Here is a 288,358-nt window from a genome sequence, read left to right as displayed (position 1 = left end):
TGATAGCCAGAGTTCGACGGGAGCCAGGATGACAGATAAGCCTGGAGGAATGAGCCCATTCCAGGACCTGTGACTGGGCCGAAAGGGGACGAACATCCGGTTAGCCGCCCCCCCCCTAGGGATTGTTGTGCCTTGCAGACCAGCGTCTCAATACCCCAGACAACTGAAGCCGTAAGGCATGAGGTAGGGAGGATTGTCTCAGAGTCAGAGATGGTGTAGCAGAACTGTACAGGTGAGAGCGTCTGACTTCACATTCTTAGACCCTGGGACGGTAGGAGATGGTGAAGTTGAACCTGGTGAATAACAGAGCCCAATTTGCCTGCCTTGAGTTAAGGCGCTTGGCTGTGCGGAGATATTCCAAATTCTTATGGTCGGTCCAAACCAAAAATGGATGTTCCGCTCCTTCCAGCCAGTGCCTCCACTCCTCCAGCACCATCTTGACCGCCAGACGTTCCCAGTTACCTACGTAGTAATTTCTCTCAGCGGAGTTGAGATGATGGGACCGGAAGACACAGGAAGAGAGCTTTTCATGCTGGGCAGATCATTGGAACAGGATGGCCCCAACTCCAACGTCAGAAGCATCGAACTCAAACAAACTGATGGGAGAGGTCCGGATAGATGAGGGCAGTAGTGAACCAATGCTTAAGATCCACAAAAGCCTTGTCTACAGCTGGGGACCATGTGAAAGGTAACTTGGGAGAAGTGAGTGCAGAGAGGAGAGCCGCCAGGGTGCTGTAACCCCGGATGAAGTGGCAGTAGAAATAAGCAAACCCCAGGAAACATTGCAATTGCACTCTGGATGTGGGTTTGCGCCAATCCACCACCGCTCTCACTAATTCAAAATCCATCTGGACATTTCCTTCAGCGATGACGTTTCCCAGAAAGGAGATAGCTGAGAAGTGTGAGTTTCACTGCTCTTTCACAAACAACTGGTTCTCCAGGAAGCGCTGAAGGACGTGTTCTTGGGCAGACCAGAAGACAAGATGGATGTCATCGAGGTAGATAAGCACAAAATGATTCAGCATGTCACGGAGAACATCGTTCACCAGGGTCTGTAAAACAGAGGGAGCGTTGGTGAGCTCAAACGGCATGACCAGATACTCAGTGTCCACTGGCCGCGTTGAAAGCTGTCTTCCACTCATCCCCCTCGCGTATCCGAACAAGATGGTAGGCATTCCGAAGGTCCAACTTGGAAAAGATGGTAGTCCACTGGAGAGGTTCGACAGCAGAGGAGAGGAGTGGCAGGGGGAAACGATTCTTAATCGTGATGTCATTGAGGCCCCGGTAGTCGATGCATGGACGTAGGGTCTTGTCCTTTTCCACAAATAAAAAGCCCTGCGCCTACAGGGGATGCAGAAGGACGAATGCTGCCAGCAGCCAGAGAGTCCTCAATGTACTCCTCCATGGCCTTGGTCTCGGGGCCGGATAGGGAATATGGCCGACCTCGAGGTGGTGTGGTGCCCAGGAGGAGGTCAATGGCACAATCGTAGGGACGAAGTGGAGGAAGAGAGGTAGCACAAGCCTTGTTGAATACCTCCAGGAGATCTTGGTACTCTGCGGGAACAGTAGGGAAATCTGAGGCTTTACTTAAACCCCGAGGAGGACATCTCAGGGGTGTCTGCGCTGCTTTACGGCAGTGGGAGTGACAGAACGGGCTCCAACCCAGGATTGAACCCGTGGTTCAGTCAATAACGGGATTGTGCTTTTGGAGCCAAGAAAATCCCAACACAACAGGGACATGAGGGGATTCAATAAGGAAAAGCTGTAGAGGCTCACTGTGATTTCCAGATACCCGCAGATTAATGGGAACTGTGCTGTGCGTGACTCTTCCAATGGAGCGGCCTTCCAGTGCCCTAGCGTCCTTGGGAACGGAGAGGAGTTGAGTGGGGATACCTAGTTCCGATAACAGGGTAGCATCCATAAAACTCTCATCTGTCCCAGAGTCAATGAGCACCTGGAGGGACTTTTAACCTGGTCTCCCCACAGAAGGATTACAAAAAGAGTCTGGCTCAGTGTACTCGTACCTAATAATGAGTCAGGTCTCTTGACTAGGCAGGTGGTTATGAAATCCCTCGCAGCACCACAAAACAGACAACAGTTGGAGCTCAGCCTACGTGAACGTTCCCTAGGCGATAATCTAGCTCTGTCCAGTTGCATAGGCTCCAGTGTGTCTGACTCACCCATCGCCGATGATTCGAGGGAACTCAGGTGGCTTCGGATCTTCTCGGAAATGCAGCCTTCGCGGACCTCCGGATTCCTTCGGAGGTGAGCAAGCAGCAGCGGATGAATGAGTGTGACCGAGATCCGTCCTTCTCTCACTCCTGCATTCCCGTAGACACCCATCAATCCTAATGATAAGGGCGATGAGGGAATCGAGGTCCAAAGGTAACTCCCGAGCTGCAAGCTTGTCTTTTATCTCCTCTGATAGTCTGTGAAGGAAGGTATCGAACAGGACCTCCGGATTTCAGGCACTGTCAGCGGCAAATATGCAATGTGCAAATATCTACCGCGTAGTCTGCCACATTACTGGAGTTCTGATGTAATTTCAGTAGTTTTCGGGCCGCCTCTCTCCCGAGCACCGGAGAGTTGAACACCTTCCTCACCTCCGCCATGAAATCTTCCAGATTGTAGCAAACGGCGGATTGTTGCTCCCAAACAGCCGTAGCCCAGGAGAGCTTCCTTCCAGACATTAGTGTAATAGGATACGCTATTTTCGACATATCCGAAGGGAACGAAGATGGCTGTAGCTCAAAAATTAGGTAGCACTGGAAAGAAACGCCCGGCAGGTTCCAGGATCCCCAGCATATCACTCCGGAGATAGTAAACAGGGTTCTCGGGGAGTCGGTGTAGGCTGAATAAACCCACCACTGATAGGGGGGTTACTGAGCGACTGGGAGGTCTCAGATGTAGCATGCTGCCTGTGAGAATTCACAGAACTGCTCCATTAACGCCTTGAACCCCTGGTTGTGGCGTTCCGCCAGAAATTGGAACTCTTCCATTAGGTTCTGACGTGGCTCCTCATGTTTTTGTTAATGGTGGCTCCCTGCGTGACGGAGCTGGTCCGAGTCTGCTGGGTCAGTTATGGCCAGTTTGTACTATAACGACACAAGACGAGACCCAGATGCAGACACAGGAGGCAGATGGTTCGAGTCTCTGATATTTATTGACCATTGAGGGGCAGGCAAGAGGCAGGCTGAGGACAGGCAGGAGTTCATAACCAGGTCAAAGTCCAAACGGTACAGTGCGGCAGGCATGCTCGAGATCAGGGGCAGGCAGAATGGTCAGGCAGGCGGGCTCAGTGTCAGGGCAGGCAAAAGGTCAGAACCGGGAGGACTAAAAAAGATGTACGAGGAAAACCGCTGGTTTTTATTTTATTTTAAGTTCTCATTTGCAACTGCGACCTGGCCAAGATAAAGCATAGCAATTCGACGCATACAACAACACAGAGTTACACATGGAATAAACAAAACATACAGTCAATAATACAGTAGGAAAAAAAGAAAAAAAAAGGCTATATACAGTGAGTGCAAATGAGGTAAGATAAGGGAGTTAAGGCAATAAATAGGCCATGGTGGCGAAGTAATTACAATATAGCAATTAAACACTGGAATGGTAGATGTGCAGAAGATGAATGTGCAAGTAGAGATACTGGGATGCAAAGGAGCAAGATAAATAAATAAATAAATACATTATTGGGATGAGGTAGATAGATGGGCTGTTTACAGATGGGCTATGTACAGGTTGCAGTGATCTGCTCTGACAGCTGGTGCTTAAAGCTAGTGAGGGAGATATGAGTCTCCAGCTTCAGTGATTTTTGCAGTTCGTTCCAGTCATTGGCAGCAGAGAACTGGAAGGAAAGGCGGCCAAAGGTGGAATTGGCTTTGGGGGTGATCAGTGAGATATACCTGCTGGAGCGCGTGCTACGAGTGGGTGCTGCTATGGTGACCAGTGAGCTGAGATAAGGCGGGGCTTTACCTAGCAGAGACTTATAGATAACCTGTAGCTAGTGGGTTTGGTGACGAGTGTGAAGCGAGTGCCAACCAACGAGCAGTGATCGATTGAATAGCATGCATTTAGTTTTACTTGCATTTAAGAGCAGTTGGAGGCCACGGACGGAGAGTTGTATGGCATTGAAGCTCGTCTGGAGGTTAGTTAACACAGTGTCCAAAGAGGGGCCAGAAGTATACAGAATGGTGTCGAATGGTTGAATTGACAAGACAAACTGGCAACAGACAAACAGAACACAGGTATAAATACACTGAGGATAAAAGGAAAGATGGGTGACACCTGGAGAGTGGTGGAGACAATCACAAGGACAGGTGAAACAGATCAGGGTGTGACAATTTTTGTATTTTTTTAATTTGTCCATTATTGACATACAGTACATAGTCTCAAAATGTTTTGCATGTCAGCGATCAAGTTTTCAAGATATACAACTTTCAAAATACAGAAATACAGCCGGTATGATGCATTTTGGGACTATATCAACAATGAACTAATGAAACAAATACCAAAATATTTTATTTTAATGTTCATCTCTATTTGCTACACTGACCTTACCATGTATTGCTGGTCTCACTTTGGCCTGAGAATAGAAAAGGGGGTGAGCAGTTGCACAGTTACAAAAAGAGAGGGTGTCACTTACAGTACGTGGAGGAACTCATCAAAACCTTTCAGTGATCTGATGGCCTTTGAAAAAATTGTGTGCATCAAAAATGTCAAACGACTCAACAAATTATTGTTCACGTTCCAGTGGAATTGCTAGACCCTGATCCCTCATCCCATGTCAGCCCTAAGAAAGCATTTTAAGTCACTTCATCCACTACCTGTGGGCATGGATCAGTGGGAAATGTATTGGTGCTTGAAATACAGTATTGTGGAGGTCAGCGGGGGGCAGCTCTTTGAGGTGCAGATATTTCACCTGCTCTGGCGTGTTTTGCAGAGGGTCCGTAGCTAGCTGTACAGGGTACAGAGCCATGCAGCTCAGCCCTGCCACTGGAGGATATGACTCAAAAGCCCTGTCTCCATGGTAACACCACCCAGTTCCACAGGCATGAAGGGCATATTAAGAGATTGAGGTTGTGTAAGGAAAGAACTCTCATCCTGAGAGAGAGAGAGAGAGAGAGAGAGAGAGAGAGAGAGAGAGAGAGAGAGAGTGTGTCTGTGTCTGTGTATGTGTCCGTGTGGGGTGTGTGTATAATAAAGGGCTAGTCATGACAAAGGCATTCTTGACGTACCAAGGCATGAATAGTGAATGACAGTACAAGATGACCGATCTCTGTAAACCTTTCTTCACACCATTAAAGTGCTATTAACCTAATGATCCCTTCAACTTGAAAGAACTGTGTTTAATGTGTTTCTTTTTCAGAGCAAAGATGTATGAGTCCAGAATCAGATTATCAATGCATCTTTACAAGGGCTGGATAATTATTCACTTTGATTATAGTGTGGAGTCAAATTATAATTTGCATTTCAGAGCGCCTCTCATCAGATTTAGCTGATTACATTATCATAGAGGCTTCATCTGCCTAACAGAGAGGCCTGGTACTGGCATTCATATTGTGGTCATAATCTGGTTGGAAATATGAAAAGTACTTATTTCCTGCTTGCCAAACGAAAATGTCAATAACTTGTCTCATCATTTAAGAGCATCATGACTCATGCATCTCTTTATTGTTACTTTGTGTCACATGTGCTCCCTCTCCAGCCTCTAGGTCACCAGGCTGCTCATTATGGCGCACACCTGTCACCATCGTTACGTGCACCTCCGCGTCATCAGACTCACCTGGACTCCATCACTTCCCTGATTACCTTCCCTATATATGTCACTCCCTTTGGTTCCTTCCCCAGGCGTTATTGTTTCTGTTTCATATCTGTGTGTTGTTCGTGGGTTCTTGTATTATTTTATGTTTACGCTCACTCCCTGAACTTGTTTCCCGACTCTCAGCGCAGTCGTAACACTTTGAAGAAGCAAAAGACACATTTTGACATTCTACACTTAGTTATTAGTTGAGCTTTAGATCTGAGACTTCTCGTTGTAATGCTCTCACACGTGGATTCTAAGCTTATGATACAAATCTGAAAGCTTAGGGATTTTAGTTGTTTTGGATATGATGAGCATGTTCAAACAGGTGTGAGATAGATCCACTGAAAATGTGCCATGCAAGCAAAAAAAAGTAATAGAGCTATCTTAGTTTTTTTGGTTGCTTGGTAGGTTTAAGTGTGAAGGTAAGTATGTAAACCATGTATGAGACCACAGGCTGTTTATTTTCACATTCGTCATGTCATTCCATAGTCATGTCTCTCTCATCAGTAGAGCTTCACGGGGAGCTGCTAAATCATGAACCATAACAAACGTCCTCTCCGGAGGTAACTGTGGAACAAGACACTCCATTCTCTCTCTGTCATTCTATCTTTCTCTCTCTGTTATCTCTCTGTCATTCTCTTTATCGCTCGCTCTCTTGCATGCATGCATGCATGTGCATGGCCGTGCGCACACACACTATTACCAGAAGCTGAGCTAGTGAATTTCACATTCTGACAAGACCATGAGAGTAACCAAAACGTGTAAATTCAAAAGAGATTAATTGACAAATGCTGCCCTGGTTAAGGCATGAATCAAACACATTATGTTAAAAGGGGGGTCTTTTGGAGACCCATAGCTAGACTGCCAATGTCAAACTTGGCTAAAAGGAGGTTGATCTGGAGCTGTAATTACTTCACACTGCTCAGGAACTTCTGGATACTCGAGACATGAAACACTGAGGGCTTCTTACTCCTCAGGCCTTTACGCACATTAAGGGTTGCAACAAAGTACTTCTTGTTTGAGCAAATTGAGGGGAGAGAAAAAACTACAAATACACAGTTCTCTTGATTTCCTGGGGAACTATTATCATCTATTCACCTAATAGCTGAGATGTATCACTGAGACACTAGGCAGATACCGTAATCCTCTGTATCGTTCATATTGTCCACATGGCTTGTTGTGTCAACCTGATGAACGATCACAGCTGGGCAATGGCAGCCTGTATCAATATCACAATCTCTAAATAATCAGTCATACTTTACACTACTGAGATGGGGTTGGTTCATGGAGCTTTGCTCCAATAACACAACAGTAATAAATCAAATCAAAATCAAATCAAATTGTAATTGTCACATGCTTTGTAAACAAGAGGTGTAGACTTACAGTGAAATGCTGTCGGGCCCTTCCCAACAATGCAGATAACTTGGCTATATACACAGGGTACCAGAACCAAGTCGATGTGTAGGGGTACGACGTAATTTAGGTAAATATGTACATATAGGCAGCGGTAAAGTGACTAGGCAACAAGATAGATAATAAAAAGTAGCAGCAGCATATGTGATGAGTCAAAAGAGTTAGTGCAAAAAGGGTCAATGCAGATAGTTAGGAAAGCTATTTTGGTCTTATGGCTTTGGGGTAGAAGCTGTTCAGTGTCCTGTTGGTTCCAGACTTGTTGAATCGGTTTCACTTGCCGTGTGGTAGCAGAGAGAACAGTCTGTGACTTGGTTGGCTGGAGTCTTTGACATTTTTTAGTGCCTTCCTCTGACACCGCCTTGTATAGAGATCCTGGATGGCAGGGAGCTCTGCCCCAGTGATGTACTGGGCCGTACACACTACCCTCTGTAGCGCCTTGCGGTCGTATGCCAAGCTGTTGACATACTAAGCGGGGATGCAGCCAGTCAAGATAATCTCAATGGTGCAGCTGTAGAACTTTTGAGGATCTGAGGGCCCATGTAAAATACATTCAGCCTCCTGAGGAGGAAGAGGCATTGTCGTGACTTCTTTACGACTGTGTTGGTGAGTGTGGACCATGTTAATTCCTTAGTGATGTGGACACAGAGGAACTTGAAGCTTCTCGACCCGCTTCAATTCAGCTCGACGATGTGGATGGGGGCGTGCTCGGCCCTCCGTTTCTTGTAGTCCATGATCAGCTCTGTTTTCCTGCTGACGTTGAGGGAGAGGTTGTTGTCCTGGTACCATACTGCCAGGTCACTGACCTCCTCACTATAGGCGGTCTCATCGTCGTCGGTGATCAGGCCTACCACCGTTGTGTCGTCAGCAAACTTAATGATGGTGTTGGAGTCATGCACGGCCACGCAGTCGTGGGTGAACAGGGTGTAAAGGAAGGGACTAAGCACGCACACCTGAGGGGCCCCAGTGTTGAGGGTCAGTGTGGGGGCGGCCCGTCAGGAAGTCCAGGATCCAGTTACAGAGGGAGGTGTTAGGTCCAGAGTTCCTGAGCTTAGTGATGAGCTTGGAAGGATTTATGGTGTTGAACGCTGAGCTGTAGTCAACGAACAGCATTCTCACATAGGTGTTTCTATTGTCCAGGTAGGAGAGGGCAGTGTGGATGTCATCTGTGGATCTGTTGAGGAGGTATGCAAATTGTAGTGGGTCCACGGTTTCTGGGATGATGGTTTGGATGTGAGTCATGACCAGCTTTCAAAGTATTTCATGGCTCCAGATCTGAGTGCTACGGGGAGATTGCCAAGGTATGTAAATTACATTCTTGGACACAAGGAATATGGTGGACTGCTTGAAACATGTACACACCGTTGAAAAGTTTGGGGTCACTTAGAAATGTCCTTGTTTTTGAAAGAAAATCACCTTTTTTTGTCCATTAAAATAACATAAAATTGATCAGAAACAAATTGTTAATATTGTAAATGACTATCGTAGCTGGAAATGGCAGATTCTTTATGGAATATTTACATACTGGTGTACAGAGGCCAATCAGAACAACAGTTTTCAGCTGTAACATAATTGCAAACAGGTGTTCTAATGATCAATTGGCCTTTTAAAATGATAAACTTGGAATAGCTAACACAACGTGCCATCGGAACACAGGAGTGATGGTTGCTGATAATGGGCCTCCGTACTCTTATGTAGATACTCCATTTAAAAAATCTGCCGTTTCCAGCTACAATAGTCATTTACAACATTAACAATGTCGACACTGTATTTCTGATCAATTCAATGTTATTTTAATGGACAAAAGATTTGATTTTCTTTCAAAAACAAGGACATTTCTAAGTGACCCCAAACTTTTGAACAGTAGTGTAGTTATTACAGATTGGGTCAGAGAGAGGTTCAAAATGTCAGTGAAGACAGCTGCCAGCTGGTCAGCGCATGCTCTGAATACGCACCCTGGAAAACCATGTGAATTTTAACCTGTTTAAAGGTCCTTCTCACATCAGCTACGGATAGCGAGATCACACAGTCATCCGGAATTCCTGATGTTCTAATGCATGGTTCAGTGTTGCTTGCCTCAAAGCAACTATAGAAGGCATTAAGTTCGTCTGGTACCAGTTATCCAGTAATCCAGACACTGCGGAGGGTTACGCTGACCCTTCGGGAGCCCATTGACAAGGACATGACAACCTCCTGGAGAGACCATCAAGCCCTCACAGCACTGCTGGCCACAAAGGGCTCCGGACACAGGCCTCTACGGCTTTTCAGATGGGCAGACCACCTGTATAATTTTGATCTTGACTTCACCCCAGGACGCCTCAATGTTGTGGCTGACCTGCTGTCCAGAAGGATCTAACCTGCGTCAATGGTGTGCATGGAAACAGAGGGTGATGCAACAGAGGGGGACGACAACAACTTGGTCCACATGCTTCATGGCCCACTGGAAGCTACAGTCACAATGCAGGAACTCAGACAGGCATCACAGGATGACAAGCTGCTCGCAAGGCTTCGCACCTGCATCAGGGAAGGATGACCTGCTATGGTGGACAGAGACTGCCATTCTACAGGGAGAGAGATGAGCTCTCATGCTGGAAGGTAGTGTGCATCTCCAGAGGACATCACACACTGATTCCAGAGGTCCTGAAATCGTGAACGCTTCTTATGACATATGAGGGGCACCTAGGCATCTTTAAGGTGAAGCAACGATGCAGGGACACAGTCTGGTGGCAAAATATTGACAGAGACATTGAGTCCCTTGTGAAGGACTGCACAGTTCTGCCGGTGGGGGTTGCCCAGCACCATTACGACAGACAATGGCCCCCGGTTTGTCTCGAATGATCTGTCTGTGTACCTTGAAAAGCAATCCATCAAGCACATCTGGACGGTTGTGTGCCGCGCTCAAGCAAACGGAGGGGTGGAACGCTTGAACAGGACCCTGAAGGAAGGAATACGGGCCTACTTGGCAGAGACGACCTTTTGATGTGACTCTATGCCTTCCACTACTCCACATCAGGGCTACCAAGCACTCAACAACTGGGATGTCTCCTGCCTCTCTGATGATTGGCAGGGAACTGAAACTCCCTTTGGACTGCCTCTGCCAAAAAGAACAAGCATGCTGCAGCAAGGCAAGACTATGTTGGAGAGGCACAGCAATGGATGAAACCACGTTATGACACATCTCACAGAGTGAAACAAACAAGTCTGAAGGCCCAGGACTGGGTGCGGATCAGGACTGACAACCGTTGGAACAAGCTCTCCTCCTTTTGGTCCTAGCCCCTGAGAGTGGAACGACAGCTAGAGCCTGCAACATGCCAATTTTAGGATGGATCCCGCTGCCATGCAAATCACCTCAGAAAGGTCCATTCGCCTGTGGGGGATCCTTTCCTGACCCGTCTGTCCACAATGGGCAGGACCAAGGTCAAGGGGCTCACGCACCTCCACCCTACACCCTGCTCAGTTCAGGTCCCTTCAACCAGTCAGGCCTCAAATTCCTGAAGTTCCCCTGCCACCAACCACACCTTTGAACACTGGGAGACCCCAACGGGTCATAGCTCCTCCCTCGTAGCTTAAAGACTATGTGAACTAGAGGGGAGGGGGATGTTGTGTTCAGTAATATAGTGTTGTAGCTCAGTTGAGTATTGAATACTGTTGCTTTAAGAATGTATCAGGCACGTTGTGTGTAAACGGAGGTGTGAGGATTGGATGAGTGAGTTTTGTATGAGTTGTTAACATGTTGATCTGAAGTAAAAACGTTCAGTTTAATTGATGTGAATATGGACAGAATGGACCAGAGCTGAACACCACGTCCTGTCCTCCATCCGTGGGTCTACCAACCAATGTGCTCATGTTCTATTCCCTTTAGAACACCTTATGTTGTACATCTGCAATAGGCCACAATGATGCTCTCTTTCTGAAATACCATACATCATATGCAGCCTGGGCATGAAATGAATGTAAAATACTAGAGCAGAATTAGCTCAAGCAAACTTTTGGTGGCCGAGATAAGATAAGCAGGGAAATGGTATTAGCTATGGGAGAGTGGTGGATTTAGCTAGACCCAAGATGTATATTACTGACTTTGCATCTAATGAGTCCAGTAAAATACATTCTGGAAATGTAAATAGTCTGGTAAAACAACAACATTTTCCTTTGGCTCTGAAGCGAGAAGACATTCTGTATACCACTCTAGGAAAATCTCAAGACCCCTACAAAGTTACCAATAGATCAATAAGTAAACACAGACAGAGCAGGCTGTGAGAGCTAGAGAACTCCAGTGGGATTATGTGGGACATTGCAAAGGGCCAGGCAGGGAGGGTATAGCGATAGGGTAGGGGATAGATCAAACATTATAGGCTGGTTTCCAAAGGAAGTGGCTGTCATGGTGAATGATTTAACTGACCTAAATCTGTGGATTAGTAATTATCAATCACACACCATTGCCTCACAGCTTCAAGTCGCGCTCAACCACCCAATATAGCTTGCTAAAAGAATTGGCAACATCTGTCCATCAGAGGCAGTGATCTACTGTATGTTGCCCTTCAGATGGCCCCACCTCCTAACAGTCTCCACAGTTTATAGATTTAGACTGTGCTGTCATCAAATATCTCTGATGTTATATATATAGAGAGTATGAGATGTGCAGGAGCTGTGTATAGTAAGCTTCTGTTTGCAGCAGTGGTGATACAGTACATAACTCTAAGCATATTATTTATAGGGTGTGGCATCTAATGGTCTGTCAGGGTTTGGCTGAGAAAGACTATGGATAATGTGGCAGAATTGGGTTATTAAAGTTCACTCAAGCAGAGTGGAGTGGAGACTTGTTGACGGGGGACGTCTGGACTCTGGGTATTAGCATGCAGTGGGGCAGTGCTGCAGACCAGACACCTGCCTGGAGTCCAAAATAACACAGCCATTTTGGATAGACACTGACTGGCTCAAAAATATTGTAGTTAAAACTGTGATTTTGAGTGCTGTGACTTTCCTGCTGGAGAACCATGACCTATATATATGTATTTTTTTTTCTGACAAGATGTAATTGAAACATAATTTACCAGCTGCTATGTGTTTGGTTTGATGTAACATATTTCCCTTCATTAGTAATTAGTGCGTAAACTAAATGTCCTTACTTTCTGTCAACAATTCTCCTTTTTGAAAATAAAAAACTGGAAAAATTTCAATGCAAGTTTCAATGCAAAACTGTAAATTTCAATGCAAAACTGGAAAGATTAATGCAAGTTTCAATGCAAGTTGAGTTAAGATGTCATATGACTCATAATGTCCTTAAACCTCTTTTAAAGTGAGTTATTACAAATGGTACATGTAAACTGACTGCTCTTTATAATAACTTAACGTGACTCCATGGTTGAAACAACACCCTCAGTCACTCCATTTCATTGTACTTTCCCTTGAACGGGTCAGGGTTATTATACAGACTGTGTTCATGATTGATCAAAGCATGCCATGTAATCACAAGAGGCGTCCTCTAGTTGTGTACACTGTATCAGAGCATGCTATTTGAAATGGCTTTGGACTATCCTTTACCAGTATGTAGCAATTAAGAAAATGACACACCTAGTGGTGTGAATACTGTGTGTGGATCAGTCTCTTTAAATAATATACACTTATTTTGACATCTATGAAAACTAGTCTCCAGTTCAGCTGTTGACATACAAGACAACATGTTTTGAAAGAAGAGAGGAAAGGGCAGAGTGAAACATGAGTGAGAAGCCTCAGAGTTGTCACTGACCAAGCTTTGATTTAACATGCCCTTTCTCCTGTGTCTCAGAAGGCCTTATGTCACAAAGCTAAGAGCTCTTCTCCTTTTCTCCTTCCTCTTTCTCTCTTCTTCATCTTCCCTTTGAAACGTTGTCCTTCAGTCTGCCTGCCTGTCAGATCCATCTGGCTCAGCCACACCACGCTGTTCCTGGGCTATTACACTCCTGCACTATACAGGCCATGTCAGACACTGATGCTATCCTATCACCACCAAATCCCACATTTTTAACACAATAACAAAAATACATAAATAGCCCCTCTTATTATTTTCATAATTGCCTGAGTGACCAATTGCCTTTCCTTTTTCAAAGTTTAGTTTTCACTTTCTCTGGTATCAAGAGGCATTATATTAGCTGTAGAAGAAACCCTTCTATTAAGTAAATATCTTAATGCCTTACCTTTCAGGGAAAAAATAGAAATTAGATATATAACACACACAGAACAACGATACAGAATTAAAGGGATGTTGTCTGTAACGGCTTTCTTCTGTGGACGAAGGAGAAGACCAAAGCGCAGCGTGGTTAGTGTTCATCATGATTTAATAACACACAAAACTGAACACTACAAATACAAAACAACAAACGTGAAAACCGTAACAGTCCTATCTGGTGCATAGACACAAAGACAGAAGACAACCACCCACAAAACCCAACACAAACCAGGCTACCTAAATATGGCTCCCAATCAGAGACAAACGACTAACACCTGCCTCTGATTGGGAACCATATCAGGCCAAACACAGAAACAGGAAAACTAGACACACAACATAGATGGCCCACTCAGCTCACGTCCTGACCAACACTAAAACAAAGAAAACACAAAAGAACTATGGTTAGAACGTGACATTGTCAATCACACACACGCAGAACAATGATCCAGAATTAAAGGGCTGTCGTCAATTTTGGGGCGGCAGGTAGCCTACTGGTTAGAACGTTCGGCCAGTAACTGAAAGGTTGCTGGATCAAATCTCTGAGCTGACAAGGTAAAAATCTGTCGTTCTGCCCCTGAACAAGGCAGTTAACCCACTGTTCCCTGGTAGGCCGTCATTGTAAATAAGAAAGTGTTCATAACTGACTTACCTAGTTAAATAAAGGTTAAATAAATTAAAAAACACATGCAGAACAATGATCCAGAATTAAAGGGATGTCATCAATAACACACACGCAGAACAATGATCCAGAATTAAAGGGATGTTGTCAATAACACACATGCAGAACAATGATCCAGAATTAAAGGGATGTTGTCAATAACACACATGCAGAACAATGATCCAGAATTAAAGGGATGTCATCAATAACACACACGCAGAACAATGATCCAGAATTAAAGGGATGTTGTCAATAACACACATGCAGAACAATGATCCAGAATTAAAGGGATGTTGTCAATAACACACATGCAGAACAATGATCCAGAATTAAAGGGATGTCATCAATAACACACACGCAGAACAATGATCCAGAATTAAAGGGATGTCATCAATAATACACATGCAGTGCAACAATCCAGAATTGAAGAGATGTCATCAATAATACACACGCAACACAATCATCCAGAATTAAAGGGATGTTGTCAGCCTTGGGGGTTATGACTAGCGAAATCCATTTCCATGATAGAGCTATAAATGTCATATCCTTTTTGCTCATCTCTTCTCTGTAACTCATCTCAGGCTATGGGATTGGCCTGTCTCCATCAGCCTCCACTGGTATGTATATACCTCATTATATCACACTCATTCATGCCATATATCATGGACTTGAGTCTCCTTAGTGCCTCTGTATAGCCGTTAAATATCACTGTACAGAATGTAGATGTTTTTCACACTGATGCACTTCCATTCCAAGTTCAACAATCTCTGCAAAAACTGTTCCTGCACGTCAATGACAGCTGTAAATAAATGTCAACGTGTCTGCTGAATTGCTGGTTATATTATTTCTGTCATGATGTGCAGATATGAGAGTTTTAAAGGGGATGTTTGTCCCCTCGTTTTTGGTAGGACTTTGGCTTGCATGTTTAAAATCTGTACATAAACCTATACGGTGTAGGTCTGTTAGCATTATTTATTTAATTTAATTTATTTGTCCTTTATTTAACTAGGCAAGTCAGTTAAGAACAAATTCTTATTTTTTAATGACGGCCTACCCCAGCCAAATCCTAACCCGCCGCCCTATGGGACTCCCAATCACAGCCGGTTGTGATACAGCCCTGGATCGAACCAGGGTCTGTAGTGACGCCTCTAGCACTGCGATGCAGTGCCTTAGACCGCTGTGCCACTAAGGAGCATTAGGGTGGTCCTGTGTGGCTCAGTTGGTAAAGCATGGCGCTTGCGAGATAATGTATGAACTCGCTCTGGATAAGAGTGTCTTCTAAAAATGTATGAACCTAGTTTTAATGAGGGGCAGTGACCTTGGACTGTGATATTAACACGAAAACAATCAATGGTAACATAAGTCTAAGGCCTGGGAAGGGATATGTCTAGGTTAATCTGAGCACACATACACACATACACACAGGGCCAGTGGTGCCAAGGAAACGGCCTCAGAAAAGAACTGAAATCTAATCTGTTCCCCTAATGCACTTCAAGCCTCAGTATTAAAAGCATTAGATGCAATTCAAACTCCATTACCCCACAACTTGTCCTTCCTCCAACATCTTCACATGGGGAGATAATAAGCATTCAAAAGCATTGAAATGTTACTAGAACATTTAAAGCAGGCGAATGGGCTTGTTTTTCGGTCTAAGATGTTTACTACTATGTATTATTTTTTTCATTCTGGAATATAAATGTCTCCTTCAAGCATTTTGTTTTCTTTAACCTTCAAAATGTCATAAGATTGAATCAAGCAAGTACTGCCATGTTCAGGCAAGGGAAGCGTTGTGTAAAACATAAACCTGTGCTGTACTGTATGTTTGGTTTACACAAAGCGAATGTCACATCCATTGTTACACCCAGTTGAAAACATTGCAGACCAGTTTGCTCACCATACCCCCCAGATGTCGAGCCATATGTGCGCTATCACCAGAGCATGGATAAAACCTCAGGATTTTACAACATTACATGTGTTTTATCTCAGCTTGGCTGTGTTTTCTCTTGCAATGGGAGATTACCGCTCACATAAGAAACCAACCATCTGTCGGCCGGCCAATAGAATGGGGGATGTTTCTCTGTCTCTATGGAAAACACAAACACAGTCTGCTCTGTGGGAGAAACATATACATGCGTCGAAAGACATACTGTCTTGATCGCTATTCTAGGAATTTACATCACCAAGACTAGCTGGCTTTGTGTTTCTTATTGACTATTAAAATAACATGTTCACCTCATGTAGCCCATTCGGAAAGTATTCAGAAAGTATTCAGACACCTTGACTTTTTCCACATTTTGTTACGCCTTATTATAAAATGTATTCAATTATTTTTATCCTCATCGAACGACACTAAATACCCCATAATGACAAAGCGAAAACAGATTTTTAGAAATTGTTCCAACTTTATTAAATATAAAAAACAGAAATACATTATTTTCATAAGTATTCAGACCATTCGCTATGATATACCCTTGTTTCTACCAAATTATTGGAGTCCACCTCTGGTAAATTCAATTATTTGGACATGATTTGAAGAAAAAAAACACCTGTCTATATAGGGTCCCACAGTTGATAGTGCATGTCAGAGCAAAAACCAAACCATGAGGTCAAAGGAATTGTCCGTAGACCCCCGAGACAGGATTGTTTTCAAGGCACAGGTCTAGGGAAGGGTACCGAAAAATGTCTGCAGCATTGAAGGTCCCCAAGAACACCATGGCCTACATCGTTCTTAAATGGAAGAAATTTGGAACCACCAAGACTTTATCTAGAGCTGGCCGCCCAGCCAAAATAAGCAATCAGGGGAGAAGGGCCTTGGTCAGGGAGGTGACTAAGAACCTTATGGTCACTCTAACAGAGCTCCAGAGTTCCTCTGTGGAGATGGGAGAACCTTCCAGAAGGACAACCATCTCTGCAGCACCCCACCAATCAGGCATTTATGGTAGAGTGGCCAGACGGAAGACACTCCTCAGTAAAAGGCACATGACAGCCTGAATGGAGTTTGCCAAAAGGCACCTAAAGGACTCTCAGACCATAAGATACAAGATTCTCTAGTCTGATGAAACCAACATTAAACTATTTGGCCTGGTGTCACGTCTGGAGATAACCAGGCAACATTCATCCTCTGGCCAATACCATTCCTGTTTTTCAGCAGCAGGGACTGTGAGACTATTCAGGATCAAAAGAAAGAAGGATGGAATAAAGTACAGAAGCTCCTTGATGAAAACCTGCTTTAGAGCGCTCAAGTCCTCAGACTGGGACGAACTTCACCTTCCAACAGGACAACGACCCTAAGCACACAGCCAAGACAACACGGGAGTGGCTTTGCGACAAGTCTCTGAATGTCCTTGAGTGGCCCAGCCAGAGCCTGGACTTGAACTCGATCAAAAATCTTGAGAGAGACCTGAAAATAGGTGTGCAGTGACGCTCCCCATCCAACCTGACAGAGCAGAGGAAAATGGGAGAAACTTCCCAAATACAGGTGTGCCAAGCTTGTAGTGTCATACCCAAGAAGACTCGAGGCTGTAATCGCTGCCAAAGGTGCTTCAACAAAGTACTGAGTAAAGGGTCTGAATACTTATGTAAATGTGACATATCAGTTTTTTTTTTTTATAAATTTGCTAAATAATCTAAAAACCTGTTTTGGCTTTGTCGTTATGGGGTATTGTGTGTAGATTGATAATGGGATTTTAAAAATATATCTCTTTTAGAATATGGCTGTAACGTAACAAAATGTGAAAAAAGTCAAGATGTCTGAATACTTTCCAAATGCACTGTATGTCCGATGTAGGGTAAACATGTTTTATTTATTTATTTTTCACCTTTATTTAACCAGGTAGGCCAGTTGAGAACAAGATCTCATTTACAACTGTGACCTGGCCAAGATAAAGCAAAGCAGTGTGACACAAACAACACAGAGTTAAACATGGGATAAACAAACATATAGCCAATAACACAATAGAAAAGTCTATATACAGTGTATGCAAATGTAGTAAGATTAGGGAGGTCAGGCAATAAATAGGCCATAGTGGCGAAATAATTACAATTTAGCAATTAAACACTGGAGTGATAGATGTGCAGAAAATTAATGTGCAAGTAGAGATACTGTGGTGCAAAGGAGCAAAAAATAAATAACAATATGGGGATGAGGAGGTTGGGTGGCAATTTACAGATGGGCTGTGTACAGGTGCAACAATCTGTAAGCTGCTCTGATAGCTGATGCTTAAAGTTAGTGAGGGAAATATGAGTCTGCAGCTTCAGTGATTTTTGCAATTCGGTCCATGTCATTGGCAGGAGAGAACTGGAAGGAAAGGCGGCCAAAAGAGGAGTTGCTTTGGGGATGAGCAGTGAAATATACCTGCTGGAGCATGTGCTATGGGTGGGTGCTGCTATGGTGACCAGTGAGCTGAGATAAGGCGGGGCTTTAACTATCAAAGACTTATAGATGACCTGGAGCCAGTGGGTTTGGCAACGAATATGAACCGAAGACCAGCCAACGAGAGCATACAGGTCGCAGTGGTGGGTAGTATATGGGGCTTGGTGACAAAACAGATGTCACTGTGATAGACTACATCAAATTTGCTGTGTAGTCTTGGAGGCTATTTTGTAAATGACATCGCCGAAGTCAAGGATCGGTAGGATAGTCAGTTTTACGAGGGTATGTTTGGCAGCGTGAGATAAGGATGCTTTGTTGCGAAATTGGAAGCCGATTCTAGATTTCATTTTGGATTGGAGATGCTTAATATGAGTCTGGACGGAGAGTTTACAGTCTAACCAGACACCTAGGAATTTGTAGTCTACATATTCTAAGTCAGAACCGTCCAGAGTAGTGATGCTAGACGGGTGGGCGGGTACGGGGAGCGATCGGTTGAAGAGCATGCATTTAGTTTTACTTGCATTTAAGAGCAGTTGGAGGCCACGGAAGGAGTGTTGTATTAACACAGTGTTCAAAGAAGGGCCAGAAATATACAGAATGCTGTCGTCTGCGTAGAGGTGGATCAGACATTCACCAGCAGCGAGAGCGACATCACTGATGTATACAGAGAAAAGAGTCGGCCCGAGGATTGAACCCTGTGGCACCCCCATAGAGACTGCCAGAGGTCCGGACAACAGGCCCTCCGATTTGACACACTGAACTCTATCAGAGAAGTAGTTGGTGAACCAGCCGAGGCAGTCATTTGAGAACCCAAGGCTGTTGAGTCTATCCTTACGAATGCGGTGATTGACACAGTCGAAAGCCTTGGCCAGGTCGATGAAGACGGCTGCACAGTATTGTCTTTTATCGATAGCGGTTATGATATCGTTTTGGAAAATTGAGATGGTTTGGGATGAGTCGGACCACAGAGTGAAGGAAAATCAGCCAACAAGTGCTCAGCATATGTGGGGACTACTTCAAGTCTGTTGGAAAAGACTTCCAGGTGAAGCTGGTTGAGAGAATGCCAAGATTGTGCAAATCTTGTCATCAAGGTAAAGAGTGGCTTTTTGAAGAATCTAAAATCTAAAATACTTTTAACCGGTAGTGTAAGTTTTTCATTTCTTATTGGTTCTGGGAACGAAGCCAAATGTTTCCTGACCAGAAAATGTAATGCTTTTTAAACATTCTGAAAACGGAAATGAACATTTAGCCTGTTCTGGGAAGTTACATTTTTAGGTTGCATGGAGGTTCTGAGAACGTTTTGCTCTGGTTTTCTTGAAAGTTTTCCTGGGAAGTTATATTAACTTAACACTCTAAGAACGACAAATGTAGATTATATGGAGGTTTTTGAATAACTTCCTTAACTTTATGGAATGTTGCTAGCTTGTTTTGGTTTAAAACATTTTTTTACTTTGAGCACAGATAGGACACAGGAAAATTTATTTATTTCGGCATTAACCATACAAAAAGTTTTTTTTGAAACATGGCATCACTGAAATTCAAACCTATAACTTACCCATTGAATATTCCACTGTGCCACCAGGATTGAGGTAGCATGCAATGTTTTGTTACACGCTGTTCATTTCAAAGGAAACAAGAACTTATTAATGGGCACGGCCAACACACCTGCAATATTTAACTTTTTGGGGGACCGAACCAAACTCACATAGAAATGTGTGTTATAGAACTGTCATTCTTGTTGAAAGCAAGTCTAAGAAGCGATATATCTGTTCTGTGTGCAATATTTCTATGCTTTCCGTTCCATAAGTTTCATCTTTGCGTCTTTTACTTTTGGTTTTGTGCACCAGCTTTAAACAGCTGACAATACAATGTTTTGTGTTATGGAAAATATATTTCACAGCGGTTTAGATGATGCAATGATTCTACACTAAACTTGTTTGTTTTGTCACATAAACTGAAATTAGGCAAACTATTAGAATTTTAGCAATTAGGAAATGGCGGAGCGATTTCTGCATAGTGCATCTTTAACGAGATGGAGGATAGAGAGAGTTTTGTTGATGCTGAGAACGTAATATACATGTTTAAGTAACATTGTTCTCTGGACATTACTACATTTTTCTCATGTATTTTTAATGGAACGTTTTCTTAATATTCTTTTAACAATTTGAAAACATGACTTTAAATAGAACCTTGAGGAAACCTGTAGGAAACTTTATGCAGAAGTACTGAAATTCCCACTGAAAAATGTTGCTTCTTAACGTTGTTGGAACAATTTGTGAACATGACTTTAAATAGAAGCATGAGGAAACCTGTAGAAAACGTCTCTAACAAGGTAGAGGATAGAGAGAGTTTTGTTGATGCTAAGTAAGTAATGTATATATGTTTTTAAATAACATTAGAACTTCCTCTGAAAATTCATAAATTTTTCTTATGGTTTTTATGAAACGTTTTCTTCATGTTCTTTGAACAATTTGAGAACATGATTTTAAATAGAACCATGAGGAAACCTGCAGGAAATGTTATGTAGAAATACAAAAATTCACACAGAAGAACTGTCACGATCGTCTATGGGTGAGAGAGAGGACCAAGGCGCAGCGTGTGAGAAATACATCTTCTTTTATTTAGAAGAGGGAAAAAACACGAAACGAACACTATACACAAACTAACAAAATAACAAACTGATGACCGTGAAGCTATAATGACAAATAGTGCTGACACAAACACTACACATAGACAATTTCCCACAAACACCTAAAGCCTATGGCTGCCTTAAATATGGCTCCCAATCAGAGACAACAATAAACAGCTGTCTCTGATTGAGAACCAAATCAGGCAACCATAGACTTTCCTAAACACCTACACTGAACACTACCCCATACCTACTACAAAACCCCCTAAACAATACACACACCCTAAACTAGACAAAACCCACAAACATTCCCCATGTCACACCCTGACCTAACTAAAATAATAAAGAAAACAAAGAATACTAAGGCCAGGGCGTGACAAGAACGTTGTTTCTTAACATTCTCTGAACTATTTTGAGAAAATTCCTAATGTCAAACCGGTTGGAGAATGATCCTAGGATATTACCAAAATTGAAATTGAATGTCACCATGTTTGAACTTTTAGGAAACGTTCTGTTGAAGCAATGAAATACCAAGAAAATTATGTTTTTTGTCAAGTTCCTTAAATATGCTGAGAATGTTCCAAAGCCAAGTAACTATCCTACACCATTCCTACAGTACACTCTCACCAAGCTCTAAGAAACATACAGTATGGTTCTCAGAACGTTACGTGCTAGCTGGGTGCATTGGAGAACAGAAATCACAGTTAAGTATCAAAGCCAGCTTTTTATCACATGATGGGTAATGTAACTGTAAGTGTGATAATCACCTTACATGCCATTTTATGCAGCACTGAAGTGTCGCATTATGAGACAGACATGCAAAGATTTTCAACATGCTTGTGAATCATTGGCTCATGTTTTGCATAGTATTTAGTGATTGAGATTCATATGTTCTGCATGTTGACTTCATCCTTTCACAGATTCAGTGCTGGATGATTTCATAATAAACTGCAATCGTTACATTTTTGCCCTTTAGAATGTCGCCGTCGTTGAATACGCCTTTATCGTTGACCTGTCTCAAATGACAAGAAGGAAAATCCTAAGGACTCAGCAGAGTATTTTTAGACACATGTCCCTAACAGTTACCTTCCTCACCCAGACCCACAAGAGGAACACACCATACTATGCTGTACATGAAAGGTTGACCAACACACTTAATCTCCTTAATGTTAAACGTTCTTTCTGCTGTTAAAATCTGCAACTTCTTTCTCAAAGTTGCAAAGTGGATGCCAGTAAGGTAATGTTGTTTAAATATTCATCCATTCAGTTAGATCCACTGTCTGGCTCGCCTCCAAATAAAGCAATGCTTGTTAATAGAAAAAGGCCCTTGAAACGTCCTCCAATACAATACACTCAGGGGCATGACATTTCATTAATATAGTGTACTTGTCGGTTTTCTTGACATGCATTTTATGACTCATGTACTTGTCTCGTTAGAAGCATTATTATTTATGTTCTATCACAGAGGTATTGTCATTAATCTCATAAATCTCCTTGGCAACGGGACAAACTTGAACAGAATGATACGAAGTGGTGATTGCCAGTATGTCAATGTGACTCTTTGTCTTGTATCTTCCTTTTTGCTGCTCCGAAATTCTGCAAGTATAACATATTATTTAACAGGACGTAAATCGACACATGCAGACAAATGCTTTCACATTAGTTTTTCCCCCTACTTGTTGATCTTGTCACGGAAGACCTTGAAATTGTAAAATGTCAACATTAATTGGCATTACTGGCCACGTTACAGGTCAAGACTTTTAATTCCATTTCCACTTTGTAGATGAACTGTAAAGTAATGTGTCAGTTCTAGTCCTTTGTCCCACATTTCAAGCAATGGATTGCATGTTGGTATTTATAAGGGTTATACAAATCCTTATAATGTAAGGATTATAAAAATCCTGTTTGAAGCACATTGTTTAATGTCATGTAGCAGTGTATTGGGTAGAGCACAGCATATGAATGTCAGCCGCCTGTGGCATATAAATTGCATCAGGGCCGTTCCATATGATCCATGGAAAGAAAGAGAGACAGTATTATAATGTATACAATCGACCACTATGACATGCATTGGTGAAATAATATAATATGAATTGTATTCATAAGACTAGGTGACAGTCCAGTCCTTTAAGCGCCACAAAAGTGCCATCTTTGTTTATCAAAAAGGATTGGCAGGGAATAGCCCCATTGTTCTTTTGCTTTTATAGTAAATCCAAATCTAATATGAGAGCAGGCAGAATGAGGACGCATGTATGACCAGTGTACCATTTAAGGTGATGACAGATATACAGTGTAGAGTGTTTTATTAGATTTAGATTTGTCTGCGTATGAACAATTGCTCTCATAAATTGTGGTAATACAGTGATGCATCTGCTTCTCCAAGTGTAACAGTGCTGGTACTACCTGGCTGTAAGCAGTACATATCTGGACTTGCTGACTCTTTTGATATGATCTCTAAATTTACTGAGCAACTTTATAGATCCAGACTACAAAGTTGGACTTAATGAAAGAAGGTTGTGTACATAATTGTTACCATTGGCCATGTAGCCATGGTTTTGGAATAAGACATTTCATAATCAGAAATATGTAATGCGTATCTGAGACTTTTAAACTATAAAAAAGAACTGGTGGCTTGTAGGCTCCCATGATCCACCATCTTGGTCCTGAGAGGACATTCTCAGATGAGGACCCGTATCTACCGTACAAAGCATCCCAGAGTAGGAATGCTGATCTAGCATCTATCTCCCTGTCCTGCCCCCACTCCCCTCTCTGATTTTTTGTTTTCTCTCAACAAATCATTTGGTGATAGCAACATCAAACAAAAAAACAAATAAGAAATGATCTGGAAAAGAAGACTGTGAAGAACAAATGAAGGAACAGGGTGTGCTTAGGTGCACAGTTACATTACTTTGTCTTCTATTGATTGCACCCCAACCAGATGACCGTTGTGGTAATTAGGCTTATTCTGAAAACTCAATCCTATCCATGTTCTCTCTCTGCCATCATTAGAGCTATAACGTTTTTGTTGGAGGGACGAGAGAGGAAGCGACTAATTTTGAATAATAATAATAGAGAGAGAACAGTGTCTCATTCTGGATTCTCTTTGAGCCATGCACCCACTAATCTCACTTGCTCTTTGTCTTGCTCATCGTGAGTCTGGTGCACACTGTACTCCGGAGGCTGCAGCGGCAGTTGACTCCTGGATCTCTCACTTTGATTTGCAGTTGAAAAACACTAGAGACTCCTTGCCAATGAAAAAGCCACACGTGTTTGTTTAGACTGATAAGAGCCTTGACTTCAGTCGTGAAAGCATTTCATTAGCATTTAATTATTTGGCGCTGAAGCCTTTGTTTGGTCATCAGTGTTCACGCAGAGGCGTCCGCTTCCAGTGTAGCATTACAAAGCATCAGCGAGGCATTCCTTAGCTCAATTAACACTATCTGGATGTGCTTTTAGGATTTCTGAATCTCATTGTGCACAGCTTGTTAGATTTGGTGGGGTGCAGAGACACAATGGGTGTTTCTCAAAATACATACTACCATGCTCCGAGCACGCAAATTGGAGCAAGGGAGGGTCGGAGTATGAGTCCAAATCAAAGTATGCGAAACAGAGCACAGAGAGCACTTCTTGAATGTGTACTTTGCTTGTACATATTTTGAAGCATGCATCGATGCAAGCTTCAACGGAAATTATGCAAAGAAATATGACCTTGGCCTTAAAGAGGAGTTTGACTTGGAACCGTTCTTATAGATTAAATAATTCTTAATTGTGTTTTTTTAATCCTAATTGAATAATGTATGTGTATGTATATTAATATAAATATTGATCACATTCTCTGTGTATGATCATATATTTTGATACATTGAATGTTAATATTGTGAAATAATGTTATACATTTTTAGCTCCCGTTTCAGGAAGTGATGTTGCTGAGTACTGCCCGTATATATAGGACCTTCCACCCCCACCTGGGATATGGATGCCTGATGAAGACCTAAGGGTCAAAACGTTGTAAATAAATATCACCTGGGAGCATGAGCAGCAGTGTGCAGTGTTTTCCTTTCTGTTTTCCAAGAAATATGACGCAACCATGTAAAAATGATGCATATTTTCTTGAAATCAATGGTGGCCATTATATGAGCTGAAGCGAGAGACAATACACTCCGTGTTCAGAATGAAATGTTGCCTATTGACATTTTATCTTGATTCGTGAATAAATACATGCTGTGTAAATTTGGCATAGTTAGCTGACTACAATACCCATTATAATGTGTGTAGGTCATAAGTCTAAAGTAAGTCAATGGAGCTAACTGGCTAGCTAGTACTGTTAGCTAGCCAGACAGCCACCAAGAATTGTTAGCTAGCTACTCACAAATAATTGACATGTACCTTGGATAACATTGGTTTTAGGTCATTTTTGCCTGTTGTACTTTCTGGTTAGCTACATTATTACAATTCACGATTCATAGTTATGAAGTAAAACGTTTGCTTTGTGCATATCTTGTTTCGTCTCTATTGTTGCCATTGTCCTGGCTGGAAGAAGACTCAGGGAATGGGGAGATGCAGTGTGAGGTAATACATTCGAGGGAGTGCGAGTGCTTCTCAAATTAAATGTTTTATGTGTTCTCCACACTCTCATCCTCACAAGAACGTACTCAAGAGAATGTCCTCGGCAAATTCACTTGCCGCATGAGATTGTGGAGCACGGTAGTATTGTCACGTGTGCTCCCTCTCCGGCCTCTAGGTCACCAGGCTGCTCATTATGGCGCACACCTGTCACCATCATTATGCGCACCTGCGCATCTTCAGACTCACCTGGACTCCATCACCTCCCTGATTACTTCCCTAAATATGTCACACCCTTTGGGTCCTTCCCTAGGCGTTTTTGTTTCTGTTCCAGTGTCATGTCTGTGCGTTGTTTGTGTTTCTTGTTTTGTATTGAGTTGCGTTTATTTATTAAAACACTCAATCCCTGAACTTGCTTCCCAATTCTCAGCGCACTAGTTACAAGTATGCATGGGAGGCCTCGGTGCACAACTGAGCAAGAGGACAAGTACATTAGAATGTCTAGTTTGAGAAACAGACGCCTCACAAGCTCTCAACTGGCAGCTTCATTAAATAATACCCACAAAACACCAGTCTCAACATCAACAGTGAAGAGGCGACTCCGGGATGCTGGCCTTCTAGGCAGAGTTGCAAGGAATAGCCATATCTCAGACTAGCCAATAAAATAAAAGATGAAGATGGGCAAAAGAATACAGACACTGGGCAGAGGAACTCTGCCTAGAAGGCCAGCACCCCTTAGTCGCTTCTTCACTGTTGACGTTGAGACTGGCGTTTTGCGGGGTACTATTTAATGAAGCTGCCATCTGAAAAAGTAGTGCCTCTCGTCAGTCAAACTCTAATGAGCCATCAGAACCCAATATGTACTTCATGCATATAGGAAGCTATGGAAAATATTGCTTGTTATAGGGTTTCCAGAGTGAGTGGGTGAAAACACACTGGGGATGAAATTTCACTTCCTTATGTTCTAAAATCAATTTTACCAAGACAAATATGATTATTCATGTTCTGAATCGTTCAGTGGGGTCTTTCTCTACCATTTTATTAAAAGTATATCCAAAAAGTTGGATTTGGAAAAAAGTGTTCAGAACACGGTTAAGGGTAGAGAAAGCTTGTTGGACAGTAAGAAAGCTTTGTTGTAGAGTGTTTAAAACGAAATCTGGGGAGGGCCCAGCTGAGTATAAGACTTTATCATCTGCATATAAATGGATGAGAGAGCTTCCTAATGCCTGAGCTATGTTGTTGATGTAAATTGAGAAGAGCCTGGGGCCTAGGATCGAGTCTTGGGGTACTCCCTTGGTGACAGGCACCTCCAAAACAAAGGTCATGTGGTTTGGTAAGAAGAACGCCCCTCTTCCCACCGGTGTGATTACTACCTCTCAGGGTTTAGCGCTTGAGGTAGTCCCCTCTTACAAGTACTTGAGAGTATGGTTAAACGGTACACGGTAAAATCTAGAATTGGTTTCCTCTATCGGAATCGCTCCTCTTTCAGCTCAGCTGCCAAACTAACCCTGATTCAGATGACCATCCTATCCATACTAGATTACATAGACGTAATTTATAGATTGGCAGGTAAGGGTGCTCTAGATGTTCTTTATCATTCGGCCATCAGATTTGCCATCAATGCTCCTTATAGGACCCATCACTGCACTCTATAATCCTCTGTAAACCGGTCATCTCTGTATACTCGTCACAAGACCCACTGGTTAATGCTTATTTATAAAACCCTCTTAGGCCTCACTCCCCCCTATCTGAGATATCTACTGCAGCCTTCATCCTCCACATACAACACCCGTTCTGCCAGTCACATTCTGTTAAACGTCCCCAGAACACACACTTCCCTGGGTCTCGCCTCTTTTCAGTTCACTGGAGCTAGCAACTAGAACGAGCAGCAAAAAACAGTTTTATCTCCATCTCTTCATTCAAAAACTCAATCATTGACACTTACTGACAGTTGTGTCCGGTTCATGTGATGTATTGTTGTCTCTACCTTCTTGCCCTTTGTGCTGTTGTCTGTGCCCAATAATGTTTGTATCATGTTTTGTGCTACTATCATGTTGTTGCCATGTTGTGTTGCTGCAATGTTGTCATGTGGTGTTGCTACCATGCTGGGTTGTCATGTGTTGCTGCCATGTGTTGTTTACTTCGGTCTCTTTATGTAGTGTTGTGGTGTCTCATCGTGATATGTGTTTTGTCCTATATATTTTTTTTATCCCCCATCCCCGCAGGAAACCTTTTGCCTTTTGGTACGCCGTCATTGTAAATGAACATGTGCTCTTAACTGACTTGCCTAGCTAAATAAAGGTTAAATAAAAATGAGATGCTGACAAGTTAAACGAGAAAGTGAGCCTGGCAAGTAGCCTTCATTTCCACACAGCATCCAGCCTAGCTGATGCGAAGCTGTGCAATTTTCCTTATTTTTTAACACTTTTTTTCACTTGCCTCAATTGATTTAGTCACCCTAATTTTGGCCATCCTACAAGGAAATAAACTCAAATAACCTTTGAACCTTGAATGAAAGAGACATGAGGTTTGGACCATTGAAAAGCAGACCTATTCTAGGTAGTTATTGCAAAGCAGGTCTATTGAAGATAAATATTTGTAGATGATCAAACAAGTGGAAATTTGGAAAACACTTTGCTGTAGCATGAATAAGAGAGTTCAGGGAACTCACTGCAGTTGGTTTTAGATCTGTACCACAAACATAATAATAAACAATCAGCCTAAAGCTGGAATAAAGGACATGATTGGCAGTGGGTTATTCACCATTGTGAAGTATTGATTTGAAGACAAGAATACACATTCATCATTTCATCATAGCCTGCAGTGAAAAAAATCATTAATAAGAACTACAGTTATCCGGTGCATGAAAATGTAATCAGTTGTATCTTCAGAACATTTATGGTAGCCCACCTTAGCAACATGAAGGGTTCATGACTATGACAAACTCACACGGACCTCTTTTTGAATGGCTAAGGTAGACTGTGACAGTATATGTCTGCATTGTGGACTGAGTTCTGAGACACACTCACAAACACTCACACACACACAATCATTTGATGCCTTGAACAAAGGTAATGTCTGAGGCCCTGTGTGGTTTAACTGCCAGCTCTGGCAAAGGGTTGGTAAATTGCTCATTCAGGTGGAAAATGGCGGTGAGTTTCCTGCTGTCAAGGTGTCCGCTGCTGGGAGAGATTAAGGAGAGGCGAGGGGTAGTGAAAACACCCCCTGGGCTGAGAGGGAGGGGACGGCTAACGGTAACGGCAGGGAACTTGTGATGGGACACTGTCATCTGAGGTACACCACTGCGGGGTGTAGAGACCGTACAGACCAGGCATAACTACAGGAGACAAGACTGGGCAGTGTTTTTTTTTTTTATTCCAGAGTACATTCAATGATATTCTCCCTCTATTACCTTGACAAGGCACAGCTATGCTGTAGTGGACAGAGGGCATTTCGTCTCATTATTGCACAGAACTTCGTCCCATCTCATATTTCTCAAATCAACGCCTCTCCCCTATTTGACCTAGATAGTTTGTATGTATTGATATGTAGACTACATGTGCCTTTTTACCAATTGATGTAGTTCTGTTCTGTCGATTAATGTGCTGTATTATGTAATGTTTCATGTTTTGTGTGGATCCCAGGAAGAGTAGCTGCTGCTTCGCAACAGCTAAAAGGTATCCTAATAAAATACCAACATCTATTGTCAGTACGTATTCCTAATGGAATACTTGCTGACAATAGCTCTTGTCCTATTCTGACTGGCCTCCTTCCCTGCAGCATCACTCAGTCATCTTTCTGTCATTCACTTCATCTGAGGACAGGATGAACTCTGCATAATTCACATGCCACTGAATCTTTCAAAAGGTTCATTTTCTACAATACAGTAGATACCATACTACAGTAAATGACCTGATTTTACTCCACTCACAGCCATTTCTCATTCTTGTGCCGTATACTGAATGAACATCCAGAACATAACATTCAAACATAACTGCATTGCATTGTTATTTGAATTCATCCGTCTCTTGATTGTTTCTGTCACATCTGGACATGAAAAACATTTGGCTGGACATGCACACACCCAGCCAGCCATCATAACCCAAGGTGCCCCTGGGTATTGGATGGTAGCTGCCAAACAAGCAGAAAAATAATAAACATAATGATGATTTGTATCCCAGTTGTTGACCTAATGAAGGCTGGTCTCAGTTGGTTCTTCTTGCTATGATTTATCGAAGTAATTTCCCTCTCACACCAGTGGGAAGGCAGAGAGTGGCCTCAAGCTAATTTCATCACCTGGTGTGTAGCAGCAATCTCATTGACTAGAATTGGCAGCTTTGCCTGCCTGTCTTATAATGGCAACATAGGAACCACGGCAAGCCCAGCACACTTTTGAGTTATATTGTTTCTATTTTGCTAGACCTACACTACCATTCAAACATTTGGGTCATGCACTGGATAAAAGTTCTCAGCTGTGCTAACATAATTGCAAAAGTGTTTTCAAATGATCAATTAGCCTTTTAAAATTATAAACTTGGATTAGGTAAAACAACGTGCCATTGGAACACAGGAGTGATGGTTGCTGATAATGGGCCTCTGTACGCCTGTTTAGATACAAAAATCTGCCGTTTCCAGCTACAATAGTCATTTACAACATGAACAATGTCTATCTACACTGTATTTCTGATAAATTTTATGTTAATTTAATGGACAAAAATGTGCTATTCTTTCAAAAACAAGGACTTTTCTAAGTGACCCCAAACTTTTGAACGGCAGCGTAAGTGTCTCTTTTGGGTCTCTAAGAAATTGCATAACTATAGTACACATGGCAATTTGTTGGATTATTTTGCCTGTACATTCATCTACTTCAAGAATTTCACATTTTCATCTTGAGTTAAGAAATACATCCTTACCTTTGTCGATATTGTTTGTAGACTGCATCAGCCTCACTCATCAACATTTAAATAATATTGTCAGTTGATGAGAAGTTAAGGGAGCCAATATTTTTGATAGGCAATATAAAAAATATATACAACCAATCAGTTTAGTGCTCATATTTATTGATATTATACAAGTGATTGTCAGACATCTGCATCAGATAAATGTGGCACAGCTGTATTTTAGTTTGTTTTCTGGAGGGTAGAAAAGTGAAAGTGCTGCTCAAAGGAGAAAAAAATCTCTATTGAAATGCACAAGGGGGACTATTATATAAATACTATGTATACCACTATTATAATTCACTCAAAATAAACATGACCCATGATGAACTGTAATTGAACTGTATAATAAGGTCAGTCATTTGTAGGTGTTGCCTACTAGACACATTTGACTAGAGCTACATCTCACAATATTATTCATATCCTTGGACTGGCCCTAAATAAAGAATTGCACAAAATCAAATATCCACAACTCTATTTTTCCCTATATAAAAACCTGGATTTCTAACATCAGAAGGAAGCACATTGTGGATTGATAAGACATTTTGCATGGCCAATATCTAATTGGAGTACTCTACCCGACACACGACACACATTGCTGTCCAATGTCTTGTCCCCAATCCCTCACAACCCCTCATTCTGTTGTATGACCTCAGACATTTCTCAATGTGAAAAGATGACTCCAACACTTAGGGGTTTGATTTCTATGAGCTGCAAGGAAAACACTTGAAAAAACAATTTCAGAAAATACTTGACATTCCCTTGGAAAACTCTTCAAAGAGTTCTTGTCAGATGAGTTCTATTTATTTATACAGATTGTTCCCTTTCAAATCACATTACAGAGGAAAAGTTCTCATTACTTGAATATTGTCACGTTCGTCATAATGATGAGACCAAGGCGCAGCGTGAGTAGAGGTACACATTATTTTAATAAACTGAAACTCACCTAACAAAACAACGAGCTGTGCAGCTACTGATGTGCACTAAGGCAACTATACATAGACAAGATCCCACAACACAAATGAGGAAAATGGCTAGCTAAATATGATCCCCAATCAGAGACAACGATAAACAGCTGTCTCTGATTGGGAACCATATCAGGCCAACATAGACATACAAAAACCCCTAGACATACAAAACCCCTAGACATACAAAAACTAGAGTACCCACCCTAGTCACACCCTGACCTAACCAAAATATATAGAAAAACAGAGATATCTAAGGTCAGGGTGTGACAAATATGCTTTAATGTAGTTAATATAGTCCACCCCATATTCCCACTTTATGCAATACATACAGATGTAGTATCTAATTTGAGCCAGTTTGCTAAAACACAGGAAATAATGCTGCAGCAACAGGAATTGTGAAATATTATGTGGATTATAATTCATCTACATTTTTGTTGGGGTTGATACATTTTAGAGAGAAAGGTTAATCATGAAAATATAATCTGCTTGATTGATTAATTGATTTATAGCACATTCACAAACATATACATAGATATTACTTATACATAGGTATTATCTCCACTCTAATAAATAGTTCATGTTATTAATAACTGATTCACTGTTATCTGGGTTTTCTGGGATATAGTTGTCACGCCCTGACCATAGAGAGCCCTTGTTTCTCTATGGTGTAGTAGGTCAGGGCGTGACTAGGGGGTATTCTAGTTTATAATTTCTATGTGGTGTTCTAGTTTATATTTTCTATGTTGGTGTTTTGTATGATTCCCAATTAGAGGCAGCTGGTAATCATTATCTCTAATTGGGGATCATATTTAAGTAGCTCTTTTTCCCACTTGTTGTTTGTGGGATATTGTTTTGTGTTTGTGCACCACGTATTCACGTTTAGTTGGTCGTTTATTGATATATTTTGTTTAAGTTTCTCTTTGAATTAAATGTGGAACTCAACCTCCGTTGCGCATTGGTCCCGTGCTTACGACAGCAGTGGCAATAGTTACATGCCCTCCCTGGCTAAGCCACTGCTCAATCATGTGAAATCCATAGATTAGGGCCAAATGAATTTATTTAAATTGACTGATTTCCTTATATGAATTGTAACTCCGTAACATTTTTGAAATTGTTTTATGTTGCGTTTATATTTTTGTTCAGTATATTATCTAATGAAAACAAAGCATTCCAATCCAACTTGTGTCCAATTACATTTTAACTTGAACTGAGGCAATTGTTATGCTTTCATTGCTGGGTAGTTGTCATACTGGCTGTGGTTGAATAGCTTGTTTGACAATTATGAAGGCATATTCATTTAATCACGATCAAGCTATTGATTCTCCTACACAAACGGTGTCTGGTATGTAACCAACCTTAAAGGCCTATTTAAGTGGATAAAGACCTCAACGTATGCATCATATAGATGCTGACACCTATTAAGGCATCCTGGAATAAAGAACATGTATCACATTTCTGCTACATTCCCTTATCGCTAGTATCTGAGCTGATATTTTTACAAAATGCCACCACTCAGATCAAGTACATCTGCTTCCGTTGAAGATATTGACTTTCCAGTGGAAAAGTTGTTTTGTTTAACACCTACAGTGTGGTATTGTAAAGCGAAGAGATTCTCAAATGTAACAGAAAAAAAGTCCAATGATATTCCCATGATGCAAATGGAAACCTCAAGAACATAACCGCCACTTCAAACCACCCCGAGGCAACGCTACAACCTGACAATCTGATTTTTTTTTCGCTCCTCCTGTCAACACAACCAAGAATAATAATCTCTAGATATCTTTGCAAAGCTAATCAAATGGAATAAAAAAATACACTGCTCAAAAAAATAAAGGGAACACTTAAACAACACAATGTAACTCCAAGTCAATCACACTTCTGTGAAATCAAACTGTCCACTTAGGAAGCAACACTGATTGACAATAAATTTCACATGCTGTTGTGCAAATGGAATAGACAAAAGGTGGAAATTAAAGGCAATTAGCAAGACACCCTCAATAAAGGAGTGATTCTGCAGGTGGTAACCACAGACCACTTCTCAGTTCCTATGCTTCCTGGCTGATGTTTTGGTCACTTTTGAATGCTGGCGGTACTTTCACTCTAGTGGTAGCATGAGACGGAGTCTCCAACCCACACAAGTGGCTCAGGTAGTGCAGCTCATCCAGGATGGCACATCAATGCGAGCTGTGGCAAGAAGGTTTGCTGTGTCTGTCAGCGTAGTGTCCAGAGCATGGAGGCGCTACCAGGAGACAGGCCAGTACATCAGGAGACGTGGAGGAGGCCGTAGGAGGGCAACAACCCAGCAGCAAGACCGCTACCTCTGTCTTTGAGCAGGAGGAGCACTGCCAGAGCCCTGCAAAATGACCTCCAGCAGGCCACAAATGTGCATGTGTCTGCTCAAACGGTCAGAAACAGACTCCATGAGGGTGGTATGAGGGCCCGACGTCCACAGGTGGGGGTTGTGCTTACAGCCCAACACCGTGCAGGACGTTTGGCATTTGCCATAGAACACCAAGATTGGCAAATTCACCACTGGCGCACTGTGCTCTTCACAGATGAAAGCAGGTTCACACTGAGCACATGTGACAGACGTGACAGAGTCTGGAGACGCCGTGGAGAACGTTCTGCTGCCTGCAACATCCTCCAGCATGACCGGTTTGGCGGTGGGTCAGTCATGGTGTGGGGTGGCATTTCTTTGTGGGGCCGCACAGCCCTCCATGTGCTCGCCAGAGGTAGCCTGACTGCCATTAGGTACCGAGATGAGATCCCCAGACCCCTTGTGAGACCATATGCTGACACATGCACATTTGTGGCCTGCTGGAGGTCATTTTGCAGGGCTCTGGCAGTGCTCCTCCTTGCACAAAGGCGGAGGTAGGGGTCTTGCTGCTGGGTTGTTGCCCTCCTACGGCCTCCTCCATGTCTCCTGATGTACTGGCCTGTCTCCTGGTAGCGCCTGCATGCTCTGGACACTACGCTGACAGACATAGCAAACCTTCTTGCCACAGCTCGCATTGATGTGCCATCCTGGATGAGCTGCACTACCTGAGCCACTTGTGTGGGTTGTAAACTCCGTCTCATGCTACCACTAGAGTGAAAGCACCGCCAGCATTCAAAAGTGACCAAAACATCAGCCAGGAAGCATAGGAACTGAGAAGTGGTCTGTGGTCACCACCTGCAGAATCACTCCTTTATTGGGGGTGTCTTGCTAATTGCCTATAATTTCCACCTTTTGTCTATGCCATTTGCACAACAGCATGTGAAATGTATTGTCAATCAGTGTTGCTTCCTAAGTGGACAGTTTGATTTCACAGAAGTGTGATTGACTTGGATTTACATTGTGTTGTTTAAGTGTTCCCTTTATTTTTTTGAGCAGTGTATAATTAATGTATTCAAACTGAGGGGAAATAACCAGAGTGGTTAAAGAATGATTGTCAAATGCCTCACTTGGATATGTATGACAGCCTCTCTTTTCGAAGGAGACAGTACTGTTCGTGAAAAAATCTTTAATCATTTGTGAGGACAGAGGAGACAATTGTTGATTCTACGTCATCTGTTTTCTTCATGTCTGAAACACAGCTTGATCACAGCGGAGAGACACAAACATCAGACATGGTATACATCAAACCCTAGCCTTGCAGACAAACTAGTCCTATGGGAAAACTAAAAGATAGCCCTTGGGTTTTATATGCAGTATCTAATGATGGTACTTCAAAATTAGTGGTAGAGGGATGATTTAGGCTATCTTGGAAATGCACTGGATCTCATAATACCTTGACAATCAGATCTAAATGGCTCACACTAATGTGCAGTCCTTGAATCAACTGTCCTAACCATCTCATAATAATACATATCACTGTTTTTCCCATTACATTTGAGATATAATCTATTCTTTAATTTAGATTCATCAAAATGATTTTATTGATGGTAGTGGAAATATATTTAAATTCTATTTTAAATAATCCTTCGTTTCGTACAGTCAGTCTTTGATCAAACTCTATACATTCATCATATTGGTACTGTGTGCATCATTATCCTCCATGACACTTCCCCTAGCAGCTCGTTTTACATTTCTGCACTGCTACATAAAATCAGCTTTCATTTCCCATGGAAATGAATGTTGCCCTCAATGTCAAATTGTTGTTAAGGATGAACAAAAAATGTCCGATTGTTTCAGAAAACAGTGCTTTGTTCCCCATTACAGAATGTCAGAAGGTGCACTGTGAGTAAGAAATCAAGAGGCAGGCTTGCTGCAATCTCTTTCTCTTCAGAGTGGGCTGTCGTCGATGATGATGATGATGCATAGTGTTACTCCACAGAGAAGAGGAATCAGACAGATAATTAAAGGGAAGGCTCTAATGGCATATTCCAAGTTTACCTAACAGGCTTTTTGGCACTAAAGAGAAACAAAGAGGATACAAGAGGGTACCATATCATTCCTGTTTTGGCAAATAAATAAATATAAACACAAAATGGCCTTTGTATCTTTAGGACCGAGTGGTTTGTGGCAATACTGAGTTTGTTTTGTAGCTGTCATCATGGCTCAGTATAATGTAATCATCTGATTGATTAATCAAAATAAATTAATTATATAAGCTCTATATTTGCCTCCCATTTAACATGGTGATGTAGCCCTGAGAGAAATGTAGATCGGGGCCATGCACATGCTTGGTACAGTATCGATCTGCAGTGACAACCCTCTGAAATTCAATGTAGCAGGGAGAAGGAATAGGGAAGGGGACAGGCAGAGGCAGACCCTAATGTGATTTCCCTGGGAGAAATAGTCCTCTTCTCTCCCTGATGCATTTCTTCCCTAGTACAAACTGCTCTATACTGGTCTTGGGGTCGTTCCATATCATTTCAGCAAGCCATGACACCAACCATTTCAGATTGTTCTAAAATCGTTTCTGTAGTTAGAAACGGATAAGATTATTATTCCTGCAACATTGTTTGTTGAAATATAATTAGATCTCTGAGAAATTAAGATAATTGATTGCTCCCAAAAATATAGGACTCATAATATATAAAAAAAAAAAAATGATATTACCTAACATCCGATTTGGACCAAACTTCTTTCTAACAATGAGTAAGACATGAGAAATCCAGATCAATTATATTTTATTAGGATCCCCATTGGCTGTTGCGAAAGCAGCAGCTACTCTACCTGGGGTCCACACATACCATAAAACATGACATAATACAGAACATTAATAAACAAGAACAGCTCAAGGACAGAACTACATAAATTTTAAAAAATGGCGCACACAGGTAAAATATCAATAATTACACATACAAAATACCTAGGTCAAATAGGGGAGAGGCGTTGGGCCTGTTGGGCCTGTTGCTTTATCTATTTTTTTAAACCAGGTCTGCTGTTAATTTGAGCAAAATGAGATGAAAGCGAGTTCCATGCAATAATGGCTCTATATAATACTGTACGCTTTCTTGAATTTGTTCTGGATTTGGGGACTGTGAAAAGACCCCTGGTGGAATGTCTAGAGAGGTAAGCGCGTGTCAGAGCTGTGTGTAAGTTGACTATGCAAACAATTTGACATTTTTAACACAATGTTTCTTATAAAAATAACAGGTAAAGCGGTCAGTCTTTCCTCATAGTATTAATATTAGCACTCTGATTACAATGAGGAGCAAGATGTGCGACTCTGTTCTGGGCCAGCTGCAGCTTAACTAGGTCTTTCTTAGCAGCACTTGACCACATGGCTGGACAATAATCATGAGCATCCAGGACTTGGTTTTTGGTGTGGTGTCAAAAAAGCAGAGCATCTCTTTAAAATGGTCATACCTCTCCCCATCTTTACAACAGTTTAATACACAGTCGTGGCCAAAAGTTTTGAGAATGACACAAATATACATTTTCACAAGGTCTGCTGCCTCAGTTTGTATGATGGCAATTTGCATATACTCCAGAATGTTATGAAGAGTGATCAGATGAATTGAAATGAATTGCGAAGTCCCTCTTTGCCATGCAAATGAACTGAATCCCCCAAAAACATTTCCACTGCATTTCAACCCTGCCACAAAAGGACCAGCTCACATCATGTCAGTGATTCTCTCGTTAACACAGGTGTGAGTTTTGACAAGGACAAGGCTGGAGATCACTCTGTCATGCTGATTGAGTTCGAATAACACACTGGAAGCTTCAAAAGGAGGGTGGTGCTTGGAATCATTGTTCTTCCTCTGTCAACCATGGTTACCTGGAAGGAAACACGTGCCGTCATCATTGCTTTGCACAAAAAGAGCTTCACAGGCAAGGATATTGCTGCCAGTAAGATTGTACCTAAATCAACCATTTATCGGATCATCAAGAACTTCAAGGAGAGCAGTTCAATTGTTGTGAAGAATGCTTCAGGGCGCCCAAGAAAGTCCAGTAAGCGCCAGGACCGTCTCCTAAAGTTGATTCAGCTGCGGGATCGTGGCACTACTAGTACAGAGCTTGCTCAGGAAAGGCAGCAGGCAGGTGTGAGTGCATCTGCACACACAGTGAGGCGAAGACTTTTGGAGGATGGCTTGGTGTCAAGAAGGGCAGCAAAGAAGCCACTTCTCTCCAGGAAAAACATCAGGGACAGACTGATATTCTGCAAAAGGTACAGGGATTGGACTGCTGAGGACTGGGGTAAAGTAATTTTCTCTAATGAATCCCCTTTTCGATTATTTGGAGCATCTGGAAAAAAACTTGTCCAGAGAAGACAAGGTGAGCACTACCATCAGTCCTGTGTCATGCCAACAGTAAAGCATCCTGAGACCATTCATATGTGGGGTTGCTTCTCAGCCAAGGGAGTGGGCTCACTCACAATTTTGCCTAAGAACTCGGCCATGAATAAAGAATGGTTCCCACACATCCTCCGAGAGCAACTTCTCCCAACCATCCAGGAACAGTTTGGTGACGAACAAGGCCTTTTCCAGCATGATGGAGCACCTTGCCATAAGGCAAAAGTGATAACTAAGTGGCTCAGGGAACAAAACATCGATATTTTGGGTCAATGGCCAGGGAACTCCCCACACCTTAATCCCATTGAGAACTTGTGGTCAATCCTCGAGAAGCGGGTGGACAAACAAAAACTCACACATTCTGACAAACTCCAAGCATTGATTATCAGGATGTGGCCCAGAAGTTAATTGACAGCATGCCAGGGCGGATTGCAGAGGTCTTGAAAAAGAAGGGTCAACACTGCAAATATTGACTCTTTGCATCAACTTCATGTAATTGTCAATAAAAGCCTTTCACACGTATGAAATGCTTGTAATTATACTACACTATTCCATAGTAACATCTGACAAAAATATTTAAAGACACTGAAGCAGCAAACTTTGTGGAAATTAATATTTGTGTCATTCTCAAAACTTTTGGCCATGACTGTATATGACAGTTCACAATCTAAGGTAACACCAAGTAATTTAGTCTCCTCAACTTGTTCAACAGCCACACCATTCATTTCCAGATTCAACTGAGGTCTCAAACTGAGGTAATGATTTGTACCAAATACAATGTTCTTAGTTTTAGAGATGTTCAGGACCAGTTTATTACTGGCCACCTATTCCAAAATGGACCGCTACTCCTTGTTAACATTTTCAGTCACTTCTTTAGCTGTGGTTGCTGACACGTATATGGTGGAGTCATCAGCATACATGGACATACAGGAATTGCGTCTGGGTTTCCCTTTATAGTCTGTAATAGTTTTCAAGCCCTGCCACATTCGACGAGCATCAGAGCCAGTGTAGTAGGATTCAATCTTAATCTTGTATTGATGCTTTTCTTGTTTGATGGTTTGCTTAAGGGCATAGCAGGATTTCTTATAGGTGTCCGGATTAGTGTCCCACTCCTTGAAAGCAGCAGCTCTAGCCTTTAGCTCGATGCGGATGTTGCCTGTAATCCATGGCTTCTGGTTGGGATATGTATGTACAGTTATGTGGGGACGACGTCGTCGATGCACTCAATGATGAGGCCGATGACTGAGGTGGTATACTTCTCAATGCCATTGGATGAATCCCGGAACATATTCCAGTCTGTGCTAGTGTAACCGATGTGAAATGGCTAGCTAGTTAGCGGGGTGCGCGCTAATAGCGTTTCAGTCAGTGACGTCACCTGCTCTGAGACCTTGAAGTAGTTGTTCCCCTTGCAAGGGCCGCAACTTTTGTGGAGCGATGGGTAACGATGCTTCGAGGGTGGCTGTTGTCGATGTGTGCAGAGGATCCCTGGTTCGAGCCCAGGTAGGGGCGAGGAGAGGGACGGAAGATATACTGTTACACTAGCAAAACAGTCCTGTAGTGTAGCATCCTTGTCATCTGACCACTTCCGTATTGAGCAAGTCACTGGTACTTCCTGCTTTAGTTTACGCTTATAAGCAGGAATCAGAAGGATAGAATTATGGTCAGTTTGCCAAATGGAAGGGGGAGCTTTATATGCACCTCTGTGTGTGGAGTAAAGGTGGTCAAGAGTTTTTTTTCCTATGGTAAAAATGTGTTAAAACTGATTTAAGTTTGCCTGCATTAAAGTCCCCAGCCACTAGGAGCGCCTCTTCTGTGTGAACATTTTCTTGTTATCTTATGGCCTTATAGAGCTGGATGTGCGCAGTCTTAGTGCCAGCATTTGTCTGTGGTGGTAAATAGACAGCTACGAATAATATATATGGGAACTCTCTTGGTAGATAGTGTGGTATACAACTTATCATAAGGTACTCTACTTAAGGTGAGCAATACCTTGAGACTTCTTTAATATTAGACATCGTGCACCAACTGTTGGGGTTTTAGGCTGGGTTTCTGTATAGCACTTTGTAGCTGAAGTAAAAAAGGTTTTTTAAATACATTTGATTGTCTGCTAGTCTCTCCCCAAACACAAACAGAACAAACCTCAAACAGCCAATTACATATGAATTATAATATGTATGTATGTAACACATGGTTCCACAAAGGTTCACATTTCTCATCATGGTTCACATTTACAGCTTTGAGTTCTATGATGCGTACTGCACATTTAGCTAAACCTACAGGGTTATTGAACTGTAGACATATTTTTTTATTTGGAGTGTGCAGTATGACATGTTTTGGTATGCCGTGCCTTTGGTTCGTACAGCACAGCTTGTACTACATGATGTGTGTACCTTACATCTGAGTGCCTGACACTGCCAAGGGAAAATCCCACACCCAAATGACATCATCTGCATGGGACGTGTGTTAACTGCTGAGCTGAACACAGTTCAATAAAAACAACAGAAACAACCAACCACTTGTCAGATCCCACAATACCCTTCAACAGTACTGGAAAACTGCTGAGGGATATGACTCTCCTTGAATGTGGTTAAACCACACCATCCATTTCCTAATGGTCAAGCTACCACAAGAACAACGTGCCACAAACAGATGACTATGAGCTGTATAATACTGTATGACTTAGGTGTGTTCAAGGTGTTACAACCTGGCTCAAGATTGTAACAATGGGAAACCACACACTGAAAAAAGGAATAACAAAATTAATTTGTCCCATAAATAAAGTAAACACTCACAACAACAATCAGATAAGGCATGAAGGTCAGTAAATTAGGTGTCAACTGCCAAAGCCACAACAAAACAACCAAAAGTATGCATGGAGAGAGGAATCTCTTGCTGAATGGGGAAACAGTGCCTTTATGCCACATCTGAGCTTTCACAGGTGTGCCCCATCAGCACTGACAACCCTCCCAGCTTCGCCCACCTCTCCTACTCCGCCCACCAATCTCCTGCAGGAAGTAAGCACAGAAAAAGCCAGTAGACAGAGCAGGGAGGGGCGGTCACAAAGGTGAAGGCCATAGTAACTGTCATTTCCAGACTTCTCATGACATTGTTAACAAATGAGGTGAACTCTCATTCCCCCCTCCACACTCTTCTGTCTAACTTACCCTGCAGAAGGTCACTCATTTATTATATAAAAATGTGCTATTATATCTCGCCCCTTATCAGTCCCCTGTAGTACCTCTGGAGGTCACCTGGAAATACATTCACTTTTTATAATGATAATGCCTAAGGCAAGGCACCCAGGCACACAGGAAGGCCATTATGGAGGTTATATTGGGACAGTCATCTGCCAATGAATACTTTTTATTTATAATAATCAACAATAGATGTATTTTATATAGCATTCCAAGCAAAATCTCAGAGTTGCTTTAAAAAAAAATGTATACAAATTTAACAGAACAAATGTAGGGATCTGGCAGTTCTTGTGCGATGGTCTTCCACAACTTTAGATGATAGGCAGTTCAGAAGGGTAGTATCTTGAGCGGAGGAAGCATTGATGCACCATGCAAGAAAGTAGCCAGGCAGGAAAGCAGAAAACATCTGACAAACAGGCCCCGGAGCTCTTCCTCGGAACCTCGTAGTCTTCGAGTCTTTCACAGCTCCTCCTTCGTAGGTTGGCTGGATCGTCCACTACCAGAAGTGTAGCAATCATAGAGTATAGACTCATTCATCCAAATCCATGATGTGATGCTTACAGACATGTTCTCTAGACCAGACCAATAGTTATCGTTTGGACTTCCCCTGGAATACTATGAATAGTACTGTATGTGAAGTTACACTACCACCACAGCTCTATGTAGCCCTGCTCTTAGCGCTGCAACTCTATGGCTTTTAAATGATGAAATGGCTGGTGTATGACATACTGGACACAACCATCAACATTTACGTTCTGTAAATCCAGGACAAGCATATTAGTATAATATGTTACGTTTGGTATGATTACATAAGACAAAAGGTTACTTAAGGAAAAAAAAAAAAAAAACGGGTGGTTGGTCGGGGTGGAAGAGTGGGCATATAACGCAAATGTCTACAACCCAAAAGTGGAATTGGAATTCGTAACATATTGGAATTCGTAACATATCATTCGAACATCTAGCAACCCAAAGGTGGAATTGGAATTCGTAACAAATTTGAATTCGTAACATATCATGCATTTTGCAAATTCATAACATATTGTATGAATTGCAATTCATAACATATCATACGAATTGTAATTCAGAACATATCATACAAAATGGATGATGGACATCCACAAATTAATACGAAACATATCATACTAACTGGAGTGTCCCGAAATTATGTTTACTTTGGTACATCTACCCCTGAGTCCAGGCTGTGCTCTTACACTACCATAACATTTGAATACAAATTATTGAGTTAAATAGTGGAAGATTTCTGGATTGTCTGAACTCTGACACATTGGACAACAGCTCTCTGACTATTGAACAAAAATTACTTTGGCTGTTGTTGTTTGGCACAATGAAGAAAATGATAGTTCCATATTTCATTAAAGAGTGAATAAAACTGTGCTTCAAACAGGGGTTGGAACCTGTTAAGAAAACAGAACCGAAAACTGGAAAATAACAAAACGTTTAAGGAACAGCAATAGAACCAGGAACGAAAGTGATCGATATTGATCCAGAACCAAACCATTATTTTAAAAGCATGGGAACCGGTTGTTAACGTTATTTTAGGTTCCAGGCATTTATTTGTAGAGGTGTTTGTTAGAGTTATTATAATAGGGTAGAGGAAGAATAAAACTGACCAAAATACTACAAAAGATGCCTACAAAGCATGCCTTCTATAGTAGGAAAAAATGTCAGAGCATTAAACATCAATGGGCCAATGACGCTGGGGTCTCGGGACTACTTTCAGGAAGTATGCGACACCATACCAGTGTCCCCTCCATCTGTTGCCCCTACCCTGCTCATGTGAACACCACCCATATAGCATGTGGTGCTCCAATGTCTTCATGTCCCTCTCTCATTAGGCCCAGAAACACACAACAGATGGGTGGTGGGAACTCACACTCCTCCAGAAGTTGGAAAGGCACCACCCACGGCAATTGATGGTTGCTGAAAGATTTAAGAGTCCCAATGATAAGCCCCCCCCCCCAAGTGGACTGTATAAAGGGATTGAAACAAGTAGATAAATCAACAGTCAGATGCAAGCTGACGTTTATTGTTGTGAATCTTGTTCTGGAGGCAGAACTTAGCAATTTTTGCAAGATGGGCCAGCTGCAAAGTCAAATTGGTTATATGGTAAAAATGTATGAAAACAAAATTCTGCTTTTTGGTATTAATTTATGGTTAAGATTAGGCAGTAGGGTTAGCAGTGTGGTAAAGGTTAGGGTTAGGTTTAAAATGACTTGTGGCTGTGGCATATAATGACCACTCTGCAGAACTGCCTCCAGGGCAAGATTCATGACAATAAATGCCAACCTGCGGATCAGATGGAAGGATTGATATACTGTTTTCACCACACACATGACCTTCATATGTACCGAAGCTCTGGAGTTTGGAGTCAAAGGCATCATGTGTAGACATACCCTGTGAATAAACAACAAGTATAATCAAGGATTCGTTGAATGTTTAGGACAGAAAAAACAGGTGCAGAGAAATATGTGGGATAGTTCAAAAACAGGGTATATGGCCATCTCAATTTCACACTTCACCAATTAAACTGCACTCCAATCTACAAAAGAATGGTGCTCATAAGAACTAAATAAGAGTTTGATTGGAAATTGATTCAGATGTTCACATAATACATCATTCTATCCCAATATATCTGGGTTTATGTACAGTACCAGTCAAAAGTTAGGACACACCTACTCATTACAGGGTTTTTCTTAATTTGTACTACTTTCTACATTGTAGAATAATAGTGAATAATATCAAAACTACGAAATAACACATATGGAATCATGTAGTAACAAAAAATTGTTAAACAAATGAAAATATATTTGACATTTGACATTTTTCAAAGTAGCCACACTTTGCCTTAATTGCAGCACACCCTTGGAAGCCTCTCAACCAGCTTCATGAGGTAGTAACCTGGAATGGATCTCAATTTTTTGAACTTCTGTCGCCGACCGTCGCTTCGCGTTCCTAGGAAAATATGCAGTATTTAGTTTTTTTATGTGTTATTCCTTACATTGGTACCCCAGGTAATCTTAGGTTTCATTACATACAGTCGGGAGGAACTACTGAATATAAGAGCAACGTCAACTCACCATCGTTACAACCAGGAATATGACTTTCCCGAAGCGGATCCAGTGTTTTGCCTTCCACCCAATACAATGGATCTGATCCCAGCCGGCGACCCTAAGCGACGCCGTAAAAGGGGCAAACGAAGTGGTCTCCTGGTCAGGCTTCAGAGACGGGCATATCGCGCTCCACTCCCTAGCATACTACTCGCCAATGTCCAGTCTCTTGACAATAAGGTTGATGAAATCCGAGCACGGGTAACATTCCAGAGAGACATCAGAGATTGTAACGTTCTCTGCTTCACGGAAACATGGCTCACTCAAGAGACGCTAACGGAGTCGGTGCAGCCAGCTGGTTTCTTCACGCATCGCGCCGACAGAAACAAACATCTTTCTGGTAAGAAGAGGGGCGGGGGTGTATGCCTTATGATTAACGAGACGTGGTGTGATCATAACATCATACAGGAACTCAAGTCATTCTGTTCACCTGATCTAGAATTCCTCAAAGTCAAATGTCGACCGCATTATCTACCAAGGGAATTCTCTTCGATTATAATCACAGCCGTATATATTCTCCCCCAAGCAGACACATCGATGGCCCTGAACAAACTTTATCTGACTCTTTGTAAACTGGAAACCACACACCTTGAGGCTGCAGTCATCGTAGCTGGGGATTTTAACAAGGCTAATCTGAAAACAAAACTCCCTAAATTCTATCAGCATATCGATTGTGCTACCAGGGCTGGTAAAACCTTGGATCATTGTTATACTAACTTCCGCGACGCATATAAGGCCCTCCCCGCCCTCCTTTCGGAAAAGCTGACCACGACTCAATTTTGTTGCTTCCAGCCTACAAACAGAAAATAAAACAACAAGCTCCCTCGCTCAGGTCTGTTCAACGCTGGTCCGACCAATCTGATTCCACGCTTCAAGACTGCTTCGATCACGTGGATTGGGATATGTTTCGCATTGCGTCCAACAACAATATTGACGAATACGCTGATTCGGTGAGCGTATTCATTAGAAAATGCATTGACGATGTCGTACCCACAGCAACGATTAAAACATTCCCAAACCAGAAACCGTGGATTGATGGCAGCATTCGCGTGAAACTGAAAGCGCGAACCACTGCTTTTAACCAGGGCAAGGTGACCGGAAACATGACCGAATACAAACAGTGTAGCTATTCTCTCCGCAAGGCAATCAAACGAGCTAAGTCCCAGTAGAGAGACAAAGTAGAGTCGCAATTCAACAGCTCAGACACAAGAGGTATGTGGCAGGGTCTACAGTCAATCACGGATTACAAAAAGAAAACCAGCCCCGTCGCGGACCAGGATGTCTTGCTCCCAGACAGGCTAAATAACTTTTTTGCTCGCTTTGAGGACAATACAGTGCCACTGACACGGCCCGCTACCTTAACCTGCGGGCTCTCCTTCACTGCAGCCGAGGTGAGTAAAACATTTAAACGTGTTAAACCTCGCAAGGCTGCAGGCCCAGACGGCATTCCCAGCCGCGTCCTCAGAGCATGCGCAGACCAGCTGGCTGGTGTGTTTAAGGACATATTCAATCAATCCTTTTCCCAGTCTGCTGTTCCCACATGCTTCAAGAGGGCCACCATTGTTCCTGTTCCCAAGAAAGCTAAGGTAACTGAGCTAAACGTCTACCGCCCCGTAGCACTCACTTCCGTCATCATGAAGTGCTTTGAGAGACTAGTCAAGGACCATATCACCTCCACCCTACCTGACACCCTAAACCCACTCCAATTTGCTTACCGACCCAATAGGTCCACTGACGACGCAATCGCAACCACACTGCACACTGCCCTAACCCATCTGGACAAGAGGAATACCTATGTGAGAATGCTGTTTATCGACTACAGCTCAGCATTTAACACCATAGTACCCTCCAAACTCGTCATCAAGCTCGAGACCCTGGGTCTCGACCCCGCCCTGTGCAACTGGGTCCTGGACTTCCTGACGGGCCGCCCCCAGGTGGTGAGGGTAGGTAACAACATCTCCACCCCGCTGATCCTCAACACCGGGGCCCCACAAGGGTGCGTTCTGAGCCCTCTCCTGTACTCCCTGTTCACCCACGACTGCGTGGCCATGCACGCCTCCAACTCAATCATCAAGTTTGCGGACGACACTACAGTGGTAGGTTTGATTACCAACAACGACGAGACGGCCTACAGGGAGGAGGTGAGGGCCCTCGGAGTGTGGTGTCAGGAAAATAACCTCACACTCAACGTCAACAAAACAAAGGAGATGATTGTGGACTTCAGGAAACAGCAGAGGGAGCACCCCCCTATCCACATCGACGGGACAGTAGTGGAGAAGGTGGAAAGTTTTAAGTTCCTCGGTGTACACATCACAGACAAACTGAATTGGTCCACCCACACAGACAGCGTTGTGAAGAAGCCGCAGCAGCGCCTCTTCAACCTTAGGAGGCTGAAGAAATTCGGCTTGTCACCAAAAGCACTCACAAACTTCTACAGATGCACAATCGAGAGCATCCTGTCGGGCTGTATCACCGCCTGGTACGGCAACTGCTCCGCCCACAACCGTAAGACTCTCCAGAGGGTAGTGAGGTCTGCACAACGCATCACCGGGGGCAAACTACCTGCCCTCCAGGACACCTACACCACCCGATGTCACAGGAAGGCCCTAAAGATCATCAAAGACAACAACCACCCAAGCCACTGCCTGTTCACCCCGCTATCATCCAGAAGGCGTGTTCAGTACAGGTGCATCAAAGCAGGGACCGAGAGACTGAAAAACAGCTTTTATCTCAAGGCCATCAGACTGTTAAACAGCCCCCACTAACATTTAGTGGCCGCTGCCAACATACTGACTCAACTCCAGCCACTTTAATAATGGGAATTGATGGAAATTATGTAAAAACGTACCACTAGCCACTTTAAACAATGCCACTTAATATAATGTTTACATACCCTACATTACTCATCTCATATGTATATGTATATACTGTACTCTATATCATCTACTGCATCTTGCCATCTTTATGTAATACATGTATCACTAGCCACTTTAAACTATGCCACTTTATGTTTACATACCCTACATTACTCATCTCATATGTATATACTGTACTCTATTCCATCTACTGCATTTTGCCTATGCCGTTCTGTACCAACACTCATTCATATATCTTTATGTACATATTCTTTATCCCTTTACACTTGTGTGTATAAGGTAGTAGTTGTAGAATTGTTAGGTTAGATTACTTGTTGGTTATTACTGCATTGTCGGAACTAGAAGCACAAGCATTTCGCTACACTCGCATTAACATCTGCTAACCATGTGTATGTGACAAATACAATTTGATTTGATTTGATTTGAATTAACAGGTGTGCCTTGTTAAAGGTTCCTCTATGGAAGGGTGATATACAGAAGATAGCCCTATTTGGTAAAATACCAAGTCCATACTATTGCAAGAACAGCTCAAATAAGCAAATAGAAACGACAGTCCATTATTACTTTAAAACATGACGGTCAGTCAATCCGAAACATTTCAAGAACTTTGAAAGTTTCTTCAAGTGCAGTAGCAAAACCATAAAGCGCTATGATGAAACTGGCTCTCATGAGGACCACCATTGGAAAGGAAGACACAGAGTTACCTCTGCTGCAGAGGATGAGTTCATTAGAGTGACCAGCCTCACAAAATGCAGCCCATATAAATGCTTCACAGAGTTCAAGTAAGAGAATACATCTCAACATCAACTGTTCAGAGGAGACTGTGTGAATCAGGCCTTCGTGGTCGAATTGTTGCAAAGAAACTACTACTAAAGCACAGCAATAATAAGAAGAGATTTGCTTGCACCAAGACACACAAGCAATGAACATTAGACCAGTGGATATCTGTCCTTTGGTCTGATGAGTCCAAATGTGAGATTTTTGGTTCCAACCGCCGTGTCTTTGTGAGACGCAGAGTAGGCGAGCGGATTATCTCCACATGTGTCGTTCCCACTGCGAAGCATGGAGGAGGAGGTGTGATGATGTGGGGCTGCTTTGCTGGTGACACTATCATTGATTTATTTACAATTCAAGGCACACTTAACCAGCATGGCTACCACAGCATTCTGCAGCGATACGCCATCCCATCTGGTTTGCGCTTAGTGGGACTATAATTTGTTTTTCAACAGGAAAATGACCCAACACACCTCCAGGCTGTGTAAGGGCCATTTGGCCAAGAGAGAGAGTGGTGGAGAGAGTGATGGAGGGCTGCAACAGATGACCTGGCCTCTACAATAACCCGTTCTCAACCCAATTGAGATTGTTTGGGATGAGTTGGACCGCAGAGTGAAGGAAAAACAGCCAACAAGTGCTCAGCATATGTGGGAAATCCTTCAAGACTTTTGGAAAAGCATTCCAGGTGAAGCTGGTTGAGAGAATGCCAAGGGTGTGCAAAGCTGTCATCAAGGCTACTTTGAAGAATCTAAAATATAAACTATATTTTGATTTGTTTTACACTTTTTTGGTTACTACATAATTCCATATGTTATGTCATAGTTTTGATGTCTTCACTATTTCTACAATGTAGAAAATAGGAAAAATAAAGAAACTGAGTAGCTGTGCCCAACATTTTGACTGGTACTGTATGTGGCCCTATTATTTCAGTTGGGATAAGAGAGGACATAAGCTGCTCCAAAGGATCCCGTATTACCGCTCAAACAACAACTGCTTTAAAATGTTGACCGAAAATGACTATCTCGCATAAAACAGCCCTTTATGTGTCATATATTATTTTCTAATTCCTGTGGCATCAGTAGATCCCTGAAAGATGCATCTCTGTCAGTAAATGGTTCTCTCCCACCATGTGAAGCAGCCTTGTATTTATGATGGAGTGACTCAAGTCCAAAGCTCTGATGAGATCAAGCCCAAAATACTGCATAACGCTCCCTTGTGAAATGTATCATGCAATCGTTAGCTCATCTGAGGTCTTTCTCTGCTGCTCTCCGGAGCTTACAATCTCTCCAATATCATTGCATTAATGGCATTTTTGTGAGATTATGTTTGCTCCATCCAGGTTGAAATTCCTAATGTTCTCTCAACCTTGAGCTTTGACGATCTTCTATGTTAGGCCATCCTTGATCCTTTCAAAATTAATATTTTGAGTATTTTAACCATATACTAACAATAAATCAAATCAAATCATAATCAAACCATATTATCCTTATGATGCATACATCTTCTTTTGACCATCCTTTCAGTAATATTGGGATTGTATGTTTATGTAAAATAGCGTCAGTGACACCTTGATGAGTTACTGTAATCTTCATTTCCACATTCTCTATGATATCCTTCATCCCAGAACATCCCTTTTCCCTTTCACTGTGCCAGCTCTCCAGGCTCTGTAGAGCTGTGTGAACAGATGTGTACTAAGAGGAGGGTTTTACCTGGGGCCAATGTTACTCCTTGTTTGCTGTAGGCTCTGTCTCTCTGGTCTTGCCCCCTCCAAGCACTGGCATGTTAGTCTGACACCCAGACTAACGTTGGGCAGGGGCCTCTGTGTGCTGCTCTGGCCTGACAGGAGGATCCTCCCCTGGGCTGGGTGACCTAGTTGAGCTCCTCAGAGAGCCAGGATGCTCACACTGCTCTGAGGAGGGAGGCTGAGCCGAGGTGGTGCTGTGTTTTAATCTTCACACCAGACGCTGTCTCATCTCTGAAGCAGACACACACTTCCCTTCTTTCTGGGAGTCTCTGTAAACAAGCTGCTTGACAGGTTCATGGAAAAAGTATGTTATTCAAAATGGCGATAAGGATGATCCTTGCCAACTATTGCTATTAGCCTAGCTCTTTAAATCTGATTTTAAAGCATACTGACAGCTTGTCATCAAGTTTGAGATGAGCTTCTGAGAATACACTGTGCATCCAGAATATTGTATATTATAAACCTTTTTCCCTCCAATGGCGCCCATGCGCATACAGTATTTGTAGTTGTATTTATTATGGATGCCCATTAGTTCCTGCCAAGGCATCATCTACTGTTCCGTTCCCCAGGCACCGAAGATGTGGATGTCGATTAAGGCAGCCCCCCGCACCTCTCTGATTCAGAGGGGTTGGGTTAAATGCAGAAGACACATTTCAGTTGAATGCATTCAGTTGTGCAACTGACTAGGTATCTCCCTTTCCCCTTTCCTTACTCTTCCTGGGGTCAAACAACATTAAGGCAGTTATATACAATTTAAAAGTTGACATGACATTACATTTCATAACACTTTACACAATACATTAAGTGTGTTCCCTCAGGCCACTACTCTACTATCACATACAGTGCATTCGGAAAGTATTCACACCCCTTTGAATTTTTCCACATTTTGTTACATCACAGCCTTATTCTATAATTGATTAAATCATTTTTTTCCTCTTATCAATCTACACACAATACCCCATAATGACATAACAAAAACAGGTTTTCGCTTTGTCATTGTGGGGTATTGTGTGTAGATTGATGAGGAAAATAATGTATGTAATCAATTTAAAGCTGTAATGTAACACAGTTTGGAAAAGTCAAGGGGTCTGAATTCTTTCCGAATGCACTGTATCTACAATACAAAATCCATGTCTACGTGTGTGTAGAGTGTGTGTCTTATCATGTGTATGTGTGTCTGTGCCTGTGTGTGTGTCTCTTCACAGTTCCCGCTGTTCCATAAGGTGTATTTTTATCTGTTTTTTAAATCTGATTTTACTGCTTGCATCAGTTACCTGACGTGGAATAGAGCTCCATGTAGCCATAACTCTATGTAGTACTGTGCGCCTCCCATAGTCTGTTGTTGACTTGGGATTGTGAAGGGGACTTTGGTGACATGTCTTGTGGGGTATGCATGGGTGTCTGAGCTATTTGCTAGTAGTTTAAACAGACAACTCGGTGCATTCAGCATGTCAATACTTCTTACAAAAACAAGTAGTGATGAAGTCAATCCCTCCTCCACTTTGAGCCATGAGAGATTTCTCCTCCATATTGCAAGCACTAGTTACATTTTGAAGCTTCTTCTTGAGTGGACAGTCAATATTGAAACCACCCAGAAAATATACCTCTCTGTTGATATTACACACATTATCAAGCATTTCACATGTTGGGCTCCTGAACGGCGTAGCGGTCTAAGGCACTGCTTCTCAGTGCTAGCGGCGTCACTACAGACACCCTGGTTTGAATCCAGACTGTTTCACAACTGGCCGTGATCGGGAGTCTCAAAGGGCGGTGCACAATTGGCCCAGCATTGTCTGGGTTTGGCCGGTGTAGGTTGTCATTGTAAATAAGAATTTGTTCTTACTGACTTGCTTAGTTAAATAAAGGTTCAATTTTAAATAAATTTCAAAATCCAGATACTGACTGTTAGTACTTGGTGGTCTATAGTAGCTTCCCACCAGAATGGGCTTTAGGTGAGGCAGATGAACCTGGAGCCATATTAGTTCAACAGTGCTTAACATGAGATACTCTCTAAGCTTTACAGGAATGTGGTTCTGAATATAAACCTCCATCTTTGGAATTTCTGTCTTTTTTGTAGATGATACAACCATGTATTTCTACCACTGTAACAACAAAGGTATTACCTAAGTGAGTTTCAGAGATTGTCAGAATATGAATGTCATCTGTTACTAGAAAATTATTGATTTCATGAACCTTGTTTCTTAAGCTACATATGTTAACATGGGCTATTTTTTGCCTTTTTCTGGGATGCTTGCTTGTTTTCATTGCTTTACTGGGAAGCTTAACATAAGTAGATATGCTCATGTTATATATGTTAGTGCAGGGTGAGCTGCACACAATGTACTTCCTACTAGGGCACAAAGCCTCAGTGCTAACAGTATAACTCGGGTTCATAGGCACATGATTACTGCATAGAATATCTATAGGATCAGCAGAGGCATTCAGGGTGGTTAGAGGGACAAAAATTAGGTTACTTACATTGTGTCTTCCAACGCCCCTGGGATAATGTACATTTGCGGAAGTATTATGACAACTCAACGACACAATAGTAGAGATTAACTGAGCTGGGCCTGGGTCATTGATAAGTTATTGTCTCAACGCAGCCTAATAATGCTGTGAAAGGAACTAGGAACCAAAATTATTTGGTTGGATCCCATCCTCCTATAAAATAAGCTTAGTTCCAAAAGGTATCGAAATTGTTACACCGACAGAGCTGCAATAGTCTAGAAGCCAGTTAAGGAGGGCTAAAATTCTGCTGAAACATTCAATGCCAAGAGTTAGGGAGGGCGCAGGGCCAGATATTATGGGGTGTTTTTGATGTCAAGCAGAAACCCAATAATTTCTTTAAAATCCATCTTCAATTTCCTGATGCAGGTTTAAAAATGTTCCGAGCAGCTGTTTGATGTCCTGCACTCATGCTCCTGGATAACACAACATTATTACTCCAGGGACTGAGACATTTCTCACCATTGAACTGCCCAATACAATGGCCGGAGAAGGGGATGGAGAATTCTGCCCATTCTTACCTCTCACACAATTCATTGAACCTTTCACGGGCCACGAGAAACAGGATAGCATACGCCCGCTGCTCCCGGCGAAAGGTCCAGATCTCCCACAGCAGGTAGTGCACTGTCAGATCCAAAGAGGGAAAGGAGCCGAACTTGATGACGGAGCCGCATCTGGAATCAGCATAGTTGGAGTAAGCACAGCCGTCGCAGCCCCAGTGATGAAGGCGCAGGCAGATCAGGCACCAGTGCGGCAAAGCTGTTCCTTATGTCAATCTGCTCCGAACCTCTCGCAGATATTCCAGTCCGCTTAGCAGCATGCCGCTGCCATCGATTTCCACGACTTGTGACGTGATACCAGCACTGATTGGAACAATCCTCTTGCTGTTCTACGCCTACTTCACTGCAAAATGGAGGAGGAGAAGCAGATGGAGATGACTTCCTTGGATGGCAAGTTCCAGGTAGCACAGGACACTCGGATAGGGCCAGATGACAAGAAGGGAATACATCCATCAGGGCCGAGCGGCGTCCAACCACAGGAGTTGAGAACGAGAAAGTTCCAATTTGCGTTTTCCCCATAAGTTCACGCTGAATTGAAATTTGGAGGATAGTGTCTCTTCACAGTTCCCGCTGTTCCATAAAGTGTATTTAGGATAGCAACCTCATTCCTGTAATCCTCCGTAAGAAAACAATTGTGGATTGGAACTCCGGATTGTCAATATTGTCCCGGACAAGAGCGTAATAAACACAGCTTCTACAGTGCTAGAAACATTTGTTAGTCAAGCCATATATATACAGTTGAGGTCGGAAGTTTACATACATAAACCGCCATATAAAAAAGCCAGACTACGGTTTGCAACTGCACATGGGGACAAAGATCGTACTTTTTAGAGAAATATCCTCTGGTCTGATGAAACAAAAATAGAACTGTTTGGCCATAATGACCATCGTTATGTTTGGAGGAAAAAGGGGGCGGCTAGCAAGCTGAAGAACACCATCCCAACCGTGTAGCACGGGGGTGGCAGCATCATGTTGTGGGGGTGCTTTGCTGCAGGAGGGACTGGTGTACTTTACAAAATAGATGGCATCATGAAGGGGTAAATGATGTGGATATATTGAAGCAACATCTCAAGACATCAGTCAGGAAGTTAAAGCTTGGTCTCAAATGGGTCTTCCAAATGGACAATGACCCCGAGCATACTTCCAAAGTTGTGGCAAAATGGCTTAAGGATAACAAAGTCAAGGTATTGGAGTGGCCATCACAAAGCCCTGACCTCCTTCTATAGAAAATTTGTGGGCAGAACTGAAAAAGTGTGGTCGAGCAAGGAGGCCTACAAATCTGGCTCAGTTACACTAGCTCTGTCAGGAGGAATGGGCCAACATTCACCCAACTTATTGTGGGAGGGTAACCGAAATGTTTGACCCCAAGTGTAACGCTCGTCTAATGCCTTCGGACGAGGACGAGGAGGAGGAGTAAGGGTCGGACCAAAATGCAGCGTAGGTTGAATCCATAATGATTTATTATAACAAGACGAAAACACGATGAACACTTGAATAAACTAAAAACAACAAAACGCCGTAGACAGACCTGAACATGTGAACTTACATAAACACGAAGAACGCACGAACAGGAACAGACTACATACACGAACGAAAACGAAACAGTCCCGTGTGGTGCGACATACACAGACACGGAAGACAATCACCCACAAACAAACAGTGAGAACAGCCTACCTTAATATGGTTCTCAATCAGAGGAAACGTCAAACACCTGCCTCTAATTGAGAACCATATCAGGCAACACATTCAACCCAACATAGAAACACATAACATAGACTACCCACCCAGCTCACGTCCTGACCAACTAAACAAAGTAAAACAAAGGCAAATAAGGTCAGGAACGTGACACCAAGTTAAACAATTTAAAGGCAATGCTACCAAATACTAATTGAGTGTATGTAAACTTCTGACCCACTGGGAATGTGATGAAAGAAATAAAAGCTGGAAAAAATAATTCTCTCTACAACTATTATTCTGTATTGTGACATTTCACATTCTTAAAATAAAGTGGTGATACTAACCAATTTTTTACTAGGATTACATGTCAGGAAATGTGAAAACTGAGTTTAAATATATTTGGCTAAGGTAAACTTCCGATTTCAACTGTATATATATTCTGAAACTTCTGAGTTCGTGACAGGAGTTCGTGATGGGAAATTACGCTGTGACTGGAAATTATGTTGTCACTGTGGTAGAACTTGGTAGGTGTGTGCTGGCGCCCATGTGTGTGTGTGTGTTTGTGTGTTTGTGCACACGTTTGATTGTGCAGTCAGTCATGCGTGTATGTATGCTTTATTTGCAACAAGCTTAGAGTTCTTTCAGAAATAATACATATATTCTGTCACACAATAATTCTGAGCATTTCCAAAAATGTTCCACAGATATATTAGGGATGGGGAATTCTGAAAGTGAGGTCACACATGTACCATGGTGAAAAGGGGGTTGGGGGCTATGTGATAAAACAGCCTTCAGTCGTGGTAGGGGGAATTACATACAGTATGGTTAACTGGCTGCATCCCTCACAGAGAAACAGTGTGCATGACAAGGATCCTGGCATGTAAAAGGTAAAAAGGTAAAAAAGAAAGAAATGAGAGGAAAAGGAGAACGGTTCCAGAAAGGACTGAGGTGGAAATATATGAGGACTACGCTCAGCTCACCATGTTTCCTTTCTTTGATGTCTACCGAGTGGCGCAGCGGTCTAATGCACTGCATCTCAGTGCTAGAGGCATTACTACAGACCCTGGTTCAATCCCAGGCTGTATCACAACCGGCTGTGATCAGGAGACTCATAGGGTGGCGCACAATTGGCCCAGTGTCGCCCGGGTTAGGCAAGGGTTTGACCGGGGTAAGCCGTCATTGTAAAATAAGAATTTGTTCTTTACTGACTTGCCTAGTTAAATAAAGTTAAAATATAATGTATCTGCCTGCCTCTCTCTATTCCCTGATCCCTCTCTCTCTCTGCTGCAGCCCACCCTGCTCTGAGCCTTAATGGTACATGCCATTAGCGAGACCATTTCTATAAGGGGAAGGGGGTCTCTGCCTTGCCTAAGAGGCTACTTTTGTCCCACAAAAAACATTCACAGATGTCTCTCCACGCGAAGAGCCATCTCCCCCGTTACGACAGCACAGCACAGCCTGTCTCTGTGACAACCACCGAGTCGCGGTAACAGAGACAGAGACAGAGATAGACAGAGAGAGGGAGGGAGGGAGGGACAGATATAGAGAGGAGGAGAAGGACTACCACGGAGCAAAACACATCGCCGTCTCTCTCTGACATCCCCCTCGTTCGCATGTGTTTGTGTGTGAGCCTGCACGGAGGAGAGAAGGAAAGAAAATTAAGCCAGAGAAATTCTTCTTCTGTCTTTTAGTTTCCCTCTTTTCTCCATCCATCATCCAAGGCTTGAATACCGGTGTCAGCTGCCACAGCGGGATAAAATAAAGGGATGCTTTGAATGCTGCCTCTGTCTATGACAAGACACACAGAGAAGCAGAAAGAGGCACAACAAGCAGGGACAAAAGCAGGACTTTGATAATGAATGGGAGTCCTTCCGTAGCATGTGGTAGGAATAGCAGTCCGTCACTGAAGTCTACGAATAAGGTAAATAATATTTGTCTCTCACTCTCCATGCCTGATTACACCCTTCAGTAGAAATGCAAATAGGTACTTGCAGCAGGAGCACAAACAGAGACATTATAATCATGAAGATTATATTTTTTTAATTCTGATAAAGATCCTAACATGAAGGAAGATTGCCATCTTTGTCCTGAGTCGCTGTACATGTGTAGCTGTAGCAGCATTGTGGAAGTGTTGGAGATTTAAGCCATGCATATTGTATGCAGTAGACTACAGAGCCATGCAGGCAGTGTGAAAGAGCAGGGAATCTGATGGCCTAACCGAGTGACTGACTGACTGACATGAGGAATCAATGATAATCCCCATAATCATGCTCCTTCCTGCTCAAATAGTGAGTGTACAGACAGTACACAAACACACTAAGAGAAAGAACGCACTGCTTGTTTTCTGAACCCTGGACCGTCAAGCAGCACTGTTTCCCTGGCGACTCAGGGGAACCCTTCACCACCTCTAACAAGAAATAACAAGTGTGTCCAGAGAAACAAAAAGGGCACTGGCTTAGAAAAACAGACTTAAGCCAAACTCATAGGCTATTTCTGGAGAGTGGGCTGTATTTTCTCATTTTCGACAGGTACTCTACCCTTGAGACTCCTTGGGCTATGATGCAGTTTCTGTGTTTGCTCCCTTATCAGACACAGGTGTCAGTGTATTAACACTGTACTAACAGTCGCTTTTGTACTAACACAGTGGATGTGGAGTGGAGACCAGGGCACAAACAATTTTGCTTATTTTTTTTAATATTATTTGAGGTAGATTTTTATCTAAACTACATACATATCTTATCTACCATTACACACTGCAACAACATTTCTAGGCCATACCAGTCGTTTACAATTCAACTGAAAGTGGTAGAAGTAAAATGCCCATCCCCCCCACAAGTTTTGAAATACACAATAAAGTAAGTAAGTAAGCATACTTTCTTACCTCCCCTTCATCTACACGGATTGTAATGGATTTAACAAGTAACATCAAGAAGGGATCCTAGCTTTCAACTGGATTCACCTGGTCAGTCTATGTCATGGAAAGAGCAGGTGTTTCTAACATTTTGTACACAACTTGAAGCTGTTCTGAAGGCAAAAGGGGGTGAATCTCAATATTAGGAAGGTATTCCTAATGTTTTGTACACTCCACAGACATGTGACTAACAGAAATTAAATAATGTGTTCCTGAACAAAGGGGGGTCAAAGTAAAAGTCAGTATCTGGTGTGGCCACCAGCTGCATTAAGTACTGCAGTGCATCTCCTCCTCATGGACTGCACCAGATTTGCCTGTTATTGCTGTGAGATGTTACCCCACTCTTCCACCAAGACACCTGCAAGTTCCCGGACATTTCTGGGGGGAATGGCCCTAGCCCTCAACCTCCGATGCAACAGGTCCCAGACGTGCTTAATGGGATTGAGATCTGTGCTTCTCTCTGGCCATGGCAGAACACTGACATTCCCGTCTTGCAGGAAATCACGCACAGAACGAGCAGTATGGCTGGTGGCATTGTCATGCTGGAGGGTCATGTCAGGATGAGCCTGCAGGACGGGTATCACATGAGGGAGGAGGATGTCTTCCCTGTAAAGCACAGCATTGAGATTGCCTGCAATGACAACAAGCTCAGTCCGATGATGCTGTGACACACCGCCCCAGACCATAATGGACCCTCCACCTCCAAATTGATCCCGCTCCAGAGTACAGGCCTTGGTGTAACGCTCATTCCTTCAACGATAAACGTGAATCCGACCATCACCCCTGGTGAGACAAAACCGCGACTCGTCAGTGAAGAGCACTTTTTGCCAGTCCTGTCTGGTCCAGCGACGGTGGGTTTGTGCCCATAGGCGACGTTGTTGCTGGTGATGGAGACAAGCCGTCTCACAGTACGGATATTGCAAGTTATTGCCCTGGCCACATCTGCATTCCTCATGCCTCCTTGCAGCATGCCTGAGGCACGTTCACACAGATGCGCAGGGACCCTGGGCATCCTTCTTTTGGTGTTTTTCAGAGTCAGTAGAAAGGCCTCTTTAGTGTCCTAAGTTTTCATAACTTTGACCTTAATTGCCTACCGTCTGTAAGCTGTTAGTGTCTTAACGACCGTTCCACAGGTGCATGTTCATTAATTGTTTATGGTTCATTGAACAAGCATTGGAAACAGTGTTTAAACCCTTTACAATGAAGATCTGTGAAGTTATTTGGATTCTTACGGATTATCTTTGAAAGACAGGTTCCTGAAAAAGGGATCCTTCTTTTTTTGCTGTTTATATACAGGACATACTTAAAAAGTCAGTTCTAATAAAGTCAGTTCTAATACCATATTTACAGGGATGCTAGATGTGTGTAGGGTAAGGTGACTATAGGCAACAGGATATAAGATAAACAGAGTAGCAGCAGCTTGCATGTGAGTGGGTGTGCGAGTGTTTGGAATCAGTATAAATGTATGTGTATATTATGTATGTGTCACGTTCCTGACCTATTTATGTTAGTTTTTGTGTGTTAGTTGGTCAGGACGTGAGGTTGGGTGGGCATTCTATGTTATCTGTTTCTATGTTGGTTTTGGTTTGCCTGGTATGGCTCTTGATTAGAGGCAGGTGGTTTGCGTTTGCCTCTAATTAAGAGTCATATTTAGGTAGGGCATTCTCACTGTTTGTTTGTGGGTGATTGTCTCCTATGTCCGTATGTTATGTTCGTACCACATGGGACTGTAGCGTTGGTTTGTTTCGTTTTCGTTTCGATGTCGTCTGTTTCCTGTACGTAAGTTTATGTTTAGTTATGTAAGTTTATGTTCAGGTCTCGTCAACGTCGTTTTGTTATTTTGTAGTTTTGAAAGTGTTTTGTTTCGTTTCGTGTTGCCATCTTTATCGTTGTTTAATAAAGATGGCTTATTTCCCTGAAGCTGCGTTTTGGTCTGAGGATCCTTCTCTCCTCACCTCGTCCGAGGATGAGGAGAGCGTCACCCGTTACAGAATCACCCACCAAGCTAAGACCAAGCGGCAAGGGAATAATAAACGGAGTAAGGGACAGGAGAGAAACAAGGATTTCTGGACTTGGGAGGAAATATTGGACGGGAGAGGTCCATGGGCACAGCAGGGAGAATATCGCCGTCCCAAAGCTGAGCTGGAGGCACGGAGGAGAGCAGAGGCTACCGGAGAGAGGAACCGGAGCTATGAGGGAACACGTCTGGCACGGAAGCCAAAAAAGCCCGTGAGTAATTCCCAAAAATTTCTTGGGGGGGGGCTAGGAGATAGTGGGCCAAGGGCAGGTAGGAGACCTGCGCCCACTTCCCAGGCTTACCGTGGAGAGCGGGAGTACGGGCAGGCGCCGTGTTACGCAGTAGAGCGCACGGTGTCTCCTGTACGAGTGCATAGCCCAGTAAGGGGTTATTCCACCTCCCCGCACTGGGAGGGCTAGATTGGGTATTGAGCCAGGTGTCATGAGGCCGGCTCAACGTGTCTGGTCTCCAGTGCGTCTCCTCGGGCCGGCATACATGGCACCTGCCTTACGCATGGTTTCCCCGGTTCGCCTACATAGGCCGGTGCGGGTTATTCCACCTCCCCGCACTGGTCGGGCAACCGGGAGCATTCAACCAGGTAAGGTTGGGCAGGTTCAATGCTCAAGAGTGCCAGTACGCCTCCACGGTCCGGTATTTCCGGCACCACCTCCCCGCCCCAGCCTAGTACCTACAGTGTATACACTACGCACTAGGCTACCAGTGCGTATCCTGAGCCCTGTTCCTCCTCCACGCACTCTCCCTGTAGTGCGTGTATCTAGCCCGGTGCCTCCAGTTCCGGCCCCACGCACTAAGCTACCAGTGCGTCTCCAGAGCCCTGTACACACTGTATATTCTCCCCCTACTAATCCTGATGTGCTTGTCCTCAGCCCGGCGTCACCAGTGCCGGTACCACGCATCAGGGATAGAGTAGGCTTTGAGAATACAGTGTGCCCTGTTCCTGCTCCCCGCACTAGTAGGAAGGTGCTTGTCATTAGCACGGTGCCTCCAGTTCTGGCACCACGCACCAGGTCTACAGTGCGCCATATCCGGCCAGAGCCATCCGTCTCCCCAGCGCCATCTGAGCCATCCGTCTCCCCAGCGCCATCTGAGCCATCCGTCTCCCCAGCGCCATCTGAGCCATCCGTCTCCCCAGCGCCGTCTGAGCCATCCGTCTGCCAGGAGCCTGCAAAGCCGCCCGTCTGCCATGAGCCTGCAAAGCCGCCCGTCTGCCATGAGCCTACAGAGCCGTCAGCCAGACAGGAGCCGCTAGAGCCATCAGCCAGACAGGAGCCGCTAGAGCCGCCAACCAGACAGGATCTGCCAGAGCCGCCAACCAGACAGGATCTGCCAGAGCCGCCAACCAGACAGGATCTGCCAGAGCCGCCAACCAGACAGGATCTGCCAGAGCCGCCAACCAGACAGGATCTGCCAGAGCCGCCAACCAGACAGGATCTGCCAGAGCCGCCAACCAGACATGAGCAGCCAGAGCCGTCAGAGCGCCATGAGCAGCCAGAGCCGTCAGAGCGCCATGAGCAGCCAGAGCCGTCAGAGAGCCATGAGCAGCCAGAGCCGTCAGAGCGCCATGAGCAGCCAGAGCCGTCAGCCTGCCATGAGCGTCGAGAGCCGTCAGCCTGCCATGAGCGTCGAGAGCCGTCAGCCTGCCATGAGCGTCGAGAGCCGTCAGCCTGCCATGAGCGTCGAGAGCCGTCAGCCTGCCATGAGCGTCGAGAGCCGTCAGCCTGCCATGAGCGTCGAGAGCCGTCAGCCAGCCATGAGCATCGAGATTCGTCAGTCAGCCATGAGCTGTCCTTCAGCCTGAAAAGGCTGGATACCCAGAACTGCCCATCAGTCCAGAGCTGTCTCTCTGTCCGGAGCTGCCTTTCAGTCCGGAGTTGCCCCTCTATCCTAATCTCCCTCTCTATCTTCATCTATCTCTATATTCTTATCTATCCCTCTTTCTTGATTTATCTCTCTGTCCCGGTGTTGTCCCTATTAGATATGTTGTTAAGGGAATTTTGTGGGGGTCAAAAGAGGGTGGACATTCTTGGAGGGAGGAAGTTAGGATGGATTATGGTGGGGTGGGAACCGCGCCCCGAGCCTGAACCACCACCGTGGTTAGATGCCCACCCAGACCCTCCCCTAGACTTTGTGCTGGTGCGTCCGGAGTTCGCACCTTGTGGGGGGGGTACTGTCACGTTCCTGACCTATTTATGTTAGTTTTTGTGTGTTAGTTGGTCAGGACGTGAGGTTGGGTGGGCATTCTATGTTATCTGTTTCTATGTTGGTTTTGGTTTGCCTGGTATGGCTCTTGATTAGAGGCAGGTGGTTTGCGTTTGCCTCTAATTAAGAGTCATATTTAGGTAGGGCATTCTCACTGTTTGTTTGTGGGTGATTGTCTCCTATGTCCGTATGTTATGTTCGTACCACATGGGACTGTAGCGTTGGTTTGTTTCGTTTTCGTTTCGATGTCGTCTGTTTCCTGTACGTAAGTTTATGTTTAGTTATGTAAGTTTATGTTCAGGTCTCGTCAACGTCGTTTTGTTATTTTGTAGTTTTGAAAGTGTTTTGTTTCGTTTCGTGTTGCCATCTTTATCGTTGTTTAATAAAGATGGCTTATTTCCCTGAAGCTGCGTTTTGGTCTGAGGATCCTTCTCTCCTCACCTCGTCCGAGGATGAGGAGAGCGTCACCCGTTACAGTATGAGTGAGAAAATTATGCAGTGAGGAATTATGTGTGTGTTGGAGTAACAGTGTGTAGCGCCCAGTGAGTGAGCAAAATTAAAGGTAAAAAAGATCATCTCCTTTGTCTTGATGATGTTGAGGGAGAGTTTGCTGCTCCGGCAACCACACTGCCAGGTCACTGACCTCCTCCCTATAGGCTGACTCATCGTCACCGGTGAACAGACTGTCGTGTCGTCAGCGAACTTGATAATGGTGTTGGAGTCGTGCGTGGCCACACAGTCTTGGGTGAACAGGGAGTACAGGAGGGGACTAAGCACAGACCCCTGCGGGGCCCCTGTGTTAAGGGTCAGCGTGGTGAAGGTGATGTTGCCTACCCTCACACCCTGGGGTCAGCCCGTCAGGAAGTCCAAGATCCAGTTGCAGAGGGAGGGTACGAGCTTGGAGGGGATAATGGTGTTGAACACTGAGCTGTGGACAACGAACAGCATTCTCACATAGGTATTCCTATTATCTAGGTGGATGGGGGCAGTGTTGAGAGCAATTGAGATTGCGCCATCTATGGATCTGTTGGAGCAGTAAGCAAATTGGAGTGGGTCTAGGGTGGCTGAGATGGTGGAGTTAATGTGTGCTATACCAGCCTCTCGAAGCACTTCATTATTACAGAAGTGAGTGCTACAGGGCAGTAATCATTGTTGCATGAAGCCTTGGAATTCTTAGGAACAGGAATGATTGTGGTCATTTTAAAACATGTGGGGATTACAAACTGGGACAAGAAGAGGTTCGAATAACAGGCCGCGGGGTTAATTGTAACACGGTCTTCAATGGTAAAAATGAGGGGTAATAATTGAAAATTGCTCTGATTTAAAACTGATATTTGGATTAAAATACACTATATGGGCAAAATATTATATTTTCATTTGATCTTTTAGGCATGTCATACTGACCTAAAATGTAGTAGCCAAAATGTGTATACTTACATAAGATACTTTTACCATTGAAAAGTATGAATATTACTTTTTTTCCATTTTTTTATGGTACTGGCAAACTTCATGTAAAGAACTGATTTTATATCATTATGTGAATGTGTCTAAACACCATATAAAATATCATAGAGTTTTAGGTCAGGGTTTAGTTTGAACAAATGTTACAATGTTCCCCCTATTTCAAGTCTGAGTCTAATATGAGTCTTGCAAGAAAATACCATAATTATTGTAATCAACTATACAAGTCAAAAGACCACTTATTGCTGATAAAAATGATATATGATTAAATACATGGGGAATGTTCCACAGATAAATATGTTCAACAGATCAATAATAAAAAAAGAGGCAGCAAGAATATTTAGAATTCGGCCTGAAAAAATAATAATTTGTAAATTAAACTAGAAATGATTTAAGCAAAACTTCCTAGCTAATCAAGCACTAGCACATTGAATAACAGTTTTCTAAGTGGATTCTCATTTGAGTTATTTAGTTATGCATTGTGCTCATGTTACCTTGTGCCCCAGTCACCCCTACTTACACATCCAGCACCTCCCCCTCTCTGGAAACAGAAAACCATTGTCTGATGTTCTGTCCTACATTCCAGATCTAATCAGGACAACGGGCAGCATGTTTAGCCTATTATGCTAATAAGATGCCCATGCCTCAGTTAACGAGATGGACTATAACCCCTCACCCATTTATTTTACATTGGCAGCACTAGGATGGTCGGGATGGTCTGGGCAGAAGGCAAGCAGTAATAAGCTTGCTGGCCGCAATAGCTAAATGTAAAAATCATTCATTAGAGCAAGGATTGTGCCACAGGGTAGTATTCTAACGTTATTAACAGAGGCTCCCAGTGTTCTCATTGGAAAAGACAGCTCGATGTGGCTGCAATTACCCCAGTCTGGGACACTGTCCCAAGTCCATACGCATGTGTCAAGTTGGATAAACCAAGTTTCCTTGAAATGTAAACTCGTCCAGTCCAAGTATGCTGACACCCACCATGACATCAGGCATTCTGGACAAACATGTTTTTGTAGATGTCATGTTGAACAAGCCACTACAGGCCACTTTTGAAAGGGAAAAAAAGAGGGCACTAGAAAAAAATTGGATTGGTTATTAAGTATGGGATAATCTTCTCTGGAAAATATTGAAGACGAAGAAGGTGTGACCTGTCACAGAGTTGCATTATTATCCAGAGAATGCAAAGAGCCCAGAGTTGATTATGTATTTTATACCATGGCTATGATTGAACAAATGTACGTATGGCAGCCAATCAGCATTCAGTGCACAAACCATCCAGTAAATACTTATGTAATAATTTTAAGGATTATGGTAAAATATAATTTTTACTTATCACTGCCATATCAGTGTTCTTAACCCATACTTGGACATAGCATTCAAACCGATGCATTTTAGTCCAAACTGCAGTGAAATTGTACATGGATTTGTACATGGATTTGGTGGCATATCCATGTTGTCTCCTGGCATGAGGCAGCCCAACACCCAGTCTCACCCAGTCTCACCCAGTCTCACCCAGTCTCACCCAGTCTCACCCAGTCTCACCCAGTCTCACCCAGTCTCACCCAGTCTCTCTCTCTCTCTCTCTCTCTCTCTCTCTCTCTCTCTCTCTCTCTCTCTCTCTCTCTCTCTCTCTCTCTCTCTCTCTCTCTCTCTCTCTCTCTCTCTCTCTCTCTCTCTCTCTCTCTCTCTCTCTCTCTCTCCCCTCTCTCTCTCTCCCCTCTCTCTCTCTCCCCTCTCTCTCTCTCTCTCTCTCTCCCCTCTCTCTCTCTCTCTCTCTCTCTCTCCCCTCCCTCTCTCCCTCTCTCTCTCCTCTCTCTCCTCTCTCTCCTCTCTCTCCTCTCTCTCTCCTCTCTCTCCTCTCTCTCTCCTCTCTCTCTCTCTCTCTCGAACAGGGCCTGTCATTGGATTCTGTGACACGTGGGACCTACAGTACATAGTGTAGAATGCTGATGGTACAAAATATACATTTGGCCATGCTTGCCCAGAACGGTCAGCCATAAATCATGGGTTAACATTTATATCACCGCCATGCATACTTCACAGCCCGACACACTGGGTATGAATGACAGGCCGGGTTAGAGGAGACTGTAGCCAAAACTCTGCCGGAAAGTTTTAAAAGAGATCGGCAGGGTTCTAGAGCTAAGGAAAAGTAAGTTCAGCATGTGGCTGCTTGTAAAGACCATCTACTTTCATTCTGACTGCACTGATATATGTCTTCAACCTTGTTCCACTGGGTGAAATACACAACTTTTTTGATGTCGGCTCAAAACATGTTGTTTTGCTGTTTGAATGCAGTAGGGTATTCAGCAGACTCAGGGATCTTAACCAGCTTGAGGCAATGTGTGGAAAGGGTACAGGAGCGAGTAGAGCATAGCGTAGCACTCTTCATACAAACACACCTGCCCTATTTCACAGAGAGAGAAACTCTCCCCTCAGTCTGCATCCATCCTCTCCCAGACTGGGCAACAGTAAAACCAGGGCAGTCTTGCCACCAGTGGCACGGCATCTGCCACCTTTACCTTCAGATTACAGAGCTAGAGGAATTTTGCTGTGCGGAAGCAGAGTGTAAAGTGATTCATAGGGGCTCTCCCTTTACCCTGCAAATCTCCATGCAATGAATATTAACCACAGCAATTGTTCCCAGAGTGACGCCAGCGTGGCCGGAACCCTTTGTGCTACATTATTCATTCACTCAGAGCTGCCACCACCAGTTACACGCCGACATCAGGGAGGGATGGAGCGAGGGACGGAGAGCGGGAGGGAAGTAGGGATTATTTTGCACCACTCTCCACTACTTCTCTGGCCTGATAGCCTCACCACCACTAGTCTCCACTGGCCTTTTAATAAACAGCTGAAAAGCAAAAGAATAATAAATTGTACTCAACCTGCCAGGCCTAAAGCTGTAAAAGGATGTTGTGGTGTCTTAGATTATGCTCCATCGGGCATTGCACTTGCTGCTTGCATTTGTCTGCAGTAGGGCTGTACCAGACTCAAAAAAATATTTGTCAACTGAAAGTGGTCTGTTCTTTCAACTGATCGATTAGAGCTATACATAGCCCTCCGCATTGTTACAACATTTAAGAGGAGTATGGTGATGCAGTATGGAGCTCGATTTGGCCTCTGCATGCCTCCAGAGCCTCCGCAATTATGTCACACATTTGGAGCCACCGAACACATTTTCGGATCAAGTTTCCGAAATGGATTAGCTCACTGAGACCCCTTGACCTTTCCACATTTTGTTATGTTACAGCCTTATTCTAAAACTGATTAAAAAAATAATAAACCTCATCAATCTACACACATTACCCCATAATGACAAAGCAAAAACAGTTTTTGAAAATATTGCTAATTTATAAAAAATACAAAACTGAAACATCACATTTACATAGGTATTCAGACCCTTTCTCATTACTTTGTTGAAGCACCTTTGCCAGCGATTACAGCCTCGAGTCTTCTTGGGTATGACGCTACTAGCTTGGCACACCTGTATTTGGGGGGGTTTCTCCCATTATTCTCTGCAGATCCTCTTAACCTCTGTCAGGTTGGATGGGGAGCGTCGCTGCACAGATATTTTCAGGTCTCTCCAGAGATGTTCGATCTGGTTCAAGTCCGGGCTCTGGCTGGGCCACACAAGGACATTCTGAGACTTGTCCTGAAGCCACTCCTGCATTGTCTTCGCTGTATGCTTAGAGTCGTTGTCCTGTTGGAAGGTGAACCTTCGCCCCCAGTCTGAGGTCCTGAGAGCTCTGGAGCATGTTTTCATCAAGGGTGGAGCAGTTGCCGTACCAGGCGGTGATACAGCCCGACAGGATTCCCTCGATTGTGCACCTGTAAAAGTTAGTGAGGGTTTTCGGTGACAAAACACATTTTTTCAGCCTCTTCACCACACTGTCTGTGTGGGAGGACAATTTCAGTTTGTCCGTGATGTGTACACCAAGGAACTTAAAACTTTCCACCTTCTCCACTACTGTCCCGTCGATGTGGATGGGGGGTGCTCCCTCTGCTGTTTCCTGAAGTCCAGAGTCATCTCCTTTGTTTTGTTGACATTAAGTGAGAGGTTATTTTCCTGACACCACACTCCGAGGGCCCTTACCTCCTCCCTGTAGGCCGTCTCGTTGTTGATGGTAATCAAACCTACCACTGTAGTGTCGTCTGCAAGCTTGATGATTGAGTTGGAAGCGTGCATGGCCACGGAGTCATGGGTGAACAGTTGAGTACAGGAGAGGGCTGAGAACGCACCCTTGTGGGGCCCCAGTGTTGAGGATCAGCGAGGTGGAGATGTTGTTTCCTACCTTTACCACTTGGGGGCGGCCCGTCAGAAAGTCCAGGACCCAGTTGCACAGGGCGGGGTCGAGACCCAGGGTATCCAGTTTAATGGCGAGTTTGGAGGGTACTATGGTGTTAAATACTGAGCTATAGTCAATGAACAGTATTTTACATAGGTATTCATCTTGTCCAGATGGGATAGGGCAGTGTGCAGAGTGATGGTGATTGTGTCGTCAGTGGACCTATTGGGGCGGTAAGCAAATTGGAGTGGGTCTAGGGTATCATGTAGTGTGGAGGTGATATGATCCTTGACTAGTCTCTCAAAGCACTTCATAATGACAGAAGCGAGTGCAATGGGGCAATACTCATTTAGTTCAGTTACCTTAGCTTTCTTGGGAACAGGAACCATGGTGGCCCTCTTGAAGCATGTGGGGACAACAGACTGGGATAGGGATTGGTTGAATATGTCCGTAAACACACCAGTCAGATGGTCTGCGCATGCTCTGAGGACGTGGCTAGGGATGCCGTCTTGGCCGACATCCTTGTGAGGGTTAACACGTTTAAATGTTTTACTCACGTTGGCCGCGGAGTAGGAGAGCCCACAGGCTTTGGTAGCGGGCCGTGTCAGTCATTCTCAAAGCGAGCAAAGAAGATGTTTAATTTGTCTGGGAGCAAGATGTCGATGTTCGTGACTGGGCTGATTTTCTTTTTCTAATCCGTGATTGACTGTAGACCCTGCCACAGACAGTTGAAATCGGAAGTTTACATACACCTTAGCCAAATACATTTAAACTCAGTGTTTCAAAATTCTTGACATGTAATCCTAGTAAAATCTCCTGTCTTAGGTCAGTTAGGGTCACCACTTTATTTTAAGAATGTGAAATGTCAGAATAGTTGTAGAGAGAATGATTTATTTCAGCTTTTATTTCTTTCATCACATTCCCAGTGGGTCAGAAGTTTAGGTACACTCAATTAGTATTTGGTAGCATTGCCTTTAAATTGTTTAACTTGGGTCAAACGTTTCGGGTAGCCTTCCACAAGCTTCCCACAATAAGTTGGGTGAATTTTGGCCCATTCCTCCTGATAGAGCTGGTGTAACTGAGTCAGGTTTCTAGGCCTCCTTGCTTGACCATGCTTTTTCAGTTCTGCCCACAAATTCTCTATAGGATTGAGGTCGGGGCTTCGTGATGGCCACTCCAATACCTTGACTTTGTTGTCCTTAAGACATTTTGCCACAACTTTGGAAGTATGCTCGGGGTCATTGTCCATTTGGAAGAGCCATTTGAGACCAAGCTTTAACTTCCTGATTGATGTCTTGAGATGTTGCTTCAATATATCCACATCATTTTCCTTCCTCAAGAGCCAATCTATTTTGTGAAGTGCACGAGTCCCTCCTGCAGCAAAGTACCTGCACAACATGATGCTGCCACCCCCGTGCTTCACGGTTGGGATGGTGTTCTTCGGCTTGCTAGCCTCCCCCTTTTTCCTCCAAACATAATGATGGTCATTTTGGCCAAACAGTTCTATTTTTGCTTCATCAGACGAGAGGACATTTCTCCAAAAAGTATGATCTTTGTCCCCATGTGCAGTTGCAAACCGTAGTCTGGGTTTTTATGGCGGTTTTGGAGCACTGGCTTCTTCCTTGCTGAGCGGTATCTCGATATAGGACTCGTTTTACTGTGGATATAGATACTTTTGTACCTGTTTCCTCCAGCATCTTCACAAGGTCCTTTGCTGTTGTTCGGGGATTGATGTGCACTTTTCGCACCAAAGTGCAATCATCTCTAGTAGACAGAACACATCTCATTCCTGAGCGGTATGATGGCTGTGTGGTCCCATGGTGTCCCATGGTGTACTTGCGTACTATTGTTTGTACAGATGAACGTGGTACCTTCAGGTGTTTGGAAATTGCTCCAAAGGATGAAACAGACATGTGGAGGTCTACAATGTTTTTGTCTGAGGTCTTGGCAGATTTCTTTTGATTTTCCCATTATGTCAAGCAAAGAGGCACTGTGTTTGAAGGTAGGCCTTGAAATACATCCACAGGTACACCTCCAATTGACTCAAATTATGTCAATTAGCCTATCAGAAGCTTCTAAAGCCATTACATAATTTTCGGGAATTTTCCAAGCGGTTTAAAGGCACAGTCAACTTAGTGTATGTAATCTTTTGACCCACTGGAATTGTGATAGAGTGAATTATTGTCACGCCCTGACCTTAGTTATCTTTGTTTTCTTTATTATTTTGGTTAGGTCAGGGTGTGACATGGGGGATGTATGTGTTTTTGACTTGTCTAGGGGTTTTGTATATTTATGGGGTGTTTACTAGTCTAAGTGTTTGTATGTCTATGGTTGCCTAGATTGGTTCTCAATTAGAGGCAGCTGTTTATCGTTGTCTCTGATTGGGAACCATATTTAGGCAGCCATATTCCGTTGGGTATTTCGTGGGTTATTGTCTATGTATTGGTTGCTTGTGTCTGCACTTTATATATATAGCTTCACATTCGTTTTGTTGTTTTGATTAGTTTGTTTAAGTGTTCTTCGTTTCGTGTTAAATAAATAGAAGAATGTATTCGTATCACGCTGCGCCTTGGTCCTCCTCTCTTCCAAATTACGACGAACGCAACAATTATAAGTGAAATAATCTATCTCTAAACAATTGTTGGAAAAATTACTTGTGTCATGCACAAAGTAGATGTCCTAACTGACTTGCCAAAACTATAGTTTCTTAACGAGAAATATGTGGAGTGGTTGAAAAACAAGTTTTAATGACTCCAACCTAAGTGTATGTAAATTCTGACTTCAACTGTACGTCTCGTGTTAGAGCCGTTGAACTGCGACTCTACTTTGTCTAAATACTGACACTTTGCTTGTTTAATTGCCTTGAGGAGGGAATAGCTGCACTGTTTGTATTCCATCATGTTTCCGGGTTGCCTTGCCATGATTAAAAGCGTTGGTTCGCACTTTCAGTTTTGCGCGAATGCTGCCATCAATCTACGGTTTCTGGTTAGGGAACGTTTTAATAGTCACAGAGGGTACGACATCTCCGATGCACTTGCTAATAAATCCGCTCACAGAGTCAGAGTATACATCAATGTTGTTGTCTGAGGCTATACGGAACATATCCCAGTCCACGTGATCGAAGCAATCTTAAAGCATGGAATCCGATTGGTCAGTCCAGCGTTGTATAGACCTGAGCACAGGCGTTTCCTGTTTTAGTTTCTTTCTATAGGCTGCGAGCAACAAATGGAGTCGTGGTCAGACTTGCTGAAGGGAGGGCAGGGAAGGGCTTTGTATGCATCGCAGAAGTTCGAGTAGCAATGATCTAGAATACTACCTGCTCGTGTTGCGCATTTGATATGCTGATAGACTTTAGGAAGTATTGATCATAGGTTAGCTTTGTTAAAATCCATAGCCACAATAAATGCAGCCTCAGGATGTATAGTTTCCAGTCTACATAGAGTCCAGTGAAGTTCTTTCGGGGTTGATGAGGGATCTGCTTGGGGGGGGGCAAACACGGCTGTGATTATAATCGAAGAGAATTCTCTTGGAAGATAATACGGTCGGCATTTGATTGTAAGGAATTCTAGGTCAGGTGAACAAAATGACTTGAGTTCCTGTATGTTGTTGTGATTACACCATGAGTTGTTAATTGTAAGGCATACAACCCCGCCCTTCTTCTTACCAGAGAGATGTTTGTTTCTGTCGGCGCCATGTGTGAAGAAACCGGGTGGCTGTACCGACTCTGACAACATACATGTATCCCGAGTGATCCATGTTTCCGTGAAACAGAGAATGTTACCAATCTCTGATGGCTCTCTGGAAGGCAACGCGTGCCCTAATTTCGTCCACCTTGTTATCTAGAGATTGGATATTGGCAAGTAATATGGTCGGAAGCGGTGGATGGTGTGCTTGCCTTCTGAGTCTGACCAGTAGGCCACTCCGTCTGCCTCCCCTCTCCCCCCCCAACCCCCCCCCCCCCCCCCCCCCCCCTCCAGAAAGCCCTTTACCTCCTGAGACAGCAGCTGTTTCCCTGCGGAGTGGCTTGGTCCATAGCTGTCACTGTTACTGCTGTTGTTACTGCTGTTGTTACTGCTGTTGTTACTGCTGTAGTTACTACTGTTGTTACTGCTGTTGTTACTGCTGCTGTTACTGCTGATGTTACTGCTGCTCACTGGATATTGTTTACCGCTGCAGCCAATGAGGCTGAACCATTCATACATGTCTCACCTTTTTATTAATGGCTTTTGGCAGCCAGGTATTTTATACATAATCTCATTATGCTGATTTTGTGTTTGCACTTGGATCTTCCCTTGGGGCTATGGGGTTGTGTTTGGAGAGGACAGGACAGGAAAGGACAGGAGAAGACAGGAGAGGACAGGACAGGAGAGGACGGGAGAGGAGAGGAAAGGACAGAAGAAGACAGGAGAGGAGAGGACGGGAGAGGAGAAGGGGGTATTAGAGACAGCTGGCAATGTAGTATCAGTCATGTTCACATCTATCAGGCCTGTCTGCCTTTCTACAGCAGCATCTCCACATGAGACGCACATGCAGGCACACACACACACACACACACACACACACAAACAGAAATACAGACAGAACATTGATTCAAAGGCATCAACTTCATAAACACATTCGTAATAGCAGAGTAGCTATGGGCAGAGTAATTAGTGCAGCCCCTGACCCCAGCACCTCCCCCACTCCACCCCTGTATGTTGCTGTCACACTGTATTCTGCCTACTTGGGAGTGGAGAGGATGGCGCGGTAGCATGGCTGTGTTTTCTCCTCTATACACAGCAGTCTACTGCCTGAGTGTTACTCCAACACTGACATAACAGAACAATGTATATGTTGCACCCATCTTTCCTTCTTACAGAATGACCTCAACCTATAATTTAGGTGGTAGTCTCACAGCTTCTGTCGCAGGCTGTGGAGTGTTCCTCCCAATGGGGAGCTCAGACAAGAATATAGGCTGCAACGTGCAGGACTACACTCCACTGGCTGACAGTATAATACAGGAGGTTAGTATGGAGGCTAGCTGAGAGGATCCCTTAACGTATCGACAAAGACAGCCTGTTCGGTTCTATGGTCTTGATGAGGTTATCTAACATGGGTAGCTTTCATTTTCTCTGTCCCATACCTACCAATCTGTCCCATACCTACTGATCCTTGACTTCGGCGATGTCATTTACAAAATAGCCTCCAACACTACTCAGAAAATCGGATGCAGTCTATCACAGTGCAATCCGTTTTGTCCCCAAAGCCCCCATTTACTACCCCCCACTGCGACCTGTATCCTCTCGTTGGCTGGCCCTCGCTTCATATTCGTCGCCAAACGCACTGGCTCCAGGTCATCTATAAGTCTTTGCTAGGTAAAGCCCAGCCTTTTCTCAGCTCACTGGTCACCATAGCAGCACCCACCCATAGCACGCGCTCCAGCAGGTATATTTTACTGGTCACCCCCAAAGCCAATTCCTCCTTTGGCAGCCTTTCTTTCCAGTTCTCTGCTGCCAATGACTGACACGAACTGCAAAAATCACTGAAGCTGGAGACTCATATCTCCCTCACTAGCTTTAAGCACCAGCTATCAGAGCAGCTCACAGATCACTGCACCTGTACATAGCTCATCTGTAAATTGCCCATCCAACTTCCTCATCCCCATACTGTTATTTCTTTTATTTATTTTGCTCCTTTGCTCCCCAGTATCTCTACTTGCACCTTAATCTTCTGCACATCTATCACTCCAGTGTTTAATTGCTATATTGTAATTATTTTGCCACTATGGGCTATTTATTGCCTTACCTCCCTTATCTTACCTCATTTGCACACACTGTATATATTTTTCTCTCGTACTATTGACTGCATGTTTGTTAATTCCATGTGTAACTATGTGTTGTTGTTTGTGACGCACTGCTTTGCTTTATCTCGGCCAGGTTCAAATCAAATCCAATTTTTTTTGTCACATACACATGGTTAGCAGATGTTAATGCGAGTGTAGCGAAATGCTTGTGCTTCTAGTTCCGATAATGCAGTAATAACCAACAAGTAATCTACCCTAACAATTCCACAACTACTAACATATACACACAAGTGTAAAGGGATAAAGAATATGTACATAAAGATATATGAATGAGTGATGGTACAGGTTGCAGATGGCCAGGTTGCAGTTGTAAATGAAAAATTGCTCTCAACTAGCCTATATGGTTAAATAAAGGTGAAATAAATAAAACATTATAAAAAATTGTACAGTAAGCTTTGCATTCTGCGTTGAGTTTTAACATGCTTTGCAGACATACAGTATATTGTGTAAAGAGGGAGCATTATGAGCACCTGGAAGGCTTGCAGAACACACATCATGTTCTTTAAAAGGATCCTTAAACAGTAATAATGGCAATAGCAGACAACAATTAGCCCTGGAATACAGACACATTCCTCAATAACACTGTGGACAAAAGCCAAGGGCCATGTCATAAATAAAGATTTAGGCTCCATTTTCTGACAGAATGGATGGAGGGAAACAAGCCGATGACCTTTAAAGACAATAAAGAGGAAAAACAAATCACGCTTTCTACAATGACCTCGTACAGAAACCTCCTCCCCTATAGAGAGACGCAGAAATGCCCCAGTGACAGACTACATACAGACTGTTGCAAACCGTGGCTATTGGACCTAGGCCTTCAGTGGGGGAAAAAAATCTTTCAACACGTTGTGCCAAACTCAAAAATCAAGAAAAATAACTTTGAAATAAAATAAAAAATAAAAATAAACTTAGCATCACTTAGCGCCCCCAACTGAATCAAACAGGCATGAGACTGAGCCATGGTTTGGGCTGCCACTCACACAGAGACAGCACCCGCATGGATAATGCTACCAACAACAACAACAACCACACTGCTTACACAACCCATGGAAGCCTAACGCCATCACTATCACACTATCACTTAAAGCGACAACAGTGACACAAAGATGTGAGTGTGACAGGCTTGTGATTCTGAAAGGACAGCAAATGTAGAATGCAACGCACTCCATGTGCGAGAGGTTACTTTTTGTTAAACACATAGGGCCGATAGAAAGACAGCAGTCACACACAGCATGATGTTAAAGAATAAGCAGCCATTTCACAAGGACCTAATAAGCCAGTAGGTCCCAATCATAAGAATAGAAAAGCACAACCATTAAGCTCAGCATTTCCCAATCGAAACATACAACTAATTACTTCCCACTGCAAACAAATTTTTCACATTCAGCAATCAGCACACAAAGTAACCTGTGATCTAAAGTTTAAATGCAACAATCCCAGCTAGCACAGTGGATCTGGGGCGATTCCGGCTGAGAGTCGGGGCCCCCAGCTGAGAGTCAGACTTGTGCCGACGTCATGTGGCCACCTTCAGCAGTATTACTTATGGCTAGGATTGGGTGATTGAGCTCGGGCCATTTCTAGTGAGAGTTATCTGGCCCAAATGTATTACTTGGAGCTTGGGCAAATTGAGGCTACTCTCTGGCAGATGATTACATGGGCTGCTTTATATAATTAACCTTTCATAATAGTTTTTCCATTGTTTCTGTGTTCAAAAAATACAATTAACATTTAAATGAAATTCTTTAAGAGTCCTGTGTAGTATTTTAGTATTTTGATACTTTGTGCAAGGCCATTGATAAGCATTAAAACTTCCCGAGCCTCCCGAGTGGCTCAGCGGTCTAAGACACTGCATCACAATGTAAACTGCATTGCTACAGATGCTGATTCGAGACCCGCGGCCCATGAGGCTACTTGTAATTGGCCTAGAGCCGTCCAAGTTAGGTGAGGGTTTGGCCATCGTGCCTTAGCGACACAGTCACCAGGTGTATGGCGTTTCCTCCGACACAAAATGTTTTTTTTGTGGATAGGTATAATTTGTATGTATAAAATGTATAATAGTAATATTATAAATTACAAAATCGGGTAGTTTTGTATACATTTATTTAAATTTGCATCGGGCCGCTTCTGGGGGGATTCTGGTAAGATGCCGGCAAAGTCGGCTGAATTCCGGTAGACGGAAACGGCCTGATGTACTTGGGCCGATTCTGGGCAATCATTCATTTTGATTCCGGGCCGAGTCCGACACCCGATTCCGGGCTGATTCAATCAGTTCCGGCCCCCAGAAGAAAGTCGCTTCTGCGCCAATTCCTCATTGCTAGCTGGGATGTTTCACACACATAAGTTATTTTCAAAGAGATAGCTAACAACAGCAAGCGAGCTGCAATAGAAAACACAGTTCCACTCACCAGATGATGACCATTTGAAACGTAACTTTTGTTGAAAGTTCATCTTGAAACAGGCGAAGCTAACTAATTAGCCACAAAATCCTCTTCAATAACACCTGCTGCAGCGGCTAAATTCTAGCCTACAACAAAAACTAGCTAGCTAGACTGTGGGGAAAACTACTTCTCGCATAAGTTTTTGTAAAAACGGTCACAGCCATTACAAGTCAAAATATGATCGGTTGATTCCACTGTCACCCCAAAATTCTGCCCTAATAGACGGGTTAGCTGACAACATAACGAAAACAATGCACGCGCGTTGATGGGGCAGGAGGCCATGTGCTGTTATGATTCTGGATGGTCAGATAACTAGCAACAATGAAGCTGTCGTGTGGGGAATCGTTGGTGGCTTGTTTCAGCTCGTTGTATCTTGTTGTTGAGGTGTCTTGACTCTTGTCACGTCTATGCTAATATTGCTAAAATTCGTTAGCTAGCGAACCAACAACAGTAATTATGTATTGTAAGAAAATAAGTGCTCATTGTGCAAATGTATTTATGTTTCTCAGTAAAGATTTGAAGAGGAAATATAGTTTATATGTTGTCAACAATCCTTTGATTCTAAGCCAACCCCTGCTTGTTTTGCTCCACGGTTGCGCACACATTGGTTTTGTTGCGAAAAAAAACATCAGTCTATTCAGTTGATTGGCAGATGCCTTCTGTCTACAGTGCCTTCAGAAAGTATTCACACCCCTTGACTATTTCCACATTTTGATGTGTTACAGTCTAAATGTAAAATTACCAAAGTATCCATTTAATTCAGAATTGTCACGTTCCTGACCTGTTTTCTTTTGTCTTGTATTTATTTAGTTGGTCAGGGCGTGAGTTGGGTGTGATTTTCTATGTTGGGATTTTGTGTTCGGCCTGGTATGATTCTCAATCAGAGGCAGCTGTCAATCGTTGTCCCTGATTGAGAATCATACTAAGGCAGCCGGGGTTTCACGTGTGTTTTGTGGGTGTTTGTTCTTGTGTTAGTGTTCCGCCACACAGGACTGTCACGGTAGTTATTTTGTATCGCATATTGTTTTTGTTAATTACTAAATCACTATGGAAACTAGCCACTCTGCGTATTGGTCCGATCCGTCTCGCCTCTCCTCGTCCGAGGAGGAGGATTACGACTGCCGTTACAAGAATATAATTGAAAATAATAATATCATTAGAATATTATTGAAATCTTATTGAAAATATGAAATATTAATTAAAAGGTACATTTACATTTTAAAACTAATCCTTGGGCCTTCTTTGAAGGCGTTGAAGGCGCTCACAGTTCCGCACTGCATACTGATGCCATTGCACTCTCACTTCCACCTGTGTTGCTCAATCCACCGGGTACAGTGTAGCTCCCTGTAAAAAGCTGACAAGTCAACAGCAGTAATGCAGAGGGTTAGCCCATTACAAAATCCATTGACTGAATGTTTTTAGATCTGAGACCAATCAGATTTACTAATCCCCCACAAACACATTATTAAGACCATGACCATTTTCTCCACGGGCCCTGAATGCTAACTAATTTTCTGCTTCAGCGGCTCAATCATCCCCGTTACAAAGTATGAAACAGGATTGGCACAGGACGCCGTCTGACTTACGCATTTTGCTGGAGTTACTTGAGGTTAATGTAGACAGCATATTCTGCTATGTTGACTAGCAGTTATAAACATATTTACAGCAGAGATACAGCTGTTTATAGTCTACTTGAATTATTGATAAGTTAGTGATTTCTCTCAGTGTAGTGCTGGCATGGCTGGACTCACAAAGCCAGTATTCGACATGGCATCTACAAAAACCAAACCCACGCACCGATACATTACATAACGTCAATACATGCTCTCCCTCGCCCCATAAGAGGAGCTCTGTTTAATCAATCCCAAACTTCCACCTCTCGCCACGCTTGATTATTGATTCAATTATAGTTTGACGTTTAGTCACTTTGAAGAGAAAATAATGCTTTTGCATAATAGCTCCAATTAGTCACATAAAATGTGATTTGGTGTGGAAAAGCAGAGAGGCTTCAGTGTCTAACCCGGTTCAGTGCTGTCAAACAGTGTCAGGATTAACAGCAGAGAGAGTGAGAGATGACAGGTCGGAGAACAGCTCTGTTGATGTTGTTGTTCAGAAGCATTTCAAGTAGGGCTGTGCTGTGGTATGTCGGATGGCTCGGCTCACACCACCACAGATACTGAGGACTGAGGCCCCTTCTCTTCACGCAGACCGGTGGGACTAATGCACCATTAAATCTTAAAACCCAACCAGCCCTGTCACTCCAGCTTTGCCAAGACTATTTAGCCAGACAGGCATTGCTAAAACACCCGCTTGACCTCTCCCAAGTCCAGATCAGAGAGAATCTGTGCGTATGCGTGATCAAGTCTGTCTGGCTGCTGAGGACAATCCAACAAATTTTCAACAATGATTTAATGTCAAAAGTTGTATGTTTTTTTGTCACATGCAGTGAAGTACCTTTCTTGCAAGCTCTTTCCCAATGATGCAGTAGTATTATACTATAAAGTAAAGTAGAACAAAGCACACAAGAAATAGAAATAAGAAGAACACGAGAAAGTAAGTAAGCTTTATACAGGGTCAGTTCCAGGGTCAGTGCCTGTACCATATCTACAATGTACAGGGATACTGGAGTGGTAGGGTTAGATAAAGTAATAAAGCATAGAGTCAGACCTGTTGGTGTCCTCTGTGCCTTTAGCGTCTCGGGCCTTTAATTAACAGCTCTATAGGAGAAGTGTGAACCTGAACCCACTGGCCCCAGAATCAAATCACTAAGCTCTTCCACTTTAAGGATGTGTGAGAGAATTGCCGTTTGTTAAAAAGTCAAATGTTCTCAGTAAAATACAGTCAGAATTAAATGCAGGCAGAGCCCCACCTGTTTTGAGTCCCACATTGTTTGCAAAAATCAATCAAATGTTATTTTGGCATTAATACGTGTCACATATAAGTTTGCAAACAATGTAAAAATATATACTGTATATATATTATTTAGTCAAACATGGTCTCTTTTTTGCTTTCTTGAATGCAGGTGTCCAGCCTAGCTTAATGCTTTCTGTGGTGATGGGGCAGCCAGCGGAAAGCACGGAGCGTTGGGGTTGGTAATGTTTTCTAGTTGCGCCGTGATTGGCTCAGTGTTCTGTCCCTCATGGGGACACTACGTCACTGCCAAATATAAGGGTAGAGCTATACAATTCAAGCCCCTTGGGTGCTGCCATAGAGTTACATTAGAAGTGTCCATCCAAGAAGGCTCAAGGTCATTGGCCACAGATAAAATGACTTCAAATCACATTATATCTACAGTAGCTTTGATTGGTTTGATGTCAACATTATACTTTCAAAATCTTAGCTAGCAGTCATCATCATTAATCAAGTCGACAATCTAGTGGCAAATCCTTTTTAACCCTTGTCATATGAAGAGAAACATTGAAGAGAAATTATAGATACAATGTTTCGGTGCTCATTGGCCATTGGACATAAACATTACACAACAACTTGGAAATCGCAAATTCAACAATGAGTGGTTTGGAAGGAATCAGTGGCTAACTGCAAGCATTCCAAAGCAATCACTAGCCTGCTATTTAGTGGAGTGGGTATGTGGTCCCAATTCTGGGTTTCAGGGTCTCTTTTTCAAGCTTAAAATTATAAACATTCAACATTGGCCATGCTGTCAATCCAGCATGATTTCTGCCACGCTCAAAACAACTGTTAACTCGGAATGTGGAAATATGACTTCAATGAGTTCAAGACAACTGGGAACTCGGGAATAAGTTTTGTACGGTCATCCAACTCGTAATTGTAAGTCGGGAACTCGTGCCTCTTTCCAGAGCTACGACCTGAAGATCACTGACGTCATCATGATTTGACCTTGTTTGTTTCTGAGTACCCAGTTGTCTTGAAAGCACCATAAATCCAAAGATTTCAAGACTTTGATGACAAAATTTGCCCACGAAGGACTGCCATGCCACCTTTGTGTTCAAGTGGGCACAGCACAACAAGGTGAGTCTAAAAATGTATTGTACGCTGTTGCATAAATGATGTAATATACCAGGAAGATATGTATACTGTAGCTAAGAAATTAATGGTAAGTGTATGTTGTGTAGTAAGCTGTTAGTAGCCCATGTGCCTCACCCTAATAATGTGGTCTATTTTCCCTTTAATTTCGACTACTGTTCTGACTTGGTGGTGCACATGTAGCCTATAACCAGTTTTAGAGAAATGTGATCATTGAATATTGTAAGAGCTTTCATTGCCTGCTTCTGCCCCCTTTATTTATCCTATAGTTCTGACTTGGTGTACAGGAAGAACACTTTAAGAACGGCCCATGTTCTGAATTCTGAACAAATTGTTATATTGACTACGTCCATCCTAGCTCGCTCATTAATGTCTTAATCGAAATTACGGATTGCCTCTTGTCGTCCCCTTATGCCATAGTTTGTACATCTCAATTGTCAGAGAAACCACATTTGTTTAAGCAAGTCAGCCATATCAGCTATGTTTTTTTAAAGGCAGTAAATGAGGCTGAATTAACTGTTTGGTAAGGTGTTGGGACTGCTGTTGGGACTCTGCTGTAGGGACAGCTTTATGTAGGCCCTAACAGTCTGTGGGCACAGTTTGTCACCGTTATAGTGCAATGAATGTATTGTTTAGTAGTTTGCTGTGTAGTGGCTTTGCTGGCATGCATCCCAAACTTTTTTTTGTTTGCCCCACAAGGATGTACATGCTAAAATCGCCAATGGCTATTGTACCATGCCATAATCCTCTGGTGGACTCTAACAGTTCCAAATCATAATGTCCTCATGTATGAAACAAAAATGACAAAAGCATACATCTAAGGATAGCATGAATAGATTCATTAGCTTTAAGTTTTCACTTGGGAGACTATCACTTTGATTACATTGTATACAGTGCCTTCAGAATGTATTCAGACCCCTTGACATTTTCCTGATTTTGTTACATTACAGCCTTATTCTAAAACGGATTAAATATTTGTTTCTCTTTCATCAATCTACACACAATACCCCATAATGACAAAGTGAAAACAGGCTTTTAGAATTTTTTGCTAATTTATGGAAAATAAAAAATTGAAATTCCTTATTTACATTCAGACACTTTGCTATGAGACTCGAAATTGAGCTCAGGTGCATCCTGTTTCTATTGATCATCCTTGAGATGTTTCTACAACTTGATTGGAGTCTAACTGTGGTAAATTCAATTCATTTGGCATGAGTTGGAAAGGCACACTCCTGTCTATACAGTATAAGGTCCCAAAGCTGACAGGGCATGTCAGAGCAAAAACCAAGCCATGAGATTGAAGTAATTGTCAGTAGAGCTCCGAGATAGGATTGTGTCGAAGGCACAGATCTGCGGAAGGGTACAAAAAATGTCTACAGCATTAAAGGTCCCCAAGAACACAGCCTGCATCATTCTTAAATGGAAGAAGTTTGGAACCACCAAGACTCTTCCTAGAGCTGGCCGACCAGCCAAACTGGGCAAATCGGGGGAGAAGGGCCTTGGTCAGGGAGGTGACCAAGAACCCTGATGGTCACTCTGAAAGAGTTCAAGAGTTTCTCTGTGGAGATGGGAGAACCTTCCAGAAGGACAACCATCTCTGCAGCACTCCACCAATCAGGCCTTTGTGGTAGAGTGGCCAGACGGGGCCACTCCTCAGTAAAAGGCACATGACAGCCTGCTTGGAGTTTGCCAAAAGTCACCTAAAGTCTCTCAGATAATGAGAAACTAGATGAAATTATTTGGCCTGAATGCCAAGCATCACGTCTGGAGGAAACATGGCACCATCCCTGTGGTGAAGCATGGTGGAGGCAGCATCATGCTGTGGGGATGTTTTCAGTGGCAGGGTATGGGAGACTAGTCAGGATCTGCAGAGAAGAATGTGAGAAACTCCCCAAATACAGGTGTGCCAAACTTGTAGGGTCATGCCCAAGAAGACTCAAGGCTGTAATCACTGGCAAAGGTGCTTCAACAAGTTCTGAGTAAAGGGTCTGAATACTTATGTATATGTCATATTTAAGTTTGACATTTTTTATACATTTGCAAAATAATGTGAAAAACCTGTTTTTGCTTTATCATTATGGGGTATTGTGTGTAGATTGATGAGGGAGGAAAACAACTATTTAATCTATTTCAGCATAAGGCTGTAACGTAATAAAATGTGGATAAAGTCAAGGGGCCTGATACTTTCCGAATGCACTGTAAATAAAGCACAGCTCAAGAATGTGCATGCATTTGACATGTGTACAGTATTTGACCCAGATCTGAAAAAAGCCCCTTCTCCCCCTCCCCCTTACAGCTAATCACGACCTTAAGTTTCCGGCTTATATTTCTGCCGTCTAGATGGATTCACTGCTAGACAGTATGTCCTGTAGTTGTGTAGGCTCTCTCTCTATCAATGCCCTCACCCTGCAGATGTGATGGCAGCTCATTATTATAAACTCTGTGTGAATATATCGGAATAATTGGGCCAGAAGGTTAGCAGTTACTTGTGCATTCATTGGTGGGGCCCTGGATAGATGTCTGCAGTCCATACTCATCAATTGGGCATCAGGTCCTCCTCCGCAAAGCTAAATCCATTAGGCTGATCTGGAGAAATGGCCTTGAGGACAATTTCACACTGTCCACTGGGGGTTTTCATTATGCTAAGCTAGTAGCTACATCTGCTGTTGCATTGGTAACACAAATACTCTCTTCTTCTTTTTGGTGCTTATTGTCAGAAGAGAACACAGGTTGGTTCAGTTGTCTCATTACAAAGTATTGTCAAGCATAATGTGAATAGTTCAGAGATGCTTAGAGATGTTTACAAGACAGTGATTTACCAAATTTCGCTTGGTCTCATCTCAAGCGTATTTCTCCATGATTACGTATCCGACAATAGAATTAGGGAACCATTGTTTTTCCTCCCAAAGGTGCATAAGGAAGAGAGGGATGATTGAAAAAAATTGTACTCAGTAGAAGAGGCAGAAAATAAGAAAATAACTTCCACTGTTCGGTGTGGTACCTTTTAATTCAGAATGACAGAAACAAACCTAGGTTTCAGAAATGCTCATTGCAAATTACAACCCACAAGTCTTTTGACTCCCGAGTGGCGGAGCGGTCTAAGGCACTGCAGTCATTGTCCGGGTTTGGCTGGTGTAAACTGTCATTGTAAATAAGAACTTGTTCTTAACTGACTTGCCTAGTTAAATAAAGATTCAATTAAAAAATATATTATAATAATTTCAAATGTGCTAAAATATCCAGGAGGCAGTTCAGTCCGTTACCAGCTAAGAGCAGGCATCCAATAGCAGCATAGAAACGCATAAATATAAAAGTTGAGTTACTCACATCATGTAAGTGTTTGCGTCAAATCAAGTCATATCAAATGTGACAGTGCTGTATGCATGGCTGCACTGGCAAGTGGTTTATTAGACCTTGTTTCTCAAACAGCCTATCCTGCTGACAACTGATGTAAGTATTTGTGAGAATCTATTGAACACAAGCGGAGTTCAGTCATGAGTAAAATATTCTGACTGTGGTAATTATGAAGGAATAGAGGGCACTAACTATTATTCTAAGGATAAGGTTCACAGTGAAGAATATTAACAAAGTAACTGTTTAACATTAGCAGAAGGAATAAATAAAACATCAATATTGCTATGTATGTGAGTGAGTGAGTGAGTGAGTGAGTGAGTGAGTGAGTGTGTCAGTGAGTGAGTGAGTGAGTGAGTGAGTGAGTGAGTGAGTGAGTGTGTCAGTGAGTGAGTGAGTGAGTGAGTGAGTGTGTCAGTGAGTGAGTCAGTGAGTGAGTGAGTGAGTGAGTGAGTGAGTGAGTGAGTGTGTCAGTGAGTGAGTGAGTGAGTGAGTGAGTGAGTGAGTGAGTGAGTGAGTGAGTGAGTGAGTGAGTAAGTGAGTGAGTGAGTGAGTGAGTGAGCTATGCAAATGTCAAAGTTGGCAGCACCTTTCTTTAGTAAGTACATCTGTACAGTATGTGTGTTTTAATCTATTGTGAGTGGTCTTGAAATGAACATTACTCCCACTCACTCACTCTCAGTCAATGTAAATAATGTCACAGATGAAACTGTCATATTTCAGTACCAAATCTGTGTCAGATCTGTTTCCTGTGTCTATGAGAAAGACACATTTTCAGAGCAATATATTAGGTAACTACAACCTTTTGTTGCTGTTTTTTTTACAACAAACAAAAAACACACATAAACAACAACAATAAACGACTTAACATTTACATACATTTCCACAAACATTAATTACATCACTCACTCAGACCCACATGTTCCCACCGTATCCACACCCAATGTTGTTTCTAAAACTTGTAAGACTCTACCACATATGACTTCAAATTGTGTTATGATGTCTATTTAAATAATAAAGCATTTGATTCTTCTATTCTCTTAATGTTGGAGCATCATTTGACTTCCAGTATTTAAGTAATAGATATACAGTGCCTTCAGAAAGTATTCATACCCATTGACTTTGTCCACATTTTGCTGTGTTACAGCCTACATTTAAAATTGATTCAAATGTAGATGTTGTGTCACTGGCCTACACACAATACTCCATAATGTCAGGGTGGAATTATGTTTAAAAATAATAATAAATAAAAGCTGAAATGTCTTGGGTCAATAAGTATTCAACCCCGTTGTTCTGGCAAGTTGAAATAAGTTCAAGAGAAATAATGTGCTTAACAAGTCACATAATAAGTTGCATGGCCTCACTCTGTGTGCGATACTACCTCAACTCTGTACCCCACACATACTATTATCTGTAAGGTCCCTCAGTCGAGCAGTGAATTCCAAACAAAAATGTGGAATCAAGTCAAGCGGTATGAATACTTTCTAAGGGCACTATAAGCGATGAAAATAATATTGTTCAACCCATTGGGTATCTCACCGCACCCCCATATGCCATGTCTTAAAATACATAGATCGATTCAAAGTGAACTTACATTATAAAACTTATGACAGCTAGCTTTCTAACTCTGACCATAACTTTTGGACTTTATAGCACTCCCAGAAGGCATAAATAATTGAGTCATTGTTAGTTTTACACTTAAGACATGACTCTGCCGTTGTGCTGTTGTAACGATCGTCTGTGGTGGTAGAAGGATCGGACCAAAGTGCAGCGTGGTAACCGCCCCCTCTGCCTCTGCCTCCCTGCCTCACTCCCTCAGTCATTGCCTCACACACTCCCTCCCTCCTTCACTCCCCCACCCTCTCTGCCTCCCTCACTCCGCCTCCTCATCCTCCCCTCCGCCTCCCACTCTCCCCCTTTCCGCCTGCCCCTCTCTCTCTTCCTCCCTACCTCACTCCCTTCCTGCCTAACTCACTACCACCCTTCCTCCCTCACTCCCGCCCTCTCTCACTCCCGCCCTCCCTGCCTCACTCACTCCCTCCTTCACCCTTTCTGCCTCCCTCACTCCCTCCCCCTCTTTGCCTCCCTCCCCATCTTCTCTCTCTCGTTGCCTCTCTCTGCGTACCCCTCTCTCTCTGCCTTCCCCTCTCTGCCTCCCCCCTACCCCCTGTTCGCTTCACCTCTCCCCCCCCCCCCCTCTCTGCGTCCCACTTTCCCGCTTTCCGCGGTTCATGATGACATTTCATTCAAACACAGAACACTAAACAAAACAATAAACAATGAACAAACGAAACAGTACCGTGTGGCGACAAACACTGACACGGAAGACAAACACCCACAAACCAAAAGACAAAACAGGCTACCTAAATATGCTTCCCAATCAGAGACAATGACAAACACCTGCCTCTGATTGAGAACCATATCAGGCCAAACGACAAACCCAACATAGAAACACAAAACATAGATAACCCACCCAACTCACGTCCTGACCACACTAAAACAAAGAAAATACAACAGAACTATGGTCAGGACGTGACAGTACCCCCCCCCCCCCCGCCCCAAGGTGCGGACTCCGGCCGCAAAACCTGAACCTATAGGGGAGGGTCTGGGTGGGCATCTGTCCGTGGTGGCGGCTCTGGCGCTGGACGTGGACCCCACTCCACCATTGTCTTTGTCTTTTCGCTTTCTTAGCGTCCTTTGAGCGGCGACCTTCGCCGCCGACCTTGGCCTGGGAACCCTAATAAAAGGCCCCACTGGACTGAGGTGCGCCTCTGGACTGAGGGGCGCCTCTGGACTGAGGAGCGCCTCTGGACTGAGGGGCGCCTCTGGACTGAGGGGCGCCTCTGGACTGAGGAAACTCCTTCGGACTGAGGGGCAGCTCCGGATTGAGGGACAGCTCAGGACTGAGGGGTAGCTCATGACTGAGGGGTAGCTCACGACTGAGAGGTAGCTCATGACTGAGGGGTAGCTCATGACTGAGAGGTAGCTCATGACTGAGAGGTAGCTCAGGACTGAGGGGTAGCTCAGGACTGAAGGGCAGCTCCGGACTGAGGGGCAGCTCAGGACTGAGGGGTAGCTCAGGACTGAGGGGCAGCTCCGGACTGAAGGGCGGCTCTGGCAGCTCCTGACTGGCGGGCGGCTCTGGCGGCTCCTGACTGGCGGGCGGCTCTGGCGGCTACTGACTGGCGGGCGGCTCTGGCGGATCCTGACTGGCGGGCGGCTCTGGCGGCTCCTGACTGGCGGGCGGCTCTGGCGGCTCCTGACTGACGGACAGCTCTAACGGCTCAGGACAGACGGGCGGCTCTGACGGCTCAGGATAGACGGGCGGCTCAGACGGCGCTGGACAGACGGGCAGCTCAGGTGGCGCTGGACAGACAGGCAGCTCAGGCGCCGCTGGACAGACGGGCAGCTCAGGCGGCGCTGGACAGACGGGCAGCTCAGGCGGCGCTGGACAGACGGACAGCTCTGGCCTGCTGAGGCGCACAGTAGGCCTGGTGCGTGGTGCCGGAACAGGTGGTACCGGGCAGGGAACACGCACCTCAGGGCGAGTGCGGGGAGCAGGAACAGGGCATACTGGACCCAGGAGATGCACAGTAGGCTTGGTGTGTGGTGCCGGAACTGGTGGTACCGGACTGGGGACACGCACCACAGGGCGAGTGCGGGGAGGAGGAACAGGCCGTACTGGACTCTGGAGACGCACAGGAAGCCTGGTGCGTAGTGTTGGCACTGGTGGTACTGGATAGACCGGACCGTGAAGGCGCACTGGAGCTCTTGAGCACCGAGCCTGCCCAACCTTACCTGGTTGAATGCTCCCCGTAGCCAGGCCAGTGCGGCCTATTCCACCTCGCCGCACTGGCCGCACTGGGCTGTGCTCGCGAACCGGGGACACCATGCGTAAGGCTGGTGCCATGTACACCGGCCCGAGGAGACGCACTGGAGACCAGATGCGCTGAGCCGGCTTCATGGCACCTGGCTTGATGCCCACTCTAGCACGGCCGATACGAGGAGCAGGAATGTACCGCACCGGGCTTTGCACACGTACCGGGGACACCGTGCGCTCCACCGAGTAACACGGTGCCTGCCCGGTACGACGCTCTCCACGGTAAGCATGGGGAGTTGGCTCAGGTCTCCTACCTGGCTTAACACCACTCCCCGTGTGCCACCCCCCAATAAATTTTTGGGGCTGCCTCTCGGGCTTCCAGCCGCTCTGCCATGCTAGCTCCTCATAATGCCGCCTCTCTGCTTTTGCTGCCTCCAGCTCTGCTTTGGGGCGGCGATATTCCCCTGGCTCTGCCCAGGGTCCTTTGCCGTCCAACTCGTCCTCCCATGTCCATTCCTCCTTCTTGTGCTGCTCCTGCTGCCGCTGCCTGTTACCACGCTGCTTGGTCCTGTTTTGGTGGGTGTTTCTGTAACGATCGTCTGTGCCGTCAGAGCCGTCCGTCTTTTCTTATTTCTTTCGACCACGTCATTTACGGTTTTGTTGCCTTTAGCTTTCCATGTGAAACAATTTATTGGTGAATTCTGAAATGCGATCCAAGGATTGTTCCAGAGGGGTGTGTTTTTAGGAAGTAATATTTGTTCTGGTAGAATCCGTTTCATTTTCTAGTGTTTTGAAATGATGATGTTAATGTTCTCAGTTCCATCCATTGAAAACAAACATGTGAAAAAAGATTATGAGGATGAACATACCTATCTTCAATATGTACTCCTTGTTCCTCTTTAGTGCATTTAAAAATATGTCGCAAGTAAAAACCTTTGGTTAAAACCACCCTCAGATTTTGGGCCATGTAAAACCTTCCTATTTATTCAGTGACTTTTTTGCCAATATGAAGTCTGTTATAGCCGAGTATACTGTATGTTTTTAAAGAATGTCTTCGGTGGGGTAATTGGTATTACCTGTTACGTTTGTGTCCTGTCTAATTATTTTTGCAAGTGGTTCAATTGCCAGTGCAAACAGGAGGGCGAGAGAGGACAACCCTGTCTTGTACCCCTAAATAAAGCAATTTCATCAGATAATGTAATGTTGTGTGTTTTTTTGCTTCAGGATATTTATGTAATATTTTTATGAAATGTATTATTTCATTTGGAAAGTTGAATGCTTCCAAAGTTTTGTTGTATTGTATTATACTAAAACATGTTATTGTATTTGTTTGTAAGTATCTATTTTTAACAAACCATGTTTGATTAATATGTATCAAGTCTGGTAATACTTTTGCCATTCCGTTGCTAATGAGTTTTGTTAATATTTTAATGTCGCAATTTATTAAACTTATTGGTCTGAAATCTGCAGGGGACTCTCCAGATTTGCCTTGTTTGAATATAATGGAAAAAACTGTTTGATACATTGAACTCGGAAACACTGAATTGAGTGACGTATTTTGTCATTTGAGTAAATAGGGGTGCTACTTAGTCCCAGATTTTTTTTTCTTTTATTCTACGGGACAGCCGTCCATCCCTGGTGCTTTTCTCCTCGCTACATTGTTTTATCAGTGTCTAATATTTATTTTGGGGTGATTTCCATTTTTTGTGATTATTTTTTATCTGCTGATAGTTGCTTCAGAAGAAGGCTTTTGGATCAGTCCAACTGTTATTTAATTCTGGTTTATATAGATTTTCATAGAAGCTTTTAAAATTGTTATTAATAGCGTTGTTGTTTCTAATTAAAGCACTTGTATCCTTATCTTTTAAAATTATAACTGGTTTGGCGTGTATTCATTTGATTAGGGCTGCGAGGTGTTTACCAGATTTATTTGCCATTAAGTAGTATGCTTTAATTGAGTTTAACCTTTTGAAAAGAGCTAACAACTGCTCTTTTCAAAAGTAAAATATCATATTCCTGTACAATCTAGTATTTATAACCATCAAACCAAACACTGAAAGGTCTGTCAGATAGAGCTGGTGATTGCTGAACAGCGGACCAATCATTTACACTTCCGACAATGGTCCAGTATATTTGAAGAGGCAGAATATGCATGGCGCCTAAGGGGCAAGTAGATCTCATGCCATCCTCAATTTTGCTCTTGCCTTGCACACACACACACACGATAGAACTACACCTCCCAAATACACATTCATCCACATTCATGATAGAACTGCACCTCCGAAAAACACATTCATACACATTCATGATAGAACAGCACCTCCCAAATACACATTCATGATATAACTGCACCCCCCAAATACACATTAATCCACATTAATGGGCAGTAGTGGTTAGGCTTACTGTGACCATGCTTGACGTCCAACACAAACCCACATACTCTAACCACTCACCTGACCTCTGAACAACCCAGATGTACTGTAGTTACCCTCCTCTAATCTGGGCTCCAGCTCACATGAGAAACACATGGCATTTACACTCAGGCAAGACTCTACACTTAGGCATTGATTTCTTACCAGTCATTGGACACAATATCACCACCTCAGTAATACCTTTTCACTTTTGATTTGTCCACTAGAGATTTAGTATGACTTTGCAGCTAGCTGACTATAGATAGCTGACTGTTGGTTGCCAGAAAGAGGGAAACTGGTCCTGCTAAGGCTATTCCACTGGTAATTAATAGGGGGAAAGAACACATTAAGAGCCATCAGTAATGCAAATTATGTTTACTCAAGAGCCATGAACAACTGGCTTTCATTTCTCTCCAGAGAGGTGATTTCTAGACCCTTCGTTATAAAGATGGCCATATTAGTCAGCCATGACTATGTTTGTGTGTGTGTGTGTGTTTCCTCAATGCCAGTACACAACATCACTTACCATTATTGAAACAGGGTCATTAAAATGGAAGCCAAGTCACAGTTAGCAGTTACATGCTAGCATACAGCTCATTGTACCGACGCAAGTTGGCTGAGGCTAACCGCAGTGTAAGTTGGATGAAAGGGGTGGTTTGTGGGGTTATGTTGCATTTGGTAGGATAGCCGTGTCAGATGCCATTGTGTGATTGATTATCCGCTACCAACTAATGAGATAAAAAGATAGCCAATCGATTCTGTCAGCGAGAAAACAGGCCGGAGGGAAAGCAGTGGTGTGCTTTAGGTGTATTGACATGCTCATATTCCAAGGCCAATAAACAAGCTGTGCTTTGTTGGCTAAGTGCAGTGTCCTGCTCTATCACATTGTTGCTACACACACCACTGCAGTCAGGGTCACTAGTGACTCAAATATAACACAAGTGATGGGAACTGACATATTAGGCACTGACTGTTGATTAGTTGACTAACTGCAGCTAATAGAACACTGCTGATTTGACAGTGGCAGTGTGAATACTTCACTGCTAAAGTCTCACTGTGTAGATGCTGTAGAAGGAGGATGCCTTGCCTCTGCTGATGGGTTCAGAAAAGAGACATAGAGATCATTTCTGCACCTTCCACTGTGGTGCGTTGAGTGACAAACCAAATTAGAGCCGCCGTGGTTATCCCCGGCCCAGTGGTTAATGAGAGTCAGACTGATGCGCCTGTGCTCTGCTTAACCAATTAGTGCTTCCATAGTTCAGCGGGAAGGCTTCAAGAGGATAAGCAGGCCTGGACGCCAGCCTGTCTAAGCTTCTGACTCACTCTAGTGTTATCGTATGCAGAGAGAACAAGAGCTGAACAGAGGAGACTGAGGTCTCTCCCACTTTCTCTGCCTTACTTACCCCAAAGCAGTGGATATGATAAAGACAATTCACTAGTGCTGGTTGAGAACTGAACTTCAGCCTTCTTCTCCTGCTAGATATGTTTTAAAAGCTCAGTGATAAAAACATCCAGCTCCTCAGATTTAAGCAACCGAACCTAAAATTCTTGTATGGCTTATTTGGCATTTGCCAAAATTGGGGCCACCATAATCAATGATAAGGATTTTTGGACATTTTAGATAAGACAGATGGAAGCAAATAGCACCGAGACTGGGAGACATTTGGAAGGACATTCAAAGAGCCATCGTTTAATTGATTGCTTCATGATTGTGTCACTCAGACCTTTTATGTGCATCTAAGGACACAGAGGGTGAGTCATCAGTCATGAAGGACAGACAGAGAGAAAGCGAGAGAGAGAAAGCGAGAGAGAGAGAGAGAGAGAGAGAGAGAGAGAGAGAGAGAGAGAGAGAGAGAGAGAGAGAGAGAGAGAGAGAGAGAGAGAGAGAGAGAGAGAGAGAGAGAGAATTGGGGAAATAGCTTGGCTTTAAATGACATACTAGCTCCTGGATTAATATGGTATGTGCAGATATTCTTCTCCAAAGTCCACTAACATAGTTTATTTGTCTCCAATCGCATCAAATGTATGTGTTCCAACGTTAGATCATCAAATTGAGGATGTTGTCATTTATCCACATAATGAACAATTCACAGGAAGAGGCCTGTTTCTGTTTCCAGCCTACTTCCTGCATCATCTCAACTTTTTACACGGACTATTTCAGCCTGTGTGTTTCGACTGTCACAACTAGGTCTGTTGCGATAACCGTATTACCGCCACACCGGCGGTCACGAGTCATGAAGGCAGTAAAATTCCACATTACCATTTAGTCACGGTAATTAGGCATCTCCAAGCTCTGATGCTGGTCATTAGTAACCTACCAAACTTGCTAACTGCCTGATACTTAGCACTCTATTGTCCCTCATCACTCTGACATCAATGTAAATGTTTTTGAAAATGTAATCAAACACTTCATGAGAGACCATGAGCGGGAGAAAACAGAGTGATGGTCGCTAATAAAAAGAGGAGGATCCCATCAGCTTTCTATAGACTAGGCCTAGTATATTTATTTCTCAACTTTCCTAATATTAAGCACATGGCTTATATTTAGAACAGGAGTATAGCCTACCTGGCTGGCATGAAAATAAACAATGGGGAAAGCATCCTCCATTCGCTATTTAAGTGCATAGATGACATGTATTGTTTCCTGCTCCCCTGTTTTTATGCAGGTGCATGATAATGGTCCATTCTAAATCAAAACAAAGTTTCACACATATATTATTTAATATATGTAAAGACAAGATTAAATCAAGAATAGTCTGATGGGTGACAATATTAGCCTATCTCTTGTGAATTATATATTATCACTTGTGAATGATGTCCAGCATAAGAAACAATCTCATGTAGCCTAGCCCAAAGGCCTATATGTTTTAATAAGGTTTGTATCACAACTTAAGTGGCCAAATCATTTCTTAAAATTAAGCACATTAATCCGCTTTACAAGGGGTGTAGAGACTAACTGGCATGCATTAGCAGCGCGTGAGTTTCATGTTTGGGGAAGATAATTGTCACCATAAAAATGCACCTTTATAATAAAAGCATTACATGCATAATTGCACTTGCGGTCACTTTTGATAATGGTGTTTTCCGTTAATGGAACATTCGGGCTTATAGCTTATTAACCATGTGCGCTTTCCTGCGCTTATAATGTGAAGAAATAGCCTAATAGTTTATCAACATTTTAAGCTAAACGTTCTGATCTGTTGCATCAGCCACATTGCATAGAAAAGGTGTTTTGATGGTAGTGGTTGTATTAATTTGGGCTCTATCACATCCCACAACTGTCCCAGACTATGTTTTGAATATTTATTTCTCGCACAGAATAGAATAGGTTGACTTTTGTACTATGGGTGATAGTAGATTGACATAGGCTTGTGCTTTTGCTGTTCGTTAGGCATACTCATCTTTTTGGCTGACGAAAAGTAAATATGGACAGTTCTTCCAATATCTTCAATATTTACCTCGGAATTGGATAAGGACATGCACAGTTGCGTCCCCGTTGTGTCTGTCTTCACTTGTAACCTGTGAGAAAAACCCGATCGAGATGATGGAGCGCGCAGCACTCAGGGAGAAGGGCACAACGGCCACTAGCCACAAAAGATATGGATTTTTGTAGGGTGCATTATGTCCACATAAAGGGGATGCCGCCGTGAAATTATAGGCATTATCAAGTGCTTGTCAAATTATGAGATAATAATGCCTGACAAAGGCAAACCTTTTATGCATCAATTAATTCCATGTGAAATTAGATGCTTTATGACCTGGTGTTTACAGCTACATCTGACAGTATTACAGTCAATCATTTCATTTCCTTACACTTTGGCCCAATCAAATTCAAATTGGCAACTGCTAATCCCTCGTAAATATGCAACAGACAGAACCTCATCCAATTGATTCCCATTGGAGTCTGGTTTTATGCACTGCGGCTGAAATTGGAGTCTCTAACTGGACTCAGAAGGATATCATACTGGAAAATCCCTAACAACCTCTAAAGCATTCACATGTTCTTAGTACTCATCATTACTGTGGAGATTGGCGAGGTTAAAAAAACAAAGGTGGTGATAGAAAGGTATTGGTGCAAATGGAAAAGGAAAATAAATTGGTAGTGGATGAACATGGCCTGTTGCCCATCCACCAACCACAAGGATGTGTTCCAAAGGCTGGCTAATGTATTCATATTAAACACTAGCATGCTAGCAACCAGGGCTTTGTCAGATGGAACGGATGCTGTGCGCTATCTTGCTGATTACAGATGTGGAGGAAAACAAGCATTTCACTCCACACACAAAAGGGAGAGAAAGGGGAAGAAATCAATACAGTTCCAGCCAAGCCAGTATGGCAAATGAAGAGCATACAGGCTACAAAAATGGGTATGAATTTCTGAATGTGCAGCTCATGTTTTATTCCTAGGGTTTGAATATACTGTACTGCAGGAGGGTGATTGATGAGCTAAGGGGAGTGTAAGTGCATTTTCTGCACAGTATGGCTGCCATGCCAGTGTGTTTATTCAACAGTGGAGGGGGTGAGAAAAACTGCCCTTCTTTGGGTTTACATTTGGTTGTGATGTAGCACCACTGAGTTGTTGATTAATACAGAAATTATGTAATTTTTGGTAAAAGCATGTACTTTTACACACAAAGTCATGAATCTGTCAGTTATACTGAGAGTATATAGTGCTTTCTTGGACAAATCATGTTGTATCAAATCTTCCTTGGCTCGCTAGTGGATGTCTTGGATGTTTTCATTGTTGATCCAAAACACAAGAATTCAAAGAAATCACTTTAACTATTTAACTCACGGTCTCCTTCAATTATAATTGTCTGCAAGCCTGGTGGTATCTCAAGTTGTTTGAGGCTGGCCAATGCTGCTACTGCTGCTGCATGGCTAGCAGCTATCTGGGGCCTTCTTAGGTGGAGACATAATAGAGAGAGAATGTAGACTGCTGTTTAAACTGTGACACTCGCTCTGAATGACAAACGGACTGCGTTGAACAAAGAGAAAAGGAACAACATTACAATATTTACAGCAGTGAGGGAGAGGGAGATGGAGCTTTTGTGAGTAGAACAAACTATGATACATTTCACACCATTCCTAATCTGTAAGGCATCCTGGCTGCATCTGGCTGGCTGTCTGGGAGGAGCGATGGTACGGGGGCAGTATGTGTATGTGGGGGCATACTACTGTTGCTTCACATGGGAGTGAGTCAGTCATGAGTGGCATTGCCTGTGAATGTAGACTGTGTGCAGATGAAGCATGACTAAGTCTGGGCAGAGAGAGCGGTCTGTGTTTTTGGGGCCGAGTAGAGTCTTGGCCGTGGCATTGCATTGCCGTCTGGCCATAGATCTCTTCATCCCGTTTCCAGGGTGACAGTCTCTGGGTTGTTGTGTTGTTGTGAGGGAGTAGCAGCACAGGAAAATAGGGTTGGGAAACAATATGTAAGAGGCAAGCTGTGGCTACCGGGATGTAAAATGTCTCTAAAACAGGAGGTTGATTTGAAACATTGTTCTACCATCCAATTATGACTATATAGTACATGACTACAGATATGTGTATCTACGTATGTCAGGAGATGAGACAGTGTGAAATTGAAGGTCCATCACAGTATACACTATCAGAAGATTGCTTGCATTGTTTCAGCATGGGATGGGAAACATGCATCTCAATATGCAAATCTGTGGAGGACAATTGGTTAAGCAGCCAGATGTCATTCGTTCTGCATCTCCTAGACCACCACAATGCTTTACATGGCAGTAGGTGGTTGTGTCAGCTGGACAGCCGGTGATTCAGAAACAGCTATAGCTAAATCAGGAAAAGGAATGCAAACCAGGGCTTGGCTCAATTCGAATAGAATGCAGTCAATTCAGGAAGTGATTTGAATAAAAAAATCGGAAATATTAAGACTTTTGAAATAAATAGCTTCTACTTATCAATTTATGGAGAAGTCATTGAAAATAACTGCCAATATTTCTATTATTGAATTGTAATTTTAGTTTACATCCTGAATTGAGTGTGGAAAACTGTATTATTTCTACCAATCTGATACCGTACATTTGTCATTGTAAACATGTGATTTTTATTGTTAATCTTATAAATGCACAAAGTGCTCTAGATAAAACAGAACAGTGTGAGGCTTAGTCTCTCCGGCTTAACAGCGTCTATAAGTAATAGAACGTCAGTTTGGCATAGAAGAACTACGTCATTGCCTTCGTCACTACCTTATCCGATTGAATAAAATATAAAATAGTAACTAGGAAGATGGAGATCACAGAGGTTATTTTTAATGGGTGCATTTCGCAAGTTGCTAGTTTGTATCAACTACCTTCACTAAAACTACTGCAAAGGTTTTGCCTGCAATCTTTGGTCTCGAATTGCAAGGTATTGGCATGTTTGCCTCATGATTTGTTGGGAGAGTTGTCTGTCTGAAGAGGACCCACCGTATATATATATTGTTTTACCTTATCAAAGTTTCCAAAAGAGTCCGTCAAGCAAAAACCAGACCCTAGTCACTTGGCTAGGGTCGGGTTTTCAAGACTATGTGAGGCTTAATGGCAGAAGCACGTGTCAGCTGTACCAATCGGCTTCCTTCAGTCTGGATGTTGTCGGTGTTGCTTATAGCCCAGGTTAAAACACTTCTGTAGATCAGTTCAATCTCCAACACGGCAGTCTGATTTAAGAGTTCAATTCCAGCCACTCAACTGTCTTGAGTGAAGTCTGAAACTTTAATAATTGTAGAGAATGAAATGACAAAATATTTTTTTCCCAAGACGAATTTCATGCACAATTCTTTTGAAATGTATACCTTTCAGAGAGTGGTTCCACTTTCATAGCTATAAAACTCAACCACTGCATGTGTGTATGTATGAGTGTGTCACTCTCTCTCTCTTTGTAGTGCTGATTGAAAGTGCTATAGCCATCTGCTTGCTGTGAGGTAGTATCCGTAGACATGTCGTCTCTACGCAATTCCATCCTCCCTTTGAGATTGGTCACAGGTGTAAGAGAGGCGTTGCTGGGTGGTTGGGGGAAAGCTGTTAAAAGAAGTCAGGATAACCTTTTCTCACACACAAAGGGTCATGTCACCTTTACACAATTACCACTAACAGTCAAGCTTTCATGGCCTGCCTGCACATGGTCTCTCCTGTGGTCCATAAAACATGAGCTGAATCCCAGAGCGTGGGAATGAGCAGAGTAATAGCATCCCCATCCCACCACACGCTGTCTGGCTTCTGATGGTTTTATCACTCTCATGTTGTGGCAAGCAAACGTTATCCGCACTTACAGTATAAGCAGATTTGAGACCTAGCAGGATGGACATGAGTGTGTACTGTAACGTTGTAAATATCACCACCCACACAGGGACTTTGGGTGACTTTACTGCGTTCTGCTTCTTTGTTCGGGTTTAAAATGTGGTGTAATGAGAAATATTAGAGGTACTGCATCCTGCCAGAGTGAATGAGCTCAGGTTAAGCAGATTAAAGCCATTTAAATAAAGAGGAAATAGTTGTCTACCTGTAAAGTTGGACTTGCGCAAAGCTTGTGTTCTGCACTGAAATAGTGTTATCCAACCCCAGCATTTGACAATTAGCATGCAATAAGCTTGGCATGAGAAGTACTCTCATTTGAAATATTCTCATGCGAGAAAGGAGACAACGTTACATTAACTGTTTTTTAAATTAAGTTGCTCTTGTACCTTTGTAAGTGAGTGGCACAATGATGGTGTTAAGGCTATGAAATGGATATTCAAATTTCCAAGAAATAATACATTATAAAAAAATTGAGAAATAAACACTTGCAGTCGGTAAATATAGCCAACATTCATAATGCCAGTTTGTTTGGTACATTCATCCTGAAAAGGAGTCCCATGTTTAATTGCGTCATTGATCTTGTTAGGGAGGGGTTGTTTTTCTATTCAGAACAGATTACTCTTTAGAGTCTGTATACAGATGCATCAGGGTATTTCTTAGCCTTTACAAAGCCAACCAGCTTTCATCATTCATCAGCGTAGCTTAAATGGACGATGAGTCACACTGATGTCACTGATGACTCATTGCTATAATTTGCCCATCCCAAGCTGATTGTTTATGTCACTCAGACTTTACAGGGTACTAAGCTGTCAAAATGTGTGTAGCCTCCTTATTTGAGGACCATGTATGTCATTCAGCCCTACAAGCGTGTTGTACATTAGTTGTTAATTATAAACTACAAGAAACATACAGTGACATGGCTGTGTGAGACATAAACAACAAAACCATAAACAGTGTAATTTCCCAGCCAACAGAAACTAAGACCAGACTGTTACTAGCCGGCTACCACTGTTACCACCTGGTGCTCTACCGTGCACCTTAGAGAGTGCTGCCCTGTGTACATAGAGTCACTTTAATAATGTTTAAATACTGTTTCACCCACTTTTAATATACAGTTGAAGTCGGAAATTTACATACACTTAGGTTGGAGTCATTAAAACACGTGTTTCAACGACAAATTTCTCGTTAACAAACTATAGTTTTGTCAAGTCGGTTAGGACATCTACTTTGTGCATGACACAAGTAATTTTTCCAACAATTGTTAATAGACAGATTATTTCATTTATAATTCATTGTATCACATTTCCAGTGGGTCAGAAGATTACATACACTGAGTTGACTGTGCCTTTAAACAGATCGGAAAATTCCAGAAAATTATGTCATGGCTTTAGAAGCTTCTGGTTGACATAATTTGAGTCAATTGGAGGTGTACCTGTGGATGTATTTCAAGGTCTACCTTCAAACTCAGTGCTTCTTTACTTGACATCATGGGAAAATCAAAAGAAATCAGCCCAGAAAAATTGTATAATTCCACAAGTCTGGTTCATCCTTGGGAGCAATTTCCAAATGCCTGAAGGTACCACGTTCATCTGTACAAACAATAGTACGCAATCATAAACACCATGGGACAATTCAGCTGTCATACCGCTCAGGATGGAGACACATTCTGTCTCCTAGAGATGAACGTACTTTGGTGCGAAAAGTGCAAATCAATCCCAGAACAACAGCAGAGGACCTTGTGAAGATGCTGGAGGAAACAGGTACAAAAGTATCTATATCCATAGTAAAACGAGTCCTATATCGACATAACCTGAAAGGCAGCTCAGCAAGGAAGAAGCCAATGCTCTAAAACCCTCCATAAAAAAAGCCAGACTATGGTTTGCAACTGCAAATGGGGACAAAGATCGTACTTTTTGGAGAAATGTCCTCTGGTCTGATGAAACAAAAATAGAACTGTTTGGCCATAATGACCATCGTTATGTTTGGAGGAAAAAGGGGGAGGCTTGCAAGCTGAAGAACACCTTCCCAACCGTGAAGCATGGGGGTGGCAGCATCGTGTTGTGGGGGTGCTTTGCTGCAGGAGGGACTGGTGACCTTCACAAAATAGATGGCTTCATGAGGAGGTAAAATTATTGGATATATTGAAACAACATCTCAAGACATCAGTCAGAAAGTTAAAGCTTGGTCTCAAATGGGTCTTCCAAATGGACAATGACCCCAAGCACACTTGCAAAGTTGTGGCAAAATGGCTTAAGGACAACAAAGTCAAGGTTTTGGAGTGGCCATCACAAAGCCGTGACCTCAATCCTATAGAAAACTTGTGGGCAGAACTGGAAAAGCGTGTGCGAGCAAGGAAGCCTACAGACCGGACTCAGTTACACCAGCTCTGTCAAGAGGAATGGGCCAAAATTCACCAGACTTATTGTGGAAAGCTGGTGGAAGGCTACCCAAAACATTTGACCGAAGTTAAACAATTTAAAGGCAATGCTACCATATACTAATTGAGTGTATGTAAACTTCTGACCCACTGGGAATGTGATGAAAGAAAAAAAAGCTGTAATAAATCATTCTCTCTACTATTATTCTGATATTTAATTTTCTTAAAATAAAGTGGTGATTCTAACTGACGTAAGAAAGGGAATTTTTACTAGGATTAAATGTCAGGAATTGAATAAACTGAGTATAAATGTATTTGGCTAAGGAGTATGTAAACTTCCAACTTCAACTGTAAACTCAGCAAAAAAAGCAACATCCCTTTTTCAGGACCCTGTCTTTCAAAGATAATTCATAAAAATCCAAATAACTTTACAGATCTTCATTGTAAAGGGTTAAACACTGTTTCCCATGCTTGTTCAATGAACCATAAACAATTAATGAACATGCACCTGTGGAACGGTCGTTAAGACACTAACAGCTTACAGACGGTAGGCAATTAAGGTCACAGTTATGAAAACTTAGGACACTAAAGAGGCCTTTCTACTGACTCTGAAAAACACCAAAAGAAAGATGCCCAGGGTCCCTGCTCATCTGTGTGAACGTGCCTTAGGCATGCTGCAAGGAGGCATGAGGACTGCAGATGTGGTCAGGGCAATAAATTGCAATGTCCGTACTGTGAGATGCCTAAGACAGCATTATAGGGAGACAGTACAGACAACTGATCGTCCTCGCAGTGGCAGACCACGTGTAACAACACCTGCACAGGATAGGTACATCTGAATATCACACCTGCGGGACAGGTACAGGATGGCAACAACAACTGCCCGAGTTACACCAGGAACGCACAATCCCTCCATCAGTGCTCAGACTGTCTGCAATAGGTTGGGAGAGGCTGGACTGAGGGCTTGAAAGGCAGGTCCTCACCAGACATCACCGGCAACAACGTCGCCTATGGTCACAAACCCACAGTCGCTGGACCAGACAGGACTGGCAAAAAGTGCTCTTCACTGACGAGTCGTGGTTTTGTCTCACCAGGGGTGATGGTCGGATTCGCGTTTATCATTGAATGGAATGAGCGTTACACCGAGGCCTGTACTCTGGAGCGGGATCGATTTGGAGGTGGAGGGTCCGTCATGGTCTGGGGCAGTGTCTCACAGCATCATCGGACTGAGCTTGTCGTCATTACAGGCAATCTCAACGCTATGCGTTACAGGGAAGAGATACTCCTCCCACACGTGGTACCCTTCCTGCAGGCTCATCTTGACATGACCCTCCAGCATGACAATGCCACCAGCCATACTGCTCGTTCTGTGCGTGATTTCCTGCAAGACAGGACTGTCAGTGTTCTGCCATGGCCAATGAAGAGCCCGGATCTCAATCCCATTAAGAACATCTGGGACCTGTTGGATCGGAGGCTAGGGCCATTCCCCCCAGAAATGACCAGGAACTTGAGGGTGCCTTGGTGGAAGAGTGGGGTAACATCTCACAGCAAGAACTGGGAAATCTGGTGCAGTCCATGAGGAGGAGACGCACTGCAGTAACACATGTCTGTGGAACTTGTTCAGTTTATGTCTCAGTTGTTGAATCTTGTTATGTACATACAAATATTTACACATGTTAAGTTTGCTGAAAATAAACGCAGTTGACACTGAGAGGACATTTATGTACTTTTATATATACTTAATTCTAGTCATGACTCATCCTTTATAACTGCTGCTATACACACATGTTCTATTCATATACTGTCATTACTGTCTATACACACCATTATACAGTATATACACTGAGTGTACAAAACATTAGGAACACCTTCCAATATTGAGATTCACCCCCTTTTGCCCTCAGAACAGCCTCAAGTTGTGTACAAAATGTTAGGAACACCTGCTCTTTCCATGACATAGACTGACCAGGTGGATCCAGTTGAAAGCTATGATCTCTTATTGATGTTAATTGTTAAATCCATTACAATCTGTGTCAATGAAGGGGAGGAAACAGGTTAAATAATGATTTTTAATACTTGAGACAATTGAGACATGCATTGTGTATGTATGCCATTCAGAGGTTGAATGGGCAAGACAAAACATTTAAGCACCTTTGAAAGGGTTATGGTAGTAAGTGCCAGGCGTACCGGTTTGAGTGTGTCATGCTCAACAGTTTCCCATGTGTACAGTATCAAGAATGGTCCACCACCCAAAGGTATTGGATGCTTCTCAATCGACCACACCTGCCAATGTCACACTTCCTTATCTGCGGTAAAAGGGGACAGTGCTAGAGCGATGTTTGTCAGGTCATGAGAAGTCTCGAAAATCGTTATTCTCGTAAAATCGTCTGTAGCGCCTACAAGCTATGGAAAGATGAGACTCCAAGCACGATGGTGTTCTCCGTTTTGCTCTACGACCCCCACAATCATATTGGGACTTGTCTGAAGTCTGTACAGCCATCGGTACAGTCTGTCTGTAGTGTCCGAAGAGTTTGGGCTGCTGTCAGTTGGTATAAAGGGATCGGGAGACAGACGCAGGAATGCGTAATAGGGTTTTTTATTTACCCAAATTACAGCGTGCCATGTACAGGCATGGGACGAAGGCCAAACAAACTCTATACAAAACACAGGGTTGAGACCCAAACAAAAGAGCGAGAAGTATCTCGAATAAATACACAATCGCACAATGATTATCACACGGGACGAGACCCGTAATCATCTGCACAATACACGTGGCACAAAAGCCAAAACAACATAGCACAGGTACTCACACGACCAACGGACATTGGAACAATAATCGACAGAACAATGGGGAACAAATGGCACATTTATACAATTACTAATCAACTGGGAATAGGGAGTAGGTGTGCATAATGACAGCTCCGGAGGGATCCATGACAGTTCTCCCCCCGACGCACTGCACTAGCAGCGCAACGACACCGGCTTCGAGGACGGTCACAGGAATACAGTGCAGGTCGACCAGGACCCGATGCAGCTGCCGATGTTGTGTAGTCGTCGGATCGACCACTTGGAGTGTCGTCGGACAGACCGGTTGTGGCAGCGTCGGATGGGCCAGTTGCAGCTGCAGAATTTGCGTCGTTGGACGGACCCGTTGTGGCGACTTCGGACGGCCCAGTTGTAGCTGCCGAAGTTGCGGGGGCGCCGGACGGACCAGTCGCAGCGTTGTCGAACGGGCCAGTCACGCTGTCTCCCAAAATGGTCGATTATTCTGTCTCACTGGTATAAAGGGATCGGGAGACAGGCACAGAAATGTGTAATAGCGGTTTTTATTTACTCAAATTATAGCGTGCCATGTACAGGCACGGGGACGAAGACCAAACAAACTCTATACAAAACACAGGGTTGAGACCCAAACAAAAGAGCGAGGAGTACCTCGAATAAATACACAATCGCACAATGATTACATGTGGCACGAAAGCCAAAACAACACAACACAGGTACTCACACGACCAATGGACTTTGGAACAATAATCGACAGTACAATGGTGAACAAAGGGCACACATATGATTACCAATCAACTGGGAATAGGGACCAGGTTTGCGTAATGACAGTTCCGGAGAGATCCGTGACAGCTACACACTAATATGAGCACTCTGTGGAAAGGTGAGACTCTCACGAACACGTACATGTTGGGTGTTTTGCTCTAGATCGCCCAGAGATCTCACAAGACTCGTCTGAAGGTCCCCCAGTACCAGTTGAAAAAGTGAATGGAAGTCTATATGGAGACTGTTTAGTGCCAACAAATAAGGTGTTAAATATATGTAAAATGTTTCCTGATTCCTTTCTTATACCATATCAAAAATCGAATCAAATGTTATTTGTCACATGCGCCGAATACAACAGGTGTCGACCTTACCATGAAATGCTTACTTACAACTCCTTAACCAACAATGCAAAATAAAAACGAAAAAAAGCAACACAATAAAATAACAATAACAAGGCTGTAGATAGGGGGTACCAAGTCAATGTGCGGGGGTACAGGTTACTCAAGGTAAATTGAGGTAATGTGTACATGTAGGTAGGGGTATAAAATAAAATAAAATAAAATACAATTTTATTGGTCACATACACATGGTTAGCAGATGTTATTTCTAGTGTAGCGAAATGCTTATGCTTCTAGATCTGACAGTGCAGCAGTATCTAACAGGCAATAGCTAACAATTCCACAACAAAACCTAATATCTAACAAATTCGACAACAAAACCTAATACACACAATCTAGTAAACAAATGGGATAATAATATATAACTATAAAATATATGGATGAGCAGTGAAAGAGCGGCTAAGATGCAATAGATAGTAAAGAATAGATAGTGAAGGATACAGTATATACATATGAGATGAGTAATGTGACCAGTGTTCCATTTATTAAAGTGGCCAATGATATCAAGTCTGTTGGTAGGCAGCCGCTTCTCTGTGCTAGTGGTGGCTGTTTAACAATCTGATGGCCTTGAGATAGAAGCGGTTTTTCAATCTCTCTGTCCCAGCTTTGATGCACCTGTACTGACTTCGCCGTCTAGATGGAAGCGGGGTGAATAGGCAGTGGCTCGGGTGGTTATTGTCCTTGATCTTTTTTGCCTTCCTGTGACATCGGTGTTGTAGGTGTCCTGGAGGGCAGTTAGTTTGCCCACGGTGATGCGTTGTGCAGAGCGCACCACCCTCTGGAGAGAGCCCTGCGGTTGTGGGCGATGCAGTTGCCGTACCAGCCGGTGATACAGCCCGACAGGATGCTCTCAATTGTGCACCTGTAAAAGTTAGTGAGGGTTTTCGGGGACAAGACACATTTTTTCAGCCTCCTGAGGTTGAAGAGGAGCTGCTGCACCTTCTTCACCACACTGTCCCTTTTTCTTCCCTCCCTTTGCTGTTTCCTGAAGTCCACGATCATCTCTTTTGTTTTGCTGACATTGAGTGAGAGGTTATTTTCCTGACACCACACTCCTAGGGCCCTCACCTCCTCCCTGTAGGCTGTCTAGTCATTGTTGGTAATCAAGCCTACCACTGTAGTGTCGTCTGCAAGCTTGATGATTGAGTTGGAGGCGTGCATGGCCACGCAGACTTGGGTGAACAGGGAGTACAGGAGGGGAATGAGAACGCACCCTTGTGGGGCCCCAGTGTTGAGGGTCAGAGGAGTGGAGATGTTGTTTCCTACCTTCACTACCTGGGGGCGGCCAATCAGGAAGTCCAGGACCCATTTGCACAGGGCGGGGTGAAGACCCAGTGTCTCAAGCTTAATGATGAGTTTGGAGGGTACTATGGTGTTGAATGCTGAGCTGTAGTCAATGAACAGCATTCTTACATAGGTATTCCTCTTGTCCAGATGGGATAAGGCAGTGTGCAGTGTGATGGCGGTTGCATCGTCTGTGGACCTATTGGGGCGGTAAGCAAATTGGAGTGGGTCTAGTGTGACAGGTAGGGTGGAGGTGATATGATCATTGACTAGTCTCTCAAAGCACTTCATGTTGACAGTAGTGAGTGCTACTGGGCGATAGTAATTTATTTCAGTTACCTTAGCTTTCTTGGGTATTTTATTTTTTTCACCTTTATTTAACCAGGTAGGCTAGTTGAGAACAAGTTCTCATTTGCAACTGCGACCTGGCCAAGATAAAGCATAGCAGTGTGAACAGACAACAACACAGAGTTACACATGGAGTAAACAATAAACAATCAATAACATGGTAGAAAAAAAAGAGGATCTATATACAATATGTGCAAAAGGCATGAGGAGGTAGGCAATAAATCGAATAATTACAATTTAGCAGATTAACACTGGAGTGATAAATCATCAGATGATCATGTGCAAGTAGAGATACTAGTGTGCAAAAGAGCAGAAAAGTAAATAAATAAAAGCAGTATGGGGGGTGAGGTAGGTAAATTGGGTGGGCTATATACCGATGGACTATGTACAGCTGCAGCGATCGGTTAGCTGCTCGGATAGCAGATGTTTAAAGTTGTTGAGGGAGATAAAAGTCTCCAACTTCAGAGATTTTTGCAATTCGTTCCAGTCGCAGGCAGCAGAGAACTGGAAGGAAAGGCGTCCAAATGAGGTTTTGGCTTTAGGGATGATCAGTGAGATACACCTGCTGGAGCGCGTGCTACGGGTGGGTGTAGCCATCGTGACCAGTGAACTGAGATAAGGCGGCACTTTACCTAGCATAGCCTTGTAGATGACCTGGAGCCAGTGGGTCTGACGACGAACATGTAGCGAGGGCCAGCCGACTAGGGCATACAGGTCGCAGTGGTGGGTCGTATAAGGTGCTTTAGTAACAAAACGGATGGCACTGTGATAAACTGCATCCAGTTTGCTGAGTAGAGTATTGGAAGCTATTTTGTAGATGACATCGCCGAAGTCGAGGATCGGTAGGATAGTCAGTTTTACTAGGGTAAGTTTGGCGGCGTGAGTGAAGGAGGCTTTGTTGCGAAATAGAAAGCCGACTCTAGATTTGATTTTGGATTGGAGATGTTTGATATGAGTCTGGAAGGAGAGTTTGCAGTCTAGACAGACACCTAGGTACTTATAGATGTCCACATATTCTAGGTCGGAACCGTCCAGGGTGGTGATGCTAGTCAGGCGTGCGGGTGCATGCAGCGAACGGTTGAAAAGCATGCATTTGGTTTTACTAGCGTTTAAGAGCAGTTGGAGGCCACGGAAGGAGTGTTGTATGGCATTGAAGCTCGTTTGGAGGTTAGATAGCACAATGTCCAAGGAAGGGCCAGAAGTATACAGAATGGTGTCGTCTGCGTAGAGGTGGATCAGGGAATCGCCCGCAGCAAGAGCAACATCATTGATATATACAGAGAAAAGAGTCAGCCTGAGAATTGAACCCTGAGGTACCCCCATAGAGACTGCCAGAGGACCGGACAGCATGCCCTCCGATTTGACACACTGAGCTCTGTCTGCAAAGTAGTTGGTGAACCAGGCAAGGCAGTCATTAGAAAAACCGAGGCTACTGAGTCTGCCGATAAGAATATGGTGATTGACAGAGTCGAAAGCCTTGGCCAGGTCGATGAAGACGGCTGCACAGTACTGTCTTTTATCGATGGCGGTTATGATATCGTTTAGTACCTTGAGCGTGGCTGATGTGCACCCGTGACCAGCTCGGAAACCGGATTGCACAGCGGAGAAGGTACGGTGGGATTCGAGATGGTCAGTGATCTGTTTGTTGACTTGGCTTTCGAAGACCTTAGATAGGCAGGGCAGGATGGATATAGGTCTGTAACAGTTTGGGTCCAGGGTGTCTCCCCCTTTGAAGAGGGGGATGACCGCGGCAGCTTTCCAATCCTTGGGGATCTCAGATGATACGAAGGAGAGGTTGAACAGGCTGGCAATAGGGGGTGCGACAATGGCGGCGGACAGTTTCAGAAATAGGGGGTCCAGATTGTCAAGCCCAGCTAATTTGTATGGGTCCAGGTTTTGCAGCTCTTTCAGAACATCTGCTATCTGGATTTGGGTAAAGGAGAAACTGGGGAGACTTGGGCGAGTAGCAGCGGGGGGGGGGGGGGGGGGGGGGGGGGGCTGTTGGCCAAGGTTGGAGTCGCCAGGAGGAAGGCAAGGCCAGCCATTGAGAAATGCTTGTTGAAGTTTTCGATTATCACGGATTTATCGGTGGTGACCGTGTTACCTAGCCTCAGTGCAGTGGGCATCTGGGAGGAGGTGCTCTTGTTCTCCATGCACTTTACAGTATCCCAGAACTTTTGGAGTTAGAGCTACAGGATGCAAATTTCTGCTTTAAAAAGCTGGCCTTTGCTTTCCTGACTGACTGCGTGTATTGGTTCCTGACTTCCCTGAACAGTTGCATATCGCGGGGGCTCTTCGATGCTATTGCAGTTCGCCACAGGATGTTTTTGTGCTGGTCGAGGTCAGTCAGGTCTGGAGTGAACCAAGGGCTATATCTGTTCTTAGTTCTGCATTTTTTGAACGGAGCATGCTTGTCTAATATGGTGAGGAAGTAACTTTTAAAGAATGACCAGGCATCCTCAACTGACGGGATGAGGTCAATATCCTATCCTATATTTTAGGGAGCGTTTGACAGTGATGAGGGGTGGTCGTTTGACCGCGGACCCGTAGCGCATACAGGCAATGAGGCAGTGATCGCTGAGTTCTTGATTGAAGACCGCAGAGGTGTATTTGGAGGGCAAGTTGGTCAGGATAATGTCTATTAGGGTGCCCATGTTTACGGATTTAGGGTTGTACCTGGTGGGTTCCTTGATGATTTGTGTGAGATTGAGGGCATCTAGCTTAGATTGTAGGACTGCCGGGGTGTTAAGCATATCCCAGTTTAGGTCACCTAACAGAACAAACTCTGAAGCTAGATGGGGAGCGATCAATTCACAGATGGTGTCCAGGGCACAGCTGGGAGCTGAGGGGGGTCGGTAGCAGGCGGCAACAGTGACAGACTTATTTCTGGAGAGATTCATTTTTAAAATTAGAAGTTCGAACTGTTTGGGCATAGACCTGGAAAGTATGACAGAACTTTGCAGGCTATCTCTGCAGTAGATTGCAACTCCTCCCCCTTTGGCAGTTCTATCTTGACGGAAAGTGTTATAGTTGGGTATGGAAATCTCAGAATTTTTGGTGGCCTTCCTAAGCCAGGATTCAGACACGGCAAGGACATCAGGGTTGGCAGAGTGTGCTAAAGCGGTGAGTAAGACAAACTTAGGGAGGAGGCTTCTGATGTTGACATGCATGAGGCCAAGGCTTTTTCGATCACAGAAGTCAACAAATGAGGGTGCCTGGGGACATGCAGGGCCTGGGTTTACCTCCACATCACCCGAGGAACAGAGGAGTAGTAGGATGAGGGTGCGGCTAAAGGCTATCAAAACTGGTCGCCTAGAGCGTTGGGAACAAGGAATAAAAGGAGCAGATTTATGGGCGTGGTAGAATAGATTATGGGCATAATGTGCAGACAGGGGTATGGTGGGGCACGGGTACAGCGGAGGCAAGCCCAGGCACTGGGTGTTGACAAGAGAGGTTATATCTCTGGACATGCTGGTCTCAATGGGTGAGGTCACCGCATGTGTGGGAGGTGGGACAAAGGAGGTATCAGAGGTACGGAGAGTGGAACTACGGGGTCCATTGCAAACCAAAACAATGATAACTAGCCTGAACAACAGTATACAAGGCATATTGATATTTGAGAGAGACATACAGTAAGGCATAAAGTGATTGCAGGTCTTGATTGGGAGAGCTAGCTAAAACAACAGGTGAGATAACAGCAGCTAGTCAGCTAACACAGCAACAGCAGGTAAAAATGGCGACGACTAGGCAGAGAGGGTCGGATTAACTACACACAGAGCCTGAGTTAAAACACAGAGCCGACAAATAAAACACAAATAAACAGAATGGAGTACCGTGAATTAATGGACAGTCCGGCAGGCATCAGCTATGTAGCCAAGTGATCATAGTGTCCAGGGGGCAGCCGTAGATGGAGCAGGGAAGCCGCCACTACGCTAGCACGCGGCGTTTAAAGTTAGTAGCCCGGGGGGTGGTCTGCTCAGACGGAGGCCGGTTGAGGGCACAACGGATGGGGTATTCGTCTGCAGACCAGACGTGGTCGTGTCGACAGAGAATCCAAGCCAGATGGCGATGGCGAAAGAGGTATTGTAGAATTGTGTTTGCTAACTGGTGCTAGCTTCGTGGCAGTGGTGCTAGCTGCAAGCTAGCTGTGAGGATCAGAAGTAGTCGCTCAGGGATTACGTCAGAAATCCGGCGTTGTTGTGGAGAGACAGTCCGATGCTGGTAAATTGGAGAGTAATATCCAGGCTAATAACAGGGCTGGTGTCTTTGCAGAAGGTAAAAGCTGCTAGCAGCGGCTAAAAATGACTAAATAGCTTGTAGCTGATTAGCTGGTTAGCTACTGGGGGTTCTTGAATGTATTCCAAAGTAAAAAAATAATAGCGATTCCGTATCACATTGGGTGAGGTAGGTTACTGGAAGGTATAATCGAGATAAAAATCGAAAAGAGATTAATTAAAATAAAAAATAATTTTTTAAAAATATATACAAGAAATATGAAAAATACAAACGTACACGAGAGGATGAAACAAAACACGTCTACACTGCTACGCCATCTTGGAGGTGACTATGCGTAGAAGAAAAGGGGTCAATATAAATAGTCCGTAGCCATTTGATTAACTGTTTAGCAGTCTAATGGTTTGGGGGTAGAAGCTGTTAAGGACCACAATGGACTAAGACTTGGCGCTCCGGTACTGCTTGTCATGCGGTAGCTGAGAGAACAGACTATAACTAGGGTGGCTGGAGAATTTGACCATTTTTAGGGTCTTCCTCTGACACCGCCTGGCATAGAGATCCTGGATGGCAGGAACCTTGGCCCCAGTGATGTACTGTGCCATACGCACTACCCTCTGTAGAGCCTTGTGGTAGGATGCCGAGCAGTAGCCATAGCAAGCGGTGATGCAACCAGTCAGGGTGCTCTCGATGGTGCAGCTGTAGAACTTTTTTAGGATCAGAGAACCCATGCCAAATCTGTTCAGTCTCCTGAGATGGAAAAAGGTGTTGTCGTGCCCTCTTCACTACTGTCTTGGTGTGTTTGGACCATGATAGTATGGTAATGATGTAGATCCCAAGGAACTTGAAGTTCTCAACCCGCTCCACTACAGCGCCGTCAGTGTGAATGGTGGAGTGCTCGGCACTCCTTTTCCTGTAGTCTATGATCAACTCTTTTGTCTTGCTCACGTTGAGGGAGAGGTGGTTGTCCTGGTACCATACTGCCAGGTGTCTGACCTGTAGGCTGTCTCATTGTTGTCGGGACAGCCTAAACTGATGGTGTTGGAGACGTGCGTGGCCATGCAGTCGTGGTTGAACTCGGAGAACTGGAGGGGACTAAGCAAACACCTCTGAGGGGCCCCCGTGTTGAGGATCAGCGCGGCAGATGTGTTGTTGCCTACCCTTACCACCTGGGGGCGGTCCGTCAGGAAGTGCAGGATCCATTTGCAGAAGGAGGTGTTTCGTCCCAGGGTCCTTAGCTTAGTGATGACCTTTGAGGGCACTATGGTGTTGAATGCTGAGCTGTAGTCAACGAACAGCATTCTCACATAGGTGTTCCTTTTTGTCCAGGTGGGAAATGGCAATGTGGAGGACAATGGTGATTTCGTCATCTGTGGATCTGTTGGGGAGGTATGTGAGTTGTAGTGGGTCAAGGTTTCCTGCGATAATGGTGTTGTGAACCTTGACCAGCCTTTCAAAGTACTTCATGTTTTATATATTTTTGATACTTCAAGGGGTCATAATATTCAAAATCAAATAGCAAAATGATCCTTGGTATGACCTTCTTAAAATAATTCCAATTATTTATAATTCCAATTATTAAGTTGGTTGTTGATCATTGCTAGATAGCCATTTTCAAGTCTTGCCATAGATTTTCAAGCCGATTTAAGTCAACTGTAACTAGACCACTAAGGAACATTCAATGTCGTCTTGGTAAGCAACTCCGGTCTGTATTTGGCTATGTGTTTTAGGGTATTGTCCTGCTGAAAGGTGAATTTGTCTCCCAGTGTCTGTTGGAAAGCAGACTGAACCAGATTTTCCTCTAGGATTTTGCCTGTGCTTAGCTCTATTCCGTTTATTTTTTTCACAAAAACTTCCCTATGCCTTGCCGATGACAAGCATATCCATAACATGATGCAGCCACCACCATTCTTGAAAATATGGTACTCAGAGTGGTATGTGTTGTGTTGGATTTGCCCCAAACATAACATGTTTTATTCAGGACAAAAAGTTAATTTCTTTGCCACGTTTTTTGCAGTTTTACTTTAGCGCCTTGTTGCAAACCGGAGACATGTTTGGAATATTTGTATTCTGTAAAGGCTTCCTTCTTTTCACTCTGCCATGTATGTTGGTATTGTGGAGTAACTACCATTTAGTTGATCCACCTCAGTTTTCTCCTATCACAGCCATTAATAAACTCTGTAGCTGTTTTAAAGTCACCATTGGCCTTAATGGTGAAATCCCTGAGCAGTTTCCTTCCTCTACGGCAACTGATTTAGGAAGGGCGCCTGTATCTTTGAAGTGACTGGGTGTATTGATACACCATCCAAAAGTGTAAAATAAATAACTGCACCGTGCTCAAAGGGATATTCAATGTCTACCAATAGGTGCCTTCCTTTGCAAACCATAGGAAAACCTCTCTCGTCTTTGTGGTTGAATCTGTGCTTGAAATTCACTGCTCGACATTTCGCTGCACCTGCAATAACATCTGCAAATCTGTGTACACGACCAATAAACTGATTTTATTTGACAAACGTGTCAACAGATCCAGGATAATCCATGAATAAACCCTGACAATACAAAAGAACAGGGTGTAGAAACAAAGATTAAAGGTTTTTTTTCTCACTGATTAACATACACACACATGGACGGTTCATATTTATTTGTTTATTTTATTTTTTATTTCACTTTTATTTTACCATGTAGGCTAAATGAGAACAAGTTCTCATTTGCAACTGCGACCTGGCCAAGATAAAGCATAGCAATTCGACACATACAACAACACAGAGTTACACATGGAATAAACAAAACATACAGTCAATAATAAAGTAGAAAAATAAGTCTATATACAATGTGAGCAAATGAGGTGAGATAAGGGAGGTAAAGGCAAAAAAGGGCATGATGGCGAGGTAAATACAGTATAGCAAGTAATAATGGGGTGCAAAGGAGCAAAATAAATAAATACAGTAGGGGAAGAGGTAGTTGTTTGGGCTAAATTATAGATGGTCTATGTACAGGTGCAGTAATCTGTGAGCTGCTCTGACAGCTGGTGCTTAAAGCTAGTGAGGGAGATAAGTGTTTCCAGCTTCAGAGATTTTTGCAGTTCGTTCCAGTCATTGGCAGCAGAGAACTGGAAGGAAAGACAACCAAAGGAGGAATTAACTTTTTTGGGTGACCAGTGAGATATACCTGCTGGAGCGTGTGCTATGAGTGGGTGCTGCTATGGTGACCAGTGAGCTGAGATAAGGCGGAGCTTTACCTAGCAGAGACTTGTAGATAACCTGTAGCCAGTGGGTTTGGCGACGAGTATGAAGCGAGGGCCAACCAATGAGAGCGTACAGGTCACAATGGTGTGTAGTGTATGGGGCTTTGGTGACAAAACAGATGGCACTGTGATAGACTGCATCCAGTTTGTTGAGTAGAGTGTTGGAGGCTATTTTATAGATGACATCACCGAAGTCGAGGATCGGTAGGATGGTCAGTTTTACGAGGGTATGTTTGGCAGCATGAGTGAAGGATGCTTTGTTGCGATATAGGAAGCCGATTCTAGATGCTTAATGTGAGTCTGGAAGGAGAGTTTACAGTCTAACCAGACACCTAGGTATTTGTAGTTCATAGAGGTTTGTGTGTGTGTGTGTGTTTTAAATAGCAGAAATTATTCCAAAAATAACCATCACCATGCGGTTGAACCTAAACACAAAGCTAACTTAAGCAACCTCTCAAGGATGAGAAAAGCAGCACATGATGTCTGTGTCCTATAAAACATGAGATCTTCCTGTCAAGCAAGCCCACCACTACAGCTCTTCATCCCCAGGGTACCAGCCTAGATCTTCACCCAGCCTTGCCTGGCCGTACGTAGCCATAATCATGATCCTGAACTACAACTCTGCTCTTTTTCTGCCTTAAGGCCCAAGGTAATTCCACAGATACAATCTGTCAGCTGTAAAGCTTCAGCTTGGCTACTGGTTCACAGAGGATCATACTGTCACGCCCTGACCATAGAGAGCTTTTTATTCTCTATGTTGGTTGGGTCGGGGTGTGACTAGGGTGGGTCATCTAGATAATTATGTTTCTATGTTGGCCTGGTATGGTTCCCAATCAGGCAGCAGTTTGTTGTTGTCTCTGATTGGGGATCATATTTAGGCAGCCATTTCCCCTTTGTGCTTTGTGGGATCTTGACTATGTATAGTTGCCTGTGAGCACTATTGCAGCTTCATGTTTCGTTTTGCTATTTATTGTTTTGTTTTGCTGTGAGTTTCACCTAGAAATAAAAAGATGTGGAACCCAGATCACGCTGCGCTTTGGTCCAGTTATTATGACGATAGTGACACATACACAGGACAGCATTATGTAATTGAAATGACCTTGTGTTTAGGGTGGACTCTGACCAGCGTTCAGCTGTCAGGATGAATAGAGAGGAGAGAGAGGATACATGTACTTTCTATCACATCCAACGGAACTGCTAGAAAGGCCTGAAGAAATAGGAGAGAGGAGGGTTTATGGTACTAATGGTCAGCTGTGATGAGGATGGAGAGGCTGTCTAATGCACCTCATGTGTCTTGGCTTCTCTACGAGATAGACCTTCCTCTGCAGGCCTGTAAAGGGTGGTTCAATGTCAAGACTGAGAGACAGACAGAACCTATTCCACTGTCTCATTTGGGAGATGGATGGAGATGGTATCTTAGTCTCGATTGAGGGGGAAAGGAAAGCGATTGATCGGTTTAAAGTGTAGCTAAAGTGAGGATGCATCGACTCCCTGGGAGTTCGGTATTTAGAATGTAAAAAAAAACAAGAGCCCTCCATTTTAATCCTTTATTTCACAAGTTTGCAGGATTCTGGGGAAGAATAACAAGCTGGAGCAAATTAATGACACTTTTCATTACTTTTTTTCTATGGGATTTCCATGCTTTGTGTAGATTATTAAGGATGAATCCAAATCATATTTACAGCTTGTGCAGTAATTCCCTGAAGGTGAGACACATGCACAATTTGAGCTGAGACTGCTTTGTCTAGCTCTAGCACAAAGCAGAGTTTACACATTTGCCTCCCATGAGGACACAGTATTCTGCTGATGCTGCATTAGGCTTGCTCAAATGGCTCTACAGTACAGACAGTGTTCTCCATCTTTCAACATGCCTGTGTCTACCACCATCCAGGGAGGGCTTACATGAGAGAGCAGGTGGTCTGTCCTCATGGTGTCTCCCGAGACTCAGAGACAGAGTCTGCTGTCCCTGATGCCATTGTGAGGTTCAGTACTGTACACCTATCAGCCCTGATGGATCACAGAGTAAGTAGGGAGGCCCCTGTTACATTAATCAAAGCCAGATATCCTTTTCAGGCCTGGTGGCATCAGTGAAAAATGATGACCAAGCCCAGCTGGAGGATGGAGGGTAGCGAAGGGGAAAATCCTAGTTTGGCTGAAACGGGCAAACCTTAACACTTGAACCCCACATGCTGCCCCCAGTCCCATATTGCTCACAGTTCATAAAACGTCCGATATTACCTCTGAACCTTTGTCTCGGGCAATGAAATGCATGACAAATTGCTCTCTGTGCTTTTAGCAGAGTTCAATAAGGCCCAAATTGCCACTTAAATGCCTCGTGGTGAGAGTGAGGCAGATGCGGCTGAAGTAGGCTGTGGAGACTCGAGTCGACGCAAATCATGTTCCACATTGCAAACCGCAAGGAGGAAGGGAGCAGAGAGAACTGATTTAATTCTAAGCTCCATATAAAGTGGTTTCAATAGATTTAATAAATGATATTGTTGGAAGTGTGCTGAAATGTGAATAGATGTTCCCAGAGGGGATAAAAAGACACAGACCAGAATCATCTACATCATTTATATTGGTAAGAAATGATAGAAATAATCTGAGCCTGCTTTTAGAACAAAGTTTGACCTCAACTTTCACCTTCAAGCATTTGTAAAGAGTTCATAATGTATCGACTCAAAAAAGTATATAGGTGATTACGTGTGTATATACTTCATCAGAAAAATCTACAGTATTGAACCACCAAGGGCCTTTTTCAAAAACTTTGTATAAACCTCTATTCTTACCTCTAGCAGACAGAATGAAAATCATTAAGCCTAGTAAACAGGATTGAGTCCATTCTCAATGCTTATGTAACTACCTTAGGAAGGAGCCAGGAAATAAGAAAGAACCTGCTATCATGCATGGCCTCCCTCTCTCCCTTCAGCCACATACAAAGGCCCATGGCCCGGAGACTGAAGTGTAGCACCATCACCAACACACAGTGTAACCAGGACACAGCCTGAATGCACCACATCCCTGGAGCTCTTTCCATCACATTACCAGTGAACAGTGTGAGTGCACGCAGGCTCTTTGTATCGCCAGCTGAAAGAGAGGCTCTTTCCCACTCAAAGCTTAGCCATGTCTCTCCTGAAGCTCCCTAAAACACTTTGCAGCTAAATCTGTTGCCCTGTTAAAACATACCTTTTCCCATCTCTTTGGGTTTCCAGCTGGATTTACCCCTATGTTATTTTTCATCTTACACTAAAGATAAGAAAATAAACCTTTTATGTGCAACTGTTGATGAAGAGGGCTTAGAATAACCTTATTTAAGCCTCAACAAAAATGTGACTGGGCAGATGGCTGAATTCAAACATGACAGGGCCCTTTGCCTCTTTCTTTGTAGTATGGTGAAAGTGAGGTCCTTAGTTGTACTGTGGTTGTGTACTGTATTTTCCTTCTCACTCCTGGTGTTAGGTATTCCTCCCCATCCCTTCCCTTGGTGACATTCCCTTGGTGCTATTTGACAGCTTATTTGCTCCCCTTCTAAACTATCTAAATCCATTATACTTCCCCTTCTAATAAATCCCCCCAGTTTATCTGTTAACTCATGGTAGGAAGGAAGGAGTTATATGGATGACTGGGGTAAGTGCTCCCAGTGAAAGATTCTCTCGATTTTATTCTCAGTTTTAAAAGGCCAAGGAAGTGTGAAACTTCAATATTTCTGACTGCAACAGCAATCCTGAGCCGGGCCAAATGAGTACTTCACACATGAAGAGACCCCCCCCCCCCCCCCCCCCCCTCACACACACACACACACACACACACACACACACACACACACACACCATGTTAGCTTAATTATTCATCTCTGACTTTCATTCGGTAGCTTAAACCGCCCATTCCAAAATTAAACGGAATCTGTAAAATTGTTTAACTTCCCAGACTAATACTTATCGCACGAGTGAGTTTCTCTGTTTGATTTAGGTCTGCGTTTTTTTAAATCTGATTTGCAAATCTTGTTTGGTTGGATGTTTGCATATGTTATAGATTTTTTCCTGATTGCTCGGGGTAGTGAGGATAAAATAAATAATCACAGTGGATTTATTGCCTATAATGCAAGTTCAGCTTTGTTTAGAGAGAAAGCTCACTCATACTTTTAATTCCATTTTGTGGCATGCACTCATGGCAAAGCAATCAGATTATGGATATTAAAGGATTTGACAACTTCAGATCAGTATAATGCTTAAATTGCTTTGACGACATGTCAGACTTTGACATATCAATGCAAATAATTCATGTATCACAGTATCATTTATGAAGAGCATCTTTTTCCCAAGTGCATTACTGTCTGACAAAGAAACTTTCCCAACAGCAAATGTCTTCATGTCCTCTCACCGCCTCTCAGCAAACAAACAACAGTAATAAATAATAAATAAATAAACACATTGAAATCAGGTGATGAAACACATTCTAAATCAAGTAGACAAACACATTGTAAATCAAGCAGACAAAGACATTTGAAAATCAAGCAGACAAACACATTAAAATCAAGGAAACAAACACATTCTAAATCAAGCAGACGAAGACATTTGAAAATCAAGCTGACAAACACATTGAAATCAAAGCAGACAAACACATTAAAATCAAGCAAACAAACACATTCTAAATCAAGCAGACAAACACATTCTAAATCAAGCAGACAAACACATTGTAAATCAAGCAGACGAAGACGTTTGAAAATCAAGCAGACGAAGACGTTTGAAAATCAAGCAGACAAACACATTAAAATCAAGGAAACAAACACATTCTAAATCAAGCAGAAAAACACATTCTAAATCAAGCAGACAAACACATTGAAATCAAGCCGACAAACACATTCTAAATCAAGCAAAGAAACACATTCTGTATCAAGGAGACAAACATTCTAAATCAAGCAGAAAAACAAATTTGAAAACAGCAGAGAGATACAGCACACATTTCTACGGAACTGTGCCTTGCATGGCAATGCTCCCGCACCTCTCTCTACCCTTGAAGCAAGGAGCTTGGCGGGGATAAGTGTGCCTTGCAGTGAGGTGTTGCGGTATCACATTAGGAGGTGTGCACTGCTTACCTGCAGATAAATACCTCAGCCGAGGTGAGGGGAACCTTGCACACAACAGCCACTGTTATGAGCACAGGGAGGTTAATGGGGCACACAATGGTGGGCAGTGTGTGTGTGTGCTGCAATCCCTAGGTGAGCTGATAAAGAAGCGTGCTGGAGGCAGCCGTGTCCTCATGTCAGTGTGCGCCAGTGGCAGGAAGGGCATCCATTATCTAACAGCGTGTGGAGAGTGCTAGCCCACATATCTACCGACGTCCCATCACTCATTCCAAGAAGTCACTTTTTTTTGGCCTTGAGCGAATGTAACACATGGTTGAGTGTCAACAGGGAGCTCCAGTGAACATGTCGTCTTCCTGTGACAGGGGCCACCCCCAATACATACAAACAGCGTGAATCACCTGCACTCTCTATATCCTATTAGATACACACACAGGTGAGCATGTACAGTATATTTCACATACTGTGAAATGTTGTGCAGTTTACCTAGGTCAATGGATTCGGTCAGAAAATCATGTTGTGGTCCCACATCAATGATTAGTAGGCTAGGCAGTGGGTGGCAGGTAGCCAAGCGGTTAGAGCGTTGGGTCAGTGATCTAAAGGTTGCTCGTTTGAATCCCTGAGCCAAGAAGATGAAATAATCTGTTGATGTGCGCTTGGGCAAGGCACTTAACACTAATTGGCCATGGCCTACAGTATCTCAGGGGGAGTTGGAATATGTGAAGAACACATTTCCATGAAAACGACAAATATAAGCACCCACCAAATTATTATAACATTATAGTCTTTGTAACATCTGCAGTCCATTGCTTTATTAAAACAATTGAAACTTTCTCAGCAATAGCATTTTTTCTCCATTCAGCAATTAGCCACCATTCTCCCTTAGTGTGTCAGTAACGTGATCTGCTACGTGAGCACTTCTCTCCTTCATTAGGGTGTCTCTCTTTCTCTCTCTCTGTCTCTCTCTCTCGCTCCCTTTTCTCTTTCGCTCTCTCTCTCACACACACAAACTGATGGCAATTAGACTGTGGTTCTGCTCAAAGGCAGAAAAGATCAACCTGCTAGTCTTCTCAGAGGGAGGTTTCTCTTGAACAGCTAAACTAAAACATCAGTGCTCTGCTGTAACGAGGATAGAGAGAGACTCATTTCCTAAGGCTCTCCAGGGAGCTGGCACAGGGATGTTCATTTAGAGCCCAAAACGGGAGCTTTTCTACTGGGCCTGATCACTTTGAGGCTGGGTGTCCATGGCACGAGTGCCGAGTCCCAGGCCCTGACAATAACACCCATGTTAATGCTATAGGAAGGGCCTGGAAGGTTGGACTAGAGACGAGGCAGGAGACTGATTAGGATAAATGGACTGTTGAGAGGCTCCAAGAGATAAACAGAAGAGACAGACCAGGACACAGACATGGGAGAAATAGACCCTGATGGACAGATGGAGGACAAGGTCCTAAAGGAATCTGGGTGAAATAAATGATCAGTTATCATCTACAAGTTCAATTAATGGACTGTCGATTCAGCTATTGGTTGAATATTTATCCTCACACCGAGTTCTCTAATCCAGGTATTCCCAAACTGGGGTACGCGCAATGTCGTCAGGGGTACGCCAAATAAAAATATGATTCACTTTTTTTCTTTTTACAATTAAATTATTATTATTATTTTTTTTTTTTACATTTTGTTTTTGTTTTTCTTCACGTTTATATTTTCCAACGGGGCTATACATTTCGGTGAGTTTTTTCTCTCTCGCATGAGTAGCCTCGTTTCACTGCCAAAAATAAAATGAAACCATCTAGTGTTTAGCAAAATAACAACACAATGTCAAATACAGGTAGCCTAGTCAAATAATTAACATCTAATCACATTAACCATTACTCTCTCGCGGGAGGCTCTTGGTGCCAAGGGAATGACTGACAGCTTGAAAGACGTTTTGGAAAATTATTAACTTTGTTATAGCAAGGCCCCTGAACTCTCGTGTTTTTTTCTGCACTATGCAATGATATGGGCAGCGACCATGTAACGCTTTTACAACATACAAAAGTGCACTGGTTATCAAGGGGCAAAGTATTGACACGTTTTTAAAAATTAAGAGACGAGCTTAAAGTTTTCTTTACTGACCATAATTTTCACTTGTCTGACTGCTTGCAAGATGACGAGTTTCTCACACAACTGGCCTATCTGGGTAATATTTTTTCTCGCCTGAATGATCTGAATCTTGGATTACAGGGCTCTCTGCAACTATAGTCAATGTGCGGGATAAAATTGAGGCTAATTTGGAGCTCTTCTCTGTCTGCATTAACCTGTCTAGGATGAGGGTGCCGCTAGCGGCACTCCCCCCCCCACCCCCACTGAAAAGTCAGAGCCGCGAAATTCAAAAAAAATATTTTTTTTAAATATTTAACTTTCACACATTAAAGTCCAATACAGCTAATGAAAGACACAGATCTTGTGAATCCAGCCAACATGTCCGATTTTTAAAATGTTTTACAGGGAAGACACAATATGTAAAGATGTAAATCTATTACCTAAAAACACATTAGCATAATCCACCATCTTTTATTTGTCCACCAACACCAGTAGCTATCAGCAATTCGGCTAAACTAAGATATTTATAGCCCCTAACCAAGAAAAAAACTCATCAGATGACAGTCTGATAACATATTTATGGTATGGGATAGGTTTTGTTAGAAAAATGTGCATATTTCAGGTAGATGGCATAGGTTACAATTGCACCCACCGTCACAAATGGACTAGAATAACTACATAGAGCAACGTGTTTACCTACTTACTAATCATCAAACATTTCGTAAAAATACACAGCATACACTAATCGAAAGACACAGATCCTGTGAATACAGACAATATTTCAGATTTTCTAAGTGTCTTACAGCGAAAACACAATAAATCGTTATATTAGCATAGCACATAGCACATAGCAGCCCAGCATTGATTCTAGCCAAAGAGAGCGATAACGTCAACATCGCCAAAATATATTATTTTTTTCACTAACCTTCTCAGAATTCTTCAGATGACACCCCTGTAACATCACATTACAACATACATATACAGTTTGTTCGAAAATGTGCATATTTAGCCACCAAAATCATGGTTAGACAATGTGAAATGTAGCACAGCTGGTGAGAAAATGTCCGTGCGCCATATTAGACAGTGATCTACTCTTATACATAAATACTCATAAACGTGACTAAAAAATATAGGGTGGACATCGATTGATAGACAATTTAATTCTTAATACAATCGCGGAATTACATTTTTTAAATTATCCTTACTTTTCAATACAGTTTGCGCCAAGCGAAGCTACGTCAAAAAACATGGCGTCCTAAGCCACTAACATTTTTCGACGGAAACACGATTTATCATAATAAAAATGTCCTACTTTGAGCTGTTCTTCCATCAGTATCTTGGGCAAAGGATCCTTTCTTGGGTCTAATCGTCTTTTGGTGGAAAGCTGTCCTCTTGCCATGTGGAAATGCCAACTGCGTTCAGCATGAACTGGAAGCGTGCCCAGAGATTCACAGCGTTTCAGAAATAAATGTCCCAAAATCGCACTAAACGGATATAAATTGCTATAAAACGCTTTAAATTAACTACCTTATGATGTTTTTAACTCCTATAACGAGTCTTAACATGACCGGAGAAAGATTACTCCCAACACTAATGCTTGGAACAGGTGCGGGTCGGTGTCCTCCACGCGCATAACGCAGCTCCAAAAGACTTACTAGCTACAGGGTTTTTTAATTTATAGTGCCTGTGAACGCGCAATCGACCCCATTCAAATCGTCATCACGTAAAGGCATCCAGGGGAAGACGTAAGCAGTGTCCGTATACTCATAGCAATAACTGTGGCCTTTTAACTGACTCCAGATCAGGGGCCAACATTTCTGAAATCTGACTCCATGTCAGGGAAATTGCTGTAGAATGGGTTCTGTTCCACTTAGAGACAACATTTCAACTCCTATAGAAACTATAGACTGTTTTCTATCCAATAATAATAATAATATGGATATTGTACGATCAAGAATTTTGTGGGAAGCCGCTTCAAAAATTACACGATTAGCATAAATAGTGACAACAGCGCCCCCAGCCTCAACAGGTTAACAAGGACAACACACAGGTCTTTCCATCATTATATGATTTGTTTGTGAGCAAATGAACTCAAGCTTACGGACAATGTCAAATGTGATATAGCAAAACACCTGAGTGAGTTGGGTGCGCAATTACGCAGGTACTTTCCCCAAATGGATGACACAAACAACTGGATTTGTTATCTCTTTCATGCCCTGCCTCCAGTCCACTTACCGATATCTGAACAAGAGAGCCTTTTCGAAATTGCAACAAGCGGTTCTGTGAAAATTTTATCAGAAGCCACTGCCAGATTTCTGGATTGGGCTGCGCTCAGAGTATCCTGCCTTGGCAAATCGCAGTTAAGACACTGGGGCCCTTTGTAACCACGTACCTATGTGAGAGTGGAGTCTTGGCCCTCAATGGCATGAAAACTAAATACAGGCACAGACTGTGTGTCAAAATGATTTAAGACTGAGAATCTCTCCAATACAACCCAACATTGCAGAGTTATGTGCATCCTTTCAAGCACACCCTTCTCATTAACCTGTGGTGAGTTATTCACCATTTTTGATGAACAAATAAGGTTGTATATGTAAGATGGTTAAATAAAGAGCAAAAGCTTTGATTATTATTATATTGTTTTTTGTGCCCTGGTCCTATAAGAGCTCTCTGTCACTTCCCACGAGCCAGGTTGTGACAAAAACTCACACTCTTTCTTATGTTTAACAAATGTATCGTACAATGATGGCAAAAAAAGAAAATAATAAATTTGAGAGTATGCTGACCCTGGTGCTAGAGGGGGTACGCAGCTGGAGGTTGAATGTTTGAAGGGGTACGGGACTATAAAAAGTTTGGGAACCACTGCTCTAATCTATCAAACCCAATGGTTCCCCCATCTCTTTTCTGCCGACAGTGAATTTCCTCAGTCAATGATTTTGTTTTTTTCCTTCCTGTGTATCCGCAGTATCAAATCAAGATTAAATGTGTGGGCAACTCCCACTTCGCTGTGACTTTAGTTTCTACGCCCACTGCAGTCATGCCAAGCAAGTACTGTTCCGGGCCGGCACACTAGCAGTCTGTGGGGGGATGACGGGGACAAAGTAGTGATCAGGTCCCCAGGAGAACGTGAAGTACTGTGCCTACAAGAATAGCGCTGACTGACCTATTCATGGAAGGCTCTCAGTCAGCACTGCTGATGGAAGACCGACAAACAGGCAAACAGACAGACAAGGGAGAATGCCTTGTCATTCATCTCTGACCTGATTGGACCTGTCAGGAGAGAGCTGAGCAGTGAGAACATTGCAGTATGTCCACTCGTACAGTACACTCGTTTCCCCATCCCAACTTCAAAAGAGGACGCTGTGTCTGTTTCATTGTAAATCAAATGGACGTTGTTTTTAACATGAGTCTGAAAGAAGAGTATTACTATATCCTAAAATACCCTGATGTTAGTAGCTGTCACGTTACTCATCCTTACATAAAGCCTCTCTGTTAAATTTAAAACTGGTGTAGGAGTCTTTTTAGTAATATTTTTAAAGCAGCACAGCTTGTAAACTACTGCCGAGAGGGAACCGCTAACCACGTCTTCATCCCAACGCTGGCAGGATGTTCACGGTATGCTAGACCACTGATCCAACAAGGACGCACGGACAGTGTTCTTTATAAGGTCTCTCATCTCAGGGAGATTACTTAAGCCTCTGTTTTACGGCAAGTGCAGCTCCTCTCATTTCCCCAAGCCCTTCTAATTATCCAGAGTCAAGGTGTGAACCGTGTGATTGCACTCTGTAGCAGAAGGTATATTACCTTTTAAGGTGTCCAGTGGGGTACCTCCGGGAGAGGTAGCATATAATTTCAACTCACATTGAATTCAATTGTTGGAGCGTGTAAAGGGATTTTCTCATTGTTGTGGTTGACTGCGTCTGGAGCCGCAGACGTGCCCAGATTGCCGTTGGTTCACAGCTGTGGAATGAAACGTGTAATATGATACGTGATTAGAGGTCACGTTGCTGTGGGATGTGTTCACTGGCATAATGTAATGTGCTAGCTATAGTAGACTGTACTCACTAACCACGTTATGCACGTTAGAGAAATCATCAGGGAATCATTTACAAGCCTGCACATCGTTAATCCACACCATCTCAGAAATACTTTCCCCAATGTGATTCTATAAATATCATAAAACATTAAAAAGGAGCTCCTAGAAGAAAGTCAAACATCCAATTGAATAAAGGCCTGCCAGGGCAATACATTGCAATGCCCATACTGTGAGATGCCTAAGACAGCGCTACAGGGAGACAGGACGGACAGCTGATCGTCCTCGCAGTGGCAGACCGTGTGACAACATCTGCACAGGATCGGTACATCCGAACATCACACCTGCGGGACAGGTACAGGATGGCAACAACAACTGCCTGAGTTACACCAGGAACGCACAATCCCTCCATCAGTGCTCAGACTGTCCGCAATAGGCTGAGAGAGGCTGGACAGAGGGCTTGTAGGCCTGTTGTAAGGCAGGTCCTCACCAAACATCACCGGCAACAACGTCGCCTATGGGCACAAACCCACAGTCGCTGGACAAGACAGGACTGGCAAAAAGTGTTCTTCACTGATGAGTCGCAGTTTTGTCTCACCAGGGGTGATGGTCGGATTCGTGTTTATAATTGAAGGAATGAGCGTTACACCGAGACCTGTTGTCACGTTCCTGACCTGTTTTCTTTTGTCTTGTATTTATTTAGTTGGTCAGGGCGTGAGTTGGGTGGGTTTGTCTATGTGTGATTTTCTATGTTGGGATTTTGTGTTCGGCCTGGTATGATTCTCAATCAGAGACACAGCTGTCAATCGTTGTTCCTGATTGAGAATCATACTAAGGCAGCCTGGGTTTCACGTGTGTGTTGTGGGTGTTTGTTCCTGTGTCAGTGTTTGTGCCACACAGGACTGTTTCGGTTTTGTCACGTTTGTTGGTTGTTTTGTGTTTTGTTGACTTTCAGTAAATAATGAACACTAACCACTCTGCGTTTTGGTCCTCTCCTTCTGTCAGCGAGGACAGCCGTTACACCTGTACTCTGGAGTGGGATTGATTTGGAGGTGGAGGGTCCGTCATGGTCTGGGGTGGTGTGTCACAGCATCATCGGACTGAGCTTGTTGTCATTGCAGGCAATCTCAACTCTGTGAGTTACAGAGAAGACATCCCCCTCCCTCATGTGGTACCCTTCCTGCAGGCTCATCCTGACATGACCCTCCAGCATGACATCCATACCGCTCGTTCTGTGCGTGATTTCCTGCAAGACAGGAATGTCAGTTTTGTGCCATGGCAAGCGAAGACCACGGATCTCAATCCCATTGAGCATGTCTGGGACCTGTTGGATCGGAGGGTGAGGGCTAGGGCCATTCCCCCCAGAAATGTCTGGGAACTTGCAGGTGCCTTGGTGGAAGAGTAGGGTAATCTCACAGCAAGAACTGGCAAATCTGGTGCAGTCCATGAGGAGGAGATGTACTTCAGTACTTAATGCAGCTGGTGGCCACACCAGATACTGACTATTAATTTTGATTTTGACCCCCCCTTTGTTCAGGGACACATTATTCCATTTCTGTTAGTCACATGTCTGTGGAACTTGTTCAGTTTATGTCTTAGTTGTTGAATCTTGTTATGTTCATACAAATATTTACACATGTTAAGTTTGCTGAAAATAAACGCTGTTGACAGTTAGAGGACATTTATTTTTTTGCTGAGTTTATAAAAGAAGTGTACTTTAAGACAATGAAGTCAACCCAAATCATAATCCATGTCAAACAGAGACATAACTGGTCTTCTGTTGCTTCAGTCTGAGTGTGGTTTTGGCAAATGGCCATGTATTTTGCATGATGGTACACTCGACCACAAAGTCGCTCAACAAATAATAAAACATAATTGTTCAGGAGAGTCCTGCAACCTCAAATGATAATCAAATGTAGTACTGTGAAGGACTAATTAGGGACGATAAAGTGATAAATATGTCAAGGTGAGCTCTCAATTTCACAATGCCATTTCCCCTTGTTCCCAAAGGGCTATTATTGAAGCCAATAATGGTACCCTCATAAACATTCCGAACAGGCAGGGGACTAAAATCGAATCCCAGAGCATGTCATCACCTTCTATGTCCCTCTGAAAGTGGCTGGTGACGATGCTGCTGAAGGCTCTTGCTATTCTGGCTGCATAGCGCCTTGGGACAAACATGCAGAGGGAAAACAGCCAAGTAACCAGAAGAGCTGTAACCTACTCACCAAGGGTGAAAATGAGCCGTCCTCCCATTTTGCCAAGATTAATTGAACCCCTTGCAGCTACAGAATGAACCGAAAAGGTTGAGTGACAGCTGTAGCAGATGAATGGGATAGACTGAAAGGTCGGGCTCTGGCTCTGGAGTGCACTGCCAGTCTGCTACTGTAAAGGAAATGACCATACAGTCCTTCCCTCCTTGGAGGAACCACTTTATTTGACTTCACTTTGGGATTGAGAGGGCTATTACTTTAATGGCACTGAAAACATTGACGACAGTCTTTGGTTTTATAGAGAAATGAAATCTGCCGCACCAATGGATGAAATAATTAAGGGTCATTGTGCTGTTGTGCAAACTTAACGCACATACTTGAGGCTGTTGCTGTTTATGTATTTAGCAGATATTGTGTTGGGAATTTTGTATAATATTCAAGAGTAGTTGACCTTCTTCCTAAAGCAAGCACTGCATACAGTACATCCAGGGGCTATTATTTATTTACACCCTAAGGAGGATCTGCAGTAGGATCCTGTCTACTGTACCACTCTACTGTTCTGCCTTGGGCTTGGATTTCTATGCGCAGATCAGCATATCTTTTTACAGAAGAGGAGACGAGGAATGGAAGAGGTGGGGGTGTGTGTGTGTGCATGTGTGTGTGTGTGGGGTGAGGGGTTGCTGTAATGCCACAACCTTCTCCTGTCCTCTGTCTTTGGCAGAACCTGAGCCCTCTCTGAGGAGGACTGGGTGAGAGAGGAGAGCAGGGGATGGGAGTTGGTTAGAGCCATGGCCTGACTACTTGCCAACCTCCTGAAGAGAGCGTGTTTGGTGTTGCTAATACCAGGCTCTGCCTGCCTGCCTCCCTACCTGCCTCTCTCCCTCCCTGCCTGCCTCACTGCTTGTCTACCTCTCTCCCTGCCTGCCATTGCTGTGCCCACAGCTGGGGAGGTTTAATAGCAGCCTGGGACTTTGAGGAGATTTTGGCATGGTCAGCGGCAGATAAATTGATTCATTTTCACATATTAGTGGTTATAGGGCTGGACCCAACAACATTGCCAAGTGCTGATAAAGTGGAGGAAATATCATCAGACAAACCAAGTCCACTGTCTACTGTTCTTTGAGCATGAGTACGGGCATCAACATGAATGTGCATGAGGGGCATGCATTGGACTTTTAATATTCACCTCATCGTTCCTCCAATTCTTAATTCTCCATGAAATTATTTTGTATTCTATACAGATGCTGTATTGTGCTGTATAGGAGTAACACAGCCCAAGGCATGATAGGGAAACTGGACTTACATGTTCATTACATGTTGTTTTTCTTTTACATAGTGGCCATAAATGACGAATGTGCTCGTCCTCTGAAGGGGTCTGCCCTCAATCAGATCCTCACTGTTCTAATTCTCCAAGGTGCATAAGGTGAGATCATCTGTACCTGTAAGCAATCACCGGCCATCTCAAAACCAAATGCCATTACATGAGGTGCCAGGGAAAAAGACTCCACAGAGATTAGAGGCATTGTCCTTTTGGATTTTCACACATGAAAACAGTGCTGTTGCCTTCTGCCTTTCCTATCCGCCACAAGCTAACATGGGGGGTCCGGTGATGATGAAGACAATCAGTTAGACGGTAAATGGTCATTGTGGTTAAACCTCTGGCTGAGAAGCATTCCCAATGACAGCGTAAAGATGACAGCGAGAGTTAACATGTCACCATGGCAACCATGTCTGGTCTGGTCGGGGAGCTCACTACAGATTTCTTATTTTCTTCAGTAAATCATAAACAAAGCAAAGAATGCACAGGAGGCCGTTCACCACAGCCTTAATGAAGAAAGGAAACACAGCATGATCACTCTTTAAAATGTCATGTAGAGCAGAAAAAAAATATCTTCATTGGGAGATGGTGTACAAACAATCTTGCTTCATACACTTAACATTCTTAAAATTTCATCAGGATTATGACATTACGCTATAAACCATAGACATTTCAAGTGAGGCGCTAATGTGATTCAAGTCGTATAATTTACAAGTAATAATTAAAAGCATCTGTAAATGACAGTAGTGGAGATAATTAGAACCAGCTTCCATCCAACTCAATTATTACTGTAATTATGATTTCATTTAATTGGGTGGGTCCGTCTGTAGCTCAGGCCTTGAGCAGAGGCGACCCTCAACTTGGATGATTGTCCACAGAGAGCTGTCAGATAGAGGACGAGCTGCCTGGTGCCTACCCTCAGCTATCCTATGGATCGATCAAGCCACTACCTCCCTCCCTACCACAGAAACCCAAGTCCACAGCACCTCCAATTAGAGATGTAGGATCTTAATTTCAGCCAGTTTGATATAGCAGGAAAAGGTATCCTGCAACAGGATGATCAGATTAAGATCCTACATCTGTACGTCCCTCCCAACCACAGAAACCCAATCCCACAGCACCTCCAATTACCATTGATGATCTAATGAAACCTTTTCGTTTTGCGAACGCAAGAACTTTGCAAAGACTAATGCTGAACTTGGCCCTTTGTGCATTATTAATATTGACCACTTATGAGAGAATAAAGAAGCATTTACTCAGCATGGGCACGCCTGCATTAATAATAGAGCCGGTGCTCAAAGGCGTGATTAATTATCTTTCATTACAAACCCACACAAATTCACTTGAATGACAGATGTCTTCAGCATGGGCCACCCCTATCATTATCTCAGGCATCACTTTACCCCTGCATCAGAGATTCAATAGACGTCAGCCTTTGTTATTCATCACCGTTGCATTTTCCACTCACTGAATAAACTCCTACAATATACATTCTGGTCCACAGGGTCTCTCCTATGAAAGCCGATGACATTAAGTGTGTCCGTATGCCTTAGAAGGCTTGTGTGACTGTTCCATACAGAGCGAGGTTCGATCCGCATGAGCAGCTTTGAGAATGGCAGGATTATCTGTGTGCCATTCTGAAGACAGGGACTTAGAAAATCCTCCAAAAACCTCCAGAGACCATGCCCATCAAAGGTTGAAAGTGGTTACCATGGTGATGGTGAGAGGAAGTAACTGTTTGAGACAGACCTGTGTGCAAGATCACACAGTGTTCCGTCCCAGAGTTCTGTGCGGTTGGTGTTCATTTTGCCCAGGGCCAGAAAGCTTTGTCCTCTAGACCGCTCCCTGCAGCAACATCAGGTAGAGTCTGAATTAAAATGGAGTGGACCCCATGGGCTAATACCAGCTACACTTCCAGACTGTTTGAAGTCATGGATTTTTTTCTACATAATTACAGCTTTTGTCGCAAAGCAAAAACAAGCCCACAGATCCCTGTGGATCACAATGGTCTTGCAGAAGAAACATATTTAGAATGTTCTATCATATAGGGCTACGTCTATTGAGTCTCATTCTTTTTCTGTCATCTGAGTTGGCCACTGATATCATCAATGTTTGGAATTTGGCCTATAAAAAAAGTCAGGGGTCATCATGGGTGTCGGGGTTGACTGGGAGAGAGCTGGGGGAGAGGGGGTAGAGGAGTTATAGAGCGATAGGGTGTTGATTCATCCATACCATGGTGGGTCTGTGCAGTTCATTTGTCTCGATCAGCAGGGAGACTGCAGGGACAGAGAGAGTGGTCAGAGTGGTCAGCTGAGGTGAACAGGACCATAGTGGGAGTACCACCACATGGTTGTCACTGTTCACCAAGTTTTGAATAAGCTTAGGAAAGCCATAAAGATGACCATCTTGACTTAATTCAGAGTCTTTGTTAATTCACTGAGTGCTGTGTTATCAATGTTTTATTTTATTTGTTTTGTTTTATTATATTTATTTTGAGTATCAGAATTTGAATGGGAAATAGTATACATCAGTGAGTAGTAACAGTGTATGTTGTTCTCCTGCCATTGGAGGACCTTGAGTCAAGCTACTTGTTTGGGAATTAGCTAGCTGGATAAAAACAAATCATATTTTGGTCATGGTTGAGATCAATTGGGTTAGTATATGTAATCTTATCTTATTGGATTTAGATCAGGGTTATAACAACAGCATGTCATTGCACGGCCTCTGTTGTTTATCTTGTCAATAAGCTGTAATTGTGTTGGTTTTCAGCCACCCTTATTTTTCACATGTGGCATCATTCAGCCGTCCTCTGTGGCAGTGACTGCCTCCGGACAAACACAACAGAAATAATACTGTGGCTGGCGCAAAATACAGAGCAGCTCTCATTAATAATGAAAAGGGATGGGTAGCATCCCTTGCGTGTGAAGAAATTGCTGAGAATCGGGCAGAAGTGCAGCTGGCGTGTTAGTCTTGTTTTTCAGAATTGGACATCTTCAATGTTGCTCCCCAGGGGCGACACTCAGAGGAAGAGCTATTTATAGATAATAGTCTGAATAACTTGTCAGATTTCTATTTGGATGGCTTTGCTTTTTCTGTGGGTTTGTCCTGTAAACGTCTTGTCGGGATTCTGTTTTCCTGTCCTTGGTGAAACAAACCAATAAATGATTTATCCATGAATAAATTCATGGAAGTTGGTTGACAATCAGCACTTCCACTACAAAATGTCATGCCAATATCCATTTGGGTCCTGAATAACTGTACATGGGCATTGTTTTCTAGCCACACCCACATGACAAACTATGTAAATAGTCTTCATTGCATGCATGTCTGTGAACTAAAATGTATCTCTACATCATTTGAGGAAAACATCCACCCAATGGCAGCTATGTCGTTCCCAACCCCTGCCCACTGAAGCGCCATCATACCACCCCTTCAATAAGCCATTGTTTTATAATGAGAAGGGCCATTCTAATACTCCCTGCTCTCCCTTCATGTTTCTGTAGGTGCCTGCCCTTACGACGTGACAGTGTACATGGTCTGGATACCACCAGCCGTCCTGCAAGCCCTGCTACACTCCAAAGCCAAAGTTCCACTCTTCTTCATCACCAGCCACAGCGCCCATCTCTCCAAGTTTGTCCAATTAAGGGATGTATGAGGACTTAAGAGGCCAGGGTTACTAGCAGACCACACTAGAAAAAAACTGACGAGATCCTTGCTGGCTGCAGACGGGCAGAACACTGTTGATTGTGAGTATCTTCATTGCTCTATGTTGACATGAATCTTAATTTCTCACCAGAGGTAAAGCTGCCATTCTGGCCACAGGCATTGGTCATTTTCCAAAGGAGCAAAAGTACTGTATGTAGGGAATGCACTGTCTCTAGCCAAAACCGAGCACAACTATTTCCTTCAACACAGAGTTTCCTATAAAAAAGGCAATGAATTGTATATCAGGCGGCAGCCATTACGGGGCCAGAGGCCTGCCAATAGGTATGCCGTTTCTTACCCCAACATAAACTACTGTATGTGTATCACACACTGAGCAGAAACTGTCAGGCTCGTGCTGCCCTGTGTCGTGTTGCCCTCTGTTTTGTTTCATAGCAGATGAACAAACGCACTGCTGAATTATTTATTAGCATTTTCAGCTACATTTAAAAGTGATGACACAATCATGTCTACATCAGGGGACATGATAAGTGGGATGATGTAGGTTAAAACAGGGCTACCTCTGGCCCCTCCTCTCTGTGCACTATTCCATTTTTACAGGGGATGGAGGGATTAGGAAAACGACAGGGGCGAAATGATCTGACAGATCCACTCATTTCAACCATCTGTGAGCCCCCGACCCTGATACCGTATTATTAGAGCCAGATACCTCCGAGTTGAATAGGTAGATGTCGGCTTGAGAGGGGAGAGGAGAAGGAGGTCTGGGAGGAAGAAGGAAGGTGTAGGTGAATGTGATGGAAAAGCAGGAAAAATAAACTTCAGAGGTGGAAGGAGGGAGAGAGGAGTGAGCAAGCTGGCGGAGGGAAACACCTGTGGGTGCTGTCTGTTGTCTATTGTGCTTCTCGACTTAAAAGACTTGGGCCAGATGAATGCATTCCTCATTCTCCCTCTGCCTTGCCTGATACAAACAAACAATGCTGAAATAAGTCTGGTCAGCACGCTGTCTACAAAATGTACATAAAATAATTTTACCGCAGTACCCTGGGAGACAACTACTATTCCTGTTAGGTGAGATCTTCATTGTTAGAAACAAAGGGTACAACGGGATATCGGATGTATTGTTCCTCATGGTGCAATCAATGCTTTTTAGTTTTTTCATTGTTGTCTTGTCTCCTGTATTATTACACACACAAAACCTATGTGACTTCCTGTTGAGTGCTGTTTGGCTCTGGATTATATCATCGTGAATTCTAAAGTAATTACACTGTAACGAAAAAGCGCAGTAGTGTTTTAATATCTTTACAACAGCAGGTACATTCCGTTCTCGGCAAAGAACATATTGTCTGTGTTGTGAAATAATGTGCTATAAATGACATTCTCATTCCCCAAATAGGTGGGAGTTCAATTAGTTCAGACCAACCAATCAGGTAATGTCCCGTCATAGATTTACAGACCGTGATTGACTGCTGTGAGGGCTAGCTTAGCTCTGCCAATCTGTGGGCCCAGTGAAATGAGATGCTGAAATAATCATTACTGCTACTGACAGATTCAAATGAAAAAGAGAGAGAGAGAGAGAGAGAGCTGTCACACATGAGTCCTAGAGCACCGGGAGACCGGGGTTGGGCTGAATTAAACTGAGAGGATGTCCTTTCCAGCTCTGCGGAGGACCACAGAGACACATCCGCCCCCACTGTGTCAGAGCAGATAGATAGAGAGAGAGAGTAGGAGAGTGAGGGGTGCAGCTTCCTGGCAGCCCAGCCTGCAACCCTTCAGCATCCCTGCTTATTAATTAACAGCAGAAATACAGCTGCCCTGCAGACCCCCGAACCCTACAATCTCTGCTTCTGTCCCGCTCTGACCAAATCATGTCGGGGTAAATCCTGTTAAATACATAATCATGGTTTAAAGAAGGACAACAAAATAATTGAGTATCGTGACATTACTTGAAGGGTATTACCTCCACAATGACAAGAATACAGATGGCTAGCATAGTCATTTCTCACCACTCATATGTTGGTAGCTGGTTTTGGGGATTTTTGAGGGCTACCCCTTTATAATGCTGCTTCTAAAGTCTCAAATATTACAGCATGATATCCCCTCAACACAAATACTGTCATATTTAGATTTTTCCTTAGGTTAGGCCACATCCACCCCAGCAGAATTGCTGTCAGATACAACAGCATTTCTCATTCTGCTGGACTGTACAGAGTTTCTCCCTAAACCTGGATGATAAACACCCCAGAGACAGAGGTTTTTGTAGAATAAGAAATTGGAACATCAATTATTGAGTGAGAACTTTTACATGGTAAAAACAATCATTTTGATCTCATGGATGGTCAGTGCTTGCATCTATAGCCAAGTCTATGAATTTGAGAGTTGTTACATTTCTCCAGGCTGATCCCTCAGCTTTTTACAGAGGCGGGGTGACCGATTTAAGGACTCTGGCTTTAATAGCAGGAAAACATGCAAAAATACATATCAAATATATGAGAATTATTGTACTTTAATCATATTAATTAAGAGGGTTTTGCCATCTACACTATAGTCAATACACTATGGTTATTTTCTCGAGCATTACATCAAGTTCAGGAGATGGAGACTAAAGCTCCAAACAAACATCTGAACTAGTCATTTTTAAGCCATGAAAACACTTTATATTGCTATTTCTTATGGCAAGAGTGGCACATGGTCTGTCACACATTGCAAATTGATTTGGACGAGAAATGGAAACGCATGGATTGGTTGACACTTTCTTTGGCATTTCTATCAAAAGTGATGTACTGTCTGTTTATAATGACCCACCCACTCTTTGACCGCACATAACATCCAGCAAACTTTGTTTCTGTAAGGGAGTGCGTAACTGGTGGCAAGGAAGTCAGGCGCAGGAGAGCAAAACTGGGTAATCAACGGAGCAGTTTTATTCATAAAACCACTGGAAACCAGAACAACAAACAAATGGGTACAAAACCCGTCGCGCACCAGAGAAAACGTGCACATGCACTTACAAAAAACAATTCCGCACAAAGACATGGGGGGCACAGAGGGTTAAATACACAACATGTAATGAGATAATTGAGACCAGGTGTATGGGAAGACAAGACAAAACAAAAGGAAAATGAAAAATGGATCGATGATGGCTAGAAGACCGCGACGCCGACCGCCGAGCGCCGCCCGAACAAGGAGAGGAACCGACTTCGGCGGAAGTCGTGACAGTTTCCAGTAGTTTGAAGGCTGAATTGTGCACTCATGCCATTTTGTAATATACAGTAAATTTCCTTACAATACATAAGCAAATTTATGCATTTCAACATATTCACTTTTTATTATTACTGGCCAAACAACAATTATTACAGTATTATTTAGAACCTGGAGAATTCTTTAGAGTGCTGCCGCTCAGGTCTTGGGAGAGATCCTTTTTATGTGGGGATAGTATTCATACCCCTTGACTTATTCCATATTTTTTTGTGTTACAGCATGAATTCATTATTTCTTTCTCACCCATCTACACACAATATCCCAAAAACATTTTTTTTGAAATTTTAGAACATTTATTGAAAATGTAATGGTGAAATATCTCATTTACATAACTATTCACACCCCTGAGTCAGTACATGTTAGACTCAGCTGGGAGTCTTACTGGGTAAGTCTCTAAGAGCTTTGCACACCTGGATTGTACAATATTTGCACATTATTATTTTTAAAAGTATTGAAGCTCTGTCAAGTTGTTTGTTGATCATTGCTAAACAGCCATTTTCAAGTCTTGCCATAGACTTTCAAGTCGATTTAGTCAAAACTGTAACTAGGCCACTAAGGAACATTCAATGTCGTCTTGGTACGCAACTCCAGTATACTGTATATTTGGCCTTGTGTTTTAGGTTATTGTCCTGCTGAAAGGTGAATTTGTCTCCCAGTGTCTGTTGAATAGCAGATTGAACCAGATTTTCTTCTAAGATTTTGCCTGTACTTAGCTCTATTCCGATTATTTTGATTCTAAAAAAACTCCCTATTCCTTGACGATGACTAGCATACCCATAACATGATGCAGCCAACACCATGCTTTAAAATATCTAGAGTGGTACTCAGTGATGTGTTGGATTTGCTCCAAACATAACACTTTGTATTCAGGACATAAGGTTAATTTCGTTGCCACATTTCTTGCAGTTTTACTTTAGTGGCTTAATTCAAACAGGATACCTATTCTATACAGGCTTCCTTCTTTTCACTCTGTCATTTAGGTTATTGTGGACTAACATCCTCAGTTTTCTCTTATCACAGCCATTAAACTATGTAACTGTTTTAAAGTCACCATTGGCCTCATCATGAAATCCCTGAGCGGTTTCTTTCCTCTCCGGCAACTGAGTTAGGATAGACGCCTGTATCTTTGTAGGGACTAGGTGTATTAATACATTATCCACAGTATAATTAATAACTTATTTTTTACCCATCTACCAATAGGTGCCCTTCTTTGAGAGGTATTGAAAAATCTCAATTTAATTCATTTTAAATTCAGGCTGTCACACAACAAAATGTGAAAAAGTCAAGGGGTGTGAATACTTTCTGAAGGCACTGTACCATAATGTCACATACAGTATGTACATGGTCATGGCATGTTATGGATTTAGCAATGCAAATAACACCTATGCAAAGTAATTATGCTCAATCTAATGTGTCTGAATATGCATACTCCTCCATAAACAACAGTATAAATCAAGATTAACCAAATAAGGCGTGAGCATGTTCAGTCTACTTTATGTGAGGCGGTGTTGCATGGATTTACCCCAAAACGAGTTGGCTGGCAGTATGCTACACTACCTGCACACTGTGAGCCCTGGAAGATGAGATAACTAGCCCTCTGCTGAGGCGCTGTGCTGTGAGGTGCTGCCTGTGAGATCTCAAGGACCTGCTGCATGAAGTGACTTAATCACACGGTAGCAGATCACAGCCTCACAGCCCACCATCACACCTCAGGGCCAGTCAGAAGGGGGAGGGATGGAGACAGTCAGCCACATCTGAAACACAAACTCCCAGATTTTCTGCATCTCCGTAGGGGCCGACCGGGGGAGATGGATGCCCAACTTTTCGTCAGGCAATACAGCAGTAACAATCCCCGCTAAGGCAATCTCATTTCAGCTGCTAAATTTTCTGTCTCAACATATGGCCACTATGATACAGTTTATGCTGTTTGAAAACAAGGGATTGGCTCTCGGGTCCCAAATGATTACTAAAGTTATATAACACTGTAGGGTTGGAAACCAATTGCCACATATCATTCGTTGCTTTTTTCCCAATTCAAATGGAATGTTACAGGTGTACTGTGACTGTAATGTATTGTATCTGTTGGAATAAAAAACAAACTGTGACATTAATGAGTCAGAGTTAGGATGAAGAATATGGAATGTAAAGTTAGACTAAGGTACACTACATAAGGCCTCCCAGGTGGCGCAGTGGTCTAGGGCACTGCATCGCAGTGCTAACTGCGCCACCAGAGTCTCTGGGTTCGCGCCCAGGCTCTGTCGCAGCCGGCCGCGACCGGGAGGTCCGTGGGGCAACGCACAATTAGCATAGCGTCGTCCGGGGTAGGGAGGGTTTGGCCGGTAGGGATATCCTTGTCTCATCGCGCTCCAGTGACTCCTGTGGCGGGCCGGGCGCAGTGCGCGCCAGCCAAGGGGGCCAGGTACACGGTGTTTCCTCCAACACATTGGTGCGGCTGGCTTCCGGGTTGGAGGCGCGCTGTGTTAAGAAGCAGTACGGCTGGTTGGGTTGTGCTTCGGAGGACTCTCCCGAGCCCGTACGGGAGTTGTAGCGATGAGACAAGGTAGTAATTACTAGCGATTGGATACCACGAAAAATTGGGGAGAAAATGGGATAAAATTATTAAAAAAAAAAAAAAAAAAGGTACACTACATACACATAGGCCTATACACTTACAAGGAACTGAAACCAATTGAGGCAGAGAGGAACAGCATGCGATCAATTTCGAGCCGCAGAGATTTTCCTCATAACGCAGGGATCTGTGTATTGTTGAGCCCGGAGAAACCTTGAATCTCCTCTAGCCCTGAGATGTGTAAAATCAATATGTGCCCTTCAGTTTGAGCCCTGTGAATTGGAGAAGGAATTACAATCTATCCTTGAGCAGCAGCAGACCCTTTTCATTCCCAGAGTAAAGGTCTTTACCACAATGAGGCAGCCTGTGATAGAATAGAAGCCATTCCCCTGCCTAATGTGTGCATTCTACTATTGCATTCCCTACCAGACAAGGTTGAGCTGTGCAATAGAACATATCCACAGCTGTAATCTTGAAACAGTGCATACTGTCAGTGGCCACATAATGCCCTTAAACATACAGCATTATTACATTATTGTAACTGTATGAACGATTTGCACTGACCTGTTTGCAATGGGTTGAGTTCAATCAATACCACAAATCATTATTCTAGTCTAACAGGTTAGGGCCATGGGGTCAACCATATACTCAGAGTAGATGCATTCATTCATCAAGCTAAAAGAGGCAACTTTATTCCGGCGGGTCACGCAAGCTTGCCAGTATCATTTGTGTCAATCCAGGAACAGATTCTGACCAGGATTAACAGGAAATTGACAGTGGAACATTTTCAGTGAATATAACTCTTATTATACTCACCCACTCACTATAACTCTTATTATACTCACCCACCCACTCAGAGAGATATGTGCAGTATGTGCATAGACATAACATATACAGTTGAAGACGGAAGACGGGATCCAACTTAGGTTGGAATCATTAAAACTTGTTTTTCAAACACTCTACAAATTTCTTGTTAACTTCTACCGCCTCAGAAACCCGGATCCGGGAGCACCCCCCACCACCCCCACCAGTAAAAAAGCTGAATAGCATAGCTAGCATAGCGTCACAAGTAAATACTAGCATCTAAATATCATTCAATCACAAGTCCAAGACACCAGATGAAAGATCCACTTCTTGTGAATCCAGCAATCATTTCTGATTTGTAAAATGTTTTACAGGGAAGACACAATATGTAAATCTATTAGCTAACCACGTTAGCAAAACACACCATTTTTCTTTGTCCACCATTTTTTCTCTCCACCAGTAGCTATCACCAATTCGGCCAAATAAAGATATTAATAGCCACTAACCAAGAAGAAACCTCATCAGATGACAGTCTGATAACATATTTATTGTATAGGATAGGTTTTGTTAGAAAAATGTGCATATTTCAGGTAGAAATCATAGTTTACAATTGCACCCACCATCACAACTCGACTAGAATTAATACAGAGAGCAACGTGTATTACCTAATTACTAATCATAAAACATTTCTTAAAAATACACAGCGTACAGTAATTGAAAGACACAGATCCTGTGAATGCAGACAATATTTCAGATTTTCTAAGTGTCTTACAGCGAAAACACAATAAATCGTTATATTAGCATATCACATGTGCAAACATTACCCCAGCATTGATTCAAGGCAAAAAGAGCGATAGCGTTATCACCACCAAAATATATTAATTTTTTCACTAACCTTCTCAGAATTCTTCCGATGACACTCCTGTAACATCATATTACAACATACATATAGAGTTTGTTCGAATATGTGCATATTTAGCCACAAAAAAACGTGGTTATACAATGAGAATAGTAGCCAAACTGGCCAGAAAATGTCGGGCGCCATCTTGGATAGTTATCTAGTCTAATGAATAAATAATCATAAACTTGACTAAAAAATACAGGGTGGACAGCAATTGAAAGACAAATTAGTTCTTAATGCAATCGCTGAATTACATTTTTTAAATGATCCTTACTGTCACTGTAAAGGTAGTCAATGTTGTTCTCCCCCTTAGACGAGAAGGAGCATGGATAGGACCAAGATGCGGATTGAGGGAAATAAGCCATCTTTTAATGAAAAAACAACAAACAAGACACTACAAACTACAAAACAACAAACGTGACTAACCTTCAACTGTCCTGTGAGGACACAGGAACAAACACCCACAAAACACCAGTGAAACCCTGGCTGCCTTTGTATGACTCTCAATTAGAGACAAACAATACACACCTGTCTCTAATTGAGAATCATACCAGGCCGAACACAAAACCCCACATAGAAATACAAACATAGACAAACCCACCCAACTCACGCCCTGACCAACTAAAATGAATACAAAACAAAGGAAAACAGGTCAGGAACGTGACAGAACCCCCCCCTTAAGGTGCGAACTCCGGGCGCACCAGCACAAAGTCTAGGGGAGGGTCTGGGTGGGCGTCTGTCCACGGTGGCGGCTCTGGCGGTGGACGAGGTCCCCACCCCACCATAATCAATCCCCGCTTCTTTATCCCCCTCCCAATGACCACCCTCCCACTAACCCCACCTAAATGAAGGGGCAGCACCGGGATAAGGGGCAGCACCGGGACAAGGGGCAGCACCGGGACAAGGGGCAGCACCGGGACAAGGGGCAGCACCGGGACAAGGGGCAGCACCGGGACAAGGGGCAGCACCGGGACAAGGGGCAGCACCGGGACAAGGGGCGGCACCGGGACAAGGGGCGGCACCGGGATAAGGGGCGGCACCGGGATAAGGGGCGGCAGGTCCTGGCTGAGGGACTCCGGCAGGTCCTGGCTGAGGGACTCCGGCAGGTCCTGGCTGAGGGACTCCGGCAGTTCCGGCCTGAGTGGCAGCTCCGGACTGTAGGGCAGCTCCGGACTGTAGGGCAGCTCCGGACTGTAGGGCAGCTCCGGACTGTCGGACGTCTCTGGCAGCTCCTGACTGGCGGGCGTCTCTGGCAGCTCCTGACTGGCGGGTGTCTCTGGCAGCTCCTGACGGGCGGGCGTCTCTGGCAGCTCCTGACGGGCGGGCGTCTCTGGCAGCTCCTGACGGGCGGGCGTCTCTGGCAGCTCCTGACGGGCGGGCGTCTCTGGCAGCTCCTGACGGGCGGGCGTCTCTGGCAGCTCCTGACGGGCGGGCGTCTCTGGCAGCTCCTGACTGGCGGGCGTCTCTGGCAGCTCCTGACTGGCGGGCGTCTCTGGCAGCTCCTGACTGGCGGGCGTCTCTGGCGGCTCCTGACTGACGGACGGCTCTAGCGGCTCCTGACTGACGGGCGGCTCTACTGGCTCGGGACAGACGGGCGGCTCTAATGGCTCGTGGCAGACGGATGACTCAGATGGCGCTGGGCAGACAGATGGCTCAGACGGCGCTGGGCAGACAGATGGCTCAGACGGCGCTGGGCAGACAGATGGCTCAGACGGCGCTGGGCAGATAGATGGCTCAGACGGCGCTGGGCAGACAGATGGCTCAGACGGCGCTGGGCAGACAGATGGCTCAGACGGCGCTGGGCAGACAGATGGCTCAGACGGAGCTGGGCAGACGGGCCGTTCAGGCACCGCTGGGCAGACGGCAGACTCTGGCCGGCTGAGACGCACTATAGGCCTGGTGCGTGGTACCGGAACTGGAGGTACCGGGCTGAGGGCACGCACCTCAGGGCGAGTGCGGGGAACAGGAACAGGGCACACTGGACTCTCGTGGCGCACTCTAGGCCTGGTGCGTGGTACCGGAACTGGAGGTACCGGGCTGAGGGCACGCACCTCAGGGCGAGTGCGGGGAGAAGGAACAGTGCGTCCAGGGCTCTGGAGACGCACAGGAGGCTTGGTGCGTGGTGCCGGAACTGGAGGCACCGAGCTGGAGACACGCACCATAGGGAGAGTACGTGGAAGAGGAACAGGGCTCTGGAGATGGACTGGAAGCCTGGTGCGTGGTGTAGGCACTGGTGGTACTGAGTTGGGGTGGGAAGGTGGCGCCGGATATACCGGACCGTGAAGGAGGACACGTGCTCTTGAGCACCGAGCCTCCCCAACCTTACCAGGTTGAATGGTCCCCGTAGCCCTGCCAGTGCGGCGAGGTGGAATAGCCCGCACTGGCCTATGCAGGCGAACCGGGGACACCACCTGTAAGGCTGGTGCCATGTACGCCGGCCCGAGGAGACGTACTGGAGACCAGATACGTTGGGCCGGCTTCATGGCACTCGGCTCGATGCCCAACCTAGCCCTCCCAGTGCAGCAAGGTGGAATAGCCCGCACTGGGCTAAGCACGCGTACTGGGGACACCGTGCGCTTCACCGCATAACACGGTGTCTGACCAGTACGACGCCCTCTCACTCCACGGCAAGCCCGGGGAGTTGGCTCAGGTATCCAACCCGGCTTCGCCACACTCCCCTTTAGCCCCCCCCCAAGAAATTCTTGGGTGAGCCTCTCGGGCTTCCAGCCTCTCATACGTGCTGCCTCCTCAATCCACCGCTCCTGGGCTGTGGCTGCCTTCTTCACCTCCCGAGAGCGGCGATTCTCTCCAACCCTTCCCCAGGGTCCCTTTCCGTCCATGATCTCCCAAGACCATTCCTCCTGTGTCCAGTGCCTTAGTTCTTTTTCTCTCTCCTCAATCCGCTTGGTCCTGGTTTGGTGGGTGTTTCTGTAAAGGTAGTCAATGTTGTTCTCCCCCTTAGACGAGAAGGAGCATGGATAGGACCAAGATGCGGATTGAGGGAAATAAGCCATCTTTTAATGAAAAAACAACAAACAAGACACTACAAACTACAAAACAACAAACGTGACTAACCTTCAACTGTCCTGTGAGGACACAGGAACAAACACCCACAAAACACCAGTGAAACCCTGGCTGCCTTTGTATGACTCTCAATTAGAGACAAACAATACACACCTGTCTCTAATTGAGAATCATACCAGGCCGAACACAAAACCCCACATAGAAATACAAACATAGACAAACCCACCCAACTCACGCCCTGACCAACTAAAATGAATACAAAACAAAGGAAAACAGGTCAGGAACGTGACAGTCACACCCTGGCCTTAGTTATCTTTGTTTCCTTTATTATGTTTGTTAGGTCAGGGTGTGACATGGGGAAGGTTTGTGTTTGGGTGGTTATATGGTTAAGGGGTTGTTGGGTTTTGTGTGTGTGGTTTTGTGTTGAGTGAGTATGTCTAGGTATGTCTATGGTTTAGTGAGGGTTTCTAGGTATGTCTATGGTTGCCTGAGTGGTTTCTCAATCAGAGACAGGTGTCTTTCATTTGTCTCTGATCGGGAGCCATATTTTAGGCGGCCATAGGCATCATGTGTTTGTGGGGTCAGTGATTTAGTCATTGTCTTAGTCTGTGTCTAGGTCTGTTTCAGGTTTGCATGTTTTGCATTTAGTCGGTTTTGGTTTCACGTTCTTGGATTTGTTGTTTTGCTTCGTTAGTTCCTCTCCTAAATAAAGAGAAGATGTATTATTTACACGCTGCGCCTTGGTCCTATCTCTCTCCCATGGTCGATCGTGACAGAATGACCCCACCATTCAGGACCAAGCAGCGTGAAAGGAGGGAGCGAGAGCCCGTTGTGCAGATACTGGAGGTGAGCAATGGGAAGGATACAGAGACTGTTAAGGATTTATTGAGGAGTTTGGAGGAGAGTGAAAAGAGGGACTTGCTGTGTTGGTGCGTGAGGAATGACATCCACCCGACAGAGCGTGTGCGGGAGGTGATGTTACCTGAGTCAGTTCTTCTTGTTCGTCCTGAGTTGCGTGCTAACCGTCTGGGAATGACAGTCCCACGAACCAGGCCTTCTGTGTGCATTCCTAGTCCTACACCTCCTGTAACACCTTCCCGCCCCAGCCCAGTACCAACAGTTCCGGCACCACGCCCCAGGATTCCAGGGTGTCTCCAGAGCCCTGTTCGCATTGTTGCTTCTCCCCGCACTCGCCCTGAGGTGCGTGTCCTCATCCCGGTACCACCTGTGCCGGTACCACGCACTAGGCCTAATGTGCGCTTTGAGAGCCCAGTGTGTCCTGTTGCTGCTCCCCGCACTAGCCCTGAGATGTGTGGCCCCAGCCCGGTACCACCAGTTCCGGCACCACGCACTAGGCCTAATGTGCGTATCCAGGGTCCAGTAAGCCCTGTTCCTTCTCCCCGCACTAGCCTTCAGGTGCGTGTCCCTAGCCCGGTACCACCAGTTCCGGCACCACGCACCAGGCCTATAGTGCGTCTCAGCCGGCCAGAGCTGCCAGTCTGCCCCGAGCCGTCAGAGCTGCCAGTCTGCCCCGAGCCGTCAGAGCTGCCAGTCTGCCCCGAGCCGTCAGAGCTGCCAGTCTGCCCCGAGCCGTCAGAGCTGCCAGTCTGCCCCGAGCCGTCAGAGCTGCCAGTCTGCCCCGAGCCGTCAGAGCTGCCAGTCTGCCCCGAGCCGTCAGAGCTGCCAGTCTACCCAGCGCCATCTGAGCCATCCGTTAGCCCAGCGCCATCTGAGCCATCCGTCTACCCAGCGCCATCTGAGCCATCCGTCTGCCACGAGCCATTAGAGTCGCCCGCCAGCCATGATCAGCCAGAGTCGCCCGCCAGCCATGATCGGCTGAATCCGCCATTCAGCCAGGATCTACCAGAGACACCAAAGCGGAGATCGACTATGGTGGAGTGGGGGCCACGTCCTGCACCCGAGCCGCCGCCATATTAAGGCCTACCCCGGATCCTCCCCTAGACTTTGTGTTGGTGCGCCCGGTGTTCGCACCTTTAGGGGGGGGTTTTGTCACACCCTGGCCTTAGTTATCTTTGTTTCCTTTATGTTTGTTAGGTCAGGGTGTGACATGGGGAAGGTTTGTGTTTGGGTGGTTATATGGTTAAGGGGTTGTTGGGTTTTGTGTGTGTGGTTTTGTGTTGAGTGAGTATGTCTAGGTATGTCTATGGTTTAGTGAGGGTTTCTAGGTATGTCTATGGTTGCCTGAGTGGTTTCTCAATCAGAGACAGGTGTCTTTCATTTGTCTCTGATTGGGAGCCATATTTTAGGCGGCCATAGGCATCATGTGTTTGTGGGGTCAGTGATTTAGTCATTGTCTTAGTCTGTGTCTAGGTCTGTTTCAGGTTTGCATGTTTTGCATTTAGTCGGTTTTGGTTTCACGTTCTTGGATTTGTTGTTTTGCTTCGTTAGTTCCTCTCCTAAATAAAGAGAAGATGTATTATTTACACGCTGCGCCTTGGTCCTATCTCTCTCCCATGGTCGATCGTGACACTTACTGTGCAATACAGGGTGCGCCAAAGCGAAGCTACCCCAAAGAAAATGTCGGAATATGCGTTTAACATTTTTCAACAGAACAACGATTTATCATCATAAATAGTTCTTACTATTAGCTGAACTTCCATCAGAATCTTGGGCAATGTATCCTTTCTCCGGTCTAATCGTCTTTTGGTCGAAAGATGTCCTCTTGTCCTGTCGAAATGGCCACTAACGTTCGGCATGTACTGGAAAAGTGCCCAACTCTTGGAAGTGCGTGACAAAGAAATGCCAGAAAATCGCACTAAACGGATATAAATTGCTATAAAACGGTTTAAATATACTACCTTATGATGTTTTTAACACCTATAACGAGTAAAAACATGACCGGAGATATATTACTGGCTAAACCAAAGCTTGGAAGGAGGCCAGTCCGACGTCCATCGTGCGTCAAGCGCAGGGAAGAAAATAAATGTACTTCCGCCCTTTGGTCTTTTATAAAGTCCCAGATTGCGCAATCGACTCCATTAAAATTGTCACCACTTACTGACATCTAGAGGAAGGCGTAGGCAGTGTTTGTATCCCCATAGCATTCACAGGGACCTAAAAACTGACCTGGGAACAGAGGCCAAGATTTCTGAAATTTCACTCCCTGTCAGGAAAAGTGCTGTAGAATGAGTTCTGTTTCACTCAGAGATATAATTTCAACGGTTATAGAAACTAGAGAGTGTTTTCTATCCAATAATAATATGCATGTTGTACGAGCAAGAATTGAGTACTGGGCAGTTTAATTTGGCAACATCAAGAAAAAAAAGTGCTAACAGCACCCCCTATTGACAAGAAGTTTTAACAAACTATAGTTTTGGCAAGTCAGTTAGGACATCTACTTATCTATCTAGTAATTTTTCCAACAATTGTTTACAGACAGATTATTTCAATTGTAATTGTAACGGGTTTCGTCCTCTTCGTCTGGGGAGGAGTAGCAAGGATCGGACCAATACACAGTGTGGTAAGTGTCCATAATGATATATTTAATAAATCAAACAGAACACTGAACAAAATAACAAAAATACAACCCGAAACAGTCCCGTATGGTGAAAAACACTAACACAGGATACAACCACCCACAAAACACAAAGGAAAAACAGGCTAACTAAATAGGGCTCCCAATCAGAGACAACGACTGACACCTGCCTCTGATTGGGAACCATACTAGGCCAAACACAGAAATAGACAACCTAGACATAAAACATAGAATGCCCACCCACATCACACCCTGACCAAACAAAACATAGAAACATACAAAGCAATCTATGGTCAGGGCGTGACAATAATTCACTGTATCACAATTCCAGTGGGTCAGAAGTTTACATACACTACGTGGACTGTGCCATTAAACAGCTTGGAAATTACAGAAAATTATGTCATGACATTAGAAGCTTCTGATAGGCTAATTGACATCGTTTGAGTCAATTGGCGGTGTACCTGTGGATGTATTTCAAGGCCTACCTTCAAACTCAGTGCCTCTTTGCTTGACATCATGAGAAAATCAAAAGAAATCTGCCAAGACCTCAGAAAAAAATTGTAGACCTCCACAAGTCTGGTTCATCCTTGGGAGCAATTTCCAAACATATGAAGATACCACGTTCATCTGTATAAACAATAGTACGCAAGTATAAACACCATGGGACCACGCAGCCGTCATACTGCTCAGGAAGGAGATGCATTCTATCTCCTAGAGATGAATGTACTTTGGTGCGAAAAGTGTAAATGAATCCCAGAACAACAGCAAAGGACCTTGTAAACATGCTGGAGGAAACAAGTACAAAAGTATCTATATTCACAGTAAAACGAGTCCTATATCGACATAACCTGAAAGGCCGCTCAGCAAGAAGAAGCAACTGCTCCAAAACCGCCATAAAAAAGGCAGACTACGGTTTGCAACTGCACATGGGAACAAAGATCGTACTTTTTGGAGAAATGTCCTCTGGTCTGATGAAACAAAAATAGAACTGTTTGGCCATAATGACCATCGTTATGTTTGGAGGAAAAAGGGGGACGCTTGCAAGCCGAAGAACGCCATCCCAACCGGGAAGCACGGGGGTGACAGTATTCATGTTGAGGGGGTGCTTTGCTGTAGGAGGGACTGGTGCACTTCACAAAATAGATGGCCTCATGAGGAAAGAAAATTATGTGGATATATGGAAGCAACATCTCAAGACATCAGTCAGAAAGTTAAAGCTTGGTTGCAAATGGGTCTTCCAAATGGACAATGACCCCAAGCATACTTTCAAAGTTGTGGCAAAATGGTTTAAGGACAACAAAGTCAAGGAATTGGAGTGGCCATCGCAAAGCCCTGACCTCAATCCTATAGAAAATTTGTGAGCAGAACTGAAAAAGCATGTGCGAGCAAGGAGTTCTACAAACCTTACTCAGTTACACCAGCTCTACACCAGCTCTGTCAGCTCCAACTTATTGTGGGAAGCTTGTGGAAGGCTACCCGAAACGTTTGACCCAAGTTAAACAATTTAAAGGCAATGCTACCAAATGCTAATTGAGTATTTGTAAACTTCTGACCTACTGGGAATGCGATGAAACAAATAAAAGCTGAAATAAATCATTCACTCTACTATTATTCTGACATTTCACATTCTTAAAATAAAGTGGTGATCCTAACTGACCTAAGACAGGGAATTTTTACTAGGATTAAATGTCAGGAATTGTGAAAACTGAGTTTAAATGTATTTGGCTAAGGTGTATGTAAACTTCCGACTTCAACTGTAGATGGCATCTGATGAAGAAAACGGGTGACTGCATAATAATCACAATGATCACACATTACCACTGTGGCATTGGTCATATTTCAATGTAACATAGGATTAATTTCTCAAACACAGCATACATAAGTCAGAATCCAAATCAGAGGATGTGTGTGACTTTTGTGTGACAAACCATGCAGGGTAGGGGGGAAAAAGCCTTTGAATTGCCCAATCAGGAGGCCTAATCGGAGGAAAGAGTCCCAGGTCTGCGGATAAAGGATTGTGTGATTGAATGCAGTGCTGACGGCACCTGATTACAGTCGCCGTGCTAGCATCCATAACCCCCAATAACGTAATTAAAGGGAAATATTCAACCTCCTTCCCTTGGAATTTACGGCTGGACGTTTTAATTGGATCCATTTCCTCTGGTAATACTGCATCCCCTGGGGTCCTCATTAGTGCTACTGGGTCCCTTGTGTGCACCATGGTTTAGACTCCCGGCCAAACAGACTACAGCCTCCCAACTCCCACAGGACAGATATAACTTCTGTAATGGACAGTGTGAAGGAAGGAACAATTGTCCCGCTGTCTTGATTGTGTGATCCTATCACTATGCTCTAGCTGGCAAGGCTCTTGAAGGGATAGGGGTTGGAGACAGAGGGTTCATGGAAACAAAGGGTTTTATTATGGAATCATCTCAGATATTTCAGAGCCACCTGGTCCAGGAGGGGATTGTTGGCATGGTTGCACTGTCTGGCAGTGCCACTAGAGAGGTACAGTATATTATGGAATGGTGTATTCTTCTTTGTTATCAATAGCCTACCAGTTAGTTTAGCTCTATTCCTTCTACTGTATGTATCTGACGATCCTAGTCTCATTTACAGACATTCAAATTAGATAGCTATCTCGAGATGTGATGATGGATGGCGAGAATAGATTATCCTGACTAGATTATTAGCCTCTGAGTGTTGGAATAGCCAGAATAGGGCATGTGATCAAAGTCAACGATGAGTCTCTCTGCAAAGTCATCTTCCAGCCGAGCCAATGACAGTATACTGTTCTGTAGCATCAGCAGATGCAGAAATGCTGTGTCAACAATGATCTGCGAGTGTCATTTTTCTGTTCCCTCCAGCGCTTTGGAATGTGACTCTGTATATTGGATCGCACCACTGATGTGCAAGGACAGCAGAGGTAAAAGGGCTGACAAAAATATGCCAACCAGTCGGTAATTTGAGATGGTAAAAACTGTGGAGTATGGAGAGATGAGCATTGAAATGTCAGAGGCCCCTCATTAAGAAGTGAACTTAAACTTAAGATGAGTCATTTTCAGTTAGGCCTCTGGATGAACTAAACAAATAGGACTACTTAATTAATAGGTATGTCCAGTGTGACACTTATTTGGTATTTCACCAAGGAGTTTTAAATGTCATGTCTTCTCAAAATGTTTAAATCCCAGTCTGTGCTGAGTACACTTTGAAGGTTCTGAGCAAATGCTTCAACTCTACATTCTCTATCTTTAGACAGGTTAGCTGACAACGTCCCTACAACGATGCACACACTTCAATGGGCCAGAAGGCCATGTGTTGTTATGATTCTGGATGGCCAGATAGCTAGCAACAATAACAAGAAGCTGCCATGTGGGGAATCGTAGGTGGCTCATTTCAGCTAGTTTCATCTTGTTCTTGATACCATGTCTTGTTTTGAGGTGTTTTGACTGATGTCACGTCTATGCTAATATTGCTAAATTCGATAGCCTGCTAGTTAACAACTGCAACAATGTATTTGAGAGACAACAAGTGCTCATTGTGTAAATGTATTTATGTTTTCATTGAATATTGGAGACAAAATATAGTTTATAAAACCCTGTCAGTTTTGTCCCATAGTTGGCATGCGTCAATTTTCTTGCTAAACAACCAACCCATTTATTAATTGCTGAAACTGTGTCAGTTACATATGATGAATTGGCTGCAGTAGGTTTACCTGAAATACATCCTTCAAAACTTTAAATATATATAAAAATAAACATCTCTCTTTATCCTGCAGTGCTATACGGAGAGGTTAGGCATTTCTTTATATAAAAATGGTTTATATAGAGGTCCCTCAAATCAAATCAAATCAAAGTGTATTTGTTGCGTGCGCCGAATACAGTGAAATGCTTACTTACAGGCTCTAACCAATGGTGCGGGGGGAAAAAGGTGTGTGTGTTTGTGTGTGTGTGTAGGTAAGTAAAGAAATAAAACAACAGTACAAAGACATTTGAAAAAAGAGTAGCAAGGCTATATACAGACACCTGTTAGTCAGGCTTATTGAGGTAGTATGTACATGTAGGTATCGTTAAAGTGACTATGCATATATTATGAACAGAGAGTAGCAGAAGCGTAAAAAGAGGGGTTGGGGTTACCTGTTCAGGAGTCTTATGGCTTGGGGGTAAAAATTGTTGAGAGGCCTTTATTGTCCTAGACTTGGCACTCCGGTATCGCTTGCCATGCGGTAGTAGAGAGAACAGTCTATGACTGGGGTGGCTGGGGTCTTTGAAAATGTTTAGGGCCTTCCTCTGACACCGCCTGGTGTAGAGGTCCTGGATGGCAGGCAGCTTTGCCCCAGTGATGTACTGGGCCGTACGCACTACCCGCTAAAGTGCCTTGCGGTCGGAGGCCGAGCAATTGCCGTACCAGGCAGTGATACAGCCGGTCAGGATGCTCTCAATGTTGCAGCTGTAGACATTTTTGAGGATCTCAGGACCCATGCCAAATCTTTTTAGTTTCCTGAGGGGGAATAGGTTTTGTCGTGCCCTCTTCACGACTGTTTGGTGTGTTCGGACCAATCTAGTTTGTTGTTGATGTGGACACCAAGGAATTTGAAGCTCTCGACCTGCTCCACTACAGCCCAGTCGATGAGAATGGGGACGTGCTCGGTCCTCCTTTTCCTGTAGTCCACAATCATCTCCTTAGTCTTGGTTACGTTGAGGGATAGGGTGTTATTCTGGCACCACCCGGCCAGGTCTCTGACCTCCTCCCTATAGGCTGTCTCATAGTTGTCGGTGATCAGGCCTACCACTGTTGTGTCGTCAGCAAACTTAATGATGGTGTTGGAGTCGTGCCTGGCCATGCAGTCGTGGGTGAACAGGGAGTACAGGAGGGGACTGAGCACGCACCCCTGGGAAGCTCCAGTGTTGAAGATCAGCGTGGCAGATGTGTTGCTACCTACCCTCACCACCTACCCTCACCACCTGGGGGCGGCCTGTCAGGAAGTCCAGGATCCAATTGCTCAGTATGGTCAAGTGACATTCATGACATTTCGCAGGGCTCCCTTGCAAAAGAGACCTTGGTCTCAATGGGACTCCCTGCTTAAATGAAGGTTAAATAAATAAATAAGATGGTTTATTTTGTGTATAATAACATGTCATTTTTCTTTAATAAACAAAATACAGGGTGGCCTTGTTGCACATATAGAAAGCTTTAGCTGTAATGTTCAGTATTAAGTAGCTTGATAGGCCATGCCCATGCCTCACATCATTCTGCTTTTAGTACTCTGAGTTGAATGAGATAGATTAATTTATACTAGCTTTTCATTTAGACTAAAATCAGCAGCTAGACGTGCAAACATAACACACAACTCCAAATCCAGAGTAGCCAATCAAGTGCGTGTATGAAGGTCAACATGTATTCCTGCGGGCTGCATTACCAAACTGAATCACTCTCATATAGTAAGCAAAAGTGTGCAGGAAACAACTAAAAGCTAGCTCTGTGTCTAATTACCAAAGCTATTAAATAAAACTACATAACAAAATTGTTTACTTCAGGGGTCTGCCTTTTAGTGACAGGTTAAAAGCGAATCAAAGCATGTCATGCCAACAGTCTCATGAATTATGCAACTAAGAAAAGAACTGGGATGTACAGAAATGGTGCCCATGTAGACTGGTAAATGATGTGTATGGTAACACACTAATGCAAGTCTACATTGAAATCAATGTCCAGTTAAAGCTTATCCCCCTTATAATGGTCATCATCGATATCGTTGATATTCAGATTCATAATGTTGTCAAGGCATTTACAATAGCTGCTTAGTGCTATTTGATGTTCATGTTAGACTACCTTATACGGGTTGTTTTACAGTAATTCAATAAATACCATCAATGTGAGTGTTGCTATTCAACAAAGGTTGCTATTAACAACACAGCCACAGCCACAGCTCATGGTTTCAGTCTGTTCTGGTATTATTCTCTCTCCTTATCATTCCTTTACCAATTATTTTCCAAGCCCAACACAAATCATGTGCTGGCTTCCTCAGCCTTGGATTATTTCCCTCTGGTTTAATTAGTAATGATCAGATTCCTAATGATATATTTTTCCACTCCACACAGGCATATACAGTAATTGGGGACTTTGGCTCTTGAGAAGGCTTTATGTGAAGAATCCATCGTCTCTCCCCCATCAGGGGAACAGGCTACCACCAGGGCATGCTGTGGCATCTGAGAGGAGAGGACGGTGGGGAGTGTTGACCTAAACTCCCACTCAATATACTAACTTTAATTAACTCATGAATCTATCTAGGAGGCTCCTGGTGCTAACTCTTGGTCTATGTTTATGAGTGGGCCTGATCTATGGCTAGATTAATCATACTTCTCTGTTCCACACTGAACACTGGGACCTTACTATATTTACTTCTAAATGGTGCATGATTATGGCAATGAACTGAACAATTGTACAATCTACCGTTTTTCACCAAAAGGTCAGATTCTGACACCCATTACATTTCTAAATGTGCTGTGATAGCATTCAGTACAATGCTGATGGCTCATGAACCGTTTATATGAGATTCATCTCACATTTTGTAGATGTCATGGAACAAATTATTGCTAAACAAACTATTCAGTGTGTCCAGTCCCTGTGGTGTAGAATAGCCATGCATCAGCAGCATACAGCTCCACACAGTGAAATAAGAGCTTTAAAATACAATACTATTACTTTAGGACTGAGAACCAGCATTTAAAAAACGAGGCAGTATACAGTGTAACTGATGGTGTATTACTGTATCACACAAATAAAATTAAATAATTGCACAATGACAAATAAAGTAAGAATGAATGAAGTGAATACAGTGTTAGGTGAATAAAGCCTATGGATATTTTTGTGAAAAGATTCAGCTTGGTTGTACGTCACTGTTCACTCTTTACGCTGAATTGTGGTGCTCTGTGGGACAACGATGGCAAGCAGTCTCCCTCATAAAGCTTTGCTTTATCTTGGCCAGGTTGCAGTTGTAAATGAGAACTTGTTCTCAACTGGCCTACCTGGTTAAATAAAGGTGAAATAAAACCAAAAATATAATGAAAATGTTATTTATGTCCTAGATCTCCTACAAGAGACATAAGTCTTGACCTTTTACTTGTTTTCCTAATCATATTAGTTTACTGCAAAACATTGGTCACTATGAGACATGTCATGATCTTTACCCTTTGCCCGAGGTTTCAGTTTCAGTCCCCATGGTTCTAGGGAATGTCTGCGTGCTTCCTACCCAAGGTGTGAGTGCCTAATCTGAGGTTCTGCCGAAAGAAGTTGACTTGCCTTGCTGAGCTGTTGCACATAAATTCAAGAGGAAAGTGGTAGGCAGGCTGAGGTTATCAACAGAGAATAACCTGCCTTGGAATGGGCGCCTAAATCTTTCATCACTGCTGAGGCAGCCGACTCTGGACAGGACCCCAGCCATTAATCAAGGGCAACACGCAGCTGAAAATGGCTTACTTAACTTTTCCAGAAAATTAAACAGCCATTCTCATCTACATCAAATGGGAAAGTGTACTCCCCGCCACTCTTTTGGACTGATTAAGTTATTAAGCAGCATTAAAGTGGACAGAGTGCCAGCCTTGTGTTAAGCAAAGCAAGGAGTGTAAATCTACACAGGCTGCCTTAACAGTACGTGGAAAGGAGACGGTCTTGAGTGCCCACTCCCATTAGGCACATTGATGGATTATCTTTGATTACATGTCAACTTGCTCACTTCCGTGCAGCATAAGCCTACAATAGGGAAAGTATCATTCTTATAATAAACCATGAGAGAACATTGCAAAATAGAGAATTTTCTGTAAAATGTATATTTTGATGGGGAGAAGAATTTAGTCACTTTGCTCTGAATTTCACATTACCAAGACATCAGTGCAACATCTGCCCAGACTTGGTTGGCACTTGGTTGACTATACACAAAGCCCTGTTTGCCTGTCACTCTCTGTGAATCATAGCCATTGGACCAGTATGTGGTGGCATTATACTCTGCTCCAAGGATACTCTATAGGCCCAAGTTGTTTTCTCCTATTCTCCTGTATGGTCTCTCTCCCTCTGGAGATGGAGAAGGCTATAATTATAATGGACGCATCTGAGATGTATGTACAGTAAACAGAATGTAAATAGAATTCGGTGTGCTTCAGTTTCTTATATTTACTGAAGCTCATTATGTTACAGTAGTTCAATTTCTTTGTATGGAGTACCTAGAAGTTATAACACAAACCCTCAGGCTAGTACTGTATGTGCGCCCACACACACACACACACACACACACACACACACACACACACACACACACACACACACACACACACACACACACACACACACACACACACAGGACAAAAACAATGCTCGTTCTTTCATTATGGAACCTATTATTTACAAAAATGTTATCAATTTTTTCATACAGTATCTGGCCCATCTTGGTTTTCAATACCTGTATTCATTCTGTCTGCTTCTCTGAATCCAATACAAGCACAATAAAGAACACAATGAAAAGTAGAGATTGTAGAAACCACTCAGCCAGGCTGTCTATTCTCAGTCATTTCTAAAGCAATTAAGGCAGTGTGAATCAATACCTCACAAATCCAGAATGAAAAATGAATGACACCTCCAGGCAAAGGTATTTTTTGTTCTGTGACAGGAACATCGATAATGACCGATCGCAGCCCCTCTCTTAGAAAGTCCCCAAGACGTCACTGAAAACTGTTCCAAGGCCTGGCCAGTTGGTAGGACACCAATAAATTAATAAGTAAGAGTGAATGATTTGACAGACAAGTACAAAATATCTCCTCTGTGGCTCTCCAACTGAATAGAGAGTACATCAAAATGATGCCCTGGTGAAATGGCTAGGAAAAGATGGTGTTATTATTGGTATCCCAGACATATGAGCAGATGGGAGCCAACGGTATCTCAAACGTCAGAGGCAGGCTCGATTACGAACATGGAATGTTGCCCCTTTAGTAAGCCTCCAATAGGCAACATAACTCAACAGTAACCCTCCAATAGGCAACAGGAGTCAACAGTAACCCTCCAATATGCAACAGGAGTCTACAGTAACCCTCCAATAGGCAACAGGAGACTCTTCCATAAAGCTTTCATCTACCCTGTCCTTGCAGATTCGTAAGAATGAGTCATTGAGGGAGGGGAGGGAAGGGTGCTGATTCCATTTTGGATACAAATCAAATACAAGTTTATTGGTCTCACACACAGTTTAGCAGATGTTATAGTGGGTGCAGTGAAATGCTTATGTTACTAGCTCCTACCAACGCAGTAAAATGTCAAACAGGTACACAATAATCACAAAAAACTGAAAGAACAACACGAAATCAAGAAATATCAAAACAAATCTAATTAACAACCCAAATAGCACTGTAACAGGGGAGGCAGGTAGCCTAGTGGTTAGAGAGTTGGGACAGTAACCGAAAGCTTGCTGGATCGAATCCCAGAGCTAACAAGGTAAAAATCTGTAGTTCTGTCCCTGAATAAGGCAATTAACCCACTGTTTCCCAGTAGGCTGTCATAGTAAATAAGAATTTGTTCTTAACTGACTTGAATAGTTAAATAAAGATAAAATGAAAACAGTAATCCAAATGCAATCTACAGTGGGGAGAACAAGTATTTGATACACTGCCGATTTTGCCGATTTTCCTACTTACAAAGCATGTAGAGGTCTGTAATTTTTATCATAGGTACACTTCAACTGTGAGAGACGGAATCTAAAATAAAAATCCACAAAATCACATTGTATGATTTTTAAGTAATTCATTTGCATTTTATTGCATGACATAAGTATTTGATCACCAACCAACCAGTAAGAATTCCGGCTCTCACAGACCTGTTAGTTTTTCTTTAAGAAGCCCTCCTGTTCTCCACTCATTACCTGTATTAACTGCACCTGTTTGAACTCGTTACCTGTATAAAAGACACCTGTCCACACACTCAACCAAACAGACTCCAACCTCTCCACAATGGCCAAGACCAGAGAGCCGTGTAAGGACATCAGGGATAAAATTGTAGACCTGCACAAGGCTGGGATGGGCTACAGGACAATAGGCAAGCAGCTTGGTGAGAAGGCAACAAATGTTGGCGCAATTATTAGAAAATGGAAGAATTTCAAGATGACGGTCAATCACCCTCGGTCTGGGGCTCCATGCAAGATCTCACCTCGTGGGGCATCAATGATCATGAGGAAGGTGAGGGATCAGCCCAGAACTACATGGCAGGACCTGGTCAATGACCTGAAGAGAGCTGGGACCACAGTCTCAAAGAAAACCATTAGTAACACATTACGCCGTCATGGATTAAAATCCTGCAGCGCACGCAAGGTCCCCCTGCTCAAGCCAGCACATGTCCAGGCCCGTCTGAAGTTTGCCAATGACCATCTGGATGATCCAGAGGAGGATTGGGAGAAGGTCATGTGGTCTGATGAGACAAAAATAGAGCTTTTTGGTCTAAACTCCACTCGCCGTGTTTGGGGGAAGAAGAAGGATGAGTACAACCCCAAGAACACCATCCCAACCATGAAGCATGGAGGTGGAAACATCATTCTTTGGGGATGTTTTTCTGCAAAGGGGACAGGACGACTGCACCGTATTGAGGGGAGGATGGATGGGGCCATGTATCGCGAGATCTTGGCCAACAACCTTCTTCCCTCAGTAAGAGTATTGAAGATGGGTCGTGGCTGGGTCTTCCAGCATGACAACGACCCGAAACACACAGCCAGGGCAACTAAGGAGTGGCTCCGTAAGAAGCATCTCAAGGTCCTGGAGTGGCCTAGCCAGTCTCCAGACCTGAACCCAATAGAAAATCTTTGGAGGGAGCTGAAAGTCCATATTGCCCAGCGACAGCCCCGAAACCTGAAGGATCTGGAGAAGGTCTGTATGGAGGAGTGGGCCAAAATCCCTGCTGCAGTGTGTGCAAACCTGGTCAAGAACTACAGGAAACGTGTGATCTCTGTAATTGCAAACAAAGGTTTCTGTACCAAATATTAAGTTCTGCTTTTCTGATGTATCAAATACTTATGTCATGCAATAAAATGCTAATTAATTACTTAAAAATCATACAATGTGATTTTCTGGATTTTTGTTTTAGATTCCGTCTGTCACAGTTGAAGTGTACCTATGATAAAAAATTACAGACCTCTACATGCAATGTAAGTAGGAAAACCTGCAAAATCGTCAGTGTATCAAATACTTGTTCTCCCCACTGTATATGTATATGCACTGGATGCATTTACAGAAGAAATACTAGGAATTATATGTAAAGAAGTAGATTTAGAGTGAGCCTTGACAAAAATTCAGTAAATAAATATGTGGTGTGTCTAAACAGTGTAACTAAAATGCAATGAACAGAAGTAGAAATATTAGAATGAGCTACACTACCGGTCAAAAGTTTTAGAACACCTACTCATTCAAGAGTTTTTCTTTATTTTTACTATTTTCTACATTGTAGAATAATAGTGAAGACATCAAAACTATGAGATAACACATATGGAATCATGTAGTAACCAAAAAAGTGTTAAACAGATCAAAATATGTTTGATATTATTCAAATAGCCACCCTTTGCGTTGATGACAGCTTTGCACACTCTTGGAATTCTCTCAACCAGCTTCATGAGGTAGTCACCTGGAATGCTTTTCAATGAACAGGTGTGCCTTGTTGAAAGTTAATTTGTGGAATTTCTTTCCTTCTTAATGCATTGTGTTGTGACAAGGTGTGTGTGTGTGGGGGGGGGGGGGTATACAGAAGTTAGCTCTATTTGGTAAAATACCAAGTCCATATTATGGCAAGAACAGCTCAAATTAGCAAAGAGAAATGACAGTCCATCATTACTTTAAGACTTGAAGGTCAGTCAATACGGATCATTTCAAGAACTTTCAAAGTTTCTTCAAGTGCAGACGCAAAACTCATCAAGTGCTATGATGAAACTGTCTCTCATGAGATCCGCCACAGGAAAGGAAGACCCAGAGTTACCTCTGCTGCAGAGGATAAGTTCATTAGAGTTACCAGCCTCAGAAATTGCAGCCCAAATAAATGCTTCACAGAGTTCAAGTAAGAAAATACATCTCAACACCAACTGTTCAGAGGAGACTGTGTGAATCATGGTCATGGTCGAATTGCTGCAAAGAAACCACTACTAAAGGACACCAATAATAAAAAGAGACTTGCTTCGGCCAAGAAACACGAGGGATGGACATTAGACTTGTGGAAATGTGTCTTTTGGTCTGGAGTCCAAATTGCCGATTTTTGGTTCCATCCGCTGTGTCTTTGTGAGACGCGATGTGGGTGAACGGATGATCTCCGCAGGTGTATTTCCCGCCGTAAAGCATGGAGGAGGAGGTGTTATGGTGTTATGGTGCTTTGCCAGTGACACTGTCTATGACTTATTTACAGTTAACCAGCATGGCTACCACAGCATTCGGCAGCGATATGCCATCCCATCTGGTTTGGGCTTAGTGGGGCTATCATTTGTTTTTCAACAGGACAATGACCCAATACACCTCCAGGCTGTGTAAGGGCTATTTTACCAAGAAGGAGAGTGATGGAGTGCTGCATCAGATGACCTGGCCTCCACAATCCCCCGACCTCAACCAAACTGAGATGGTTTGGGATGAGTCGGACCGCAGTGTAAAGGAAAAGCAGCCAACAAGTGCTCAGCACATGTGGGAACTCATTCAAGACTGTTGGAAAAGCATTCCAGGTGAAGCAGGTTGAGAGAATGACAAGAGTGTGCAAAGCTGTCATCAAGGCAAAGGGTGACTATTTCAATAATCTCAAATATAAAATGTATTTTGATTTGTTTAGTACTTTTAGAAAATAGTAAAAAATAAAGAAAAACCCTTGAATTAATGTGTTCTAAAACTTTTGACCGGTAGTGTATGTTGAGAATACGGTATAAAAATACACAGTACAAAACCCCAGAGCAAAATTGATAGAATTGCAGGAAATTTGCTTCCGGACCTAAATCCTGAATATAAATAATATACACTGCTCAAAAAAATAAAGGGAACACTTAAACAACACAATGTAACTCCAAGTCAATCACACTTCTGTGAAATCAAACTGTCCACTTAGGAAGCAACACTGATTGACAATAAATTTCACATGCTGTTGTGCAAATGGAATAGACAAAAGGTGGAAATTATAGGCAATTAGCAAGACACCCCCCAAAACAGGAGTGATTCTGCAGGTGGTGACCACACACCACTTCTCAGTTCCTATGCTTCCTGGCTGATGTTTTGATCACTTTTGAATGCTGGCGGTGCTCTCACTCTAGTGGTAGCATGAGACGGAGTCTACAACCCACACAAGTGGCTCAGGTAGTGCAGTTCATCCAGGATGGCACATCAATGCGAACTGTGGCAAAAAGGTTTCCTGTGTCTGTCAGCGTAATGTCCAGAGCATGCAGGCGCTACCAGGAGACAGGCCAGTACATCAGGAGACGTGGAGGAGGCCGTAGGAGGGCAACAACCCAGCAGCAGGACCGCTACCTCAGCCTTTGTGCAAGGAGGTGCACTACCAGCGCCCTGCAAAATGACCTCCAGCAGGCCACAAATGTGCATGTGTCTGCTCAAACGGTCAGAAACAGACTCCATGAGGGTGGTATGAGGGCCCGACGTCCACAGGTGGGGGTTGTGCATACAGCCCAACACCGTGCAGGACGTTTGGCATTTGCCAGAGAACACCAAGATTGGCAAATTCGCCACTGGCGCCCTGTGCTCTTCACAGATGAAAGCAGGTTCACTCTGAGCACATGAGCACATGTGACAGACGTGACAGAGTCTGGAGACGCCGTGGAGAACGTTCTGCTGCCTGCAACATCCTCCAGCATGACCGGTTTGGCGATGGGTCAGTCATGGTGTGGGGTGGCATTTCTTTGTGGGGCCGCACAGCCCTCCATGTGCTCGCCAGAGGTAGCCTGACTGCCATTAGGTACCGAGATGAGATCCTCAGATCCCTTGTGAGACCATATGCTGACACATGCACATTTGTGGCCTGCTGGAGGTCATTTTGCAGGGCTTTGGCAGTGCACCTCCTTGCACAAAGGTGGAGGTAGCGGTCCTGCTGCTGGGTTGTTGCCCTCCTACGGCCTCCTCCACGTCTCCTGATGTACTGGCCTGTCTCCTGGTAGCGCCTCTATGCTCTGGACACTACGCTGACAGACACAGCAAACCTTCTTGCCACAGTTCGCATTGATGTGCCATCGTGGATGATCTGCACTACCTGAGCCACTTGTGTGGGTTGTAGACTCCGTCTCATGCTACCACTAGAGTGAGAGCACCGCCAGCATTCAAAAGTGACCAAAACATCAGCCAGGAAGCATAGGAACTGAGAAGTGGTCTGTGGTCACCACCTGCAGAATCACTCCTGTTTTGGGGGGTGTCTTGCTAATTGCCTATAATTTCCACCTTTTGTCTATTCCATTTGCACAACAGCATGTGAAATTTATTGTCAATCAGTGTTGCTTCCTAAGTGGACAGTTTGATTTCACAGAAGTGTGATTGACTTGGATTTACATTGTGTTGTTTAAGTGTTCCCTTTATTTTTTTGAGCAGTGTACATGTACAGTACATGAATGATATGTAGAGACAGTATGAACTTTATGTGAATAGAAAAGGTGTACAGCAGTAGTTGTATAGGATGAGCCATGACTAGAATAGAGCATATACATATAAAGTGGGTAAAACAGTATGTAAACATGATTAAATTGACTAGTGTTCAATGACTCTATGTTGGGCAGCAGTCTCTAAGGTGCAGGGTAGAGTACTGGGTGGTAGTCGGCTAGTGACAGTGTCTGAGTTTCAGGGCAGGTTGATAGGTGGAGGCCGGCTAGTGGTGACTGTTTAAAAGTCTGATGTATAATAATAACAGTCTTGTGGTATATTGTGACATACTGTACATTCTCATATAGACCGGAGACATGGAAAAGGGATGAGAGAAGATAACAATGTGTCAGACTTGTGTAGAGTTTAAATTATGTAACCTCAATGTGAATAGCTGTATCCTATCATAAATTGGAATTTTACTACCCTCAAATGGTAAATTCGCACCTCACCTCCCTTATTCTCACCCCCTGTAGGTACAAAATATGGAAATATGTGTTTTGTGGTGTGCTCCTCTCCCATTTCCTGTTGTTGCAGTCCTCAGGGGTGGGGTCAAAGGCTATGTAGTTCAGTACCTCCCAATCAATGCAGCTGCTCTCTACAGTACTGTGCATTACTAACATGTAGCTACTTAACCAGCAGCAGGTTCTCCCTCTATTCCTCCCTTCACGCCTGGTTAGAAGTTGTTGATGTGAAACGCTGTCGAGCGCCACTGTCAGACATTGATTTTAGCAGTCTCCAGATCAAACACACATTTGTATTCCTTAATTTTCACATTTGTTAAGCAGTGCCATTTCTACTGTTCACCATAGTGGGGGGAGAGAAAAACACCAGCACCTTATGCCCAGTTCTACTATCTAGTCTGCCTGTTATTGAGCTGGGACTACTACCTAGTGTCCCTGGTATTGAGAAGTGACTACTACCTAGTCTACCAACTATTGAGCTGGGACTACTTCCTAGTCTACCTGGTATTGAGCTGGGACTACTACCTAGTCTACCTGTCATTGAGCTGGGACTACTACCTAGTCTACCTGGTATTGAGCTGGGACTACTACCTAGTCTACCTGGTATTGAGCTGGGACTACTAACTAAATAAAATGTATTTATATAGCCCTTCTTACATCAGCTGATATCTCAAAGTGCCGTACAGAAACCCAGCCTAAAACCCCAAAAGAGCAAGCAATGCAGGTGTAGAAGCACGGTGGCTAGGAAAAACTCCCTAGAAAGGCCAAAACCTAGGAAGAAACCTAGAGAGGAACCTACCTAGTCTACCTGGTATTGAGCTGGGACTACTACCTAGTCTACCTGGTATTGTGCTGGGACTACAATCTAGTCTACCTGGTATTGAGTAGAGGCTACCATCTAGTCTACCTGGTATTGAGCTGGGACTACTACCTAGTCTACCTGGTATTGAGTAGGGGCTACCATCTAGTCTACCTGGTATTGAGCTGGGACTACTACCTAGTCTACCTGGTATTGAGCTCAGACATTGGGCATTGAGAGACATGCAGAGATTAGACTTCAGCGTCTTCAGCTTTCTTATGTCAGCAGATGTGAATTTGGGAATATTTGGACTTTGTTTTTCTAATGATTTCTTGATGATTAAGACCATAGCATGTTTATCCTTTTCAATCAATATTTATAACATAACACTGTGGAGAGAAGCTGAAGGCTGTCAGGATGCATCTGTTATCTAGTTCTCTCTGAGAAAGGAAAGACAGACTGAAATGTTGACAGATTGTTGTGCTGTACAATGTCCAGGTTGTTTGTCTTATTCTGATCCATCACAATGTGTTGAGCTGAGGAAAGGGGACGTTTTCTTGCAGCACTCCCATTGAGAAACATGTAACCTACATCCCTGTGCTTTGGGAGCATGGATGCAGTGATGATAGAAGCAAGCATGGATATTTTTGTCAATACAGTGAAGTATTCTCCATCTGTTCCACTTCCACTCAGTCCATTCAAAATAGTGTTCCTGATTGTCATGCTTTCATCTGCTTGGTCTGAATTCTCAGAAAACATTCTGTAAATTGGACGAGCTTGGTCGTTGTGAGGAGAGATTGTTTAGAAATCTTGTGCATTTCAAGCAAATACACTCCCTACCGAATTACCAGGTCAGAGGCAATTTGCATTTATACTATGCCTCAATAAAAGACTGGGCCCCTGTTGTTCGCTCTGAAGAATATAAAAGAAACATCTTTGCAGTTCATTTGATCTTCCATCACAAAGTGTCTAAAATTATACACCCAGTCGGTCTGCAGCCGACCAATATCTGAGCTGCAGCATACACAGACATCCTGGCTCACTGTGGCATTCATTCATTCCCATGCTTTTGGACGAGATAGGATGCTAATTGTTTCATAACATCACCATTCTCCATCCACAGCACCAGAATCTTGGCAAGAGAAGTGGTTGTATGCTCTTCTCCCAGTATCCATATCTTAGGGAGAAATAGAAACAACCTGTCACTGCCACAGATTCCTTCTGTAAACAGGACCCACTGGGCACAGACGTCCGTTCAACGTCTAGTTTTGATTCACATTTGGTTGAGTTGTCAACTAACCTGAATTCACTGTGAAATCAACAAAAATTGTTACCTCTCATTGGATTTAGGTTCAAAGTTAGGTGAAAAAAATAGAAATGCCTTGACGTTGATGGCTTTTTGCAAATCCCATAAGTTTTCCACGTTGATTCAACATCATCACATAGATCAGGGATCCTCAACTAGATTCAGTCACTGGCCAATTATTTTCTTGAGTGGATGGTTGGGGGTCAGTGACATGATCCCACAAATAATTTGCAGACTGCAAATTGACCGCAAGAAGCCCAAGCAGATATAATATTTGACTAAAACATAATTCTTTCAAACCTTGCTTATATTTGTATACGATCACATATCTCTCTATTATGCTTGGGAATACTTGGAAACAGATTTCCAAAATGTAAATCACATGGAGTTGATTTCCTGGTGTTTTGACAGGTGTTTATGTCCAACAATTAAAATATGTTGCTTTTTTCTCTGGAAACTTGGGAGGGGGAGTGGGAGGTTAAAACCTGGGCTCGGGCCTTCTAGTTGGGGAGCCCTGACGTGGAAACAATGAGGATTCAACCAGTTTTTTCCCAGTGGGGAATGACGTTAGCCCTAATTGGAGTTCTGTACTGTAGTCCTCTGCTGCTCCTGCTCTTGAATGGTAGTTCTGTGATGGTTGAGACAGGGACATTACATTGTGGATGCACATGCAGTTGAGGTAGATTGCTAGGCAACCTTTTCCGATACTTGAGTACAGTTATTGACTCCTAGAGTTGACACAAGAATGAAGCTCACTGAGTTGATGTTGTCATCTTTGGAGTGCTGGTAAACATGGGGCTGTGTTTCTGGGAGGGTTTGGTCTGAATGGCATCCTAATGTGACTGATGTCATGTCTTCCTATAATGTGACTGACTGATGATATAATGAGGTGACTAAGCCCTGACCGGTTGTTTTCCATCCAGGTCTCCGGGTGGTGTTTCCTGGGTGTGTGAGGAGGAGGCATGGCTGGTTGAGATGTCGTGGACGATCACACCACTCTGCTAGACGTGCTGCTGCTGCGCTGTGTGGGCCTGGCTCCTCCAGCTGCACCATTGATGGTGCCGTGATCCAGTTCTAACCGTGGGTGAGGAATCATAGTCATTTACCATACTCATCAACATGTTTAGCACAATACATTCAGCCATTGTAATATGGCCATAGGTCAGCTTATGATAGGCTTTAATGAGTGCATGATACCATAGTAGTCTCACAGCACGGATGCCTTCCACAGCACAAACACATCACATCCATCAGTCGAATCACTGATATTCCAAAGCAATGAAATGTGCATATTCAAAATGGGCAAAATGATTTGTTCCACATAGTGCCTGTCTGTATACAGTTCTAGAAACTCAGGCAGCACAACAATGGCAATTTCCTCTGAGGACTTCCCTCTGCCTGCTCTCCACTGAGGCAGAAAAAAACTGCTTAAAACTCTTCTTGACCCATTTCTTTATCAGTGGAAGGCTTTTATGGGGCTTATGTTTATGTGTCAGATGCATTCACACTTTGGAAATTAAGCCTTCTGCCTGACAGTATGTGTATAAATGGAGTATTTATACGCCGGGAAGATAAACAGAATTGACGTGGTATTATATCGCTGTGCTAAAAGACTGTCACCTTCCTCAGGGTAGAAAAAGTCAGTGCCTCTCTCAGCCAACCCACCACATCTTGTCATTTTGAAATAAAATTCAGAGTGGATAATTTAGCTAGAGGCCTTTGTTGCTGACATGTTTGTCGCTCCTCCTCTCTCCTGGCAGGTAATGACGAGACATAAAACCAATCCTGGAGATGCCGAAGAGAAGAGACATTCTTGCCATCGTGTTGATAGTGTTACCGTGGACTCTGCTCATCACCGTTTGGCACCAAAGCGCAATCGCTCCGCTGCTCGCCATCCGCAAGGGTACATCCTCCACTTTCTCATAGGTCCTCTGTTGAATGGTGTAGAAATATTCAATAGCTAATTCATCCAATCCAATCAGGTCACATGCCCAGTTAAAGAACATCATGGTACAGTACATACAGTACAACACATGTCTTCCACAGAATCTGTTACAGATCCCTATGTGGTGGTGTACATTATCAGACTGTAACATAGGTCATTTGTCAGTTAAGGCTATCAAAAACACACTTCTTGGTAAGTGTCCTTTGATTCACACAGCCCCATCTGCAGCTTATGCTTGGTGCTATGGTCTTCAGCAGTCATTCAGCTAATCTATTTAGCAGTTAAACTGTAGCAGACTTTTCAAATCAAAAGGAGACTAAATTAATTTCTAATGCCCTTTAATCAGCATCTGAAATAATAATCACTGTTCCCTAATAGCTTCCAGGCAGGCTTTATTGAATCTCCTGAGTCAATATGTTTGTGCGGCTTCCACATACTGTACACAAGCCTGAGATGTTACCACACTCTCACATGAACCCCCCCCCCCCCCATAAATGTGACCCTAAGTGACCATAATAAACCAACAGTGTGAGTACAGTACTCTGTCTGGTGAACAGAACCATATTAAAAAGTTCCAATGCAGCTGTTTTTATCTCAATATCAAATCATTTCTGGGTAACCATGAAGTACCTTACTATTACTTTTTTAAATTAAAAAGGTCAAAAAGAAAAACAATAGCAATATCTCAAGCAAGAATTTTACTAGGACTGTGGGAGTGGTCTGAGTGAGAAGCCTAATTGGATGAAACTAATGGGAGGGATATGTAACCTGAAGCTAGCCGTTTTTGGCAGAGAGGTTTGAAACTGTTTGTTATTGGTCTATTAAAACCTCTAACGCCTACCAAACCCGGATCCGGGAGCCCCCCCATCACAAAAGCTGACAAGCATAGCCTAGCCTAAAGCCACAGGGATATCATATAATAAAATGTTCATGAAATCACAAGTCCAAGACACCAAATGAAAGATACACATCTTGTGAATAAAGCCATCATTTCTGATTTTAAAATGTTTTACAGGGAAGACAAAATATGTAAATCTATTAGCTAACCACGTTAGCAAAAGACACCACTTCCATACTCCACCATTTTCTTACTGCATCAGTAGCTATCACAAATTCGACCAAATAAAGATTTAAATAGCCACTAACCAAGAAACAACCTCATCAGATGACAGTCTGATAACATATTTATTATATAGCATAGGTTTTGTTAGAAAAATGTGCATATTTCAGGTATAAATCATAGTTTACCATTGCAGCCCCCATCACAACTCTCACTAAAATGACTAGAATAACTACAGAGACCATCGTGTATTAGCTAATTACTCATCATAAAACATTTCTTAAAAATACACAGCGTGCAGCAGATGAAAGACACAGATCTTGTGAATCAAGACAATATTTCAGATTTTCTAAGTGTTTTACAGCGGAAACACAATATAGCGTTATATTAGCTTAGCACAATAACGAACATTACAACAGCATTGATTCAAGGCAAAAATAGCTATAAAGTATAAACCACCAAAATATATTAATTGTTTCACTAACCTTCTCAGAATTCTTCAGATGACAGTCCTGTAACATCATATTACACAATGCATATAGAGTTTGTTCGAAAATGTGCATATTTAGCGGCACAAATTGTGCTTATACAATGAGAAAAGTAGCCAAGAGCTCAAGCAATCTGTCCGGCGCCATCTTGGAAAGCCACCTACTCTTATCGAAACTATTCATAAACTTGACTAAAAAAATACAGGTTGGACAGCAATTGAAAGACAAATTAGTTCTTAATGCAATCGCTGAATTACATTTTTAAAATTAACCTTACTGCGCAATACAGGCTGTGATAACACAATGCTACACTGCAAGCAATGGCGTTTCATGCATTTGACATTTTTCAACAGAACAATGATTTATCAGCATAAATAGTTCTTACTTTTCGATGAACTCTCATCAGAATCTTGGGAAAAGGTGTCCTTTGTCAAAAAGAATCGTTGATAGGTTGGAGAACGTCCTCTTCAGAGTTGCAATTAGCAGTAAACATTAGCACGAAAGAGATACCCACATTCCTATAGCGCCAAGGAAATAAATACCCGAAAATCGCAATATACTGACATAAACTGATATAATTCGGTTCAAAATAACAACATTACGATGTCTTCAACACCTATATCGAATAAAAACACAGCCGGAAATGTCTGAGATCTATAACCGATGGTTCCAAAAGAACGTCCCCAGGTCCTCAATGCGCCCGAGCGAAGGTGAAAAGAATGAGACACCTCGTTCCCAATCAATTTATAAACTTTGGGAACTACGTAGAGATGCCATTTCAAGACTCCCTATTCGCTAACAACCAGGGGAAGGCGTATGCAGTGCATCTCAACCAATAGAAGACAGTCAGAGTTATCCACAGGTCTGGGAACAGCAAGCAGATTTCAGCATTTTCAAATCCTCATAGGAGAATTGCTCTAAGTCTAGTTCTGTTTCACTTACAGACATAATTCAAACGGTTTTAGAAACTAGAGAGTGTTTTCTATCCAATAGTAATAATAATATGCATATTGTACGAGCAAGAATTGAGTACGAGGCAGTTTAATTTGGAAACAAATTTGTACTATGTCGAAATGGCACTCCCCTAGTGGCAAGAAGTTTTAACTTATACCGCCGGGTGATGTCGCCAGGTAGGCCAAAAATTCTGGTCTTTTCAAACAGCTCTTACACTAAAACAGCATTAGCATAATTTTCACAATGTCACAGTATTATACCAACCTCAGTGTGGCAATATATATATATATATAAAACGCAGAAACATTTTATTTTTGACAGCACTGGGCCTTTAAGGTGACAGTAAATCAATAGCGTTCTTTGTCTCTTTCCATTTGCCATCAAGGTAATATAGGCAGGTTTCCACAAATCATCTGCAGCCTTCTCTTTGTTTGGTCTTACAAGGAGCAGGGGGTTGCCAGATTGCTTTCTGTCAGCCACCGCAGAACATCTGGCAATCAGGAGATTGTGTTAATCTGCTGTGTGACGCAGAAATACCATTTTTATGTCTGAAAGAGTATCCTCCGCTCTAACTGAGCACCGATAAAGATTGCCATTAGCTATGGAACAATGTGGGGAGAAATGAACTATGTTAATGATCCAATAATGATATTCTATCCAACATAGAGGGCTATAGGGGCCACATAATCATAGCTCCACTCCTGGAATAGACCCTGTCCCTGCCACGGCTGTTCCAGCTGAATGAGTAGGGGCAGCCAGGGGAGCCGCTGCCCTAACCATACTGTAGCCATGATGTCCGCTCACCTCACGCTGCCTGCTTTCGCTTTTTGCAGCCTGTCACCACCTAGTAAAAGAGATCTTTATCATACCAGAGAGGCTTGCAGTCCATCGACACCGACTCGCAGGTACTTGCCTCTTGCATTGTGTCACCTGAGATTATACAGCGGGCGACCCCGCTCCCGGGGCGTGCTAATGCCTTACATGTCTTCCTGTTCCCCTGCAGATGACGGAGCCGACAGAGGGCGGAGGGAGGCAGGCCAGGCCAGCGACTCTAAGGAGTACTGCTCCTCTGATAAGGACATAGTGGAGGTGGTGAGGACGGAGTACGTGTACACGCGGCCGCCGCCATGGGCCGACGGGCTGCCCACCATCCACATAATCACCCCCACCTACAGCCGCCCAGTCCAGAAGGCAGAGCTGACGCGGCTGGCCAACACCTTCCTCCACGTGGCCAACCTGCACTGGATCCTGGTGGAGGACTCTCAGAGGAGGACCCCGCTCGTTACACGCATGCTCAGGGAAACGGGTCTCAACTACACCCACCTGAACGTGGAGACTCCCAGGAACTATAAGCTGCGTGCGGACACGCGGGATCCCAGGATACCCCGGGGCACCATGCAGAGGAACCTGGCACTGCGCTGGCTCAGAGAGACCTTCAACTCCAACAGCAGCCAGGCGGGCATTGTCTACTTCGCTGATGACGACAACACCTATAGCCTGGAGCTGTTTGAGGAGGTCAGTACAGGCCTGGGGCGCACTGGCATCTCATGGCCACATATGGTCCACTAGATTCACTTTAGTGTCACTGACTATGATGGTGGTGGGGAGTTTATGGCACATGATGTACATATTTTTGTTGTTTTATTTATTTTATCATGAATGGTGGCTACTCCTACTCCTAGTACAGTAGTAATATATTGTGGTTATTACCTGAAATATTTTGATTCCCATTGCCAACAACAGTGGTCCGAGGATAAGTTTGAACTTAGTAATCAGTGATTCAGGCCATCCATTTTGACTCAAGACAGATTGGCTTGAATGGATGCTGTTAGGCCATGAGGCATTAGCCTTAGGTCTTGTTAGTGTGAAGGGGGCAGGTTGTAAATGGTGCGATCCGTATCGATGGGTCCGTTATTACCTTTCCCTGGAAATCAGGCAGAGTGCTCTCCCTCTTCCCTAGAATCCTTCCATCACTTACACCCAGCACCAGCGCTCTTTATAGGGGAGAGTAACAACCAATAAGGCTGAGTTTGAGCTAGCTGCCTCTGGGCTGACCGATAGAGAGAGTCAGTGAGAAACCACTCCGACCCAACTGACAGAGCAGTAAATATCAGACCATTCTCATCGACCTGCTAACAGGTGTAAGTCATGGAGGAGATGGCTATAACAGCTACATGTAAAGAGGTTGAAAATAGACATCCATCTAAGAGATTGCAGTTGGATGTGCCATGTTGTTGTGATCTGGACTTGAATTACCCTGAATGGAAAGATGCCAGCTTGTTCAGCTTGACCTGACATTTGAAATATGAAAACTGGTACAAATTGAATCATTCATACACTCATATAAAATACATGCTATCCAGAACCTAAAAGGGTTCTTCTGCTGTCCCCATAGGAGAACCCTTTGAAGAACCCTTTTTGGTTCCAAAAAGAACCCTTTTGATTCCAGGTAGAACCTTGTTGGGTTACACATAGAGCCCTTTCCCCAGATGGTTTTCCATGGAACCCAAAATAGTTCTGCCTGGAACCAAAAAGTGTTCTACGTTGAACCAAAAAGGGTTATCTTATGCTGACAGCTGAAGAACCCTTTTGGAACCCTTTTTTCTAAGAGTGTAATGTCATGAACTCTTGCCCAGAGTTGTCAGTAATACGATAATACGACAGGCTACAAAAACAACGGCTGAATCAAATACGTACAGAAAGGAACTGTACTGGCCAACCTAACCTTCTGTTGTTGCTCCATTACATCACATTAAGCAGATTCTCTCACCCAGAGCAGAAGCAAAATTGTGTTTCTCTACACCCCGTTTTAAGTCAAGACCAAACCATGGGAAACATTCCATGTCGAGAGACATGGGTAGAGACTCTGCTGTAAATTGTTAAAAGTAAAATATTGTATATATACACAAAAGTATGTGGACAACCCTTCAAATTAGTGGATTTGGCTATTTCAGCCACACCCGTTGCTGACAGGTGCATAAAATTGAGCACACCGTCATGCAATCTCCATAGACAAACATTGGGAGTGGAATGGCCTTACTGAAGAGCTCAGTGACATTCAACGTGGCACCGTTATGGGATGCCACCTTTCCAACAAGTCAGCTTGTCAAATTTCTGCCCTGCTAGAGCTGCCCGATCAACTGTAATTGCTGTTATTGTGAAGTGGAAATGTCTAGGAGCAACAACGGCTCAGCCACGAAGTGGTAGGCCACACAAGCTCACAGAATGGGACCACTGAGTGCTGAAGCGTGTAGAGCGAAAAATCGTCTGTCCTCGGTTGCAACACTCACTACCAAGTTCCAAACTGCCTCTGGAAGCAACATCAGCACAATAACTGTTCGTCTGGAGCTTCATGAAATGGTTTTCCATGGCCGAGCAGCCGCACACAAGCCTAAGATCACCATGCGCGATGCCAAGTACACCGGCTGGAGTGGTGTAAAGCTCGCCGCCATTGGACTCTGGAGCAGTGGAAACTCATTCTCTGGAGTGATGAATCATGATCCACCATCTGGCAGTCCGACAGACAAATCTGGGTTTAGTGGGTGCCAGGAGAACGCTACCTGCCCCAATGTATAGTGCCAACGGTAAAGTTTGGTGGAGGAGGAATAATGGTCTGGGGCTGTTTTTCACAGAGCCCTGACCTCAACCCCATCGAACACCTTTGGGATGAATTGGAAAGCAGACTGCGAGCCAGGCCTAATCGCCCAACATCAGTGCCCGACCTCACTAATGCTCTTGTGGCTGAATGGAAGCAAGTCCCCACAGCAATATTCCAACATCTATTGGAAAGCCTTCCCAGAAGAGTGGAGGCTGTAATATCAGCAAAGGGGGGACCAACTCCATAATAATGTCCATGATTTTGGAATGAGATGTTCGATGAGCAGGTGTCCACATACTTTTGGTAATGTAGTGTAGCTCATGAAATATGCATCTGCCATAGTTAAACTTCGTCACTGTAAAGGGGTGCATTAATTATTAAGCTTTCATAAAAATGCTTATGTTGCCTTTCCAAAGCCACAAGGAGTATTTACAGGCAGCGTCTGCCTCTCTATTTTTATCATATCTATCCTTCTCTATTCTCCTTCAGCATCCACATTCAACATTGTGAACCAGATCACTTAGAATAGAATATCACCTAAATTGAATACTTTTTAAAATGATAAAATAAGTATTTGATATAAAAGGTCAATAGAATGATATTGCTTCTGATTTAGGTATCATGTGGTGTACTGATGAAAACGGGCCACAGTTTAGGAGTTGAACTAACCATTTTCTTCTGTGTTCTCTATGGACTAAGCCACCAATTCCATGTATTAAAGACAGATAATCAACCTATAGCAGTATAATCACACGATAGCAGTATCAGCCTGTTCTGATGACAACTCACTTTAGAGCCTCTGTGAACCAGTACAGATCCCCATCTCCTCCGCTTCAGATTGATTAATACACCTGGAGAGTTCGGGATTTTAGAGAGAGAGAGAGAGAGAGAGAGAGAGAGAGAGAGAGAGAGAGAGAGAGAGAGAGAGAGAGAGAGAGAGAGAGAGAAAGAGAGAAAGAGAGAGAGAGCTTAGCACAAACACTTCAAGTCCACGAAAATTGGGCAGCATTTTCACTTGCTCAGCTCTAAACAGAGGAGAGACGGGGTACTATTTTAGCAATGATTCCCGTCAGTGGCAGCATTGGAAACATTCATTTTCACATTGTAGCATGGAGGGAGAGGGGCAACCCCCTTGACGATGCTTGAGCCACTTCCATTCCAGAACCAAACCATTGAGGAAAACAGCTATTTCACTCGTAGGAAAGACGCATGATCTAAGCTTGTGATAAAGGTCAGTTTTCTTATGCACAAAAATCACGTGACCCTTGGGAGAGGGTGATGTCATCCCTAACACCCTATCATACAAAATGTTATTTGTGTGGCTAGCCTGGAAAAGTCCTAGTCTCGGTGGCCCAGATGTGTTTCCAAACTGCACTCATAAACCCGGGCCTCCTCCATCCTGTTCTCACACACATGTCTCCTCTCTGATCCCCTGGGCTGATGGGTTATCATCAGATACGGCTAGAATACTGGGACACACACAGAGCGAGCCCCGTTTCCAGAGTGTTGTCCCACTCAGCACACACACACACACACACTCATCTCCTCTCCCTGCTAAACACCTCATTTAAAAAGCACTTCCACAACAGTACACCAGCACCTTTATTATTGCTTCTGCATTGAGTAAATTACTCAACAGTTCAGCCCTCCTCATTAGAACACTTCCTTTCATGATTTGGGCGGCTCTCTTTCACTGCTAGTGGTGCAGAAATACAGTCGACAAAGAGAGGGCGGCCGGGAGATCGTTTGATACTGGAAGATTAAAGGACAAACCTGAGCCTCTGAGGAACGGAAGAGGCTCGGCACCTTTCAAGCATCTCCTCAACCAACCTGCTCTTCTTCTCCCAATCCACTCTGTATAATGGCCCTGGTCCTCAAACCCACTTAGCTCTGTCCACGTTTACTCTTCTTGGGCTGGGTCCAGCACGGTGGCCCTGTAAGGCTTCTGTGTTACATGCAACATACACACCATAGCTCTCAGATTTTCTGGCTCGATTTGTATCATTGTTTGTAATTAAAACTATTGTTTCCTGTAATTGTATGTATCTTGCCTTGTTGGCACATCTCATATAGACACTGATACACTGATCCTCTTCATTAAAAATACAAAGATGCTTAACTCTCTCTGTCCTCTCTTCTTCTCTATCCAGATGAGGTCAACAAGGAAGGTATCTGTATGGCCTGTGGCCTTTGTTGGTGGTCTGCGCTACGAGTCGCCCAAGGTCAACGCAGCAGGCAAGGTGTATGGCTGGAAGACTGTATTTGACCCTCACCGGCCCTTTGCCATCGACATGGCGGGCTTCGCCATCAACCTACGCCTCATCCTCTTCAAGCCCCAGGCCTACTTCAAGCTGCGGGGAGTGAAGGGAGGCTACCAGGAGAGCAGCCTGCTCCGGGAGCTGGTCACACTCAACGACCTGGAGCCCAAAGCATCTAATTGCACTAAGGTAGATAGAGCAAAATAGATGCTTTATTTTTGCATGTTATGCTCTGTCATTTTACACCAGAATATAATAATTTTACCTGTTGGTATTTTATATAATGTCAGGCAAATGTGAAATCCATACTCTGATGATCCTCTGGTGGATCCAACTTTTGTGCAGAGGCAGTGGCAAGTTCACTCTCTTCAAAACAACTTCATATATAACCAGGTGCTAAAAATGTCAGCGGATCGATTAGGTAACTGGCAGGCTCCCCTCACATAGTGGGTGTGATTGTAAACGGCTTCAGGGCACTGTGTGGTGTTTCATGCCCACTTCATCTCCGGCCTCGCTGTTCCCTGCCTGGCCCTGGCCCTAGCCAGAGCCGCTAAGCCTCTCCCTGGGCAGAGAGGAGTCACCCAGGGGCCTTAGCCCACCACCACTCACATTATGGGATATTCAGCCTGATTATATTCAGGACTCCTGGAGGGGAGTAGATGAAAAGAGCAGGGGGGGGGGGGGGGGGGGGGCATCCTGCATGCATTCAGCCCAGATGAGCACAGGGCGAGGGATGGGGGATGAGTCGTGCTCCGGCAACTCTCCTCCTTATAATCTACCTCTTCAGACGCAAGTGTGACTATTAACCTCATCTACACCTGGGTAAAGTGGGAGTTGGCTCCTGGTGGAGGCAGCTCAAACACGCCTCATGCATAATTCATTACTGAGGTGGAGGAGATGAAAGGTAGGGCTGCTCAGAGACTGAGGGGAAGAAAATGAGCTCTATACGTCGTTTCATTTCCACCATCACTCTCCTGGATGTGAGTCCGGTCTCCAGAGCCAAATCATCCCACTCCAAAAGCTTGATTGGGGCTATAGTTCCCGGGATGTGACGCACCCAAAATAACCGAGCTGCATCACTTACAAAGAGCAAAAAAGAAGAACAAGTTTTAATTTTTCCACTGCAGGAGCACTCTCTATTCACTATCATATAATGTTGAGCAAGGTCGAGCTGACACGCCAGAGTACATTCTTATAGATAGGTTTCCTATTGTACCATCTGTACTGCTCTTGTTGCTATATCTAGGAGTAGATGCTCAGAAGAACATCACCACCGCCCATGCAGAGAGGAGAGGAGGAGTGGATGGGTGTGTGTTCGATCCTGAGAGTGCTGCCTGATGCTGATTCTACTCTCTGATATTTCTCTACAGATTCTCGTTTGGCACACTAGGACGGAAAAACCTGTCCTTGTAAATGAGGGAAAGAAAGGATTTACAGACCCCAATGTGGAGATTTGACGTTGTCTCCTCGGGCGATGGTAAAGAGAAATTATTAAATTATTCACATCTCAGACTTATTTTACTAATTTATATACAAATATTTGTATGACCTTTGGCGAACAGGGAAATGGTATACCAATGATAAGCACATTTTGGGACATTGTTTAAATTATCCATTGCTTTTACAGACACCCACATTTTTGGGCTAAAAGAGTTCTTACAACTATATTGATCTGTACTGCAAATTGACTTCATTATGAATGTGTGTAATTTCTCAGTGAGTCCCTGCTCTCTGTTCCAGGTGGTTGTCTAATATGGACCCTGAGAAGAAAAAGAGGCCATCTCCCAGTGCAAACAGTGTTCATGTCTTAATCATTTCAGAAAAGACTGCCTCGGGGGCCAAATCCTAATCCCCTTGACTGAAACTAAACACTTTTAATATTGGAATTACAAATGCATCATATTAAAGCACAGATTAGTACAAGATGGCAATATTTATCAGGTTAAATGTTGCCAGCAGCACCAACATGAAGCAGACGGTGAGAGCTGAGCGATTAAGGATCAATGGGAAATCAATGCTCTCTGAACCTGCATGGCACCATACTGCGTCTGTAGTGTCCTAACACGAGACAGCACAACACAAACATTGCAGGGAGGGAGGGAGTTAGGCAGCCAATGAGATGAAGCGTTACTGGCCTGAACAGGCTAATGAGATATCCATTGTCTTTCCCTCTATAGACATGGATCTTCAGGGCAGGGCATGAGATCCTGAGATCTTAGTAGGGTCTGTAAGAGACCTTTAATAGACATGTACTGCAATGGCCTCCACGTCCTCAGACAGAACAATCATGGAGAATCCGAACAAGTCATCTCTCAGAAGATCAATTCTACTTTCAGCAAACACTGAAAGTTCAAAAAGGGAAGGAATGTCCTTTTTGTATAACTAAAACTATGTCTGCTTTTATTTAATTTGCTAGTTTTTTGTGTTTACATGCATTTTCTTGCTAGTTCAAAACTACTGACTGACTCTTGCCTCCATTTTGAAAGCTAAAGCTGGGGAACCATCAATTTTCAGTGTCATTCTCAGACATGTAATTCAGTGTGCACTGAAGCTATTCACTAGAAATAACTGACATCAAGATGGGCTCCTAACTCTTGGGAGACACAATATTACAGGTCAAAGTCCTAAAACTTAACTTAGCACTTAAAAGCACTAGTGACTGTGTTCTTAAGTGGAAACACGTGTACATACTAATTTAACACAGGAACAATTAGAGGACTCATAGTAAGGTCCTCTCAGATAAAATGTAAAACTGAATTTATATAAATGTAAAATAAAAACTAAGAATTTACTTAGGCATTGCAAAAGAACACCTCAATGTATGACAACTGGCATAGCACATGTTCACTCCTGTTTTTCAATCACATGCCATGGACAGTATAACAGCACATTACCACGTTAGGTTTAACCCAACTTTGTGCATATGTCACAGTATTATCATTACCCAATGATGAGCAGTTTGGCAGATGGCCATATAGTATGCTGGTTTATATAACCACAGTAGCTAACTAGTAGAGTAGGACAACAGAAAGCAATTGAAGTTATCTAAGCTAAAGGCACTGACAGTTGAGATATACAGTAAAATGTGCAAAAGCATCTACGTTCACAGTGTGTATTGCCTACATAAGTTAGATATTTGCACTCGTATCACAGCTAATAATCTATAAGCCCACTGCAGTGTAGAAATGTTACTGTATACTTAACCTCAGTTTCATCAGCGGTAGACAGACAATCATGCTAAAATGTTTCCAAGAAACAACCATCATTCATTAATGGGTCTATGAACTGTAAGCGAGTAAAAAGGCAAATCAAATACACCATGAAAACTAGAAGAAGATCCTCTGCTTTGGACAACTACTAGCAAGATACCCCATGCTAGAACCCCAGTCTGCAACATCATTCTATGCATGCATGCTCAGTCCTAGTTTCTTGCCCTGACAAAACTGTACCATATACGGGTTGAAGTTAGTTTTGTGACACGCTCTGTGACAATTCTTGGATATAGCAGGCAAAACGTAATGACAAGCACAAGTGAATTGGTGTCATGCTCAGCTATACCTTTGCAGTATTAAGGTTTCATGTCTGCTTCAATTTCTTAATGTATCCTTCAGTAATCCCTCAAATGTAGGTGAAGACAGTAATGGCAAACTATGAAAAAGGGAGATTAATGACAGGATAGTTATGGCCTATTCAATTATCCAAGGCAGTATTAGATCAGATACAGTTTTCCCATCAGGTACTGTTCCCCCATCGGATACAGCTCCCCCAAAAATATGCTCCCTCATCAGGTACTGCTATTCAAATGGATACACCAGCATGTCATTTCTGATCATTTCTATTAAATAGTATTATTTAATTGAGGAATTCAAACCAAATGTTTTGCGATCAAACAACATGTGTGGCTGTTAATGTTCATGTTGACCTCATCTTTAGGCTTTGGATTGCACAGCAGTACTATTAACTTCATTAGGCAAGAATCAATGTCTTCTGATCTGTTTCCATTCTCCAAAATGTCAAGTAAAGTCTGTATATTTATGCGAAAATCAATAGAAATATATTTATTTATGTATTTATTTGAAGTATGAATGTCCTCTTGTCAAATTGAATTATAATTGAGCATTTCTTTGTCCATGTTTGCCCCCACCCCCTTCTTTTCTCATCGGTGCCTCTCAGCCATTGAGGTTCAGAAACCACCAAGCTCTTTTGAGGTCACATTTAGGTCTGCGGGCAACACCAACAAACTGAGACACAACATTTCATTATTTTCCATCAATTCTGTATTGCTCTGACTTCAATCGCTATCAATAGCCTTCATTTTTAATGACCTTTCTTAGAATTGATTGTGTTCATTCATGTGATTTTAGGAAAAATTTTAGGGCCTGTCTAGAGAGCCCTGCAGAGATGAACCCAGACACACTAAGAGTTATACATAATGGAAGTGCAATTTCATCTCTTGGACATTTAATGGAGCTTGCTCCTACACTGTTCTAATCACTTATAGAATCATAAGTTAAGTGTAGTACTCTGACGGTACAAAACTCAAACTTCTCCTTACATCTCTGGCTTTCTCACACTCTCACAGTTGGATCAAAGAGCGATACTGTTCTGACAGTCAGAAATGGCTTTAATGTAATGGAACAGCCTTATCCAGTGTTTAGCTTCGTAGTGGTACATACATAATGTAACAAAGGTGATGGCTCATACTGTACTAGGCCCTAAATGCTTTCTTTGGGCAAATCACACTCCCCCTTCCTATACCTACTTTGATCTACAGTCATCTTCGATCCTTGTGTGAATCACTTCTTCTGCATGTAACTCTAAAGGTTGTTCATTTCTCCTCATGACTCCATCTCAGAGATACCATATGACATTTATCAAGACAAATAAACAACTGAAAAGTGAAGTACTTCGCAAATGTCTTTGTATTTGAGAGTCTCCACTGCATTGATCGTTCAGTTTAATTCATCATCACATGTCACTGGTTCATCTCAAAAGCACAATCTATGTATTTGCTGTCCAATCAAATGAAATACAATGACATAGTGAAAGTATGTGTCCTTAAATCCAGACAAACATGTATACATTAAAATACCTGAAATCTCCAAATTTGTATCCTCTGACAAAATTCTCACAATAGACATACAGTATGAAAAGGTAATACACAAACAACAAGTACAAACAGATATTGCCGTGGCCCATCGAATATAATGAAGGCACAGTTACGCTTGCAAGATCCAGTAGGATGCTTAATTAGTCTGGATCATTCAGAGGCTGGGGCTTCCCAACAGGAAATAAATGCCATGTGCAGTGATGTGCATCGATTCTGAGTAGCTATCCAGCTAGGTCCCTGATGGCAGGCAGAGTGTGGAAATGTGAGAGGATGGAACTCCTAACCATACCTCCATTCTACCAGGCCATCCTCACTGTACGTCAACAGCCATTCCAAGGTCAGGCTCGCTGGCAAATTGGATTTTACCATCAGCTTCCTGCTCCTCAAAGACAACAACCTGAGATCAAGAAAAACAAAAGGCTCTGAAACACAGCAGAGGTCAACACAGCAGTAGGGTGCCGAGGTGTGGAGACAACATGTTCAGAGGAAAGGGAAGTCGTCTGAGGACTATTCCTGCAAAGCACTGCCAAGTTCAATATCATCAAACCCACTGGGTGGCCCAGCTGCTATAGCTGTATATCAAAATTGTTGACCTGTGATGTTCCTAACAGAGGCATCTGAGGGAACTCCTGTGGAGGGTGAGGGAGATTTTTCAGTAACAGTTACGGCATCAGTACCTGATTGTTTCCTCGGTTAAGCCAGGGGGCGGGGAGGTAGAGAGTTTGCTGGGGCCCCATGAACCAGTGGCGTCCAAGATTCTGCCCGTTGATAAAGACCACTCCTTTACTCCAACCCTGTGGATAAAAAAAACACTGTAATCAGTGACTTGAAAATCAGAGTTCAGAGTGTGTGATGACTAATACACTAGCTATGAATAAACCAGAGATAGGCCTACTACACTATGCATCAATAAACAGTATGGACAGGTGGTGCTGTCTTCCATAACCATAGAGCCATTTGGGCTGCTTTACTCACAGGCAGTCTGATGAAGGTGTCTCTGGGATGGCCACCCACATACAGCTTGCCGTGGAAAAACCCTGGGAAGGAAGGCTTCTGGAAAACAGAGTTCCACTGGCCTGATGCACTCAGTCTGAAACATGGGACAAGATCACCCTACTATAACACTAATACAATTTCTCGTCATATTTATTCATGTAACAAGATCATTTGCGAGAGTGTACAATGGCATTGCTTCAGTCATGGATATGTAAATGGTTAAATTCCACTTCTGATCTTTGGATGTAGTGTTGTTCTCAGTGAGCAGGCATTTTCAAGACGGCACTAATTTCCCAGTTGATTATAATGTGGTTTTAACATGGTATTGGGAAACCACATGAAAAAGCTGTTATTTCTGCAATCTGGCATTGTAATTCTACGCTCAGTGAGAACCAAGAAGATAATCAACTCAACAGAATCAGAGCTAGGCACGAGCAATGACAGAGACTCAGAACAGAACAAATAAACATGAAGACGGAAATTGAAAGATGTACATGATCAGTACAAACCTATTTACAAAGCCAGGCTTCATATCCAGACTATGAATGATAAAGTCTCGTAGCGGGATATTGTTCAACTCAATGTCTCCGACAAGACCTGAAAAATAAGCCAAGGCTGAAATAAGGCTGTCTTTGATTTTCTACATTCAGTGGTTAATTAGCTGCTTTTGAGCACCTATTCTGAAAGGATTTACTAATAGATGTGTCTAGTTATACAACCACAAGGCTATCACTGACCCAGATACAGTAGGTTAAACTATTGAATTACCTTTACGCTGTTCATCTAGGAGTTTACCATAGTTCAGTCTCCCAGAGTTCTCCACGAGTAAACTCAATGTTCTCTCCCCCTTCAATGAAAAGTACATAAAAGATGTGGAAACAATTGGAGGTGTTATCTACAGTGCACAATGCAAAGCAGACTAAATAAAGACAATAGAGGAAACATGTTGCTTTCAGTTGGACTGCAGATAAATCCAATCTGCTGCTGTGTGATAGAAAAGCAGCATGGACTTGTTTTCCATTAACACGCGGGAGAAAAGTTAGTGATTGTGATTCCTCTTTGTCAGAACAACATTTGTCTGAAAACTTTCTGTTGGAATAATCCTAGCACCTTAGTGACAAACGCATTTATCAGCATCACCAGAAGCTTTCACCTCTAACATGGTGTTGAATATTAACTAGCACGTTTTGAAAGCAGCTCAGCAGCACACCTATAGCCTGAAACACCTTTAAAAAATATGTGTTATTGTCACATACACCGGATAGCTGCAGTGAAATGTGTTGTTTTACAGTCAGCCATAGTAGTACGGCGCCCCTTGAGCAAATTAGGGTTAAGTGCCTTGCTCAAGGGCACATCGAGAGATTTTTCACCTTGTCAACTCGGATATCCAAACCAGCGACCTTTCGGTTACTGGCACAACACTCTCTCCACTAGGCTACCTGCTGCCCAAAACACACACTATCACTATACCTTTCCATCAGGCAGAGCACACTCCAGCGTCTTATAGTCCAGAACTCCAACATAGAGTTTGTCCACAAACACCTAGAAGACAAGAGAAATGTATTAGTACAAATAATCTACTGACATAGGGTGTACATCATAGGGTACTTGACGTTTGCTAATATCATGAAATAATGATGATATAATGCCATGTAGCTGTGTCTGTCTGTACTCACCAGGGCTCTGTCTCTAACATTGTTCATGGAGTTCAGAAGGCCTCCGCTGTGGATTATGGTCTCATACAGAGTGTAGCCGTTGGACTGACCATTGTTATTGTTGACAGGAAGGTTCTCCATGTTGACTGGTTTCTCTGACTTCAAGGGCTACACCAGGACAAAACAAGAACAACATTCTATCGAATCTGACATGATTATATATTGTATGATAGTGACATTAGAAAGTATTTGATTTATTCCACATTTTGTTGTCTTACAGCCTGAATTCCAAATGAATTAAATATATTTTTTCTCACCCATCTGTACACAATACCTCATAACGACAAAGTGAAAACATGTTTTTTGAAATGTTTGAAAATGTATTGAAAATATCTCACAGAAATATCTCATTTACATACACTACCATTCAAAAGTTTGGTGTCACTTAGAAATGTCCTTGTTTTTGAAAGAAAAGCATATTGTTGTCCATTAAACAACATCAAATTGATCAGAAATACAGTGTAGACATTGTTAACGTTATAAATTACTATTGTAGCTGGAAACGGCAGATTGTTTATGGAATATCTACATAGTCATACAGAGGCCCATTATCAGCAACCATCACTCCTGTGTACCAATGGCACGTTGTGTTAGCTAATCCAAGTTTATCATTTTAAAAGGCTAATTGATCATGAGAAAACCTTTTTCCAATTATGTTAGCACAGCTGAAAACTGTTGTTCTGATTAAAGAAGCAATAAAACTGGCCTTCTTTCGACTAGTTGAGTATCTGGAGCATCAGCATTTGTGGGTTCGATTACAGGCTCAAAATGTCCAGAAACAAAGCACTTTCTTCTGAAACTCGTCGGTCTATTCTTGTTCTGAGAAATGAAGGCTATTCCATGCGAGAAATTGCCAAGAAACTGAAGATCTCGTAAAATGCTGTGTACTACTCCCTTCACAGAACAGCGCAAACTGGCTCTAACCAGAATAGAAAAGGGAGTGGGAGGCCCCGGTGCACAACTGAGCAAGAGGACAAGTACATTAGAGTGTCTGGTTTGAGAAACAGACGCCTCAGAAGTCCTCAACTGGCAGCTTCATTAAATAGTACCCGCAAAACACCAGTCTCAACGGCAACAGTGAAGAGGCGACTCAGGATGCTGGCCTTCTAGGCAGAGTTGCAAAGAAAAAGCCATATCTCAGACTGGCCAATAAAAAGAAAAGATTAAGATGGGCAAAAGAATACAGACACTGGACAGAGGAATTATGCCTAGAAGGCCAGCATCCCAGAGTCGCCTCTTCACTGTTGACGATGAGACTGGTGTTTTGCGGGTACTATTTAATGAAGCTGCCAGTTGAGGACTTCTGAGGCGCCTGTTTCTCAAACTAGACACTCTAATGTACTTGTCCTCTTGCTCAGTTGTGCACCGTGGCCTCCCATTCCTCTTTCTATTCTGCTTAGAGCCAGTTTGCGCTGTTCTGTGAAGGGAGTAGTACACAGCGTTGTACGAGATCTTCAGTTTCTTGGCAATTTCTCGCATGGAATAGCCTTCATTTCTCAGAACAAGAATAGACTGATGAGTTTCAGAAGAATGTTCTTTGTTTCTGGCAATTTTGAGCCTGTAATCGAACCCACAAATGCTGATGCTCCAGATACTCAACTAGTCTGAAAACGGCCAGTTGTATTGCTTCTTTAAATCAGCACAACAGTTTTCAGCTGTGCTAACATAATTGCAAAAGGGTTTTCTAATGATCCCACAAATACTTAATACTGAAGGCCTTTTAAAATGATAAACTTGGATTAGCTAACACAACGTGTCATTGGAACACAGGAGTGATGGTTGCTGATAATGGGCATCTGTACACATAAATAGATATTTCATAAAAATCAGCCGTGTCCAGCCACAATAGTCATTTACAACATTAACAATGTCTACACTTTATTTCTGATCAATTTTATGTTATTTTAATGGACAAGAAATGTGCTTTTCTTTCAAAAACAAGGACATTTCTAAGTGACCTCAATCTTTTGAACGGTAGTGTAAATATTCACACCCCTTTGCTATGACACTCCAAATTGAGCTCAGGTGCATCCAATTTCCTTTAAACATTCTTGAGATGTCACTACAACTTGATTGGTGTCCACCTGCAGCCCATTCAATTGTTTGGACATGATTTAGAAAGAAACACACCTGTCTATATAAGGTCCCACAGTTGACAGTTCATGTCATAGCAGAACCTATATCGTGAAGTCAAAGGAACTGTCTGTAGATCTCCGAGATAGAATTGTTATGAGGCATACAGTATTATGGGGAAGGGTATTAAACAATTTCTAGAGTGTTGAAGAGCACAGTTTCCAAAAGACTAGTGGTCTCCATCATTGGGAAATTGAAAAAATATGGAACTACCCAAAAACCAAACTGAGCAACTGGGCAAGAAGGACCTTGGTCAGGGAGTTGACCAAGAACCCAATGACAACTCTGACAGAACTACAGAGTTCCTTGGCTGAAATGGGAGAAACCTGCCAGAAGGAAACAGTCTCTACAGCACGTCACCAATATTGGCTTTATGGTAGAGTGGGTCTGGCCACTCTACCATAGAAGCTACAGATGCGAAAAAGGCCCATGAGGGCACGCCTGATTTTGCAAAAAGGCATGTGAAAGACTCAGAGCATAAGGCAAAGATGATGTGGTCTGATGAGACAAACATTTTACTCTTTGGCCTGAATGCAAACACTATGTCTGGAGAAAACCAGGCATAGCTCATCACCTGTCTAACACCATCCCTACCGTGGAGCATGGTGGTGGCAGCATCATTCTACGAGGATGTTTTTCAGCGGCAGTTACTGGGAGACTGGTAAGGATAGAGGGAACAATGAATGGAGCCAAACACAGGCACATCTTTGATGAGAACCTGCTTCAGACTGTAAACAACCTTAGACTGGGAGGCAAAGATTTACTTCCAACATGACAATGACCCCAAGCACACAGCCAAAGCAATGCTGGAATGGCTTCAGAACAAGAATGTAATAGTCCTTGAGTGGCCCAGCCAAAGCCCAGACTTGAATCCCATTGAAAATCTGTGGAAAGACCTGTAGATTGTTATTCACTGCGCTCTCCATCTAACTTAAGAGTTTGAAAAAATCTGTAAGGAAGAATGGGAGAAAATCCCCAAATCCAGATGTGCAAAGCTGATACAGACATACGTAAGACAACTCAAAGCTGTTAACACCGCCAAAGGTGCATCCACAAAGTATTGACTCAGGGGTGTGAATACTTATGAAAATGTGATATTTCTGTGTATAATTTTCATTAAATGTGCAAAAAATGTATTAAAGAATAAGTGTGTAGATGGGTGAGGAAAAAAAATCTATTTAATCCATTTGAATTCAGGCTAACACAACAAAATGGGAAATAAGTCAAGGGGTATATACAGTGTTTTCGGAAAGTATTCAGACACCTTGACTTTTCCACATTTTGTTACGTTACAGCCTTATTCTAAAATGGATTCAATGTTTTTTGTCCTCAACAATCTACACACAATACCCAATAACAACAAAGCGAACAGTTTTTAAAAAACATTTTTGCAAATGTATTACAAATAAAAAACTTAAATACCTTATTTACATAAGTATTCAGAACCTTTGCTATGAGACTCGAAATGTAGCTCAGGTGCATCCTGTTTCCATAATACAACTTGATTGGAGTCCACCTGTGGTAAATTCAATTGATTGGACATGATTTGGAAAGGCACATACTTGTCTATATAAGGTTCCGCAGTTGACAGTGCATGTCAGTGCAAAAACAAAGCCAGGAAGTCGAAGGAATTGTCCGTAGAGCTCGGAGACAGGATTGTGTCGAGGCACAGATCTGGGGAAGGGTACCAAAATATTTCTGCAGCATTGAAGGTCCCCATTCGTAAATAGAAGAAGTTTGATACCACCAAGACTCTTCCTAGAGCTGGCCGCCCGGCCAAACTGAGTAATCGGGGGAGAAGGGCCTTGGTCAAGGAGGTGACCAAGAACCCAATGGTCACTCTGACAGAGCTCCAGAGTTCCTCTGTGGAGATGGGAAAACCTTCCAGAAGGAAAACCATCTCTGCAGCACTCCACCAGTCAGGCCTTTATGGTAGAGTGGCTAGACGGAAGCCACTGCTCAGTAAAAGGCACATGACATCCCGCTTGGAGTTTGCCAAAAGGCACCTAAACACTCTCAGACCATGAGAAACAAGATTCCCTGGTCTGATTTAACCAAGATTGAACTCTTTGGCCTGAATTCCAAGCGTCCTTACGGTGAAGCATGGTGGTGGCAACATCATGCTGTGGGGATGTTTTTTAGTGGCAGGGACTGGGAGACTAGTCAGGATTGAGGGAAATATGAACGGAGCAAAGTACAGAGAGATCCTTGATGAAAACCTGTTTCAGAGCACTCAGGAACTCAGACTGGGGGCAAAGGTTCACCTTCCAACAGGACAATGACCCTAAGCACACAGCCAAGACAACGCAGGAGTGGCTTCGGGACAAGTCTCTGAATGTTCTTGAATGGCCCAGTCAGAGTCTGGACTTGTAACTGATCGAACATCTCTGGAGAGACCTGAAAATAGCTGTACAGCATATCTCCTGATCCAACCTGACAGAGCTTGAGAGTATCTGCAGAGAAGAATGAGAGAAACTCCCCAAATACAGGTGTGCCAAGCTTGTAGAGACATACCCAAGAATACTCAATACTGTAATCGCTGCCAATGGTGCTTCAACAAAGTACTGAGTTGTCACGCCCTGACCATAGAGAGCTGTTTATTCTCTATGTTGGTTGGGGCGTGACAGTGACTATGGTGGGTTTAAATTAATCTAGGTGATTAATGGTTTATGTTGGCCTGGTATGGTTCCCAATCAGAGGCAGCTGTTTATCGTTATCTCTGATTTGGGATCAAATTTAGGCAGCCATTTCCCCATTGTGCTTTGTGGGATCTTGACTATGTATAGTTGCCTGTGAGCATTATTGTAGCTTCACATTTCGTTTTGTTCGTTTATTGTTATGTTTTGCTTTGAGGTTCACATAGAAATAAAGATGTGGAACCCAGATCACGCTGCGCTTTGGTCCAGTTATTATGACGATCGTGACATGAGTAAGAATACGTATGTAAATGTGATATTTCTGTTTTTTATTTATTAAATTAGCAAACATTTCAAAAAAACTATTTTTGTCATTATGGGGTATTGTGTGTAGATTGATGAGGGGAAAAACAATTTAATACCTTTTAGAATAAGGCTGTAACATAAAAAAATGTGGAAAAAGTCAAGGGGTCTGAATACTTTCCAAAGCACTGTATAATATAAAGGTCAAGGTACATTTTTAGACAGCCAATTACCATAATTATGAAATACATTATTTCTACAATTGTCTGGATTTAGATGGTGGGAAAGTAATTGTCGTCTCACAAGGGAACAAATTACAGCAATGGCTAGTGAATAATTAATGGTTTACGCAAGTACCAGACACACTGCTACATTTGCCCAGAAAATATACAATGAAGAGAGCATGTAAGGAGGTCTCATCTAGTGATACAGTGTACATCTAATTCTAGTGAAACATATACAACCAATTCTTGTGATATTGTATACAACCAAGTCTAGTGCAACTGTATACAACCAAGCAGTCCAGGCCAGGTTACAGCAGACAGCATGCTACTTGGGCCCTAGCTGCTCACCTTCTCAGTAAACTGCAGGCTCTCCCACAGTGACAGATGCTTCTGAATGATGACAGGCTCATACACTCTCCTGGCCTGGAGGGGGGGAACCTCAGGAAGCTTCTCACCTGAGACACACAGACATAGTCAGATATAGAACATGCGGGGGAGTGGGAGTCTCTTGGTGGATATAAACTGTACTTTTGAGTTTACCAACATGAGCAGAGGGTTTGTAGGAACATCAATACACTCTAAGGGCTCTATTTTCAGCACTAGTGTCAAACGCACGTTTGTTTGCAATTTTGTCATGTAGAAACTGGCTTACTGGCATTATCAAGCCCTAACGCCAGGTTTGGCAATTTACCAGTCTTATATCAGAACATGATCCTGTCACGTTCGTCGTATTGAGGAAACTAAGGTGCAGCGTGATATGAATACATTCTTCTTTTAAAGGATAAATAAAGGAAGACCACTGAACAAAGTAACAAAAACGAACGTGAAGCTAACTAGACCGAGTGCTGACATGCAACTCCACATAGACAACTACCCACCCAGACAGGTGGAAAAAGGCAACCTAAGTATGGTTCTCAATGAGAGACAACGATAGACAGCTGCCTCAGATTGAGAACCACACCCGGTCAAACACACAGAAATACAAATCATAGAAAAAAGAACATAGAATGCCCATTCAAATCACACCCTGACCAAACCAAAATAGAGACATAAAAAGCTCTCTACGGTCAGGGCGTGACAGATCAAAAGTGCTAATTTCAGGCAGGGCTGGTAGGGATATTTAAGACCAACCAAAAGCTGGTTTTATTGGTAACGCAGTTGGTTACGGCATGAATTTTGGCAGTGGAAACGCAGCCTTTCCAGCACACTGCCCATATGCGCATGGACCAAGAGTAGCCTAATGTGCCTTTGGTGCCGGCGTACTTCGTATTTAGAAACATAAAAAACTAAATGTTTTCTCCCATTTTGTTTTATGTGGTTAAAAATCTAGCATAGCCTCCCCTCCTCTCAATTAAGGGCTTTCCTCCCCTGCCAAATGCAAGTCAAGACTGTCCATAACATTTTTGGCTCCTGAGACCGTTTGGAAATAAATCTTAATCGCCAAACCTTTATTAAAATATAACGTTTGAGAGGAGTAAAACAGTGAGCTGACATTCCCTTTGTATCTATGCATTGTAGGCAGGCCCACATTATTTTAGCCATACAGGTCCCATTTTGGACGTGCGTAAAACCCCCTCCATGATGTAGGCTACTTTTCATTCCCATCATGAAACGAGAGATGAGAACCTCAGGTGAATACCAGTGAACATCATATTCAGAAGTTATCTGTAACCTTTAACAATAGTTTTTTCCCGTTTCATATGTTCAAAACTTAAACCCTCCATTAGGCATACTATAATGAAGGCTGTTTCAACAGCAATGCGAATCTTTTTATGACATCATTACATTTTACATTTATTGCATGTCTGTTTGTTTTTTTACGTGCTTGTTTTTCATTTTATTGTATTACAACAAATTGTATTAGAATGATTCACCTTGCTGGTTGTATTGTTACAACATCCGTGCATGCAATGTAACTGTCACACCCTGATCTGTTTCACCTGTCCTCCAGGTGTCGCTTATTTTCCCCAGTGTATTTATCCTTGTGTTTCCTGTCTCTGTTTTCCCGGTCTCCTGCTTTTGCATTCTCCCTTTTCTAGTCCTCCCGGTTTTGACCCTTGCCTGTTTCTGGACTTTGTACCTGCCTGCCTCACCATTCTGCCTGCCTTGGCCACAAGCCTGTCTGCCACTCTGTACCTCCTTGACTATGATCTGGTTTTGACCTTTTTGCCTGTCCACGACAATTCTCTTGCCTACCCCTTTGGATTAATAAACATTGTAAGACTCCAACCATCTGCCTCCTGTGTCTGCATTTGGGTCTCGCCTTGTGCCTTGATAGTAACATCTGGAGATGTGTGAATGTGACCTGTAAAATGGTTCTGATTTATGTTCATAAAACACAGGCCTATTTGGGAGCAGTATAACAGTGAGTGGACATTCTCCCTTTCTTTTTACATTGGATCTTTGTCCAGCTACTGTGAAAAGTTTGGATGTGCGTAAAACCCTCCATAGTCTGCGTTGTTTTAATATTCTATGCCCATGTGGAGAAATTATGGTGCCTGTAAGTGTGACATAACCTATTTGAAACAAGTTTTGTTTAGAATTTGAATTGAATTATTCGTTCTCTTTTGAGGCCTTGTCAATAATGAAGTGTAGGCCGAGCTCCTATATCAGTGTGAATGCTATTGAAGCCACGCAATTACTTAGAACAACGTGGACTGCAAATGGGTTCAAGTTAATGTATTTGGTTCTACATTTTGTTATTTCGTTTCTGTAAGCCATTTAACAAACTATGACAGACTAACGTTGGAATTGGAGATGATTCCAAGGCAATACATAAAAGACCGTAAATACACAACTTGATATTTCGCCAAGGAGCACGTTCTGATTGGCCAGTGAGGGGCCGTGTTTATTCATCAAAACCCAGTGAACGCCAGCAAGTGCGCCAATAATTGTAATAGTGAAAATAGCACAAATATTTCTGACAAACCCCTGAACCTATGTATATATAGCGCTATATTGTGTTAGGGCTCTATTTTAACAAATCTAACTACTAGCTGGAGTTATATATTGAAAATGAACTGTTTATTCAGACTGTGTCATTGCTAGATAATAATATAACTGATTGATTACAAGATAATTAAATCTATTTATTTTTGTCACAACATAATCATTTCATATGATCATTTTGACCTCTGCATACAGTGGTATGTGACAAATGACAACTCCAGATCAATACAGAAGTGGAAAACATCTGTGACTCAGGAAATAATCCAGGTTTTTAAGATAATTACTGGGAAAACATCTGAGCTTGACAGCAGTAGCAGCATCCAGCTGGTAGTACATGTCACACACACAATCATACCCATTCTCCCTTTTCCAACTGTTGGAGCTGAATGTTGGTGCTCTGTAAGAGATGTCCCCCAGCCCTCTTTAAGGTGTTGAAGCACTCTGAGAAACCTGCAGCCACTTAAGGTTATTGGTGGAAAGTGCTCCCCTACCACTATGTTCAACATCTGGGCCACTAAAAGGGGCTAATGGGTGGCAAAAATCACCTAGTCCTGAAATGGCATTTTAAAAGTTTAAAATCCAAGTATTTCTAAAGAGCAAATTGGCATTTCACACTTTTGCTGTTTGATATTGTGTGAGCTGCCTGACAAAGTTATCATCAGCTGCAGTTTATAAACTTGAAACTTTAATGTCATTGGATTCTACAGTGGATTGATATTTGAACTCAATTTAAAGAATGTTGTGCACGTTGGACTGCCTGCCACATGCATAATCAAATCATATTAACTTGGCTTTTAACCACTACAGCATCTATTGTTCATTTTGAAGAACAATACTATTTATTTAATATTGTTATTAAACCAAGTGTTAGATATTCAATTGACAGTATTTTCGTTCTATTTATGGTCAATTATTAGAGATAATGTTTTAGTTTGTGACTATGGGTACGCATTACTCACAAAACTCATATGAGCTGAGCCAAAAGCCCTGTGATAGACTAGCGTCCTGTCCAGGGGGTGTACTTGTACTGTACATTAAGGTGCCTCATTCTATAGAAACAGGAGATAGGCTCCTGCTCCTATAAACCATTCCGGCTTGCAAAAGCCAAGGCTTGTGCAAGGCTACTTACTTACACAGGGTATGGTTGACTCATGAAACTCATATGAGCTGAGAGCCAAACAATAGCATATATCAAGTTGGATCTAAATACAGAATTAGGTCATGTATATGTGGTGCTGAATAGAACATAGACGTACGCTTTAGTGACCACTCTCATCCAGGCCAATGCTCATTGTTCAACATACTGCACAACGTAAGGATGAAACATGTTAAGATAGCCCTGAAGATCTTAGTTTACCGGGAGGCTGGATAAATGTAAGATTGCTCTGACTGTATGTTTGAGGGGTGGGAGGTGGGGCATGTCCCTAAACTGTTAATCTGATGTCCCCTCCTATCCCTGCTGTACTGTAGTCCAGGGTACCTCAAACTCGTTCCTGGGTGTGTGTCCCTGCCCTCCTCCCCGCTTGATGATAAGTTGGTTATTTGAATCAGCTTTGTAGTGCTAGGGCAAAAAACTAAAACATGCACCCAGGAGGGGGGAGGGGAGTTATAGAAACGCTCCTGTAGCTCACCATACCCAGCATCAATCTCACACACTCATCTCTGATTGGGCAAGACAGACTCAATGTTCCCCATAGGGCCTTACTAAGTGACTTTGGAGAACGATACAAAGAGCCCCTCACGGCGACACTCACTGTGGTAGCGGCTCAATACATTCCTCAGAAGAGTGTACTTGGTGGTGTAATCCCCTGCCTCAGATAACGGAGCATCGTAATCTGAAAAGATAATGCTACTATCAGAACAGCAAGAGGCACGAGGAGCAAGAGGCGTGGATACCTCCTCCCGTGTCCGATGAGTTTCACTCTGCTCCTTTCAAACATCTCAGCCAGCAGGAGACATATTTTGTGGTTATCTTGACAGATACGGCTGCAGGAGTTTGGATGGAGGCTAGAGGCAGTGGAGAAAATAAAATGCAAATACAGACTACTGATAAACTTGAAGGTCAAAGAGCAGGTGCCAATGTGCCACTGTTACTGTGTTTGACATCAATGTCATTCTCCTCTGAGTAGCGAGGTCGTTACAATGTCAACAGTCCCAAACAGGATATAAAACCCATCATGCAGTCTTTCTTTTATATTTCCCATGCATTTTATTAGCTGATGAATTAATTATGCAGTGAGTGCTAAAATGCAGCCTGAGGTCAAGCACTGTTGAGGAGTGACAGCACCATCTACTGGCCTTTACTAACAGTACAATGACGGTGCATTACTGTAACACCGCCTGTATAACTGGCTGGTGCACGATCCTTATCAGAGGTATGTTTCAATAAAGACAAATACCAAGGTAAACTATGAGAACATATTGATTTTAAAACAAAGATCCAAATAGAACTTACCATAGCTTGTTACCATTGGCTTAGGCATGGGCGTGGCAATTGCAAAGGCCCCGTTCATGAAGCCAAAATTTGTTCCTCCGTGGAACATGTAAATATTGATTGATGCGTCCTGTTTCAGGATTTCCGTCACAATAGCAACCATGTCTGCCAAAGAAGGGTGACAAATGAGAACTTACTACTGATGGGTACAGAGACATAGTAGAACTACGAGACCTGGTGCACGTAATAGCTGTATCATATCCATTGCTATAAACTCTACCTCTATATTCAAGAGCTGTGGCATGTAGCCCAAGAGTAAAACAAAAAGTATGATAACATTTGACAAGCAATTGATCTCGTTCCAAGCACCCTATTGCCCTTAAAATCAGTTCAATTGCAATATGGATTAAACCCCGCCACACCTTATTACATTTAACTCTAAGTCATTATAGGAACAACCCGATCCCTATTCAAAATCTCCTGCCTCAACATACTTAGCTAAACATATTGCATAGAACAGTGGTTCCCAACCTTTTTTTTCAATTAAGGAACTCAGTCTGGCATTAAACTTTCTCTTGAAAGTTGTAATAGTAGAATGGACAAGGTGCAATATCTAAATTGGGTAGTGCATCATCAGTTCCTCTTGTCATGGTAGTCATTGCATACCTTAGAGAGCTATTTATAACTTGTCAGAAATGTCCAGATCAACTAGCCCATGTCAGCTAACATTTTTTTATTTAGTTTTTTAAGACCACAGACATTGTTGGGGGGTAGGGATGTTCCCCAATGTTCTCCAATTCTGGAAGGGGGGCACCGTGGGAAAAAGTTTGTGAACTTCTGATATAAACTCAGCAAAAAAAGAAACGTCCCTTTTTCAGGACCCTGTCTTTAAAAGATAATTCGTAAAAATCCAAATAACTTCACAGATCTTCATTGTAAACGGTTTAAACACTGTTTCCCATGCTTGTTCAATGAACCATAAACAATGAATTAACATGCACCTGTGGAATGGTCGTTAAGACACTAACAGCTTAAAGACGGTAGGCAATTAAAGTCACAGTAATGAAAACTTAGGACACTAAAGAGGCCTTTCTACTGACTCTGAAAAACACCAAAAGAAAGATGCCCAGGGTCCCTGCTCATCTGCGTGAACGTGCCTTAGGCATGCTGCAAGGAGGCATGAGGACTGCAGATGTGGACAGGGCAATAAATTGCAATGTCTGTACTGTGAGACAGCACTACAGGACAGACAGCTGATCATCCTCGCAGTGGCAGACCACGTGTAACAACACCTGCACAGAATCAGTATATCCGAACATCACACCTGCGGGACAGGTACAGGATGGCAACAACAACTGCCCGAGTTACACCAGGAACGCACAATCATTCCATCAGTGCCCAGACTGTCTGCAATAGGCTGAGAGAGGCTGGACTGAGGGCTTGTAGGCCTGTTGTAAGGCAGGTCCTCACCGGCAACAACGTCGCCTATGGGCACAAACCCACTGTCGCTGGACCAGACAGGACTGGCAAAAAGTGCTCTTCACTGACGAGTCGCGGTTTTGTCTCACCAGGGGTGATGGTTGGATTCGCGTTTATCGTCAAAAGGAATGAGCGTTACACCGAGGCCTGTACCCTGGAGCGGGATCGATTTGGAGGTGGAAGGTCCGTCATGGTCTGGGGCGGTGTCTCACAGCATCATCGGACTGAGCTTGTTGTCATTGCAGGCAATCTCAACGCTGTGCATTACAGGGAAGACATCCTCCTCCCTCATGTGGTACCCTTCCTGCAGGCTCATCCTGACATGACCCTCCAGCATGACAATGCCACCAGCCATACTGCTCGTTCTGTGCATGATTTCCTGTGTCAGTGTTCTGCCATGGCCAGCGAAGAGCTCGGATCTCAAAGCCATTGAGCATGTCTGGGACCTGTTGGATCGGAGGGTGAGGGCTAGGGCCATTCCCCCCAGAATTGTCTGGGAACTTGCAGGTGCCTTGGTGGAAGAGTGGGGTAACATCTCACAGCAATTACTGGCAAATCTGGTGCAGTCCATGAGGAGGAGATGCACTTCAGTACTTAATGCAGCTGGTGGCCACACCAGATACTGACTGTTACTTTTGATTTTGAACCCCCCCCCCCTTTTTTTCAGGGACACATTATTCCATTTCTGTTAGTCACATGTCTGTGGAACTTGTTCAGTTTATGTCTCTGTTGTTGAATCTTGTTATGTTCATACAAATATTTACACATGTTAAGTTTGCTGAAAATAAACCCAGTTGACAGTGAGAGGATGTTTCTTTTTTGCTGAGTTTAGAACATAGTCAAATGTTTAATTAGACATTCAAATTGAGCTGACTTTACTGATTTAAATCAAGGGCAGCCGGATAATGAATAACAAGCATGGAGTGACAGAGCATGCCTTGATTAGCAAGTCACCCAAGTCATAAACTGTTCTCTCTGCTACCGCACGGCAAGCGGTACCGGAGTGCCAAGTCTAGGTCCAAAAGGCTCCTTAATAGCTTCTACCCCCAAGGCATAAGACTGCTGAACAATTAATCAAATGGCCACCCGGACTGTTCACATTGACACTGCTGCTACTTGCTGTTTATTATCTACGCATAGTCACTTTACCCCTACCTACATGTACAAATTACCTCAATTAACCTGTGCCTTCGCACATTGACTCGGTACCGGCACCCCATCTATAGAATCATTATTGTTATTTTATTGTATTACTTTCTATTTTATTTTTTACTTTAGTTTATTTAGTAAATATTTTCTTAACTCTATTTCTTGAACTGCATTGTTGGTTAAGGGCTTGTAAGTAACCATTTCACGGTAAGGTCTACTATACCTGTTGTATTCGGCGCATGTGACAAATACAATTTGATTTGATTTTGATCTTGTGTGTGCGAGATAGACGTGGATGCTGCTGACAATGACAGGACAAAACCAGGCCTGGGGGCCCGAGTCATCAGTGGCTGTTGTTCAACATAAGAAGGACAGTCTGGAGAATCTACATGACATTAATACACATCCACAACTGAGTGCCAAGCTGTATGACAACTGACAAGCTCTTACTGCAGTGATGCACTGAAATTGTGAAAAGTTCGTTTTTTTGAATCCCCATCTTGACCAAAATATCCCAACGCAAGCAGTGGCTACAGTGTTATGCGGAATACGTGTGTGCGTGTGTGTGTATTAAACGGTTAGTCAGTAGCCCTTTCACATAGTGTACTGTTCCCTGCTGAGAGAAAATGATTCACACATGTATGCACTGCATGGAATACTCTTCTATTGAGTGTATATACACATGTAGGGTGACCATAGGGACTTTGCTCTTTCCATTTATTTTGAAGGTTCTAGACACTGAAGGCCAGTATAAAAGCATAACACATTATAAAACAGTATACAAATCACAGCTTGGTTCAGTTAAATTGGACTACATGGTTCAAAATACAATTTTAGGGGGAATAAAAGTGTATGACGCTTGGCTTGGAAATAAGCACACATGGAAAGCATATTCATTTCTGACAGAAACATATCACAAAGGAGAACTGACCATATGCTAAGCACCATGTGACTAATCTATTAAGTGGGACTCATGCGGTGTGGCAAAGGTCCTGCTGCTTGAGGAAATATGACTTACCCTCAGCAGCAAAAACATGGTGAAGGTCACCCCAGAGGTCAAACCACCCAGACCAATACTCCATCACCATCTTGGGCTTCTGGGGCTAGAGGAATTAGGAAAGGGAATTTTCAACAGAGAGGTAGAAATAAACAAAATATATGTTACTCCTTGAAGACACAGTATTTACTCCATGAACATCAGGGCCCAGTTTTAAAAAAATGTACAGTGCATTCAGAAAGTATTCAGACCTCTTCACTTTTTCCACATTTTGTTACGTTACAGTCTTATTCTAAAATGGATCAAATTATTTGTTTCTCCTATCAATCTACACACAATACCCCACGATGACGAAGTGAAAACAGGTTTTTGACATTTTTGCACATTTATTAAAAATAAAAAACAGGAAAACCTTATTTATATTCAGACCCTTTGCTATGAGACTCGAAATTGAGCTCATCATGTTTCCATTGATCATTCTTGAGATGTTTCTACAATTTGATTGGAGTCCACCTGTGGTAAATTCAATTGACTGGACATGATTTGGAAAAGCACATACCTGTCTATATAAGGTCCCACAGTTGATAGTGCATGTCAGAGCAAAAACCAAGCCATGAGGTCGAAGTAGCTGTCCGTAAAACTCTGAGACAGGATTGTGTCGAGGCACAGATCTGGGGAAGGGTACCAAAATATTTCTGCAGCATTGAAGGTCCCCATTCGTAAATAGAAGAAGTTTGGTACCACCAAGACTCTTCCTAGAGCTGGCCGTCCGGCCAAACTGAGTAATCAGGGAGAAGGGCCTTGGTCAAGGAGGTGACCAAGAACCCAATAGTCACTCTGACAGAGCTCCAGAGTTCCTCTGTGGAGATCGGTGAACTTTCCAGAAGGACAACCATCTCTGCAGCACTCCACCAATCCGGCCTTTATGGTAGAGTGGCCAGATGGAAGCCACTGCTCAGTAAAAGGCACATTACAGCCCGCTTGGAGTTTGCCAAAAGGCACTTAAAGGACTCTCAAGATTCTCTGGTCTGATGAACCCTAGATTGAACTCTTTGACCTGAATGCCAAGCGTCACGTCTAGAGGAAAAATCCCTATGGTGAAGCATGGTGGGGGCAGCATCATGCTGTGGGGATATTTTTCAGCGGCAGGGACTGGGAGACTAGTCAGCATCGAGGTAAAGATGAACGGAGCAAAGTACAAAGATTCTTGATGAAAACTTGCTCCAGAGCACTCAGGACCTCAGACTGGGGCGAAGGTTCACCATCCAGCAGGACAACAACCCAAAGCACACAGCAAAGAGAACGTAGGAGTGGCTTTGGGACAAGTCTCTGAATGTCCTTGAGTGGGCCAGCCACAGCCCAGACATGAACCCGATCTAACATACCTGGAGAGGCCTAAAAATAACTGTGCAGAGACGCTCCCCATCCAACCTGACAGAGCTTGAGAGGATCTGCAGAGAATAATGGGAGAAACTCCCCAAATACAGGTGTGCCAAGCTTGTAGCATCATACCCAAGAAGACTTGAGGCTGTAATCACTGCCAAAGGTGCTTCAACAAAGTACTGAGTAAAGGGTCTGAATACTTATGTAAATGTGGTATTTCAGTTTTTTCCCATAAATTAGCAAACATTTCTCAAAAAGCGTTTTTGCATTTAATCCTACCTGATTGCCGAAATCCAATCAGATAACTCCTGGAAAACTCGGCCAAGACTATAGGCATCCAAAGACTGTGGTTCAAAGCAACTTATTTCACAGATTAAGACTAAATAGCTAATATCCTCTGTTTTATCAACAGGTGTCAGAGGAAACTGAGTAACTGATCAATTACAATGTAGGAGCTGGATAAATCTAATGATAAATATTAGTAGACGATCATTTGAACACACCTCAATACATTCACTCACTTGAATTGCATCCAGATACTTAAATCCCTCTGGGCTCAGTTTCTGAAAATTGATGGTTTCTAGAACTATTGACGGAAAACAAAAACTCAACAGTACATACAGTAAATACACAACAAACACAAATAAAATACACCATGACAGTATCCCACTGGTTACATTTCATTGAAATGACGTGGCAACAACGTTGATTCAACCAGTGTGTGCCCAGTGGGATACTACAGTGACCTCATGCTTAAGAAACTGCTTTGCATTTTAACAGATCATATTTTTGTCATGTTTTCTCCCTAGCTTAATCTGTATCCATCTAAACTGCACAGGCTCGTCTGTCTCCTTTGTGTTTAGGCTTCAAGTGGAAAGGGAATTAGTCAAGGAGCAGTTCTAATGAAGCCTAACAGCAGCTGCCTAACACACACACCGGTCCTTGGCACAGACAGAGCTCTTGTGTTATGGGAGAATACCAACTACAGTTCAGGCAGAGACTGCAGTCAGATGGGCCAGAGGCTCTACTATAGTGCAGCTGTCTGTCTGTATGTCCAGTCAGTACAATACCTCCATTCACACCCCCGAGGTTCCACCCATCCTGGTTGTCTGAGGTCAGGAGCAGCTCCTCGATCCCCCTGGATAATAATGCCTAGAACAAGGATCTCATCTCAATCATGTTCATATGTCCAAGTTGATATTCTACTATTGAAAATGCAAGTAGTTGTAGTGAAGTCAAGATAAAGTGATGCACGGTGTGTATTTATGTGTATGCGTGTGTGTGTAATAAAATAGACTCACTGCATTGTCTTACCTCCTTTATGTATGGCATATATTCTATGTCTTTTGCATAAGAGCCATACTTGTTCTCCACTTGAACTGCTATAATTGGGCCCCCCTTGGAGTACTGAGTTTAAAATAATAAATCAAATAAGAGCGAGCTTTCAATTGATTCCAGAATAAGTCACAAGAATATATTTTCAAAGCCTTTTGCATTGATAAAACATCAAAGCTTCACATTTTAAGAATATTTTAGTATTGTGATAGCCCTTATCAACGACCATATCTATGCGGTGACATCGTTGTCACACACAATTGAACCGGAAAACTGGAAACCCAAGTGCACTTAATAGAAGAGTAGTGAGAAAAGATTAACCTGATACGGTGCAACTCTTGGAATGAGTTGATCAAAGAATGAGTCAACTGCTTCTGTGAAACCTGGGTAGGTTGTTCTCAACTTCATGTCTGGATCACGCAGCAACCAACTAGGAAGAAAGCAATACATAACAACTCTCTAATGTTATCAATAATGTATGCAGTTACATTTCAATACTGGTTGCACTGATGGCAGTAATGAATAATGAGTGCATTGATTGCTTCATAACGCAGTGTGAGTTTAATGGATTTCCAAATATCTATAACCTGGTTAACCTAGTAGTACATAATGATATCTTTCTGGACCAATTACCCTTCCTCAATCCATTTAGATGATGATCAGAGTCAATCAAATGACTCTCATTCAGGGGGAAAAGCTCAGCAAATAACTATTTTCATTCTCTGTGTGTGTGAGCAATATCTGGTTTTCCTCTTAGATCTATGATTCTATTTAGCCACATTACTAATAAGGAATGTGGGACTGTCTGTCCAGAGACCTGAGAGAAATAGCACCACACTGGAAATGAGCATCACAATAATTAATGAGGAAAAATGGATGAGACGTCGTATAAGGGGACCTATACATTCAGGGAGCTTAAACCAACCTGGGCTAAAATGTTAAAACGTGGGAACATCTAACCTGGGCAGCCCTCCTAAGTCCCACTCAGCACAGATGTAGGGTCCTGGCCGCAGAATCACCCAGAGCCCCAACTCTGCTGCTAGGCTGATGTACGCCCTGAGAGACACAAGAGAAAAGCACAGAGACAAAGCTCAACAGCTCTATCAAACATTTTCATCACAAAATCATATAAAAAAGTGGAAGTCTTGCTTACTTTAAATCCAACTGTTCCTGGAAGTTGAAAACCCCTCTCTCTGGCTCATGCAGGTTCCATGGCACATATCTGAAAGATAAAGCAGTCATTCTCAGTATCCCTCCATAGTAGAGCTGCAGTGAGTGGTGGTATAAGAGGACATGAGGTGTTCTGTGTGTCCCTACGTGGTGAGAGTGTTGACCCCACACGCCCTCATCTTCAGAAGGCGGTCCTCCCAGTAGGCTCTGGGGACGCGGAAATAGTGGATAGAGCCCCCCAGGATGCGAAAGGGCTCTCCCTCCAGAGTGAACTGAGAGGAGTTGGCCCTCAGTCCCTGTTTCTGGCTCATTCTCTCCACATCTGGGTGTTGGCTGGAAGAGAAAGACAAACTGCTGGTCAATCCAGAAAGTTAGACTAGATAGGAATTATAGGAACTTGACAATGGCATCTAAGGTGAGTAGCTAAGTATTTATAACACTTGTCACAAGCATACAAGACATACCCTACAGTTTTAGTTAAATCAACAAAGCTTTCAGCACAGTGAAGAATAATGAAATACGCTACAAGCATGCTACTCTTCTTGTCTGACCAGAATGCAAATCTATATTTGAATATGCGGGAGATTTACATAGTCAATTGCTCACACTGTCGATGCTGTGGAATGAGTACTGCACTGTGCCATAAGAATCGGCAAAATAAAAGCGAAGTGTCTACACACGGTTAAGGTCCAGGGCAGGTGGGTCAGGTAAAAGTTCATGATAGGTTAAATGGAGGATATGGAATGGCTTTGAATTAATTAGACTATTGATAGCATATTCTTTTTTTCACCTCTGGTATAGGCGTACTTCTTCTGTGTAATAATAATAACAATCTGATCAAATGTTCTCATTATGAATTGTCTTTAATAGCATAGTCTATAATATTTTTTACTTAAATAACCAGTTTGGAATACTGGTTGCATATTGATGCATTTGCAGGTCCATGACAAAACATCAAACAGGACAAAACTTTGCAAACACTCGAGACCCGCCCTTAAAGTCTTACCGTGTGAATTGAAAGATAATATATCCAACGATAATAAAACCGAGAATGGCATACCGTCGTATGAGAGACAGCCTGGCGACCATGGATTTATTCTTTTTTTTTTTATACGAATAACGATCCAACTTCGCAACAACGGCTTTGACAGCCCACGCCTTCAAAGACCCCGCGTTAGACAACACATCACCGGAAGAACAGACTTCTGAATAGGCTAATAATACTGTAGTACAGGCGATTCACTCTAGGGGAAAATACAGGTGAGCGCTATAGATCACATTGAATTAAAATGTCAATATTCACCGGAATTACACAAAACTCCAATCCTAATGCAAGTGGAAAGTCTGATTGTTACAGCCCACACTGTTTCCCATTAGGCTATCATAATTCGATTTTCATTATGCTATAGCCTTTACTTTGTACGCTGAAGGTGCGTTTTGGTAGACGTAGGATATTGCTCGCTTTCAATAGCTATTATGAAACGGATAGTTGTATATTGTAGGCAACCGACTGGGAGGCAACACTAATACGTTTTGTCCTTACAACCAAAATCAGTAAAAAGACAGGTCAGGCGAACTTGCGAAGAATGGAATTACCACATGGCGCTCCAGCCTACTGTTTACACTAGATTGTAATTGGGAAAGAAACATATATCTTTTTACATATGTAATTATCTGACTCTCCCTCACACACACGCATAACACACGCTGGACTGTAGCCACCACGGTCTTGCCCAGCCCAACTATCCGACAGATGACGTTATTATTTCTGACGTCGTTTGTCAGCTTCAACCGTAAAACTTTACTATGTTATACGGTCTATAATAAATCTTTTTTTTATTGTGTGCCCCTTTCGGGAAATGTGTCTTGCATCTCAACAAACAACAGCACAGGAACACCAATAGGTGCATAAATACATAAATCCCAGCAATAACTACAACAGACAACACATGTGGATACAGTCCGTAATTCAGTTCAAACATTTTAGGAGGGGTGGAGATGGAGGGGTTGAGCAGTTATTTATTCAATTGACTTATGCTGGTGGGAATGAATGGTTTCTGGGCTCTGGCAGTTTTGTAAAGATGGACTCAGTATCGGCGGCCTGATAGTAGGAGCTGGTTCTCCTGGTTGAGTGGGTGTCAGGTCGGTGGCAATTCTCGCTCCTGCCCTCACTACTCTCCAAGAACAGCGCTTGCATGTCCTTGAGATTAATCACTGATTTTGCTAGACAGCTGTACTATTTTATGCAGTTGGTTTTTATTTGCATGGATAGCTGATTGTCCCAGGCTTGGAAACAGAAAGTGAGAACGTAAATTATAGTTCCAAGATATTTATATTGCTCAAATATAGTCCATGAGCCCGCGTTTTTGTCGGGCTCACTTAGGGTGATGATGTCTCAAAGTGATTTTCTTGGTCTATGTCCCTAGAGTTGGAACATTTGTGATAGCAGTGCAGCAATGGCAGCTTTCACTTTTTATCACTCTTTCTTTCATCCCTCCAAAGAGGGTCTCCCATTATTTTCTGCAGATCCTCTCAAGCTCTGTCAGGTTGGATGGGGAGCGTCACTGCACAGCTATTTTCAGGTCTCTCCAGAGATGTTCGATCGGGTTCAAGTCCGGGCTCTGGCTGGGCCAATCAAGGACATTCAGAGACTTGTCCCGAAGCCACTCCTGTGTTGTCTTGGCTGTGTGCTTAGGGTTGTTGTCCTGTTGGAAGGTGAACCTTCGCCTGAGCGCTCTGGAGCAGGTTTTCATCAAGGATATCTCTGTACTTTGGTCTGTTCATCTTTCCCTCAATCCTGACTAGTCTGGTTCTCCCATCTCCGCAGAGGAACTCTGGAGCTCTGTCAGAGTGACCATCGGGTTCTTAGTCACCTCCCTGACCAAGGCCCTTCTCTTCCGATTGCTCAGTTTGGATGAGCTCTAGGATGAGTCTTGGTGGTTCTAAACTTCTTACATTTAAAAATTGATGGAGGCCAATGTGTTCTTGGGGACCTTCAATGCTGCAGAAATGTTTTGGTACCCTTCCCTAGATCTGTGCCTCAACACAATCCTGTCTCTGAGTTCTATGTACAGTTCCTTCGACTTCATGACTTCATGTTTTTGCGCCGCCATGCACTGTGTAGATAGGTGTGTGCCTTTCCAAATCATGTCCAATCAAGTTGTAGAAACATCTCAAGGATGATCAATTGAAACAGGATGCACCTGAGCTCAAAGACTCATAGCAAAGGGTCTGAATACTTCTGTAAATAAGGTATTTCAGTTTTTATTTTTAATACATTTGCTAACATTTCTAAAAACCTGTTTTTGCTTCGTCATTATTGGGTATTGTGTGTAGATTGATGAGGAAAACATTTAATTTAATCCATTTTAGAATAAGTCAAGGGGTCTGAATACTTTCCAAATGCACCATACATCAGCCTAGCAGCAGAGTTGGGGCTCTTGGTGATTTTGCATCCAGGACCCTACATCTGTGCTGAGTGGGACTTAGGAGTGCTGCACATGTTGTTTCCATTACTTTAAGCCTTTAACTTTGTAGCAGGGGTTAGTCCAATTTTACCCAAGCCAAAATGTTGAATGTTCAATGAGACCTCCTTATACCGTTTTTTTCCTTTCGGCTGTGTCACGTTCCTGACCTGTTTTCTGTTGTTTTTGTATGTGTTTAGTTGGTCAGAGTGTGAGTTGGGGTGGGTAGTCTATGTTATGTGTTTTCTATGTTGGGTTAAGGTGTTGCCTGATATGGTTCTCAATTAGAGGCAGGTGTTTGACGTTTCCTCTGATTGAGAACCATATTAAGGTAGGCTGTTCTCACTGTTTGTTTGTGGGTGATTGTTCCTGTGTCTGTGTATACCACACGGGACTGTTTTGTTTGTTTGTTCGTTTTAGGTAGTCTGTTCCTGTTTCATGCGTTCTTCGTCTATATGTAAGTTCTTATGTTCAGGTCAGTCTACGTCGTTTGTTGTTTTGTAAATCATCGAGTGTTTTTCGTGTCAGTGTTCGTCTTGTCTAATTAAATCATTATGTATTCATCACCCGCTGCGCCTTGGTCCGCTCATTCACCACAAGACGAACGTTACAGAATCACCCACCAAACCCGGATCAAGCAGCGGGTTAACGGGCAGCAGCGACAGCAGCAGTGGTACAAGGAGGAATGGACATGGGAGGAAATTCTAGACGGAGAAGGACCCTGGGCAGAGCCAGAGGAGTGTCGCCGCCCCAAAGCGGAGCTGGAGGCAGCGAAAGCGGAGAGGCGGCATTATGAGGCGCTAGCAAGGCAGAGCGGCTGGAAGCCCGAGAGACACACCCAAAAAATTTGTGGGGGGGGGGGGGGGGGGGGGTGTAAAGGATAGTGTGGCGAGGGCAGGTCAGAAACCTGCGCCCACTTCCCATCCTTACCGTGGAGAGCGGGAGTACGGGCAGACACCGTGTTATGCGGAAGAGCGCACGGTGTCTCCTGTACGGGTGCATAGCCCGGTGCGGGTTATTCCACCTCCCCGCACTGGGCGGGCTAGATTGAGCATTGAGCCAAGTGCCATGAAGCCGGCTCTACATATCTGGCCTCCAGTACGTCTCCTTGGGCCGGTGTACATGGCACCAGCCTTACGCATGGTGTCCCCGGTTCGCCAACACAGCCCAGTGCAGGTTATTCCACCTCCCCGCGCTGGACGGGCTACGGGGAGCATGCAACCAGGTAAGGTTGGGCAAGCTCAGTGCTCAAGGGAGCCAGTACGCCTGCACGGTCCGGTATAGCCGGCGCCACCTTCCCGCCCCAGCCCAGTACCACCAGTGCCAACACCACGCACCAGGCTTCCTGTGCGTCTCCAGAGCCCTGTTCCTCCTCCACGCACTAGCCCTATGGTGCGTGTCTCCAGCCCGGCACCACCAGTTCCGGCACCACGCACCAAGCCTCCTGTGCGTCTCCAGAGCCCTGTACGCACTGTTCCTTCTCCCCGCACTCGCCCTGAGGTGCGTGCCCTCAGCCCGGTACCACCAGTGCCGGCACCACGCACCAGGCCTATAGTGCGCTTTGAGAGTCCAGTGTGCCCTGTTCCTGCTCCCCGCACTAGCCTTGAGGTGCGTGTCTCCAGTCCGGTACCACCAGTTCCGGCACCACGCACCAGGCCTACTGTGCACCTCAGCAGGTCAGAGTCGGCCGTCTGCCCAACGCCGCCTGCACTGCTCGTCTGTCCAGCGCCGTCTGAGCTGCCTGCCTGCCCAGCGCTGTCTGAGCCATCCGTCTGCCCAGCGCCGTCTGAGCCATCCGTCTGCCCAGCGCCGTCTGAGCCATCCGTCTGCCCAGCGCCATCTGAGCCATCCGTCTGCCACGAGCCTTCAGAGCCGCCCGTCTGTCCCGAGCCATTAGAGCCGTCCGCCAGTCAGGAGCCGCTAGAGGCTTCCGTCAGTCAGGAGCTGCCAGAGCCGCCAGCCAGTCAGGAGCTGCCAGAGCCGCCAGCCAGTCAGGAGCTGCCAGAGCCGCCAGACAGTCATGAGCTGCCCTATAGTCATCAGCTGCCCTACAGTCATGAGCTGCCCTCCAGTCATGAGCTGCCCTCCAGTCATGAGCTGCCCTCCAGTCATGAGCTGCCTTACAGTCATGAGCTGCCCTCCAGTCATGAGCTGCCCTCCAGTCATGAGCTGCCCTCCAGTCATGAGCTGCCCTCCAGTCATGAGCTGCCACTCAGTCCGGAGCTGCCACTCAGTCCGGAGCTGCCACTCAGTCCGGAGCTGCCATTCAGTCCGGAGCTGCCATTCAGTCCGGAGCTGCCACTCAGTCCGGAGCTGCCAGTAGTCCAGAGTTGTCCCTCTGTCCTAAGCTACCTCTCTGTTCTGAGCTACCTCTCTGTCCTGAGCTACCTCTCTGTCCTGAGCTACCTCTCTGTCCTGAGTTGTCTCCTCTATTTAGGAGGGGCCTTGGTGAAGGTTCCTGGACCATGGTCGGGGGCGAGGGTCGCCACTCAAGGGACGCTAAGGAGGGAGACAAAGACAATGGTGGAGTGGTGTCCTCGTCCTGCGCCGGAGCCGCCACCGCGGACAGATGCCCACCCAGACCCTCCCCTTGAGTTTTAGGGGTGCGCCCGGAGTTCGCACCTTGAGGGGGGGGTCCTGTCACGTTCCTGACCTGTTTTCTGTTGTTTTTGTATGTGTTTAGTTGGTCAGGGCGTGAGTTGGGGTGGGTAGTCTATGTTATGTGTTTTCTATGTTGGGTTAAGGTGTTGCCTGATATGGTTCTCAATTAGAGGCAGGTGTTTGACGTTTCCTCTGATTGAGAACCATATTAAGGTAGGCTGTTCTCACTGTTTGTTTGTGGGTGATTGTTCCTGTGTCTGTGTATACCACACGGGACTGTTTCATTTGTTCGTTCGTTTTAGGTACTCTGTTCCTGTTTCATGCGTTCTTCGTCTATATGTAAGTTCTTATGTTCAGGTCAGTCTACGTCGTTTGTTGTTTTGTAAATCATTGAGTGTTTTTCGTGTCAGTGTTCGTCTTGTCTAATTAAATCATTATGTATTCATCACCCGCTGCGCCTTGGTCCGCTCATTCACCACAAGACGAACGTTACAGGCTGGCTGTTCCGTGACAAAAACATGAAGTTGAGAACAACCTACTCTGTCTTCATAGAAGCAGAGAAACCTTTCCTTAACAAACTCATCCCAATAATTAAGCCTCTACAAGTACGTAAATAAGTGACCTTATTATCCAAGCTATCAAGTCCTGATATCTGTTCGCAGAGAGGTTCGTAGTTTGAAGAGGGAGGCCCCATCATTGCAGTTCAAGTGGAGAATGAGTACGGCTCATATGCAAAGGATGAACGATACATGCCTTTTATGAAGGAGGTAATGTGATACTGTACTGTTTCTCACTATCTGCATAATATTATATGCCCAGTATAGACTTTTGCAGTGACCTCTAAATGTATAGTGAAACTTTATCTCCTTTGGCCAGCTCTATTCCTCTATCCAGAGGGATCAATGAACTCCTGCTGACATTAGACAACCGGGAGGGGCTACGTTTTTTTTCTTAGCCCCTCCTCTCTTAAGTTCCCAAGACGGTAAACCTTCAAAGACTGGCAAACGGAACCATACAATATTTAGCGTACATGCAGGTATAGTGCCAATGAGTCTGTATTTTCTTCTATTTTGTCTTGCATCTGTGAAAACATAGTGGTCCAAAGACTAAGTGTGACTTTGCCCTTACTGTAGCCCCAGAAACCTCTGCTTCTAATGGAGTACTGGTTTGGGTGGTTCGATGTCTGGAGTGAATCTCACCATGTGTTTCCAGCAGAGGGTATGTTTCCCTCCAAATCAATACATTACAAACGAGATGAAAATCATGTCATATAACCCCTAGTTATATCAACGCTTAAAGTTAATCTATTATTTACATTTTAGTCATTTAGCAGACACTCTCGTCCAGAGTGACTGGGGTGGCAGGTAGCCTAGTGGTTAGAGCATTGGGCCAGTAACTGAAAGGTTGCTAGATCAAATCCCTGAGCTGACAAGGTAAAAATCTGTTGTTCTGCCCCTGAACAAGGCAGTTAACTCACTGTTCCTGGGCTGTTGTTGTAAATAAGAATTTGTTATAAACTTACTTGCCTAGTTAAATAAAATAGTAGTGAGTTTTCATTTGTACTGTTGCCCCGTGGGAATTGAACCCACAATCCTGGCATTGCAAGTGCCATGCTCCACCAACTGAGCCCACAGTGGACCATCCATCCATCACGCAAAGGACTGTATGTGGCGACCGTCTAGTATTGATTTAGTCTGTCTCCTCTGGTAGACATGTTGGCTGTGGTGTCAAAGATACTGGAGCCAGGTGTATCCATCAACCTCTATATGTTCCATGATGGAACCAGCTTTGGCTTCATGAATGGAGCTGTGGTGAACCTTGGCACCTACAAACCTCAAGTCGGAAGCTATTCAGCCAGTTTTATGTATCCCTTGAACTGACATTTTCCAAATGTACATTTCCTTGACCAGAAAAATGTTGTCATCTGAATCTGAATCTTTTTTTTTTTTGTTGATTATGATGCTTTGTTATCCGAGGCTGGAGATTACACCACCAAGTATCAGCTCCTGAGGAATTTATTCAGCCAGTTTCACAGTAAGCTTTCTCTTTCAAACATCCACATACAATACTATTTGCGTTTTGGAAAATAACAGGCCCCATATTTAATTTGTTAAATTGTCTAGCTTGGAGTGTATCTGTGTGTCTCAGATGAGAAGCTTCCTGAGGCTCCCTCTCTCCAGGCCGGGAGAGTATGAGCCTGTCATCATTCAGAAGCATCTGTCACTGTGGGAGAGCCTGCAGTTTACTGACAAGGTGAGTTAGGGGTCAAGTAGCATACTGTCTGTTGTGACCTGGCCTGCTTGGCAAGTTGGCAATACTCAAGGGTTGATGTTGATTCCATAATGGTCATTATTTAATTGAATGCACCACATTAACATTGTTTCATCATCAAGCCCTTGAAGTCAGAGGGGCCTGTCAACATTGAGAACAATAACAATGGTCAGTTCTATGGCTACACTCAATATGAGACCACCATCAGCAGCAGAGGCCTTCTGAACTCCAAGACAAATGTTAGAGACTGAGCCCTGGTGAGTACAGACAGACACAGCGACATGGCATGACTTTACTACAGTAAATGGTGCACACTGTATGACAATACATAATTTGTACTAATAAAGTTGGCCTGTCTTCGAGGTGTTTGTAGACAGACACTTTGTTGGAGTTTTGGACTATAAAATTGTGGAGATTACACTGCCTGATGGGGAAAGGTATAGTGATACTTTGTGTTTAGATTCAGGCTATAGGTGTGCTGCTGAGCTGCTTTCAAAACGGGCTAGTTAATATTCAACACCATGTTAGAGGTGAAAGCTTCTGGTGATGCTGATAAATGCATTTGTCACTAAGGTACTAGGATTATTCCAACAGAAAGTTTTCAGACAAATGTTGTTCTGACAAAGAGGAATCACAATCACTAACTTTGCACCTGCCTGTTATTGGAAAACAAGTCCATGCTGCTTAACCTATAGCACAGCGGAAGATTGGACATGATCAATTACTCTCTGCAGTCCAACTGAAAGCCAAGTTTCCTCTATTGTCTCTGTGTCCAATGCATTGTTGACTGAAGTGCTTCAATTAGTGGTTTCCACATGTTTTATGTATTTTCAATTGAAGGGGGTGAAAAGGTATTCAGTGAAAAGGTATTATATTCTTAGTTGCTACCACTTTAACAATCCGAATTCCATGGCAGAAAGCATACATTGAAGGCACTGTAGACCTTTGTTTGTAATCCTTTATTGCTGTGACATCAGTTTATAGTCGTTAAAGTGGATAGACCTGAATGCTCAACAAATAGCGACAGTATCCATGAGGTCTTGGAATAATTGTATTGTATTGATACTCGCTCATTCAGCTCTTAATCTTTAATCACATATCACCCTGTTCTTGGTCTGGTGGGAGTCATTGTATTGAACCACGTGCCTCTAAAGGGCTTTACAATCTACTGTTTGGATATGAAGCCAAACTTCCTAAAGAGGTTTGTCCTGATCATTTAGTTTATACAACAATAACTTCCATTCTGGCTCTTACAGTTTGTCATCTGTTGTCAATGCAAGTTTAACTGGCATATCAGGTTGTCTTAAAGGCCCAGTGCATTCATAAACGTGATATTCCTGTGTTTTATATATATTTCCACACTATGAGGTCGGAATAATACTGCGAAATTGTGAAAATTAACATAATACCCTTTTAGTGTAAGAGCTGTTTGAAAATACCTCCTGAAATTTCAGGCTGTTTTGGTGGAATGGAGTCATGGCCTTACATGGTGATATCACCATATGGTAAATCAGTTAATAGACCAATAAGAAAGAGAGTTCCAAACCTCTGCCAATAACAGCTAATTTTCAGTTTTCCCCTCCTCACTCAGACCACTCCCAGACAGTCCTAGCAAAATTGTTGTTTGAGAAATAGCCCTTTGCTAAGAAACCATTTTTGTTACTTTTTTTATTGAAAATAATCACAGTAAGGTACTTAATTGTTACCCAGAAATTATTTGATATTGAGATGAAAATGGCTGCATTGGACCTTTAAAGTTTAGATGACTCATATTGTAGCTCTGCCCCATCTTATTTAAATGGGGAATCTCCTCCCATGTTTCAGATTGAGTGCAACAAGCCAGTGGAACTCTGTCCCCCAAAAGCCTTCCTTCCCAGGTTTCTTCCAGGGCAGGCTGTATGTGGACGGTCATCCCAGAGACACCTTCATCCCAGAGACACAAGCATTTCGCTACACTCACATTAACATCTGCTAACAATGTGTATGTGACCAATAAAATGTGATTTGATTTGATTTTATCAGACTGAGGTTTCTTTCTTTTTTGAGTTTACATGCACCTATTATCTCAATTACCTCTACCTCATGCCCCTGCACATTGACTCAGTATGGTACTCCTATATAGTCTTGTTATTTTATTGTGTTACTATTTCATTTTTCTTACTTGTTTAATCTACATTGTTGTCAAAATGGTTATATCGTAAAAAATGCATGATTTTCTTTTGGGGGGGGGGGTGTTTGGGTTTAATGTAAGATTAGGGATAGGTTTAAAATCACATTTTTAGAAAATACATTGTAGAAATGGGCGTGCTTCATGACTTTGCGGCTGTGGTAACTAGCTATGACCTGGCACAACTCCGATATAAAGTGTTTTTTCTCAAAGTTGCCGGGATGTCACGTGTCTTACTTATATTAGTACACTATTAACAACCATATTACTACGAAATGTATATTCGATCAAATAAGCCATGCAATTTTTTGACAACGAAACTCGACACTCATTGACCTACATACAAAAACTCGCTTGGTGAACGAAAAAATAGATAAAACGCCACCTGCTGGAGAGGTCAGATTCCGGGCCCAGTTATCCCTCTCGCTTCGGGTCTTCCGCGCTGTTCTTATTCACGATTCCGGTAGTTGCGGACCACTGCGTTATTGCCCGTGAATTGTCATTTTGCGACGTTTGCGGAACTTTGTTACAACGTTGAGCAATAGCGATCATTGGTCATTTCAATTTAAAATTCGATGGTTAGTTTCATTGCACGAACGGGTGGAGTCTGGTTTTCCACGCGTTTCTTGCACAGTAGCCTAGTAAATTGTGCATTTGAAATGCCTGTTTATAAATTGTACTGCTACTAGGTTGTGCATTGAATGAACAGCAGCCTAAACTGGAGAGCTATTCGATCCACAAAACGGATACTGCTTTATTTTAGGACTCGCTTCAGTATTTTGACACATTTCGCATGGAAATGGAGATTGCCACCGCGCTGGGGTGCTCTGTTGGTTTTACCTTCGGAGGACTAGTATTTGTAGCGTATAAACTTGGTTTACTGTATCAGTTGTTTCATAAGGTAAGTCACTTCTGTGTAAACAATGTTTCATTCTAATTTGGTGTCAGCCTGCTCACTTGCTGTCTCAACTGTGAAACTCACATGCAGCCTGGTATTCTCAGAAGCAAAACAACTTGTTCATACCTTACTACAGTGTTATTTTACTCACTTGCTTCTTCACCTAGCCTAAGTGAACCTACATAAGACTCAGATACTCATCTAGTAGGTGAAAGGTAACCCTACTGTATGTGAGAGAACTTTGAACTGCCTTGTGGCTATCTAACACAAAGGCCATGACGACACAGTGCAGGTTCTTCAGAAGTTATACAATAGGCTACATAAGGAGCATTAGGTCTACAAGGACAATATGCAGTTCATTGCTAAATACAAGATAATGATATATAGATAACCAATAAGCCTTTTCTAGTTTACAACAAAACTTTGCAGTTATTTAAATTAAACTATACACTGTCCTTGACCCTGATTTGAGATCTGCCTGTTCAGTCCTTTACCTGAGTCCTCTAATTCTTCCCCCAGACTGAGACTCAGAGCCCTCGCCATGGTGGGGAGAGTGTGGCAGAGGTTCTGCGTGCCCATGGTGTTAAGTTTGTCTTCACCCTGGTGGGGGGGCACATCTCGCCCATCTTGGTGGCCTGCGAGAAGCTGGGCATCCGCATCGTGGACACCAGGCATGAGGCTACTGCCGTCTTTGCAGCTGATGCTGTAGCTAGGCTCTCAGGTAAACTAGTACCGTACATTACCTACTATAAAATCCTAAATACCTTGCATTACAGTTGTCCATCTGAACCGTTTGGACCTGGTTTAACTTGCTTAGGACACTGTAGTCTACTCATGTGTTCATACTGTAGCATTGACACTGTCAGTGATTCTCCCTCCAACAGGCACTGTAGGTGTAGCTGCAGTGACTGCTGGCCCAGGCCTGACTAACACAGTCACAGCAGTAAAGAACGCTCAGATGGCCGAGTCTCCACTGCTTCTCATAGGGGGCGCTGCTGGAACACTACTTCAGGTGAGAGTCTGAGGCCTTTTACTGGTGTAGCAGCATGGGGGTACCCTAGTTCTAACGTTAACACTAAGGCTACGCTGCAATAGCAAGTTAGACTCAATAATGACCATAATCTTGCACTGTACAGTTGAGTGACTGTGGGTGAGCACAATATATATTGATTCTCCCTATCCATTGTGGAGGTTTGACCTCTTGGTGAACTGTTGTGCAGGGTAGAGGAGCGCTGCAGGACATTGACCAGATGTCCCTGTTCAAGCCGCTGTGTAAGTTCTGCGCCTCGGTGAGGAGTGTGAGGGAGATCGTCCCCACGATGAGGAAGGCCCTGGCCATTTCCCAGTCTGGAACTCCAGGACCTGTGTTCATAGAGTTCCCCATTGACACACTCTACCCCTTCCACCTGGTGTCCAAAGAGTTCGGAGTGAAAAACTCTCCCAAGGGAATAATGGGGAAAGTTGTCACTTGGTAAGTAATCAGCAGGATTGTGCTTGACCATGCTTTCACACATCCCTAGTGATTTGTGAAAGTAACAGATACTGTATATGTTCTTCCATAAGGTACCTCCACAATCACCTAAAGAACTTGTTTGCTGGGGCCTGGGAAACCAGAGATGTTTCACCTCTCCCTGTGCACATCCCTCAGGCCACAGACGATCAGGCAAGACTAACTCTAAACCTCAGTCATTCTCTAACAACAGTGAGAAAGGCTTAATTTGGTAGAACCAGTCAGTTCGTACTAGCCAGTTACGGATTTCCACATAGACATGAAGGCATGTTTTTATGTAACCCTTGTGGCTCAATCTCTAGTGATTTGACATCAGGTACAAAAGTGTATAGAGCTGGTGAGCAGAGCCAAGAAGCCTGTTATCCTACTGGGGAGCCAGGCAACACTACCTCCAACACCTGCAGATGACATCAGGTATTTCAACAACCACATTTATATTACACATCATCAGACTTTTGGTCCATTCAATGCCAATTCATATAGTTGTCCTGTTACAGGGTAGCCCTGGAGTCCCTGGGCATCCCTTGCTTCCTGGGGGGAATGTCCCGTGGCATGCTGGGTAGGAACAGTCCCTTGCACATCAGACAGAACAGGAAATATGCCCTAAAGGACGCAGACCTTGTGCTGCTAGCAGGTGAGACACAAACTGCCATCTGTAAATCTTGTCTCCATACAGTTGTTTGTATTTATTATGGATCCCCATTAGCTGCTGCCAAAGCAGCAGCTACTCTTCCTGGTGTTCAGCAAAATTAAGGCAGTTTATACAATTTTTAAAACAATACATTAACAGATTTCACAACACACTGTGCCCTCAGGCCCCTACTCCACCACTACCACATATCTACAGAACTAAATCCATGTGTATTTATAGTGCGTATGTTACCGTGTGTATGCATGTGTCTGTGCCAATGTTTGTTTTGCTTCACAGTCCCCGCTGTTCCATAAAGTGTTTTTTTTTAATCTGTTTTTAAATCAAATTTTACTTCTTGTGTCAGTTACTTGATGTGGAATAGAGTTCCATGTAGTCATGGCTCTATGTAGTACTGTGTGCCTCCCATAGTCTGTTCTGGACTTGGGGACTGTGAAGAGACCTCTGGTGGGGTATGCATGGGTGTCCGAGCTGTGTGCCAGTAGTTTAGACAGACAGCTCGGTGCATTCAACATGTCAATACCTCTCATAAATAAAAGTAGTGATGAAGTCAATCTCTCCTCCACTTTCTGCCAGGAGAGATTGACATGCATATTATTAATATTAGCTCTCTGTGTACATCCAAGTGCCAGCAGTGCTGCTCTGTTCTGAGCCAATTGCAATTTTCCTAAGTCCTTTTTTGTGGCACCTGACCACACGACTGAACAGCAGTCAAGGTGTGACAAAACTAGGGCCTGTAGGACCTGCCTTGTTGATAGTGTTGTTAAGAAGGCAGAGCATCGCTTTATTATAAACAGACTTCTCCCAATCTTCACTACTACTGCATCAATATGTTTTGACCATGACAGTTTGCAATCCAGGGTTACTTCAAGCAGTTTAGTCATCTCAACTTGTTCAATTTCCATATTTGTTTATTACAAAATTTTGTTGAGGTTTAGGTTTTAGTGAGTTTTGTTCCAAATACAATGATTTTAGTTTTAGAAATATTTATGGCTAACTTATTCCTTGCCACCCACTCTGAAACTAACTGCAGCTCTTTGTTGAGTGTTTCAGTCGCTTTAGTAGCTGACGTGTTGAGTCATCCGCATACATAGACAATCTGGCTTTACTCAGTCAGTGGCATGTCGTTAGTAAAAATGTAAAAAAGCAAGGGGCCTAAACAGCTACCCTATTCCTGATTCTAACTGAATTATATTTGAGAGGCTTCCATTAAAGAACACCCTCTGTGTTCTGTTAGAGAAGTAACTCTTTAGCCACATTATAGCAGGGGGTGTAAAGCCATAACATGTTTTTCCAGCAGCAGACTATGATCGATAATGTCAATAGCTGCACTGAAGTTTAACAAGACAGCCCCAACAATCACTTCATCAATTTCTGTTGTTTTTGAGGCTGTCTCACAATGGTGGTATGTGTTGCAGGAACTGTATGTGACTTCCGATTAAGCTACGGCAGAGTGCTGAACAGGCGCAGCAAGATCATTGCCGTCAACAGAGATAAGACTCAACTTCTGAAGAACTCTGACATGTTCTGGAAGCCCAATGTGGCCATTCAGGGTTGGTACTGTTGTCTGAATTGTCCAATCAATCTTATTTGCTTTCACAAAACGCTGCCACTTCCTGTTTGGCTATTTGATCTTGTGGAGACTAAAATGTCTGTTTGTCTTTTAGGAGATGTAGGCTCCTTCCTACTCCATCTCTCCAAAGGCCTCATGGGCCACAAATGTCCCGAGGACTGGCCACAGAGGCTCAAAGCAGGAGACGTCACCAAAGAGAAGGCTAATCGGTACACAATTTATTCAGCCAGTTGGGCAGAAAGCCAACTGTTTTTTGTTTTTTCTTTTTATACATAACCAATAACCTTCATGCAAATTAATCAGTACATCTAGTGCACCAAACACAGACAGTACAGGTTGTGTTAGTTCCCTGTGAAAGTGTGTTTTGCGCTGTGTGTTTTCTGTGCAGGGGGAAGGCTGATGAGAAGACGGACCACCACCTGAACCCCCTGAGTGTCCTGCACCGTGTGGATGAGCTGATGGCTGACGACAGCATCATAGTGGCGGATGGGGGCGACTTTGTGGGCAGTGCTGCCTACATCATGAGACCAAGGGGCCCACTCCGCTGGCTGGATCCAGGTCAAGATCCTCAGTGGACAGTGTTAAATACAAATAGACAATATTTTTGGAAATGTGTTATAGGATTGTGGTCACTTGCGTAAGAGGGGTATTAACATGTACAATAAAACAAATAGGACTTGTTTATTTAATTTGAAAACGGGACATTCTTGATATCTTAATGGATGATTACCTGATGTTGTTGGTCATTCTAACAGGAGCATTTGGAACCCTTGGTGTTGGAGGAGGGTTTGCTCTGGGAGCCAAGCTGTGTCGGCCTGAGTCAGAGGTACAGTAGAATACCAAGCAGGCCTTATCCGTCACTGTTTTATAGGGGTTTAGGTTTTTCGGTTTGTTCATGTTGTGAAACACCATTTTTGGCTGAGTTTAGCTGACTTAAGTTTCTCATTGAGGTGTGGATTATCTATGGCGATGGTTCCCTGGGATACAGTGTTGCAGAATTTGACACTTTTACCAGACACAAGGTACAGTAATAACCAATTCACCATTCAGACCAACTTATCAACTAACAAACTGGTCTGAATGCATGATTCATCTGCTTTGTCCCTCTTTCTCCCAGACGCCAGTAATTGCTCTGGTGGGGAACGATGCCTGTTGGAGCCAGATCTCCAGGGAGCAGGTTCCCATCCTGGGCAGCAGCGTGGCCTGTGGCCTGGCCTTCACAGGTCTTTTATATGTTGGCCTACTGTGCCACCATACTGGGGATCTCTAGTGCCTATACTCACACATGCAAGGTCTCTGTTAGCCCATGTCATGTCTTTGGATGTCATGCTGTCTGTTCTCCCCTTCCCTAGATTACCACATAGTTGCAGATGGTTACGGAGGCAAGGGCACCCTCATTGGTCGCGAGGACGAGGACAAGCTGGATGACATCATAAAAGAGGCACAGAAGGAGACCCGAGAGGGGAGAGCCACACTACTCAATGTTCTCATAGGGAAGACCAACTTCAGAGAGGGTTCCATCTCTGTGTAGAGTAGCTCAGACAGACCACAACCTCTGGGGTCTCTGTCTGGACCTGTGGGTCCTAAAACCTTCCCACCTTGCCTAGAAACCCAACTCTGTTCACATGCTGTTGAACAGTACAACTGCTGCATTTTGCTTGTGAAGAAAAGTGTGATTTCTGGGAACCTCAACAATTCAGGAACTCATTCTTCTCAATCTTTTATCAGCCTTTTGATCCTTGAAATATACACTTTTAACCAATTAATGTATATTGACTTCGGATAGCCTATTGATTTACTGAACTCTACCTTGAAACTTGTCATTTATTTTGAAAAAGTGATATTTAAAAAAGGGATATTTGGTGGCAGGTAGCCTAGTGGTTAGAGTGTTGGGCCAGTAACCGAAAGGTTGCTAGATCGAATCCCCGAGCTGACAAGGTAAAAATCTGTTCTTCCCCTGAGTAAGGCAGTTAACCCACTGTTCCTAGGCCGTAATTGTAAATAAGAATTTGTTCTTAACTGACTTGCCTAGTTCAATTTTATTTATCAAAAAATATTTATGAAAATGCATCATACACTAAGCTACAAGCCGCAGGAGGATTTGTAGGGTTAACATCAAGGTAATAAATACAATTGTAATACTGTAGTTTTTAATTTAAATGGTATAGAATTAATGATTGTATGCCTTTAATTCTTGAATGTACTGTAAGACTCCACAAATACATCAATCAACAGAATGGATACACAAATAGAAGATGTTGATTCAAAAGTTAATTATAACAGTAGGAGTGCCCTATTTAAAACTGGAAGATGTTATCATATTTTACCACTTGGGTAGTGGTCATTATAATCTTGAATAAATTATAACATTTTATTACACTGCTCATACTATTTCATATATTCTATTTATATTTTAAGGAGTTCTGCATTATCATGCAAATTGAAGTCCACCTTACATTTGCCTTGATTTCATGTTAACATCAGAAGCCTCCTCCCTAAAAAATAAAAATCACTGCTTTAACACACTCCGCCAACCCTGATGTTCTAGCCATGTCTGAATCCTGGCTTAGGAAGGCCACCAAAAATTCAGAAATTTCCATCCAACTACAACATTTTCCACCAAGATAGAACTGCCAAAGGGGGTGGAGTTGCAATCTACTGCACAGACAGCCTGCAGAGTTCTGTCATGCTATCCAGGTCTGCCCAAACAGTTTGAGCTTCTACTTTCAAAAATCCATCTTTCCAGAAAAAAGTCTCTCACTGTTGCTGCTTGTTACAGACCCCTCCCCTCAGCCCCCAGCTGTGCCCTGGACATCATCTGTGAATTAATTGTCCCCCATTTATCTTCAGAGTTTGTACTGTTAGGTGACCTAAACTGGGATATGCTTAACACCCCGGCCATCCTACAATCTAAACTATATGCCCTCAATCTCACACAAATTATTGGAACCTACCAGGTATAACTCAGGCACCCTCATAGATATCATCCTGACCAACCTGCCCTCTAAATACACCTCTGCTGTCTTCAACCAGGATCTCAGTGACCACTGCCTCATTGCCTGCATCTGTAATGGGTCCGCGGTCAAACGACCACCCCTCATCACAGTCAAACGCTCTCTAAAACACTTCAGCGAGCAGGCCTTTCTAATCGACCTGGTCCGGGTATCCTGGAAAGATATTGACCATATTCCGTCAGAGGATGCCTGGTTATTCTTTAAAGTGCTTTCCTCACCATCTTACATAAGCATGCCCCTTTCAAAACATTTGAACCAGGAACAGATATAGCCCTTGGTTCACTCCAGACCTGACTGCCCTTGACCAGCACAAAAACATCCTGTGGCGTACGGCATTAGCATCGAATAGCCCCCGCGATATGCAACTTTTACGGGAAGTTAGGAACCAATATACACAGGCAGTTAGGAAAGCAAAGGCTAGCTTTTTCTAACAGAAATGTGCATCCTGTAGCACAAACTCCAAAAAGTTCTGGGACACTAAAGTCCATTGAGAATAAGAGCACCTCCTCCCAGCTGCCCACTGCACTGAGGCTAGGAAACACTGTCACCACTGATGAGTCCACGATTATCGAGAATTTCAATAAGCATTTTTCTACGGCTGGCCTTGCTTTCCACCTGGCTACCCCTACCCCGGTCAACAGCTCTGCACCCCCCACAGCAACTTGCCCAAGCCTCCCCCATTTCTCCTTCACCCAAATCCAGATAGCTGATGTTCTGAAAGAGCTGCAAAATCTGGACCCCTACAAATCAGCTGGGCTAGACAATTTGGACCCTCTCTTTCTAAAATGATCTGCTGCAATTGTTGCAACCCTTATTACTAGCCTGTTCAACCTCTTTTTCGTATCGTCTGAGATCCCCAAAGATTGGAATGCTGCCGCAGTCATCTCCCTCTTCAAAGGGAGAGACACTCTAGACCCAAACTGTTACAGACCTATATCCATCCTACCCTGCCTTTCTAAGGTCTCCGAAAGCCAAGTTAACAAACATATCACCGACCATTTCGAATCCCACCGTACCTTCTCTGCTATGCAATCTGGTTTCCGAGCTGGTCATGGGTGCACCTCAGCCACGCTCAAGGTCCTAAACGATATCATAATCGCCATCCTCAAAAGACAATACTGTGCGGCCGTATTCATCAACCTGGCCAAGGCTTTCGACTCTGTCAATCACCACATTCTTATCGGCAGACTCAACAGTCTTGGATTCTGAAATGACTGCCTCGCCTGGTTCACCAAATACTTCTCAGATAGAGTTCAGTGTGTCAAATCGGAGGGTCTGTTGTCCGGACCTCTGGCAGTGCCACAGGGTTCAATTCTCAGGCCGACTATTTTCTCTGTATACATCAATGATTTCGTTCTTGCGGCTGGTGATTCTCTGATCCACCTCTACGCAGACGACACCATACTGTATACTTCTGGCCCTTTGGACACTGTGTTAACTAACCTGCAGATGAGCTCTAATGCCATACAACTCTCCTTCCGTGGCCTCCAACTGCTCTTAAACGCTAGTAAAACTAAATGCATGCTTTTCAGCTGATCGCTGCCCGCACCTGCCCGCCCACCTGGCATCACTACTCTGGACGGTTCTGACTTAGAATATGTGGACAACTACAAATACCTAGGTGTCTGGTTAGACTGTAAACTCTCCTTCCAGACTCATATTAAGCATATCCAATCCAAAATTAAATCTAGAATCGGCTTCCTATTTCACAACAAAGCCTCCTTCACTCATCCTGCCAAACATACACTCGTAAAACTGTATATCCTACCGTTCCTTGACTTCGGCCATGTCATTTACAAAATAGCCTCCAACACTCTACTCAGCAAATTGGATGCAGTCTATCACAGTGCAATCCGTTTTGTCACCGAAGCCCCATATACTACCCACCACTGCGACTTGTATGCTCTCGTTGGCTGACCCTCGCTTCATATTCGTCGCCAAACTCACTGGCTCCATGTCATCTACAAGTCTTTGCTAGGTAAAGCCCCGCCTTATCTCAGCTCACTGGTCACCATAGCAGCACCCACCCATAGCACATGCTCCAGCAGGTATATTTCACTGGTCACCTCCAAAGCCAATTCCTCGTTTGGCCGCCTTTCCTTCCAGTTCTCTGCTGCCAATGACTGGAACGAATTGCAAAAATCACTGAAGCTGGAGACTCATATCTCCCTCACTAACTTTAAGCATCAGCTATCAGAGCAGCTTACAGATTGTTGCACCTGTACATAGCCCATCTGTAAATAGCCGATCCAACTACCTCATCCCTATATTGTTATTTATTTTATTTATATATATTTTTTTTTTCTCCTTTGCACCTCCGTATCTCTACTTGCTCATTCCTTTTCTGCACATCTATCACTCCAGTGTTTATTTGCGAAATTGTAATTATTTCGCCACTACGGTGTATTTATTGCCTTACCTCCCTAATCTTACTTCATTTGTACACACTGTATATATACTTTCTATTGTGTTATTGACTGTATATTTGTTTATTCCATGTGTAACTCTGTGTGATTGTTTTTTGTCGCACTACTTTGCTTTATCTTGGCCAGGTCGCAGTTGTAAATGAGAACTTGTTCTCAACTGGCTTACCTGGTTAAATAAAGGTGAAATACATAAAAAAAAACATTTGAATGTTTTGAGAAAAATTGGAATATTAGAATATTTTCTGTTTTGCTTTGGATTGAATCACTATGTACTATTCATAATGTTTTGGTCGTTGTAAGTAAAGGGATTGGAAGACACCTGCCCTGAATCTGGGTCTGAGAATCTGTCGCACTGGCATTTTGTATTTGATTACGTTTGATTATATAATATTTGATCTAATACGTAAGCACAGTGATACTTGTATGTCTCTTTTCTTTTTCAATGATGACCCAATGCACTTAGTCATCAGTTCTGGAATCAGAACGCTGTGGGATTATAGGGACAGTTGTTATTTTTAGCATTGCAATACAGAGAAGAATGTAAATGTAAAGTGATTTTTCCCCGGCTCTATTCAGTGGTGCCTTTGACACCAGATATATTGATTGTCTAATTCTGAGATACTGACCATCGTTACAACAAGTGTGTGACAAGTGTGTGACTATCCACTCCACTGCCCTCCTTATCCTCTATCATTTACCTTGAACTTTTATCAACTCTGAGGTCAAGATTGTGTTGGCTGTAGGCAGAGCTACTGTATATACAGATCTCTATATGTCTCTGGCTAAATAGTCACAAACATGCTAGTCTTGCGTTACCATACTACCTAGTCTCATTAAATGATTGTTCTACTGTGTTAATTTTCTGACTGTTTTGGATAATACGATATGGTTTGCTTTTAGATTCAGTTTTCATAGTCTACAAGTACATATTAATAATATAATTCGGATCATCACACCCTAACTGTTTACTTTGGTCCTATTGGTCGAAACAAATTGAAGAGCAGTTATAGGTCTGCCTGATGTATGATGAATGATTATTTGGCCAACAGTGGTCTTCTCATTGCTCTGAACTTATTTTGCTTTGATTTTCCAGCTGTATGTTCTCCTCTTTGAAGTGTTAATCCATATCTCACAAAACTGCACCTGTAGACCTCCTCCTTATTCTCTACTTTTCCTGGGAGAGTTGCCTCCTGTGAACACTTCCATGGTGAGCAGTGCCCCTCCCAATTCTATGGAGCACCTGCAGAGCTAGAGCTAACAGCAGGGCTTGCAACAGCTTTTTATGTGTTCTGGGTTGGTTCTGCTTTCATATTTCCTCAAGCAGTACTAATGGAATTGACTGATTCAATGCAGATTTCTTTAGTATTTTTGTCAGGAATGCTGTTATGTTTTTACAGTAGTAGGACCTGTGTTTTGGTAACCTTTGGCCTAATCCTTGTGGATGCAATTCTCATAATTACCAGTAGATGGTGGACTCTCACCATTGTGTGTTGGCCACAAGTACACTATTACCACAGCTAGAACAATGAGACAGATATTTCACCGGATCTTTAAATATGAAGCATCCGGTTGATGATTTCTCTCACCACCAAGTATGGTGGCGAGAAGAAGCCCAGTGGCCGGCAGTGGGAGAAGATGGAGCGAGATAGATTTTGGCCGACATTCTGCAAATTTTCTCATCTATGAAACATTTGATCTCCATACAGTTTTCTGTTTCCAAAACTAGAATCTATAACAATCATAACTTAAGAGGAACTTAATGGTGTTCTACATCTCGATAAATTGCTTTGCAAGGACCCAGTATCACAAATGATGGCTTCTATTGATTGTGTAGCATACCCTGGGATGTAATATACTGTATGTAATATACTGTAGCTCATTAGCTAGCCATGCTGCCTCATCATGCTAGTTGTGTTAGGGAAAGGGGGATACCTAGTCAGTTGTACGACTGAATGTCTTCAACTGAAATGTGTCTTCCACACAATTGTTGAATGTTATGTTTACATTTTTGTTCAGTATAGTTGACCAGCATCCAGCAGATGATGCTAAATGTAGTTCAGGCGGTCTGCAAGATGTTCAGGAAGCAGAAGTAGGTGTCCTCAGGCTCACAAGCATCTAAAGTACTTCTTAAAACTTCAGTGTTGTGTATAAAGGATTAAGAGAACAAGGATTGAGAACACTATAAACTTTAAACTAAACTCTGTCCTATATACACAATGGCTGGGGGTCCCAGAGAAGAGGTTTAAAAACAACTGGTGTTGTAGATTCCCAGAAACTGCTGAGGCCTCTTCTGCTCCTGGAAAGTACAGAAGCTGTTCTTACAGAGCTCAATGTTAAGAGAGAGAGAGCACATTAACAGTCATATTTCCATAAAATGGAAAACATAAAGACCGTAATTACACAAAGAGGGAAATTACGTCAACCAGTCCTACTAAACACAACCCATAAGCAACATCTAAGCAGCATCTACAATCTGCTTCTCAGATATTAAACTGTAATGAATACTAATAGAAATTAGAACATACAAATGAAGTAAGACAAGCTTCACATAGAGATGTGCTTCTACAGATACAAATCACTTCATTAATATATTAAAATAAGGTTCTCAGTCAGTGTGTGTTCAAACACACCTCTGCTGTGAATTCAATAAATGTAAGATTAAACCTTACACACGTTTTCAATTATTCAGTACGAAGATATGGTTGAGAAACATCAGTCGTAGGGACATCAGTCTGCAGAAGTCCTTCGAGGACCTGAAGAAAGGTGGATAGCTGTGTCCGAGGAGCACTTGAAGAATAAATTGCAGGAATCCACCTCCTCAATCTGCAATAGATGCACTGTAAGAACAGACACTCGATTGCAAACACATTGATACAAAAATGTCACCAGATTACAAAATTAATCTCATTCAGATGTTGCTTTTTCAGAGAATACAGTTCCTGGAAAATAAGCTGTCAAACCACTTTTTTGTGACAAAAGGAAAACGTATTGCCTCTGACAGGGTTAGTGCTATCCGGAATCCTTGGTATGTCTCTCCGTACCCTAATGCCGTGTTCAGAACACCTGGGAAATCCGAAATCTCCGACTTCCGACTTCACTGCTTTCAAAACCACTGCGAACTCAGGAAAAAATTTGCTTCGATCATAACCCTTATCTAACCCAACCTTATGCCGTGTTCAAAACAACTGGGATCTGGTATTTGGGAAATTTCCGACTTCAGTGAGTTCAAAACAACTGAGAAATCTGAAGAAAAAAAACGAGTTCCGATTGGGAAAACGATCATAAAACTCAGAATTCCAAGTTGGAAAATCATTCTAGAGCTCCGACTTTCCGACCTGAAGATCACTGACGTCATGATTCAATCTCGTTTTTTCCCCCGAGTTCCCAGTTATCTTGAAAGCACCATTAACCCTTATCTTAACCGTTTTAAACATCAACTTTATTGGGGTAAACGTTCCAAGGATTCCCTCTGACACCCACCTGGTCCTGCAGCACTTTTGACTTGCAGCTGCATGTTCATACTTGCAGGAACACCGTGAGAAAAACAGGCAGTGACCCTGAGTATCCCTGTTTTTATGCATTACATAAATGGTATGCCTAATCATCATCACAAAGAGCCATCATCAATGTACACAGATTGTTGTTTTTGTGCAACTGCTTCAATAATACTCTTGTGAATCAGGATTTCAAGCATGTACTTTTCAAGTGTCCTTTTAGGTCTGTCTCAGTCATATATATGAGTGTAGGGCATAGAGCTGGAGACACTAAGGTAAAGGCTATTGAAGTCAAAACATAAAATGATTCCCATCCATTTTCACAGCACAAGAGGGTTGATGATTTTGACTCCTCCCTGAAACCCAGTTGATAGTCGTTCTGTTGGTGTTTATCATGCTGGTTACAGCCCCAGCCAGGTGTGCTCTCTCAGGATGACTGATAGGATAGACAGGCACCAGATAACCATGTTTTTACGCTCTGCCACAGGATTTCACCAACAACGTGAGAGAAACCTGGAGCCGAGACTACCATGCTGTTGGATAACACATTCACTAACACACACGTCTCCTCATTGGGAACAGTTGAAGCCCCTCTTGTCATCCTCATACACAGTAATACTGAACGTCCTATATTTACATCATACATTTTCGGTGCCCTTTCTCAGGCTGTGGCTATGAGCCTATGAGAGAGCTGAAACCTCTTCCATTAGAGGAAAATGCTTTTTGCTCTCTTATGGATCCTGTCCCAATGAATTACTCCAAGAATACTGTGCAAAATAGGTCAGTCTCCTGGTTTCAGAATGGTGCTAGTACAAAATCTCAGCAACATGCATGCCTCTGTCTCCAGGGTGGTGGTAGTAAACTTAGGTTTGCTTAATATAACAGATGCACACAATTGCAGGTCCGGGAAAAGTTTATGGTGGGCAACAAAACGTCTTATCAGTAGTGTGAGTAATTAGCATGGTCTCCCTCTCTAATTGACTACCAGTGACACAGAGTAACATATCTAAAATGTCATAAGCGCTCAGCAATCAATGCAACAGCATGAGGTTATAGATTATCATTAAGGTCTTTCACCTCAAGAGGAATGGAAGATGGAGAAAATAAATTAACTTCATCCATGCAAGTGTTATTTGATGAAGAGTCTATCCCTTCTCATATAAAGTTAGGATTCATGAGATACCCTGTAAGAGCTTTTGTGCACACCAGCCCTCACACCAGCCCCTTCAGTGTCATAAAAGTAAAAGATTTGGTCATGTGTCAAGAGTGTGCAGAAGGGAAGAGTATAGTATGCCGAATGAAGTGAAATGTTGCATTTACAGAGGTGAAAATGCCCCTGAATTCCTGGAGTGCCCTGTTAGGGTGAAGGAGAATGAGGTGGCAAGGGTAAGGAGCGTCCAGCGTGTCTTCTATCTGGATGCGGTGTGAAGATTGGAAGGAACAATGGTAGTAGAACCACCACGACAACCAGTGAATGTTTCTGATCAACCGAGGGATAGTGAAATGCTACGGAGAAGAAGTCTAAGAAAATTGGAATCATTGTGAATGCAGCTGAACGTTTTTTGGGCCCTTCGTGATTTCACAGCCGAGGCCATGCAAGAAATCCTGTCGATGAATGTTCCACCATCACTGACCCCTGAGCCTGTGTAGGGATGTATTTTGGAGTGGGCTGTGATTGAAGAAGTGGGATGGGTTTTGTTAGTTGACGTGTTTAAATTTGTATTTTGTATGATGTTTTCCTCCTTTGCCGCAATGTTTTTTTTGTTTCTTATTCAATACCCATCCAGCTGGTGGTGGTAATGCACCATTAACATTGGATGCCAACCTCCGTTTTAAGCCCATCTAAGAAGAAGAAGAAGAAAAGAGCCAGTGGGGAGGGTGTTTGGAGATTGCGGAAGCAGAAGTGTTGTTTGAGGCTGAAAGCCCATCAAGTACAGTTAGTGAGAAAGATGAGTGGACAACAGTGAAGTCCAAGAATGGAACAAAAAGGGCTCAATTTGTTGTGGAAAATGAGTCTGATGAATCATTGCTTGTTGGAGTACGTTTTTTGGATAAGGATGTTCATTTGGGAAACTCTTTTGAAGTCACGAGGATGGTGAAGAAGGTGCTGGGAAAAGTGGATGCAGTCAAGGTGACTACCTCATGAAGCTGGTTGAGAGAATGCCATGTGTGCAAAGCTGTCATCGAGGCAAAGGATGGCTACTTTGAAGAATGTAAAATATAAAATATATTTTGATTTGTGTAAAAAAAAATGTAGTTAATACATGATTCCATATGTGTTATTTCATAGTTTTGATGTCTTCACTATTATTCTACATCGTAAAAAATAGTAAAAATAAAGAAAAACCCTTGAATGAGTAGGTGTGTCCAAACTTTTGACTGGTACTGTACATATATCTGTATCTGTTCTTTAGTTTTTTTAAACGGAGTCTCTTTCTACTCAAGTGCAGTTGAGAAATATAAACTACAGAGTCAGAGCATTTGTTCCAAGACCAATGCAGTGTGATTATTGTAAAGCTTTTTGACATTTTTCAAGTTTTTGCAGAAGGGAGAAGCCGAGATGTTCAAGTTGTGGAAAATATTGTATCATGTGTTTTAAAAGTGTTGAAAATGTGACCTTTTGCAATTGTGGTGGGAACCATGAAGCCACGTCTTTGGAATGCCTAACAAGGGTGGAAGAGAATGAGGTGGCCAAAGTCAGGGCTGTCCAGAGAATTTCATATGCAGCTGCTGTTAAAAGGTTTGATGGTTCGATTGGTGCTCCTGAAGAGTCCATGGTGGTGGATAGGCCTTCACTGAAGCCTGCAGGGGTTGCCGTTCAACAGCAGGACCCAGATATGTTAAAAGTTAAGAAGGTGGACTTTGCGGCCTTTATAGCTATGAAGATTAATGGTACTGTCATTGTGGAGAGGAAGTCCAGGAAAATAGATATCATTGTGGCTGCGGCGGAATGGTTCCTGGGACTGAAAGACTTCTCGGCGGAGGAGTTGCATGGATTATTATCACAAGCCGTACCACCCTCTCACGTCATAGAGTCTGAGAAGGGAAATATGAAGATTTGAAGGAAGAAGGAAGTGGAGTTTTGATTTTGTCAATATGTTTTTTATTGTTTTATTTTGGGTGGATTAAGTTAGTTTTCTCAGTCACGTATGGGTTTTATTTTTACCTTGTTTTTTTCAACCCTATCCAGTTGGTGGCGGTAATACAATTTTTGTGTTGTAGTCTGCCATAAAACCCACAGAAGAATAAGTGGGATTTACAGTAGTAGCAAAGATTTTTACAACTAAACTAAGACAGACCGCAGTCTGTCGTTTCAAACGGGAATAAATTAGTCATAGTGGGCAGTACAAACAATGAGACGAGCAGAGTCGAGCTAGATCCTAATTGGCGCGTTCATGATCATCTGCATATTTCAGTTAGGGAACGCCTAACTCTTTGAAGTGCGCGTGTGCAATAACTTAATTCACGTTTGTTCTCCTAAACAACGCCATTTTTTTCAAACTTCTGCAAAGGGTAAAGTAAAAAAACTGTCCAATCTGTTCATAACATATTCTAGTTTAGGGAACAGAAACTGTATTGAAATCAAACGTCTCATCGATGTGCAGAACGTCAGTCAAAATCCATCTCGTTCCATCTTCTCCCACTGCCGGCCAGTGTGCTTCCTCTCACTACCATATTTGGCAATTAGTGGAACTGCCAACCAGAAGCTTCACATTTATACATCCGGTGAAATATCTGTCCCATTGTTCTATCTGTGGTAGTCGCGCACCAAGCACATCCCTTGTCCAACTCATCACGACACACACAGACCTCCAGCAGCATGTGAGTCGACAAGTTGTGTACACAGAGGAAGTCGATAGAAATGTTTATAGCTAAATAGATTTGCTAAGAATAATATCTAGCAGGCAAAGGCACTCAGACTACGCCATGTCAAGTACAACAATTGCAAATACCGGCTTTTAAAGCAGGATATGTCGGTAGACTGATTTTTAACTTGCAGTTGCATGCCAGCTAACTTAACGTTAACAAGACCAAAAAAAGCAACCTGTTGGAGTTATCAGGGTAAGTGTAAATACTTGTGTGAATTTAACAAGCCAGTGTGTTATATTTCACAGCAAGCTCAACTTTAACGTAATTCTAGCTAGCCTAATGTACATTGAACTTTTACCTGCTGGTTAGCTAACGTAACGTTAGCCAGTTCTTCCTGACAGCGCACTTCACTTGCTTAGTTAGTAGCTAGCTAGCTATCTAACGTCAGTTGGCCAGTAACGATAAAGACAAAGAAGTATACAGTGTACTGTACAGTCAGCTAACTTTTGCTTATTGTTGTCCATTTTTTTAATTCAAATTTTGCTTTCATAAATGTACACTTCAACGAACAAAAAAACATGTTTCCTTAGTTGAAGTTTGTCAGGAAAGGTCTCCAGACGGAGGATATGATCATTCTTATTTAGCACCAAGACTATTATTGCAATAATGATACAATAAATAAGCCTCAAGCACGACTTTAGCTAGCTACCGAAGATTACGCTGAGACTCAGATGTATTACTATAAAATGCAGCTATACCAAACAAAACACAGATTTCAAAGTTTAACAAATCATAGAACTCTATGCACAATTTGAGGACTACCTTTAATGCTGCAATATGTAACTTTTTTGGGCGACCCGATTAAATTCACATAGAAATGTAAGTTATAGATCTATAACCAATTCACGTCGTGACGTTTTTCATTACGCCATACGTCATTTTCACAGAGTCTTGCCCGCCACTGATCAGACAAGTTTTACATGTTTTTATTTAACGAGGCAAATCAGTTAAAGAACAGATTCTTATTTACAATGGTGGCCTAACCTATCAACAACACTGGGCCAATTGTGTGCCGCCCTATGGGACTCCCAATCACAGCCGGTTGTGATTCAGCCTGGAATGAAACCAGGGTCTGTAGTGACACCTCTAGCACTTAGACCGCTGCTCCACTGGAGAGCCCCAAAAGTTGTGTATAATTAAACCAATATAGACCACAGCCCATTGTTTCAGGTGGAAATAAATGAGTCATAGTGGGCAGAACTAGCATGGAGGTGTGCAGAGCCAAGCATGAGCTAGCGACATCCTATTGGTGGGTCCAAGCATTTATTTGCACATTTCGGTTAGGGAACGCCTACTCTGAAGTGTGCGTTTGCAATAACTCCATTTGTGTCACGATCGTGTTGACATGAACGAGAAGACCAAGGCGCAACATGATTTGGATACATCTTCTTTTTAATAACGACGAAGATGAACACGACACACTATTACAACAATAACGAAAAAACAACAAACGATCGTGAAAACTTCAAACGTAAGTGCACACACAAACTACTTACGTTGAACTATACATATACACAAACACAAACTAACAGAAAACAGGTCAGGAACGTGACAATTTGCCTTTGCACCCCTTCTAAACAACGCCATTTTTAAAAACTGGCAAAGAATAACGTTTACAAAATGTAGTCCACTCTGTTTGTAACATATTTTAGTTTTGGGAACAGAAAATTGTATTGAGATCAAATGTTTAATCGATGAGAAAATTTGCAGAATGTCGGCCAAAATCTATCTCGTTCCATCTTCTTTTTCACTCACTACCATATTTGGCAGTGAGTGAAAAAGCTAAGCGAATGCTTTCGTGAAATATCTGTCCCATTGTTCTATCTGTGAGTGTAACGTAAACTCACTCACTTTTGTACATCGCCTTGGTCCGTACAATTGACCTTATTTTAGCGCCTCAAAAACATAATACTTCCAGATCAACTGTAATTTCAATACCATTTTAAAGCACAATTTCTCCCCTTTCCAATAGAATTCATGCCGAGACCTTCATGCTGCCTGTTTCTGCATAATTCAAGAAGGCAATGAGCTCCTTCGGGTCTTTTTAAAAATGGCGGGTGGGGAAGCAAAACTAATGCGTGATAGTGAGAAGGAGAGGAGATGTGTGAGAAAAATACTTTTTTTTCACTCGATCTGTCCAACTTATCACCTTACCGCCTCTAAAATGTAAATAAAACACTATAAAGAGTTTATATAATGTGTCATTACATACCTATTGGAAGGTTTGTGTCGAATTTGAATTGGGTTTTTAGGGCAGTGCTAAAGTGATCTTCAGAAGTAAACAGTGGCTTTTGAAAGCTTTACCCTGTCACTGTCCATTTCTTGTTTTTAAACGATGAGAGAAGTGCTACACCTGGTGGAGAGAGATTGTAAGACAGAAATATTTGCTTTATGCGTGCTGTACGTTACAGCATGACACGTCACGATGTAACGGAGGGTCAGTTTTCTCTACTTTTCTCCAATACTAGAGCCATTACCATGACGATCAACGCTTGAATAGAAACGTAGTTCACACCCCAGATTTTGAAGTCAACACAGTAGCTACAGTCCCATTAGTTTTCTTTAGCCTCGTTTGAATGAGGCGCACATTTGTACGGAATGGGGTGAGTTTACGTTAGTGTTTGTAACACAATATTGAGAGCCTATCTCTTCAGAGAGCATATTTATTTTGGGAGATATTACCTTTTCATTCAAGGATAAATATATTGTTTCAGGTGATAATAGAACATGTTTTGTTTGGTTACTTTTACCTCAACTAATGCAAGTCAAGCTAGCTTGCACTGCAGAGCAGCTAAAAGCTAGGCTAGGTTGAAGATACCGTTGTAGCTAGCAACCTCCACCTAACAATTATAATAAAAAACAAATGTCATTACCATCAAACTTAAATGGGAGGCAACAGTCATAATATAATTGGCTTAACAGCCAAAGTGTATTATCTAACATTACTGTTAAACTAGTACTTACTTATAGAAATGTGTAATTGTTTAGAAATTGCTAGCTATAAAGCCATCACCCTAAAACCACATTTTCATCTATTCAGTTTTTGTAACTTCCTGTTTTCCGATGGACTCTGGCTGGACTGAAGACCAGGCAAAGTAAAAAATAATAATAATAAAAAATAAGAAAATCTAAGTATCCACGGAACCTTCAACCGTAAGGGGGCGTTGTGTTTTCACTCCACTGTGGACGTCTCCATTGAAATGCATGACATCCTTTGCAATGTAACAGAGTGCTTATGGGTAATGTGAAAAAGGGTTAAGAAGCAGTAGTAATCTGTTCTATGTGCGCTATTTCTATGCTTCCTGTTCTGAAGTTTCGATTTTGCGTCTTTTGGTTTTGTACACCAGCTTCAAACGGACGAAAATTGAATATTTTTGGTTCCTGAAAGTATATTTCACAGCGGTTTAAATGGGTCAGCGGTTTACATGGTACAATGATTCTCTACACTGTACTTGCTTGTTTTGTCACATAAACTAAAATTATGTGAACTATTCGAATTTTAGCAACCAGGAAATGGCGGAGCAATTTCCACATAGTGTGTCTTTAACAATTTCCATTAAAAAAAAAAACATTTACAGGAAGAACTGTGCAGATACAAAGTCTGGTCACAGAATAAAATTGAGGGAGATTTTACCATTCTGTTACCAAATGTTGCATCTGCAAAGTTTATACTGTGTAAATTGTTCAAAGTAGTCATGGTGCATAGAGTTGTGTGGTTTGTTAAAAATCGAAATCAATAGTTTTTTTGTTTGGCGTACATTTTAAAGTGAAAAACCAGAGTGGAATTGCCCATAGTTAGCTATCTCACAGTACTTGGTGATTTAAATCTTCTCTGGGTTATCCCCATGAATGTTTCATTGTGTAAGGCTAGTGTAAAGTGAATCTGATGCCCTGCCTTTGGTAGCAGTGGGGACAGTGGGATACTGCCCTGTAAGGGTGCTGTTCTATGTATGATACAGTAAACCGAGATCATGACTCTCTGTGGTCCCTCCAGATTGCATTGCACTTAAGTTATTGCTTTGATTTGATGGCATTGTATGTACAGTTGAAGTCGGAAGTTTACATACGCTTAGGTTGGAGTCATTAACTCGTTTGTCAACCACTCCACAAATGTATTGTAACAAACTATCGCTTTGGCTAGTCCGTTAGGACATCTATTTTGTGCATGACACAAGTAATTTCTCCAACAATTGTTTCCAGACAGATTATTTCACTTATAATTCACTGCATCACAATTCCAGTGGGTCAGACGTTTACATACACTAAATTGACTGTGCCTTTAACTTCTCTAGGGTAGGGGGCAGCATTTGGAATTTTGGATGAAAAGCATGCCCAAATTCAACTGCCAGCTACTCATCCCCAGAAGATAAGATATGCATATTATTAGTAGATTTTGATAGAAAACACTCTGAAGTTTCTAAAACTGTTTGAATCATGTCTGTGAGTATAACATAACTTATTTGGCACTCTCTTTTCAATGAGGTTTCATTGGGAAAACAGATTTCTAAGGGACCTGCTTACAGTTCCTACCGCTTCCACTGGATGTCAACAGTCTTGAGAAATTGGTTGAGGTTATTCCTTTGTGTAATGAAGAAGTACGGCTATCTTGAACGAGAGTCACATGAAGTGTCCTGTTAGAAGCGTGTGACCAGAAAGCTAGCTATAGTTGGTTTTAATCCTGTATTGAACACAGACCATCCCGTCTTCAATTTGATCGATTATTAACGTTAAAAAATACCTAAAGTTGTATCACAAAAGTAGTTTGACATTTTTTGCAAAGTTTACAGGTAACCTTTGAGATATTTTGTAGTCACGTTTGAGCAAGTTGGAACCAGTGTTTTTCTGGATCAAACGCGCCAAATAAATGGACATTTTGGATATATATCGACAGAATTAATCGAACAAAAGGACCATTTGTGATGTTTATGGGACATATTGGAGTGCCAACAGAAGCTCGTCAAAGGTAAGGCATGAATTATATTTTTATTTCTGCGTTTTGTGTCGCGCCTGCAGGGTTGAAATATGCTTATTTCTCTTTGTTTACTATTGTGCTATCCACAGATAATAGCATCGTTTGCTTTTGCCGAAAAGCCTATTTGAATTCTGACATGTTGGCTGGATTCACAACCAGTGTAGCTTTAATTAGGTATCTATCATGTGTGATTTAATGAAAGTTTGATTTTTATAGTCATTTTCATAGTAATTAATTTGATTTTGGCGCACTGCATTTTCTCTGGCTTTTTGCCAAGTGAGACAGTAGCGTCCCGCCTAAATTCAGATTTGTGGATATAAATATGAACTTTACCGAACAAAACATACATGTATTGTGTAACATGAAGTCCTATGAGTGTCATCTGATGAAGATCATCAAAGGTTAGTGATTCATTTTATCTCTTTCTGCTTTTTGTTACTCTTCTCTTTGGCTGAAAAAATGGCTGTCTTTTTCTGTGAGTGTGGCTCATACCTAACATAATCGTTTGGTGTGCTTTCGTCGTAAAACCTTTTTGAAATCGGATACTTTGGCTGGATTTACAACAAGTGTATCTTTAAAATGGTTTAAAATACTTGTATGTTTGAGGAATTTAAATTATGGGATTTCTGTTTTGAATTTGGCGCCCTGCAGTTTTACTGGCTGTTGACGAGGTGGGACGCTACCGTCCCACATACCCTAGAGAGGTTAAACAGTTTGGAAAATTCCAGAAGATGATGTCATAGCTTTAGAAGCTTCTGATAAGCTAATTGACCTAATTTGAGTCAATTGGAGGTGTACCTGTGGATGTATTTTGCTTGACATCATGGGAAAATCAAAATAAATCAGCCAAGATCTCAGAAAAGAAAATTGGAGACCTCCACTAGTCTGGATCATCCTTGGGAGCAATTTCCAAACGACTGAAGGTACCACGTTCATCTGTACAAACAGTAGTACGCAAGTATAAACACAATGGGACCACGCAGTTGTCATACCGCTCAGGAAGGAGACGCAGTCTGTCTCCTAGAGATGAACGTACTTTGGTGCGAAAAGTGCAAATCAATCCCAGAACAACAGCAAAGGACCGTGTGAAGATGCTGGAGGAAACAGGTTTTTAAAAGTATTTATTTCCACAGTAAAACGAGTCCTATATCGACATAACCTGAAAGGCTGCTCAGCAAGGAAGAAGCCACTGCTCCAAAACCGCCATAAAAAAGCCAGACTACAGTTTGCAACTGCACATGGGGACAAAGATTGTACTTTTTGAAGAAATGTCCTCTGGTCTGATGAAACAGAAATATAACTGTTTGGCCATAATGACCATCGTTATGTTTGGAGTGAAATGGGGAGGCTTGCCAGCCGAAGAACACCATCCCAACCGTGTAGCACGGGGGTGGCAGCATCATGTTTTGGGGGTGCTTTGCTGCAGGAGGGACTGGTGCACTTCACAAATAGATGGCTTCACAAGGAAGAAAAATTGTGGATATATTGAAGCAACATCTCAAAACATCAGTCAGGAAGTTAAAACTTGGTCGCAAATGGGTCTTCCAAATGGACAATGATTCCAAGCATACTTCCAAAGTTGTGGAAAAATGGCTTAAGAACAACAAAGTCAAGGTATTAGAGTGGCCATCACAAAGCCCTGACCTCAATCCAAAAGAAAATGTGTAGGCAGAACTGAAAAAGTGTGTGCGAGCAAGCAGAGTCCTACAGACCTGACAGGAGGAATGGGCCAAAATTCACCCAACTTATTGTGGGAAGCTCGTGGAAGGCTACCCGAAACGTTCGACCCAAGTTTAACAATTTAAAGGCAATGCTACCAAATACTAATTGAGTGCATGTTAACATCTGACCCACTGGGAATGTGATGAAATAAATAAAAGCTGAAATAAATCACTCTACTATTTCTGACATTTCACATTCTTAAAATAAAGTGGTGATCCTAACTGACCTAAGACAGGGTATTTTTACTAGGATAAAATGTCAGGAATTGTGAAACTGAGTTTTAAATGTATTTGGCTAAGGTGTATGTAAACTTCCGACTTCAACTGTATATTCAATCTCATGGTTGTCTTACAGGAGCTGAATGGCCTCTGTGGTGGCCTCTGTTGTGACTGTGAAAACCGAGAAGCGACCAGCTCATGCTGATACTCAGGATGTTGACTCCAACACCAAAAAACCCAGGTATCAAAAATTGATATGAGTAGCCTACATTTAGTACTCAGTTACTCTTTATATGCCAAGGCATTATCAATATAAGACTGGTCAGGAACTTTTTCTCTTAGTTTCTGTTTCTAAACCCATTCTTTACCTTTTGCCTAGGTTTGAGTTAAACAGCAGCCAAGTAAACTTGCCATGATTTGTTTAACCTTCATGTTGTCTAAGGATTTGGGAACCATCAATGGAACCATCACTCAATCTCTGCCTGCCCCAAAGGAAACTGCTGCCCAGCCTGAAGACCAAGCGGGCGCCCGAGCTGGTCCTAGTTATTGGTACAGGGGTGAGTTCAGCTGTGGCCCCTCAGGTCCCCGCGTTGCGCTCCTGGAAGGGTTTGATCCAGGCCTTGTTGGACGCGGCCAACGACTTTGACCTCCTCGAGGAAGAGGAGAGTAGGCGTTTTCAGAAGAGCCTGCAGGAGGACAAGAACCTAGTCCACGTGGCTCATGACCTCATCCAGAAGCTCTCTCCGGTAAGGCTTCCCCGCTCCTGTGCGCACACATACAGCCAGATGTGGACAGCACACTGCCAATACACTGTCTCCAGCTGGTTGAGACACACCAGTGACTTTCATTGTAAACTTTCCTTTATTGGGATTTGTAATCATAGTGGGAATGACAGTGGCAAGGAGTCAGCATAGTTCAATGTTTTTATCTAAATTCTAAAACGTTTGATTCAGGTTTTTCAACCAGTGTTCTGTGTAAAAGGTGATGCCCTAACCTTAAGTACAGCACTGATGAATTACTACAACACGTCATCATTCAATTCCTTGTTTTCAAAGCCACACAGTTGGCTCAACCAGTTCTGGCACTCAGGTTATTAAGGACTTTTAAGGCCTGTTATTTGATTCGCTAGATGAAGAAATCCCCCCCAGTGAATAACCTCCCATTGATTTCTCTCAATAAGTCAACGAATCAGTGGACCGAGACTAAATGACGGAGAAATTCAAGGGGAAACATTTTTGGATTTCCGTACCGGCCCGTATCCCCTTCATACCAGGTCAGCTCAAACCATAACCGGTTGATGAGGCCTTAATACCATCTGCCTTCAGTGTTAGTCATGTCTCATCGCTCCTTTCAAATTGCTTAAACATGCTTTGTTTCAGCAGCCCGCCTGTTGTCACAAAAGGAACCAACTGCCCAGTGTGGGTTTATCCATCGCTTTTATTCCTGGTTCACAATCATGCAGATCAGGTGATTACACTGCCACAGGGTCCATGGCTAATATTTTTCTGTTCTTAGCAGGCGGTGGTGCGCATCTTATCAGAACGGGGCACGCAATTGTAGCGGAACATAAAACAATTGAATAGTGAATTATAGATGTATGGCGCTTGCAATATGAAGTAGCCTGAATCTCAAATTCTTTAGAACCTAGTATTAGAGGTCGATGATTTTTCAACGACAATATCGATTATTGGAGGACCAAAAAAAGCCGATACCGATTAATCGGACGATTTTTATATATTTGTAATAATGACAATTACAACAATACTGAACGAACACTTATTTTAACTTAATATAATACATCAATAAAATCAATTTAGTCTCAAATAAATAATGAAATATGTTCAATTTGGTTTAAATAATGCAAAAACAAAGTGTTGGAGAAGAAAGTAAAAGTGCAATATGTGCCATGTAAAAAAGCTAACGTTTAAGTTCCTTGCTCAGAACATATGAAAGCTGGTGGTTCCTTTTAACATGAGTCTTCAATATTCCCAGGTAAGAAGTTTTAGGTTGTAGTTATTATAGGACTATTTCTCTCTCTACTATTTGTATTTCATATACCTTTGACTATTGGATGTTCTAATAGGTACTTTAGTATTGCCAGCCTAATCTCGGGAGTTGATAGGCTTGAAGTTATAAACAGCGCAATGCTTGAAGCACAGCGAAGACCTGCAGGCAAATGTAGGAAAGTGCTGTTTGAATGAATGCTTACGAGCCTGCTGCTTACCACCGCTCAGTCAGACTGCTCTATCAAATCATAGACTTAATTATAATATAATAACACAGAAATACGAGCCTTAGGTCATTAATATGGTCAAATCCGGAAACGATCATTTCGAAAACAAAACGTTTATTCTTTCAGTGAAATACGGAACCGTTCCGTATTTTATCTAACGGGTGGCATCTCTAAGTCTAAATATTGAAGGTTGTGCAATGTAACAGCAATGTTATGTCATAATTATGTACATTTTTGGCAAATTAATTACGGTCTTTGTTAGGAAGAAATGGTCTTCACACAGTTCGCAACAAGCCAGGCGGCCCAAACTGCTGCATATACCCTGACTCTGCTTGCACAGAACGCAAGAGAAGTGACACAATTTCCCTTATGGCTGCAATCCCGTTAACGGGATGATATGACAACAGCCAGTGAAAGTGCAGGGCGCCAAATTCAAAACAACAGAAATCTCATAATTAAAATTCCTTAAACATACATGTGTCTTATACCATTTTAAAGGTAATCTTGTTGTTAATCCCACCAAAGTGTCCGATTTCAAATATGCTTTTCAGCGAAAGCACCACAAACGATTGTTAGGTCACAAGCGCGTTCACTAAAACGTGACGAAATGTCCAAAAGTTCCGTAACAGTCAGTATAAACATGTCAAATGATGTATTGAATCAATCTTTAGAATGTTGTTAACATAAATCTTGAATAACGTTCCAACCGGAGAATTACATTGACTTCAGATGAGCGATGGAACGGAGCTCCCTCTTATGTGAACTCGCATGGTGAAAGCATGGTCAGGTCATGGCAGTGGTGACTAATTATTCTCTCATTCGGCCCCCCTTTACAGTAGAGTCATCAGACAAAGTTCTACAGACTGTTGACATCTAGTGGAAGCCGTAGGAAGTGCAAACCCATTCATATATCGCTGTAATTTCAATGGGATCTTGGTTGAAAATCCACCAGCCTCAGAATTTCCACTTCCTGTTTGGATATTTTCTCAGGTTTTTGCCGGCCATATGAGTTCTGTATACTCAGACATAATTTTTTTAGAAACTTCAGTGTTTTCTATCCAATACTAATAATAATATGCATATATTAGCAGCTATGAATGAGGAGCAGGCTGTTTACTCTGGGCACCTCTGTGCACCTTTCATCCAAGCTACTCAATACTGCCGCTGCAGCCATAAGAAGTTAAAAGAAATTCATGTTAGCAGGCAATATTAACTAAATTTGCAGGTTTAAAAATACTTGTGTATTGATTTTAAGAAAGGCATTGATGTTTATGGTTAGTTACACATTGGTGCAATGACAGTGCTTTTTTTGCGAATGCGCTTGTTAAATCACCCGTTTGGCGAAGTAGGCTGTGATTCAATGATAAATTAACAGGCACCGCGTCGATTGTATGCAACGCAGGACAAGCTAGATAAACTAGTAATGTCATCAACCATGTGTAGTTAACTAGTGATTATGTTAAGATTGATTGTTTTTTATAAGATAAGTTTAATGCTAGCTAGGACTTTACCTTGGCTCCTTGCTGCACTCGCATAACAGGTAGTCAGCCTGCCACGCAGTCTTCTCGTGGAGTGCAATGTAATCGGCCATAATCGGTGTCCAAAAATGCTGATTACCGATTGTTTTGAAAACTTGAAATAGTCCCTAATTAATCGCCCATTCCGATTAATCGGTTGACCTCTACCTAGTATGCTGAAAGTGTAAAGAGAAAGAAACGCATTGAAAAGAGGACTCATGTAGCTTGAGGACTGTCGTAGAGTGTAGAAGGAGAAATTTGTCATGGCTTCACCTTGTTTAGTCTTTTAGTCACATTGTTGCCCACCATGCACAGACGTCAATTCAACGTCTATTCCATGTTGGATCAACGTAATTTCATTCAACCAGTGTGTGCCCACTGGGTGCTTGTTCACAGAACAGCTGAAGAGAACCGAGGCTTCTGCGAGAAGGGAGTGTCCCTCATCTCAAGAAGGGATCAAATAATGGGTGGGAACACAGCAGTTTAACCCAATGGTATTGGTGCCATAACGAGAGCAATCTAAACAATGTAAATAACTGTGGATTAGTGCTGTGTTTTGGCCCGTAATGTCAGTTAATGAGTCTAATCTGAAGGTTAGAATCAGCATGTTTGTGACCTAAATCCTTTCATGCTGTCGTTGAATGACCTAGGCAAAATACTAAGGACAATTATTATAACTTTCCCTGTTTAGGACCAGGTTAGTTGAAAACAACTCAACGTTAGTGTCTCATCCTAGGCTATATCAATCTCAGGATCAGAGCATGGTACTACTTTACCTTATTTAGTCATTATGTATGTCCTCAAACAAAAGGAGAATGCATTCGGTGCAAAAGTCAACAGCAGGGTGAGTGTGTAGCTAGATGCCTGCTCTTGGTGATAATGACTTCCTTCCTGTGAAAAGGGATCCTGTTAGTTAATTAGCCCACTAGATCTCTAATCTCTAGACAGTCCAGCAGTCGGCCAGGCAGCTCGCTTGTGCTGTGTGCGCTAAGCTCGCTTGTGCTGTGTGCGCTATTCATAGCGGGCCAGCCCTTCTCCTTTGTTTTCCTACAGCCACTGCCAGGTAGAGTGTGCGTTCGGCGTAGCTCTGAGTAATGAGATTTATCCATTACAGACGGCCATAATCGCATGGCTACTCAAACAGCCTGCCCTCTAACTCTCTGCTCCATAGCAATTGGACTCACCGTGTACAGCAACTGTTTACATGCCCCTGCTACTGATGGAAAAACATTTTCACCTTTCATTTACATGACTATAACAACCAGTCATAAATGCTTTATTGTACCTTTTAAAAACCTGAAAATGCTTTTCTAAATGGTCTCCCTCCTAGTAGTTAAGTACCAGCGGTATAATCTGTATAATCAATACACACCCACTAACCTCTATTAATTGTGCTCCTGCCATATCATTGCAGAGAACAGGCAATGTGCGGTCCACCTTCTTCAAGGACTGCCTGTACGAGGTGTTTGACGATCTGGAGTGTAAGATGGAGAACGCGGGGAAGCACCTTCTCCGCTCCGTACTGCAGTTGATGGAGAGTGGCGCGCTGGTTCTCACCACCAACTTTGACAACCTGCTGGAGATCTACGCAGCCCACCAGGGATCGAAGCTGGAGTCTCTGGACCTAACTGATGAGAAGAAGGTAAAAACGGATCCTTTTCCTTTTGGAAAGATCGCTATAGTCATGGCCTTGTGTGCTCTTTAGGGACAAATTCTAAATTGTGTGTACATAATTTTCACTGCAATAACACATCATGGATGGATGTCAATTGGGGATTTACCAGAAAATACACTATATGGCTAAAAGTATGCTCGTCGAACATCTCATTCCAAAATCATTGGAGGGGCCCCCCTTTGCTGCTATAACAGCCTCCACTCTTCTGAGAAGGCTTTCCACTAGATGTTGGAACATTGCTGCGGAGACTTGCTTCCATTCAGCCACGAGCATTAGTGAAGGTTGGCCGATTAGGCCTGGCTCGCAGTTGGCGTTCCAATTCATTCCAAAGGTGTTCAATGGGGTTGAGTTCAGGGCTCTGTGCAGGCCAGTCAAGTTCTTCCAAGTTCTTGAAACAGGAAAGGGCCTTCCCCAAACTGTTGCCACAAAGTTGGAAGCACACAATCGTCTAGACTGTCTGATTGCCAGATGGTGAAGCGTGATTCATCCCTCCACTGCTCCAGAGTCCAATGTCGGCTAGCTTTACAACACTCCACCCAATGCTTGCCATTGTGCATGGTGATCTTAGGCTTGTGTGCGGCTGCACGGCCAAGGAAACCCATGTCATGAAGCTCCTGACTAACAGTTCTTGTGCTCACATTGCTTCCAGAGGCAGTTTGGAACTCAGTAGTGAATGTTGCAACTGAGGAAAGACGATTTGTACGTGCTTCAGCACTCTGCGGTCCCGTTCTGTGAGCTTGTGTGGCTTACCACTTAGCGGCTGAGCCGTTGTTGCTCCTAGACGTTTCCACTTCACAATAACAACTTACAGTTGACAGGGCAGCTCTAGCATGGCAGAAATTTTAAGAACCGACTTGTTGGAATTGTGGCATCCTATGACAGTGCCACATTGAAATTCACTAAGCTCTTCAGTACGGGCCATTCTAATGCCAATGTTTGTCTATGGAGATTGCATGGCTGTGTGCTCGATTTTATGCACCTGTCAGCAGCGGGTGTGGCTGAAATAGTCAATCCACTAATTTGAAGGGGTGTCCACCTAGTTTTGGTCATGTAGTGTATTATTTATGCAATGCAGGTCTAGGCTCTGTTGCAGAAGCCACACTAGCATACCACTTTGCTATGAAGCAGTTGGGTGTGAACATTTCAATTAAATTGGGATAATCGTTTTGAAAAAAATCCCTAACTGAAAAAAAAATCCCCACAAAATTAAAATCAGTGGAGTTATCACAAAACTACCACTAACAGGTCCCAATCATCATCATCAGAGAGTGAGACAGGGACATGACAACCGTGAAGTCCTGTATGGCAATACTTAGAGAAGTTAAATGAGAAGGTGGTGAAATGCATAGTTTGTGAGGTGGAATTGAGCTGCAGTACAAGTACAATGCTTTACCATTTGAACCGTTGCTGACAGTAGCGCAGGCCCCCAACAGACATTAGACAGGCTCTTCACACCAAAGAAGTGTGATAAGGGACAGTGAGAAAATTATAGCGCTGATTACAGAAATGATTGCGGTTGATATGCAGCCATTGTCAATGCTAGAGGATGTCTGCTTCAATGCCCTGATGGCATAGCTTCAATGCCCTGATGGCATATCTAGAACCAGACTACAAGATGCCATGTCGAAAAACCGTGACGGCCTGGATGGAGAAATTGTACAATGATTGTTCTGCAAGTACAAAGTATGAGCTCTAAGACACCCCATAAGTGGCATTAACAACATTGTTGAACATCTATGAACACGCTGTCATACATCACTGCAATGAGCCATCACATTGATGAGAAGTGGGACATGAAGTCCCATGTGCTGACCACTGAGAACATGGAGGAGAGGCACACAGCAGAGAACCTAAAAACGTCATTAACTACCATTTGTTGCTGAGTGGGTTGGGGACAGCAGTAAGATGAGCGCCGTATGGTAGCCGGAACTGCATTGAACCAGATCTGCGTTGTAATTCACATCATTTAATGATTTTTATTCAGAATGTTTAAAGGATAAAGACAATTGCCGTTTAAACGTTAAATGTTTTAAAATTGTCATCTATTTAATAAGCAATATATTGGGCATGTATTCTAAGTGGTATGCAAGTGTGGGCATTGGAACATAGGCTTTGGCCCCCTGTGACTTTCAGGTGCCATCAGAGGAAGTAGTTGATGAAAGACTGAGGGCATGACAGTTTAACTATACTACTGTCACAGGTTTAGGCTCACAACACAGGGAATGCTCTTGCACATAAAACATTAAGGCTTATTAAAGGTGAATTCAAGGGAAAACGTTTGATTCAAAGACCAACATATGTCTTCTAATAGTGTTGCCCTTCTAATATGGTGTCCTTAAACCAGAGAAAGTGGTCAATGCATTGACCTGTGAAGGTCTTTTGTCTCTGACAGAAGTAGGATGTAGTTAGTATATGGCAAGGTCAAAGTTTCAAACTTCCAACTGTTGTCAACATTTATGGATGAATCAATATTGGTCTTTGATCAGAAATATCAACTAACATTTTTCCTTAAGCAGAACTTATAAACGCTCTTACCTTAGCAGGAACCCAACATGGATTGTTATTTATGTAGACTTGTTGAAAATAATTGAGTCTTAAATGATTCACATGTATTAAGCCTGCGATATTGACCTTCAGGTGTGGTATTTATGCCCTGTCTCCATCAGGACTAATATCCCTGTCTGACATTAGCGGTGTCACTCCCTACCCAGTGAGAACAGGATTTGGTGTGACGGACTGTGAAATGTTTGTGTCCGTACAGGTCCTGGAGTGGGCTCAGGGGAAGAGAAGTTTGAGTGTTTTGCACATTCACGGCGTTTACACGAATCCCAGCGGTATTGTACTGCACCCTGCTGGCTACCAGAATGTACTGAGGAACACGGAGGTCATGGTGAGTGAGACAGGCAGCCTTTCTAAATTATACCCTGTAAATGTTTCAGCGCTTAGCAGTTGCCGTTTTACTTTTTTCAACCAATTTAAGACCCATCGTGTTGTTAAATTGTAGTGAAGTTAATTATGTCAGTGTCATAATGCAAACTGAACTCCTTTGGTTTGACAGAGGGAGATCCAGAAACTGTATGAGACCAAGTCGTTTGTGTTCCTGGGCTGCGGGCGCACGGTGGACGACACCACCTTCCAGGCTCTGTTCCTGGAGGCGGTCAAACACAAGTCGGACCTGGAGCACTTCATGCTGGTGCGGCGTGAGGACGTGGGAGAGTTCAAGAAGCTGCGGGACAACATGCTAGACAAGGGCATCAAGGTCATCTCTTACGGCAATGAATATTCCGACCTGCCTGAGTACTTTGAACGGCTGGCCAACGAGATCTGCAACCGCGACGCTGTCACTAACGGCTGGGGTAAAGAAGCCAGTTTCAGTGAAATTACTCACTCACTGTATGTTTAGTAATCATACTGTATCCATTTCCTACAATGGATCACTTACTAGTTGGTGGTATGTTACTGAAGTGTAAATCGTAAAACAATTATCTACTTAGGGCTTGGATCTTATCTTACGGTGATGCTACTGAGGAATTCTATTTTAGTGAGCCGAGTTGCACATTAGCCTGTTTAAACCTGAGTAGCTACTTTGTTTGCTCTCGCTATGCTATTATTTGTTAATCTGTTGATTTCATTGATTTTCATAGGATCTCCCTCCCAAGAAGAACAGGAAACCCAGAATGGCTTTCATTCACAGAAAAGCCTCCAAGGTTAGGATTGTGTGCTTCTCTTTGTCGGTGCTCGCATGCAAGAGGCATTTCCCAAAATCCACTTTATTTCATCCTGTTAGAATATACCTGTTTATAAAGCTTATATCCAGGATTTTAGAATATACCTGTTTATTAAGCTTATATCCAGGCATTTCATAAGTGAAAACCTCCTTGGAATTCATACCCCTTTACACACAACTGGCTTACCTGTAATGCATGGCAGTCTGTGGTAATATACAGCTGTTGGTCCTCATATTTTATTTGTTTTCCCTCTCTTTCTGCCCAGACTATCCTTCTTGACAGGCACAAAACAGACAGGAGTATCAGTCATTTTCATCCACAGTTCCTTCAGTCCACTTCTACTCAGGTTTCATTAGATCTACTACTACTCCGCCAGGCAAATATGGGCCAGAAGAGACCCATGTTACTACTCTAGTCACCCGCTTATTGTTTTTATTTTCACCTTTACCGGTTGTCATGACAAAAGGAAAGACCCAGCCAAGGAGCTAACAGGAAAGTAAACTGTTAAAGCAGCTGGCAACCCAATCTAAGTGTTTCCCTACACCCTAACATCTGGAATAGGATGTTGGCAAGGGAAATGGAAGACTGATGGATGTGTGAAGTAGGGATGCCGTAAGGACGTCCCTGACCTGGATTCTCGCTCAACATAATTTGGAAATGAATCCTGTCCTGAATGAATGGCTGCAGAGTCCTGAGGACCTAGATATGCTAAAGACTCCCTGAATTTGAAGAGAAGCAGGCGTGGCAAAAATGTAGCACAACATATCCACATCAGAGGAGGCTGGTGGAATGCGCTATAGAAGGATGGCTCATTGTAATGGCTTGAATGGAACTGGGTCAAACGTGGTTTTCATATGTTTGATACCGTTCCATTTATTCCAGACATTAATGAGCCTGTCCTATAGCTCTTCCCATCCTCCCCTGTTTAGGATCAACTATGCGGTGCTCTTATGAAACTGTCAAGTCTCAAAGCATACAGCATCAATAGGCGTTAACTATGTAGTCTCTGAAAATAATGCATGACATGCTAACTTGAAAGCAGCTAGTTCAATCTGTGAAGCAGTTAAGGATGGTAACATGTTGAAAGGTTTTTGAGAATCTTGTCTGCAGGTTCAGCAGAGTGACATCCATTGAGTTAGATGAGGCATCTTTAAAGTAACAATCACTTGGCCACTCGTGCTGAAAAAAAATAGTATACTGTCCTTTTATAAGGCTTTTGGATTTTTAATACTGCATGTTTTGTGAAATCTGTAGGTATTTGTGCTATATAAAAATAAAACTTTGGTATCATACAGTGCATTCGGAAAGTATTCAGACCCTTGACTCTTTCCACATTTTGTTACAGCCTTATTCTACAATGGATTAAATATTATTTCTACACACAATACCCAATGACAAAGCAAAAACAGGTTGACAATTTTGCAAAAGTAAAAATAAACTTACATAGGTATTCAGACCCTTTACTCAGTGCTTTGTTAAAGCACCTTTGGCAGCGATTACAGCCTTGAGTCTTCTTGGGTATGACTCTACAAACTTGGCATATCTGTATTTCGGGAGTGTCTCCCATTCTTCTCTGCAGATCCTCAAGCTCTGTCAGGTTGGATGGGGAGTGTCGCTGCACAGCTATTTTCTGGTCTCCAGAGATGTTCGATCAGGTTTGGATTTCGGGAGTGTCTCCCATTCTTCTCTGCAGATCCTCAAGCTCTGTCAGGTTGGATGGGGAGTGTCGCTGCACAGCTATTTTCTGGTCTCCAGAGATGTTCGATCAGGTTTGGGCTGGGCCACTCAGAGACTTGTCCCGAAGGCACTCCAACATTGTCTTGGTGTCATTGGCCTGTTGGAAGGTGAACCTTCGCCCCAGTCTGAGGTCCTGAGCGCTCTGGGGCATGTTTTCATCAAGGATCTCTCTGTACTCTCCTTTGTTCATCTTTCCCTCTATCCTGACTAGTCTCCCAGTTCCTGCCGCTGACAAACATCCCCACAGCATGATGCTGCCCCCACACTTCACTGTAGGGATGGTGCCAGGTTTCCCCCAGACGTGATGCTTGGCATTCAGGCCAAAGAGTTCAATCTTGGTTTCATCAGACCAGAAAATCTTGTTTCTCATGGTCAGAGTCCTTCATCTGCCTTTTGGCGAACTCAAAGCAGGCGGTCATGTGCCTTTACTGAAGAGTGGTTTCTGTCTGGCAACTACCATAAAGGCCTGATTGGTGGAGTGCTTCTGGAAGGTTCTCCCATCTCCACAGAGGAACTCTGCAGCTCTGTCAGAGTGACCATTGAGTTCTTGGTCACCTCCCTGACCAAGGCCCTTCTCCCCCGATTGGTCAGTTTGGCTGGGTGGCCTGCTCTAGGAAGAGTCTTGGGTGGTTCCAAACTTCTTCCATTTAAGAATGGAGACTGTTTTCTTGGGGACCTTCAATGCTGCAATCCTGTCTGAGCCCTACGGACAATTCCTTTGACCTCATGGCTTGGTTTTTGCTCTGACATATTGTCAACTAGGACCTTATAGACAGGTGTGTGCCTTTCCAAATCATGTCCCATAAATTGAATTTACCACAGGTGGGCTTCAAGTTGTAGAAACAGCTCAAGGATCAGCATGCATTAATTGTCTCATAGTAAAGGGTATGAATAGTTATTCACACAAGGTCTGTTCATCTTTAAATTAGAACATTTCTAAACCTGTTTTGGGGTGTAGATTGAGGGAATTAAATCAATTTTAGAATAGGGCTGTAAAATAAAATGTGGAAAAGGGGGCTGAATACTTCGCGAATGCACTGTACACCAGTTGCCACCCGACTCTTCCTGTTGCAACACTTTTCCATGTTGCCAAGAGATTACATTTTGCCTTTGTTATCCAGACCACACTATCAGCATTTATGTTCCAAGGTTGGAATTGGAAAACGTATAAACACAAGCTGTAAGTTGCTACAGGTTATTATAGCAGCTTTATTTAGAAATGTTTACATTCTCAAATTGACATCTATATAGCACTACTGCAAATTATAGGGATTGGAAAAATGTAAGACATTTTTTGACCCTTTGTTATTTTGTTTTAAAAATGACAAAGGGGTAGAAAGCTATTGCTCCAGTTGTCCAGAGACCTTTGACGTCTCTGGACTTTTAACCCCACATGTAATAACCCATGTCTCTTCACCTCCACCAAATTGAAGGGGCATTGAACTCTCCAATTGCGGGGGCATCGGGGGGGTTATAGTGGTCCATCATGGAGAGCAAGAGAAACAGAAGATAGTTGCTGGATGTAGTGCAGGCTTATTGATGTTTTAAGCAGACTGTCACCCCTGCAGTGGTGATGCTTCAGGGAGACGGGATAGGCACTATGATCACTAAGCTTTACTCAGGGACAGGGTGGCTGCTGAAACGTGTCACCTCCAGCAAGCATTCATACCTGACATTTTCTCATTGAAGTGAAGGGGAAAAAAGACACCAAATGCCAGGAAGTGAATTTGACATCCTCTATTTGATCGGATATAAAGTCAGGAAATGTCTCGTTTTACTTCACCACATTTTAAAGCTAAACAAAATTGAGGTACTTTTGAATTTGGACCAACAGTTTACAGAGGATGCAAGAGACCTTAGTGCCATTTCTCGCTTTCTAAATGTTGCTTAAAAGTCAACAACCGCCCCGTTCCCAGACGGAGCTGGGAGGAAGCCTGTGAGTTTTGCGTTTGGTGCCATGTGGAGGATCATAGTTAGGATGTGAACTGCAGGACAGGGTTAGCAGGACCGGACATCTCAAAGTGCAGTGTTTGGTTGGCTTTGTCACGATGGTGAACACAGATGCAGGCAGCAGCCACTCAGGCCTTCATAAGGGCGCCCACCACAGCGCGGGCATTGAGGCTCCGCAGGTCATTGTAGGTCTGGCCCGTGCCGACAAACACAATGGGCTGTCCTGTGATGTAGGTCATTGAGATAGCAGCGCCAACCTGAAGGGAGGAGTGACGTCAGCTTTGCTACCACAAACCACGCAGACTTCTGTTCTTACACATTCCGATTAGGACGTCATAAACAGCGTTTAAAAGCTTTGACTAACATCAAACAATTGTCTCAAAACTCTGACATTTTGTTAAGTGACTTCTGTTAACCCATAAGTCTAAGCTGGGGGGGGGGGGTTCTAAGCTATATGGAATTGTTTTAAGATGGTCAGACCAAGGATGAGTTTTAATTTTAAGACCCCTTGAAGTATAACAATATATACAGTACCAGTCAAAGTTGACTCATTCTAGGGTTTATTTTTACTATTTTCTACATTGTAGAATATTAGTTCAGACAAACTAATAACACATATGGAATCATGTGGTATCCAAAGTGTTATTTCAGATTCTTCAAAGTAGCCACGCTTGGCATTCTCTCAACCAGCTTCATAAGGTAGTCACCTGGAATGCATTTCAAGTAACAGGTGTACCTTAAGTTTATTTGTGAAATTTCTTTCCTTAATGTGTTTGAGAATCAATTGTGTTGTGACGTTGTAGGGGTGGTATACAGAAGAGAGCCCTATTTGGTAAAAGACCGAGTCCATATTATGGCAAGAACAGCTCAAATAAGCAAAGAAAAACAGTCCATCATTACTTTAAGACATGAAGGTCTGTCCATCTGGATAATTTCTTCAAGTGCAGTCACAAAAACCATTAAGCGCTATGATGAAACTGGTTCTCATGAGGACCGCCACAGGAAAGGAAGACCCAGAATTACCTCTGCAGCAGAGGACAAGTTAATTACAGTTAACTGCACTTCAGATTGCAGTCCAAATAAATGCTTCAAAGAGTTCAAGTTAGACACAACTGCATGAAGTCAGGTCTTCATGGGAAAATTGCTGTAAAGAAACCACTACTAAAAGGACACCAATAAGAGACATGATTGAGCCAAGAAACACGCGCAATGGACATTAGACAGGTGGAAAGTCCTTTGATCTGACGAGTCCAAATGTTTGGTTCCAACCTCTATCTTTGTGAGACGCAGAGTATGTGAATGGATGATCTACACGTGTGGTTCCCACCGTGACACATGGTGGTGTGATGGTGGTTTGCTGGTTACACTGTCGGATTTATTTAAAATTCAAGGCGCATGGCTACCACAGCATTCTGCAGCACTCCCAGTTACGCCATCCTATCATTTGTTTTTCAACAGGACAATGATCCAAAACACACCTCCATGCTGGGTAAGGGCTATTTGACTAAGGAGAGTGATGAGGACCTGTCCTCCACAATCACCTGACCTTAACACAATTGGGATGAGTTGGACAACAGAGTAAATGAAAAGCAGCCAACAAGTGCTCAGCATGTGGGAACTCCTTCAAGACTGTTGGAAAAGCATTCCAGGTGACTACATCATGAAGCTGGTTGTGTGTGGAAAGCGCTCATTAAGCCAAAGGGTGGCTACTTTGAAGAAACTCACAATATATTTTGATTAGTTTAACACTTTTTTGGTTACTACATGATTCCATGTGTTATTTTATAGTGTTGATGTCTTCACTATTATTCTACAATGTAGAAAATAGTAAAAATAAAGAAAAACCCTTAAATGAGTAGATGTGTCCAAACTTTTGACTGGTACTGTATATATTAGATTATTTTTGGCCTTACTGCTATTAGCCCATACAAATTGATTAAATAACAGACTCACAACATGGAACAGATAGTCCCAACAAAATATAAAAATGAAGTTTGTTCTGAAGTGTCTGTCCTATATCTGAGGGATAAGAAAGATCAGGAAACTTTTTATTTTTACATGTATTTAATGGCATACAAACCTTGTCATCAATGGTGTCAAACTTGGTGAGAACGATCCCATCAATGAGACGTGGCTTATCAGACATGGAGTGATCAGCCAGCGCCTGGTTAAATTTCACCTGAAAGTAAAGTATCGCACTCGTTGTGGAGTGCAACAGACAGCTAAGCAAATCAACAAACAGTTACAGTAAGTGGCAGGTAGCCTAGCGGTTAAGCAGAGTGGGTGAGTAACGGAAAGGTCTCTGGTTCGAATCCCCGAGCGACTAGGTGATAAATATGTTGATGTGCCCTTGAGCAAGGGACTTGAACCCTAATTGCTCTTGTAAAGCACTCTGTATAAGAGTGTCTGCCAAATGACTTAAATGTAAAATGTGCCATCTGCACAACATTGAAAAATATAATCCAATAGCATAGCCCATTTCAACTTTCTAGGGTTGTAAGTACAGCTAAAGCTCGCTTTTTTATGCCATTTTAATCCTTGGATGGGCCGCCTAAGCGTTTTTTTTTTTCAGATCACCTAAATCCAAAGTGTAAAAAAAGCTCTAGAAGTGAAACGTTCTCAGCTCCATGACAGAATATGTAGAATTACAATAAATTAGTTTTAAAACCGGAATAAAAAATTTGCTTCGCTCCAATATTCAACAATTTTAGGAAATTGGCTTAGAAATGCAGGATGCAACCCAGGTTTAAAATCCCCATGCGAATTTATTTGGCAGTCCGTTTTTTTTATCTTCTAGGGATCTGAGTGTCAGAGGCTGATTAAACAGTATGATGTTATATGTTCTAAAAGGACTCTTACTAGCTGGTCCACAGCCTCGTTGCCCACTAGCGCCTCCCCCACAAACAGCACCAGGTCAGGCATGTTGACAGCTATCAGCTTGGCCAGGGCCGTCATCAGTGGGGTGTTGTCCTGCATCCGTCCAGCTGTGTCCACCAGCACCACATCAAAGGCCTGGTTACGGGCTGGACAGAGACGGGGAGACAAAGGAGGATTTCTTCACTTGGTTGAATGGATGTCTGGCATGGTCCGTAAACTCAGTTTATATGTGATAAATTAAGAAGCATTCGTGAACCCCTCCTGCATATCACCATACAGTTAATTGAGATCAGACAACAGAGCGATTGCATACTATGGGGCTAAAATGATCTAATATATGAATGGCAAGCTGGGGCATGGTATGGTTACCATAGGCGATAGCCTCCATGGCGATGCCAGCGGCGTCCTTCCCGTAGCCTTTCTCATAAAGCTGCACTACAGGCCGTCCCCCGTCGTCCTGAGGGGGGTGCAGGGAGTTAAGGCGGCGCTGGTGGGTACGCAGCTGCTCCACGGCCCCCGCACGGAATGTGTCACAGGCTGCTATCAGCACGGTGAAACCGTTCTCGATTAGCCAGAAAGAGATCTGCACACAGAGGATGGAGGGTTTCAGCAAATAAAACTATTTTCCCTGCTGGTTTTTCTGTGGTCTGAATGGGGACTTACTAGGTTATCGGTGGCCTATGTATCTAGGTCATAGTACAGCCAGGAAAGTCCCAACCAGGACCTGGTTTGGTTAAATGGATGCAACCCAGGTTTAAAATCCCCAGCAATACCAATCTTTTCAATATAATGGATTAACAGGAAGAAAAAAAACATTGACACACTGGTGGATCTAACCTTGGCGAGGTTGGTGGACTTGCCAACCCCGTTGACCCCACAGAAGGTAATGACGAAGGGCCTGCGCTGGCTCTGAGCCTCCAAGACGTCTCTCAGGATGTCCACACGCCGCTTGGGTTGCAGGATCTGTACCAGGGAGTCCTGCAGGGCCCCCTTTACTGTTGATGCCACAGCTAGAGAGAGAGGGGAGGGCTTTATCAGAGCAAGATGTATACTCTGAACTGTTGTGCAGTGTCTTCGCATCTCTTTGGGGGAGAGAAGTCCATCTAGTTCACTTCAATCTCTCCACAGGTAAACTCATTCTAATGTGGACTTATTCTATTCTGGCTGGGTGGGTGGAAGACAATTGTACTCACTGGTGAAGGTACCCATGACTTTGCCCTCCAGTTTCTTGGCTACAGAGTCACAGAGTTGGGAGGCAATTTCAGCTGCTACATTCTTAGCTGCAAAAAAAATTGATGACATAAGTATTCATTGAATACAAGTCGACTGTGAAGCTTTTCCCTCAGGTGAACTAGGACATGAACAAATCAAGGTTGGCTAGTTATGTACACTCCCTTATGTATTTGGACAGTGAAGATAAAACATTTGTCTCTATACTCCAGCATTTTGGATTTAAGATTAAATGTTTCATATGAGGCGACAGTACAGAATGTCACCTTTTATTTGAGGGTATTTTCATACATATCTGTTTAAGCATATAGAATTGAAAGCACTTTATGCATCTACTCCCCCATTTGAAGTACATGTGGATGCTACCATGATTACAGATAATCATGAATTAATCATTAATAATGATGAGTGAGAAAGTTAGAAGCACAAAGATCATACCCCCAAGGCATGCGGACCTCTCACAATTACCAATAACAAGGGAGGTATGATATATATATATATATCCCTCTAACTTTCTCACTCATTATTCACAATTCAGGATTATCCGTAGTCATGGTAGCATCCACATTAATGTATAAGTGTTCAAGAACATTATTATTTTCACCATAAGTGACTCCAAAATGACAATACATTATTTACCATTATTTTCTATTGTCAGCAACATAATCTGTAACACAACAAACTTTAAATGCAGCCAACAAGTTTGTAACTTGATGTCATTGCACGCTAGGAATATGGGACCAATACTAAACTTTTGACTACCCCACAAGTTAATTATTTCAAATACGTACGACACCTTCAAATGGAGGGACTAGATATATAGTGCTTTCATTTCTAAATGTTAAAACATATGTATGAAGATACCCTAAAAAAATTAAAAAAGACATTCTGTACGGTCACCTGATATGAAACATTTGATCTGAAATCCAAAATGCTGGAGTATAGAGACAAATGTAAAGTTTTAGCTTCACTGTCTAAATAAATACATAGGGGAGTGCATGTGTTAAACTGATACTGTAGTGTTGAACAGAGGAGTCCATACCAATGAGGTGGTCTCTCATCTTGTCCAGAACTGGCTCCATGTCCTCCTGGCTCAGACTCTTGGAACCCACCAGGCCCTTGAGCATCCCAAACATCCCCCCAAAAGTACCCTTTTTGGGGCTAAAAAAAAATTTAATGGATACTTATGTCAGGTGCAACAGGGCACAACGTCCCATTCAAAGCTTCCATTGCTCAGCCATGCTTCTTAATATCTGACACATGTAATAATCTAAGTGTCTCACATTTGTTTGCTTGTGTCAGCAACTACCACCCTCTCCACCGCATCTTCCTCCTCATCCTCGCTGGACTCGTAATCCACAGCGAGCAGGTCTCCCTTCATCGAGCTCAGCTGCATCCCCTGGACAACAAGACACGACTTTATTAAGATGTGCAATTCCTATAAACTAAGCACTTCTACACCACATGGGCCTTATTTATTAAGGTACCAACAGAGCATCCCTGAAGGCTATTAGCTCTAGTCTGGTTAAACCAGTGACCACTACACTCACAATTGTTTCACTTTCCAAATAATGTGAGCACAGATATTCACTCTGGTACAACCAGGCAATATTAGCTCTGCTGCGCTCAAACCCAACAGGCACATACCGGGTCAGCTTGAGCATCCAGGACATGGTCCCCAGTAGCATGGGCACCGTTGCCATTGCGCTGGCTGTAGTCCAGTTCCTTGGTGCTGCTGCCACCCAAGGTCCACACCCGCTTCTCTTTCCCCTTGGTTTTCTCCTTCGCAGGTTTGGGGGACTTACTGAAAGGCAAGAAACAATGTGACTTTCAGTACTGAAACAACTGTCAGTAACATTCTGAATTAGAACTTTAACCACATTGTGTTCCATTCCTCCCCCTACTCACCTGGGCTTCTCCGCAGGTGCCCACATGCGCTTGCGTATAAACTCCTCTCTCTTCTTCTGAATGATCTCCTCCTGGGTCAAGCCCTGGTTACCATTCTCCACTGTCTTCTGGGCACTGGCTGGAGCCTTGGCTTGTTCCCCTTTCACAGGCTCAGCAGCAGGAGCTGGGGGGAAGATTTCAGAAACTAACCCCTGCCATACAAAACATTATCAATGTCCCCATGAAATTAAAACAAGAAAAAAATATGGGACTGGTTTCAAACCGAAATTGTGTAAGGAAGAACCATGACAAAGTGCTTGTATTCCAACAAAACCTCCATAATAACCACATCAAACCCTTACCTTCTTTTTTGGCATTCTTATTCTTCTTTCCACCCTGTTCCTTGCCCTTATCCCCTCCCTTTGTCTCGATCATGGACTTCACAGTTTTCTGGGATTTCAGGGAAGCATTGAAGCTCCTCATGGAGGTAGGACCTCGAGCTTTGCTGCTCTCCTCCGCCTCACTAGAGCACAACAGGACAGTAACAGAATCAAAGCACGAAGCATTTGACTTGAAGTATTGTGAAATTATATTTCATACAAGTAGCCTACTGGTCCTTGTAGACCTGTGGGCTGACAATTCAACAGCTGGTTGTGTGAGATTCAGCATAGCAAATTAGTTTGAAAGTATAATATTATCTCTTTATGCACCATTAGTTCAGCTCTGTATGCAGTATCAGCCCTAAGATGTGAAACTGCTTACCAAAGAAGCATTTTGAAGTCATCCTCAAATGCAAAACAGCTGCTCAACAGTGTACGGGCCCCCTTTTGCTCCAGCTCATTCTTATAGCGATCCCTGAAGTGGAGCTGTACATCATCTATGAACTTGTCAACATACGACAGCGTCAGGATTTTTTGAAAACCCACCTGTACAAAAAAAAGAAAAGACAAACATGGTCAGTTGAGTCCACACCACAGACTGCATGAGAAGCTAACACTGCTGTATGCTAGTATGGTCTTTTCCTTCAGTAAATAGAACTACAGTGCATTATAATCACATTTCTATATGAAACGTACCACAAAAACCAGCTCAAACTCATTATCGAGTTTGTACTTAAGACTCAAGGCGTCATGAGTATAGGAATTGTTGCCACTGCGTTCCTGAAACAAACCAAAAAAATCAGAGAAGCATTAACATTAGGCTACTCAATACTGTAACACAGATCAGAGGTTTCATCACTGATATGTAAACATTTGTCTTGAACATATGTTCTACACCGAACAAAAATATAAATGCAACATGTAAAGTGTTGGTCCCATGTTTCATGAGCTGAAATAAAAGATCCCAGAAATGTTCCATAAGCACAAAAAGCTTATTTCTCTCAAATGTTTGGCACAAATTTGTAAATGCTTGTAAGCATTTCACAGTAAGGTCTACACCGGTTGTATTCGGCGCATGTGACAAATAAAATTTGATATCCTGAGGCCCATTGTTGTGTCATTCATTCACCACCATCACCTCATCTTTCAGCATGATAACACACAGTACACAATTCCTGGAAGCTAAAAATGTTCCAGTTCTTCCATGGCCTGCATACTCGCCAGACATGTCACCCAATGAGCATGTTTGGGATGCTCTGGATCAACATGTACACAGCGTGTTCCAATTTGTCAAAATCCAGCAACTTCACACAGCCATTGAAGATGAGTGGGACAACATTCCACAATCAACAGCCTGATCAACTCTATGTGAAGGAATGTTGCACTGCATGGTGTTCACACCAAATACTGACTAGTTTTCTGATCCAGACCACCCCCCTACCTTTCTAAAAAGTATCTGGTACCAAAAAATGTATTCCCAGTCATGTGAAATCCATAGATTAGGGCCTAATTAATTTATTTCAATTGACGGATTTCGTTATATGAACTGTAATGCAGTAACATCTTTGAAATTGCTGCATGTTGCGTTTATATTTTTTGTTCAGTATAAATATTTGACATCTAACGTTAGCTAGCAACGTGGTAATAGTCTTGCATTTTGGGATAATCCCACTATGCTGTGCTATTGTCATGTGGCTGGCAAAATAATTTGTGTGCGTGTAACCCCCAGTTCCCAAATCCTCCATGTCATGTCTGTATTACGCAACCATATAGTTAACTCACTCCTAGCATTAGGTAGCTAGCTAACAAGTGCGCTAACTTTAAACATGAATCATATTTAGTTAAGACAAAGAATAATTTACATGTGTATCTACGAAAGCTACCTAGCTAAATTAGCTAGCCAGTTTGTTGACGAAGTGGAGACGCTCTGGCGCATACTGAAAAACAACCATACATACACACGGCTAGGCGGCACGGAAACATGACAGTTGTCACTTGATTTGAAAGCATTTCTCACCTGAAGGATCACGGAGCGGATCAGCGCATTGACAGGACCGGTGAAGGATTCTGTAACACCGGTTCCCTGAAAACACCACAACACTATGCCTCCCTTACTGAAGATGGTGAAGAAATCCAGCATCTTGTCACCATGTACACGAGAGAATATACCAAAGTAAAGAAAACAAACACTAACAAAAACGTGAAATGGAGAACCTTTAAAAAAAAAAACGTAATAAATAAGTGAGCCGACGAATCTTTTAAGTGCCTTCCACCTCGAGAGGGAAATCTAATCCGACATACACTATCTAATGAAAAATGTCCTCCCAAGTCTAGCTACCTCCACTAAAACTGTTTTAGACACATCAGATGCAAGACCAGGAAATGGTCTTCTTCTTCGGGAGATTAACAGCGGTTGGCATCCAAAATGTGGTCATTACTGCCACAAACTGGACTATAATTGAAATCCATTATACTTTGTGATAAAAAAAAAAAATGTGAAAACGTGAAAAGACAATATTTTATAAAACAAATACACCCTTCCAACTAACCCTACAGTCATTAAAAACCCACTATTCCATTACTTTAACCCTATCTGCTCCTGCACCATGCCAACAACCTGGGAGGATGGGACACCACCACTCAACATACCCTTTTGCGCTTCTTAAGTCAAATCTCTTAATAATAATAATTATAATAATAATATCTTCTTCTTCTTGTTTTATGGCGGACTACAACCCCAAAAGGTGTATTGCCGCCACCAACTGGATGGGATGAACCCCCCAAATAAATAAATACAATTTTAAAATTCCATACGTAATAGTGAAACTAACTTAATCCACCCTAATAAAAATAATACATTGCCAAAACAAACAAAACTCCCCCTTCCTTCTTTCAATTCTCCCATATCTCCCTTCTCAGGCTCAAGGACCTGAGAGGGTGGCACGGCTTGTGCCACTATTCCATGTAACTCCTTTGCTGAGAAATCTTTCAGCCCCAGGAACCGCTCCGCCACATCCACTATGATTTCTATCTTCATGGACCTTCTCTCCACCTTGGCAGTGCCATTAATTACCATAGCTATAAAGGCCACAATGTCCACCTTCTTAAGCTTTAAAATGTCAGGATCCTGCTGGTGAAAGGCAACCCTTGCAGCCTGCAGTGTAGGCCTATTCAGCACCATGGACTCTTCTGGTGCACCATTCAAACTCTCAACCCTTTTCACAGCTGCTGCATATGAAAAGCTCTGTACAGCCCTGACTTTGGCCACCTCATTCTCTTTCACCCTTGTGGGGCATTCAAAAGACGTGGTTTCATGGTTCCCACCGCAATCCTATGGGATTTAGGTCAGAGGAAGTTATGTGGAGTAGATTACTTTTGGGCACACAGGTTTGAATGCCACCTTGTTGGATGATAGGGAGACATGAAACAGGTCTGTGTCATGAGTGTTTAGTGGAGTAAATGGTGGAGCATGTGTTGATATTATGTATGACATAGATAGGGAGAGATGTGAGAAAGGGTTAGAGAGGCTGGATGGGGTTGGGGTTTGGGTGGTATAGTGGGGGGGGGGGGGGGGGGGTAGGAAGTGGTGTCTAAGGCTCTATTTCACTTTCTTAGAGGAACAGGACTAATGAAGAGAATTTAATGTAAAGTAGGTTGGCTGTGACTGACCTCACACTCCAGTACAGTAGGTGGTGGTGTATGCACCCTAAAAGTTGGATGCGATCCAACCCAGTCCTAAAAAAGAAGAACAATGAAAATCGATGTGGTGGCAGCTGCAGAGAAGTATTTGGGTATACGCATCGGATTCGGTCGAATGAACGATGGCGGAAGCGAATGATGAAGTGTATTCTGAATACAATGGCTGTACAATCAAGGAGAATTGGAGTATTGTCCAAAAGAATGGAAAACGGAGCAAAGTAGTGTACAGCTTTGAAAATGACCCTTTGTGTCTAGTAGGAGTACGGTTTGTTAATGAGGAGCAGCTAAGCAGGGTACCAATCTTGAAGAAACCATTTGATACGTGATGAAATTGCCTCCCTTTACTACTAACATCCCACTCCTTTTACCAAAGATTGAGCGCTTTTACCCCGGATCAAGGATTTGTCTTCCCTGTGGCCCAACGGGACCTGAATATCTACCCCCACTCTCCCCACCACACTCTTAGCAACCACATCGGCCTTCTCATTACCCTCCACACCCACATCAGCGGGAACCCAGCAAAAGCTTACCACCACTCCCATCCTCTCCAATCTAGTTAACAGCACCATCATCTCCACAAACAAGTCTCCCCTATCCGACCTGCCCGTCATCACACCACTCAACACTGCAGCCGAATCAGAGCAGATCACCACTCTGAGTGGTTTCACCTCCTCCACCCATAATCATGGCCATCAACTAGGTCGCATACACTCACACATAATCAGTTAACCTCTTACATACTGTAACGGCGGTCCTCCTCTTCAACCGAAAAGGAGGAGTAGTGATGGAACCAAAATGCAGCGGAGTTTGAAGACATGATTTATTAAAGAAAACACGAACTTGACTAAACTAACAAAACAACAAAAGGTGTAGACAGACCTGGACGACGCACTCACATAAACACGAAGAACGCACAAACAGGGAAAATAGCCTACACATAAAAATGACGATGAACAAAACAAACCGAACAGTCCCATATGGTGCGACAAACACAGACACAGGAGACAACCACCCACAACGAACACTGTGAAACAACCTACCTAAATGTGACTCTCAATTAGAGGAACGCCAAACACCTGCCTCTAATTAAGAGCCATACCAGGCAACCCTTAAACCAACATAGAAACAGAAAACATAGAATGCCCACCCAAACTCACGTCCTGACCAACTCACACATACAACAAACTAACAGAAATAGGTCAGGAACGTGACATAACCCCCCCCATAAGGTGCGAACTCCGGGCGCACCAGCACAAAGTCTAGGGGAGGGTCTGGGTGGGCATCTGACCACGGTGGTGGCTCAGGCTCAGTGCGAGGTCCCCACCCCACCATAGTCAATCCCAGCTTACATTTCCCCCTACAAATGACCACCCTCATCTTACATCCACTAAATCTTTTAGGTAACATCGACACCAGGGGCAGCACCGGGATAGAGGGATAGCCCAGGACAGAGGGATAGCTCAGGACAGAGGGATAGCTCAGGATAGCGAGGTAACTCAGGATAGAGAGGTAGCTCAGGATAGAGGGGCAACTCCGGACTGAAAGGCAGCTCCGGACAGAGAGACAGCTCTGGACTGAGGGGCAGTTCTGAATAAATAGCCGCTCTGGGCTGAGGGACAGCTCATGACTGGCTGACGACTCTGGACGCTCATGGCTGGCTGACGGCTCTGGACGCTCATGGCTGGCTGACTGCTCTGGACGCTCATGGCTGGCTGACGGCTCTGGACGCTCATGGCTGGCTGACGGCTCTAGACGCTCATGGCTCACTGACGGCTCTGGCAGATCCCGTCTGGTTGGCGGCTCTAGCAGATCCCGTCTGGTTGGCGGCTCTGGCAGATCCCGTCTGGTTGGCGGCTCTGGCAGATCCCGTCTGGTTGGCGGCTCTGGCAGATCCCGTCTGGTTGGCGGCTCTGGCAGATCCCGTCTGGTTGGCGGCTCTGGCAGATCCCGTCTGGTTGGCGGCTCTGGCCCGTCTGGTTGGCGGCTCTGGCAGATCCTGACTGACGACTGGCTCTAGCGGCTCCTGACTGACTATCGGCTCTGACGGCTCGGGACAGACGGGCGGCTCTAATGGCTCGGGACAGACGGATGGCTCAGACGGCGCTGGGGAGACGGATGGCTCAGACGGCGCTGGGGAGACGGATGGCTCAGACGGCGCTGGGGAGACGGATGGCTCAGACGGCGCTGGGGAGACGGATGGCTCAGACGGCGCTGGGGAGACGGATGGCTCAGACGGCGCTGGGGAGACGGATGGCTCAGACGGCGCTGGGGAGACGGATGGCTCAGACTGTGCTGCGGAGACGGATGGCTCAGACGGCGCTGCGGAGACGGATGGCTCAGACGGCGCTGCGGAGACGGATGGCTCAGACGGCGCTGCGGAGACGGATGGCTCAGACTGATCCTGTCTGGCGGAAGGCTTTGGCTGCTCCTGTCTGGCGGAAGGCTCTGTAGGCTCATGGCAGACGGGCAGCTTTGGAGGCTCATGGCAGACGGACACTTCAGGCGCTGTTGGGTAGACGGCAGACTCTGGCCGGCTGAGACGCACTGTGGGCCTGGTGCGTGGTGCCGGAACTGGAGGCACCGGACTGGAGACACGCACTTCAAGCCTAGTGCGGGGAGCAGGGACAGGGCACACTGGATTCTCAAAGCGTACTATATGCCTGGTACGTGGTACCGGCACTGGTGGCACCGGACTGAGTGCACGCACCTCAGGACGAGTACGGGGAGAAGGAACAGTGTGTACAGGGCTCTGGAGACGCACAGGTGGCTTAGTGCGTTGTGCCGGAACTGGAGGCACCGGACTGGAGACACGCACCATAGAGAGAGTGCGTGGAGGAGGAACAAGGCTCTGGAAACGCACTGGAAGCCTGGTGCGTGGTGTAGGCACTGGTGGTACTGGGCTGAGGCGGGGAGGTAGCGCCGGAAATACCGGACCGTGCAGGCGTACTGGCTCCCTTGAGCACCGAGCCTGCCCAACCTTACCTGGTTGAATGCTCCCCGTCGCCCGACCAGTGCGGGGAGGTGGAATAACCCGCACCGGGCTATGTAGGCGAACCGGGACACCATGCGTAAGGCTGGTGCCATGTAAGCCGGCCCAAGGAGACGTACTGGTGGCCAGATATGTAGAGCCGGCTTCATGGCACTTGGCTCAATGCTCAATCTAGCCCTACCAGTGCGGGGAGGTGGAATAACCCGCACTGGGCTATGCACCCGTACAGGAGACACCGTGCGCTCTACTGCGTAACACGGTGTCTGCCCGTACTCCCGCTCTCCACGGTTAGCCTGGGAAGTGGGCGCAGGTCTCCTACCTGCCCTTGGCCCACTACCTCTTAGCCCCCCCCCCCCCCCAAGAAATTTTTGGGTGGTACTCACGGGCTTGTCGGGCTTCCGTGCTAGAAGCGTCCCCTCATAACGCCGATTCCCTTCTCCGGTTGCCTCTGCTCTCCTCAGTGCCTCCAGCTGTTCCCATGGGAGGCGATCCCTTCCAGCCAGGATCTCTTCCCATGTGTAGCACCCTTTACCGTCCAAAACATCGTCCCAAGTCCATTCCTCCTTCTTGCGCTGTCCCTTCCTCCTATTACACCGCTGCTTGGTTCTGGCTTCATTTAGGTGGGTGGTTCTGTAACGGCGGTCCTCCTCTTCAACCGAAAAGGAGGAGTAGTGATGGAACCAAAATGCAGCGGAGTTTGAAGACATGATTTATTAAAGAAAACACGAACTTGACTAAACTAACAAAACAACAAACGGTGTAGACAGACCTGGACAACGCACTCACATAAACACGAAGAACGCACAAACAGGGAAAATAGCCTACACATAAAAATGACGATGAACAAAACAAACCGAACAGTCCCGTATGGTGCGACAAACACAGACACAGGAGACAACCACCCACAACGAACACTGTGAAACAACCTACCTAAATATGACTCTCAATTAGAGGAACGCCAAACACCTGCCTCTAAATAAGAGCCATAGCAGGCAACCCTTAAACCAACATAGAAACAGAAAACATAGAATGCCCACCCAAACTCACGTCCTGACCAACTCACACATAAAACAAACTAACAGAAATAGGTCAGGAACGTGACACATACTCTAACATTGAACTCTGGGATATATACCCCTGTCCCCACCCTGCCACTAACTGGATCCTTTGAACCATCTGTATATATCCTTAAAAAACAAATAAAACCGATTACCCTCCCCCCATTCTCTCCTACCCTCAATCATATCCATATCTATACATTGTTTCGGAAAACAGCCACGGAGGAACGTTCCCCAATGCAATTGGTGTCCCTATCTGTCTCCCCCAGTCCATAAGCCTCTCATCAAACCACATACCTAAATACTTAAACTGAGACACCCTACCTATCTCATGACCGTATACAGCCTAACATCTTTAACCTTCCTCATAGAAAACACCAAAAACAGGACTTGGCCACAGACATCCTAAACCCCCATGTTAGAGACCAATCTTCTGTTGGGGGTTACCCTGGGGGTCGGGTGTGGGGTTACACCAATGCCATGATTACTGTATATATGTGATGACCTTTGTATGCTTGCAATGCGCAATGATGGAAAAGTACTGGGTAAATGGAGATGTACTGCTTTAGTTCTCAGGCTGAGAATTGTCTGCACCTGCTGATAGTCACACAGCCTCAAGGCCGAGATAGTAGAGTGAGAAACCACAGTTTTAGATACTTAGTGGTTTTAGAAACCACCATTTTAGATACTTTGTATCTAATCCAATGCACCAATGTTAAGGTATGATTGATGGTAGGTTGTCCAGACCAACTAGTATAAGGAGCGTTGTCTCCTGTTTCGCCACACAGATCTTAACTATAGACTACTGAGGTATTCTGTATGTGAATCTCTGTCTGCAATTGCATTTTATTACTAAAGAGTTTTATACCAAGGCTCCTATGTCTGTGTCATCTATCTGGAAGACTGCTTGTTAAAGGAAACTTACATCACCCCATGCAAAGGACCACCCAACATTTGGCGAGCTTGCCAGGAGTGAGTGACCACTGTGTCTGGATGATCTTTGTCCCACTGTTCAGGGCATCAAATTACAAAGCAAGCAGACTCCTGTTAAACCAAAAGTCTGAATTTAGAAAAAGCAATGTGTGGTTGACGACTCATTCCAGTATGTAAGTGGCACCTCACTCATGGGGTTGATAATTAAAGGAACAGTCGATACCTACATTTATGTACAAGCCCATATACAATGTATATGTGATAAATTACACAGAATCTCAGCGGTAATAGTTAGAAATTCCTGAGGGACTAACGGAACCTTGTGTGAGGAACTTGGTTAAAGATTAGGATTAACCAAGTCGGTACTGGGTGACAAGTGATTGAAAGTGTTATATGCGCATAGTGTCTTTACCTGAGGGAAGACACTGGTTTTATGTATGGTGTTCTTACCTGAGGGAAGACACTGGATTTATGTATGGTGTTCTTACCTGAGGGAAGACACTGGTTTTATGTATGGTGTTCTTACCTGAGGGAAGACACTGGTTTTATATATGGTGTTCTTACCTGAGGGAAGACACTGGTTTTATGTATGGTGTTCTTACCTGAGGGAAGACACTGGATTTATGTATGGTGTTCTTACCTGAGGGAAGACACTGGATTTATGTATGGTGTTCTTACCTGAGGGAAGACACTGGTTTTATATATGGTGTTCTTACCTGAGGGAAGACACTGGTTTTATGTATGGTGTTCTTACCTGAGGGAAGACACTGGATTTATGTATGGTGTTCTTACCTGAGGGAAGACACTGGATTTATGTATGGTGTTCTTACCTGAGGGAAGACACTGGATTTATGTATGGTGTTCTTACCTGAGGGAAGACACTGGTTTTATGTATGGTGTTCTTACCTGAGGGAAGACACTGGTTTTATATATGGTGTTCTTACCTGAGGGAAGACACTGGTTTTATGTATGGTGTTCTTACCTGAGGGAAGACACTGGATTTATGTATGGTGTTCTTACCTGAGGGAAGACACTGGATTTATGTATGGTGTTCTTACCTGAGGGAAGACACTGGTTTTATATATGGTGTTCTTACCTGAGGGAAGACACTGGTTTTATGTATGGTGTTCTTACCTGAGGGAAGACACTGGATTTATGTATGGTGTTCTTACCTGAGGGAAGACACTGGATTTATGTATGGTGTTCTTACCTGAGGGAAGACACTGGATTTATGTATGGTGTTCTTACCTGAGGGAAGACACTGGATTTATGTATGGTGTTCTTACCTGAGGGAAGACACTGGATTTATGTATGGTGTTCTTACCTGAGGGAAGACACTGGATTTATGTATGGTGTTCTTACCTGAGGGAAAACACTGGATTTATGTATGGTGTTCTTACCTGAGGGAAGGCATTGGTTTTGTTTGGATATATGTATAATTGTTGGGATTATAGATTTAGTGTGGACAATTGTTGTATGAGTTGAGTGCATTTGATAACAGTGAATGGATTTATGCTAGTCAATGTCAATAATTGCTATGTACTGAAATAAATCTAGACTGGTATAGACAACAAGTCTTTAAGACTAGTACAAGAAGGGATACATTTGCGAATTGCGTATTGGAAAAGAAATGTTGTGAGTTTACTCTTCCATTACATCCATGAGAGGAGACAGGGAGACCCCCGTACTGAAGTTAAAATACAATTGAAACCAATTGTGGTTATGTACCACATATATGTGGAACCATTTACAGTAGCGTGGTTAGTGATTGAACGTAGTGAAACTAAAGAAGAAGAGGGGTGAGAGAAAATAGAACTGCGTTGAGTATATCATCCTATGTTAGGTTCTACTAACTGTATACGGGCATAGAACTGGGTTTTTCAACATACCTGATTAAAACAAAATCACTGGGCACCATGACAGATTCAACCAAAGGCAGTGCAGAGACAGTGGGTCCCACACCAATGAAACATTAACTCAGCAAAATAAGAAACGTCCCTTTTTCAGGATCCTGTCTTCAAATATAATTCTAAATATCCAAATAACTTCACAGATCTTCATTGTAAAGGGTTTAACACTCTTTCCCATGCTTGTTCAATGAACCATAAACAATTAATGAACATGCACCTGTGGAACGGTTGTTAAGACACTAACAGCTTACAGATGGTAGGCAATTAAGGTCACAGTTATGACAACTTAGGACACAAAAGAGGCCTTTCTACTGACTCTTAAAAACACCAAAAGAAAGACGCCCAGGGTATCTGCTCATCTGCATGAATGTGCCTTAGGGATGCTGCAAGAAGGCATGAGAACTGCAGATGTGGCCAGGGCAATAAATTGCAATGTCCGTACTGTGAGACGCCTAAGACAGCGCTACAGGGAGACAGGACGGACAGCTGATCGTTCTCGCAGTGGCAGACCACGTGTAATAACACCTGCACAGGATCGGTACATTCGAACATCACACCTGCGGGACAGGTACAGGATGGTAACAACAACTGTCCAGACTGCTCAGTGCTCAGACTGTCCGCAATAGGCTGAGAGAGGCTGGACTGAGGGCTTGTAGGCCTGTTATAAGGCAGGTCCTCACCAGAAATCACCGGCAATAACGTTGCCTATGGGCACAAACCCACCGTCACTGGACCAGACAGGACTGGCAAAAAGTGCTCTTCACTGACGAGTCAGGGTTTTGTCTCACCAGGGGTGATGGTCGGATTCGCACTTATCGTCGAAGGAATGAGCATTACACAGAGGCCTGTACTCTGGAACGGGATTGATTTGGGGGTGGAGGGTCCGTCATGGTCTGGGGCGGAGTGTCACAGCATCCTCAGACTGAGTTTGTTGTCATTGCAGGCAATCTCAACGCTGTGCGTTACAGGGAAGACATCTTCCTCCCTCATGTGGTACTCTTCCTGCAGGCTCATCCTGACATGACCCTCCAGCATGACAATGCCACCAGCCATACTGCTCGTTATGTGAGTGATTTCCTGCAAGACAGGAATGTCAGTGTTCTGCCATGGCAAGTGAAGAGCCCGGATCTCAATCCCATCGAGCACGTCTGGGACCTGTTGGATTGGAGGGTGAGGGCTAGGGCCATTCCCCCCAGAAATGTCGGCACTTGCAGGTGCCTTGTTGGAATAGTGGGGTAACATCTCACAGCAAAAACGGGCAAATCTGGTGCAGTCCATGAAGAGGAGATTCACTTCAGTACTTAATGCAGCTGGTGGCCACACAGGATATTGACCTTTACTTTTGATTTTGACCCCCCCTTTGTTCACCACATTATTTCATTATTCGGTTTCTGTTAGTCACGTGTCTGTGGAACATGTTCAGTTTATGTCTCAGTTGTTGAATATTGTTATGTTCATACAAATATTTTCACATGTTTTAAGTTTGCTGAAAATAAACGCAGTTGACAGTGAGAGGACGTTTCTTTTTTTGCTGAGTTTATTAGTCCTAAACAATATTTACAGGACAAATATCCCTACTTGAAAACCGACATGAACTGGGTGTTTTGTAAATGGAATAAGTGGACAAAAAATGAAGAAAGGTACAGATATCCAGTCACAGGAACATTTGATAAGACTAAGTGTAATCTGATAAGTGACATAGTCAAGGGAAGGCAAGCCAGTAAGAAGAAGAGTAATAAGAAGGTTACCATACTGTCAGGCACTGGGACAAATTCGGACTGAAGGACAGACAGTTTATGCTCAAAGTCAGTTGAAACAGTTGAAGAGTAAATGGGTGGCAGAACAAGGGAAAAAGAGAGACCCAGGATGTGGGCTCCTTCACCCTACAGCTTCCCCACCTTATGAAGATAAAGAAGGAGGTGTGGAAGTGAGAGAAGGTTTATACCCTTTAATAGCTACTGGTACAAAGGTAATTATTAAGGGGGAACTAATGAAAGAAGATAAAGAAGGAGAAGAGGGTGAGAGTCTACAAACGGGAAAAAAAACAATAGAACGAGATGGAGAAAAAGTTTCAGTAATTGGCGAATTGCGGAAATTGTGTCCCCCCGGGTCCTTGTCAACCCCACTAGGAAACCCAGCCAAAGACAAAGACAGGAAGATTCCGCATATGGCCAGCAGTTCATATAAGGGCAGTAGTGGACCCTGGGATCCGGAAAAGGACTGGGAAACAGGCAGTAAGAAAAAGATCTCATAAGATCCCATGAGAACTACCAGATATATGATGGAAGAACAACGTTTGGAACGAGTAAAAGAATACTGTTTTCGAAGAACAATGGAAAGACTTAAGGCGTAAAGTTCGGGAACACCGAAAATAACTGAGGGAACTACAGGATGACGTTTCTGAGGAAAACAGGAGACAATATGATGAACTAAGAGAACAACTCACGGAAGAGGAAAGAATGGAAGGTGATATAGAAGAGAAAATGGAAAGAATGAAACTGGAAGAGGTAAAATGTAGAGGATATATCACACGAAGTTCGGATAATGACCCAAGGGCGTGTTCCCTCTAGTGTACAAACAAGGCCCGGGGGCGCAAATATATGCTGAATAAAAGCCCTGGAGTATTGGAGATATTGCAATTGCTACTAAATCCCTACCAAGAATGTCAAAAGGAGCTGAAGTCTGGATAAGAGAATTTGAAACAAGACACGGCCACCAGACCCTATGCCTTGGAGATATGAAGGCAATTTTATCCTTGGCACTCAACCATGGACAGTTCACTGATGTAATGATCCGTTGTGGGTTAATGGCTCAACTCGCTGACCTGAAACAGAAATGGCTTGAGGAATTGGGAGAGCGCCATGACCATTCTGAAGCCACCAAGAACATATTTTATGACAGAGCCTGCCACAACCTCCCAGAAAAAGTACAGATGCAACTGAGGGATGTCGTGGGCTGGGATAGAAAGGCGGGTGGGGAACACGAGGATTATATGAGACACCACTGCCAAAACTGGCTTCATGATCAACACGCAGAGAAATCAAGAAAACAGGGGCTTGATGGTGCAGTAAAAAAGGTCCAATTGGCTCAATTGGAGAAGGGTAATAAAGGAGGTGAGCCTGACATGGTGATGATGAACACTCCTGCTCCTACAGCGCCCCCAAGTGGACCTGCGCTGCAACCACAGCCCATAGTGCCTTTTGTACAATTTCCCCCACAGAGCTATGGGAACCCACAACCATGGGGCCCACCATCTCCCAGAATGCCACCTATGCAATGCTGGGGGTGTGGACAATTTGGACACATGAGGAACCAATGTCTACATGGTCCTCAATATCAAGGATGGGCTACAACACCTGGAGTGAACCGAAGAGGGAGAGGAAATTTCAGAGGAGGAAACAGAGGAGGATACCAACAACAAGGTGGATATCAGCAACAACCCCAAACCAATGGAGGACCTCCCGAGCAGGCACAAAGTGGTTACCAGCCTGGACCTGGCCACCAAGGAGGACGCGGAGGAAATCAACCACAGAGAGGGGGAAGAGGAGGTGTCTGGCCACAAGGAAGTCAGAACACCAACAGTTCCTATTTCCCGTACGATAAGCAATGAATAGGCCCAGACCCTTTCCTCCAGTGTCCCCAGTGCATATTCGAAGATGGAAAATAGGACCCAATAATCAAACTTAGGGTACATGGAAGAACTATCCCATTCTTAATTGACACTGGAGCCCAATGTTCTTGCTTAGGTGCACCAGCCTGACCTCTCTGACACTGCTCTGACTGATGCTGACTTGGAGCTTTCGTTGATGGTTCTGCATATACAGATCAAACTATAGGGAAGAAACGTGCAGGGCTTTGTAGTGTGACAATTGATAGAACCACTCACATACAACAACCATTACCAGATACTTTCTCAGCTCAACAGGCTGAACCTTTGACGCTAACCACTGCCTGTAAAATGGGAGAAGGGAAAAGGGTTACAATTTTCTCTGATTCTGCTTATGGAATAGGGGTTTGTCTCTCCTGGTGTGGTGTCTGGAGGAGTAGGGGTTTTCACAGTGATTTTGGAAGTCCTATTCGTAATAGATCTATGATTTTAGATATCTTGGAGGCTACAAAGAATAACAAAGAATATCTAGTTAACAGAAGAAAAGAAAGACAAAATAAGGACAGAAGAAAAAGGACATCAAAGTGAAACAGTCCTCTAAAGACACAAGAGACAATAGTACAAGAAACAACGCTTCTATTGCGTTTATATTCTATTTCTATAGCTTCTTCAAGGTTTCCAAGATGGCGTAGCAGTCAGACGCCCTTTGTCCTCGTCTTGTCCCGTGTATATATGTTTTGTATCTTTTTGTCTTTTTCTTCGCATCTCTTTTTCTATATTTTTTCTAAAAACTCAACTTCAAAACACTCTCCTGCAACCCGCCTCACCAAATGTGGTGCGGATCTGTTTTTTTTTTTTAAAGTATTTTTCACCTCGTATCCGAAATCCACAACAGAAGCTAACCAGAAGTTAGCCAGCTCATTCAGCTAACCACGGCTAGCGGTCATCAGCTATCCTTTAGCTCGGAAAGCTATCGCCAGTTTTGTACAACGGGATTCAGACCAGAGCATACCGGACCTATTTTCTCTCCATATCCCCGGATTTCTACCGCAAGCTCTGGACATTTACACCTGGATCTTGCAGCTAACTAGCTGCTATCCGAGTGACTATTGGCTAATGTCGATTCCGGAGGAAACACCAATTATCCCGGAGCTAGCCAGCAGAAGAGTTCCATAAGCCACTCCTGGGCTACAATCACCTATCCGGACCCGTTTTACTGCCGATGCGGAGCCCCACCGGCCCTTCACGACTGGAATTCCGAGGTTATCTTCCCGAGGGAGTTATTCAACTGGCCCCTCCATCGCGACGTAACCTGAACGCCCATATGCTAACTGCAGCCCGCTAATCGTTAGCTGTCTTGAGCATATCGGCTGCTATCTGAACAGGTCTATCGAACAATCTTCTTGGGTCACTATAACTATAACTATTTTGACAACTCGATTGGTCCCCTCTACCACACGTAACCCACTAATCTACCGATGGAAACGCACGGGGTGGCTAAAAACAGACCTCTATCTTCTGCTAGCTTGCTACTCATGGCTCGGCTAGCTGTCTGAATCGCCGTGACCCCAACCAACCTCACTACTCACTGGCCCCTTATGATCACTCGGCTAAGCATGCCTCTCCTTAATGTCAATATGCCTTGTCCATTGCTGTTCTGGTTAGTGTTTATTAGCTTATTTCACTGTAGAGCCTCTAGCCCTGCTCATTATACCTTATCCAACCCTTCAGTTCCACCACCCACACACGCGATGACATCACCTGGTTTCAATTATGTTTCTAGAGACAATATCTCTTTCATCGTCACTCAATGCCTAGGTTTACCTCCACTGTATTCACATCCTACCATACCTTTGTCTGTACACTATACCTTGAATCTATTTTATCACCCCCAGAAACCTGCTCCTTTTACTCTCTGTTCCGGACGTCCTAGACGTCCAATTCTCATGGCTTTTAGCCGTACCCTTATCCTACTCCTCCTCTGTTCCTCTGGCGATGTAGAGGTGAATCCAGGCCCTGCGGTGCCTAGCTCTACTCCTATTCCCCAGGCGCTCTCTTTTGGTGACTTCTCTAACAGTAAAAGCCTTGGTTTCATGCATGTTAACATTAGAAGCCTCCTCCCTAAGTTTGATTTATTCACTGCTTTAGCACACTCTGCCAACCTGGATGTCTTAGCCGTGTCTGAATCCTGGCTTAGGAAGACCACCAATAACTCTGAAATCTCCATCCCTAACTACAACATTTTCAGACAAGATAGAATGGCCAAAGGGGGTGGTGTTGCAATCTACTGCAGAGATAGCCTGCAGAGTTCTGTCCTACTATCCAGGTCTGTACCCAAACAATTTGAACTTCTACTTTTAAAAATCCACCTCTCTTAAAACAAGTCTCTCGCCGTTGCTATAGACCACCCTCTGCCCCCAGCTGTGCTCTAGATACCATATGTGAACTGGTTGCCCCCCATCTATCTTCAGAGCTCGTGCTGCTAGGTGACCTAAACTGTGACATGCTTAACACCCTGGCCATCCTACAATCTAAGCTTGATGCCCTCAATCTCACATAAATTATCAATGAACCTACCAGGTACAACCCCAAAGCCGTAAACACGGGCAACCTCATAGATATCATCCTAACCAACTTGCCCTCTAAATACACCTCTGCTGTTTTCAACCAAGATCTCAGCGATCACTGCCTCATTGCCTGCATCCGTAATGGGTCAGCGGTCAAACGACCTCCACTCATCACTATCAAACTCTCCCTGAAACACTTCCGTGAGCAGGCCTTTCTAATAGACCTGGCCCGGGTATCCTGGATGGATATTGACCTCATCCCGTCAGTAGAGGATGCCTGGTGTTTAAAAAAAAGCCTTCCTCACCATCTTAAATAAGCATGCCCCATTCAAGAAATTTAGAACCAGGAACAGATATAGCCCTTGGTTCTCTCCAGACCTGACTGCCCTTAACCAACACAAAAACATCCTGCGGCGTTCTGCATTAGCATCGAACAGCCCCCGTGAAATGCAACTTTTTAGGGAAGTTGGAAGTTGGAAACCAAAATACACAGGCAGTTAGAAAAGCCACGTCTAGCTTTTTCAAGCAGAAATGTGCTTCCTGCAACACAAACTCAAAAAAGTTCTGGGACATTGTAAAGTCCATGGAGAATAAGAGCACCTCCTCCCAGCTGCCCACTGTACTGAGGATAGGAAACTCTGTCACCACCGATAAATCCACTATAATTGAGAATTTCAATAAGCATTTTTCTACGGCTGGCCATGCTTTCCACCTGGCCACCCCTACCCCGGTCAACAGCTCTGCACCCCCCACAGCAACTCGCCCAAGCCTTCCCCATTTCTCCTTCTCCCAAATCCAGTCAGCTGATGTTCTGAAAGAGCTGCAAAATCTGGACCCCACAAATCAGCCGGGCTAGACAATCTGGACCCTTTCTTTCTAAAATTATCTGACGAAATTGTTGCAACCCCTATTACTAGCCTGTTCAACTTCTCTTTCGTGTCGTCTGAGATTCCCAAAGATTGGAAAGCAGCTGCAGTCATCCCCCTCTTCAAAGGGGGGGACACTCTTGATCGAAACTGCTACAGACCTATATCTATCCTACCCTGCCTTTCTAAGGTCTTCGAAAGCCAAGTTAACAAACAGATCACCGACCATTTCGAATCCCACCGTACCTTCTCCGCTTTGCAATCTGGTTTCAGAGATGGTCATGGGTGCACCTCAGCCACGCTCAAGGTTCTAAACGATATCTTACTTAACTGCCATAGAAAAGAAATAAAACTGTGCAGCCGTATTTATTGACCTGGCCAAGGCTTTCGACTCTGTCAATCACCACATCCTCATCGGCAGACTCAACCGCCTTGGTTTCTCAAATGATTGCCTCGCCTGGTTCACCAACTACTTCTCCGACAGAGTTCAGTGTGTCAAATCTGAGGACCTGTTGTCCGGGCCTCTGGCAGTCTCTGGCGGTGCCACAGGGTTCAATTCCTGGGCCGACTCTCTTCTCTGTATATACTGTATCAATGATGTCGCTCTTGCTGCTGGTGAGTCTCTGATACAACTCTACGCAGACGACACCATTCTGTATACTCCTGGCCCTTCTTTGGACACTGTGTTAAAAACCCTCCAGACGAGCTTCAATGCCATACAACTCTCCTTCCGTGGCCTCCAACTGCTCTTAAATACAAGTAAAACTAAATGCATGCTCTTCAACCGATCGCTGCCTGCACCTGCCCGCCCGTCCAGCATCACTACTCTGGACGGTTCTGACTTGGAATATGTGGACAACTACAAATACCTAGGTGTCTGGTTAGACTGTAAACTCTTCTTCCAGACTCACCTTAAACATCTCCAATCCAAAGTTAAATCTAGAATTGGCTTCCTATTTCGCAACAAAGCATCTTTCACTCATGCTGCCAAACATACCCTCGTAAAACTGACCATCTTACCGATCCTCGACTTTGGGAATGTCATTTACAAAATAGCCTCCAACACCCTACTCAAATCAAATCAAATTGTATTTGTCACATACACATGGTTAGCAGATGTTAATGTGAGTGTAGCGAAATGCTTGTGCTTCTAGTTCCGACAATGCATTAATAACCAACGAGTAATCTAACCTAACAGTTCCACAACTACTACCTTATACACACAAGTGTAAAGGGATAAAGAATATGTACATAAAGATATATGAATGAGTGATGGTACGGAACGGCATAGGCAAGATGCAGTAGATGGTATAGAGTACAGTATATACATATGAGATGAGTAATGTAGGGTATATAAACATAAAGTGGCTGAGTTTTAAAGTGGCCAGTGATACATGTATTACATAAAGATGGCAAGATGCAGTAGATGATATAGAGTACCGTATATACATATACATATGAGATGAGTAATGTAGGGTATGTAAACATTATATTAAGTGGCATTGTTTAAAGTGGCTAGTGATAAATTTTTACATACATTTCCATCAATTCCCATTATTAAAGTGGCTGGAGTTGAGTCAGTATGTTGGCAGCAGTCACTAAATGTTAGTGGTGGCTGTTTAACAGTCTGATGGCCTTGAGATAGAAGCTGTTTTTTAGTCTCTCGGTCGCTGCTTTGATGCACCTGTACTGACCTCGCCTTCTGGATGATAGCGGGGTGAACAGGCAGTGGCTCTGGTGGTTGTTGTCCTTGATGATCTTTATGGCCTTCCTGTGACATCGGGTGGTGTAGGTGTCCTGGAGGGCAGGTAGTTTGCCCCCGCTGATGCGTTGTGCAGACCTTACTACCCTCTGGAGAGCCTTACAGTTGTGGGCGGAACAGTTGCCGTACCAGGCGGTGATACAGCCAGACAGCTGACAGGCTGTGTGCTCTCGATTGTGCATCTGTAGAAGTTTGTGAGTGCTTTTGGTGACAAGCTGAATTTCTTCAGCCTCCTGAGTTTGAAGAGGCGCTGCTGCGCCTTCTTCACAACGCTATCTGTGTGGATAGACCAATTCAGTTTGTCCGTGATGTGTACACCGAGGAACTTAAAACTTACTACCCTCTCCACTACTACCCGATGTGGATAGGGGGGTGCTCCCTCTGCTGTTTTCTGAAGTCCACAATCATCTCCTTTGTTTTGTTGACGTTGAGTGTGAGGTTATTTTCCTGACACCACACTCCGGGGCCCCTCACCTCCTCCCTGTAGGCCGTCTCGTCGTTGTTGGTAATCAAGCCTACCACTGTAGTGTCATCCGCAAACTTGATGATTGAGTTGGAGGCGTGCATGGCCACGCAGTCGTGGGTGAACAGGGAGTACAGGAGAGGGCTCAGAACCGACCCTTGTGGGGCCCCAGTGTTGAGGATCAGTGGGGTGGAGATGTTGTTACCTACCCTCACCACCTGGGGGCGGCCGGTCAGGAAGTCCAGGACCCAGTTGCACAGGGCGGGGTCGAGACCCAGGGTCTCGAGCTTGATGACGAGTTTGGAGGGTACTATAGTGTTAAATGCTGAGCTGTAGTCGATGAACAGCATTCTCACATAGGTATTCCTCTTGTCCAGATGGGTTAGGGCAGTGTGCAGTGTGGTTGCGATTGCGTCATCTGTGGACCTATTGGGTCGGTAAGCAAATTGGAGTGGGTCTAGGGTGTCAGGCAGGGTGGAGGTGATATGGTCCTTGACTAGTCTCTCAAGCACTTCATGATGACGGAAGTGAGTGCAACGGGGCGGTAGTCATTTAGCTCAGTTACCTTAGCTTTCTTGGGAACAGGAACAATGGTGGCCCTCTTGAAGCATGTGGGAACAGCAGACTGGGATAAGGATTGATTGAATATGCCCGTAAACACACCAGCCAGCTGGTCCGCACATGCTCTGAGGACGCGGCTGGGAATGCCGTCTGGGCCTGCAGCCTTGCGAGGGTTAACACGTTTAAATATTTTACTCACCTCGGCTGCAGTGAAGGAGAGCCCGCAGGTTTTAGTAGCGGGCCGTGTCAGTGGCACTGTATTGTCCTCAAAGCGAGCAAAAAAGTTATTTAGTCTGTCTGGGAGCAAGACATCCTGGTCCGCGATGGGGCTGGTTTTCTTTTTGTCATCCGTGATTGACTGTAGACCCTGCCACATACCTCTTGTGTCTGAGCTGTTGAATTGCGACTCTACTTTGTCTCTATACTGGCACTTAGCTTGTTTGATTGCCTTGCAATCAACAAATTGGATGCACTCTATCACAGTGCCATCCGTTTTGTCACCAAAGCCCCATATACTACCCACAACTGCAACCTGTACGCTCTCGTTGGCTGGCCCTCGCTTCATACTCGTCGCCAAACCCACTGGCTCCAGGTCATCTACAAGACCCTGCTAGGTAAAGTCCCGCCTTATCTCTGCTCGCTGGTCACCATAGCTGCACCCACCCGTAGCACGCGTTCTAGCAGGTATATCTCACTTGTCATCCCCAAAGCCAATTCCTCCTTTGGCCGCCTCTCCTTCCAGTTCTCTGCTGCCAATGACTGGAACGAACTACAAAAATCTCTGAAACTGGAAATACTTATTTCCCTCATTAGCTTTAAGCACCAGCTGTCAGAGCAGCTCACAGATCACTGCACCTGTACATAGCCCATCTATAAATAGCCCAAACAGCTACCTCTTCCCCTACTGTATTTATTTATTTATTTAGCTCCTTTGCACCCCAGTATTTCTACTTTGCACACTCATCTACTGTCAAATCTACCATTCCAGTATTTGAATTGCTATATTGTATTTACTTCGCCACCATGGCCTATTTATTGCCTTTACCTCCCTTATCTCACATCATTTGCTCACATTGTATATAAACTTATTTTTCTACTGTATTATTGACTGTATGTTTGTTTTACTCCATGTGTAACTCTGTGTTGTTATATGTGTTGAACTGCTTTGCTTTATTTTGGCCAGGTCGCAGTTGTAAATGAGAACTTGTTCTCAACTTGCCTACCTGGTTAAATAAAGGTTAAATAAAAAAATAACAAATGATGCTGCCCTCTGCTTTGGATATTGTGAAGGTTACTGCTCACACTGGGGGGAAATATTTTGTGAGTATGGGTAACACCATGGCAAATGAGGCTGCTAAATTTGTCTGCCTCAAACTGTCACAGCCACTCCATGTTCTTCTCTGCTACTGTTGGGAAAGACACTAATGATTTGGCATCTAAACAGGCTTTGGATGTTGGTTCTCATTTGGTATGGCAACAGCGGGGTTGTAAACTTGACCCTGTTTCTAAAATTTGGAGACAGACTCTGTTTGGCAGACCGTGTCTGCCAACTTGTCTTATCGCCTCTGTTTGCCAAGTGGCCCATGGTATGGCCCATTTGTCAAGGGGGGATATGATAGAGGCAATTTCTTTGGATTGGTTTTGTTCAAATTTGACTCAGCATGTGAAACAGTTTCTGTTTCGATGTGCTACGTGCATGCAATTTAACATTGCCAAAGGGACACCTCTGAAACCAGGTAATTTCTCTACGCCAAGAGGACCATTTGTCCCTCTTGCCATGGATTTTATAGATCTTGCAGAAAGAAAAGAAAGGAAAAGGTACTGTTTAGTCCTTATTGACAGGTTCACCAGGTGGGTGGAGGCATTTCCCACCACACACTGTGATGCTAAGACAGTAGCAAAGCTACTAGTGAGGGAGATAATAGCTACATTTGGTGTTCCTGAGGTTTTATCTGCAGACAATGGTACCCACTTCACTGGTGATATAGTGAAGCAGGTAGCCATAATGATGGGAGTGGACCAGAAGTTTGTGTCCATCTACCACCTATGGGGTTACCGAGAGAGCTAACTAATCCATTAAACAAGGGTTAGCTAAGGCATGTCACTCCACCAAGAAATCTTGGGTGGATTGTTTACCACTGGTGTTAATGAAAATGTACAGGTGTGTTAATAAAGGCCTGGGGTGTACACCACATTAAATGTTGACAGGAAGACCCATGAATGTTCCCACACACAGACCCATGACTGACAGACACATAGACCTCACTCTAGCTGAAGTAGAACACTTGGAGAACATGAAAGAGCTAACTACTATTGTCAGATCTCTCCACTTTCACACTATGAAAGCTCAGGAGGAGGTACCAGGTGAAGACCCCGATTACCTGCCTGTTGAGGTTGGAGACTGGGTCAAAATCAGGGTCCACAAGAGAAAATGGAACCAGCCAAGATGGATGGGGCCATTCAAGGTAACCATGGCAACACCAACAGCGGTCAGAGTTCAGGAAAGGTCCGGCTGGCACCACCTGTCCCACTGCTAGAAGGTGTTCAGCCCACAGGAGATGATGGAGCCAGACACAGCCTGAAACGAGAGGCAGAAGCAGGTGTGAGTCAAGATCAAAGACTTGAAAAAGATGAAGGGCAAGACCAAAGCCCTGAAGAACCAACTGTTTTACATGATCAGTAAGGTTATGTTGTAAATAAACAAACCATTAGGGGTATATAAGAGAGGGAAGATGACAGCATGTGGTCGTTGGTGGTTGACTGTGTTGGCTCTATCCACACTACTTGTTTGTGTGGGTGAAGCCGGCCCTGTCAACACGTGGGTAAAGTTTGTTTGAGACTTAGGTAGAAAAGTGTCCCCAAACGGGACTGCGGTGTTAATTTTGTCTAAACCCGAATCCATGAGAGAGTTGTTTGGTTCAATGAGTAGACGAATGGCAGAGACAGATCAGGCCTGTGGAATGTTGTATTTTATGAGGAGGGCAAAAGACAAGCAGAGCCAGAGTAATTGTACCCTAGGACTCTTTTATGGACATGAGCTAATTGATCAGGGTAATAAGAACGTATAAAAAGGGACTGTGGGATACAAGATCTGGGGAGGGTGTTTGATAAATGGGAATCCAGAAGCTGTGGATAAATTAGGGACTGTAATTTGTGGGGTTTTGCCATGGCTTAATCCCCGGGATGATGATAATTGGAAGATAGTTATGAAAAGTATTGTGTACTCACCCAATGATGTATGTTTGGAGTGAAAACCTGGGGACCACTGTGGCTGAAACAATTTTAGAGAATCTGAAGGAAGAACGTGTTCCGCCATTATGTATCTGTAACAATGGCTCTTTGGCTGTGGGTGTAACAGTGCACTGTAGATCTTATGCAGGCTACCTCCCTGAAGAAGAAGAGCGCAGGCTAAATTGTAGTACACCCTATGGGTGGCATTTTGTGGATATGTTATTACTACAGTGACCTATCTTGCTCTAACGATGGTATGGGATCACCCTGGGGGTTTATGTGGATTTGCGGCAGTAGAGGTTATCTGGTAATTCCAAATAACTGGCGCGGGTGTTGTTTCCTCAGTGAAACTATCTTACCAATGCTCTCAGTCCCTGCCTAGGCTATACTAACTAACCGTTCTACTGATCCCATTTCCACACATATGAAAAGGTCGATTCCAATTAACAATGAGGCGTATGACCATGTCCTTAAACTAGCTGAGATATTCGGTATCTCCATTATTCCTAGCATTGGTGTATCCATTTTAGGTAAATGGATTAATAATTTGACTTACTCGCTACAAGCTCATATTCATTTGACCTACAAGGGTTTTAGCAAGCTCTCCCTGGATGTCCAGAATCTAAAGGCAGTTACTGCTAGGCACAGTTTGGCTTTGGATTACCTGCTGGCAGCACAGGGAGGCGAGTGTAAGGCCCTGGGACTGGACCTCGATGACGAATGCGTAATGTTACTTCCTGACTCCTCCGATAACATGACCAAAATCCTGCTTGATATGTCTAAGCTCTCTAATACTCTCAGCCCTGGTGACGATGAGGTTCTGATCAGGATTGGTAAATTGTTCACTGGTAAATTTGGAAATGTTATGGGACAGATTTTAATGGGTATCTTAACATTTGTAGTTCCTTTGTTGACAGGCTTTTGCTGTGTTTTGATTTTTTGTTGTCTTGGTAAATGGGCAGTGAAGAAGACCATGCCTGGTTGAATGGTATTGGCTTTACCTGCCTCCTATGATGAGTACTATGATGCCACTGGTGTTGACCCCAACGATGACCCTCTTGCTTGCCCAACTGACACAGAGGATGATTTCTATACTACCTATATGTGAATGTTTAAAAGTTCTAGATGTCTAACGTCGATTTCTGTACATGGTTATACGAGACTAGGTAGTCTCAAAGGGGGGAAATGTTGGGGGTTACCCTGGAGGTCGTGTGTGGGGCTACACCAATGCCATGATTACTGTATATATGTGATGACCTTTATGCTTGCAATGCGCAATGATGGAAAAGTACTGGGTAAATGGAGATGTACTGCTTTAGTTCTCAGGCTGAGAATTGTCTGCACCTGCTGATAGTCACACAGCCTCAAGGCCGAGATAGTAGAGTGAGAAACCACAGTTTTAGATACTTGGTGGTTTTAGAAACCACCATTTTAGATACTTTGTATCTAATCCAAAGCACCAATGTTAAGGTATGATTGATGGTAGGTTGTCCAGACCAACTAGTATAAGGAGCGTTGTCTCCTGTTTCGCCACACAGATCTTAACTATAGACTACTGAGGTATTCTGTATGCGAATCTCTGTCTGCAATTGCATTTTATTACTAAAGAGTTTTATACCAAGGTTCCTGTGTCTGTGTCATCTATCTGGAAGACTGATTGTCAAAGGAAACTTACATCACCCCATGCAAAGGACTACCCAACACTTCCACAGCTTCTTGCATCTTCCTCATCACATATTTCACATTCCCACCTCTGTTCCATAGAGCCACATCATCAGCATACAAAAACATTGATTTTCTGTGATTGCCACAAAGTCATAAACCCCGCATATTTCTAAAATGTATCTTCTTAAAGGGCAACTTTACCACTTTTCAACCTCATTTTCATTATCTCTTGGACAATAACAGTGTCAAAATAATGTGAAAATGGCACATTTCTATGTTTTGTTGAAAAAATATAAAGTTAAAAAGTTCTACCCGATGACATTTAGTTAAAGTTAAAACATTTTTTTTTATTGTTATTTTCAAACACTATTAGTTTTGTGATGACACGGAGAGCAAGAAAATACATTCCCCCTGGCCCAAAAAACCCCCCACCTGGGAGTGGGGTGTTTCGCTTCCTCTTCCATCTGTAAATGAGCTATGTGTAATGGAAAACACAAATCTTGTTGCAGATCAGATGGTTCTCTGGTACTAGAATTACTGCTATGGGATTAACTGACATACAATACTGACATGTAGGCCTATCCCTAGCCAAAGAAAGCTCATCCTCTCCCCTTTTCTTTGCTCCAATTGTACAAGGCGCTAAATCCATCTTTCTGATGAGAAGTGTCTGTCATTTATTAAAGGCTTAGGCCATTTTAGAGTTATTTTACCAATCACACATGGAAACGTACATTGTTGTTTTGTAATTTTCTCACTTTTCAAAAGTAGGTTGTGTCATATTATGCACTTACTGGTGTGTCAACCTCCTTGAAAGACTGACATTTGGTTGAAAGACAGATGTTCTTAACCACTAAAAGGACACACACTACCTACACACTGTGACTACGAAACACTTCTGCAGATGATATAGGTTTTTGTCTGTATTCATACTTCCTTCAAATAACATAATAGGCTACTATCAATATGGCTTGTGTTGTTAAAATTGAGAAATAAATACATTAGCCTACATGCATGACAGACCATTAAACAGCTATACATCACACATAGTGCCACAGCTTGTCTGTGAAAGTTGTGGCTAGAAGGGTTACTGCATGACTTCCTTCCTCTTGCGTACATAGTTCCCTAAAATATTTGATTAGCTACTGAATGATTTGATTCTAACCCAGACAAGAATAATGAATCTGCAGTTCCAGGACTAAGGATGGACGACCAAGTAGCCTACATTAGAAAACATGCTACAGTTGGATTATTTTTAGTCTGTGGAGGTATAGGCTAGACCTCTCCTGCCCTGCACTATGGACAAAAAAACAGATCTACATTGCAATTTAATGAGAGACATTGTGCCTTGCGGGAATCAAGACATTTAGACAAACAGTGAGCTGCAGCTGCTACAGATTCAGCTTCCTCTTTTTCTGCTGGGAGTATCAGGGAAACCTTTGGTGTGTTATATGACATTTTTTTGTAGTTACTGTATTTCACTTTTCTTTTTTACTTCAATAATGACAATTCATGTTTTATGTGATCAACTCTGTTAAGTGCTTAGTGTGTATAGAGAGCAGCACATCTATTAAAAGAAAGAAAGAAATCAAATGTGAAGGATATTACGGTACAGTTTTTCTTATTGGAGGTACCACATTGCAATAGCCTGGAGAATGATGTCAAGAGCATGTATGGTAAGTTGAAATACATTTTTCCTAAACCACATGTACTGTTTGTAGATGAACAACTTAACAAAAAGAACATCTATTTACGAATTGGATAAAAACTTGTCTGTTTTGATAAACAGTTATGATGTGAGAGAACCAGTGGTGGAAAAAGTACCCAATTGTCAAACTTAATAGAAAATGGTTCAGGTAAAAGGGAAAGTCACCCAGTAAAATACTAAACTACTCAAAAAAATAAAGGGAACACTTAAACAACACAATGTAACTCCAAGTCAATCACACTTCTGTGAAATCAAACTGTCCACTTAGGAAGCAACACTGATTGACAATAGATTTCACATGCTGTTGTGCAAATGGAATAGACAAAAGGTGGAAATTATAGGCAATTAGCAAGACACCCCCAATAAAGGAGTGATTCTGCAGGTGGTGACCACAGGCCACTTCTCAGGTCCTATGCTTCCTGGCTGATGTTTTGGTCACTTTTGAATGCTGGCGGTGCTCTCACTCTAGTGGTAGCATGAGACGGAGTCTACAACCCACACAAGTGGCTCAGGTAGTGCAGCTCATCCAGGATGGCACATCAATGCGAGCTGTGGCAAGAAGGTTTGCTGTGTCTGTCAGCGTAGTGTCCAGAGCATGGAGACGCTACCAGGAGACAGGCCAGTACATCAGGAGACGTGGAGGAGGCCATAGGAGGGCAACAACCCAGCAGCAGGACCGCTACCTCTGCCTTTGAGCAGGAGGAGCACTGCCAGAGCCCTGCAAAATGACCTCCAGCAGGCCACAAATGTGCATGTGTCAGCATAAGGTCTCACAAGGGCTCTGAGGATCTCATCTCGGTACCTAATGGCAGTCAGGCTACTTCTGGCGAGCACATGGAGGGCTGTGCGGCCCCACAAAGAAATGCCACCCCACACCATGACTGACCCACCGCCAAACCAGTCATGCTGGAGGATGTTGCAGGCAGCAGAACGTTCTCCACGGCGTCTCCAGACTCTGTCCCGTCTGTCACATGTGCTCATGTGCTCAGTGTGAACCTGCTTTCATCTGTGAAGAGCACAGGGCGCCAGTGGCGAATTTGCCAATATTGGTGTTCTCTGGCAAATGCCAAACGTCCTCCACGGTGTTGGGCTGTAAGCACAACCCCCACCTGTGGACGTCGGGCCCAAAATAACTACTTATGTAGTACTTTAAAGTATTTTTACTTATGTACTTTGCACCACTGGAAAGAACCCATGTTAAATTCTCTTGTTTCAGGTTGGTTCCGTCGACTCTTAGTGAAAAAAGAGTCTCCACAGAGCAGCTCCTCTCCACATGTACTGGTCAGGACCCCATCCCCTTCTCTCGATGGTGCCTCATCATTGGTTCTCACCTCCACTCCTAACCCACCACCACCGTTTCTGAGCTCCATGATTCGTTGGAGCCAGACCTACGACTTGTGTGTGTGCCATAGCCCTGTGGACATCGAAGAAGCCATCCGTCTGGCCACTTACCTGGAGAAACCGGCATATGGCCTGCGCTGTTTCCTGCGGCAACGTGACGCCAGCGTGGGGGGTGCCATCCCCACCGAGCTATGCCAGGCTGTGCAGAGCAGCCATTGCTGGGCCCTTCTGATCACCCCCAACTTCCTGCTGGATGACTGGTGCCAGTACATGATGCACCAGGCGCTGTCTGAGGGGCCCATGTCCAACCGGATCATTCCCCTGGTCCTCAACCTGTCTTATTCTCAGTACCCAAAGGAGCTACGCTTTTACTACTACAAAGACCTGAGCAAGAACCCAGAGCGAGGCTACGCACAGGTGTACAAGACAGTGCTGAAGTGTGAGTAGTAAAAGTCTGGTACAATTCTTCAGCTATTATGAGGCTTTGTGGTTGTTGACAAAGAGTAATCTGTCAACAACAACTAGAGACACGTTCAAATCTATGGCTGAATAACCTCTTTGTGCTTTCCTTTGTAGACTTGGAGGACATGGATGAAAAAGATGCTGCTAAAGTTGATTGCAACATGCACAGTACTAGCAATAGATTGGACGGGGCATCCTGTTTTCCAAGGACAAAACTGTCATCAAACTATCAGAATTCTGAGCCTCTGCTTTCACTTCAGGAGATTGAGAGGACAGAGGCTGCAGATTCATAGGACTATTGTAAATCACACACTGGAGGCTGCTGAGGTGAGAACAACTCATAATAATGAATGGAATAGAGCAAATGTAATGGCATCAAGCCCCTGGAAACCATGTGGTTAATGTATTTGATACCATTCATTACCACGAGCTCGTTCTCCCCAATTAAGGTACCACCAACCTCCTGTGAAATCACACGATAGCTAGAATAAAGAAGGGGCTGACTGACTTAGGGAAATCCCCTTACAAAAGCAACCAACTGGGCACACACTGGTTGAATCAACGCTGTTTCCACATGTTTCAATCAAATCAAATAATGTTGAACCAACGTATAATAGACGTTGAATTGAGGTCTTTGACCAGTGGGACTGCAATGGTTGACTGATCTGACATGACCACAATTAACTTATTTTTTGTATCGAGTTTCTTATCACAAATCTAAATATTAATACATCTAATCCATTTTGTTGTGTGCACACTTGCGATCTCAATGTACACTGATTCACACATGGTGCTCAAAAGCCAGAGTTATGTGCAATAGAAACCTACTTGGACTGGGTTTTCAGTGGAATAATATGTAATCCAACATGGGAGTGTGATGCAAGATAGTAGAACAGAATATCCCTTTGGTACAAATGATGTTGCTCTGCTATGTCATAACCAATGATGTGTATTAACCCTGGATGACTAACAGGGGGCACTGTATTAAAGCCACCGGGCAACCATATTGGCACTTCTCCTCAAGCGTAAAAATATTTTGGAAGCTGTAAGAAATGTATTTATTAACGTCTACATTCGTTTTTTTACATGATTATTCTATTACAGACACCTTAATGCATACTTTAAAAATACATTATGTGAGCTAAACGTAAAAAATTAAAATTAAAAACTATATACAAACATTTTCCTTCAAGTATTTTTTCGAGAGTACTAATGTTACTGTCCCCACTACTTTATTTAACTGGGGAGATCAAGCTGATCCTAAATGTTATAAGCCTATTTCTATTTTGCCCTGTTTATCAAAAGTGTTGGAAAAACTTGTCAACAATCAACTGACTGGCTTTCTTGATGTCTATAGTATTCTCTCTGGTATGCAATCTGGTTTCCGCTCAGGTTATGAATGTGTCACTGCAACCTTAAAGGTCCTGTCACCACTGTCACCATTGCCAGGCAATGTCACCATTGCCCTTGATTCTAAGGAATGTTGTGCTGCTAATTTTATTGACTTGGCCAAAGCTTTTGATACAGTGGACCATTCCATTCTTGTGGGCTGGCTAAGGAGTATTGGTGTCTCTGAGGGGTCTTTGGTCTGGTTTGCTAACTACCTCTCTCAAAGAGTGCAGTGTATAAAGTCAGAACATCTGCTGTCTCAGTCACTGCCTGTCAGCAAGAGAGTACCCCAAGGCTCGATCCTAGGCCCCACTCTCTTCTCAAATTACATCAACAACATAGCTCAGGCAGTAGGAAGCTCTCTCATCCATTTATATGCAAATGATACAATCTTATACTCAGCTGGCCCCTCCCTGGATTTTGTGATAAACGCTCTACAACAAAGCTTTCTTAGTGTAAAAACAAGCTTTCTCTGCCCTTAACCTTATTCTGAACACCTCCAAAACAAAGGTCATTTGGTTTGGTAAAAAGAATGCCCCTCTCCCCACAGGTGTGATTACTACCTCTGAGGGTTTAGAGCTTGAGGTAGTCACTTAATACAAGTACTTGGGAGTATGGCTAGACAGTACACTGTCCTTCTCTCAGCAAATATGAAAGCTGCAGGCTAAAGTTAAATCTAGACGTGGTTTTCTCTATCGTACATTGCTCCTCTTTCACCCCAGCTGCCAAACTAACCCTGATTCGGATAACCATCCTACCCATGCTAGATTACAGTAATTTATAGATCGGCTGGTAAGGGTGGTCTCGAGTGGCTAGATATCCTTTACCATTCGGCCATCAGATTTGCCAGCAATGCTCTTTATAGGACACATCACTGCACTCTATACTCCTCTGTAAAGTGGTCATCTCTGTACACCTGTCGCAAGACCCACTGATTGATGCTTATTTATAAAACCCTCTTAGGCCTCACTCCCCCATATCTGAGATATCTACTGCAGCCCTCATCCTCCACATACAACACCCGTTCTGCCAGTCACATTCTGTTAAAGGTCCCCAAAGCACACATCCCTGGGTCCCTCTTCTTTTCTGTTCGCTGCAGCTAGCGACTTGAACGAGCTGCAACAAACACTCAAACTGGACCGTTTTATCTCAATCTTTTCATTCAAAGACTCAATCATGGACACTCTTGCTGGCAGTTGTGGCTGCTTTGCGTGATGTATTGTTGTCTCTACCTTCTTGCCCTTTGTGCTGTTGTCTGTGCCCAATAATGTTTGTACCATGTTCTGTCCTGCTACTATGTTGTGCTGCTGTCATGCTGTGTTGCTACCCTGCTGTGTTGTCATATTTTGTTGCCTTTCTATGTTGTTGTCTTAGGTCTCTCTTTATCTAGTGTTGTGGCATCTCTCTTGTCATGATTTGTGTTTTGTCCTATATTTCTTTTAAGAGTTGTTTTTTTGCCTCCGTCCCTGCAAGAGGCATTTTACCTTTTGGTTGGCCGTCATTGTAAATAAGAATTTGGTCTTAACTGACTTGCCTAGTTAAATAAAGGTTCAATAAAATACATTTAAAAAATCAACAAAATACTTAAAATACAATTTTGTCAAATACATAACATTTAGTTGAAATACTGTAGAATTCCATTCATTCCTATGGAGGACTGTTCCTACCAAGGAGTGCCAAAATGGCCAACCGGTGGCTTCAAAGCCTCTCAATGGCCAATGCATAGCAAGTAGCAATCCAGGGTTTATATAAGTCATTGGTCATAACAAGGATGAATAATCAGCTTTCCTACCTTAAAGGGGAAGATCACCCATTTTTACATGTGGCCTTATCTTCACTCTTTCTGTGCTTCTGTTGATCGCCCAAACTGTTTTTTATATATTTAGTTTTGTTAGAGAGAAAATTGGAAATCACATTTTGCTCTCATCACTCGCTAAAGACTACAATGCCTTATGAAAATGTGTAGAAAGAAGCATGTTATGATACGCTTTAAATCATAATCTTATTCTGGATAATGTCTCTGCACTCAATTTGAGAGAAAAATGTCCACTGTCCCATAAATCCATATTTGCATAATTTTGTTGTTGTAAATAGCATCATTCAAACATGGATTTATTGAACAGTGGGGGAAAAAAACATAAACAGTGTAGAGACATCCAGAATGAGATTGAGTTGGTTTGGAGTGTTTTTGAGCATTTTATAACATACTTTAGACACGTTTTCATAATGCATTGTAGTCAATGTGACAACCAATTTTCTCTCCGACAAAACATATTAAAAAAATATTTGGAGGGGGATCAACTACAAGCACAGAAAGAGTAAAAATAATGCCACATGTTAAAATGTGTGAACTTCCCCTTTAAGGTAGGAAGGCTGATGATTCATCCTTGTTATGATGAATTACCTATAAATGCTGGATTGCTGATGGTATCCATTGGCCATTGAGAGCGTTTGAAGCCACCGGTCAGCCATATTGCCGTTTGATGCCAACCTGAAATGGAAAGGAAAGAAAAACGTCTGTTGTTAGTATCTACCACTAGATGACATATGTCTGTCACATTTTATCACTGGAGAATGGTATTTTTTCCAAAAAAATAATCAGCAGATTGAAATGTCACAATACTAACCACACCTCACATCAGCACAGACACTGCACATAACATGAAGCATCATCCTTGATCAATTTGTATTGCAGCCTTACATATTCATTTCTATTCGCAAGTACCATCAACATTTTCCTTGGCCAGAGACATTTTTTGTCAGTTTTTTTGTTGGCTTCCCTGCAGTGTTGTAATTAGGGTTCTGAGACAGATGATTTTTGACATTAAGTGACTTTAGCTAAGCTTATATTGGAGTTGGACATTGCAATTTACCTTTGATCAGGCTTTTAGGTAGGATGATGAAATGGCTTTGGCAAGGGCAGGGTCCTGGTTATAACCACACTGACAAACAGGACAGTTTTTCATTTTTCAAATTAAGTTATTAATGCTTAGTAATCTTATTGAATTAGCCAGATTATATAATCTTTTTATAATATCAATTATCTATTTTATTACTTCCATTGCACCTGTGATACAGGATACCAAGTTATACAAATACTTTCCCCCTCCAAAATCTACTTTAATGATGTGATCTCTGCTACGGATTAAAGCAGATTAAAAGGCATTTGAAATTAAGCTCTCCGTAAAAGGCCCTCCACAAAGGTCCCTTTTGTGGTTTTTTGGGGCCAAGCCAACTTTGGCACAAATGAAAACCAGGATTAATCTTTGAAAGGCACAGATACTCTAAGAAGGTTGTGTTGCCTCATAACATTTCCAGAATCAAGCATCGTTCCCTCTATGACAATGCCAATGAGATATGAAAATGCACCTTCTACAGAGGCCACCATTTGCCTACTAACTTAGGCTTTTCTCTCTATGATAAGTTCTAGGTACATACTAGGGAAATGTGCAATAGCAATACCTTTGTAAACCACAGTGAGGGAAAACGTGACACCCTTAAGTTGGTAAAGTTTCACACAGTAGATATGACCTAATTACTATTACCTTATTCAGGAATGCTTATTGTGTCACGTTATGACCTTAGTTCCTTTTTTCCCATGTCTTTATTTTAGTTTGGTCAGGGCGTGAGTTGGGGTGGGCATTCTATGTTGTTTTTCTATGTTTTGTTCTGTATTTATATTTCTATGTGTTTGGCCTAGTATGGTTCTCAATCAGAGGCAGGTGTCAGTCGTTGTCTCTGATTGGGAGCCATATTTAGGTAGCCTGTTTTCTATTGTGTTTTGTGGGTGATTGTTTCCTGTTTCCTGTGTTAGTGTTTGCACCATACGGTACTGTTTCGGTTTTCATTTATTCTCTTGTATTCTCTTATTTTGTATTATTTCTCGATTATATTATGGATACGTACCACGCTGCATTTTGGTCCTCCTCTCCTTCCACCAACGAAAGCCGTTACATATTGGCTCTAGTAAGAAAGTTTGTTTGATTTGAAATGGAAAATAATACTCGAAGATGCAATACAATGAGATTACATTTGGATGGTTTGGGATATGTGTTTCTTCCTGGAGAGGTGTTTGGTTTGTTTTAGGGTGCAGCAGTAAAACCTGATCTGTAGTGGAGCAGGTCGAGAGCTTCAAGTTCCTTGGTGCCCACATCACCAACAAACTAGCATGTTCCAAGCACACCAAGACAGTCGTGAAGAAGGCCTGACAATGCCTATTCCCCCTCAGGAGACTGAAAAGATTTGGCATGGATCCTCAGATCCTCAAAGTTCTACAGCTGCACCATCGAGAGTATCCTGACTGGTTGCATTACCGCCTGGTATGGCAACTGCTCCGTATCTGACCGCAAAGCGCAACAGAGGGTAGTGTGTACAGCCCAGTACATAATTGGGGCCAAGCTTCCTGCCAGCCAGGACCTCTATACCAGGCGGTGTCAGAAGAAGACCCTAAAAATTGTCAGACTCAAGCAACCCTAGCCATAGACTATTCTCTCTGCTACCGCACGGCAAGAGGTACTGGAGCGCCAAGTCTAGGTCGAAAAGGCTCCTTATCAGCTTCTACACCCAAGCCATAAGACTGCTGAACAGTTAATTAAATGGCTACACGGACTATTTCATTTAACCCCCCTTTTTACGCTGCTACTACTCGCTGTTTATTATCTATGCATAGTCAGTTTATCCCTACGTAGATGTACATGTTACCTCAATTACCTCAACTAACCTTTACCCTCGCACATTGACTCGTTACCGGTACCCCCTGTATATAGCCTTGTTATTGTTATTTTATTGTGTTATTACTTTAGTATATTTAGTAAACATTTTATTTTTCTTAAAACTGCATTGTTGGTTAAGGGCGTGTAAGGATGCATTTCACAATAAGGTCTACACCTGATGTATTTGGCGTATGCGATTTGATTTTGATTTGAGAAGAGTCGGACATGAAAAAGCGCAGGAAAACCCCTCAAATAAGAGACAAGCTGTGTGTGAGCATCTTGAAGCCTGCCACATGAACCAAGCAGAGAGACTACAGCAGCTAGGGCCAGATGATGGCTAGCTGTTTTGTTTGGGACCACTAACAGCATGGAAAAACACTCAGAGCTGTGGTTTAGATGGTGATCATACGGGGTGGAGGGGCAACCTGTACTTTTTTAATTGCAGTGACTGGGCTGGATTCAGGCTCTCTCCCTCTACACAGCCAAAGTAAACAATTGACCTCTAATGGATGAGACTTTAGTTGTGTAGGTGACGGATGAGTGAATGGATCAAGTACTTTCTGATACTTTGAAACCTGGGCCGTGGGGATTTATGTATCAAGTGTCTCAGACAAACTCAAATCAAATTTTATTAGTCACATTCGCCGAATACCACAGGTGTACGTAGACCTTACAGTGAAATGCTTACTTACGAGCCCCTAACCAACAATGCAGTTAAAAAAAAAATATGGATAAGAATAAGAGATAAAAGTAACAAGTAATTAAAGAGCAGCAGTAAAATAACAATAGCAAGACTATATACAGGGGGGTACCGATACAGAGTCAATGTGCATGGGCACCGCTTAGTTGAGGTAGTATGTACATGTAGGCAGAGATATTAAAGTGACTATGCATAGGAGACAACAGAGAGTAGCAGTGGTGTAAAGAGTGGGGTAGGGGGGGGGGCAAATAGTCTGGGTAGCCATTTGACTAGATGTTCAGGAGTCTTATGGCTTCTTGGACCTAGACTTGGCGCTCCGGTACCGCTTGCCGTGCAGTAGCAGAGAGAACAGTCTGTGACTAGGGTGGCTGGAGTCTTTGACAATTTTTAGGGCCTTCCTCTGACACCGTCTGGTATAGAGGTACTGGATGGCAGGAAGCTTGGCCACAGTGATGTACTGGGCCGTTCGCACTACCCTCTATAGTGCCTTGCGGTCGGAGGCT

At 43.4% G+C, this 288,358-nt stretch overlaps 6 protein-coding genes and 1 long non-coding RNA gene across 13 annotated transcripts; 5 read left to right on the top strand and 2 right to left on the bottom strand.

The window, feature by feature from the left end:
* Positions 1-56,101: 56,101 nt before the first annotated feature.
* On the top strand, positions 56,102-177,062 carry LOC129822282 (galactosylgalactosylxylosylprotein 3-beta-glucuronosyltransferase 1-like). Of its 2 annotated transcripts, XM_055880430.1 has the most exons (9): positions 56,102-56,650; positions 130,458-130,700; positions 162,780-162,940; positions 163,617-163,759; positions 167,137-167,208; positions 167,307-167,818; positions 172,052-172,348; positions 173,530-173,636; positions 173,900-177,062. In XM_055880430.1, exons 4-8 carry the CDS (start codon positions 163,648-163,650, stop codon positions 173,614-173,616), a joined length of 1,080 nt encoding a protein of 359 aa, XP_055736405.1. In that variant the 5' UTR covers positions 56,102-56,650; positions 130,458-130,700; positions 162,780-162,940; positions 163,617-163,647; the 3' UTR covers positions 173,617-173,636; positions 173,900-177,062. The 2 variants fall into 2 exon arrangements, with proteins under 2 accessions (XP_055736405.1, XP_055736406.1); XM_055880431.1 differs by lacking the exon at positions 167,137-167,208 and having other exon boundaries at positions 56,103-56,650.
* Position 177,063: 1 nt separating this feature from the next.
* On the bottom strand, positions 177,064-199,676 carry LOC129822281 (beta-galactosidase-1-like protein 2). 3 transcript variants are annotated; one of them, XM_055880427.1, is made up of 19 exons: positions 199,179-199,676; positions 198,320-198,505; positions 198,156-198,224; positions 197,963-198,058; positions 197,324-197,432; positions 196,982-197,074; positions 196,738-196,819; positions 196,189-196,253; positions 194,306-194,390; positions 190,681-190,824; positions 189,980-190,060; positions 185,625-185,731; positions 179,942-180,088; positions 179,736-179,807; positions 179,034-179,112; positions 178,775-178,862; positions 178,245-178,322; positions 177,947-178,063; positions 177,064-177,666 (listed from the first exon to the last, which is right to left on the bottom strand). In XM_055880427.1, exons 1-19 carry the CDS (start codon positions 199,259-199,261, stop codon positions 177,549-177,551), a joined length of 1,899 nt encoding a protein of 632 aa, XP_055736402.1. In that variant the 5' UTR covers positions 199,262-199,676; the 3' UTR covers positions 177,064-177,548. The 3 variants fall into 3 exon arrangements, with proteins under 3 accessions (XP_055736402.1, XP_055736401.1, XP_055736404.1); XM_055880426.1 differs by having other exon boundaries at positions 178,245-178,359; positions 199,179-199,673; XM_055880429.1 differs by lacking the exon at positions 196,982-197,074 and having other exon boundaries at positions 178,245-178,359; positions 199,179-199,673.
* Positions 199,677-204,917: 5,241 nt separating this feature from the next.
* Positions 204,918-206,714, top strand: LOC129822654 (uncharacterized). The gene is made up of 3 exons (XR_008754501.1): positions 204,918-206,271; positions 206,386-206,490; positions 206,631-206,714. It is a non-coding gene; the product is annotated as an uncharacterized LOC129822654 (long non-coding RNA).
* Positions 206,715-209,055: 2,341 nt separating this feature from the next.
* On the top strand, positions 209,056-215,682 carry LOC129822280 (2-hydroxyacyl-CoA lyase 2-like). The gene is made up of 14 exons (XM_055880425.1): positions 209,056-209,576; positions 210,093-210,294; positions 210,458-210,585; positions 210,794-211,044; positions 211,137-211,236; positions 211,400-211,497; positions 211,581-211,717; positions 213,151-213,285; positions 213,400-213,514; positions 213,694-213,863; positions 214,061-214,131; positions 214,256-214,327; positions 214,423-214,528; positions 214,658-215,682. Exons 1-14 carry the CDS (start codon positions 209,469-209,471, stop codon positions 214,834-214,836), a joined length of 1,872 nt encoding a protein of 623 aa, XP_055736400.1. The 5' UTR covers positions 209,056-209,468; the 3' UTR covers positions 214,837-215,682.
* Positions 215,683-226,001: 10,319 nt separating this feature from the next.
* Positions 226,002-252,782, top strand: LOC129822279 (protein FAM118B-like). Of its 4 annotated transcripts, none has more exons than XM_055880422.1 (8): positions 226,002-226,061; positions 233,158-233,262; positions 233,464-233,767; positions 238,186-238,413; positions 241,208-241,336; positions 241,505-241,802; positions 242,091-242,153; positions 242,440-252,782. In XM_055880422.1, exons 2-8 carry the CDS (start codon positions 233,165-233,167, stop codon positions 242,451-242,453), a joined length of 1,134 nt encoding a protein of 377 aa, XP_055736397.1. In that variant the 5' UTR covers positions 226,002-226,061; positions 233,158-233,164; the 3' UTR covers positions 242,454-252,782. The 4 variants fall into 4 exon arrangements, with proteins under 4 accessions (XP_055736397.1, XP_055736399.1, XP_055736396.1 ...); XM_055880424.1 differs by having other exon boundaries at positions 226,013-226,301; positions 233,515-233,767; XM_055880421.1 differs by having other exon boundaries at positions 226,013-226,301.
* On the bottom strand, positions 245,101-254,668 carry LOC129822278 (signal recognition particle receptor subunit alpha-like). Its single transcript, XM_055880420.1, has 14 exons — positions 254,253-254,668; positions 252,932-253,015; positions 252,618-252,781; positions 252,218-252,378; positions 251,877-252,039; positions 251,616-251,772; positions 251,252-251,367; positions 251,011-251,129; positions 249,932-250,018; positions 249,576-249,748; positions 249,108-249,321; positions 248,721-248,884; positions 247,942-248,040; positions 245,101-246,118 (listed from the first exon to the last, which is right to left on the bottom strand). Exons 1-14 carry the CDS (start codon positions 254,373-254,375, stop codon positions 245,990-245,992), a joined length of 1,953 nt encoding a protein of 650 aa, XP_055736395.1. The 5' UTR covers positions 254,376-254,668; the 3' UTR covers positions 245,101-245,989.
* A 24,023-nt stretch (positions 254,669-278,691) lies between these two features.
* LOC129822277 (toll/interleukin-1 receptor domain-containing adapter protein-like) lies at positions 278,692-282,463 on the top strand. Its single transcript, XM_055880418.1, has 3 exons — positions 278,692-279,219; positions 280,468-281,031; positions 281,169-282,463. Exons 1-3 carry the CDS (start codon positions 279,213-279,215, stop codon positions 281,345-281,347), a joined length of 750 nt encoding a protein of 249 aa, XP_055736393.1. The 5' UTR covers positions 278,692-279,212; the 3' UTR covers positions 281,348-282,463.
* The last annotated feature ends 5,895 nt before the right edge of the window (positions 282,464-288,358 follow it).

The sequence above is a fragment of the Salvelinus fontinalis genome, chromosome 24, assembly GCF_029448725.1.
Source record: "Salvelinus fontinalis isolate EN_2023a chromosome 24, ASM2944872v1, whole genome shotgun sequence".
Taxonomy (NCBI): Eukaryota; Metazoa; Chordata; class Actinopteri; order Salmoniformes; family Salmonidae; genus Salvelinus; species Salvelinus fontinalis.
Note: the sequence above shows the minus strand (reverse complement) of the source record. Positions and strands in the feature narration are given on the sequence as shown.

Coding starts and splice junctions, on each gene's coding strand:
- LOC129822282 (XM_055880430.1), top strand. CDS start 163,648: ATGCCGAAGAGAAGAGACATTCTTGCCATCGTGTTGATAGTGTTACCG. Junction 163,760..167,136: donor GCTGCTCGCCATCCGCAAGG/GTACATCCTCCA, acceptor CGCTTTTTGCAG/CCTGTCACCACCTAGTAAAA. Junction 167,819..172,051: donor GCCTGGAGCTGTTTGAGGAG/GTCAGTACAGGC, acceptor TTCTCTATCCAG/ATGAGGTCAACAAGGAAGGT.
- LOC129822281 (XM_055880426.1), bottom strand. CDS start 199,261: ATGGTCGCCAGGCTGTCTCTCATACGACGGTATGCCATTCTCGGTTTT. Junction 198,225..198,319: donor GGGGTCAACACTCTCACCAC/GTAGGGACACAC, acceptor TTTATCTTTCAG/ATATGTGCCATGGAACCTGC. Junction 185,732..189,979: donor TGTATTGAGCCGCTACCACA/GTGAGTGTCGCC, acceptor TGTGTGTCTCAG/GTGAGAAGCTTCCTGAGGTT.
- LOC129822277 (XM_055880418.1), top strand. Junction 281,032..281,168: donor GTACAAGACAGTGCTGAAGT/GTGAGTAGTAAA, acceptor TTTCCTTTGTAG/ACTTGGAGGACATGGATGAA.
- LOC129822280 (XM_055880425.1), top strand. CDS start 209,469: ATGGAAATGGAGATTGCCACCGCGCTGGGGTGCTCTGTTGGTTTTACC. Junction 209,577..210,092: donor TGTATCAGTTGTTTCATAAG/GTAAGTCACTTC, acceptor TTCTTCCCCCAG/ACTGAGACTCAGAGCCCTCG. Junction 210,295..210,457: donor TGCTGTAGCTAGGCTCTCAG/GTAAACTAGTAC, acceptor TCCCTCCAACAG/GCACTGTAGGTGTAGCTGCA.
- LOC129822278 (XM_055880420.1), bottom strand. CDS start 254,375: ATGCTGGATTTCTTCACCATCTTCAGTAAGGGAGGCATAGTGTTGTGG. Junction 251,773..251,876: donor GCACCTGCGGAGAAGCCCAG/GTGAGTAGGGGG, acceptor CTTGCCTTTCAG/TAAGTCCCCCAAACCTGCGA. Junction 249,749..249,931: donor AGTCATGGGTACCTTCACCA/GTGAGTACAATT, acceptor CTCTCTCTCTAG/CTGTGGCATCAACAGTAAAG.
- LOC129822279 (XM_055880422.1), top strand. CDS start 233,165: ATGGCCTCTGTGGTGGCCTCTGTTGTGACTGTGAAAACCGAGAAGCGA. Junction 233,768..238,185: donor TCATCCAGAAGCTCTCTCCG/GTAAGGCTTCCC, acceptor ATATCATTGCAG/AGAACAGGCAATGTGCGGTC. Junction 241,803..242,090: donor CGCTGTCACTAACGGCTGGG/GTAAAGAAGCCA, acceptor TGATTTTCATAG/GATCTCCCTCCCAAGAAGAA.